This window comes from Cyprinus carpio, chromosome A11 (assembly GCF_018340385.1).
Source record: "Cyprinus carpio isolate SPL01 chromosome A11, ASM1834038v1, whole genome shotgun sequence".
Lineage (NCBI taxonomy): Eukaryota > Metazoa > Chordata > Actinopteri > Cypriniformes > Cyprinidae > Cyprinus > Cyprinus carpio.
This window is the reverse complement of record NC_056582.1, coordinates 12,917,591-13,154,556: the sequence shown is the minus strand read 5'-3', so window position 1 is coordinate 13,154,556 and position 236,966 is coordinate 12,917,591. Positions and strand designations below refer to the sequence as shown.

General features: G+C 38.0%; 5 protein-coding genes across 14 annotated transcripts; 3 read left to right on the top strand and 2 right to left on the bottom strand.

Moving 5' to 3' along the window:
* Positions 1-37,012: 37,012 nt before the first annotated feature.
* Positions 37,013-42,157, bottom strand: LOC109081826. 2 transcript variants are annotated; one of them, XM_019096786.2, is made up of 5 exons: positions 41,877-42,157; positions 41,035-41,489; positions 40,895-40,938; positions 38,246-38,362; positions 37,013-37,573 (listed from the first exon to the last, which is right to left on the bottom strand). In XM_019096786.2, the coding sequence occupies exons 1-5, from the start codon at positions 42,055-42,057 to the stop codon at positions 37,354-37,356; spliced, it is 1,017 nt and encodes a 338-aa protein (XP_018952331.1). In that variant the 5' UTR covers positions 42,058-42,157; the 3' UTR covers positions 37,013-37,353. The 2 variants fall into 2 exon arrangements, with proteins under 2 accessions (XP_018952331.1, XP_018952333.1); XM_019096788.2 differs by lacking the exon at positions 38,246-38,362.
* A 12,537-nt stretch (positions 42,158-54,694) lies between these two features.
* myog (myogenin) lies at positions 54,695-57,376 on the top strand. Its single transcript, XM_019096789.2, has 3 exons — positions 54,695-55,559; positions 56,378-56,483; positions 56,614-57,376. The coding sequence occupies exons 1-3, from the start codon at positions 55,023-55,025 to the stop codon at positions 56,730-56,732; spliced, it is 762 nt and encodes a 253-aa protein (XP_018952334.1). The 5' UTR covers positions 54,695-55,022; the 3' UTR covers positions 56,733-57,376.
* A 1,257-nt stretch (positions 57,377-58,633) lies between these two features.
* LOC109081825 (liprin-alpha-2-like) lies at positions 58,634-150,852 on the bottom strand. The gene is made up of 31 exons (XM_042766296.1): positions 149,862-150,852; positions 92,648-92,749; positions 91,872-92,036; positions 89,521-89,595; positions 87,492-87,551; positions 83,746-83,757; positions 80,806-81,027; positions 79,637-79,783; positions 78,072-78,206; positions 76,503-76,586; positions 74,148-74,279; positions 73,305-73,367; positions 72,747-72,838; positions 72,452-72,584; positions 71,915-72,141; positions 69,535-69,763; positions 69,363-69,398; positions 68,998-69,128; positions 65,657-65,775; positions 65,442-65,523; positions 64,372-64,453; positions 63,978-64,178; positions 63,003-63,065; positions 62,637-62,663; positions 62,335-62,510; positions 62,149-62,246; positions 60,898-61,073; positions 60,657-60,725; positions 60,128-60,305; positions 59,763-59,856; positions 58,634-59,334 (listed from the first exon to the last, which is right to left on the bottom strand). The coding sequence occupies exons 1-30, from the start codon at positions 150,108-150,110 to the stop codon at positions 59,798-59,800; spliced, it is 3,624 nt and encodes a 1,207-aa protein (XP_042622230.1). The 5' UTR covers positions 150,111-150,852; the 3' UTR covers positions 58,634-59,334; positions 59,763-59,797.
* A 417-nt stretch (positions 150,853-151,269) lies between these two features.
* tmem183a (transmembrane protein 183A) lies at positions 151,270-155,721 on the top strand. Of its 3 annotated transcripts, none has more exons than XM_042766294.1 (8): positions 151,270-151,503; positions 151,610-151,699; positions 152,132-152,296; positions 152,700-152,784; positions 152,981-153,161; positions 153,238-153,318; positions 153,397-153,552; positions 154,331-155,721. In XM_042766294.1, the coding sequence occupies exons 1-8, from the start codon at positions 151,440-151,442 to the stop codon at positions 154,514-154,516; spliced, it is 1,008 nt and encodes a 335-aa protein (XP_042622228.1). In that variant the 5' UTR covers positions 151,270-151,439; the 3' UTR covers positions 154,517-155,721. The 3 variants fall into 3 exon arrangements, with proteins under 3 accessions (XP_042622228.1, XP_042622227.1, XP_042622229.1); XM_042766293.1 differs by having other exon boundaries at positions 151,276-151,503; positions 152,625-152,784; XM_042766295.1 differs by lacking the exons at positions 151,270-151,503; positions 151,610-151,699 and adding an exon at positions 151,966-152,055 and having other exon boundaries at positions 152,625-152,784.
* A 211-nt stretch (positions 155,722-155,932) lies between these two features.
* On the top strand, positions 155,933-191,078 carry LOC109082687 (transcription factor EB-like). 7 transcript variants are annotated; one of them, XM_042766287.1, is made up of 11 exons: positions 155,933-156,875; positions 171,107-171,199; positions 175,044-175,070; positions 178,216-178,496; positions 182,051-182,338; positions 183,086-183,178; positions 186,045-186,162; positions 186,817-186,873; positions 187,440-187,515; positions 187,650-187,797; positions 188,699-191,077. In XM_042766287.1, exons 4-11 carry the CDS (start codon positions 178,284-178,286, stop codon positions 189,227-189,229), a joined length of 1,524 nt encoding a protein of 507 aa, XP_042622221.1. In that variant the 5' UTR covers positions 155,933-156,875; positions 171,107-171,199; positions 175,044-175,070; positions 178,216-178,283; the 3' UTR covers positions 189,230-191,077. The 7 variants fall into 7 exon arrangements, with proteins under 7 accessions (XP_042622221.1, XP_042622225.1, XP_042622220.1 ...); XM_042766290.1 differs by lacking the exon at positions 155,933-156,875 and adding an exon at positions 169,417-170,145; XM_042766291.1 differs by lacking the exon at positions 175,044-175,070 and having other exon boundaries at positions 178,219-178,496; positions 186,823-186,873.
* Positions 191,079-236,966: the final 45,888 nt, after the last annotated feature.

Sequence of the window (236,966 nt, the reverse complement as noted above, 5' to 3'; positions counted from 1 at the left end):
ACCGTCATCTATCGAACTTGCAACAGTCTGCAGCTGACTAAACCTCAAATCTGAAAGCTTCTTTTGGATCTTGAAGAGCAGCACTCGCTGTGGGCTTAAAGTAGTCCATGCTGATGCATCACCTGTGGCAGTTGTTCTCTGGATGACACTTGGCGAAGTAGTCTTCCCTGAAACACTGGGTGCAGGATTCCCACGTTACTATGACAACCGTCCCAGGCGAGATGTGCTAATCCCGGACGCAGCCCCCAATTGTTACCGGCCTCAGACCTAGGGGATATCTGGGCTGGCAACAAAGGACACACAGGCAGTGAAGCACTGTGTATCTCTGAAAACACTGTGAATAAATAAAGAGACAGACAAAATGAGTGTCGTTCCTTTGGTGCGTCTGTTTACTTCTGAGATCGCACCCAGGAAAAAACTAGTCTCTATAGTGCTTCACAAGAGCGCTCAAGCGCCATCCGCTGGCGTGGCGGTTAACTGATTCTGAACTATTGGTGTTCACATAAAAAAAATAGGGAGGTATCAGTTTTCAATTAATTATTGAATAAACATTTTAACACCCTTTACATCAGCTAGTGATGCGCGGGTCGGGTTTTTTTCCAACCCGCGGGTCCCGCTTTTATTAAATTATTTGGCCCTCCCCAGCCCGCCCCACAAATAAAGTAAAAAAATTTTAGTAGAAAAATTTTGATCGGCGGGTTGTTTGTGGTGCTGTTTTTTTTAGTTTGTCTATCTGACTGGCTATTTATTTTCAGCTTCGGATTTGAAGCACACACACGCACGCGCAAATGAGGATTAGAGCCTGTAGTCGGTGAAGAAGTCTCCATCCACAAACAGACGTACATTGTCTGCAGATATAAGGTATTTTATTGCACTTTAACAAGTAATCTGAACGGCTTATATATGTACAATATTTTAACCGAGCCCTCACTAAAGGAGTTTAATGCCAAAGTTATGTTAGAATGCATCTTATTCTTGTTTCTGTGGCGGTGCGTCGGGCTCGTCATGCGGCGCGTGCTTCTGAGCGCTGTGTGACTGATGCATCATTTCAATTCAACTTTACTCCAAATATATGAACTTACCTGTTTTGAATACTTTATATTTAACGTGTTCGTTTATGTCCAATATTAGTGTTAAACTGATGGACTTTAAATGAAATCCACTAATGATTTTCACTCTTGACTGATTTTGCAAAACATTTTGACTGATAACTCCCGTGCGCAGCTGCGGCGAATTTGTCACAGGACGCGCGATATGACAGTTGTGTCCGACTATATATGAACTAGCTGTTTTAAATATAGTATTTTTATATTTAACGTTAGTTTATCAGTATGTTTGAGAGTATATTTTTAGATTATTGGTGATTCCTTAGGCTCTCTCTCTCGCACCTGCGCGGTTTAAAACAGTTATGGTATGACAAGAAAAATATATATATATATATATATATATATATATATATATATATATATATATATATATATATATATATATATATATTTATAAAACATATATATATATATATATATATATATATATATATATATATATTTTTTTTTTTTTTTTATTTTTTTTTTTAATGACCCGCCCCAACCCGGGTTATGAGACGACTCTTGCATCACTAGTGTCAGCTGTGGAAGCGCGCGCGCTGTTATGTCACGTCACTATGTATTAAAGGCGTTATATATTAACGCTTAATCTTGTGTCTGAAGTTTAATAACACGTTTTAAATAGCACTATACTCAGAGAGCAAATAACGTACAAAAGTTATGGTAATGAAATTACCTGCATACAACGTTGTAGTTACGTTGGCAGTAAGTCATGAAGTTACCAATATGTTACCAAAGAGTATAGAAGCCCAAGAGGCGAAACTCTGTTGTGTTATGGGTAACAGTCTGTAGATGGCGCTGCGGAGGCGCGGCCGCCATTATGGACTGAAAGTTGTCGAAATCGTTAGCGCCAGTTTGCGCGCCACACAACCAAACTGTGAAGAAGATGAGCAAGTGGTCAAAACGCAAGCAGTGTTCTGCAATAAATTGCAAAAATTACCAGTCCACCAGAAGCGATTTGGCATTTCATCGATTTCCAAAGGATGCACAAAGTATAACTCATTTAAGTGGAAATATGTTAATGATGTCGTGATTTAACTTGAACGTGAATGACAGCATTGTTAGCGTTGGTAAATCTGCATGAATGTTAGGCTAGTGCATCTCTGTCAAGTTTGCCTTATAAACTAATGATTGACGTATTATTAGATCGCATTTACTTTCCATAGCATAGACATGCTTTTTTAAGAATAAAATTGGTGTTTTGAGTGTGGTGGATGAAATAGTGGTAACGTTAACAATTTTCATGTAATGCTAAATGATAGATGCTTGCATGAGTTGATTAAAACCCGCACCAGCTTAAAATTAAATAACAAAAATAACAATCTACTATATTGGTGGTATGCAGCAGGAGAAGTAGTGATTACTTAATTTTGCTTAATGCCTGACCGAAATGAATGGTACATTTAACTGAGGCAAAGTGTTTGCACCCAGATAGCAATTGCTATTTCATGCGTGCTTTAGGTACATGAAAATGCACACCAGGTGCAATGCCATTTTATGTTCGCATTATAAATAGATTTAAGTGTAACAGAAGTTAATGCTATGATCTTCAATGATGTGCTTGACAGTCACAGTCTATCAACAATTGCAAAGGTCCATTTGAGCAGTAGCATCAAATGTACTGTGGAAAATGACAACTAGAGTAAAGAGGCAATAGGTCTGAGATCAATGCAATTTTTCAAAATGTTCATATTATATTATCTCCAGTCACACCCAAGTGCATGGACATTAATGGTGTTACGAATTACCAGACAAATATGCAGATAGCCTAGTCTCTGCATTTCTGCATAAAGTGCAGTGCTATTTTCTTGTTCAAAATAATTTTGACACTTGAAAACATTTATTCATCATGTTTCATATATATACATTGCAGGTGTGCCAGGTGGGTCCAAAATCTAAGGAATGCATCCCTTCATGGCATACCTTTGGTTCAGCTGCATCGGACCTACAGGGTGTGCAGTGCCCATTTCCACAGCAGCCAGTTCAAAAGACCATCTGATGTGTATGTGTAATATAAAACTGTAATATTTTTTGAAAATGTTTAAATATGTAGCTCTTCTATCTATAATATCTATCTCATCTTAAAGTACCTTCTAACATCTCATCTCATTCTAAAACTGCAATTTACTTTACTTCCTTTTCTCCTTTTTCTAAACTCCTACTCCCATATACTACACTTGACATACCTGTACAGCATTTGGGAGTACATTATCCAAAATGACTGAACCCTCACCACTTCCATTTTAGTACTGTCACGACACGCACACAAACAGGTAGATCCAATTGCAGTATGTTTTATTAGGATAATCCAAATCTCATGGTCAGCCAGGCAAAGGTCACAATCCAGGTAAGCAGTCCAGAAACAAGAAACACAAACAACATCCGAGAACCACGACAATACCAGGGTGACATTCAACAAGGACTCCGTGACAATGACAGAACAACCGGGGTATTTATACACAGGGAAATGACAATGCTAACGGGGAATTGGCTGAGTGCAATGATTGATAACCACGGACAGCTGAGTGCAATGAGCAGTGAAGAAGAAACAGACAAGACTATGGGAAATGCAGTTCTAAAGTGGGGTGACGATAAGGGGAAGTGAGACCTCTAGTGGCCACCCAGGGAGACACAGAACAGACACCGTGACACTACCCCCCCTCTAAGGAGCAGCTTCCAGATGCTCCTCAGAACAAAATAACCAAAAAACAAAGAGACCAGGAGGGAGGTGGACTGGTGGAGGCAGAACAGGGGGAGGGATGGCGGGCCAGGCCCGTGTAGGGGAACTGGGACCGGCAGTGATGGCTCCCCTGGTAGCCCAGGTGGCTCGGTCAGATCAGGGGGCCATGGTGGACCCGAAAGTTCAGGGGACCACGAGGGACCAGGCAGTTCAGGTGGCCACGGTGGATCAGTCCATTCTCGTTGTGCAGACGGCCAGGGAGGAATTCGCCATTTGAGTGGCCCGAACGGAACCTGCCAATCGGGGAGCCAGTAAGGAGCAGGCTGTGGCGATGGCCAGGTCACGGCATTGGGAACGGCCTCAGACAAGGGCACCGCCTCGGGAACGGCCTTGGACACGGGTATCGCCTCCGGAACCATCTCGGGCCCCGCATCGGCCTCCGGAACAGCATCGGGCACCGCCTCGGGAATGGCCTCAGGAACGGCATCGGACAAGGACACCGCCTCGGGAACGGTCTCAGGAACGGCCTCAGGAACGGCCTCAGGAACGGCATTGGACAAGGACACCGCCTCGGGGAACGGCCTCGGGCACGACCTCAGGCTCCGCCTCGGGAACGGCCTCGGGCTCGACATCGGACAAGGACACCGCCTCGGGAACGACCTCGGCATCGGGCACCGCCTCGGGAACGGTCTCAGGAACGGCCTCAGGAACGGCATTGGACAAGGACACCGCCTCGGGAACGGCCTCGGGCACGACCTCGGGCTCCGCCTCGGGAACGGCCTCGGGCTCGACCTCGGACAAGGACACCGCCTCGGCAACGGCCTCGGCATCGGGCACCGCCTCGGGAACGGTCTCGGCATCGGGCACCGCCTCGGGAACGGCCTTGGGAACGGCCTTGGACAAGGACACCGCCTCGGGAACGACCTCGGCCTGCGCATCGGGCACCGCCTCGGCCTCCGGAACAGCATCGGGCACCGCTTCGGCATCGGGCACAGCCTCGGGCACCACCTCGACCTGCGGAACAGCATCGGTCACTGCCTCGACCTCCGGAACGGCATCGGTCACCGCCTCGGCATCGGGCACAGCCTCGGCATCGGGCACAGCCTCGGCATCGGAAACAACATCGGGCACCGCCTCGGGCACCGCCTCGGCCTCGTGCATAGCATCGGGAACCGCTTCTGTCTCGGCCACCTTCTCGGCCTCGGGCATTGCATCGGGAACCGCCTCGGGCTCAGCATCGGGCACCGCCTCGGGAACGGCCTCGGCATCGGGCACCGCCTCGGGAACCTTGGACACCTCCACCTGGACGACCGCGGCCTGCTCGGGAACGTCCTCCTGGACGGCAGCGGCCTGCTCGGGAACGTCCTCCTGGACGGCAGCGGCCTGCTCGGGAACGTCCTCCTGGACGGCAGCGGCCTGCTCGGGAACGTCCTCCTGGACGGCAGCGGCCTGCTCGGGAACGTCCTCCTGGACGGCAGCGGCCTGCTCGGGAACGTCCTCCGGGCTTTGAGGAACGGCTGACGCCTGTCTCCTCCTCCTGCGGCCTCTATGATGACGTGCCGGTGGCTCCTTGACGGAAGACTCAGGCGTTGAGTCAATCATCTTGTCTGCCAACATAGGTGTAGATTCGACCCTCCTGTGCAGTTGTGCTGGGCTGGTGGTCATCTCGTGCTGTGGTGCTGGGCTGGCGGCCATCTTGTGCTGTGGCGCTGGGCTGGCGGCCAGGCAAAGGTCACAATCCAGGTAAGCAGTCCAGAAACAAGAAACATAAACAACATCCGAGAACCACGACAAACCAGGGTGACATTCAACAAGGACTCCGTGACAATGACAGAACAACCGGGGTATTTATACACAGGGAAATGACAATGCTAACGGGGAATTGGCTGAGTGCAATGATTGATAACCACGGACAGCTGAGTGCAATGAGCAGTGAAGAAACAGACAAGACTATGGGAAATGCAGTTCTAAAGTGGGGTGACGATAAGGGGAAGTGATACCTCTAGTGGCCACCCAGGGAGACACAGAACAGACACCGTGACACTACCCCCCCTCTAAGGAGCAGCTTCCAGATGCTCCTCAGAACATAATAACCAAAAAAACAAAGAGACCAGGAGGGAGGTGGACTGGTGGAGGCAGAACAGGGGGAGGGATGGCGGGCCAGGCCCGTGTAGGGGAACTGGGACCGGCAGTGATGGCTCCCCTGGTAGCCCAGGTGGCTCGGTCAGATCAGGGGGCCATGGTGGACCCGAAAGTTCAGGGGACCACGAGGGACCAGGCAGTTCAGGTGGCCACGGTGGATCAGTCCATTCTCGTTGTGCAGACGGCCAGGGAGGAATTCGCCATTTGAGTGGCCCGAACGGAACCTGCCAATCGGGGAGCCAGTAAGGAGCAGGCTGTGGCGATGGCCAGGTCACGGCATTGGGAATGGCCTCAGTCACGGGCACCGCCTCGGGAACGGCCTTGGACACGGGTATCGCCTCCGGAACCATCTCGGGCCCCGCATCGGCCTCCGGAACAGCATCGGGCACCGCCTCGGGAATGGCCTCAGGAACGGCATCGGACAAGGACACCGCCTCGGGAACGGTCTCAGGAACGGCCTCAGGAACGGCCTCAGGAACGGCATTGGACAAGGGCACCGCCTCGGGAACGACCTCGGGCACGACCTCGGGCTCCGCCTCGGGAACGGCCTCGGGCTCGACATCGGACAAGGACACCGCCTCGGGAACGACCTCGGCATCGGGCACCGCCTCGGGAACGGTCTCAGGAACGGCCTCAGGAATGGCCTCAGGAACGGCATTGGACAAGGACCCCGCCTCGGGAACGACCTCGGCATCGGGCCCCCGCCTCGGGAATGGCCTCAGGAACGGCATCGGACAAGGACACCACCTCGGGAACGACCTCGGCATCGGGCACCGCCTCGGGAACGGTCTCAGGAACGGCCTCAGGAATGGCCTCAGGAACGGCATTGGACAAGGACACCGCCTCGGGAACGGCCTCGGGCACGACCTCGGGCTCCGCCTCGGGAACGGCCTCGGGCTCGGCATCGGGCACCGCCTCGGGAACGCCCTCGGCATCGGGCACAGCCTTGGGAACGGCCTCAGCATCGGGCACCGCCTCGGGAACGGCTTTGGACAAGGACACCGCCTCGGGAACGACCTCGGCATCGGGCACCGCCTCGGGAATGGCATCGGACAAGGACACCGCCTCGGGAACGGTCTCAGGAACGGCCTCAGGAATGGCCTCAGGAACGGCATTGGACAAGGACCCCGCCTCGGGAACGACCTCGGCATCGGGCACCGCCTCGGGAATGGCCTCAGGAACGGCATCGGACAAGGACACCGCCTCGGGAACGACCTCGGCATCGGGCACCGCCTCGGGAACGGCCTCAGGAACGGCCTCAGGAACGGCATTGGACAAGGACACCGCCTCGGGAACGGCCTCGGGCACGACCTCGGGCTCCGCCTCGGGAACGGCCTCGGGCTCGACCTCGGACAAGGACACCGCCTCGGCAACGGCATCGGGCACCGCCTCGGGAACGGTCTCGGCATCGGGCACCGCCTCGGGAACGGCCTCGGGAACGGCCTTGGACAAGGACACCGCCTCGGGGAACGACCTCGGCCTGCGCATCGGGCACCGCCTCGGCCTCCGGAACAGCATCGGACACCGCTTCGGCATCGGGCACAGCCTCGGGCACCACCTCGACCTGCGGGAACAGCATCGGTCACTGCCTCGACCTCCGGAACGGCATCGGTCACCGCCTCGGCATCGGGCACAGCCTCGGCATCGGGCACAGCCTCGGCATCGGAAACAACATCGGGCACCGCCTCGGGCACCGCCTCGGCCTCGTGCATAGCATCGGGAACCGCTTCTGTCTCGGCCACCTTCTCGGCCTCGGGCATTGCATCGGGAACCGCCTCGGGCTCGGCATCGGGCACCGCCTCGGGCTCGGCCTCGGCATCGGGCACCGCCTCGGGAACCTTGGACACCTCCACCTGGACGACCGCGGCCTGCTCGGGAACGTCCTCCTGGACGGCAGCGGCCTGCTCGGGAACGTCCTCCTGGACGGCAGCGGCCCTGCTCGGGAACGTCCTCCTGGACGGCAGCGGCCTGCTCGGGAACGTCCTCCTGGACGGCAGCGGCCTGCTCGGGAACGTCCTCCGGGCTTTGAGGAACGGCTGACGCCTGTCTCCTCCTCCTGCGGCCTCTATGATGACGTGCCGGTGGCTCCTTGACGGAAGACTCAGGCGTTGAGTCAATCATCTTGTCTGCCAACATAGGTGTAGATTCGACCCTCCTGTGCAGTGGTGCTGGGCTGGTGGTCATCTCGTGCTGTGGTGCTGGGCTGGCGGCCATCTTGTGCTGTGGCGCTGGGCTGGCGGCCAGGCAAAAGTCACAATCCAGGTAAGCAGTCCAGAAACAAGAAACATAAACAACATCCGAGAACCACGACAAACCAGGGTGACATTCAACAAGGACTCCGTGACAATGACAGAACAACCGGGGTATTTATACACAGGGAAATGACAATGCTAACGGGGAATTGGCTGAGTGAAATGATTGATAACCACGGACAGCTGAGTGCAATGAGCAGTGAAGAAACAGACAAGATTATGGGAAATGCAGTTCTAAAGTGGGGTGACGATAAGGGGAAGTGAGACCTCTAGTGGCCACCCAGGGAGACACAGAACAGACACCGTGACACTACCCCCCCTCTAAGGAGCAGCTTCCAGATGCTCCTCAGAACAAAATAACCAAAAAAAACAAAGAGACCAGGAGGGAGGTGGACTGGTGGAGGCAGAACAGGGGGAGGGATGGCGGGCCAGGCCCGTGTAGGGGAACTGGGACCGGCAGTGATGGCTCCCCTGGTAGCCCAGGTGGCTCGGTCAGATCAGGGGGCCATGGTGGACCCGAAAGTTCAGGGGACCAAGAGGGACCAGGCAGTTCAGGTGGCCACGGTGGATCAGTCCATTCTCGTTGTGCAGACGGCCAGGGAGGAATTCGCCATTTGAGTGGCCCGAACGGAACCTGCCAATCGGGGAGCCAGTAAGGAGCAGGCTGTGGCGATGGCCAGGTCACGGCATTGGGAACGGCCTCAGACAAGGGCACCGCCTCGGGGAACGGCCTTGGACACGGGTATCGCCTCCGGAACCATCTCGGGCCCCGCATCGGCCTCCGGAACAGCATCGGGCACCGCCTCGGGAATGGCCTCAGGAACGGCATCGGACAAGGACACCGCCTCGGGAACGGTCTCAGGAACGGCCTCAGGAAACGGCCTCAGGAACGGCATTGGACAAGGACACCGCCTCGGGAACGGCCTCGGGAACGACCTCGGGCTCCGCCTCGGGAACGGCCTCGGGCTCGACATCGGACAAGGACACCGCCTCGGGAACGACCTCGGCATCGGGCACCGCCTCGGGAACGGTCTCAGGAACGGCCTCAGGAATGGCCTCAGGAACGGCATTGGACAAGGACCCCGCCTCGGGAACGACCTCGGCATCGGGCACCGCCTCGGGAATGGCATCAGGAACGGCATCGGACAAGGACACCGCCTCGGGAACGACCTCGGCATCGGGCACCGCCTCGGGAACGGTCTCAGGAACGGCCTCAGGAATGGCCTCAGGAACGGCATTGGACAAGGACACCGCCTCGGGAACGGCCTCGGGCACGACCTCAGGCTCCGCCTCGGGAACGGCCTCGGGCTCGGCATCGGGCACCGCCTCGGGAACGGCCTCGGCATCGGGCACAGCCTCGGGAACGCCCTCGGCATCGGGCACCGCCTTGGGAACGGCTTTGGACAAGGACACCGCCTCGGGAACGACCTCGGCATCGGGCACCGCCTCGGGAATGGCATCGGACAAGGACACCGCCTCGGGAACGGTCTCAGGAACGGCCTCAGGAATGGCCTCAGGAACGGCGTTGGACAAGGACCCCGCCTCGGGAACGACCTCGGCATCGGGCACCGCCTCGGGAATGGGCCTCAGGAACGGCATCGGACAAGGACACCGCCTCGGGAACGACCTCTGCATCGGGCACCGCCTCGGGAACGGCCTCAGAAACGGCCTCAGGAACGGCATTGGACAAGGACACCGCCTCGGGAACGGCCTCGGGCACGACCTCGGGCTCCGCCTCGGGAACGGCCTCGGGCCCGACATCGGACAAGGACACCGCCTCGGCAACGGCCTCGGCATCGGGCACCGCCTCGGGAACGGTCTCGGCATTGGGCACCGCCTCGGGAACAGCCTCGGGCTCGACATCGGACAAGGACACCGCCTCGGGAACGACCTCGGCCTGCGCATCGGGCACCGCCTCGGCCTCCGGAACAGCATCGGGCACCGCTTCGGCATCGGGCACACAGCCTCGGGCACCACCTCGACCTGCGGAACAGCATCGGTCACTGCCTCGACCTCCGGAACGGCATCGGTCACCGCCTCGGCATCGGGCACAGCCTCGGCATCGGGCACAGCCTCGGCATCGGAAAACAACATCGGGGCACCGCCTCGGGCACCGCCTCGGCCTCGTGCATAGCATCGGGAACCGCTTCTGTCTCGGCCACCTTCTCGGTCTCGGGCATTGCATCGGGAACCGCCTCGGGCTCGGCATCGGGCACCGCCCCTCGGGCATTGCAGGCATCGGGCACCGCCTCGGGAACCTTGGACACCTCCACCTGGACGACCGCGGCCTGCTCGGGAACGTCCTCCTGGACGGCAGCGGCCTGCTCGGGAACGTCCTCCTGGACGGCAGCGGCCTGCTCTGGAACGTCCTCCTGGACGGCAGCGGCCTGCTCGGGAACGTCCTCCTGGACGGCAGCGGCCTGCTCGGGAACGTCCTCCGGGCTTTGAGGAACGGCTGACGCCTGTCTCCTCCTCCTGCGGCCTCTATGATGACGTGCCGGTGGCTCCTTGACGGAAGACTCAGGCGTTGAGTCAATCATCTTGTCTGCCAACATAGGTGTAGATTCGACCCTCCTGTGCAGTGGTGCTGGGCTGGTGGTCATCTCGTGCTGTGGTGCTGGGCTGGCGGCCATCTTGTGCTGTGGCGCTGGGCTGGCGGCCATCTTGTGCTGTGGTGCTGAACTGGCGGCCATCTTGTGCTGTGGCGCCGGGTTGGTGGCCATCTTGTGCTGTGGCGCTGGGCTGGCGGCCCTCTTCTCTGGAGACACAGGTGTGGTCGAAGTATCCCATTGAGCACGATGGCACAGGTAATGGGTAAACCCCCAAAAGTCTAGGATCTCCAGCCCCTTCATCTCCCATTGAGGTAAAGGGTCATCCAGACAGTTGTTAAAAAAGTCCTTCAGTGCTGCATCATTATAACCCATCCCGACCGCCATGGTCCAAAACAATTGCGCCAGGCCACCCACCTCACTCCCCCTTTGACGAAGGGCGGTTAAGTTCCGGAATCTCCCCCTCCGTTCCTCCATGGTGGCTGGGGAACCGATTCGAAATCCCATACCGCTGGATCTAGGCATGACGGAGTCCTTCTGTCACGACACGCACACAAACAGGTAGATCCAATTGCAGTATGTTTTATTAGGATAATCCAAATCTCATGGTCAGCCAGGCAAAGGTCACAATCCAGGTAAGCAGTCCAGAAACAAGAAACATAAACAACATCCGAGAACCACGACAAACCAGGGTGACATTTCAACAAGGACTCCGTGACAATGACAGAACAACCGGGGCATTTATACACAGGGAAATGACAATGCTAACGGGGAATTGGCTGAGTGCAATGATTGATAACCACGGACAGCTGAGTGCAATGAGCAGTGAAGAAACAGACAAGACTATGGGAAATGCAGTTCTAAAGTGGGGTGACGATAAGGGGAAGTGAGACCTCTAGTGGCCACCCAGGGAGACACAGAACAGACACCGTGACAAGTACTGTTTATAGTTCATGTGTGCACTTGCTAGATTGCACATCTTTTTTGTTCATGTGTGCATTTGCTAGATTATACACCTTTTTGACTAATGGTTCCATTCTATGTCAATGCCTCTTCTCTCACAAAAAGAAAAAAAGTACAAACAAACTTCTCATACACAAATGCACACACAATAGATGGTGGTGTCTGATTAATTACTGAGATCTTATGGCACCACTTCCATTTTAGTGCTGTTTATAGTTCATGTGTGCACTTGCTAGATTGCACATCTTTTTTTTTTGTACCTTTCCGTCTGTAATAGGACATTCACAGATTGTTTTTGTTCTTGCCATTGAAACGTTCACTGTGTGCACTTTCACTGAAGATGTTGAAAAAACAATTGTTAATATTTTTGTGAAATTCTATGTAAAAGATGAACGGTCTTTAGAAATGCTCATTTATAATTTTATTTATTTATTTATTTTTCCAAATCATATATATGGTGATGTTCACTAATATCAAAATCAACATTTGAATAAATCTTATTACTGTGTGTCTGCCTATATATATTATTTCATGAATTTCTGTTATTCATATAACAAGGAAAATGCATAATAGAACATAAATATTGATAGATTAAAGGTTTGCAGTAATTTATAATTGTATCTTTGCAAACCGTAAGTGGTAGACTAATGAAGCCGATTTGGTGGGGGACATACCCTTACGAAAAAGTACTATAGGAATCTTATAGTATTTTGGGACAAAATATTGTAGTAATCTTATAGGAATACTAGGCCTATAGTAATTTGGGACATACTACAGAAGTACAATAAGACTACTATAGAAATACTATAGCAGCTTAAAAATATTAAAGAGGTATTACAGAACATCACAGAAGTATGTTATGTTCTGTAATACCTGTATAATATCCTAGAGCCGCTATAGTATTTCTATAGTAGTCTTATAGTACTTCTATAGTAATATTTTGTCCCAAAATTTTATTTTCCTAAGGGTAATTAGGCCATGCATAACCGACACATAGACGTATATTTTCTGTCATTTAACGTCGGTCATCCTCATTAATGTATTTTAAATTGTTTTCATATTCAGATATGATGGCCAGAAAAAATTAAGTTATGTAAAGTTTTTGTTATGTTAAGTTTTTCAGTGCCATTGACTTCCATTATTTCTCGGCGTTTTGCTTCAGTTTTCAGTCCATAATGGCGGCCGTGCCGTCACGTCATGGGGGCAACTGTTGCTATGGTGCGTTCAATTGAGTTTCGCCTCTTGGCTTCTATACTCTTTGATGTTACGAATAGAGACCCTATCTGGGACGTTATAGAGTGCCGAAGTTATGACGTCACTTTGTAGGCCAAAACGCGGAAGTGAGTTAGCATTTTAGCACCTCCGGTTCCCTCGCCCTAAAGTCTATGGGTTTTTTGAATGGGTTCTTGCTAAATCACCTGAAATAAGGTTTGTGGTTAACAAAGCCTATAAATATTTTTCACGTTTTGATCTATGACATAAAACACACTAACCTCCTTGTGATTTTTTTTTTACTTTATTGTGTCTTAAAAACGGTGGATGCTAACAAGTTGCTAAAAAGGACTACATCCTTTGGCGGGGACTTTAGACGTCATCATGACAAACAGGAAATCTCTCACTAACCCGCGTTTCAGCCTCATTTAGTCTTTTCAAATTGTAGTTTTTCCAAATATTGTTGTACACAGAATTCTGTGATATTAAGGTAACCGATTATCAGTTCTTTATTTCTGTGGAGAGACTGTAGTTCGACAATGGTGTTTTGTTTTGTCCCGAGATGCAACCTCAAGTCGTCGAATGAAAGATGCTCGTTTTACCGTTTTCCGTCCGGTTACCCAGCGGAGACTCTGGGTTCGTGCTGTAAGGTAAGCTCACACAACGATGATTTCCATGTGAACACCGTATTTACTGCCTTAATGTGGCCACGACGAAACATTAATGGTGCGTATTGCTTAACACGCTAAGTTACTTTGACGGTCAGATGGAGTTAAAAAGGCTAGCAAGAATAAACGTTTTTCATAACCAAATCAACAGATTAAATACCTTTGTCTTTCTCTTAAAATATCTAAAATTCAATTCAATTCAATTCAATTCAAGTTTATTTGTATAGCGCTTTTTACGATACTAATCATTACAAAGCAACTTTCCAGAAAATTAAGTTTCTACAATATTTAGTAGTAGCTTATCAGTGGTGACTGTCAGTTCATGTGCATATAGCAGAAATGTTCAGAAAAATCAATAAAAAGACATAAACAGACGATTAACACTATTAACAGCAATTATGCAATCAAACTTATAGCAAAATGTGGTAGTTCTGTATGTTGTCTCTGGGTTAGCATCATCTGAGGTCCTCTGAGGGGCTGGCATCATCTCTTCTCAGGTGTTCTGGATCCAGACTGGAGCTTGTGTAAATCCTAGTTACCACGGGATGTAAATCCCGTGGCAAAGCAGAGAAACAAATAGAGACATAATTAGCGTAGCTGCTGTTCCAGCCAAGTAAAATTAATTCGTTTAACCCAAGCTAAAGAATAATAATGCACATTTGATCAGATATAACTGCAGTCCAAAATTATGAGATGCATTATTTGAATGCTTGGCCAAAGAGGTGTGTTTTTAATCTGGATTTAAACAGAGGAAGTGTGTTTGAACCCCGAACATTATCAGGAAGGCTATTCCAGAGTTTGGGAGCCAAATGCGAAAAAGCTCTACCTCCTTTAGTGGACTTTGCTATCCTAGGTACTATCAAAAGTCCAGCGTTTTGTGACCTTAGGGAGCGTGATGGGTTGTAGCGTGGTAGAAGACTAGTTAGGTACGCAGGAGCTAAGCCATTAAGGGCCTTATAAGTAAGTAATAATATTTTGTAACTGATACGGAACTTAATAGGTAGCCAGTGCAGAGACTGTAGTATTGGGGTGATATGATCATATTTTCTTGACCTGGTGTGAGGACTCTAGCCGCTGCATTTTGGACTACCTGTAGCTTGTTTATTGAGGATGCAGGACAACCACCTAGTAGTGCATTACAATAGTCCAGTCTAGAGGTCATGAATGCATGAACTAGCTTTTCTGCATCAGGAACAAGGTAACATGTTTCGTAGCTTGGCAATGTTTCTAAGATGGAAGAATGCTGTTTTTGTAACATGGGAAATATGATTTTCAAAAGACAAGTTACTGTCTAATATAACACCCAGATTTTTGACAGTAGAGGAAGTAACAGTACATCCGTCTAGTTGCAAATTGTAATCTACGAGATTCTGTGTAATGTTTTCTGGTCCAATAAGTAATATCTCTGTCTTATCTGAATTTAATAGGAGAAAATTATTGGTCATCCACTCTTTTGCATTTTTAACACACTCTGTTAGCTTAGATAATTTAGAAGTTTCACCTGGTCTTGTTGAGATATATAGTTGAGTATCATCAGCATAACAGTGGAAACTAATCCCGTATTTTCTAATGATATTACCAAGGGGCAACATGTATATTGAAAATAGCAGAGGACCTAGGACAGATCCTTGTGGCACTCCATATTTTACTGGTGATAAATGAGATGACTCCCCATTTAGATAAACAAAGTGGTAGCGATCGGACAGGTAGGATCTAAACCATCTTAAAGCCTGCCCTTGGATACCTGTATAGTTTTGTAATCTATCTATGAGTATGTCGTGATCTATGGTGTCAAACGCAGCACTAAGATCAAGTAAAACTAGCAATGAGATGCAGCCTTGGTCTGATGCAAGAAGCAAGTCATTTGTAATTTTAACAAGTGCAGTTTCTGTGCTATGATGGGGCCTGAAACCCGACTGAAATTCTTCATAGAGATCATTTTTTTGCAGGTAGGAGCACAATTGAGCAGACACAACTTTTTCTAAAATTTTAGACATAAATGGAAGATTTGGAATGGGTCTGTAATTTGCCAGTTCACTAGGATCTAGTTGTGGTTTCTTAATAAGAGGCTTAATAACCGCCAGCTTGAATGGTTTTGGGACGTGACCTAAAGATAACGACGAGTTACTAATATTGAGAAGCGGTTTTTTCTGCTACAGGTAACAACTCTTTCAGTAATTTAGTGGGTACAGGATCTAATAAACATGTTGTTGGTTTAGATGCAGTGATAAGTTTATTTAGCTCTTCCTGTCCTATAGTTGTAAAGCACTGCAGTTTATCTTTGGGTGCGATAGATAAACCTAAAGTATTAGACGCTGTAGAATCTACATTTGTTATTGTATTTCTGATGTTATCTATTTTATCAGTGAAGAAATTCATAAAGTCATTACTATTTAACTGTGAGGGAATATTTAGATTGGGTGGTGTCTGGTTATTTGTTAATCTAGCTACTGTGCTAAATAAAAACCTTGGATTGTTTTGGTTGTTTTCTATGAGTTTGTGGATATGCTCGGCCCTGGCAGTTTTTAGAGCCTGTCTATAGCTGGACATACTGTTTTTCCACGCAATTCTAAAAAACTTCCAAGTTAGTTTTTCTCCATTTGCGCTCAAGACTACGAGTTTCTTTCTTGAGAGGGTGGGTATTACTGTTGTACCATGGCACAGTACGTTTTTCTCTAACCTTTTTCAATTTGATGGGGGCAACAGCTTCTAATGTATTAGAGAAGATAGTGCCCATATTGCCAGTCATTTTGTCTAGTTCATGTGTATTTATGGGTTCACAGAGCAGTTGAGATAAATCAGGCAGGTTATTTGCGAATCTGTCTTTGGTGGCTGGAACAATAGTTCTGCCCGGACGATAACGCGAAGCTATATAGTTATTATCATCAATACGCAAAATGCACGATACAAGGAAATGGTCAGTAACATCATCACTTTGAGGTACGATATCTATGTCAGTAATATCGATTCCATGCGATATAATTAAGTCTAGCGTATGATTAAAACGATGAGTGGTTATTGTGATATTTTGCCTTACTCCAAAACAGTTTAATAAGTTAGTAAACGCAAGTCCTAATGCATCATTTGTATTATCAATATGAATGTTAAAATCTCCGAAAATTAGCGCTTTATCAGCGGTAACCAACAGGTCTGAGAGGAAATCCCCAAATTCTTTTAGGAATTCTGTATATGGCCCTGGTGGTCTATACACAGTAGCCAGAGAAAGAGATACGATAGATTTCTTTTGCATATCTGACAGTGTAACATTAAGCATAAGTATTTCAAATGATTTAAACCTGTATTCTGTTTTCTGGGTAACACTAAGAATATCACTATATATTGTTGCAACACCTCCACCTCGACCAGTCTGACGGGGCTCATGTTTATAACAGTAGTTTGGTGGAGTAGACTCATTTAGACCAATATAATCATTTGGATTTAGCCAGGTTTCAGTCAAGCAGAGTACATCAAAACTATTATCTGTGATCATTTCATTTACAATAACTGCTTTGGGTGTGAGTGATCTAATGTTTATGAGCCCAAACTTTAAAAATTGTTTTTGTTCATTTATTTTACGTTTTTCTGGTTTAATCACGATATGATTTTTTCTAGATCCTACATTAAATTTATATTTTGACCTCACTATTCGGGGAACAGACACAGTCTTAATAGATTGGACAGCGTAAGTACTTCTATTTAAGTGGGTAGAACAAAAGCCATCATAGCAGTTATTTGAGAATTGGCTTACTAGTCAAATGGAGCGTAGAGTCCTGGAGATGTTGTCCGACAGCAGTCCTGCTCCGACTCTGCTGGGGTGCAGGCCATCAGCGCGAAAAAGCCTAGGTCGCTCCCAGAAAAGATTCCAATTATTAACAAAGAGCAGTTTCTGTTCTTTACACCATGACAATAACCATTCATTTAAAGCAAAAAGTCTACTGAACCTTTCGTGTCCTCGTCGATACGTGGGCAGCGGTCCTGACACGATGATCGTCGCCGCGGGCGTCGTGCTGCGAACCGTCTCGATCAGGCTCCTGAAGTCCCTCTTCAGCATCTCCGTCTGCCGCTGCGTGGTGTCGTTAACCCCGGAATGAAGCACTACCGCTCTGGGGCTCTCGATGGCCTTCAGGATCGCGGATATCTGTGCAGAAACATCGAGAACAAGAGCACCAGGGAAACAGTGAGTGTGCATTTTACCTTTGGCTAACGTAGAACGGACGTGTCGGACAATGGAGTCTCCGACGATCACAGCGTCGCGTTCCGTCTCGTGGAGGGGAGAGAAGCGGTTCCGTGTGGAGATCTCGAAGACCGGAGGGGGAGAAGTCGTCGCCCGGGGCCTGGCTCGCGTCCTCCACTGCGGATGCACCCAGGGTCCGTGGTGTCCCGGCGCCGGCGTGAAGGACATCTGGGCAGATCGCGTCCTGGGTGCACCGGGCCTGTGCAGAGAAACACACGGGGTGGAGGTGGTGGGACTGTTAGCAGCGCGCTGTATACTTACCCTGGACTTGTGAGCGTCAGCCCGGGAGGTTTCCAGCGCGGCTCTCCGCTCTCTCAGCTGGGACTGCCTCTGCTCCAGGACCCGAATCTGCTTCTCCACGGCCTCCAGCTCGAGCTGCACCGAATGCAGCTCGAACGTGTCGTCACCTGCACTCAAAGGTAGACAAACATCCGCCATTAAAGCAAGTAACAGTGAGTAAAGCAATTGTAATGTGTGTGAATAGAGTATTAGCGATGCACGCGGGTTTAGCGACAACCACGCTGGTGATGCTAATGGGCTATAAGCTACTAGCGGACTCGGGAAATCAAAATAAAACTAGTGATAACAAGGCGCTCTGATTGTTTTTGTTGTAGAATACGATAGAGGATATATTCACACGTTATAGAAACGAAAATGATGGTGTATAAAATAGATTTCAACAATAAAAAAAAATAGAAGATAGAGAATAACGTGACGGAGCTCAAACTAGAGGCATACGACAGCAACAAACAGCAACAAACAACAGATGAGTATGTCTGTGTTTGTGGGCCTAGGGGGGGGTAATGAGTGTCTGTATTTGCTTGTTTACTTTGCCACTGTTTAATAGATTAGATCAGCTGCAGTTTTATTAAAGGCTAACGTTACGTTAAGAAATGTGTTTAATTAATATATTCAAAATAATACCTGGTTTATTGACTTTTATTGTAACTTGTTTGGATATAAGTTAATAGAAAGGGTGGGTCCTGCACCCTGATATTTGTGAACTTGGCTTTTACCCACTTATAATAATATGATTGTATTTGTAAACCGCATTAGTTAAGGCATTAGGTAACAATGATATTAATCTTTGTTATTTTAGTAGTAAATGTTAACTATATTTAATGTGCTATATAAACGTGGACAGATCAATGAAGAAGATTAATGTAAATGCTGAAAAACTCCATTCTAATTTAATACAAATATTTTATTGTGTGATACCCCCCCCCACACCACCCCCCTTTGTAATTTTAATCTGTAAAGGTGTAACTTCCATAAAACTAACATTGCTTATTTTGAATTTATCCTTAGACGAGCTGACCGGAAGCCCAGTGTCCATTCTCGCATCTGCAGCTATCATTTTCCTGCAGGGGAAAAAAATGTCCCTGTTTTGTTTTTAGTTTGTTTTCAGTTTACTTATTTTATGAAAATAAAGATGTTTACTACAACTCTTGCTGTAAGGTTTCTGTGGCTTAGTGATTAGAGAATTTTGTTAACTGTGCAAAAGGTTGCGAGTTCAGTTCCCAGATAACACGCTTATATGTATAGCCTGAATGCAGCCTGTCTGACAAATACCAAAAATTAAATGTTAAACTATTGTACACTACACAGTCAGCTCACAGTAATGTGAATGTGAGATAAAATTTACTACACTGGCTCTCACATTGGGGCTTGTGGATTACCAGGTGTGAACAAAATGAGTATATATGGTTTATTTAGGGAACATATATGGTTTAATTATATTATAATAAGCATTTGTTGATGCTATTGGACAATTCTCTTTAAATTTAACATATATAATTATATACAACTATTATATTAAATGTTTGGGATTTAACTGTGTTATGCTTGTTCAGAGATTGTTTGTATAGTTATCTTAAATACATAGAACACTATTATAACTCCTCTATCTCATCCTAGTTTTACTTACCGAGACTCGATAAACCTTGTCTCTCATGCTGGGCCTTACAATACCGGTAAGTAAACCAGCATCTAAGCTGCACTGTTCTACATGTCCAGATTTATAGTGGTTCTCTCCTCAATCTATGGTTTTTCTATCGTCTAAGAAAAAGGACATAAGATTGGAAATTGATACGGCCATAGCTAACGTTAGTGCTTCTGAGATAGTAAAAGCGAGTTTTTTTTTTTTTTTTTCTGGCGAATTAGCAAATGGTATGCAAACATACAATCAAACATAATACAGTGAAAGATAATCTTTAAAATTTATTTGGGGCACAATGATCAGGCATAATCTTAATCACAAAGAAAATAATATTAAGGTTTATATAAACTAACAAAATAATAAACGAATAAATAAAACATTAAACAACAGATAAAAAATCTCAGCGAGGCACGCATAAACAAAATTAGTTTCTAACATTTTTGGAAAAAACGAATGGGCAATATTTCTCATGAAAAAGTGGATAAGTGTTAATAGACAGCGCAGATCATAATGAGCGAGCGTGTTTTTTAAATAAAGTTTGAGGAAGCTTGATGATGACGTTGATCCGTGACCATGGTGTGCTGTAGTCAGTATTTTATATCTGACGGCTTTATTTAGGCTTCAAAATGTATAAATTTCGGATTAACTTGTAAAGATTATCTTGATAGACAAAACGTGTAAGGGTCATAACTCTTTGTTGAACACAGATCTTATTTATTGCGATTTTCCAAAAGTCTATGGGCAAATGCATAGGCTTTTTGATCGAGGGAACCCATGCGCCGCTAACTTCCAGGTTGTCCTACAAAGTGACGTCATAACTTCGGCACTCTATTGATTAACTGGTCACGTTGGAAGGACGTACTGACGATGTTGTGAGTTGGTAATGTGATGGTAATAAAATTACGGGCATGAGACGTCGTAGTTACGTTGTCAATTGGTAAGTCACGGAATTACCAAAAATTACCAATACATTACGTAACTGTTACGTCGTGTGTTAGCAGGGTAGGCTAAAGACGGAGTCTTTCACATTTCAAACACGGCAGAATCGGATACAGAGGTTCTGGAGGATGTTTTACTCGCTGGTACAGTGCGTGGCCCAAACAACAAACCTGTCTCCAGGTCAGCGGAACTCTCACTTCCACAATAATTACCTATACATTTCTTTATGGCTTTTTCAGTTTACGTATTTCTTTTTATCCTTTGTGTATTTGCATACACAAAAATCATTTTGAATCTAGGATGACACGATTCTTTTTTATTTTTATACCTTTAGCGTTTCACATGCACATCTAATATAGCCTAGATATATTTCAGTATTGGGGCTGGATCTTAGTTTATTAGGATTATATGACAGTTGCAATAATTTTGGATGCTGCTTTTCAGTAATAGTTAGATTTGTTTTCATCCAGAACTAGGGCTGGGCGATATATCTAACGATATAATCATATAATCAGCGCTAATCAGGGAACCGGCTTTACTGATTAGATGCGCATGATTATATCGTTAGATATATCGCCCAGCCCTATCCAGAACCCAACTGCCTGCTTGAAGATGAACACGGATGACGCCCCTGCTGAAAAAATCAATAGAAACCATTACAGAATTTGTAATGGTTTTAATGGTTTTAAATGTTGACCCATATTGATAGGATAGCTTCTTGCAGTTGATGGAGATTTGTGGGATGCACATCCAGGGCACGAAGCTCCCATTCCACCACATCCCAAAGATGCTCTATTGGGTTGAGATCTGGTGACTGTGGGGGCCATTTTAGTACAGTGAACTTATTGTCATGTTCAAGAAACCAATTTGAAATGATTCGAGCTTTGTGACATGGTGCATTATCCTGCTGGAAGTAGCCATCAGAGGATGGGTACATGGTGGTCATAAAGGGATGGACATGGTCAGAAACAATGCTCAGGTAGGCCGTTACATTTAAACAATGCCCAATTGGCACTAAGGGGCCTAAAGTGTGCCAAGAAAACATCCCCCACACCATTACACCACCACCACCAGCCAGCACAGTGGTAACAAGGCATGATGGATCCATGTTCTCATTCTGTTTATGCAAAATTCTGACTCTACCATCTGAATGTCTCAACAGAAATCGAGACTCATCAGACCATGCAACATTTTTCCAGTCTTCAACTGTCCAATTTTGGTGAGCTCGTGCAAATTGTAGCCTCTTTTTCCTATTTGTAGTGGAGATAAGTGGTACCCGGTGGGGTCTTCTGCTGTTGTAGCACATCTGCCTCAAGGTTGTGCGTGTTCTGACTTCACAAACGCTTTGCTGCATACCTCGGTTGTAACGAGTGGTTATTTCAGTCAAATTTGCTCTTCTATCAGCTTGAATCAGTCGGCCCATTCTCCTCTGACCTCTAGCATCAACAAGTCATTTTCGGCCACAGGACTGCCGCATACTGGATGTGTTTCCCTTTTCACACCATTCTGTGTAAACCCTAGAAATGGTTGTGCGTGAAAATCCCAGTAACTGAGCAGATTGTGAAATACTCAGACCGGCCCGTCTGGCACCAACAACCATGCCACGCTCAAAATTGCTTAAATCACCTTTCTTTCCCATTCTGGCATTCAGTTTGGAGTTCAGGAGATTGTCTTGACCAGGATCACACCCCTAAATGCATTGAAGCAACTGCCATGTGATTGGTTGATTAGATAATTGCATTAATGAGAAATTGAACAGGTGTTCCTAATAATCCTTTAGGTGAGTATATATATAAATTTGATAAATATTATACATTTTTAAATTTTAAACTTAATTTAAAATTAAATTTTTCACTCTGTTATATTGCAGCCATTTGCTAAAATCATTTAAGTTAATTTTTTTTCCTCATTACTGTACACAAAGCACCCCATATTGACAGAAAAACACAGAATTGTTGACATTTTTGCACATTTATTAAAAAAAGAAAAACTGAAATATCACATGGTCCTAAGTATTCAGACCCTTTGCTGTAACACTCATTTGGCAGTACATCCAACCGGCCTCACAACTGCAGACCACGTGTAACTACACCACCCAGGACCTCCACATCCAGCATCTTCACCTCCAAGAACGTCTGAGACCAGCCACCCGGACAGCTGCTGCAACAATCAGTTTGCGTAACCAAAGAATTTCTGCACAAACTGTCAGAAACCGTCTCAGGGAAGCTCATCTGCATGCTCATCGTCCTCATCAGGGTCTCGACCTGACTGCAGTTCGTCGTGGTAACTGACTTGAGTGGGCAAATGCTCACATTCGATGGAGCCTGGCACTTTGGAGAGGTGTTCTCTTCACAGATGAATCACGGTTTTCACTGTACAGGGCAGATGGCAGACAACGTGTATGGCATAGTGTGGGCGAGTGGTTTGCTGATGTCAATGTTGTGAATCGAGTGGCCCATGGTGGCGGTGGGGTTATGATATGGGCAGGTGCATGTTATGGACAACGAACACATGTGAATTTTATAGATGGCATTTTGAATGCACAGAGATACCGTGATGAGATCCTGAGGCCCATTGTTGTGCCATTCATCCATGACCATCACCTCATGTTGCAGCATGATAATGCACGCCCCCATGTTGCAAGTATCTGTACACAATTCCTGGAAGCTAAAAACATCCCAGTTCTTGCTTGGCCAGCATACTCACTGGACATGTCACCCATTGAGCATGTTTGGGATGCTCTGGATCGGCGTGTATGACAGCGTGTTCCAGTTCCTGCCAATATCCAGCAACTTCACACAGCCATTGAAGAGGAGTGGACCAACATTCTACAGGCCACAATCAGCAACCTGATCAACTCTATATTAAGGAGATGTGTTGCACTGCGTGAGGCAAATGGTGGTCACACCAGATACTGACTGGTTTTAGGACATCCCCGGACCGCTTTTTCTCAGCGTCCATTTCCATAGTGACTCGTCAATTTGTTGCTCTGTTGAGAATGTCTCGGGTCTTAACCAGGAACATACTCTGAGTTGAATGAACTTACTCCTGGATGCATTTTTGGAACCACATACCTCGAGTAAGCAATGTATGGGTTTAATCAACCAAAAGTTCAGGGTTAAGCTGACGATAAGTTAACCGTGCTTTCTGGAATACATCCCAGGTGAAATTCATCTTGTTACTGTTTTCACAAACATAAACAGCTCATCCAAGAGCAAGGCTATTGAAGATTTCTGGGATTTTTTTTTTCCCTCAGGCAACCTGAATCACCAGACAGGTCTTGGAAGTATAAATACACGTGTATGTATAATTCTGTCACTAATTAATTATGTTTAACTTTAGGCGATAGCTTGCTTTCTGCTTCTAGCACCTGGTATAGCCAGCATGACAAACTTGCTTAACTACAGCATAGGCTTGACAGGGAAAAATAAATATATTTTTAAAAAAATTTAGAAGTCCTATTTTTATGTGGTTGACAGTTTATCGTGAAAAACTTCTCAGCAAGCTCCTTGAGGAGTCTGCTGTCATTTTCTGATTTGCCATCTTCACAAAGGACATAAATTATTCTATGTCTGATTTTAAAGGGGTAATATGATGCCATTTTAAAGATCATTATTTTGTGTATTATCAGAATATGTTGACATGCTTTAATGTTCAAAAAACACATTATTTTAAAAAATACTGTACATTATTGTAGGTCCTCTATGGCCTGCCTTTCTCAAACGAGTCATTTTCTACAAAGTCCCTCCTTCTGACAAGCGCAGTTTGCTCTGATTGGCCAACTGACCCAGTGCATTGTGATTGGCCGAACACCGCAAGCACTCGTCGGAAATGTAATGCCCCTTTCCATAATCGCGAGGTTCATCTTTCAAAATAAATGTAAAGACAGTTAATAATGTGCTTAGTTTTACCATCAGTTCAAGCCCGGAAGAGGCACAGAGTCGCGTGACAGACACAGTGATGATGCATATATGTGTTTGCAGTACACATGCCACAGATGGTTAAAAGGGTCATGTGATGCTGCTAAAAATAACATTATTTTGTGTATTTGGTGTAATGAAATGTGTTTATGTGGTTTAAGGTTAAAAAACATTATTTTCCACATACTGTACATTATTGCTTCTCCTCTATTCACTGCCTTCTGAAACGCGTCGATTTTCACAAGGCTCATCTCTCTGAAAAGCGAGGTGTGCTGTGATTGGCCAGCTATCCAGCACATTGTGATTGGCCGAATGCCTCAAGCTTGTGAAGAAAATGTTACACCTCTTAAAATATTGTGATGCCTTGTCCGGCCGGAGCGACGAGACAAAAACATAAAACCCATTATAAACGTGATATAAACATGATTTCTAGTCATGTTTTCTTTTGAAAGGCAAAAACAAAGTAGTTTGGCTTTCTCAATGAAACAGCGTCACACACTGTGGCCTTGAGTAAGCAGAGGCCGGAGGCCTAGAGTGAGCCGCAGCCAGCTTGAATGAGAAGAGGCGGGCGGCTTGAGGACGGTGCGGCAGGCGATTCTACGAAGGAGTGTACCTTGGTCTTGGAGCAAACACATGTGACGACCCCGGGCTGGACGCCACTTCATCCACGGTGAAAGCCGATTCAGCGACCCACAGTGCAAAGTTGATGTATTTCCTCAGCGACCAGCACGGATCAGCCCCAGGCCTGACAAAGCGGATATTGTCCTCTTTTGGAAGGCCAAACCAAGTAGTTTCACTTCCACAGTGAAACACATAGCGTCTATACGACATGTCGGCAGCGTCAACAACAATACTACAACGAACATCTGGGCGGCGTTATGCAAATATTCCCACATACTGACGTAAATATGTGGGGCCGTGCTAGAACGAGCCGTTTCAGGGGGGCGTGGATGAGTGTTAAATTTTACAAGGAATATATCTTTGGATTTGAGACTTTAGTCTTTGCAACTTCACAGATCTTCTTTATTCACCAAGATCTTGTAAAACTCCAAAGAGAAAGGAAATTTGAAATTGCATCATATGACCCCTTCAAGACAGCTGACTCCACTGTGTGACCCTGTCTCTCTCTTACACACACACGCACGCACGCACACACACACACACACACACAACGCGCAAAACTCCGCATTTGAACAGTCTATAGCAAATACTTTAATAACAAAACATACTTTTTCAATTCAGAAGCGCCAGATTGTCGTAGCAAAGTCTGAATTACCTCCTCTTCTAGGTTCACGAAACGGTCATCCATAAAATGCATTGCTGTTCTGTTGTAAGTAATCTTAAAGCTTCCTAAATGCATCTACTTTCAGAAGGCCAAATAAAGTGCTTTTGCTTTCGCCTAGTACACACAGCCTCTCACTGACATGGCTGCTTCAACACTAACTGAGGTTAGGCTACTCAAACCACGCCTTCTTTCTTTACATAAACATTTGGGCAAACATTTGAGACATTACGCAAATATTTCCACATAGTGACATAGATATGTGGGGGCGTGTTTGAATGTGCCGTTTTAGGGGGCATGGCAGAGTCTTAACTTTAACCGTGTACAACTGGGCGTAGGCAGGCCACCCCACCCGTCCTGGCCCCAGTCAAACCTGGCGGTGAGCGGAAGAGCAAGAGGCCCCGGGACGGGTGGCCCAGAGAGAGGTAGCCGCTTTCTGGGGGATGGTGAAAGCACCTCTCCCTCCCCTGGAGGAGGGCCGGGGGAGAATCTGGAAATCTCGACGAGAGAGGGGGTTTCACTGTCTCTGGGTCCCAGGAGGGCACGGAGAGTTGCGGACGGCCAAACACCGGACCTCACTCATCCTCCTCCTTCGCCAGATGGCAGCAGCGGGCGGTTCGAGAGCATTAACAAAGGCCCTACTCACGCACCCTCTGCCAACCCGTGGAACCAGGTGAGCCCTGCACCCCACACTCGCACCACACTCAGGCCTGCTCACAAGCCGCCCGAGTTCGGTCCCTGTGTTCCACCTCGCTGCCCCACTGCGGGTACGGCTGTGGTTGCGCTGGTCCCGCTTGTACGGTTTCTAAGCGCCTGGTCAGCACTACCCAGCCCATCTCGCTGGCTCCTGCGGACCATCAGCCTCGGCTATGCGATTCAGTTTGCCTGGCGTCCCCCCAAGTTCAGTGGTATCCGCTTCACTACAGTGAAAGCGTCCGATGCCCCTGTTCTGCGGGAAGAGATCGCAGTCCTACTGGTGAAGGACACGATAGAGCCAGTCCCTCCAGCCGATATGAGGGTGGGGTTTTACAGCCCTTACTTCATTGTACCCAAGAAAGGCGTTGGGTTACGTCCAATCTTGGATCTGCGTGTTTTGAACCGAGCCCTTCATCGGCTACGATTATATGTGTTTGTGCAGAAACGCATCTTTGGGTGCGTCCGTCCCCGAGATTGATTTGCAGTGATCGACCTGAAGGACACGTACTTTCTATGTGTCGATTCTTCCACGCCGCAGACCTTTTCTGCGGTTTGCGTTCGAAGGACGGGCATATCAGTACAAGGTCCTGCCCTTCTGGCTGTCCCTGCCTCCCCCTTGTCTTCACGAAAGTCGCGGAGGTGGCTCTTGCTCCCCTCAGAGAGCAGGGTGTTCGCATTCTCAACTATCTAGACGATTGGCTGATACTAGCACAATCTCGGGATCAGTTGTGCGAGCACAGGGATCTGGTGCTCCGGCACCTCAGCCTGTTGGGCCTTCGGGTCAACTGGGAAAAGAGCAAACTCTCACCAACGCAGAGTATTTTTTCTCTTTTCTCGGTATGGAGTTGGATTCGGTCGAACAGACAGCACGCCTCACAGAGGAACGTGCGCGGTCGGTGCTAGCCTGCTTGAATACATTCAAGGGCAGGACAGCGGTCCCACTGAAACTTTTTCAGAGGCTCCTGGGGCATATGACAGCTGCAGCGGCACTTACACCGCTCGGCCTGTTACATATGAGACCGCTCCAGCACTGGCTTTATGGCCGAGTCCTGATGTTACATTTGAGGCGGGGCACTCACCGGGTCCAAGTTACACCGGCCTGTCGCCAAACCCTCACCCCGTGGTCAGATCTTACATTTCTCAGGGCAGGGGTGCCCCTAGAGCAGATCTCCAGGCATGCTGTGGTTTACACTGATGCCTCCACCACCGGCTGGGGGGCCACGTACAACGGGATGCAGTCTCAGGGGTTTGGACGGGCCTGCAGCTACAGTGGCACATCAATTGCCTAGAGTTGTTAGCAGTGCACCTTGCCTTGAACCGTCTCAAATGTCACTTACGAGGCAAGCATGTGCTGGTCCGAACGGACAATACGGCGACCGTTGTGTACATCAACCGACAAGGTGGTCTGCGCTCCCGTCGCATGTCACAACTCACCCGCCATCTCCTCCTTTGGAGTCGGAAGGTTCTGAGGTCACTTCGTGCTGTCCACATTCCGGGCCTGCTCAACCGTACAGCCGACGAGCTGTCTCGAGTAATGATTCCGGGAGAATGGCGACTCCACCCTCTGACGGTCCAGCTGATTTGGAGACGGTTCGGAGCCGCTCAGGTAGACCTGTTTGCTTCTCCAGAGACCGCTCACTGCCAGTTATTCTACTCCCTGACCGAGGGAACTCTCGGCAAGGACACACTGGCACACAGCTGGCTGCGGGGCCTACGCAAATATGCGTTTCCCCCAGTGAGCCTTCTCGCACAAACACTGTGCAAAGTCTGGGAGGACGAGGAGCAAGTCTTGCTAGTGGCGCCGTATTGGCCCACTCGGACCTGGTTCCCCAAACTAGTGCTCCTCGCGACAGCCCCTCCTTGACCCGATTCCTCTGAGGAAGGATTTACTGACTCAGAGATGGGGCACCGTTTTGGGCACCCGCGTCCAGACCTTTGGAAACTCCATGTCTGCTCCCTGGATGGGACGCGGAGGTTCTAGGTGGCCTACCACAGGAGGTAGTGAACACCATCACTTCAGCAAGAGCACAGTCTACAAAACACGCTTACGCCTTGAAGTGGAACCTGTTTGTCGAGTGGTGTTGTTCTCGTCGAGAAGACCCCCGAAGATGCCCGACTGCGGATGGTGCTTTCCTTTCTGCAGCAAGGGCTGGAGCGAAGGCTGTCTCCCTCCACCCTCAAAGTCCAGGTTGCCACTATTGCTGCGTACCATGACTCCGTGAATGGGAAGTCTTTAGGTAAGCATGACCTCGTCATCAGGTTCCTTAGAGGGGCCAGGAGGTTAAATCCTTCCCGGCCCCCCTCCATACCCTCTTGGGACCTGACTCTGGTGCTGAAATCACTACAGTGGGGCCCATTGGAGCCTTTGCATTCAGTCGAGCCAAAGTTTGTTTCATTGAAAACTCTGCTCCTGCTTGCACTGGCCTCCATCAAGAGGGTAGGGGACCTGCACGCATTTTCGGTCGACGATTCGTGCCTAGAGTTTGGGCCGGCTGACTCCCAGTTAATCCTGAGGCGGCCCCGGCCCGGCTACGTGCCCAAGGTTCCCACTACTCCCTTCAAAGACCAAGTGGTGAACCTGCAAGCGCTGCCCCTGGAGGAGGCAGACCCAGCCCTGGCTTTGCTCTGTCCCGTCCAAGCATTGAGATGCTATGTAGACCGGACACAAAGCTTCAGGACCTCAGATCAGCTCCTTGTCTGTTACGGAGGCCGGCAGAAGTGGAATGCCGTCTCTAAGCAGAGGATGGCCCACTGGATTGTGGATGCCATAGCCCTGGCTTATCAGGCACAGGGTGTGCCCTGCCCATTCAGGTCGTGAGCTCACTCAACTAGAAGTGTTGCATCCTCCTGGGCGCTGGCTCGTGGTGCCACGCTGACAGCTATTTGTAGAGCTGTGGGCTGGGCGACCCCTAACACGTTTGCTGGGTGCAATAGCCTTCGTGTAGAGCCGGTATCATCCTGTGTTCTCACCTCAAACGGGCAGTGGCACCGAGAGGCCCCGGTTAGTGTGGGCTTGCTAAAACTGCTCCAGAGTGTCCGTACTGTAGACCCTGTTGAGATCCTCCATCACCCTAGGCAGCTGGATGCGGCGGAACGTCCGGCGCCAGGCCTTCATGATGAATCCGTGAGAACCATGGAAGGCTGGGTTCCATATTGAGACCTAAGCGGTACTCGTATGCGTATAGTCAACGCTATAGCCTTAGAGCCCATGTTTCCCCGGCAGACTTCTGCCTTTCCTAGAGGGTTTGAATCACCTCAAATTTCTCCATATACACCTAAACGGATGTTATGTGTGTATTTGCTCCCGAGACCTCCTTCTGGAAGGATGGGGCTTCCGCAGCGTCCCTGCTCCAAGTGGAACGGGTATGTTTTCCCAGTGTTATCCAATCTCACCCAGTGAGGTAGTGCTTTGACAATGGTGAGTGGAACTACTTGTTCCGAGCCCCGGCCTACACCTAATAGGGGCACAGGCAGCTCGCACAGGGCACTGGAAGGGGCAGCATCCATGGCGCTTTGGTAGGGATCCCATTTTCGTCTGTCACCAACGTGGCGTCGAGAGTGACCGACTGAAAGGGAAAGTCTCGGTTACGTATGGTAACCCTCGTTCCCTGAAGGAGGGAACGGAGACGCCACATCCCGTTGCCATGGTTGCTGTACCACCGCTGAGCCGCCGGGTCTCCGGCTCGGCTCCTCAGCGAAAACCTGGTATGCATTGCACCTAGTGCCTTATTATACTCACGCTGTGATCAGCGGCAGCTGGATGCAATAATTGCATGCCAATGTGTATTGGCTCGTTTAGTTTACACTCAAAGTAGATTGGTCTATCGAAGCGATATCCCATTTTCGTCGGTCACCGACGTGGCGTCTCCATTCCCTCCTTCAGGGAACGAGGGTTACCATACATAACCGAGACGTTTAAGATTGTCAATCACCTCCTTCAATTCCTGGAGATTGATGGGTTCAAAAGCATCCAAAAATGCAAAGGAAGATGAAATGACTGGAGAGATGGTTAAAGTTAAAGTAGGGCAGACACCAAGTCTTAAGTTAGTAATTTTGTCACTAAAATATCTCAAGAAGCTTTCACAGAGAGCATCAGAGGCAACAGGCAAGGTGTTAACAGAAGGATTGGTAACAGATTTAATAATTGAAAACAAAACCTTAGGTTTGAGTGATTAGTTTTAATTAGGTTAGAAAAGTATGCTGCTTTTGCAGACTTAGCTGCAGTCTGGTAAGAAGTAAGAGAGTCTCTGAACATTTATAGAGAGATATGCAGCCTGTCTTGTTTCCATTTATGTTCTGCCTTTCTACAGTTTTGTCTTAGGAGATGGGTATCAGAGTTTTGCCACAGTACAGATTTAGTTTTTTGCTTGTGTGGCTTAAGGGGGGCAGTTGCATTTGCTGCCTTAAGCCAGGCAGAGTTCAAGAGGCTAAGATGTTGATCAGCATCCAAGTCAGATAACTGTTGATCCAAGTGCAACTGTGAACAACATTCAGCAAAACACAAGTTGAAATTTGTGCTAAACTGTGGAGAGTAGAAACGAGAAAGACTTACAGTTGTATTTGAAAAATAAGAGAGCTCTGGAAGAGACAGTGTGAATAATATTGGCTTATGGTCGGAGATCATAAAATCTGAGAGCACATTATCAGTCACATCAAGCCCATATGAGAGTACAAGATCCAACGTATGTCCCTGAATATGAGTAGAGTCACTGATCCACTGGGATAGATTAAAAGCATTGATAATATTAAGAAACTCATGTGAATAAGGGGTTAGACGGACAGCAGACATGGATATTAAAGTCGCCCACCAATAGAAAGCAATCGTAATTTGTGGCAATATTGCCCATCAGTTCAGTGAAATGCTGTATAAAATCCTTAGTGGAGTGCAGTGGATGGTAAATCACCACTAGACATACAGGACCATTCCAGTCCAAGTGAAGAAACTGAGCTTAAAAGCTGGAAAAGGCCGTTCCAGGGACCAATCGACAGCGTGCAGAGAGAGAGTTCTTTAAAATTGTTACTATGCCACCCCTGCATCCACTTGGATGAGGAGAGTTAAAAACTGAACAGTCAGCAGGGATCAGATCAGAAAACGGAGTTAGATCACCAACCTTTATCCAGGATTCCGTGATAAACATAAAATCCAAGTTGTGAGCTAAGTAAAAGTCGTTTAGTAAGAAGGTCTTATTCACCAAGGAACGGGCATTTAATAATGCCATCTTAGGTGGGGAGATAATAACAGGAGATGAGGACGCTCTTTCCAGCACGAGCAGATTTCTGTGAGTTAATCCCCGACATTGGGAGCCGAGGCCGATTCGGTGGAGACCGGAACGAGAAACAGGGCTCGGGTGCAGGGGGAGAACATGACGAAGCCACCGGTATGCCACGTCCACTATGGCGTTCCCTCGAGCTCTTTAATATGACATTGTAACATGCACTCGTCTCACTGAACGTCACGTCTGCGTCTGTCGAACGTCAAGTCTGTGTCTGCGTCTGCCGAACATTACGTCTGCGTCTGCCACATTACAGTTTTTTTTCTTATCCATAGATTTTATTCTAGGCAAGTCGTGTTGATTTGTGAAGAAGGCTAAATTGATCAAACATATGCTCATTGCGCTTCCTGTTGGCCTCTTGGTTGTTCCTTATGAAAAAAAAAAAAAAAAAAAAATCCCTGAATTTAACAAACATAGAATGTTCCATACATATTTCTAAATTAACTTAATAGAGAAACGAAAATAGATATCACCACTTTGCCATTAAAAACAAAACTGAAATATTGTAATGGCTGCATCATCAGCTGTGTATGGGAAAGAGAGAGAGAAAAAGACAGGGGATCCAGTCAGACTCGGGACTAGAATTCTGATAAGCTGTGCAGGGCTCTATTCGTTCCCTTGTATATATATTTTACATCAGCTAAATAAACAAGAAGTTAACATTAACAGACTTCTGTTTAAGACACACCATATTGCCTATTTTTGTATAATAATACAAATAAAAATATATTTTTACAATACAATAAAAATAGCTCATTCCAAACAGAGCCACTGTGCTGTTTTGCGTCTCTGAACAACATGACAGTGTTTCGTTCCTGAATTACAGTTTTTCTCAGTCGCTTTGGTGCATTTCTCACATCACTATTTACATTTGCACAACAGTTAATGCAGTTCTCAAAACAATTAGTACAAACTGCCAAACCTAGTTAATAACCTGCAAATGCGTGTCACTTGCTCAAAATGGATAGGTCATTCCTCAAAAGCAAATATTCATGTCAATGAAAGTGTCAGTGTCATCATGATGAAAAGTCCTGACACCATTGTTTATGAACAAGATAGTCAAATGGCTTTGTCATGTTTTCATTACAGTTTACTCTGTCAATGTTGTCCAATGCAAAAAAGTCAGATCTTGGTGACACTACCTGAAAATGCTCAAGACAGCACTATATACTATTTGCACAGCCATTTGAAAAATAGAGTAAAGTTACACATTACTGTAGTGAGGTAACTGAGTACAAGACACTTATTTTAATATGTATGTTTCCCATTTTTACTGAATATGCTCTTTGCAATTCTAATTTGTTCACAGCATTGTGTAAAAGAAAAAAATACACTCTTATTTACAACAAACATAAACTCCCTTTGGGTAGAGCTGTGCAACTGTAAACAATATTGCAGTACATATTGGAACTGAACATACATAGTACTGTAATCAATCATGCACATCCAGACGTTCCTCTCTGTCTGGCCACATAATTTCATCTACATCACAGCGAATATCATCTCTTGCAATGCAGTGAGGAAAGTATCTCCTCGAGTGGGGAATCCAGGACTCTGCTGTGATGTCTTCACATGCTGCATCCATGGCCTCTAGCAGGGCCATTTGGGTATGTGGATGCCGGTCATATACCTTCCACCTCCAGGGAGAGAAAAACTCCTCTATTGGATTTAGGAATGGTGAGTAGGGAGGGAGATATGCCACCAGCATCCTATCATGTGCTGCAAACCACTGACGACATCTGAGTGGTTGAAAACGCACATTATCCAAAACAACAACATGCTTGCTCAGATGGTCTCCAGTTAGACCCCTCTCATTCTCAGGGATTATGTCAGTGTAAAGAGTGTCTAAAAAAATGTGTAAAATTTGCATGACAGATTTTGACATCTAGTTCAACATTTTTGTATGTAATGACTCCAGCAGTGAAATGAGGACTATTAGTTTTATATGGAATGACTTTTCAGCATTCACAAGTAGTTAATTTTGACTGACATGACATAAGCAAATTATAATGCTATAAAACAGCTGAGAGTTGTATGAAAGCAATTGATGCATGTCCAAAAGCATTTGCAATTTGTTCGAAGGAAAGAGAAACTGCTACTATGATGTGCACAAATGACTAAATGTTGTGGAGGTTGAACTAACTGTTGTGCAAATGTAAATAGTGATGTGAGAAATGCACCAAAGCGACTGAGAAAACTGTAATCAACTGTTTAAATGATCAATGACTCACTTATTAATAGTGACTTTCTGCCACCTACTGGCGGTTTTCATTTCACATTTAAAATGTACATCAGTATGCAGTTTTCCCTATTGCTTGCGTGCCAGCGATTATCCCTCTGTGTGCCACTATTGACACGCATGCCGTAGGTTGCCGACCCCTGCGGTATTATATAGTTTATAAGTAATATTGTAACTGACTTCAAAAAAGTCAAAAATAATAATACAAAAGAAAACTTTAGACCTTACACATGGGCTGAAGTCCTAGACCAAAAACAAAATGACTAGTAAATGAGTGAGGAACAAATGATGATATTACTCTTGAGTACTTCATACCAACAAAAATAACATTGTGTTATTATCTGAGCTTGTTATTTTAAACTAATGAGCTTAGTGGATTATTGTCCCATTCTTCATGTTTATTTGTGTACTCATGAAGGTCAAAAATGACTTACCAGAAAGAAATACCACAAGGCTAAATAAATAACACTTTTATGCTTGAAGAGTGATACAATTTTCATTCAGGGAGTTTAAAATGTTCAAGTGGCTGCAGGTGAACTCTTCTTCAATGGTTTACTAATACAGTGTATTCATTACTCGGGTAACAGTCTGTTTGACTCTTCCAGCATCATTCACAGGCCGGGAGGCATGTGGGTTATCAAGGCTAATCATAATGTAGATTTCTATTGACTCTCGTATTGACGTTAGAGCTGCGTGAATGCAAATGTGAGCTGTGTGGATTGTTTGTAGTGTAGCTCTCACAGTCAAAGCTTTTCATTTGAAAAGGTCTCAGCATTGTGGCGACAAGTGACTGCTGATAAATTGAACTAGCAATTGTATTACACAGGACATGGAACATATAGGAATGAATAGTATGTAAAACTGTCTGCTTTTGGTGTTTTTTCTTTTTATAATTTGGCATAAAATGGGACTGAAATGCTTTATATGATCATATTAAGGACAGTGGATCACTTCTGCCCCCTAGGGGTTTGAGATAGTTAAAGCAGCCAACAAAAAGGCAGCCAATTGTATAGCCCCAGTCTCTTCCATGTTGAAATACTTCCAAGCAAATGTATCTCTAAGATACTGTTACACAATTAAATAGAAAAATAAAAGATTGCAAAATGATTGCAATTTCATTCTGAAAATTCTGAAAAGTCACATCCATTTGAAAAAAATGGGTGAAAATTGGGTGGAAAAAATGTTTATGACAAGTCATCAGAACTGTGTGCTCATTGATCCTTTCAATGTAATATGCACAATTTAAGAAATTACTGCCCCTGAATTCCAGAAATCTTAAAATTGTAGACTAGACATGTAATTACAATTAATAAAGTAATTACTAATTAATAAAGTTTTTTTTTCTTTTTCCTTTTTGCATGGTTTTTATTTTTCTGTTGTAAAAATGACTGAAGAACTAAAATAAGATTGTAATAATAATAATAAAAGACAACATAATCTGTTATTTATAAGACTTTACAGACACCCATTAAATTCCATACTAACAGTGGAAAAATTAGACCAAAGAAATGTACCAAAAAAAAAAATAATAATAAATTTTGTTTGCTTAAAAAAAACAGTAATAAATCAAGTAGTAAATTTTCTCTTAAATATGCTAGCTAATAAACATTTAATATTAAGCAGAAGGAACAAGATAAAAATCTGGAGGCATGAACAGAAGCAGCAGATTTTCTCAGTTAATGAACACAGCATTACATGGTTAAAATGTGAGCCATACCTCAATTCAGATTTTTCAAGAAACTCAATTAGACCTGCTGTGGAAAATGTACCACTGAAAGTGCTTAAAGGAGTTCAGGTGAAATTTCTGTGAAAAAAAACAATGTCAAATCTTTTTAAAGACAAATCACTCTTTCGACTGTTATGTTTTTTTATGACCCTAGATCGGACCTATTGATTGAAACATCACAATTAAGAAAAATCAGCTGCAGTCATTTTAGCCTTGAAAGTATTTACTGTGACATTTCCAATTCAGTGAACTACAGACAACACCATATGATTTCATTGTCCTTGCAGAGAGATAAGAACGCATTTTTTGAAGTGTCTGTTTCTTGCGCTTGAGTCAATAAATGTCTTCCCACAGTTCTGACAGATGTGAGGTCTCTCTCCCGTGTGGATCCTCACATGTGTGTTCAGGTGACTTGGTTGTCTAAAGTTTTTCCCACAAAAGTTGCAGTGGTAGGGTTTCTCTCCAGAATGAACTCGCAGATGAATTTTCAGCAGTCCTGGTGAGCTGAATCTCCTGCGGCACACGACACACAAATACTCTCCTGTACCGTGTGGATTTCCGTGAATATCATGATGCATTGGGTAGCTTTCAGACAGTTCCTCTTCACGCTGAACGTCTTCCAAACAAATGTCAGTCAGGTTTGTCTTTGACTCTACTAAACTCTACTTTTTATTCTCCTGGGAGTCTAAAAGAGACGTGAAACGCAATTTTTATATATTTTTTTTAATTCAATGAATTTATTTTTAAGTAGCATTGTTAATTTAAATGCCCTTAGATGTTTGTTGTTGTTCTTTATCATGTGCGACTTCTTCAATGTGTCTGACCTTCTTTACTCTTTGAATTTCCTCATTTTCACTCTTATTCCTCTTGTTTCTTTCCTGCTTTGATTGCAGTTTTCTTGTGGGGAAAAATAAATATGTTACTTCAGATTGGGCAAGAATTTACACAGATGTATTGATATTTATTGGAAAAAAAGAATCTCTTAAAGTCAAACTATTCTGATTGGGTGATTTCAACAAACAAATGTCCAAATAATATAATGGTTAAACTTGGAACAGTTGAAATTCTGTGCTAAAAATACACCATTTTTTATTATTTTCTTTATCATTCTTAATGTTTTTCCCCCCACTAATTACAGTAACGAAGACCCCATTATGGCAGATGAAAAAACAAGCACACTGCATGTTACTGCTTCATTCACTTTTTTTTTTATTTCAAAATTCATCAAGAGCATAAAGAATCATAAATACTTGGTCATTTGTGTAATCTAAAGTATATTTTAATTCAATTATTACACTGATGACATGGAATCAATGTGCATGTGCTAGTATTTCTGTCAGAATGCATGCAGTTTACTTTTTTAAAAGAATATTTACATTAATGCATTTGGTAGATGTTGTAAAGTGCATTAAATACATTGAGATGAGCATTTTCTGGGAATCCTACCAATGACCTCGGCTCTGGCTAATGACATACTCATATAATCTATCAGTTGAGAAACAGGAATATTTTGCCCAAATCTCTCAGTGAACATTAAAAAACACCATAATGTTGATCAGAGGAGGTGGACGGCTCTGACTCTGGGATGACTTGATTAATTTCTTCTTTAATATTGACTAAAACCTCCTGAAATGCTTTCTTTCTCCTGTAAGCGGCTGAATTCTCCCTCCACTTTTTCTGTTGCCTTCTCAGTTCTGTTGGGTTCAGATCTTTAGCGAATTTCACTTTCCCCTGAGATTTTCGTCTTTGATATCTACAAAAATGAGAAATATCAGTGAGTCAGTGTCAAGCTTATTCTAAAAAGCTCAATCTAAAGCGGATTTTCATATTGAGACCCTGTTTCTAAATACACTACAACATATTACGTACCACCTATAATGCCGTGGTGTGTGTGTATATATAACCTTATGATCCATCATATATATGTATATGTAAATGTACGTTTGGTGTCTGTGAGATTTTTTATGATTTTGAAAGTATATAATTATTTTTGAGGGTGTATTTATTTGATTTTGAATGAATTATATCATTATTATTGTGGATTATTTTTTTTGTTCAAAATATGATCATTCATGTGATTCTTGTGCTGCTTTTTCTGGAAACCATGATACATATTTGTCAGGATTTTTGGATTAATAGAAAGTTCAAAAGCATTTATTTGAAACAGAAATTTGTAACATTACTAAATGTCTTTACCGTCACTTTTAAACTATTGAATAGATCCTTGCTAAATAAAGTATTAATAAAAAAATTAAAATAAAATCTTACTGACCCCAAAACTTTACACTGTAGTATGTTTATTAAGCATATATGATATGTTGCTACTATAGTACTTAATGCAATGCATATGTACTTGTATTGGTCATAAAGCATCTAACCTACAGTCACTCCTGAACAGTATTTCTTCATTTAAGCTGCAGTATACCTCTCTCTCTCCTTTTTTCTGTATGCCTCATGAAGCTCAGGATTCCCATATACTTTCTGCTTGTGCTTTAGGGATCTAGCTTGAGCTGCAGCCTTCTTTTGCTCTTCATCTGCCAATCTAAACAAAAAGAAAAATATGACCTTAAAAAAGAAACTATCATAAGAATTTGCTTCTTTAGGGAGATGTCCCACTAGCCAACTCGAACTAACTCTATTTTGGTAGGGCATGTCACACCTACAGACTATTTCACCTAAAATCTCACTCTTTTCTGTTAGCACTCTGTCACATGCACAGGTTAAGAATATAAAAGGGTTAACAGGCTAAATCACTGCCTCTGACTTGCTTTGCCCTATGAATGAGTGTGATTTTGTTTATCCATCCAGGTCTTGTCGAAGATACAATGTAGAAAACCCCTTGAAAAAAAGTGTTGCTACACAATCTCAATGGAACACAATCAGTGTTGCTAGGGAAAAAGTTGCCAGATCCAAACATAACTTTTTCACTGGTTACTACCAAGGCCACAAATGTCAGACTGAGAGATAAAATGTTGGATACTGTCAGAGACTAAGCAGGGCGTTAACTCAACAGGACACTCAGTCACTGAGGCTATTAGCACCCACTTGCTGAGGGATGTGGCTGCAAGTACATGCAACTACTTGGAAATTTGCTATAAAACTGGCTAGTGTGATGCCAGCCCCTGCGTTCACATCATGCATATGACTGAAAGAGAGTGTGCAATCTAGTGCGACTATAATTATAATATAGTAATTTATTGCTTAAATGAATAATATCTTTCAAAATTTAGGGGTCCATAAGACTTTTTTTAATCAATACTTTCATCCAGCAAGGAAGCATTAAATTAGTCAAAAGTGATAGTAAATATGTTTATAATGTTACTGAAGATTTTAACTTCAAATCAATTAATTTTCCAATAAATCAGTTTGCATTAAAGTTTTAAGCAGTGCAACTGTTATCAACATAAAATAATAAGAAATGTTTCTTGAGCAGCAAATCAACATATTGGTGAAGTATCATGTGACACTGAAGGAATGGCTGCTGAAAATTCAGCTTTGCATCAAGGAATAAATTACATTACAAATGATATACAAATAGAAAACAGTTATTTCAAATTATACAATTATTTTACAGTATAACTGTTTTGACTGCATTTTTTTTATCAAATCTTATGGAGCCTAAACTTTTGAACGGTAGTGTATAATTTATTTAATAATGTTTAGGTAAAAGTATTAACATCAATTATGCTTTAACATGAAGTTCTCACTGATGTAATCCAGCATTCACATTACAGATTAAAGCCATCTAACTATGCTGTATTGAGAAATGTGTGCAACAGTAAAACAGTCACAGACTGATATTACAAGCAGTAACGGCAGTAAAAGTACCGTAAAGTAACATGACTATGGTGTGGTTGATCTGGATATGTTTTGATGTATGTATATGTGAGTATCACACAGGATGAGAACAAATCAAAAGCATCAAAAACCTTTTACTGATGACAATTTTTTTTTTTTTTTTTACATTTTTTTTAGATACTGTTTTCAATGTTTTTATAACAATGGAGACTGAAACAAGAGAAAATAAATCATATTTAAGAAACCTGTTTATAATAATAAAAATTTCTCTCAAAATCTGCAAAGGGCAATTAAATGTAACAAATCATGTAAAAACTGATAATCTTTTATTGGAAAATTAAATATAATTTTATTCAACTTTGATCATTTGCCTTAATCTTTTAAACAACTGAGAAGACAGTGATCAAACTTTTTTTTTTTTAATTACCTGTAAGGGGAAGTCGTTGCCTAGTGGTTAGATAGTTTAACTCCTAATCCTAAGGTTGTGGGTTCGAGTCTCGGGTCAGCAACACCACGACTGAGGTGTCCTTGAGCAAAGCACCGAACACCCAACTGCTCCCCGGGCACCGCAGCATAAATGATACCCACTGCTCCGGGTGTGTGTTCACGGTGTGTGTGTGTGTTCACTGCTGTGTGTGTGCACTTTGGATGGGTTAAATGCAGAGCACGAATTCTGAGTATGGGTCACCATACTTGGCTGTATGTCACGTCACTTTCACTTTCAGTAAATCACCTGGATCTCTGATTCTCATAAATACTAGTGTGTATTGTGCATTCTATGTTTTGACAGACTGATGTTCTGAAATTAAAATGATCTGGATTTGAAAACAGATGGCTCATAAGTAATAATTATTTATTTCTTAGCCAGCAAATATTCAGTGATGTCATTGATGCCCATGAGTGTGTTATGTGTTTAAGTAATATTTATTTTTTGTAATAATTATTTATTTCTTAGCCAGCAAATATTCGAACTATGTTTGTTTCTGGGTAACTGAAATGCTTTTTGCAGAGTTCATTATACCTATTTTACAGTATGAAGTTAATTTTGTGGCTTAAATAAATTACATGGTACACAGAGAGACTAATATAGTGAAAATAATAGAATAATAGTGGAAAAAAAAAACACTTTTAAAACCTGTTGTTCAATTACAGATTTTGAGTCAAATTACATGTATGACAGGCAAAGGATTTGTGTAGTCTAGTGCATGTTTCATGTCACTACAAAATGTCAATTCAAATCAGCACAGATTGAACAGTAAATGTTATGTGTTAGTACCTGTCTCTTATCTGGGTCAACATCTCTTGATTTCTGAGGGGCAGCTGAAAAACAATGACATCCATCAGCTCACATCTATGGATTAAAGTTTTTTAATTACATTAAAACAAAAATACTTTTCTACATGTACACAGACTTACATTAAATGTTTGTGTCTCATGTCTGGGGGAGCCAATGTGGCTGAATGTGATTTTGTTGGCATCACTGGAAGCATCACTGGCCCCTGAATCATTCAAGCCGTGTTTTGTGATGTGCTGCTGTACTTGACAGGTGGTAATTGTTTCAGAATTACTCTCAAGTTCAGTCTTAATTCGAGGTGCTTTGTTAATAAAGGGAAAATTGTTCTCACTATTGTCCATCATTTGGGTTTCATTGTCTTTGCTGGGCATCTGATCATGATAATTGTACATACATGGTGATAAAGATGCTGATTCACTGCACACGTGCATTTGCTCTTCATTCTCCTCCTGTTGTGTATAAACTTCTAGTTTCATATGCATCTCAGTGTCCTTAAAATCATGTTCAGATCTCCATTCCTCTGAGAATGTCTGGGTGTATTTCTTTCCTTGAGTCTCAGAGGAGCAAGGCTGCATTTCTGTATGAATAAACATAACAAATAAACATACTCCAGTCCTTAAAGATCAAGAAGAATGTGTCAGGTGTGTAAATATGACAACCGTAAATTAGTAAAACTGATACATGACTAACAAAGAACGCGGCTGCATAATAAAAATGGCAAAGTGTTGTTCATTGGCTCTGCTGGCATGATTTAAACACAAATACTGTGAACTATTTAAAGGGGCGTGGCTGATTTAAATGGCTGAGGTAAGCGCATTAAAGATTCTTAACTATTCGTGTTTATATATATATATATATATATATATATATATATATATATATATATATATATATATATATATAATAAAAATCATATGCTGTAAATAATAGGTATTAGAATCAGATGTAAGGTGAACTAACTAACCAGAGTCCATCTGAACTCCTGCCTGCTGCAGTCTCCTCTTGAGCAGCTCAATCTCCTGTCTGGAGCGACAAATCTCCTCATTATACTCTGAAAATATGTCTTCCACAGCCTTAAATATCTCCTGCGCAGCCAAAGTTAATCTCTCTGTCAGAAAAACACTTAAAATCTGCAGCTTAGACATTGTGAGTTGATAAAATGTCACACTAAGGTGTATATCCACCTCTTACTTTCACATCCATAACATTTTTCGTCTGTTGTTTTGTCTGCGTTTATCCTGCTGTCGCGCGTTCATAATCAGCGCCACCTACTGGTCTGGATGTATACATACACATATACAGTAGTCAACATTTGAAGTGGATCAAAAAAGTTAATCAAAGTTGTGCTAAGCCAAGAAGGGGTATTCTTTTTGATTTTAGGACAACTTTGATAAAAGGTTTTGATACTATTAAGTTGTTGAGTAATGTATTTTTTTCCTTATTACATCAGTTGTCCTTAAACAAGAATGCATTTTCATATATATACATTTTGTTTTATTGGTATATATTTATGCATTTGTCTTGTTTATATATATATATATATATTAGGAAAAATAACGCGTTAATTAAGATTAATTAATTACAGAAAAAAAATTCCCGCATTTTTAATAACTTATTTTTGCACCGCGGAACGTTTCTCACCGGATGAGTTTCCGCGGACCGATTATACTGAAGCACCAACTAGCGTTCGCATATCACCGGCGCAGCACATCGAGCCTTAAGTATCTCCTCAACGCAAAACATATAGCAGCTAGCGTGGACTTTACACTTTATGTTGAACTATGTATTATTTTGTTGGTGCAACAGTTTATGTTGAACTCTTTATTGTTTTGGCCAAGTTTATTGAGAGTTGGACTTAGTATGTTATGGCCTCTGAAGCAACAGAGAGATGTTTTCTAATAGTCAGGGTTTCCAATGTTCTGAATGTAATTGACAGTATTGTGTATTACTTAAAAAACTCTTTACAGAAGGTTCCAGCACCTATAAGCTTCCTGAATTTCTGAAATGTACTATTTCTAAATTGTTTCTAAATATGCTATTGCTACACTTCATGGCAAAAATTGCACTGGTCTGCTAGACTTGGTTGAACAAAAATAAACTATTTTGTTGCTTAAGCTTATGTATTCAGTCATTATTCAATGGTATACAATAAATCCATTTGAAAAAAAAATTACTTCTCACTGTTCTCAGGTCAAATATTTATATGCGATTAAAATGCGATTAATTTAGATTAATTAATCACAAAGCCTCTAATTAATTAGATTAATTTTTTTAATCGAGTCCCGGCCCTAATATATATTTCTGTTTTTTGTTAGGTTATTTATTTACCACTGTTAAATTTTAGCAATTTAGTTTTGCCACGAAACAGGCTCAGCCAATAAAAATAATGAATGAATAATAATAAATGATTTAGCATCAATCTACAAAATTTCCACCAAAATAGCATCATCATTACAGTTTGTGTTACTGTACTAAAGCCATGGTAAATTTTTAATAAGAGCCATTAGATTTAGATGTCAACCAAATCAAGTGAGGTATTCCTTCAACAGTCATTAGAAAAAGGTTTAATAAACATAAAAAAAAAACATCTGAAAGGGATCAGATATTAGAAATTGCCTTATATACTCTAAAATATTGACACAACTTAAATAACAAGAATTTATACTATGTCAGAGGAGAAAAATGGTACAATTCCACATGCACTCAAACACATAGGGGATCCTGGAGTATGTGTGCAGTTGAGAGCAGGTTTATAGTGTAGTGGATGGTGAAGAATAAGTCATTGTTTGACAAGGCCAGCTGTCAGCTCCACTCTTCCTTGTGACAGGCCTTGCCTGGCCACCTGCCTACTATTCTCCAACTATGGTCACAAACTCTCTCTTCAGACCACCTCAGATTAGTGCCAAAACACATTCCTTTATTGCTAATTGCCTTTTTGTAATGTTCAGTAATAAATAAATAAATAAATATCCAGTTGCTCTTGAATAATTCTCAAAGAACCAAATATCATTACTTACAGAATATATACTACCGTTCGTAAGTTTGAGGTCAATAGATTTCATTCATATACTGTATATATTTTATTTATATTTAATATTTTTAGACCTTACCTTCTTCCGATCAATATTCATCTGCATCCAACCTCCGGATCCAGCTCATCAACACCAGTTCATCCAAACCTACAAAGATAAGACTGTTATTCACTGAACTATCTCAGCATTGCTCTGTTGACCAGTCACTCACCTGCTATCCACGTGTATTTGTCAAAACCTGTTGTTTGGATTACCTTCTTGCATTCTTCTGTTTTATGACAACAGTCTTTGCTGGGTATAAGAGATTTTTATAAAACATATATACACTACTAATATATACACATATATTTTCATAAAATATATATACACTACAAAATGTTATATATATATATATATATATATATATCTATATATATATATATATATATATATAAGAAGAAATGTCACAAATTGCTATATGTGTGCACTAGTAAAAATAAATGCTACTGCTATAAAATCTAGATGACACTATTTACATAGCACATTTTTATACTAAATAAAAAACACGCTCCAGTTTTTTAATAGAACATTTTATATCACAAAAAAAAAAAAAAAAAAAATTCTTAGAATGTATCTTAAAAAAATATCAGTGGGTTGTTTTTGATTATGTGCTGCATCAGCATTGCAAATCAGTCAGAACTCGGTGGGTTATTTAAAACACAGTGATCCAAGCAAGATTGGAAAAAACAGCTTAGTGTCCGAACAGTGACACATCAGATACCACTGTGCTGGCATGAACATGCCAAAGACATGTCAGCACAACTACTACATAACTGTCATTCTGTGTCATCTCAACGCCCCACAAAACACTCTGCCACATGGTACTCTAACCAGCAATTCGTAAAACAAGCCTTTATCCTTTTAAACAATGTGTATGAAGGTTGTGTTATGTTTATGTAGTAGGAAGCTACCTTGACTGGAACATGTCTTTGTTCATCAAGTCTTTAAAGTCAAGGATATGCCTGGTATCTGTGTCACTTTCCTAAATTTGCATTCCAGTGACTGGGATGTTTACACTAGATTCCGTTTATGTCTCTTCAAGAAAGAGTAACCATATCTGCATCATGGGCATTCACACCCCGTCTTCAGTGTTGTCTAACTATTTGGTCGCTCCAGAAACCGAAGCACTAAATTTGTGCTCCTCATGACATGGGAGAAGGTCACTGGAGCCCAGAGTCAGATATAAACAGTAAGGGACGAGCAGAGAAGCTTGTAGGCCATATTTTTACTCGCCGATAATGCCTGGGACGAGGCTCAACTTTCCTTAACGTCACAGCTGGAATCCAGACTTAAAAGACAAACAAAATTAGGATCATTGCCGGCATAGTTTCCGCAAAAAAACATTTGAATGCGGTCCCATCCCAGCCCCACCTTTTCAAACCAATGTCCTATACAAATAATGACCACAAATATTTCAATCAAAAAGCGTTGTGATTGCCATGCATACATCTATGGAATGATTGCTGTTAACTGCTGAGAATGAAAAACTATCCTCCAATATGTTGGAATGAAGAGGATGCATCTCTTTAAAATTTATTCAAATTCCAAAGACTAATATTAGGTTCATACTGTACACTGCAGAGAAGAAGTATTTAAAGGATGCTATTCCGGGATGTTCATGGCATTGAGGCATAAGTGTATGTCTGTGGGTGACAATCAAATGGAATTAAACAGAAACACACACACGGTTATGTGAAAAACACAGAATAGAATTCTTGGTCTTGACTAGCACTGCAAACAATTCATACGGAGGTGGTCATACTGTAGGTGATCAATTTTTAGCATTAATAGGCCTACCTACACTACATGAAAATGCAGAGTATTTTTATTTATTTATTTTCTCCATGAAGTCTCTTGAAGGACAGTGTAGCATATTGTGGGGTTTAAAGGGTTTCTCAGCTGTTCTATGATGCTCTTGTCAAGAGGTGTTTCCACCAGCTTCCCACATGGACGGCCGCCATTATTGTGCTCTTAGAAAGTGATGTATCGTTAACAGCTTGTCTGGTCTATTTAAATGACCCATGAGAGGCCGCAGTCACATTGCCACAGTTTAAGAAGGTGATTAATAGTTTGCCACATGAGGTTGGTAATGTTGTCGAATAGGCTACATGCAAATTTGACACAGTATGGCTTATGGAAATAATTTCTGAATGAACTGAATAGAAGGATAACACTTCTGATGTTATAAAAAATGAAAGGAATTAGCTGTAAATATTTGGTGCCAACTTGTCAGGACATCCTACTACTACAGTTCAAATATTTGGGGTCAGTACAATTTTTTTTTTTTTTTAAACAACATTAATTCAGCAATCATTGAATTGATCAAAAGTGTCAGTAAAGACATTTGTAATTCATCAAAAAATTCTTATAAAAACTGCTTTCAATGTTAATAATAATCAGAAATGTCTCTTGAGCACCAAATCTCACCAAATTTCACAATTCTGGTAAGAAAAATCAACACGTCATTCTTTTTATAATCCCACACTTCTGGATTTTTTTCCTCAGAATTGACAAACTCACAATTGTTGAGTTGAATCAAGTTATAAAGTCGAACTAGTAGATATAAACTTGCATTTGTAAGAAAAAAAAAGTCAGAATTGTGAGATAAAATAGGTAAATGTTATGTAAAATGTTATAGGTTTAAATAGTATTTCATGCATATATTTCATCTGTAGGGATAATAAAATAGCATTCCATTCATAATGAATTTCATTCTCAGCCTTGTTCCCAGTTAGACCAGTTAATAGTCACAAACATATTTTTTGCTTGAAAAGTTATGAACAGCAGCTACGCTAATTTGTTTATATCTGCCTTTCTGTTTCTACCCCGGGAAGCCCATCTCGAGGTTACTGGAGATTACATCAGCTCCAGTTAGATCCAGCCTCATAGAAAGACTTCAGACCACCTGTAAAGAGGTGATGCTGACCCCTGCGAGGACCCCAGATGACGCCAACTTGAATCGATATGCACAGCTGCCAAATTTTCCCTATATTGTAATCATTATGATCACACTTGTAATAATCGCTTTAATGAGCTTCTGCCTGAAATTAATTCATGTTAGCTAATTGTATGATTCTTGAACTGTTGATTAATGAAATGAACATTACTTGGACACATTCACTTCTGATAGCAGATCACTCTAAATTGTAATGTAGAGACATGCATTTTCCGTAAAGCTGCTTTGAAACTGTGTATTGTGAAATAAATTTGAATTGAACTGAACTGAATATGCAGCATTTAAGGCAGAAAAAGAGGTAAGAACAAAGTTTATTCATTTCAGGTCTTCTCAAATGCTATATTACAGATGCTTTCACTTCAGCTGCTATTGACCACTTAAGAGTTTGTCAAGTTAAGCTGTGTGGTTATAAATATTTGATCTATACTTAATTTTAATAGGAAAAGTCTTGTTATTGACACAATCAGTCGTATATCTTTATACTGCATTGTTTACTGTGAGATTTCACTTCACAATAACTTTTTAAGAATCCCCTTTTTAACACTTATGTTCACTCTTAAAAATAAAGGTGCTTCACGATGCCATAGAAGAACCTTTTTGTCTAAATGGTTCCATAAAGAACCTTTAACATCTGAAGAACATTTCTGTTTCACAAAAGGTTATTTGTGGCAAAAGAAGGTTCAATTCATAAGAAGGTAAGAAAGAGATGGTTCTTTAAAGAACCTTTGACTGAATGGTTCTTTGTGGAACCAAAAATGGTTCTTTTATGGCATCGCTTTAAGAACCTTTTGAAGCACCTTTATTTTTAAGAGTGTTCCCTGTTGGGTTTGCAGACCTCTTCAGTAGCTTGGAAACATACTTAAGTATGTTTGTACTGTTTTTATTGATACTGTTAAGTATCATATTTCATATGCTTCATGAAATCTTATTTGTTTCTAATCTTATGAGAACATATTACAAGCAAACAGTGTGTTAGTGCAAGAGGGACATATTTAAAAAAAAATTTAAGCCAAAATAAATGGCTACTACTATTATTGTTCAAACACATTATAATATTTTTTACATCATACATTAAAGCCAGTGCAGTTATTTGCAACTGATTATGGACGTGGAAGCACCAAATCATTTTTATGTGGTATTCTTCTTTCCATTCCTACAGTGAGGCTGATTTGTTTGTGGTCTCTTGGAGAGAAGCATTTACTAACAGTGAGTAGCGTGCCGCTGAGGGGTGAGGCAGTCATGGTGCTCAGAGAGACAGGATCATTCCTGTGACTTAACATGACACCACTGGCACTAAGACACCGACAGCTGCACACGCACATGCTTTCCATTCTGATTGTTGTAGAGGATTATAACCTGATAAAAGAGACCAGTGACTATCGTATTGTAAGGCCCTGTCCACTACTGTTTCTTTCTGACGGAGAGCCCTAAACACAGTACAAACACAGGTACTGGGCAGAGTTATTTTAGTATTATTTTTGTACTATTAAAGTATTTATTAATATTTTGAATTAGCTGTTATTTTTAGATTATTTATTTATATTATTAGTTTAGTTTAAGTTTCAGCAGTTTTATGCGCTTTTGTAATAAATAATTATTATTTTTTTCTATGTACCTTTATTTCAGTTTTAGTTAAGTAATTTTAGTACTTTAACATTTTATTATTATTATTATTATTATTATTATTTCAGTTTGTTGCCAACATTTCAAATTTTCATTTAAGATTTTAAAAGGTTTTAAATAGTTTATATATATATATATACATATATATATATATATATATATATACATATATATATATATACATATATATATATATATATATATATATATATATATATATATATATATTATACATATATATATAATATATATATATATATATATATATATTATATATATATATATATTATATAATATATATTTTTTTTTTTTTTTTTTTCAATTAATGAAAATTATTTTATTAGTTTTAATTTAAGTTAATAACACTGGTACTCGTGGTCATACTAAAAACTTCATGATTGGAGGTATAGTCTTTTAAACAATGTACACTCAGTGAAATCAAGTAAAATTGTATAATAACTAATTGTATATAAATAATAAATAGACAAACGTGAGAGTCGTTTGTTAATCTTTTTTTTTTTTGTGTGGGGGGGATTTATATTTTGCTTCTCTATTAAATTGATCTTATCTTGATCTTTAGCTATTTTACATATTATTATTCTTTTATTAGTATTACTGTTAATTAATTAATTAATTTATTTATTTATTTATTGGTGGTATAAAATAAAGGGCAGACAGACAAACAAACACCTGCTCTGTTTCAAGTGCCTTTTTTACAAATTACCTGATATTTTTTGGGTGCATTTTTGGACATTTAATTTGTATAAATGTTTTTGCATAGATTACAAAATATCAAAACCAGGTAGCATCTGCAAACGTGATGCTAAACCTTTTTATACTTATCTTTTTTGTCCTTCTGTAAAATAAATGTCATTTGCTTTGATATTTTGTTATCTTATGTAATCAATTATTTGTTCAATTTTAGTTGTGTTTTAAGTGTGCATAAAGTTTCTGGGGACTTTGTGGTTTGGCTGTGTTTGATTAGGTGTCATAACAGAGGCACTTGAAAGAGAGAGTCCCTGACAAACACCCCTGAACCTTTTACTAGACCAGCTCAGAGCTGCAGTCCAGAAGATCCAAGCATCTGTTCCTGTCATTACTCCTTATCCTAAAGCAATAACGGAGGCCATAATATCTTTCTAGGGTCCGAGAGACAAATATGAGTGAGGAGTGAGCATTCCATGGCTAATGTAGCCACGTTCTGGGCATTTCTTCACAAGCCAATTCCCCCTCCCTCCTCCTCCCTTTTTGCCAGCTGTCCTGCAATGTGCTGCTGCTTGTCAGTGAAGAGAAGTAGCGCACTGTTTTCTGTGACAGGGCAGCACACCATGTTGCCTTACACCCAAGACCCACTCAAATAGACTGATATCATCTGTCGGGTCGAGGATCTACTCAATCCCCGTGATAAACCTGTGTTTCTAGTGTGTTTGCTGGTAGTCAGACACACTTGAACTTGATACAGTTCATTGTGACTGTAAGTAGGTGAAGTCATATTATGAAAACAATTGGCTGTTGATTGTTACCTCATATAAGAGTTTTAAAGCTTAGAAATAGTGAATAAAATGCCAACTATTCAGTCAATTCACAAAAAGGCACAAGTACTGTATACAGTTTTCATGACTGAAAATGGCAACAATAGCTGCACAGACATTTTAAATGTATTTTGTTATCTAAAGTTTCATGTTATTTGGCAGACACTTTTATTCAAACAACTTACTATACTCTGCTTTGAAGATGCACATTTTTATCGGTTCATGCATCATTTGCTGAAACAGCACCAAACTCTACTGTTTGAGCATTAAGAGAGCACAAGATTTGCCCCCGACCATAACAATCTTACTCAGATTTTGAACCTAATTCAAAGGGTAAACTAGAATTTTCTTTTTTTCACAAAAGTTGCTTTCATGATGCAAAGATATGTGTTTGCCAGTGCATTGTTATGCTTTTAGGGTATTCTGCTCATCTTCTGGCCTGACAAGAGCAAGTCTCTATGACGGGGTGACCAAACTCGGTCCTGGATGCCCAGTGTCCTGGAGAATTTAGATTCAACTTGCCTCAACACACCTGCCTGGAAGTATCTGTATGCATAGTAAGACCTTGATTCGTTGGTTCAGGTGTGTTTAATTAGGGCTGTAGCTAAACTCTACACTGTAAAAAAAAAAATTCTGTAGTTTTTACAAAATAATTTTGGCAGCTGTGGTTGCCAGAATAATTTTGTAAAAAATACAGAAAAACTGTAAACACATTTACAGCCAAAAACTGTAACTTTTACAGTATAAAACTAATTTACAAACAAGAAAGTTTGAATGTAAACCAGTAAATTCAACAATGCACACTGCTATTAAAATCTGTTTTTTAACTTTAACATACTGACAATCACCATAATAATGCAGGTGGTAAAAGAGAAAGCCACATGAAGAATCAAAGCTCATCAGAAGTAGCTTCTCCACAAGCAGAAGTATATATTAATATATAGAAGGTGCACAGAGTCATTCATGCAAACACAAAACACCATTATGGTTACACATGATACTTAAATAATGCAATAAACTTTCATTAAACAACATTTTAAAAAACATGATTATTTAGAGACAGAGAATTCTGGGAATATCAGTTTACAGATTTTGACTGTACATTATACATCGATTTGTTCTTTTTTACTTCTAAAAACTGTAAAATTAACAGCATTTTACTGTAAAATTACATGAAATGTCTGGTTAGATCTTTTACAGTTTTTCCCTGTATATAACCTATTAACAGTATTTTTCCATAGAGTTTTTACAAAATTTTACAGTTAAAATTACACTTATTTTTTACAGTGTACAGGACATTGGCCCTCCAGGACTGAGTTTGGAGACCCCTGCTCTATGACATTATAAAAATGGAAGGAAAAAATAGTATCAAATAGTCCATAATCTTGCATTGATATTTCTTAAATAATTTTACTATGTGTTAACAAAACTGCTTAACTGCCAAATAAAAAAAAAAAAAAAAAAAAAAAAAGTCAAGTTTAGTTCAGATGATAAAATATTATGTGATGTGACTAACTGAAATAGTAATGACATTTATGAAGTATTAGTTATGATTATTGTTAAAATTGATTTACCTTGAAAAATGTGTTTAAACAAAGTGTCTGGAAATAATTATTAAGATCATGTATTCAAGGTGTAAAGAAAATATATTACTTTTTGGTACACCACTAGTTATTAAACAGAAACTTTTTTGACTGTATAACTGTTTTTCAAAACTATGTGAAACCAATTTGAATACAAAGAATGCTGTGCATTTCTAAGAATTTTTTTGTTCGAAAGATATTTATCACAGACATTTTTATTTGTGATAACCCTTTTGAGCAAGACAGCTGTATTATATCATTAGCAACCTGACCTCTTTACTAAAAATGCTGATGAAGTGCTTTCCACTTCAGGGAGAGTTCCTGGGTGGTGTCGTGCATGTATGTGTGTGTGTGTGTGTGTGTGTGTGTGTGTGTGTGTGTGTGTGTGTGTGTGTGTGTGTGTGTGTGCGCGCGCGCGTGTGCGTGCGTGCATGGACCTGTCACCCTGCCATTCTCTGTTTCTGCTGACAGTAGGCTGAGGGAAGGGCCGGGGTGAGTGTCTCGGACACACTGCTCTTCTGCAGCCTGGACAGCCACAGAGGCCCCATTGTGTTCCTCAACCATCAGTGATCATCTATCACATTTTAACCTGACAGCTAACTGCACAGCCTCATAATCCTGCCAGGGATGGAAGCTTGGGTCACCATGACGAGAGCACCGCAGGGCTTCCTGTTTAGCAACCTGTGCTTGACAAGGGCAGAAGGTATCCGAAACAGGTCCCCCACTTCTGCACTTGTAAACCATAGGTGAAACAGTTACAGTTTTCATGGGACACCTTTACAGATAAAATTGTAGAAGTGTTACTTAGTGACAACATACTGTTACTTAGGGAAAATATCACAGCGAAAAAACCCCTTCAGCATGTACTACATGAACCTTGAATAGCTGTGGTAGTGTCAGTAACCATAAATACGCCTGTGGATTCATTAGGGAACATAGCGGAAGCTCTTCTGAATTAGCATGTGAGCAATGAGCCCAGATGAGTCCATTAGGGATCTCCAGTGTCCGGAGAGCCTACAGTACCTCACTTTTTGGGGTCAGGGACAACGAAGGTCTATCTTACTGAACCAATTAATTATTAAATTATTAAAACAGTTTGCTATATGCAAACTGTTTTAATTATTATTATTATTATTATTATTATTATTATTATTATTATTATTATTATTGTTGTTATTATTAACTACATTATTATTATTATTATTATTTTTATTATTATTATTAAGTCTCAAAGACTAAGTAAAAAGTTTCAGAAAAAGACTGGCATAACATAAAAGCAGAAATTTTAGAGTAATATTATGTGTGTAATATTATACATAATATACATGTACATTTACATTTAGCAGACACTTTAATCCAAATCAACAAGAAAGCAATGAAATGCAAGTGCAATAACAAGTCTCAGTTAGCTTAACGCAGTACACGTAGCAAGGTTGTTGTTTTTTTCTTTAATTATATAATAAATAAAAAAGAAAACAGATAGAATCGAAAAAGAATAGAGCAGGCTTTTTTAAATAAAACAAGCAGTTAGAAAATGAATAGAGTGCAAGTCTAAAAGGGTCAAGTTTTTTTATTTTATTTTTTTAAGGGGTGGTTCACTTTTTTTTTTTTTTTCTCTAGGCTTGATTGTGTTTATGGGGTGCAGTCTAACAAGTTTTAATGCGTCGTTTAAACAAACAAACAAACATTATTTTTCACATAATTTACCTTTATTCCACACTGCTTTGTCCCTTCTCTGAGAAATGTGCTGATCATTTTGTGCTTTTATGAAGCCCTGCCCTCAGAAATAGGCGATGGGCTCTGATTGGTTAGCTAGCCCAATGTGTTGTGATTGGCTTAACCGCCTCTAGTGCAAGTCTAAACGTCCTGCCCCTAAACCATGCGTCGTTAATATCAGTTTGAGCCCTAAAGAGAAGAACCTGTGCAGAACCTGTGCAAGCACGGATTTTAATGTTAGGCCTATGTTTTTTGTTTGTTGTCTCATACATTTAGATATGCTGCTATTTGTAAATGTTAGCTTTTAATATATGGTTTTATCCTGATTAAAGCTTTAATACAGTACGGCAACTGCATGTATAACACTTCTCATAGCTATGTGAAAATAAGTGTATAAATGGAACAGTTCATTGTTGGAGCTGAGCTGAATGAGAGAGAGAGAGAGAGAGAGAGATAGAGAGAGATGCAGAGCGTGTGCAGAGCAGGGGGACGTGAGGAACAGTATTGAGAACCACTACTTTAAAACATTGATTTTGAAACTTGTGAATCCATTAGAATCGTTAGAAGACAAAATCGCGATTCATATATGAATAGATTTTTACGTGCACCCCTAGTTCTCTATTCCTCTTCTCTAAAGCAGCGCAGCATGGCCTTGCCCCCTTTGCTGCCTTTTCCAGAGGGTGGGGTTTATCTGGGTTTGTGATGTTACAAACCCAGGAAGTAACTTTTAGTAGTCCCTATGAGCTGTTTTTGTAGGCATTAAACTGCCAGAATTTTAAAAGAGTCCAGAAATATGTATCAGAAATATCTCCATTTGCATTGAACTTTCAGCTTCGTAACTTTGCAGATATTGTTTATGCTTTTAAAAGACCGTTTTAAAAGACCGTTCAAAGAGCAACATTAATCACTATCTAATGCACCTTTAAAGAATAGAATTAGAATAGAGAGTGCTAAATTTAGAGTTAATTAAAGATGGAAGAAATATAAACAATTATACACACGTGTACATTTTCTATTTATTATTATTTATAATATTATCTAAAGTTTCCAATTTATCTTGAGCTTTTTCCAAACAGACACCCTCAATAAAGAATTGCTCCAGCCAAGCTACAGAGACAACAAACTGTTAATAATACAAAAAAGTGACAACACATTTTTCTGCTTTAGAATAGAAGGTAATACTGTCTGACAAGGATTTAGATCAGTTAATTAAGGAGTCATAGTGGATCTTTCATATCTGCTGTAGTCTGTTTGATTTCCATGGCACCCAGATCATGTTCCTGGACTTTCAACAGCAGCCTGACACTGTTCTTGAAGCAAACTGGTCCCAAATCCCCAGAAGATTTGGGAATGAAAAGAGATGTAAAGTTTAGATGTGTGGCAACAGCTAAACGCAGGGTCAGGTTTCTTAGAGCCCTGGCTATATTTAACCTACTGATCTAACACCAGGCAGAGAGTTTAAATGCCACCACTGCAGTTGGTGTGGAGCAGTTGTCGTCCACAGATCTTCTTCAGCACGAGCTCAGCTCCGGGGGGAAACACCCACACACTCTCGCAAGAACCGCAAAGGACCTATATCACTTTCAGAGAAGACAGAGCAGGGCCGGTGGACTCTTATTCCAGCAAAACATGGAGCTTTTTGAGACCAACCCCTACTTCTTCGCAGACCAGCGTTTTTACGAAGGCGGCGATAACTTCTTCCAGTCCAGGCTGACCGGAGGCTTCGACCAAACAGGATATCAGGACCGAAGCTCCATGATGGGCTTGTGTGGAGATGGAAGGCTGCTGTCAAACGGAGTGGGGTTGGAGGACAAACCGTCTCCATCTTCTAGCCTTGGTCTGTCCTTGTCTCCTCACCAGGAGCAGCAGCACTGTCCGGGTCAGTGTCTGCCCTGGGCCTGCAAGGTGTGTAAGCGCAAGTCTGTGACCATGGACAGACGGAAAGCCGCCACTTTGAGGGAGAAGAGACGGTTGAAGAAAGTCAACGAGGCCTTTGAGGCTCTTAAGAGGAGCACGCTCATGAATCCCAACCAGAGGCTGCCTAAGGTGGAAATCCTGCGCAGCGCCATCCAGTACATCGAGAGACTCCAGGCACTGGTCAGCTCTCTCAACCAGCAGGAACATGAGCAGGGAAACCTGCATTACAGGTCCACAGCTCCTCAAGCGGTGAGTAAAGCTCAGGGAATCAGGGGCAGGTGTCCAATGACATTTATGCTGTCAAACAGGACTGTACTTCTATAACCGGCATTTTTTCAAAATTCAAGGTTATTGGAATGCACTTCACATTAATTAAACAGGCACTCTTTAAACATTATATATGATTTTGTGGGTATTTAATTAATTCATTTTTCTACTGAAAATTAACCCATTCGGAAACACTCACAAAAAAGAGCAATATTTATTGAGAATATCTCAGAATATCTGTCAAGATGACAGTAAAGTCAAAAATGCAGCATGCATTGCTAAAAAAAAAAAAAGAATACATTTATTTCAATGGAAAGTTAAAAAATAATTGCATTTTATCATACATAAATTAATTGAGATTATTTGTCAAGATGTCAGCAAAGTCAGAAATGTAATGCTAAATAGTCTTAAATGCAGAATACTTTGATAAACTAAATTAGATTTTTTCATCCATTTATTTATTGAGAATATTTGTCAAAATGTTGGTAAAGTCAGAAAAAAAGAGAAAGTTATTTTTATTATTAGTTATTTTTTATTTAAATAAATTAAGTGACATTTATTTCAGTTTTCAAAAATTGTCAGAAGTTTGAATGCATAAATATTACATATATATATATAAAATGTTCAATCAAATAAATATAATATAATATAATATAATATAATATATAAGATAATATAATAAATCAAAAATGTTCAATCAAATGTGTAACGGTGATTCTTGGCTGGTTTAAGATGGTTGTGAGGGTGTTGTGGGATAGCTGGTGATGTGACTGACAGTAGTGTGTGTTTGTGTGTAACAGGTGTCGTCCTCTAGCGATCAGGGCTCTGGCAGCACCTGCTGTAGCAGTCCAGAGTGGAGCAGTGCGTCTGAGCACTGTGCCCCCGCCTACAGCTCCACCCACGAGGGTAAGACCACCACAACTAGCCTAACATTTGAAAACATCCATTAAGCCACATAAAAGTGTTCTTATTTACATAAAAGAGGTTTGAACGATTTGCCTGGCAAACACGTGACAGTGTTCTCTAATTTCCTCAGATCTCCTGAATGACGACTCCTCAGAGCAAACCAACCTGAGGTCTCTGACGTCTATTGTGGACAGCATAACAGGAACAGAGGTGACTCCAGTCCCCTACTCAGTGGACATAAGCAAATAAATGTGGAGGGTGACACCAATGTTATGCTCAGACCACCTTTCACCGACCATAACAGCACTATCTATAACACCCAAGGTGAATGAAGAACCTTTTAAAAGTCATATAAGCCTTGGGGGCTTAATTTCCAGACAAACATTGAGGTCCATAGATTATATTTCCGAATGTTTCTTATCTCTGTGGGAATATGAACGAATTACAGATCAGCCTAATTCCTGCTGAAACTTAAGACATTCAGACAGGCGGATTCATAATTTCATAGTTTGTCCTTTTTCCCTCTTGATTCCTTTATTTTTCATTCTGTTTGTGTGTGCTTTATGCTTACGAACAAAAATTAAACATTTGTGGGTCCAATGTTTTACTTCTGGTTTTGACCAATTTCTGCTTAATTTAAACTAGTTCCGAACGCCAGCCATGTAAATATGTTCCTGTTTTCTACAGAGTGGTTTTGTTATTTTATTTTGTATTTTTCAGTGTGTTTGGAATAATTTATTTGATTTTTATAATAAAGATTGATGTGTATTTGTATATATTCATTGTCTTTGTCCTTTGCTGATTTCATCATCTAATTATCGTTTTGTTAGGAAGTATTTTCCCAGCATTCCTGTTCATCTCTAAAATATGCTTCAGTTTTAGGCTTGTGTGCATGAAAGCACTAAAAACACATAAAAAATCCATGAAATGGTAAATATTTATTTGATATATTCATATATAATTATTTATTTGTGACAGCTTTTTACATTGAAAGTGAAAAAAACAAAAAAAAAACAACAACAACAGTATCTGAGCAGTACTAAACAAACATCACATTAAAAAAAAAAATCTCACTTGTTCGACCACATGCTTTATGTGGAATCTGCATTTAGTCTATACAGAATTATATACATAAATGAGCTATTTACACACACATTAGACCTTACATGCACACAAAAGAGAAAGAGCTTGTGAAGGGGCTAGACAGAAAGAGAGAGAGAAAGAGAGAGACCTGCACCTGTTTTACAGTTCACATTACTGTCAAGAGCTACAGAAACAAATTAGTGTAAAAATGACCATCACAGGAGAACACGCTGCAAAGCAAGAGGCTTCAGTTACTCCACCACCATCGCATCAGGGAAACGTCTCATCATTATACGAATGCTTGGTCCTCATCAAGGCATTTTTTTTTCTAGCAAGCCACCAAGAGATCGAACAGATATTCAGCGAGCACGCTGAACATTAACGAGGCATTAAAAATGAAGCAAAAATAAATAAAATTGCTGTGAGAGGCTAGGCACAATTGGCAGATAGAGGCTTAAAAAAGAGCAGCACACCACAGGATTTCAAGTTCAAGTGTTTGATTAGTGATATATTCCTTTAGATCTGTGGTAATGATGATTGAGAGCGAGAAAGAAAGAGAGGCAATAGATGCTACAGCGATTGTCAAGTTAAGTGGCATGCATGCTCCACCAGACGCCCCAATGCCAACAGTGACCCACACAGCACAAACAAGACTTGACCATCAATCATTCTATTCACAGGATAGAATCATTTTAAGAATGACAATGTTTTTTTTTGTGTGTGTGTATAAAATGAAAAAACAGTCACTTATATTAGTATTTTTTTTTTTTTTTTAATAGAGAGCACTTCTTAAAGTAAGAACATTATAGCGTTGTGTAACACTCATAATACACATACACACATTTTCACACAGTACAGTAGCTGCCACAATAGCACGATACATCCTGTGAATTACAGAAAATACTGTCTTAAAAAACGAACAAATTCCCAACAGACTGACAGGCGCTCTTAACCAGTTTGGTAGGTAGGTTGCTCAGTAGGTTGCTCACCATTGTGATGCTGAATTTCAAGTGGCGGAGATCACATGTTTGTTCGCAGGTCCTACAGTACATGCTGGAAATCGTTTTTCTCCTGATGCTAAGTGAACTGAAGTCTATTGCTTTCCCTGATGCTCGAGAATATTTAGCATCATGGCTTTATACGATCTTAAAGTCCTGGAAATGTATTATGTAGATAAGCACTGCTGATGTGAACACAAACACACATTTCTCCCGTCTTCACATCGACTACAACACCATTCTACCAGATGGAGCTGTCTAACCGACAGGAAACAGTCACAATTGATATATTCATCTCCATATACAAGTCTGATATATATTTCCATAAAAAACATAAGAGCATAATTTTCTGTTTTTCATATATACAGAGACGCTGATTAATATCTTGCATAACCAAAGGGGAGAAAGCCTTATACAGTAAAATGCCAATGGCACACCCAAAGGAGCAGACTAGCACTGACAGACTATAGGGCCAAGTACACCAGTTAAGTACGACCATCACAAAGACTATATAACTGGGATTACTGGGAAACGACTGGTATTACGAGATTTCTCCTTAACTGCTGCTATGCGTTCCACACACTCAGAGTTCAGAATTCATCTTTCTGTCCCCCTCTATTGCACGGTGTCCAAGAAAGCTCTGTTGTTGTTCAGGACAGGGGAAGGGGGAGATTAACCCTTCCCTCATCCTTTCAAGGTGTCCCCAGATTTTGGCATATTTCATTCTCGATAGGTCGCAAGCATATGTCCATACAGGTAGTGGGAATGCACTGGCAAGGAAATTAAATAAATTCATAATTATAAAATGTGACATTTAAATACCTCATAATCAAACAAACTAAATATATACTTGAATTCAAACGGTCATGAGGTCATGTTCATATAATCCATGAGACTGAATATATATAAATGAACAAAAATGCTTTATGGATGTTAGGCTGCTACTATGCCGTTACAGCATAGCAGATGATGTTCTGATTGGTTACTAGGTGGCTCCTAGTGTGTTGCCAGGATTATATGAACTTTCATTCAATTCTGTTTTTTTGAAGTTAATGCTACTTAAGCTTTGTATTCATACACTCGAAAAGAAAACTGTACATTCATGTACAGGATGAAAAGTAAAAAATCAACCAAGAAATGAATCTGAGCATCATTAAACATCTTCACCTGAGCTGAGAGGCTGCAGTGAACAGCTTACCTGTTAGTGTGAGTGCAGTGATTAGTAAAAGCAAGTTAGCAGGAGTAAGTCCTGACAGCGGAGGGGTCTAGTCTCTGCGGGGCCGGGGGACCGGCTGCTGAACCACAGAGACACAGAAGGGAGAAAACATGCAGTGACAAACGGAAGGACCCTGACCTGTGCCATTAATATTTGTTACTTTAAACACATGCTTTCACAGTCAATACGCACACATGTTTCGCAATTAGTGTTGTATGATGTACTGTAAAAGAGTTAGCAATGACACTACTTGTTAGTACTGTACTGCAGCCATTAAAAAGCAATGAGCTAATGGCAATGCTGAACTCATTTCACCCTTGTAAAACACCCCGCCCCCCACCTTCTACCTTCTGGTTGCAGCTGTTTCTTGGGTACAGCCATAGAGGGGGGAATGGACATGGTGTTGAGGCGGAAGCCAGCGGGAAGAGTCTCTATGGACCCTGGCATCATACCCAGGCCCTGGCCGTCCCTCGGCCTGAAGCGCTTACGCCACGATGGAGACCTTCGGAATGACTTGTCATCACTCTGTTGAAAGGGACGACATCACAATAACTGGGTTAAGATACTGTTCAAAACTATGACTGCACCAACATCTGTATTATTTCATATATGGCAACAGAGAAGTGAGCATCATAGCTAATTCTGACCAGCGCTGACAAAAGTAACTAAACAGTAAATCATGAAATTTTAAAGACAACAGTTAAAAAAATAAAATAATTAAATAAAAAATCTGTTATATTACTATGATAGTCTTAGCTACAGTACATGGTTTTGGATTCATTAGAAAACAAACATAAATAGACTGCAGAGAGTGCATATGACAAATTTACTTCTAGTGACCTCTGAAATTCAATCAGAACCCAAATGTTCACCAACCTCTTCCAGGCGTCGATCCGTCCCCAATGCTAAGAGGTTATTAAATTCCCTCTCCAGAATCAGCCTGGCCTGGAAGACAGAGATACAGGACTTTGGAAAGACCCCCAGTATGCTGAACCTCCATTTCAGCTGAGTGAGTTTTCCATGCTAGAACATCAAATAAGTGCTCCCCAAAAATGGCAAGCAGGTATGGACCAGCTAGAGGCTTTAAATTGCTTTTTAACATCTGTGTGCTTCTCACCTGAGTGTTTTGCATGGGGATCTGTAGAATGAGGGCCAAGCTGCTGAAGTCAAACGTCTCATCCAGTGCAATGAGAGCTCCATGTACACCACTTTCCAGCAGGTTATTATTGTACTCTTTCAGACCAATATTCTGAATCCACTGCATCACGTGATCATTGGTCCACACCAGGGTATCTGGGGGTGACAACAGTGCATGCATTTGCTATTTCCTCAGCTAGACACAAAATGGTTCATTGGTTTCATATTAAACTGACTCAAATGGCTTCCAATATAGAGCTATATTATTTCTCATCATATACAGAGTTTCCAAAGTGGGGTTCACGAACCCCTGAGGATGTGTGAAGGAACTGTGGGGGTTTGTGAGTTGATGATCTGAAATGTTTGAAGGTTTTAATGTTTGAAAGTCAAGATTAGTATGGTAACTTGTATTTTAAAATAAAATTACTATAATATTATATTTTACAGTACAACTGTAATTTACAACACCAATTTTGTCTTAATTTTTGTAAATCATGGTTAAACAACAACAAAAACAATAATAATAATTAATGCTGGCTGCGATACTGTCACAATTAAAAAATCCAAAAAGTCTATAAAGTCAAATTAAAACACTTACTTAAAAACACTACATATTCTATTAACTTGCATGTTATGTGACCATTAACTGATATCAGAGAACCATGAATGTGAATGTGTCATTAAATGATTGAAATATTAACTTAAAATCTTAATGCTTTTACATCAAGGGGCTCGGCTGACAAAAGGTTTGGGAACTCCTGTTATAAAACATATCAAAATATTAAATTCTCAACAACATGTATTGTGATATACAGTTTCCTTGATTTAAAATGACTCATACGGTGATATAAGACTTTCATCAGACCACCTTTAACCCATGCAGAAAACATTAATGAAGCAGATCTTCGTGTTTGGGTCTGTGATTATAACAGTACTGGAAATCTGTGTTTAGGTAACAGTATATGTGGAGTGTGATCATTTTTCACAGCTGGCTAGCCTGCAGTTGGTGCGTGTGTCTTTAGCAATCCCAGCTGTATCAAGTTCATGTGTTATGCTGAAGTTCAGCCGGTCACCGTCCCTTTAAATGGATTTGACACTAAAAAGCTCAGCTGTCGACTTCACACATTCCTGCCACCAATATGAGGATAACAGGTACCGCCACTAGATGGTGCTATTCTCTTCGTAACTTAGAAGAAATGAATCCAGAGTGTGCATTAATAATTTCTCATACCTTTGATGTCATGTTGAAAATCCTCTCTTCTTCGCTCCAGCTCCTTCCTGTCATAGTTCAGCCTTTTTAAGCACATGATGCCATAATGCAAACTAGCCCTGTCGGGATGTAATGAATATAGCATTCCACACAAAGTCTGGTTCACATTGTGGTTGTTAAAAATGAGTAATCACTGCAAACATTTACCGGTGGAAGCTGTCCACCATCTTCAGATGTGTCCGCAGGTCTTTCTTAGTTAGGTGGTCCAGCATACGAGCGTCCACTAAGCACTCCATGAAGTAACTGCGGTACTGAGGCAGGCCAAGACTGGGCAGCCACTCATTCCCAATCCACTCGTGGTTCATGTCACCATATGCTAGTGTCTGAGAAAGAAAAGAGATATTATTTTACTGTGCCTCTACCAAGCTAATAACTGACTTTTACATTTAATAGAAAGTAAAAAGCACATAAAAGAAGTCACTGGAAGGCTCTTGGTTGCTCTCTCTCACCTGAGCCCAGCTTCCTTCCTCATTCTCCTGTAAGTCAGCGTGTTAGAGCACAGAGGAGAGTGTTAACAATGATTTCTTGCAGCTAAAAAAGCTCAGTCCAGTCAGAGTAGATGAAATGCACACAAAGCAACAGCATCTATGGTTGTTACTAGGCAACATTTATTGCAAATGCGGTTAAATATGAAATCATTTTGCAAAGCGACAGGACAACAATCACACAAAAACATGCAAAAAGGTTTAATAAGCGCACTCTTTGGAGGGGATGGGGGTGGATTCAGGGGCAGCAGGCTGGGGGTTGTGAGGGCTGCGGAAGCGTGGCATATGCATGGCACCGCAGGCACAAGGGAGTCACCCAGATGGACTAACCATTTTGGTCGAGGTTGCCATGTTTTCCATCTCCTCGTGAGTCACCCACACATTTCCGGAAGACTGAACAGAGAAAAAAAAACCCACACACACAGATAAATGATCACAAACGGCACAGTCCTCATAAACACCTTTACAGCTAAATCCCTTTAAGGCCAGTTGGTCCAGTTGGCAGTCATGTTACTAACACCTGCTAGGCAATTATTTTCTATGTATGTTATAAGTGTACAGGTGCCTATTTTAACCTGAATTGGGACCAGAATCACCAAGAACTTATTAATGTTTAAATAAAACAAAAAACATTTTATAACTATATTTTTTGTTATAGAGATGATTTCATTAATAAAATTATTTTTATATAAAAACTAAAACTATTATACAATTATTCTAATTACTATAAATTATAAATTATAAATAATTAATTATTTGTAAACTAATAATTCTATATAAAATAAAATACATACACATACACATATATATATATATATATATATATATATATATATATATATATACACACACACATATATTACACAATATTACACAAATTATAATAAGGATTATTTCATTTATATATATTTTTTATTTTATATAATTATTGTATATAATGATCAAAATAATAATTAAATAAATAATACAATTACTATAATTGTATCAATTATTTTAATTATTATTATAAAATAATAAAATAAATTTTTCAACAATATATTAAATATATTTTTACACAAACTGCTATTATGAAGATTATTTCATTATAAAATAACAATTAAATAAAATATTAAATGACTATGATTTTATAAAATTACTATAATGAATTCATTATTAATAATTATGTAAAAATAAAATAAATTTATCTCTAAACCATAGCAATGAGACAATGACAAAGGACTAGCACTGACAAACTTCTGATTCATATTTGTTTTCAGTTTGAGACTGTTTATGTGAAAATGAGCAGTTTAAGGGCAGAGCACTTACTGTGTGTGAGGTGAGAGGAGCTGACGGACTCGTCAGTGACACCATTTCTTGAATGGCTAGCCTCAGTTTCAGCCGATGCAGTGGGTTACTGATGCCGATCTCTCGCTGAATCTCCGTGTCTGATAGTGCTGACATGATGGCGCCACTCTTCACGTTGGCACGACACGCCGCCACGTACCAAGCTGGCATGCCCACCCACAGCTGGAGGATGTCAGAGAGAAGACAGTCAAAATGCATCTTCATTATCTCCATCATCATCAGAGCGAGTAAGTAATTATCATAATTATTGTTATCTGTATCCCCCCCCATGATTTGTGTGATTATAATCATGGAGATCATGAGTGCTGTGCTCATTACTGCACAGTGGGAGGGACGGTGGCTGATGTCTTTGTACCTCGAGCCAGGAGACCACAGTTGGGCCATCCCACTGAGCAAAAGGAAGCCCTTTCCTCTTAGCATCCTCCAGCAGTTCATGTCTAACAGCAGACAAAGAAAGGTCAGAGCTTAGAGGAAATATAACCCCAGAGACATCAAATCAGTCTGAACATATGAAGCATACAGTGAAGTGGTTAAACATTATTTTAACACCAATTCTGGATGATATACACTACCATTCAAAAGTCTGGAGTCATTAAAATGTATAATTAAAATTAAATAAATCAAATCAAAGCAATAAAATACAATGAAATAGCCGTATTATATACACTTACAATTCAATGTTTGAGCTCTGTAAGATTTATTATTAATAATTAATATTGTGAAATATTTTTACAATTTAAATTTTCAGCAGCCATTACTCAAGTCTTGATGTATTTATTTACTCTTTTATATATATATATATATATATATATATATATATATATATATATATATATATATATATATATATATATATATATATATATATATATATATATATATAAATACAATTAATTTTATCAATTTTTATAGACTTATTTTTATTGTATTGGAAAATAGCAGAAGGCTATTCTCCAAACATCGTTTATTTTATTAGACTGCATGGGCTATCCAATTTCTTTTTCTCATTTAATACCCAAACAAGAAGCTCATTTTGTTCTTAGAGCAGTTGCCAAAATGGACACACTCACACACAAACTCATCCACGTGGCAGGTGCTAATTAGGACACCTATTTTTTCTGTGACGCTAATGGTCAGGGGACAGAGATAAGATTTGGAGATGAGGACAGACTCTAAAAGATGGTAAAGTACTCTTAAATGAGGCCATGTTATTAGTCTACTATTAAGTGTTATTTGTAACTTGTTTATCTGCAGGAACTGGCAGTTTGCCATCCAGTTGATTGGTCATTTGCTTTAATTGAGCTGTGCAATTAGGTAATAAGGATTAGGTCAGATTAGTGAATGTCTCAGGGTGATTTGATGGGCATCGGGGTGAAGAATCTGTATGAGTGAGAATCACAGAGTGATAAAGCAGAGGAGACCTACTTTTTCTTCATCCTGCGATCTCGCTCTGCTTGTGTGCCCAGTTTGCTCAAGGTCATGGTATCTCCAATGCCCATCTCGAAATCTCAAGTGTCACAACATATTAAAATGCAGTTAGTTAAAGATTATGCAGTCTTCATTTGCTTAGTTCTCTGTAATGGTAATAAAAGCAAGACATTTCCTGCATGGAATGTGTGCATGTGCTTGATTCATGATACCTGGAATGACAGGTGGCGTCATCTGGCCGTCCTTGATCAAAGGCTGATCTAAACGTGCTTTTTCCTTCTTGCCAAAGAGACGGCCAATAGAGGACTTTATGCCCTTCTTTTTGTTGCCCCTAAGCAGAGAGAGAAAGAGAAAGTGGAAAAAAACAGAGACATTGTGTGACTTAAAGCATCTTAAAGGGATAGTCCACCCATGAATGAATATTCTGTCATCATTTACTCATGACTTTCCAAACCTGAATGACTTTTTTCTTCTGTGGAACATACAGTAGAACATTTTTTGAACAATGTTGCTTATTAAACAGTTTTGTACCCACTAACTTCCATTATATGGAAAAATAAAATAAAAATACAATATTGTTTAGTCTCCAACAGTCTTCAAAATATCATAAGTGTTCTGCAGATACAGATTTGGGTTGACATGAGAGTGAGTAAATGATGACAAAATGTTCATTTTTAGGTGGACTATCCCTTTAAGGGCTGTAGAAAAAGTAACAGTGGTGAGGCTTGGCATACTTAATAACTGCTAGACTAAAGGCATCACTTATGTTGCGAAATGCTTTAAAGAGGGCATCGGATGCAAAATTCACTTTTAAATGGTGTTTGCATATGAAAGTGTCTTAGCAGTGTGTGGACACAACCACCCTACAATGATTTTTTTTTTTAATCCACAAAAAACCTAAACAGTCTCAATTATCAAGTCGTTTCAAATTTCTGAGCAGTATGATGTCATAGTGTTTAGACCCCGCCCACGACTGCTGACGGACTGTCGTGTCTTAGCATATTTCCACCCTCAGCCAGTTGTACACTGTCTGCCATTTTCTCCGTGCTCGAGCTGTTGTAGAAACAACGACGTCTCGTAAGCAAATGGCAGCTGTGGCCTAATGGTTAGAGAGTTGGACTTGTAACCCGAAGGTCGCAGGTTCGAGTCTCGGTGCTGGCAGGAGTTGTAGGTGGGAGGGAGTGAATGAACAGCGCTCTCTTCCACCCTCAGTACCCTTGGCTGAAGTGCCCTTGAGCAAGGCACTGAACACCCAGTTGCTCCCCGGGCGCTGGGTATATAGCTGCCCACTGCTCCGGGGGGGTGTGTTCACGGTGTGTTCACTTCTCACTGCTGTGTGTGTGCACTTGGATGGGTTAAATGCAGAGCACCAATTCCGAGTATGGGTTACCATACTTGGCAAAATGTCACCACTTTCAATGCAGGTGTTTTGTAGTTAGATGTAAATGTGAACATGAGTCTTCATTTTCTCCCGACATCAGAGCCACTGAGGATGCAGTGGATTAGTTTTGTATTTGATGGTAATGCACCACACACAAAAAATAAATAAATAAATAAATAAATAAATAAATAAATAAATAAATGGAAGAGAAGGGTGCAGTGAGCAGTAGCTCATTATCATTTAAAGAGACATGCACCAAAACATTTTAAAAAGGTGCAAACAGAACGCAAAAACCCGTCCTGTGTGAATGACACCTTACACTGTATAACATGCACGATCATTTCTGTTTTTAATCATTTAATCAGATTAACTGTCTGCCTTGCGAAATGTTTTTTTATTCCTGCACTCTTATTTGGTTCTATCGAAGCCAATTCCATTGTAATGAAATCACTCCTCCCCTGACATCACCATAAATTTGTGTAAAGCATTAAATCTTGATAGAGCTGGGCTGCTTTGAGATGCAGTTTAATTCCCCAACAGTGAAGTGGGAGTAAGAAGGACAGAGAGAGACTTAAAAAATGCACATCAGGTTTGATTTCTTGCTTTGATTCAAGTCAATGTGTATTAGTCTGAGTGTGCAGGACATCTTGTGAATGTCTTATTTAAATTAAATGAGACAGACTACAAAAGTGTGATTTATATTCAACAATACCCATGGTAGTTCATGATATTATAAATAATATATTATCTGATAAATATTATTAAATGTCTATATTATGTATTAAATTATTTATAAAATATATACCAATATTCAAATGTTTGGGGCAAGTACACTTTTTAATGCTTTTAATAGTAGTCACCAATGCTAACCAAGGGTACAGTTATTTGATTAAAAATAAAGTATGACTGTTGCATATTATTACAATTTAGTAGAGATGTTTTCTGTTTTAATATGTATTAAAATGTAATTTATTCCCATGAATCATCCCAAAGCTGAATCATTCTAATATGCTGATTTGGTGCTCAAGAAACTTTGCTTACTTATTATTATTATTATCACTGTTGAAATCAGATGTGCTGCTTAAAATCTTTGTGGAAACTGTAATACATTTGTTCAGGATTATTTTATGAATAGAATATTTAATAGAGCAGCATTTATAGAAAAGCTCTATGGAAAACAGCATCTTTGACACTTTGTTCTAATAAACAAATATATATACAAGTTTAAAACGAAAGAAATAAGATAGAAAGTAAAAAATGATTAAAGAGGAAATGATCTGCAGTAGGTAAAACTTAATTGAAGATTTTTAGAATTTAATATTAATTAAGATTAGTACATATATGTGACCCGGGACCACAAAACCAGTCTTAAGTGTCAATTTTTGAGAAATTGAGATTTATACAGTACATCATCCGAAAGCTGAATAAATAAGCTTTCCATTGACGTATGGTTTGTTAGGACCAGACGATATTTGACCGAGATACAAGTATTTGAATATCTGGAATCTGAGGGTGAAAAAAAATCTAAATACTGAGAAAATCACCTTTAAAGTTGTCCAAATTAAGTTCTTAGCAATGCATATTATTAATCAAAAATTAAGTTTTTATATATTTACGGAAGGAAGTTTACAAAATATCATCATGGAACATGATCTTTACTTAATAACCTAATGATTTTTGGCATAAAAGAAAAATCGATAATTTTGACCCATATATAGTTTTTTTTGGCTATTGTTAAAAATATACCCAGCAACTTAAAACTGGTTTTGTGGTCCAGGGTCACATATTATTAGTACATATATAATATCAACTAACAAGATTAATACATGTGAATGTGTTTTAGACAAACAATCTTTTTTTTTTCTTTTTTGATTTAAGATCTGCTTGGCTCATAAGCCTGTGGGGTATTGCGCATGACACACCTGGAGGTGTATTACAGAACAAATGTGGGTCACATATGACTTGAACAAAGGCAAGCTGACAGTAATTAACTAGTTTATAGACTCATAGTCTCAAGAGCAGTTGAGTGTGTGTGGGAAAATCTCTGCCTATAACACTCTCATCTGTCCTCAAGTGTGCCTGCTGGGAAAATTAGGTCTCATCCAGTTCAATCTGAGAGGGATCTATTAACACCTGAGATGTGATCGTCTGTGGATTTTTGTGTGCGTTTACCCTCGGCCATCCTCAAGGCTTCCTGTCAGCTGAGCGAAGTTCATTTGGTCTAGTCTGAGACTGCGGGGGGAAGAAGGGGGCGACGTCTCACACTTGATGGTGGTCTTGTCCTCTCGGGCCTCCACAGGGGACTGGGACAAAAACACACAAACAAAATCAGCTTGAAATCGCCTCACGCAAAAAACAAATGACATTTCCCTAATATCCCTGAACACAAACTCATTAATACTTAGTCACCTACAAATCAACACACACTTTCATATTAAGTTCATATTTTTCATTTTCACTATCTAATGCACACACACTGAATTAGCACAAGCAAGTCAATCTTCGATGAAGTCATTAAGAGATGCAGAGACACTTACAGCCACTCGTCTGCGATGTTTCCTTAAATCACTAGGCTGAAGTGTTAGCAGGAAGAAAGAGACAAAGGAAAATGCAAGGTGACAGATGATTTAGTGCTGTCAGTCTTAGAAAAAGGTGATTTAACAAGGGTTAACACAACATAAAAGCTTTGCCATGTGAATCAAGGATCACCAGGGTCATGATGCCCAATTCGTGGGCCGCTGAACCAGATGTCAGTTTGGGTGTGGATCGGCCGCTAACGGGAGGAGATGAACTGGCCAGAGAGAGGGCAGTGACGGAGGTGGGGATGGAGGAGCGTGGCCGCAGTGTCACGTTGAGGCCATCCATGCTGCCGCTGTTCACTCGACTCTCAATCTCATCTGCCCGGAGATCTGCTGATTCCCTCTCTACCTGGATCATTCTGGAACAGAAGGAAAGAGAGACTCAGCACACCTGGATGGCAAGAATTGCATCAGTTCACTTTCATTCACCCCCTGGAACCATGTAGAGTACCTTCTATGATGAATGGATACACTTTGTTTTGCTTTAAAATCTCAACCCCCATTCACTGCCATTATAAAACATGGAAGAGCCAGTGCATTTTTGAATATAACTATGATTGTATTCGTCTGAAAGAAGAAAGTCATACACACCTAGGATGGCTTGAGGGTGAGCAAATCATGGGGTAATTTTCATTTTTGGGTGAACTATCCCTTTAAAAGTCCTACATAAAACACATACCCAAATCCCCAGACAGTATATTCTCTCTGCAAAACACACTACAAATCAAAGCCAAACTCAAATCATAAGTGGGTCTGAAGAGCAGTAGGCACATCTGCGATCCTGCGATTGTAGAATCCTTCTACTTTTAAATAATGTAATGTATTTAAAACATGCGACACACTCAATTGTATGCCTTATAACAATGCATTGTTATGTATATAATATATACCACATACTATATAGTATACTATATACTATACATTATATTATAATGGTGGCTAGAATGAACTTTGAAACCAAAAATGCATTACTAATAGCTTTATAGCGCATTATATATTCAGCCTTCAAAGAAAATGAAGGCTGAAAATGACTCCTCTTGATATATGTTAATATGCATGCAGTGGAAGCATATTCTTTTGAACCCTCATGAGTTTAAGCCACAGCTCAGGTCGTGAGTCATCGCTATCTTCACAATGCTGCACAATTCAGGTGATAGCCTTGCTATTGTCTGGCATTTATATTCATCCACAACTCAGAATCAATCTGTGTGATGGGCATATTCAACTTGCAGACTCACAAATATTGTCATATATGACAGATGGTCTACCGCTAGCGCTTTGTGCTGCTGAAAGGAGTCCAGACAGATCGGTATCAGGACAAGCTTCAGAGCACTGTTTGGATTTAGACTGAAGTTTTTGGCCTGCCTGACAGTTTCTGTTACCGTTCTTGTTATATCTGCGGGCCGCCAGAGCACAGAGACACGCAGGTGCTCTTTTAGTCTGCATGCAGAGCCTAAGTCATTCTGGCACAAGCTTGGATCAATAAGACAAGTGAATGTGACATTTTAAGGATCTAAGCTGATAATGCCTGAGGCAGATGATTAGATTTCACGCAAGTCACAAGAAATGTCAGATTTGAAGCATTCAAATATTTAAGCAAGTACTATATAGTGTAACCCTGAACTGTTAAAGGGCCTTTCTACTGTTCTACAGTTGTTAAAGGGCCTATATGCAACAGTTTCGCAACAAATTATAATTTCTTTACAATGTTAGTCAAGGTTTCGTCAACCAAAAAAAATAATAAGATGAAACAGCCTATTATAGCTACTGTACCTTTAAAGTGCCCCTATTATGGGTTATGAAAGGTTCATATTTAGATTTTGGGAGTCCCCAACAACAGGTTGACATGCATGCAACACTTTCATTGTCTTATACTATGCATTTATTTTTATATTACTTGCTTAACGACTCCCAAACGATTCGCTCAACGATTCATTTTTCCAAACCCCTCCTTTTGGTGACGCTAATCTGCGCTGATTGGTCCAGTTGGTTTCATTTCTATTTCATCTTTCCTGTAATGCCTGGCAAAGCAGCATTTGTGAGTGCAGTGCTGCTTTGTGTACAGCGCTACAGGGGAAACAGCTATTTTTACCGCTCCAAAAGCAGCACCTAGTGGCAAAGAATGAATTTGCATATTCATTTATACCAACGAAAAGACCAACATGATGTCAACATGAAACGGTATGGGATTCATTTTAAAAATGACTTGTTTCAATGATTCAGACTCAACTCTTTTCTTTTGAGAGACAATAACTTTACACATGGTGCACTTTGAGATTGAAAACTTTGCAGGATATTTTCTTTCACTTAGAGCTGTGTTACACAATGCATGAAAGATAATTTTCAAAAATCTGTAATGGGGCACTTTAAGACTTATGCAAATTATTTCTGCTGATTGGCTAGTGTCCTTACAACCAATGCTGGTTGTCGGGCTGTTGCTGTACAGCTGCTAAAACAAAACAACAAAAAGATTTCCATATTATGTCACTCTTAATTGTCTATATTCCAACCTGATCTCTTCATTGATGGCATCTAGCTGTTCTTGTAGCATTAGGGCAAGCGTCTGAGCATCTGAGTGCCCGCTGGGGGACAGCATATCGGCTGAGCTGAAAATGGTCTCACGGTCTTCATCATCCAGGTCAGACAGCTCAGTGTCGCTTCCCATTAGGTGAGTACGGCTGGCCCGCAAGCTGGAAGGCTGAGAGCGATCCCAATCCTGCTCCACCATCGGCAGGATCTGGGAATAAAGACATGGATCAGAGCACAAACTGTTATTTTGAGGATTTTACAAATCAGGTTTCCAGATATTAGTGTTTCAGTAAGATCCGATTTGCTCTAAACATTATTATTGTGAATTAGAGAACCTGGAACTTACAATGAAGTCATCCAACGAGGCAAAAGAAAAGAATAGAGAGCAATTCATTTAGAACAAGGCCAAGGTTAGCAGTGACTTCATTTATACTAGCGTTCATACATATTACATGTCAGAACAGTTTTGATTTAAGACAGTAACAGATGGAGATGTACAGTAAATGTGACATTGACACCTTTGTGGGTTCATCCCTGAGGGCCACCAGTCGACCTTTCTGAGCCCGTCGTATGACCCCTGTGGAGGAGTAGTGATCACCCTGACCTTCCACCACTGAGAAGCACAGGTCTGTGGCACTGCCAACATGAGACCTAAGACAGGGTCAACAGAGAGAGGCAGATAAAGAGGCTCAGGCACCTTACCTAGCACATGCTTACAGCAATATCACTTTTCATGAGCAAATTAAAATAGGGTTCATATTTTAGTATATTTAGATAACAAAATACTTTTATCATTTTAAATCTGGATCTCACCTAGGATGTGTTCCGTCTCCAAATGCCCCACTCCTGCGCTTCAGATGATCGAGTTCAGCCCGCAACTTCTCAATCTCACCAATAAGCCTCTCCTAAACAACCAGAAAACACATGAATAATCAAGCAATCATGATTCAGAAATTACAAAACTGAAATATTCAAGGCCAAAAGCTGTTTAAAAATAATGAAAAATATAAAAATGGTGACCATTCACCAGGATATACACTTACACACTTCTTTATACATTCATATAAATATCTTAACTTAAAATCTTGATGTTAATTAAGAAAGATCCATGGACATGTTATGCTCCTCAGTTATCTCTTCCACAAAGCCGTTTGCACTGCGCTGTTTTGTCACTTAATATTTTATTTTGGTGTGTCAGTCTATTAAATTACTTGGTATATAAAGCCATGATCTGCACTTCACAAAAATTGTCTTCTTTTTGCATTTTATTTGACTGTGTTCTGTCCTCAGTTATCTCTTGAAATATTAACACTGTTGCTCTTGCCCTGCAGATCTATAATGAGCAGATATTAATGAGCAGTGGTACTGTACCTTGTTGTGATGGAACTCTTCCAGTTGTTTTTGGGAATTCTCCAGGTCATGGATGAGTGCATTCTTGATTGGGAACAAGGTAAAAAGACAAAAAAAAAAAAAAAACAAAGTTGAGAACTGATAACCAGCACATTTACTCTCCCTACGTGTGGTGCTTCAGCCTGTCCCTTCACATCTGGCCACTCGTTCTGTCCTCTCATCTTACAGCTCAAAATAAAAAAGAACTGGGTTCTATTCATAAAAGCTGGGAATAGGGAGCCTTTTTGTCTCTGTTGTTAACAAGCTATTTCCAAAATATGGCTATGCATTCTCTAGGATGAAGGCATACTATAAATATGGACATAAATATAAATATATATTATTTAAATATTTTTAAGAATTAATTTATAATTTAAATAATTTCTTAAGATTAATGTGCATTAAGAAAACAAGTGTATTTTTTAAATAAAATAATAATAGATCATTTTAATTATTTTAAAGATAAATGTGCATTCAAAATTCAATATTTATTTTTACATTTTATTTTTAAATAAAGTTTATTTTTCTTAGTAATTATGTTTAAGGGGGGGGGAAATCAATAAAAAAAACTATCTGCCAATGTGGAAAATTTTTTATATCTTTCTTGCTTTCTAGCTCTTTTTTTTTTTTTTTTTTTTTTTTGCATTTAAATCTAGAATTTGCTATTATTAGGTCTCGGAAACCAGTCAGTAATGAGACCAGTGTGTTGGAAGGTTATGAATGTTTGTCAGTTTGTGGCTGTGTGTCTTCAATGCTTTTTAAGCATCAGATGATATAGGTCAAATGTGTACAGTAAGTGCAGTTTGGCTACGGTAAAATCCATACCTTATCCTCCAGCGCAGCCATGCGCTCCTTCAGGTGCAGCTGAAGCCGTTCATTGGACTCGGTGAGGAGACGGTCCACAGTGTCAGACAGACGTTTGTTATGCTCCTCGTTCATCTTCTCTCTCTGCCGAGCCTGAGTAAGAGTGAGAGCGAACAGAGAAGACAAAGGCAAGAAAGAAAAAAGGGAAGCACGAAACAACATCCTTTATTTGAGGAGTACAGCTAGATTTGTACATTTTCAGAAGAAAATGTGAGAAGCAAGATAATCTAGTGCCTAGATATGGCTTGGTCTGCAGCGATGTCATAATCAATTCCTGGAGGGCCAGAGCCCTGCAGAGTTTAGATTCAACCCTAATTAAACACACCTGATCCCACTAATCAAGTCCTTCGGGCTTATTTGAATACTATATGTTATGTGTGTTGAAGCAGGGTTGGAACAAAACTCTGTAGGACTCTGGCCCTCCAGGAATTGAATTTGACACCCCTGGATGCCTATGGACTTTGTTTTTCTGAACCAATAGAGGGCAGTATTACACCCTGGAGCACTGTGATCATATTCTAGGAGTTTTATGTCTGATTTTTTAAGTCTGGTTCATGATATTAAAACACATAGATGCCTCTGAGAGTTCACATTTTGCTTCAGCATTTAATTTAAATTCTCACATTTTTAAGGGGGTTTCTAAGGGGGTTCATTTTGTGATAATCTCTCTAGAAAATGAAGAATGACAGTCCTTGTAGTTGAAAGAAGGGGTGATAACTTTTAAACACAGTTGCAGTGGGATATAGGCACTCAGTTGCCTGGCAACAAAATCGTAATTTTCTTTTGGTGGCAGTGGTTTTTAAAATGTAGTCAGCACAAAGCATTGTGACTGTCGGGAAAGAACTGGAGCTAGTCTGAGGTGTAAGTATCAAGGTTTAATTAAGTCTGAAGGAGGATAAGGACTCTCTTTGACTGCTTTAAGTCATTACAACCATCAGCTCACATACAGGAGGAAATTAACCATGCATGAATTATTCAAAATCCAAATATAGCAGCCAATTACAGCTCTGCTCTCACTGGGGGTGGGGAGATTCATCTGCAAGATGAGCTAAAAAATCCCATATTCTCAGAGCAGCAGCATGTGTGTGTGTTTGTACAAGAGTTCTAGCTTATTAATCTTTGTGTGCCTCTGTGGTGTGTGTAAAAAACACAAGAAAACACAACCTAGCACAGGCTAATCAGAGTGGTCAGCCCTACAGTGAGGTCAAACACACCGCCTGCAGGCCTGGTCAACACCTATTGTGCAACAGGTAACACATCTTCCAACACACACACACACACACACACACACACACATCAGCCCTACAGTGGGCTAATGGTTAGAGAGTCGGACTCCCAATCGAAGGGTTGTGAGTTCGAGTCTCGGGCCCGCAGGAATTGTGGGTGGGGGGAGTGCATGTACAGTTCTCTCTCCACCTTCAATACCACGACTTAGGTGCCCTTGAGCAAGGCATCGAACCCCCAACTGCTCCCCGGGCGCCGCAGCATAAAATGGCTGCCCACTGCTCCGGGTGTGTGTTCACAGTGTGTGTGTGTGTTCACTGCTCTGTGTGTGTGCACTTCGGATGGGTTAAATGCAGAGCACAAATTCTGAGTATGGGTCACCATACTTGGCTGAATGTCACGTCACTTTCACTTTCACACACACACACACACTCACGCACACAGTCACGTAACTTTCACTTTTTGTATTTTTACCATATACTTATACTGTTTTAATATAAATCTAATTAAAATACAGACTATCCCTGAAACCCAAACAAAAAGAAAGATTTATACTGTTTTAAAATAAAATATCTTTGTCACCAAACTATGGCTATACATGTCCACTGACTCCTATTCTATTGTTAAATAATATGAACAGATATATTTATATATTTATATATATATATTTACATTTTAATGATATACTAATAAATGTTTAAATAAATATACAGTAAACTAAGATTAATAAATCCAAATATAGCACTATGGACTTCTATTATTTTATTTTAGAACAACTGTTAATTCTTTTCCCTAATAGGAACCATCTGACGTAGGTGATTTCGAGTTTTGTGGAGACACTGTTGCCATACATATGAACATCCACACAAAAAAACGCTGGTGTCTCAATAGTGTTCATTCTTACGTGGACTTAAACAAATCGAAACCTCACGCACACAGCGTAATGAACCAAAGCCATTCACACTCTCTCATTTTCTCCCTTCCGTCATCCTTCAAGCGATCTCATCTTTCCACTATCCAACATTTATCAATCAGTGACACACTCTGCATCCCCGTTTTCTTTTGGTGTCATAGCCCCAATCCAGTCCTCACCCTGCCCAGTTCTTGGTTCTTCTCTTCTAGCTGGGCCTCCAGTTGGCGTAAACGCTCCTCGATGTTTCCATGACGTTCCTCCGCCTGCAGGAAACACTGATATTAGTATAAAGAGCAACAGCAGGGTTAAAGCCTTCACAGATTAGACCCTTCACATTTAAGAAAAAAAAAAAGGTTTAGATTTAATGGTTAATTGCGAGCCATATTTTAAATGAAAATAAGGCTATGAGGCATGAAAGTACAGTTTTTTTTCCCAGTGCATATTGTTGTATGTTTGGCTTCTCTGACTAAGGTCTATAGCCCAGTGATGGCATATACATGGGATCTTAGGAAGGAGAAAGTCTCTTTTTAATATGGTTTAAGGCCAGCCATGGATCTGTATTATTAGGTACATGAGGTGTATGACAGGATGCCACTGACTGAGAATGACAACAGTTGCCAATTTTAATTATCTGCATAAGCAAGACTATAAACAAAACCCCACTGCCTCTCTGCCACTCTGACAAGACATTTGGCTGCCTCAGAAAAACACTGTCATCCACAATTTCAGCTGATGTTAAAATGAAATGTGACTACTACAGAGTGAGGATTATTTAAATTGGCAAGAGATGGAGATGGAAGTCTGTAGAAAAGAAATATCTGCTCTACCTCTGGATGTTTGATGGCTGATGCAATAGAGTGCTTTATTGTATACAGTAGAGTTGTATTTTTCTATTTATTTTAGGCTTTTTTGACACTAAAGGACACAACTGATGGGAAAAGGGTTTGGAACAAGATGAAGAAATAATGACTTGTATAGAGCACCATGACTCAGTGTGTCAGAAAACACACTGCCTGACACTAGGCTTCAGGTCCGACCAATACTATGTTTCAGAACAGCACAAGTGTGATTTACCCGTTAAGTCATTAAGTTATGTCAGTCTTTAAACACATTTTCGTTAACTAAAATAAATCTGAAATCAATTTAAAAAAACAAAACAAATTTAAACTAAATGAAAATGAAATCTATTGCCTTGGCAACTAACTGAAATTAAGTTTAAAAAAGACACTGAAATAAAAAGTAAACAGAAACAAAATAGAAACATTAAGGAACTACAAAAAATTACAAAACAAAATTACTAAAACTAAATTGGAACCATATTTAAAATAACCACACATTGCTTTGATAAACCATGTTAGCATCTGCTTAATATGCCAATAGTTTAGTTTAATATGTGAATCTGCTTAATATGCAATTTATTAATTTTTTTCCCCGATTTCCACAATCCATTTAGAACGTACCAGCAACCCACATTTGGGTCTTGAGTCTAGACCATCATAGAACTTTTAAATGTTTCTCTAAATCATATCTCAGTGGGCTTAAAAATTATTTTTGAACAGCTTATGTTGCTCATCTCTTATCTAATCCTGCTGTGTAATCTTTTAGTTTCAGTTTCCGCCCTTCTTTACCTTATCATTTTGTTTCATCACCATCTCAGAGGGGGTTTTCCTCACAGAAAATAATCTTAAGAACTGACACTCTCATTTTTTTCCTGCTGCTGTTGTCTGGAGAAATGATTGAGTACTCGCCTTGGTGAGGGCGGCCACTCTCTGGGCCAGTTCAGCCTCCACCTCGGGCAGAGTCTCCGCCTTCCTCATGGTCTGCTGTAGCCGTTGATCCGCCAACTCCAGCAATTCCTGAAGGTGTCGTACCTTCTCCTCGCTCTGATAAAAAGACACACGTGCACACAAACCACGCGAAAATAAGACAGGGGGTGTACATTCATGTAAACACCATAAACACCCCAATTTTAGAAGAAAACACAGATATTATATACCCAATACATGTATTCACACACAAACGTAAGATATTAAGACCCACACAAGGTTACAAAGAACTTAAGACATACACACTAAAGAATACATACCATACATTTGAATAGTAAGCACACATAAAATAAAAAAACAAATAAGAGAACATAAAAGCAAACCACCAGTGTACGTACACACACAAAATACATACACTTGATAAATTATCCAAATCAAAATTTGGATTATATGCTCCTGTTCAAAGGTTTGGGGCTGATAAGATATTTATGTTTTTTGAAAAAGTCTCACCAAGTGGTCACCAAGGTTGCATATATTTGATCAAAAATACAGCAAAAACAGTTATATTGTGAAATACTTTTACAATTTAAAATAACTGTTTTCTACAGTATTTTAATCTTATATTTTAAAATGCAATTTATTTCTGTGATGGCAAAGCTGAACTTTCTGCATCCATTAGTCCAGTCTTCAGCTTTACATAATCATTCAGAAATCATTTTAATATGCTGATTTGTTGCACAATAGATATTTCTTATTATCAATGTTGAAAACAGTTATGTTGCTTATTAGTTCTGTGGAAACTGTGATAAAACAACATTAAATTGAACTAGAAATGGTTTGTAACATTATGAATGTCTTTACTGGCACTTTTAATCAATTTAATGCAACTTTGATTAATAAAAGTATTCATTTCTTAAAATAAATAAATAAATCTTACTGACCCCAAACTTTTAAGGGTAATGTACATAAAACACATGAAAATCATTGTGATGTAATGTACTTTTTCATTCTCATTTGCTTAAACAGGGCCACTGCAAATATTCACATGGCCTGGGACAACATTTTATTAGGTCTGGCCAATTCCCCCTGGGCCCAATAAGTGGGCTAGGACCCAAAGCAATGTTCCTGGTTGTTCCCCCTGACATCCCTGCCAGGAGCGCAAAATCACAAACTCATACTATATACCTATTGCATTCAAAACAAACACCCTGTCCAAACTGCCACCAACATCCATGCAGTTGGGAATCCTCTCTCTGTCTCCAGCTGATAGATCTGGTTATTAAAACAGGTAGGCAGTACCTGCTTCCTCCCAGCATGCCTCTTCTCAGCATGCTGAAGGATTCTGAAGGATTCCAGCATGAGTCTGCTGTTTTAGGGTTAATTAAACCCCCTCTGACTAACACACACCCTTCATACGCACACATACAGATAAAACATGACTCTCAGAACATCTCAACTGCATTATGGGGCATCAACCAGCACTGACCTAGAGCTCATACTTGAAATGAACTTCAAATCAGCACTGGCCTGATTCAAGGTTGGTGTACCTGTCGGTAAAGTGAGTCCTTGGTGGCCAGCTCGTTCTCTAGCTTGTCATTCAGGTCATGGATTGAGGTGGTTTCTCTCTGAGCAGCCAGGTAACGCTTTTCTAACGTTGTGATTCGCTCCTCCATGTCCTCCTTCTGTGCCATTGCCTGTTGAACAGGCACATAGTAAGAGAAAACAAAAACTAGGGAATAATTTAGTCAGCATAAAATACATAATTTCTACATGCATCTTATTGTTCCAAATGTGAATGCTTCACCCATGAATGAGTTTATTTATGTATTTATTTATAACAACAGACTTCTCTCTGGTGACATATGTTGGATTTCTCCAATCATTTAGTTCGCTTAAATCCCGCCCCTTTCTTACAATCGATTGTGACCTCATATTTAGACCTGCCTCCATCAAATCAACAACTGATGGATGGAATTTGTTTCATTTGGATGTGCATCACAATATATATATATGTATATATAATCTGCCACTACTTGTTCCATTTCAACATAAATATATATATTATTACGAAAAACATAAAATATTCAGTTTTTTTTCCCCAAGTCAAATTGGTTTGTAACAACATGAGATTAGGAAAATGATGATAGAATTGTGATCAATCCCTTTTTAAGTTACTCTTTTCCATAAAATGAAAGAGTAAGGTAATAATATCAAGCCCCAAACATGACAAAAATAAATAAATAAACAACCAGAAAAAAACCATAACTAAGTTTTCTCAAGCCATTTTATAGCTTTGTGTAAAGAACACACCAAAATTGAAGGCTATTATTCACTAAGATGCACCTCCCTTGCTGTAGCAATCAATATTTAGGATTCTGGCGAATTTGGTTACAAGACCATAATGGCCTGGTTCTATGTTAAGTGGATATACTTCAGCTGTATGGAAAAGAACAGCATGAGCATTCTACAAAGCATCATCTGTGTTCCACTAAAGAAAGTGACACTGATATTTAAAGGGGGGAATGTTCCTTTATATTTCCTAAAATGTTAGAAGGAATGAGTCACAAGTGCATTATTTGTAACCTTCTGTTTCTCAGCGAAAATAAAGCACAGCTGAGAAAATATCCTCACTGCCTGATGTTTTATCTTCCCTGAAACAAGCCCTCATCGGCTTGTCCCCATTCTGTCCCTTTCCTCTCTCCCCAATCATTCTAACCTCGCGTATGTCCCTCTGATGTTTGGTGCTGAGCTCCTCGCTCTTCACTAGGTCTTTGTGGGCCGTAGCCAGTTCAGTCTCAAGCTCAGACATGCGACTGGTCAGGCTGCTGAGCCGCTCTCTGTTTTGGGCCAGCTCCTTATTGGCCTTATCCAAAAGTTCCTGCAGCTCCAGACACCTGCTGGTGTCGTCATGGACATCGATGGAACCATTGGGAAGCCTCTGTCACAAACACAAAGAAAAATTAGTGATGCAATGGAGAGCTAGTTGAGAACTTTAAAACTTGTTTATCCGTCCCCTGATTTCCACTTAGGGTTCTAAAAAAGCTTCAGAATGCCAAAATAAACTTTTAAATAATTTTCAGAGAGGCAAAATATGCTGAGTCAGAGTCTGAAGAACACACTCAGCAAGTTAAGCAGCTTGACTGCAATTATGGCCTCAGGAGTTCAGAGGTTCTCTCGCATGCATCATATTGTGACCGTGCATTTCATCCATCCACATTATACAACCAAACAAATTAAATCCTCCAGACCAGTGAATTTGCCAGCCTTGAAACTCAAGGTTCCTCTGTACATTACTGGAAAGAAAAATACGACCTGGGTTAGATGTATCTTTTTTTTGTCCCCAAAACTGGCTGCTTTCGCAAAACTGAAATGTCCAGTTTGGACTTATAATTAAAATTAAAGGGGTCATATGATATGATTTTAAGTTTTACTTTCTCTTTGGAATGTTACAAGCTGTTTGTGAATAGATAAGATCTCTAAAGTTGCAAAGACTAAAGTCTCAAACCCAAAGAGATATTCTTTATAAAAGTTAAGACTCATCCATGCCCTCCTAAAACACCTCGTTTAAACATGTCTACGTCACTGTGTGGGAAGATTTGCATAACAACGCCCAAATGTTCACGCAAAGAAAGACGGCGTAACTTTTATTCTCGCTGTTGCCACTGCCACAATGTCATGGAGACGCTGTGTGTTTTGTTGTGAAAGCGAAACTACTTTGTTTGGCCTTCCAAAAGCGGACACAACTAGAAATCAGTGGTTAAGTTGTATTTCAACACTGTTTCAGAACAGTTCAAGACAAATATTCAGATGTGTGCAGCGCATTTTACAACGGACGAGGACTGTTTCCTGGAAGAGTAGCCTACTATACCGGTGTTCTGACACATAATGCTGACTCACAGCCTGTAAGTATGTTTTCATATTTAAAGGATTTGCCATGGATGATTCAAACGCGAATTTTGAGCAGTGTAGAGTAGCGCTTGTTGTCTGTCGTTTCTGCGATCCCAAATGCAGACATGGTTTTATGTTTACGCAGCATGATACGCAATGCGTAAAAACACAGTACAAGTCATTATAATCAGTAATTATGTCCCCACTGGATGCTACAACTGCCTCGTTTGTAATGAGTTTTTCTGGTTTTGTCTTGTCGCGCCGGGACACACAGCATCACAGTAAGGGGCGTAATGATTCCGTCACACGCTTGAGGTATTTGGCCAATCACAATGCACTGGATAGCTGGACAATCAGAGCACACTTTTCATACCAATGAGCTTTGTAAAAATCAACGCATTTTAGAAAGGCGGGGCATAGAGGAACAACAATAATGCACAGTATGTGGAAAATAATGTTTTTTTTTTTTTTTTTACCTTAAACCGCACAAACACATTTCATTACACCAAATACACAAAATAATGTTCTTTTTTAGCAACATCATATGACCCCTTTAAATTAAAATTAAAAACTTTTAATTTTAAAATATGAAAATGTCATAACATACATTTTCAAAACTATAATGATCCAAATGACGAGTGAAATAAACAACAAAATTTTTGCCTGTTTACGTAAATATATACTGAAAAGTGTGCTCTGATTGTCCATATATATATATAGTGCCCTCAGTTGTGGCGGCACTGAACAACAATTTTACTTCTAAAGTTTCTCAAAAAATGAAATGGTGAAAATGAAATGAAAATGGTCAAATTGAACAAAAAATTATCCTTAGCAAGGTGCAGGACTTTATTAATGACACAAACACTTTCTATCAAGGAATGCTGTTAAACGCAGTACATGATTTGAAAAACTTGGGATTTGTGTTTGACAGTGTTTTAAAGATGGACAGTCAAATTAATACAGTGGTGAGATCTTGTTTTTTTTTTTTTTGTCAAATTAATATAGCTAAGACTAAACCATTTCTTTCCACTGCAGACTTTGAGAAAGCAATTTCAGCTATTGTCTTTACTCAAATGAATTACTGTAATTCCCTATACTATGGAGTTGGTGTGGGAGCACCAACCAATTTTTGTTTGTTTTTAAGGCCCACCATAATCTAGCCCCGGGTTACCTGTCTAGTATTGTGTCAGTATACACTCCTTCCAGATCCTTGAGATCAGAAAAACAACACCACCTCTGTGTTATTAAGACCAACTACAAATATAAGGGTGACAGAGCTTTTCCAGAGCCGGTCCAAAATTGTGGAACGAACTCCCCCCTCGCTATTAAATCTACTAAATCACTACCCATGTTTAAAGCCATGCTGAAATCACATCTTTTAATAGTGTTTTTATGATGTTTCTTGACTCCTACTTGGTGTATACTACAGGTATGTATTTTTATACTGTTGCAGGTATTTTTGTTTTGATTGCAACCTGTGTTGTATTAAATTGTGCTACATGGAGAAAGAAAGAAATGTGGTGGAAATTACACTGATTTATATTCAGAGTTTAACTTCCACATGAAAAGTCCACATGGCCCACAGTTAAAAACACCCTCATATGCTGTGATCTTTCACTTGCTTGACTTTATCAGAAATTTTGCAGAAGCCTATCGGTCACTCTACTGGGAGTCCTCAGAAAAAACCACATCAGCCTCTGACAGGCTAAACTTAGCTTTAAGTATCTGATGAGCCATGAACCACAGGGACTATCAGCCGTATTTCTGCCCTCCAGGGAGGCTTGAGCCAGCTCTGCAAAGAGACACACAGTCTGGACCACGTCTGCCGTCTCTGACAATTTCTATCTATTTCTGTCTGCTTTCATCCTCCCCATCCAGATCTATATGATTTATTGTTTCCAATCACACATGCAGTTTAAAGTCAACTGTAAATTTACATACATATAAGACATTCCAGCTAAAATTGGAAAAGGCCTGCAGGCCTCACATTTTCATTGTCTTCCTCTAAAGGTGTAATATTACGAAATACAACCTTTAAGGTGCTAACAATTCCCAGGAGAAACCCACCAGAACATGTTTTGCTCTTGCTCTATTAAAATAAAATTATATAAATTATAATAATAACCATCAGAGAGATACCAGCCCTTCCATTTTGAGAAAAGAATATAAAAAATTAGGTCTCCCTCAATCCACATTTCCATAGCTTCTGACTACTTAAATACCTGACAGTGATGATCTAAAATAAACACAAAAAAGCCAGATCATTAGTGATAGCTGGAGGAGCTCTGCGAAAAGATGGCACAAGTAGAGAAATTAAAGAGCTTCACGCACACAGACTGGTGAAAAGTAATTCACACACGGCAAAGTATCAAACAGTCAGCAGGGCAATGTTCCTTCTAAATTAGGAGCGGTAACATTTTAGCTACCTTTTTAGAGTCAGAGGCCTTTCAGGAAAATGCTGACACACAACACTGACTGTCTGACGATCAACAGAATTGGAAAAACTGATGTTAAATCATCTCCATGAAATCAAATTTGGAGTTTTATAACTAAGACTTTACCTGCTATCTACTGTATAAGCTCATCTATACTGTATGCTACTGCACTCCTAAAAGACAACAAAAATAGTCTTTATTTTAGGAAATATATGCCAAGGACATAATGGGCAGTAAGTAAATACACACATTTAATACCTTTAAGTCCTAAATATGTCCTGCCACAACCTCCCGTTTCAATAGGAAATACAGCAACATGAAAAGAAAAGCATGTTTGTTTAGTCTGTCTTTAAAGTTGTGATGAAACAGAAGTAGTGTCAGATCTGACATAACATTTTGAATAAAAATGAATTTTTTTCAACATAAAAAAAAAAAAAAAATATGTTAAACACGAATCACTCACAATAAGCTCTATAACAAGCATTTAGAAAATAGATAGTAGAAAACAAAGAAAAATGGGTAAATTTTCTTTTCATGCCGACTTTAAAGACAGACTTTCATAATGAAACCACAATCTAATATCTGCTCCCAGACTAATTTTCCACATTGAAAAAATCTCTTACTACAGAAAATCAATCAATAGCATTTCACATCCATAAATAAAAGGTAACGTAATTTTTAAACAATGAACCATGGGATCAAAGATTAAGAGCAATTCACGATTCTTCTATTGACCAGACTCCTGCTGGCTGGCTGGCTGCTAGAAGTGAGTCACACTAAGAGACAGGAGACAATTTAGAAGCCTGTGCTGACGGTTGAAGGGCAACTTGGCACATAATCAATGCAGTTTATTTCTCGGTAGCGAAGAAAATATCGCTAACATTTAAAAGTATCTTATGATTACCAAGGCTGCATTTATTTGATCAAATACAGTAAAAACAATAATACTGTGAAATACCATTACAATTTAAAATAACTTTTCTATTTAAATGTATTTCAAAATTACATTTTTCCTTTGATGGCAAAGCTTAAGTTTTAGTAGCCATTGTAACAGCATTCAGTTTCACATGATTCTTTAGAAAATATTCTAATACGCTGATATGATGCTCAAAAAATATTTCTTATTAGTATCAATGTTGACAACAACATTTTTCAGGATTCTATGCTAAAAATAATGATTTATTTGAAATAGAAATCTTTTATAACATTATAAATGTATTCACTGTCACTTTTGATCAATTTAATGTGAAAAGAAGAAAAAAAAAAAACCTTAATGACCCCAAACTTTTAAACAGTAGTTTACTTTGGCATGCCGTTTGTACTGTCACAAGTGAACATTATCATTTACAGACTGATGCACAGAATGTCCTGATAAAGATTTAGCTTTAAAAGGTCTTATCATACATTTAGTTTTTTCTATTTTTCTCCCTCCACTTATAATGCTAGTCATAATGTAGTCTCCTGTTATTTACCTTTCTGTGACTTTTTGAGTGAATCTTCATCTTTGTGCATGTGTTTAGACCACGTTACGAGACAGAATACCAGACCGATACAGTTTTTTTATTTTTTTTTTTGGCGATCCTCTTTCTTTTATTTTTTCATAATTTTTCCCTATTGCTATCCCCGCTGTTACACTTCTCTGCCTGGAGCAAGGGGATCGCTGCCTTGAGGACCACACAAGGGACTTCATGAAACTGGCTAATCTCACCACCTTCCCGTACCGCTCGCTGTGTGTTTTCTATCTAACCAGCCTCAGTGAGCGGTTTCATGCTAGCCTGCCCATGGATGTTCCTCAAGGGAGTTTCATTGCTTTCATAGAGTGGGTGATAGTAAGCTCTCCTACAGTATGTCTCCTGGATCTCCACTGGTTCCGCCCAGTTCGGCTCCTGAGCTCCCTGTTAATCTTGAGTTCCCACCCAGCCTCCCTCTCCCACCTCCTCTACCAGCCAGTTCCTCAGCTCTGTCTCCGCTGGTTCCTTCCAGTCCCACAGCTCACCCTCAGTCAGTGCCATCTGGGCACTTTGATCTGCCTCGGGACTTCGAGTCTCCAGTTCCGCCTAGGCATGAGGATCCCCTGTTTCCACCTCCAGCACTTCGAGCCCTGGACTCCTACTCAGTTCTTCGACTCATCGGCTCCCCCTGGCTCCTAGCTCCCTCGTCTCCACCGTGGCCCGTCATCCCACTGGCTCCACTGGACTCCTTCATTCCTCCGGCTCCACCTTGCTCAGTCGTCGACCATCCACCGCCTCAGGACTCCACTCTTCTGGCTTTGCCTAGTCACTCTGTCCCTCTGGCTCTGTCAGGCTCCTCCTTCCCTCCAGCTCCATCGTGGTCTTCCGAATCCCTGTCTTCACCTCGGTCACCTGAGCCATCAGCTCCGCCATGGCCCTCCGGATCCTCAGTGTCACCCTGTCTCTCAGCTTGCTCCGGGCTCCTCCCTCCGTCTGATCTACCTTGGCTCCTACTGTCTCCGTCCTGGCTCCTCCCTCCATCTCCACCCTGGATTCTGTTTGTCGTCCTCCTCCCGGGTGTCCGTCCTCTGCCTGAACCTCCACCAGTATTGTCTGCTTACCTTCCTGCCAGCCCTTTGCCAACCCCTGTCACCATCCCACATCCACTCCTTTGTCTTCCTCCTAAGTCCCCCTCCACCCCGCCCTTTGTTCCTGTGGCGCGAGGTTGCGACTTCCGGGAGGGGGGTGAACTGTTACATCCTTGGACTTCTGTGTTGTGTTTTCTTTACCCATTTGCTCCATGACCTAGTTTTCCTCAGTTGCCCTGATTAGTTCATTCTGTTCTCCTGTCCTTGTTAATCATCTAGTTTGCTCATTTGTTTGTCTTTCTTCAACTTTTTTCTTCTTGTCTTTTTTTTTGTTTGTTTGTCTTATTTTTGTCTGGTGTTTTGATTGTTTTATCTACGTGTCTGTGGATTTATTAAAGACTTTTTGAGTGGATCTTCATCTTTGTGCATGTGTTTAGACTACGTTACATAATTTTAAGCACTATTCTTAATTTTAATTTATGTTAAACTGTCTACTTGTCGTCCGGTATTGTGAATGTTGCCCCTACGTGTGTCTCCTGCCTTACTCCGGTTATTTTCCCCATCCACTTGTCCATCCTTTCTCTGTCTCAACATGACCACCTAGAGAAACAAAAACACACCAAACAAAGACACTCTATAAATGTTTTTTTGTGTTAAACTAACCTACAGTACCACACAACATTCATGCTACATTAAATGTGGCATAGCACATAATAACTATTCATGAAGCACAGCAGAGGAAACATGAACTTTTTTTTTCCAGTTGCACATTATGAAGATGTACATTTTGGGTAATAGTGGGATTTAATAGTGTTCCTTTTAATAGCATTTGAGTACTGTTCCTGTCTTCTTAAGGCAGGATATGAGTCTTGCGGGAGATAAGATTATACGAATTAACTTATCATTGTGCTTAAAAACCACATGTTATTAAGGTATTAATGAAATACTGGTGGGCCATTTGCATTTTAATCCTCACATATAAGACCCACTGAATGTGAAAATTGGAGGAAGACAATTAAAATATGTACACATTAATTTGCATAGCAGTATTTGGATGAAGGGATGTGATTTACATATTCACAAGGCTCTCTTTATTACAGCTCATTTGTATTGGAGTATTGGAGGAGGCTGACGAGAGGAAGAGTGAGTGACACCACTTTTTAAAAATCCCTCAAAACCCTCTACTGTATGAGAGCAACATTCAAGACAGCTACAAATAGACCGAAGAATATGCAGCATTACAGTCTATTTATCCCTGTTATGAGGACAATACAATCAGGTTTGGGAGGGAATGAAAGGAAACTGTGCTTTTAGAGTTTTATGACACACAATCCACCACAAGGACCAGTTTACTCCAAGTTATGATTAGCTTGTAGTTTGGCAGTTTCAAAGTTGATTCCCCAACACTGGTGATGACCACTTCCTTTTTTTCTTTTGCAGCATTAGGTCCTGTTTGTCCTGAGACAGCGTAAAATCTTCCCGATGGTCTTAATGCAGCATCATGACACCCAGAGGCCACCTCACATCCCGCCTCTGCAGTGCGGACTGCAGCCAAAGACTCTTCTTACTCAGTGGATGACGAAAAAACAGCTTTTTTTGTCGATGCATTCACACATGGTGACTGACCCGTACTAGACAGTTATGAATGATGTGAAGATTTATTCAATGGGAGAGTGTAAAACTAGGCCACTGAAGCATGCAACACTTTTTTTAAATAAAGGCCATGTATTTTACATATTATATATGTATTTCTCACTATAGATTCAGAATATGTATTGCACTTGATGTTATTAATTAAATTTTAAAGGGATAATTCACCCCAAAATTCATAATTTACTCATCCTCATGTTGTTCCAAAACCACAAGATTTTTTTTTCTTTGGAACATAAATAAATGTGTGTATAATAATAATATCATAATAATCAAATAATAATAATAATCAAATAAATAAATTTGATTGCTTCCATTGTCCTCATTTGTAAGTCGCTTTGGATAAAAGCATCTGCTAAATGGCTAAACAATGGTCGCATAATGCAGTTTGTGCAAAGTCTCTAAGTCTGCAGTGAAATGCTGCAGGCAATTATTGCAAATAGTATCTCAAATATATTCTCAGTGTAAATAAAGAAGAAAATACTGTTAAAACTGGATGCTGGGCATTTTGTAAAATAATAATAATAATTTGATTACTGAAATATTAAAATGTAATTTACAAATAATGAGTATGAGTGGTACGTGAAATGTATATTTTGTTTTATTCACAAATGTTACATAGCCAGTTAAATGAACATGAATTAAAAATAATAATAATAAACCATTTAAAAAAGTATGAGGTTACATAGAAAACAATCAGAGTCTACAATTAAACCCATGAATTATGATAATACAGTATGTCAAGTGCATTTGCTTTGTTTGAACAAAAGCATGCGTGTGATGGAAACGGACAGCGTGTATTTCCTGTATGGGGTGACAGCAGGGGGCAGGTGCTCACTGGACAGATGTTAATGAGATCAGCAAATCCATACCATTGTGCATGCATACCTAAACACACACACGCAAAAATAGGCCGTACCTCCTGAGTGGCGGCTGCCAGCTGTCCTTCTAATGTAGTCACCCTTTCAAGAGCCACCCGTAACCTTTCACGCACCTGTGGAAATGAAAAACAAAAGAGACTTTAATAGCAAAATTTACACATGCCAAGCCCTTAGCATCCATTCCACTTCCAGTTATGTGATCAACTACTACTAATGTTACATAGTCATACATAATCATGACTTTACCTTTTTGAAAAGCATTAATTTGTTTCTTTAAAATATTACAACTAGAGATGCATGATAGTGTGACTGTTACATCGTGATGGCTATGATTTAATAAGATAAACATAAGCTTTACTGTTTTAGAGAGAAGCACGGCATTTACACACATGTAGTTCATAATGCAGCATTTGAGAGCGGCTTGGCTCATTCACTGTAAATCAAGCGGTTCTGAAACACTGATATGATGTGCACATAGTGCCAAGTTTCAGTCTGAATCTAGCAGTGCATATTTTTATTGGTCCACAACCCATCAAAAAAAAAAAGCTAGATGTTTACCATTTGAAAACAAAGAAACTGAGATGTAAATACTAGTATTATAATTTTACAGTAAAATGAAATAATATCAACAATATTTTTTAAATATATTTTTATTTTGTTTAATATTAATTATAATAATTACAATAAAAATTATAATAATTATTCTATAGTCATATTGACGTGCACTACGACTACGAAAAGCCATGAATAATAGAGTGCCGAAATTATGATTCACCATGGCAACAGCATCCGACAAAAAGCAAATGAGCCACTTTATGTAACTTTAATTCTTAATCACTGTTATAATATCAAAGGTAAAAAGTGGTAGAAGGGTAAATCATTTAAGTAATATAATTTTTTATGGTATCCTACAGGCAAAAGAAGAAAAAAAAAAGCAGCTAAACATGAAGTATAAAACATAATTCAATTAAGGTAAAGCTTTAAGCATAAAAGGTTCATGAGTGTAGTCTACATGACTTTACAAGCATTTGACATATTAAATAAATATCATTCAGTGTCTATTTCAGTTCGCAGCAGCTTTTTCCACAGAGTTTAATGCTCTTTTCACATAATTAACATTTGACTTTACTCCAACAGCAAGAAGGCTCGAAAAAATATTGAAGAACAGATGAAACAGGAGATGGCCACAATACCAAGTATTGAAAGAATATTAAAATCCAACAGGAAAAATAATAACTGTTGTTTTTGTATTTGTAAGAAATAAAGATGATCAAATAAATTTAACAGCTGTGGTGGTGAAGGCATATATCTCAAACTATCTTTATAACTGGCATCCTTCAATTCCATACAGTAATCAGCTATATTTTAGATGGGTTTGTTCCAAAGAAATAACAGAAATATTATAAAAAAGAGCATGAGAGTGAGACACACTTTCCTAACTGCTCTGCATACAGCGGCCTTACTAATGTATAAAATATGCATGGATATGGCAACAAAAAAAATAAATAAATACATAAAAAATAATCCTCTCCCGATGTAAATGTAACTGCCTACGAATAAATGTAGCCTCCTCATCAACAGGATTCAGTATAAGAGGACATGTCATTTTTTTGTCACTTTCAGAGCGTCTGCATGATGAAAATATGTGCAATGAATGAATGTACCTGCACTGCAAAAAAAATGTTTTTCTTACTTAGCAATTTTGTCTTGTTGTTTCCAGTCAAAATATCTAAAGATTCTTAAATAAAGATGTATTTTCTAAATAAGAAAAATGACATAAGACATTTAGTCTTTTAAGTGTATTTTTCTTATTTTGCAAATTAGCTTAGAATTTTATCAAATTATCATAAGAAAAATAATCTTGTTTCCATTTGCATTAATATTATTTTTCTTGTTTTATGTAAAATGCACTTAATTTAGATTCAAAAATACTCACTAAGGAATGCATTTTTTGCAGCGTGAATAAATGAATGAGGTATTTAAACATCGCTTACAATTTAAAAACAGGGAGGAGACCAAAATAAACTCTGGGTTTAATGATGAAAACCTGCTTCCGACCAGGTTAGGTTCACAGAGTAAGTTACCATGGTAACTGACTCTGAGTATAAGTTACCTCTCTTTCAGAAATGGGCTTGACTTACCCTGCTTTCTCAGGTTTGACAAACCTTCCATTCTGAAATGGAAAGCCCAGACTTTCCCTCATTTCAGGGTTAATGTACTTAGAGTTTTCACTTAACCTCCTTTCTGAAACATGCCTCCAGTTAAAATTCATGTATTTTTCTTATCGCAATATATATAATAAGAAAACAAAATATAGGTATGTCAGTTTTTTTCCATTATTGTGCAGCCTTAATTACAAGATTAGAAAAAATTAATAAAAAAAACTCACTTTTTCATCCAGAGCTTTATGATGCTCAAAGAGGGATTTCAGAGCCTTGAGCACCTCCACCTCACTGGAAACCCCGGACGGTGGAGGAGCCTGCCTCTTCACCACAGTCATCCTCAGCGAACGCTCGTGACGTGACACCAGACACTCTAAGTGCTCCAAAAGAAGCTACAGAACAACAAAAATGCAGAAACACACAAGCACATGCTAACTCATCTAACGACTAGACCTGGATCACATGACCTTAACTGTACTTGTTCTATACATGGTTACTGCTACTCATAAGCTCTGTATAGTAAGATATTATGAAAATACTATGAATTATTATTACAGTTTAAAATATCCGTTTTAAATTTATTTTCAAATGCAATTAATTCTTGTGATGCAAACTGAATTTTCAGCATCATTACTCCAGTCTTCAGTGTCACGTGATTCTTCAGAAATCATTCTGATATGCTGATGAAGTGCTCAAGAAACATTTCTTCTTATTATCATATTTTCTGTATTCTATGATGAATAGAATGTTCAAAAGTATACGGCAATACTGTCACGTTTGATCAACTGAATGTGTCCTTGCTAAATAAAAGTATTATTTTCCAAAAATTTTTTTTATTCGAACATAATTTCTTATTTATTTAATTATTTTTTTTAAAACCTGACCTAAAACTTTTGAACAGTACATAATGCTGACTTGTGCTACTGATAATAATGAAAATAATGGACTGTACCTACTGTATTGAGTTGTCTGGTCACTGTAACACACACAAATATATACTCACCCTGGTATTATTCCTCTCTGCTTTAAGTTCAGATATCTCCTCCTCTTTTTCTAGAAGCTGCTCTCGACACAAATTCAGCTCCTTAGTCAGGGTAGCAAACTCCTGAGAAAAGAGAGAAAAACTGAGATGAATTCATTCATTTGAAATAAATAATGCACACCAACATGGCACTGTTACAGCGAACTAATACACAACACTCCTAATGTGGTTTGACCTGCTTGTTGTTTTTACTCAGAACGATTCTTCCAGGACAATACGGATCTACTCAGAATGATAATAACTCATTCACAGACCTCGTTTATGCATTTTCTTTCAAACAAGCACATATTATACTGTATGTTTCTTACTGATCTATCTTTACAGTCTCCCTTAAATGGCCCAAGAGACAACAAGAATGAATGGTCATGGCCCATAGAGCTCCAGAGGTAGTAAAGCTTTAAAATCCTGTTCAGACAATTACTGGCCTTTTGTTGACCAGGGCCACTTGAACACAGGAGCACATAGATGGATAGCACTCATTCTCAGTCAGCCAGCACAAACACCAAAACACAAGTCTCTTTGTAAAAAAACAGAACACATTATTTTGTTATATATATATATATATATATATATATATATTACTCACATATTTTTTATTCACATATAAGTGGTCACATGTAAATACACTGATGGTTGTGACATCATAGCCATAATATTAGAATGAACCATTTCTGTGTAATGATGCACATTCACCATTGTGCTGCTAAAGTTCACATACGGAAATCCATTTATTTCAATAGAAATCCACAGGATTGGGGATTCTGCATGAGGGAAAAAGATTTCCCCGCTCAGATTTTCCACACAAATTCACTATGTTCACACCTTTGACCTACATCATATTATTTAATTTCAAAAGGGCAAGAGAAATCTTGTGCTTTATAAATACACCTTAAAATAGACAACACACAGCCTTTAACGGGATAGTTCACCCAAAACTGAAAATTCTGTCAGCATTTACTCTCAATCTGTGTTTCTTTCTACTGCTGCTTATGCTGGTAACTAAAAAAAGTTGATGGTAGCCATTGACTTCCATAGCATTTTTGAAACAACTTCATATCCTTGTAACTAGCCTGAGACTTCACTTGCAAATCAATGACATGAAGCTATAACAGCAAATGAGCCACTTTATGCAATGCATCCCACTAACATTAACACTGCTCATTTCTCTAGCAGCATGAAGGCAGCGACACTCTGAATTCGGCTTTCTGCCTCTCATTCCCACCGGCATCCGGGCTGCAGTCTTGCGAGGCTCAATTGCTCCATTCTCCGAAGTGCCCTGGCTGGGCCTCTGGCATTAATCCCAGTTAACCCAGCTGTTCATTGCAGTCTTTTGGGAAACTTTCAGGGCACTGTTGAAGCATGTCAAAACCCCCCCTATTTCAGCATACATGCATTCATACGCTCTTTAATTCAAGTGCACAAAATACTAGGGGGCTGAAAAAAAGAGTAACATGGATTTTCCGTAGATGGTGAAATGAAGAGAAGAACTGTCGTTTATGCTGTGGCATCAGGGGGATATGAAATTCTTTTGCAATGGTGGAGCATTAACAACCCTAGGATGCATGCGGATGTCTCAATGTTTCTTTTTTAATCAATGGAAGTCAGTGGTTTCCAATAGTGTTGTTTTGGACCCCACTGGCTTTAATTATGTGGACAAAAAAGGTTGAAACATTCAAAACACCTTCTTTTGTGTTCCACAGAAAAAAAGAAAAAAAAAAGGAAAAAAAAAAATTCATACAGGTATTAAGAAAGTAAATAATTACGAAAGTCATTTTTGGGTGGACTGTGCCCTTTTGAGCATTACATCTTCCATATGGAGGCCTGTCTTCTGTAAGTTTTAATGACTCTTGATTCTTGCTAATGAAGAGATGACCACACTGACAGTGAGTTTTTATATATATATATATATATATATATATATATATATATATATATATATATATATATATATATAAAAGTATTCAGGCTATTGGGTCAACTATGATTTCCATGCTAAATGAAAACTTTCGAGGTCACACATTGTGTTAGTGTGCTGTTCTTCTGCTTTTTGAATAACACTGTTTGACTGAAATGTAGGGGCAGAAAGGACTGGGAGGGGGAGGAGGAAAAGAAAAATGGGTCAGTGCGTTCATTTGATTTTTTTTTTTTTTTTTTTTTTACAGAAGTGGAGGAATAGGCAGAAAGCAAGTTCAAATCCACTAACAGATGTTGGATCTTCCCGCCAATCATTACAAGCATCTCAAAAAAAAAAAAAACTGAAAAAAAAAAAAAAATTCTAATACAGCAGGGCATGGGTGGGAATGAATGAATGAATGAATAAAACTAAAAACATGTTGTATCAAAAAATAAATAAATAAAATACATTTGATTCCTGATTCAGTGCTGAATTCAAAGGTAAATTGTGTCTCCCAACTACAGAAGTAACACAAGAGGATTTTCTGTGCTGAGGTTTTGCATTTGAAACCCAGGATATATATTTGTATTGTGACTTGTGAGCATGAAAAGCTCAAATCCCTCCAAGTATCTGACTTACTTTCTCATCTAGAACTTTGGGTACTGCTTAAATGTGGTTGCAATAAGCTTTTCAGCTCACCCCAACAACTATCAATGCAAGAAATGTGTTTCTGTGCAAAACACACACACACACACACACACACACACACACACACACACACACACACACACACACAGTGGCACAAATAGATATGAAATCTGTTTGTGCATTTGATTTATGGTACTTTCAAATGTGGTTCTTAACATCTTACATATATGACATCTGGTCATAAACACCTGTATCGGATTCTCCTATCAAATATTTTAATGCTGTGTAAATGAGGGATGTGATAACCAATAAATGGTCAGTATTAAAATTCTACACTTATTTTGCCTAAAAAAAAATTAAACCAGTCATTTGAAATGCTAAAAGTAAATTTAGACATTACAATATTATACTATACAGTATGAAAAGTAGATATTAATTTTATTTTCAGATTTGCTAAGGATTACATTTAATGTTGTTCCTTATTTATTACTGCTTTTAAAGATTAACATTAGGTGCATGATGGCAAGGTAATCTCAGTGTAAAAATAGGGGCAATAAGCATGCTTAATGAAATGCCCAATATTAGTCGATAACCATTATGGTCTTAATATACTGTGCATCCCTAATATAAATGCATCCTAAACAGCATATACTACATACACTACAATGGTGCTTTCAAACACTATTGGTGTTAAAACATAACATTTGCAACAGCTGTGATAACTATATGCCATTTACAAGCACAGAACTATGAAAACTTTCCAGGTGAATACTAATTGTTTTTTTGAGAAGTATTTGTGTTAAAACATAACATGGCTGTGCCTCTTTGTGTTTTCAACAACCATTTTTTCAGCCCAGAGAGGAAAATTAATTGACCATAGACTCTTTGCTCTTGCCTCTTTGTGTTTCAAAACCATTTTATCAGCAGAGAAAATTATAAGACCAGCATAATTAGCATTTTCCTGAAAAGAAAGGAAGGTATGACAGGAAAGGAACACTGCTAATTACAGGTCATTTTTTATGGATATCTATCATGTAAAAACAGTGAAATTATAGTTGTTAGGTGATGAGGTGTGAGCTCTCTTCTGTATCTTTTTGTCTCATGAGAACACTGTTGCTGCCTATTAGCTCTTAAAATGCTGGATACAACCTTAACAACCTCTATTTTTTCTGTTATTTCCATTGGTTTTGAGGGCTTTCTGCATTATTTAAAACATTTTCTAGGGCAAAAAATATGCTTTCAAATCAAGACAATGTTTTGCACGGCAGCTAAACTCACTTTTAGGGTTTCTCAACGTCAAAACGTCCTGCAAAATGTGATGCACTGATAAATGAAAGAAAAATCCAGTGTCGGCCAGCAATGTGTGTCCTTGTGAGACGGCTGTCAGCAGGTGAGCATGTTGAGCTTAGACAGCTCCAGGGATTTCTCTGTGTTTGGTTGGTAAAAGCCTTAGGATTTAGTAATGGAAGGAATACTGCCAAATACAGCAGCGTTTCTGAGCACAGGATTAAGTCATACTGCAGTCTGCATTACTACAAGCACCAACAGACTACACTCACACACATATTATAGAGACTATTCAATATGCCACAAATGGTTTCCATTGTATACTACAGATTTAACAGTGTGTTTAGAAACTGTTGTGATTTGACACCTCATATGCTTACTATTCATTTTGTAACTATTGTTTTTTATTGTATAATACAGATTTAACAGTGTGTTGAAAAGGTTAAACAACTCATATGACAGTAGAGTGTATGCCTAACTCCTTTTTTTTTTTTTACTAATAGAACTGCGTGAGATAGGTCTATGTAATCTCAACATTGCTGCCACTTATGTATATTTACTTACTGTGTATCACATAAAATATACTTTTTCTAGGCCCTTGATATAACTGTTTTCTCATCTGAGTGACATTTTTAACATTTGTTAGAATTGCCCCAATATTTACTTCCTTTTTTTTTCTAAAAAAAAAAAAAAAAAAAAAAAAAAACCAAGTAAACCTGTTACTATAAATGTCAGAGCAGATAAATGTAGATAAGTTATTATTATTATTTTTTTTTATTATTTTTTTTTTAGTATTTAAAGTTTAGTATTAAAGTAAACTGATATTGTTCTGTGAGTTTTTTGTGATGATTGTTTTGTAATGTTTTCAAAAAATTTAGTTTTAAACCATTTCAAGACATGCTTACAGTAAGAATTTTTTTATTATTCTACAAATATGTATGTATGTTTTATTATTACAATGAATTAGGTTTTTTTTTGATGAAGAAATGTTTTGAATATAAGAGTGTGAAGAAAGGCCTTACGACTAACAGCAAACATCTGTTTGTCTGTTTAGCCGTCCGCTCTCTGTTGTTGACTTCCGCAATGAGCACATTTACAAACACAACAAAAAGCTAATCACTAGCAAAAATCAGCTCATTAAAAACCATTTTGTTTTTTACATGGAAATGATTTAACCAACAATGCAAGAACAACTTGTTTACATGTCTTGATGTCAGAATCGAATGTGTGCATACTGTATGTAATAAGTCTAAATGCAAAAAAATAAAAATGCAAAAAAAATGCATCCACTGAGTTTTCATACATCATTAGTGGCCTTTCTACAATCAAAAACTGTAATGTTGGCTTAAGCATAACCAGTTTAAGATGCAAATGTAAATGTGTGTAAATGCACTCGATGAAATAAAAAAAAAGGAAGAAATGTAATATAATTTACATTAATAAATGTTAAACTGGACTTGTGAACAACATCATAAGACTACATAACATAAATAAATTAAATGTCAACATATGAGGTGTTTTGGTGATTGAAGGCTCAAGTCTTAAATATTACACTTAATTTTTTCAAGCATGATGCAAATTTTCTCCCATTAAATGTTTCTACAGGTCAACTGGCCAGCCCAAAACTGCTGTAACTTCGTGAACAAACATACAGACATCAGTTATTCTGAGCATAAACAATGTTTCAATGTTTCTACTTATACTATACAACAACAACAACAACAACAAAGATCAGTATAATTAGGAATGTTTAGGCTGTGACATGTTTCCAACCAACTATTTTGAGAGGTTGCAATTTCGCATGAAACCATACAGTGTGAATCATACAAACGTACAAATGTATGATTTTTCTTAAAAAAAACATGAAGTCCTTCTAACCTAACAGTCACTGGGGTGTAAGCAGAAAACAGATGCCAAATTGCCAATATGTAAAATAGTTATGAAATGACATGAGATTGTGTTGGTGTTTTCCATTCTGAACTGTAAAGTTCTACACAAAGAAGACAAAAATGCTTCATGACTTGCAATTTTATTTATTCTCACTGACAAGTCCACCAAACAATAAATATTATGAAAACATTTTTCTTAGCAAGCAAATAAGATGTGACAACTTGGAAATCATCATGATTTCTTTACACATAAAAATTAATCCAACATCTACCAGTAATCTGACTGAATAAGTGAATACTTCTGGAGATGGGAGAGAAATAAGAGCTATTAGATTTAATTAATCACCTCAAGCTATTAGTGAGATGGCTATCTAGCACAATATACAGACGGTCAGCTCATACTAGCAATCTATTCCATCTTCATTTTGCCCAGTGGGCGTCTGCTTCAATTAGCTTGTTTACATGTTGGAAGGCCTGTGAAATATGATAAATTGTACAGTAAAAACACAGGTGTCTAAACCGCATGGTCTATCCTTTCAATATAGACCTTTTTAGCAAAGTGTGTATTTGAACAGGGTGACATAGCTAATTTTTTTTTTTTTTTTTTTTTTTTTTTTAAGATAAGTGAATTACTGAATCAGAATCAACTGAATCAATTCACTAAAACAGACTAAACTGATTCATGGAAATAAATCAAATAAAACACTTTAATAACTAAAGTTTAAATCAAAGGCACTACTGAAACATCTTCATATTTGCAACAAGCAACAATCATGAAATTAATGAATCTTCAATGACATTAAAATCATTGCAATATTTCTATTTTAATATTTTGCCTAGTTTCATTAGAATCATTGTGAATATATTGTATATATATATATCGTTTTAAACATCTGAACATCTTGATGGTCCATCTCCAGTTGCCATTCCAGAGTACAAAAAGCAGACTGAATCTGTTGGCTTGATGTTGATGGGTTAGTAGGGCCTGATGTTGGATTATTTCATACCACAGCTGCTCTCTTTGGCTCATCTTCCCCTTGGCCCAGTGCAAAGAGGGAATTGTTGGAAAATATGCAGAACCTGATGCTCAATTAGCTTCTAATGGATTGATTCCTCTAAAACACGGCATCTCCTGTGGGATCAGAATGGATTAGGGCCATGCGCTTCCAGGGCTGGATTCAGTCAGGCAGAGTGCAGAGAAAGACATGAGAGTTTTGGACAGCAGTGTCCTACATGCCGACATGATGCCTGTGGGCACTGGAACAGGTGAGGCAGAGGCGAGGGGTTAGAGTTTTAGAATGGCATTTAATGAGCTCAACTTAGTCCCAATGCATTCTGAATAACTCTGCAGTGGGTCAGTACTCATATGGCATAAATTTCAAATGATCAAGACGCTCTAAAAATCTTTTGCCAGAAAATGACATCCTGCAGATTCACCGCTCATTTCCTAAAGGGATTATATTCTAAGCCTTTATTAAATCTACCAATAAAATTTATATAAAACTTAATAAAAATTACAAGTTTCTGTCACTTTGCTCAGTTTTTAAAAGGACACATGGAAAGTAAACTCATGCCATGCAAGAGTATAGGCAGAGCAGTTAAAGGGTTACTCGACCGCAAAATGAATATTTTGTCATTTATCCCTTACCCCCATGTCATTCCAAACCCATAAAAGCTTTGTTCATCTTCGGAACACAATTTAAGATATTTTGGATGATAGACTGCCAAGAAAGTTACACTGTCAAGGTCCAGAAAAGTGATGAAAAGCATCAGCAGAATAGTCCATCTGCCATCAGTGATTCAACTGTAATGTTATGAAGCGACAAGAATACTTTTTGTACACAAAGAAAACAAAAATAATGACTTTATTCAACAATTCCTCTCCTCTGTGTCTCTCCAAAGTTATTTTTGTTTTATTCGTGTACAAAAAGTATTCTCGTCGCTTTATAACGTTACAAGTCAAGTCAAGTTGAGCTTTATTGTCATTCCGCTACATGTGTGGACATACAGTGGAACGAAATGTCGTGCCTCACAGGACCACGGTGCTACATAAATACAGACATACAACAATGAATTAAACAGTATAAACGTATACACAACTAACCTACTGACAGATTTTGACTTTAAATACTGTAAAAATGATTACCTTTGAATCACTGATGGCAGATGGAATATTCTGACTATGCTTTTCATACTTTCCTGGACCTTGACAGTGAAGTGACGTGACAAACAGCCAAGTATGGTGACCCATACTCAGAATTCGTGCTCTGCATTTAACCCATCCAAAGTGCACACACACACACCACACACACACACACACACCATGAACACACACCCGGAGCAGTGGGCAACCATTTATGCTGCGGCGCCCGGGGGAGCAGTTTGGGGGTTCGGTGCCTTGCTCAAGGACACCTCAGTCGTGGTATTGCCGGCCCGAGACTCGAACCCACAACCTTAGGGTTAGGAGTCAAACTCTCTAACTATTAGGCCACGACTTCCCTTAAAGTGTTACTTACTTGGCAGTCTATGGGACAGTCTGAAGCTTACCGGTTTTCGTCCTAAATATATTAAATTGTGTTCTGAAAATGAGCAAAGCTTTTACGGGTTTGAAACGACATGAGGGTAAGTGAATAATGACAAAATTTTCATTTTGAGGTGGAGTATCCCTTTAACGCTCAATCGACTGCTAACAGCACAGATGGTTTCACTGACAAACTGATGTGAAAATTACACCAGTCACTCATCACTGCAGTATTTTAAGTAATACATGCAAAATATGCACAGAAAATGTCACTTTCCTCCCTGATAGGTCAGATGTGGGCTAATAACCCTGACCCGATGCAAAGACTTCTGTCTATGTCAGGGTCAGAGAAAAGTTCTAAATCATTGGCAACAGGAAAAGGTTACTATAGTGAAATAAACTAAATCCAATATATATATATTTATTTAAAAATAAAATAAATGTTCACTAAAATAAAATAAAATCTAAAAAAAAAAACTATATAGTAATATTTAAAATATAACAAAAAGTAATAAAAATGACAAACACAAAATTACTAAAAATTTTACTTAAATTAACAAGAAAGCAGAAAATATAAAAAAAAAATCTAATTTAAAATGTTAACAAAAACTATAATAGTATCTCAATATTCTCAAGTGGTGCAACATGGCAACAACAACAACAACATTATTTTATATTTTTATAATAATAATAAACATAAGGTCACAGTAAAAAGTTATTCCATCAGCAATACAGTCTTTGTGCAGCCTGTTTAAACTCAAATCAATGTTTGTAGTAGGAACCATCAATTTTATATCAGTATATATAATAAATTATAACAAATGTACAAGTCACACCTAAAACAAACAAATAAATAAATAAATAATTTTTTTCTATGTGAGTCAACTGGAATGGTAAAATGTTTATTATATATATATATATATATATATATATATATATATATATATATTTCATCGTAGTAATTTTTTTTTTTTAAGTAAAAACAAAAGTACAATGGCTAAACATGTCTGAAACGTGTATGGACCATTGCACCACATCTTTAACTTGCCTGCAGACATTCTAATTTATAATATCAAATGTAGGCCTCTAGTCTTACATTTGAATGCAGATTTATGGATGAAGTATCAGATAACACTGAGAATCCTAGAGCTGACCTAGGATCAGATTTTTTTCCATCACTGCTGATCTGAATACATGCTACAGAGACTCAGCTGATCAGAAAACAGGATGCATATGTGAATAGAAATGAGTGTTTTCAACACCTCCACTTCCCTCTGAGGTGTGATATCAGTACCATGGTAACGGTGGCTTGAACTCATCCGCTGTTATCAGCCCTGCCAATGCAGCAGAGAGCGACGGCTCCCTGAACTTTCTGTGGCAGCCTGTGCCACTAAACTACGCCCTAACACATACAACTGGGCATAGAGACTCAGCAGATGCCGCAATTCATTAATGAACTATCTAAAGAGACCATTTATAAATATCAATTACAACAGGCTCTTTAGAATATTTTATTCTATGATAAAATCAGCACAAAATACTGTAATACTGTCCAAGGCAACCAGTTTCCTACACAGCTGTGCAAGTGTGATGTGTCTCATATCTATGTCTCTTTATCACATAAAATATTTTTTTAAACACAAATACATAATATTCAGGTCTTTCTTTCTGTCTTATCTGCAAGGATATTATCAGTTTTTTTGGGGTTAATAAGGACAACATACAGTCAGATAATATCATCTCGGTTACGTATGTAACCCTCATTCCTTGAAGGAGGGAACGGAGACGTCATGTTGGTAATGACCGACAAATTGGGATCTCTCTTAGAGAGAACAATCCACTTCGAGTGTAACTAAACGAGCCAATGCACATTGGCATGTGATGATTGCATCCAGCTGTCGCTGATCACAGCGTGAGCATAAAAAGGCAGCAGGTGCAACGCACACTAGGTTTTTGCTGAGGAGCTAACCCGGCCGCTCAGCGGTGGTACAACAGCTGTGGCGACGGCGAGGGTTACATATGTAACCGAGACATTCCTTTTTAGTCTGTCACTTTTAGACGTCACGTCGGTAATGACCAACGAATTGGGGTCCCTACCAAAACGCCATGGATGCTGCCCCTTTCAGTGTCCTGTGCGAGCCTCCTGTGCCCCCTTTTTGGTGTAGGCTGGGGCTCGCAACAAGAAGGCCAGTCACTGTTGTTGTAGCCTTACCCACTCAGCGATATTGGATAACACTGGGAAAACATACCCATTCCACTTGGAACAGTAAAGCTGCGGAAGCCCTATCCCTTCTGAAGGAGGTTTTGAAAGCACTTACACATACAAACAACCGTTTAGGTGCATATGGAAGATTAGACATGATTGTAACTCTCTTGGAAAATGACAGAAAGTCTGCCGGGGAAACACAGGCTCTGTTTCGCGTGTTCTCTGTGTGATGGTCGGTCCGTGTGAATTAAATGCTTTAGACTTTAAACTCGTGATTTAAAATTATGCTGCACTTTATGCATTTGCCCACTGTCATTTTCATGTCTATAGTATTTTTGTTTTCCTTGTATAATTTTTTTGTTTAATTTGATTTTTTTTGAAAAATATGATTGCCAATGCACACAAACTTCCCAGAATACTGAGTATACTGTTGGTTGCAGTGTTTACTTCCCTTTTAAATATATATTTGGTATATCAGTGCTCATGCCGAAATGATCGTGTTAACTACCTCTTGGGGTAGGTCACATAGAACCTGCACATCCCATCCAGGGACCAGAACAGCTTCCGCATACAGTATGACAGATAACAGAAGTGAGAGAAAAGTGTTTATTATGTTTGAAATATGGATATTTTTCTTACAAAAATGTAGTGCATTCACTACAGAAGGCCTTTAATCACCCCCGGAGCCATGTGTGGCACATTTTATTATGAATGCGCGCGCTTTATTTGAAGACTTGTGGACTGTACAACTGCAACACCCGCTGACTGCAATGATAGAGCTTGGAATAGCCAGGACCATTTTTAATATAACTCAGACTGGAATCGTCTGAAAGAAGAAAATCATATACACCTAGGATGACTCGAGGGTGAGTAAAACACAGTTTAATTTGCATTTTTGGGTGAACCAACACTTTAATATCAATATATATTGAGAAACAATGTAAAATGTGCAAATGAATTTCAAATCATGCTCAGTTCTTTTGATGCAAAACGGATTGAAAATTTGATGCAAAAGAAGTTTGACTATTCCCATTAAAGTAGAACAAGCTCCTTGAAACTAATTATTATTTTTTTTATTTTTTTTTTAGTTGAAAAAGCTTTTAAAAAGGTTTACTATTATTTTACTTAAAGGTTTATTTATTTTTTCCCTGATCACCCTGTTTGGTTTATTTTGTTGACTGTACATCACCCTTCACATAACTTTGTTTAGATCTGCCAAGAAATCTAATAATAATAATAATAATAATAAATAAATAAATAAATAAAAAAATTAAAAAAACGGAATTAAGTGTGGCTCTGTAAAATCTCAGAAGAGGCAGGCACCCGATAACTGAAAAAGGTTTTGGCACAGGACCTCAAGAATGAATCAGTCTTACACAAATTTAATTAGGAGCAAAGGCAACAAAAGCTAAGTTGACAAAGTGCCAGGACACACATTTACTGCAGTGTAGCACAGACACAGGGACACGGTTCAGTGGGACCAGTTCTGATCCTACAGCCCCAAGCAGAGATTACAGAGAGAGAAAGATATTGACAGAGAGAGAAAGAGAGGATAAGAACAGAAAAGCACACAGACAAAAAGGCGACATTTACACTGTCAAACATGATAGTTTCATCTAAATCTGGCATAGATCAGATCTTGTCTGTCTGAATTCTAATTCAAATGTGACATAATTAGAATATTAATATTAAAATATTTGCATTTTTTCAAGATTTCCATTGCTGTCTTTTCAAGATTTTTTTCCTTAAATAAATGAACACTTCTATTCAGAAAGGATGCATTAAATTGAAGAAAGTTGATAGTAAAGCCTTTTACTTTGCCTCTTACACTTCTATTCAGAAAGGATATAATAATTTTATATATTTTTATAAAAAATTATTTAATGATTGCATTTATTTATAATTATTTTTTTTTTAAATGCTGTTCTTTTGAACTTTCTATGAATTTTCAACATTGATAATAATAAGAAATGTTTCTTTATCAGCAAATCAGCATAAAGTATTAATGTATTAGAATGAATTCTGAAGGATTATGTGACACTGAAGACTGGAGTAATGATGCTGAAATTCAGCTTTGTTCACCAGAGGAATAAATTACATTCTAAAATGCATTAAAATCATTATAAAAATTGTAATATTTCACTCTCAGTCATTTTAACTGTATTTTTGATTAAATAAATGTAGCCTTGGTGAGCAGAGATTCTTCCGGTAACATTGTTTCAATGGAAGTGTCTAAAGTTTAAAATAAATGTAAAGAAAAAGAAAATAATAAAACTAAATAAGTAAAATAAATAAAGTTTGCCAAATAAAAATGAGCATTTGTGGTTTTTATCCCGGTGTGTGCAGAAATTTTTAGTTTCAGCTAAAAAATTGTGTATCACTACTTAAGGGTGCTGTATGTAGGATTGACACAGAGTGGCTGAACTAAGTATTGCAGTCCAAATTCAAAATATTGGAGAGGGTTTTTTTCAACCAGCCCCTCCTTCTCAGAGTTGACGCACACACAGGTTGCCAGATTGACGACACAAACAGGAACGAGCGCACTTGACGATAAATGAAATGAAATACACTGTTTTCCACCAACTGGCAACCCGGGGTGCCGAAATACAATTGGGTAAACTGGCAGTGGGCGGGTTTCACAAACCAAAACTAATACCGACATTCCCGGAACGCACATTTTCAAAGGAAAATAACTGACTGTAGCATTGTTTTTCAGATAAACATGTTAACTTATCATGTGTCTTAAAGCAATAGTCAACCAAAAAAAAAAAAAAAAAAATGGTGTTTATCTGCTTACCCCCAGGGCATCCAAGATGTAGGTGACTTTGTTTCTTCAGTAGAACACAAATTATGATTTTAAGCATCAGACATTGCAGTCTCTCAGCTGTACAATGCATGGCAATGATAACAAAATCTAAAAAAAAAAAAAAAAAAAAAAAAAACATGCACAGAAAAATTCTAATTAAACCCTGCGGCTCGTGACGATACATTGATGTGTAAAGACACAAAACTATCGGTTTGTGCAAGAAACTGGACAGTATTTATATTGTTGTTGTTTTTTTTACCTCTGATTCACACAATGTCCGAACTGTTAGAACTCACAGCAGTGTGCATCATCTTCTTGCTGCTTTATGGTGGATCGCAGATTTATAAGTGCATTACCGCCACCTATCTCTCAAGTGGAACATTGACACTCCTGATTGAGACTGTAGATAGAGTGTTAATGGTCCATTTGAGAGATAGGTGGCGGTAATGCTCTTATAAGTCTGTGATCCGCCATAAAGCAACAAGAAGAAGATGATGCAGGCTGCTGTTAAGCGCGTTCACAAGAGTTCTAACAGTTCAGACACTGTGTGAATAATAGGTAAAAAAAAAACAATATAAATACTTTTCAGTTTTCTTGCACAGACCGATTGTTTTCCGTCTTTATACATCAATGTATCGTCACGAGCCGCAGGGTTTAATTTGGATTTTTCTGTGCATGTTTTGTTTTTCTCATAGATTCTGTGACCATTGCCAAGCATTGTACAGCTGAGAGACTGCAATGTCTGAAGCTTAAAATCATAATTTGTGTTCTACTAAAGAAACAAAGTCACCTACATCTTGGATGGCCTGGGGGTAAGCAAATAAACATCAAATTAAAATTTTTGGATCAACTATTGCTTTAAATATCTGCAAACATATTATGGTGTATTTATGATTTAGTAGAGTCAAAATCTTACATACAGCACCTTTAAGACTTAAACAGATTGGATAAATTTGGACATGTGTCAAAATATTAGATCTGTGCTGTGAAAATGTAGCAAGTGAGATACAGTAAGACAGAAAAACAAATACAGAGAGAAAGGCAGAGAAGGAGAAACACAAACAATTCACAAACAGACAGAAGGACAGATTTCTCATCAGACCGAATCTGTCAGTCACACTCTAGTGGAGGCAGAAGCCGTGAAGGTGCTGACAGATGTCGTTCTCACCGGCGAACTCCAGTAATGTCCAGCACAGTCATCAGGGTCACAGAGAACAAGACGAAACTCATGGACTTGCATTCAGCAGGAATATAAGCACTGCATTCTAGATACAGCTAGCTTGCCTGGAAGGATTATGGGCAAAGATACACCAAGACATGAACTGAGCCCCCAACACTGAAAGCGAATCTATCAGGTGATGTGACACAACATGACCAAGGGGACCATCACTTCCACACCATCAGCTCATCCAGAATTGTCTGGAGTTTGGCTCTTTCATGCATCACAGACGTACTGTTTTTGACAAGCTTTAAAGTGCCTTTGGTGAGATATAGAGAGAATATCCATCATCAGATACACTGGAGAATACAAAAGACAGTGTCGGCAACTGAACCAAAGTCAGTTCTCCCCAACAACTTTCACATCAGCTCACCTCCTCTATCGCTCCTCTTGTTCTCTGCCTCAATGCAAAATAGCTTCATTCATGTATTCCTCATTATTAAACAACAAAATGAATGTTTCTGTCTCAAGAAAGCTGCCTGGGATTCCCTCCAAATCTCTCTCTTTCTCTCTCTCTCTCTCTCTCTCTCTCTGGGGATCCAGGTGACAGAAAAAGCTAAAAAAAAGTTCACTGCAGTAAGTGTGGATTCAGAATGCATCTCGACATTGCGTCTCTATGTACAGAGAAAAATGCAGCATGAACGTTTACAGTTAAATGGTTAGCACATCATATACAAGCATATCCATAATCATACCACCAGGGGCATCGCTAGATGTAAACGACATTTGTGGCATGGCCAATTAGAGCCAGAGAATAATGCAAAACTACCTTTAAGTGTAAAGGCTTCAAAGCAGAACTATGTTTGTAGGATTTTAAATTTGGCTATTAAATGTCATCAAGGTTTGCTAGAAATGATCATAAAATTTACATTTTACTTAAAATTATGGACCAAAAAAAAAAAAAAAAACAGTTAAATTAAAAATAATGCATACAACATAACAGCAGGTTTTAAGTTTTAGACAACAGCTTGTCTTTAAAGGCATAGTTCACCCAAAAATGAAAATTCTGTCATTAATTATTCATCCTCATGATGTTAAAAAAAAAAAAAAAAGTGAGTGACGTGACGTGACATACAGCCAAGTATGGTGACCCATACTCAGAATTCATGCTCTGCATTTAACCCATCCAAAGTGCACACACACAGCAGTGAACACACACACACACACCGTGAACACGCACCCAGAGCAGTGGGCATCATTTATGCTGCGGCACCAGGGGAGCAGTTGGGGATTTGGTGCCTTGCTCGAGGGCACCTCAGTCATGGTATTGCCGGCCCGGGACTCGAACCCACAACCTTATGGTTAGGAGTCAAACTCTCTAACCACTAGGCCACGACTTCCCCACAACCAGTACCACAAGAAAGTACCACAACGCTTATAAACAAGGCGCAGCACATGTGTGTTCTACGTCAGAACGCCGGCTCCAGCATGCCACATATGTTGTGGTGCTGTCGTGAATGGCGGCAGGCCTTGAACGTGATAGTTCTGCTGCTGTCTATGCAGGGTCAGAAAGCTCTCGGATTTCATCAAACATATCTTAATTTGTGTTCCGAAGATAAACGAAGGTCTTACAGGTTTGAATGACATGAGGGTGAGTAATTAATGACAGAATTTTCATTTTTGGGTGAACTATCCCTTTAATTAGCAATAACACAGATGCTGGATGTTGAAAGATGCCACTGAACTGGGCCTAAATGTGAATCTAGCACTGTGATAATGAGTGGAACAGTGTGTACAGATATTCAAAAGAGCACTTACATATACAGCATATGTATGTGTGTGTTTGTATATAAATGTTAATATTAATAAAGTAATTTAATATTATAATTTCTCCTCATGTATGTATATATAAATGTTTATATTATTTAATATTTTAATTTCTCCCTCTATATATTTATTTTCTTAAAATAGAGGAGAATATAGAGGAGATAATTAAAAACAAAATATATTTTATTACTGCAGTGATGACGTGTGTGTTCAGGCAGCAGCTAATCAGCAATAAATCATGTGCAATTGCTAAATTTTCTTACTCCGTATTCTTTGCTCAGTAGAAACATCTAAGCATCCTTAATACAAGACAAATTTACAAGAAAAAAAAAGCGGCATAATATATTAAGACTTTCAGAAAAATATATCTTAAGTTTATGTCTCTTTCAAGCATAAATCTTAAAAACAATTTAGTTAGGTTTATGCTTAAACCAACTAATTTGTCAACTGGGTATGAAAAACAAACCAATTAAATGAAAGAAGAAATATAAGAAGAGATTCTTCCCTCGCAACACGCACATATACACGTACACACACACACACACACACACACACACACACACACACACACACACACACACACACACACACACACACACACAAGTTTAAGTACACCACTGAGAATGGCCTGTTTCCCCTGCTTTGAGTTAATTAATGCTCCCTAAACCTGCAATGTAAGCAAGTCAAATAGCCACTTAGTCTGCATTCCCTTATGTGAATTCTTTTCGGAATGACTCCGCGCAAGAACTCCCATGTAGGAAAAAGGCTTTAACGAGGACAGCTGACACACCGCTTGGAAGCACCTTGCGCATGTTTAAGCAGCCAGCCAATGGCAGGATGGCTCACCGCCCCTCACTTACCTGATACATGTATGTGCTAAAGTAGATCCCATTGTGTAGTTGGATCTTCGGAGAGGTGAGGTTCATCTCGCAATAATCATATCAGAACCTGGTTTGGATCTGCGAGCCCCCCGCAGCTAGGAGAGAAGGGGAGGGTGGGAAAAAAACAGAGAGAAAGAGACAGAGAGAGAGAACAGAACTCTCCCTCTGTCTCTAAATCCCTGATGGATGACAGTAAGCTAGAGAATAAATTAAAGTCTTCGATGCCGGCTCTGCTTAGCAGACAGCGGCGCACAACTCTGTGGACTGAGACCCACATGGAAACGAGAGAGAGACTGACAGAGAGAGAGTCATGGGGGGGGGGGAGTAAATAGGGGTAGGAGAGGTAGTGTAGCAAGAAGAAAGGATACTATATAGTGCAAACGGAGAGGGAAAAAAACGCGGAAAAAAAAAGTGACTGGATAAAGACAAAGATGTGTCAGAGGAGAGAGAGGCAACAGAGAATGAGGACTGGAGGGACACCAACACAGAGCTTTGAAATAACATTTACTGCCACGTGAGGTTACATGGAGACAAAAAAGAGTTCAAAACATGGCCTCCTGTCATTGACATCCCAATCTTGTAATGGCTTCATCAAAACATTCCCAATGAGGGGCTACTCTACTCTGACCAGCATCGGTGTCGACTGACATGGTTTTATTTGAGACATCCATCTATGTCATGCAGTCTTCACTAAAAGGTCACATATGTCCACAAAGTATGAGCTCTGGAAACAAGAGACAGAGGCTTAGGCTGTAAGCAGTTCATCTTAAATTAAGCCTAAGCTTGTCAGTATATAATGGGCAATATTTCCATGGTCTAACACAAAGGTATTTGAATGTCGAATGTGGGTACACAGGCTGCAAGGACAGAAAAAAAAGAAAAGAAAAAAAAAATTCAATTTTCCAAAATGTTTTTAAAGTTGTCACAGTTAAAAAGTGTTAAGATAATTAATAATTAATCATAAACTATTATACTATATAACAGTATAATAATAATAGTTAGATAATTATAAATTTGATTGATAAAATTGATTTTATTAATGATCAACAGTATAATAGTAATAGTCAGATTATTTGACCTTATATTTATATTTTATTCTGCTTTCAAAAGGTCAGAAAATAAGAGAATAAGCACAATTATCTTACTCTATTGACAGCCACAGTTTTTAACAATAAAAGCCAATCTATAATACAAAATAAAAACCCATCTATAATACAAATTATAAAAAATTATTATTAATTTTTAATTATAGATTTAAAAAAATAAATAAATAATAATAATAATAAATTTTATTAGACAGACTGACAGATAGGACAATAGATACATAATGACAGATAAATAGACACAGACATTATTATTTTGAAAGAAATATTTTTTTTATTTGATTTGTTTTTTTTATTTGCTTTGCCTTTTATATTGTTACTGTTTTATGTAACGGAAAAAATGTAAAATGTAGCTTGTTTTGTTTTTATGTGACATTTAGGGGCAGGTGAATCAGACATGGATGACACCACAATAATAGATCAAGGAGCGATAGAATAATGACTCAAATCTGACCCGGGTCCTGTCCTGAAGCCATTCCCCCCATCTCCCTCTGTTTTCATGCCAAAATTTCAATTCAATTTAGATCCAGGGCAGTAATAATATTGAATTTGTTGTGAAACGGAAACAGAGGCTGCTATAAAGTGATAAGCATCATATTCTTCTGTTTCTGAGTTAGACATACAGACACTGTTCAGCTCACAACACACAGCTCAAAGGCTTGTTTTGAGTAAAAGTGACAGTAAAATGGTCCTCCCAAAAGCCTTACCAAGAAAAAAGTTTTCAAGACACAGAGAGAAAAAAGAAAAAGAAAAAAAAAACCTCGAACCATGTCCCATGGCACAGAGAAGAGCTGAACTGATACTGAAGCAGAGCTCACTCTGTAGAAAATAAGTCCTTCATCTTTATCTGTGTGTGTGTGTATGACTATATTTTCTACTGTTTTTCATCTCTCTGTCATGTCTCAAACCACAAGATTCCACCCAACAGACATAAAACTACTGGAATTGTAAATTTTGTTTAGTTGTTTAGCATTTTGAAATTAATAGGAACAGTCAGGATGTTTAAGGAAAAGTAAGAGAAGATCCTCTTGTTCAGACTCGCGTGTGCTGAAAGGCTAAGCTGATCTGGGAAATCGGTGTTTGGTTAAAGGGAAGATGAACAGTGACAGACGTCTGTTGGGGCCGTGTGGAAGACATGATTAGGCTAAGAGACGTGTTGTGGAGAAGACTGGATGAGGAGGAAAAAGAACAGGTAGTGTAATGGCAAAACAAAACACCCAATGGGATGTCCAAGCACTGGGTATCACAGGCGGCTGTTAAAGGCTGGAATAAAGGAAAGCACAAAGATTCTAATAATGGCAGTACAAGAACAAGCACTTAGGCAAGAAGCAAAACAAATGGAGAAAAGCCAAAGTAGTTCCAGTGGAGAAAGGGCTATCCCAGCCCAGCCTCAATAGATCCCAGTCAAAACAAAGGACATCCACATTCAGAAAAGAGATCCATCTCTGAATTATTAAAGGTGCTGTATGTTAAGATTTTGACTCTACTAAAGCATAAAAATACCATAATATGTTTGCAGATACTGTATTTAAGAAAATTGCTAAGTTAACATACTTGTTTAACTGAAAAACAATGCTACAGTCAGTTATTCTCCTCTGAAAATGTGCGTTCTGGGCAGGAATGTCGGTCTTAGTTACTTTTGGTTTGTGAAACCCGTCCACTGCCAGTTAACCCAATTGTATTTCGGCATTCCGGGTTGCCAGTTGGTTTGTTATGGGCGTGAATGTCGGGGTGAAAAAAAACCCTCTCCAATATTTTGAATTTGGACTGCAATACCTAGTTCAACCACTCTGTGTCAATCCTACATACAGCACCTTTAAGCTCTCAGACCACATATAAGGGACATTATTTACAAATGCTTCACCAGATCATAAATTAAAAAAATTGGAAAAAAAAGATCACAGAACTAATTACCAATCTTCTATCCACTGAATGTTCTGGCTGGTTGAGTCAGTTCAAACATGCTGCACTTTAATGCAGTTGTCAAGGAAACAGTAACAAGTCTATGCCAAGTAAGAATTTGGTTCTGAGAAGAGAAGATTACAGGAGAGCAGTGCTACAGTCACTATTAAAAACCACACAATGAACTTACCAAGCTAAATGAGCAGATTTATCCTGAACTTCTTACAGGAGCTCTAGAAAGTCACTGAAGAAATAATTGAGTTTGAATAAGGACACTTAACCACAGATTCTAAGCAGAGCCTTTAGTGAAGCATCTTATCTAATAAGTAATAGAAACAGAATGCTTGGGCTTGACGCCAGACAGGGCCAATGCTGGAGGGCTCTGGCACTCACAGTCAAGTAATGCATCAGTAAAACAGATTGCTGTCATTGGACACTCAAAGGTAATGGGTGAGATGAGAATATAACCATGACCTCACTTTACAAAACAGCAAATTAAAAGTTCAGACTCGAAAAAATGAAAATCTCCTCTCAGGTTTTGCTTGTCCCCTACAGCCACTGTTGGAGACCTGCTCCATCATTTGTAATGAGACTGGGCCCCCTTGTGACTAGGAGGTGTAAGCACTGACCTAGAGGGGGACTGTTTCTGACTGCACTTCCCATGATGCTCTAAAACAGACTTTCTTCAGTAAATTATGTGATTTTCAGTCCAATGTTTGTTGGTGTTTTGAGGCCTTCCCCCCAAGCTTTTTGATGTGATCCCCTTGCAAATGACACTCTTCCTAAAATACTTTTTTTTTTTTTTTTGTAATTTTAGGCTTATTTTTTTACTGTGTGAGACAAAGAGTAAGTGTGATTTTATAAAGATAGCAATTCTATTCTAATCTATTATATTCAATTTTAAAAATTGGCATTTATTTTGTCATTGTACTAAAGGCAAAAAACATAATTGAAATAGCATCTTATTAAAAAGTATTCAAATGTATTTTTAGAGCACTCCAAACCATTGACAATTAACAGTTTGAAAACCCCTGTGCTCCTAAACATTGACAAAAATGAATTTGTAGTAGATAAACAGTTCAAATTTAAGTCTTTTTTAAGAAAAATAGAAAACGTGAACAAGTAATATGTTAATAATGTTCTGCCTCAAATTCCAATTTCAGTAGAAAAACATCAGCACATGAAAGCAAACAGGTCTTCTCAAAATATTATACTGCATCTTTAACTAACATAGATGATGAGAACACAAAGCTCTATAACAATGACACAACTGGCATTTTATAAATATTTTAGTATGTGCTTTAGCTGCATTAACACTGGTGAGAATTCCATCATTCCTTTTGTCCCATCACCATAAGGTGAAGAAAGATACATTTCTGATAAGACGACAGGGTTTCCCACAAGACAGCATGATGTCAGCAGCTCTAGCAAAACACTTTCGCTCATCTACTCCCACCCTTTCTCATCTCGTTTACCCCTCACCATGTATCTTTCTTTCCTGTGGCTTTTCTTAAAGCACCTCTCCAGATAATCTCCTTATGCTGGACTCGGTGACTGCATGACCGGGGAGCCATTTTACAGCTCAGCACGGTTCTTGAGGAACTAATTGTACATGCACATGCATGTTAATGCCAAGTTGCTGGTGTCAGCACAAAAACGAAGACTCAGCCACATATAAAACTCACAGGCGAACAATAACTGCGTCCACACCCTGAGGTGGTTCTGGTGAGGTAAATCACCTCCAAAAAAAAAAAAAAAAAACACTTGTCCCTGGGATTTCAGTGGCTGCTCAAGCTCTGCTCAATCTTTTCATGAGGTACGATTTCTGTGCATCACGTCTGTCAGAAAAGATGCTGGGTTTCCTGATGCTGAGTTACTGCTTCAATCCATCATTGCAAAATGGCATAAGCAAACCATTAATCACTCGTAGACTGTAGTGCTGAGAACAGGATGCGAGTGAGTGATTTTATTTTAGCAGCAGAAGGTTATAATGAAAAATAAAATCCTATTAAAAAATGTTTATGTAGTCTTAGACTTTACAATAAAGATGTCATAGATATCAGCATTTTATATATATATATATATAAAATTTGCCAACCAATATGTATATTTGACAAATGTGAATATTCAGTAGTCATTACTCCAAAAATAAAATTATATTAGTTATAAACTAGCCTATACAATAAAGATACTGCAGATATCAGTGCTACAAAAGTACATGTAACAGCAGATTTTTCAGCAATTCTATTAAATCAGAAAAATTGTTGTTGTTTTTTTTTTTACTTGTAGTCTTAGACTTCACAATAAAGATACTCTAGATATTAGCACTAAACTAATTTTAAATACAATTTTCTAATGTTTAGTGCTTATATCTGTACAGTATCTTTTGAGCAGCCATTACTCCCCCCAAAAAAATCTGCTAATTTTTTTTTTTTTTTTTGGCAAATTAAGAATGTATATTTGCCAACCACTAACACAAATATGCCCATTTTCTCATGCAGACATATAACACATAGACACATTTACACACAATGAACTACATAAGTCAAAATGACTCAGACACATCCAAGCAAATGGCATATTCACTCCTATCCAGTTGTCACATGCAGTTATCACAAGAGTTGGTTCAACTGTCTCTTTGATGTCATGTCATCATCTGCATCTCCTTCTGCACACTCTCGTTCTTTGACTGTCACATACCTACCCAGCAGTTTCTACACATCTTTTCCACATGCAAACAGACATTTCTTAAAAAAAAAAGCCTTTCATGTACATGGCCAAGCCATTAAAGATCTCAAGGGTGTGTGAACGTGTGTTTTCCTTTCCTTCTCTAAAACTTTTTGTGTGTTACCAAAGCCAAATAGTAATTTTTTTCTTTTTTAAAGCTTCAATCATTGAAAAGCCAACAACAATGCTGGAAAAGCTATCAATGGACAAGATTACACTACAAAGAAAACCCTGAATTTCAAGAGCTTGTCCACGTCAATGACAATCTCTGAGTGCAGGAATGTATGTGAGATGCCCATTTATGCTTTTTGAGGTCTGTTATGTTGAATACTTTTTCCCATTGAAAGGATCACAATGAATCTGCATCCAAAGAACTCCACAGATTTTCACAGAATCAAAATAACAAAACAAAAAAACTGTCATTTATAAAATTCTACACATTCTCCATCTCTTGTGTGTTTCTGCCATTACTTCAGTCTTCGGATCCTTCAGAAATCATTCTAACTAGTGGTCGACCGATACATCGGCAACAAGGATGATATACTGGGCATTATTTGTCAAAAATTGGCATTGGACGATAAGTTTTTCAGTTTGGCCAATGTGTTTGAGGCAGGACTTTTATTTTGACAGTGCTGATAAAGGCACATGTGAGCACACATTCTCCCTCTTCATTGTTTGCTGTTGAAGTTCAACAGTTCTGTCTAATACGGATAGAATTCTGTCTAATAATCAGTATTATAACAATTGCTTTAATATGACTAGCAATAGAAAGGCAAACACTATAATACTTTCTCGTCTACTGTCAGCACACCGTCAGAGTCCAGTTTTACTTGAAATGCACGAGCAACAAACTTTAAACTTGTGATTTCAAACTATGCTGCATTTTTATGTCATATATATATATATATATATAGTATTTTTTATATTTTTACATATATGTATATATTTATGTAATAGTGTTGATGGTTTTGGAGGTTGTAGTATAAGGTGTTTATTTGACACATTGTTTTAAATTCATTATCAAAATTATAAAATTGACCACTAATTCTAATATGCTGCTTTGGTGCTCAAGAATTTTTTGTTTTTATATCTTTAATTTATATATAATTTTAACATGGCCATTTATTGGTAACTGGCCAAAACATTAAAATATTAAAATATGAATTAAAACTCAAATCTTATCAGAGTCAAACAGAATCTAAATTTCCCATTCTACAATTCTGCATGTTTTCCCTCAAAATGTGCACAGATTCCATGTGGATCTGCCTGGTGATAATTGTTCCCATTGATACAGCTTTTCATATGTCACTCCAAAGGACATTTTATTACCCAGACGCTCAATTTCAATAGTAAATCAGATTTTAATATCACTGAACGCTCTCTTCAATGTAATCTGTGAGTGCTATTAGTGAATAGTATCTGCTGTGTAATCTGATACAGGACTTGATCTGATACCTGCATCACATTTATCAAGAGGAGGGAAGAGGGGGAGGGAGAGAAGAAACAGGAGGAAGGGTGAGAGAGAGGAAGCTCACTCCAGTGAGAGTGGTTAAAGACTGACACATTTCACAGAGTTTGAGGTTATGTAGAGTGAGCATAAGCAGACTGATGCCTTTATATTGACGTGTTTATGGAAGTGAATGCTGGGAGATAAAGAAGAGGTCAAGGCCACAGCTACTCACATCCTCCCAGGGGCACCACTAGAACGTGCATGTGTTTGTGTGAAAGTCTATATTGCGATGAAACCTTACACCCTGTGGTGGACGATGGGATTTGAATGGAGATCAAGGTCATGTGGCGGGAAGCTAGGGTGGCGCCGCGGCCTTACCCTTGACCTTTCTCCTGTCTGCATATCACACTCCTGCTCATTAATATTATATGGATGCTAACACTGTAATCTTTCTGTAAGCTTACCTTTGTATGATTTACTTTGAATTAAAACTTAGTATCAAATAGGGTGCCTGGATGTCTCTCTACCCCCTTCTCTTTGCTATATTTCTTTAAAATAAATGTGCCTCTTGGTTTGATATTTTATTTAATGGATTGACATTTCAAGCTGAATAAACCCAAATTCGATTGCCTCATTATCAAGGCCTGCTAGATAGTCTCTGTCCAAACTTTGGAATATGCTGCTTTCAACCAAATGTCAACCTTTGTTTAAAACAAGCTGCATGACCACTATCAATCACACTTGCCATCTTTACAATAACTCTACAATAACAATAACTGGAACGCTTAAAGTTAGCACGCAATGGAAATTGCAATTATCTATTCTTCCATATTATGGTGTATATTTGAGTGGCCTCTCAAATGAGAGAAAAAAAAATAATACAGTAGGGCGGATCTTGATTTTGTCCATTGTGAATTGATTGGATAGTTGTTGATATTGGATCGGATGGTTGCTAATTTCTGCGATCTTATGTGAGTGACAGGTTGTCGTTAAATAACTGAATTGCAAACGTCATCAAATGGGATATTAATGTTTTTGATAAAGATTATGAGGGCACATGAATTAAAAACAAACAAACAAAAAACATTAATAATAAAAAAAATATATAAAAATAAATTATGGTGACTTCAAATCAACCAGAACAATCTTGCTAAACTCTGTATTGATTTATTTGAATCTGTCCACGGTCCACAATTAGCCTAATTATAAACTGTTGAAATCAGAGCTTGCAGAGTATTACTGAATTTGCAATATTTTTTTTTTTTTTGGTTTATTTCCTAGTTCCACTCACACTAAGTTAGTTGGAAAGGCTCAATCTATTAGATCTCCTAGCACTGTTATCCAGCTGTATGGATTCTCTTAACACTGCTAAGCCGATGATACTTTGCATCTCATTTCCTTCCTCTACATTCTCAGAGGCGGTCCTGGCATGCCTTTCAGACATATTGACCTGGATGACTACTCATCACCTCACGGTTATCCTTGACAAGACTAAGCACCTCTACCTCCCAGCCACGACCTCCCCCTCTCTCACTCTTTCCGTCTTGGTTAAAAGTAATTTAGCCATCACCTCCATAAAACCCCAAGAGACACCCCTTTCTAGGACAGAACAGCAGTAGTGGATCCTGCTCATCCGCTGCTCTGCTCTCTGTCCATGTTCTAGTCATTTCATGACTATACTAACACACTTCACCATCTTACCTGCCACACGTCACGCCAAAACTCCATAAACTGTGTCTACACTAGACGCAAGCGACACGAAACAATATGACAAAAGCCAATAGAACCTTTTATAATCAGTGATTCTGTTGACATTGGATGCAGAGCAATGCAACAGTAAATGGATGCCCCACTTGACACTTGTGCTATTTTATGAACGATAAATGGATTGGAGACAGCAGCTCAAGCTGCTGCGATGAGGTGGTGTAGATATGGTGAATGTATAGCTGTTCAACAAGAAAGAAAAAATGAATGAACGAATGAGAGCAAAAGAAAGAAAGAGTGAGATAGAATGATCGACAGAGCGAAAGATATAACTATATGATAATGATATAAGATGATAGATAGATAGATAGATAGATAGATAGATAGATAGATAGATAGATAGATAGATAGATAGATAGATAGATAGATAGATAGATAGATAGATAGATAGATAGATAGATAGATAGATAGATAGATAGATAGATAGATAGATAGATAGATAGATGAATAGATAGATAGATAGATAGATAGATAGAACTACAATACTGTATATGATGATATCAGATGATAGATAGATAGACAGACAGACAGACAGACAGACAGATAGATAGATAGATAGATAGATAGATAGATAGATAGATAGATAGATAGATAGATAGATATGGGTGAACTATCACTTTAAGCACTTGACTAATGGTAAATGCAGATCATGATGCATGTGCTTGAATGAGGTTCATGTATTTCAGTAAATGTTACGTCCTACTCATTGAGTCATATTTTATGCAAGCCATTAGAACACAAAAAGCTGTATCATTTTTCAAAGAAATAGCTTCATTAAAACCCATATCATTTTCCTTACATCAATAAAAATCGGTTATGTTGATGCCACAGAATATTAATGGCCCTCTTGCTAACTGTAACTTGTGAATAAAAAGAGCTGGGAATAAAATCTTTGGCCATAACGGTTTGGCTGTTTACTGTTTCACAGCGTCCGTCATACCTCAGTCTACTTGATTTAACCGCATTCACGCCGGACAGCCTTTAGACAACAGTGCTAACCTGCAAGGAGCTTCAGTTACCCAGCCGGAAGAGAAAAATCACATTTCATAAATAAATCAGACGCGCTCCCCGAGAGGGAGAGAGCTACAGCCGTGCTGCTGAGATCCGCCACGGCCACCCATAGATATCTGAGACATATGACTTCAGAGTTGTATTTAAAGCATTCTGCAGCTCTCTGTGTGTCTGTCCAATGAGAGGGAAGGAGGCTGGGGGAGGCAGATAGAGTAGTCTGGGTGGGAGTGAAGAGATGGGAGAGAATATGAGCATAATGAGTTTGTGTGCATGCATTTCTGCATTCATGAAAGCATATGTGAACATGTAAACTTGGGTAAAGTGATCCTATAAGCCCTTACACTGTTACAGGATGGTTCTGGAGGATGGCCAAGTGGTGCAGCTGGGACTCTGAGAAGTTCTCCATTCAAGACAGGTGATGAGTTTAAGTGACCTTGAGGGCTGTCTAGTCAAAACACCCTTCATTACAGACGGACAATATTTACAATTAAAAAATAATAACAAAATACTTAATAATATTATAATAAAAGATTTGTGTAGCATTTCCTATATGTAAGGTACAGTTCTGTGTTTATTATAGATGTCCTTAAAACTAATAAATAAAACAATTATTAATACATTTTACTTTGGGATTTGAGGGTGAAACAGGATATTCAGTGAGAAACAAAACTATAGGATGGATTTATGAAGATAATATAAATTATATTAAAATAAATAAAGATTACAAATAGGGATGCACTAATATTAAAATCTTGACCGAAAAAATTATCGCTGATAATAACCGATAAAAGATTACGTCTGATAACCGATAAATGGTCAATATTAAAATTCTATACTATTTTCACTAGATGCTACAAGTAAATGTAGGTCAGTGTTGAAATGATAGAATGCCAGATCGATGGATGGATATACGTGTTTTTTTGAGTTCCACTGAAGAAAGAAAGCCATGCAGGTTTGTAACAACATAATGGTGAGTAAATGACAAAATAATTTACATTTTTGGGTGAACCATCCCTTTAACATAGCATTACCCCCAACTCGGGGGACAGGAAAAAAGGCTAAGTCTTAACTTCCAACTGCACGGCGGGCCGGTAATGCGCTCAGGCTCCGTGAGCGCCAGGAGAGGAGGGGCAACAAATCCAAGCGGTAGGCAGGAGAGTGGTCGGGCAGACAGGGGGGTCAAGCGAGGTGCAGACAGGGCTGAGAACGGCGGGCAGCAACAAGGTCAAAAACAGTCCAGGTAGGGAACCAGAAGAGCAGTCCGAAATCCTCTGAGGGCAAAGCACACGTTACACCAACCGGGCAGACAAACCACCGAGCGTACTGACCAGAAAAGAGGAACAGGACAGGACCGAAGACAAAACGCCCAAACATCACAGAACACACTGACAAGGAGGAGTGAAATCAAGCAGAATAAATAGGGTGAGTAACGAGATAGAAGGGAACAGGTGCGTCAGACAAGCCGCAGACTAGATTGCTGAGGGAGATCAGCTGGCGCTAGAGCGAAGGGGAGAAAAACCAGAGAAAATAAATTAAAAATCAAAGAGAGAAAAAAATGGAAACAAAACGAATACAAGGGTAGAAAAATGAGCAGAAACGAAAAAAAAATAAACAAAGTAAAAAAAAAGGAAGAAAAGAAGGACAGATCATACCCGAGTCCTGACAGTATGGATATTATAGAATTATATATATATATATATATATATATATATATATATATATATATATATATATATATATATATATATATATATATATGTATATATATATATATATATAAACACTAATAAAAACTTCAACAGAACAAAGTTATTAAAACTTAACACTACAATTAAAAGCAAAATTCATAAAATTTATTCAAAATGTGTAATAAATACATTAATAAATATAATAGCATACAAATAAAACTAAAACAACACCAATTTAGGCATCACAACATTATAACGCACAGTATAATATCCAATATCAATATCAATCAGTAAGACCAAGAATGTGCATTTAGAGAGTAAATAGGGTCAATTAGATTTTAATTTCCTGTTCACTTTAACCAAAATGGAAAAACTTAGAAATTAATTCAAAACGATATCTAATACGCAAATGCTATCCTTGTGTAATTACAAATGATGACATAAAGAACTGTTAAAATCTCTCCATTACCAGTGTTGGAAAGGTTACTTTAGAAATGTAATAGGTTACAGATTACAAGTTACCCTATTTAAAATGTAATAGTAGTGTAACTTTTTCAATTACTTTATTAAAGTAATGTAACTGATTACTTTTGATTACTTGTTGATTACTTTTCTAAATTTCTAATGAATGTTTATTTGCAACTGTTAATCATTTTTTTTTTAACATTTACACCATGCAGGGTTAACCTTACAGTAGTGCTCAACACTGTCAGATTTTCAAAATCCTTCATCACTTGAATTAAGATGTTCAAATTTGAACACATCCACCACAAAATCAGACTTTAGTATTGCCTTTTACTTTGAGATTGATCTGAAGTTCAATGCAGATTTAAAATCATAAGAAACTGTTTACTGATACTGTTTTTGAAACCAAATCTTTTGCATGACTACAGGAAACTGCATCTAACAATGGTTTGAAAAAAAATAAAAAATTAAAAAATAATAATTCAGGCTCAAATACGGTTATCTAATAAGCATGTGTCCTATTCTGTGTACTAAACTCCTGAAACATTGGTGTCTTTTTAGTGGTCAACCGATATATCGCCAAGGCCGATAAGTTTTTCTGTTTGTGGTCACACAGTGCTCACATTCTCCCTCTTGTTCGCTGTCGTTGTTAACAGTTCTGTCTAATAATCAGATAGAATGGTTATACAAAGGAATTAAAATGTATACAAAAAAGTATTATAAAGATTGCTTTTATATTGTTAGCAATAGAAAGGCAAACATTATAATACATTCTCGTTTGCCGTCATCATTCAGCAAATACGCTTTTACATCATTTAAAAAATCTTTGAATGACTAATGAACATCTAATTTCAAAAACCTTGCAAACTTAGTCGAATCCATCTGTGAGATGTGGATGTGTGTCCTGCACGATCGTGTGTTCTCTGTGTGAAGGTCGGACCATGTGAACTGAATGCTGACAACAGGAGAATCAAATTTTGATCAATAAATTTTAAACTAGTGATTTCAAATTCTGCTGCTTCATGCTTTTGCCCAATGTCATATTCATGTCATTTTTACTGTGTGCTGTATGTAAAATGAGAGTTACCTTGGATTTATTTGAAAAAAATGTGATTCCCAATGCACACAAACTTCCCAGAATACCGAGTGCCCTGTTGGTTACAGTGTTCACTTCCTTTTTATTTATATGTTTTATTTAATATTTGTTTATTTGTGAAAAATACTTTGTCACTTAAAGTATAAGCATGTTTATTTTACACATTTACACATGATTAGTTACATTTATTTTGTTACTAAATTACGTAACGCGGTTACATGTAACTAGATACTCCCCAACACCGTCCATTACAGAACAGATATAGACATTCCTTTGAATTTCATCCTTTAAGTCACTATAAATTTGCACTTCTTTCTATTCTCAAGGTCTTAACCGAGGCATCTGGGTGGTATTTTTGCCCCAGGATTGGTGTAGCTCGTGATACTGACAGCACAGCCCATGAGCACAGCTCTAGCGCCTCTGCACTCACTCCATGAATAATGAAGAGACACGGTACTCAGCCAGACTGTGGATTAGCATTAGTATGATGTAATGCTTCTGGAGCAGTATGTTTTTTTTTACTGTGTACCACGTTGTATTCATCTCACAAGGCTGGAAGAAAAATTTCCCTCTGTCGACCCCAGTCTGGGCCAGTTTACTTTCCAAATTTCCAACATAAATAATGTAAACTGGAGCTTAAAAAGCTGTTTTTGCAATATCAGTGAGTGGAAACTTCAAACATCACCTCGTAAGGTGGAAAGAGAGCTAATATCCCCTGGCAAAATGTAATCTAACAACTCTCTCCTCTGTGTGCGAGCAAGACCACACAGAGAAACAGTATAGAGGTGTGGGTCAAAGCACATGTCAACCTTGTATCACCCCCTACTGGACTGGCATGGCACTGCAGTTGGCAGACAGTGTTGTTTCTTTGTGTCTGAAACTAGACACCACACCCCACTCATACACAACTGACTATATCAGTCTGGCCAGGACAGCTACGTATAAAAACAGAAATGATCAAGTACCCATATTGGATGGTGAAAAAACTAATCTCACTTAAAGAAGGGGTGTTATTTAACACACTCACAAATCGCTTGCTTGACAGATCCAAAATTTAATGACAGATCCAAAAATGATTGTCTCTTATTTGCTTTTTCCAGTTTCTATGTAAATGTATGACTGCTCCCTTAGGCTAACAGGGTTAAAATGACACATTTATAAACACAGCGCATACGTATGCATAACACGTACCACATGCAACGTACTCTTGACATTAGCTGTAAAAAGCTTTAAGGAAAATGTCTTACAGTATAAATAATCACACTTTGAATAATTCATGAGAGTCCCTCCAAGTTTAAGTGTTCAATTTAGGAAGTGTGAACCAAACATTTCATGGATCTTTAACTATATTCTTCCTCAAGCAATTCACTTCGACCATGTCCCAAAAAAGCACTCATAATTTGGCTGAAGATCAAGAGGCAGACAATGACACAAAGAGAATGATGTAATTCACTTTATATACTGCAAAACTACTTTAAAACTAGACATTTCCTCACCTTCATGTTGTTTCAAACCTACACTGTAAAACACGATTGTAATTTTACCTGTAAAAGAACCATAAAAACTGGTCAATAATATGTTCATTATCGTTACCTAACTCTATACTGGAAAAAAAAAAAACTATAATAGATTTAACCTTACATTTTATGTAATTTTACAGTAAAATGTTTTTCAAAATAAGAAAGAACATGAAAGAACAAATAATCTTATAATTTACAGTGAAAAACCATAAACTGACATTCCAAGAATTATTTGTGTGACTTCACACATTCGATGTTATTTTGTTTAAATAATTGTTTCTTCATAGTTTTTGTTCTCATGTATATGACAAAATATATATTAAGGGTTTATTTTACAACTTAAGTGGTTTAATTAATGTTTAATGGGTTATTTTTGTATAATTTTGTTACTGTACTGTGTACAGCACTGTGTACACATTCTATATATTAGTATTTTCCTAATATATAACAGTATTTATTAGTATGTACTTGTGCAAAGGCTACTTGCGATTAACTTGTATTTATGAGATTATGGTTGTTGTCAGTATATGTTAAAGGTCATAGCAGTGTGGCCTTGCTAATTTAGTAGAAAAGAGAAATTGCAGTCTATTTTATTACAGCTTTCTATATGAAGTAGCCTATACAGACTTTATTTAAGCCACAGAAAGGACATTTTTGCTGGAAAAAAAGGTCAATACAATTTTCCAGCCTAGGGTGAAGTCAGTATGAACATTAACAACAACTTGGGACAAATATAGTGAGATTTAATGAAAAACAATGTGAGTGGCACTCTATGGTTAAGGCAGGATTTTGAACAGCCTCTTGAGTCATCGCTGGGTGCCTCAGACAGACATTGAGTGCCAAAGCCCGTTTGTGAACACTCATAGAAAACAATGTGTTTAAAATTTAAAGATGTGTTGTGGCACTTTTCGTTCACTGTGTCACCACCTTAAAGGGTACACATACTGTAACTAAGGTACTAACTCTTACTAATCTAAGGTACTAAGGTTGCAGGATTATTATCCAGCTCTAGTTATACAATGGTATGTCATAGTTACCAGCTGTGATGCTCCAAAATGGACAAAAATATTACAAAGAAACACAAAAAAAATAGTTCATATGGCTCAAACACAACATTGCAATTTACTCCAAAGTTTGTACCCATGCATGTACAGATTAAAATAAAAATAAAAAAGGCAATATTGAATAATGACTTAATATCTGTTCCTCACACAAAACCATCATATGGCTTAAGTAGACATGACATCACACACAAGTTGCATGGACTACTTCGATGACACATATGTACTGCTTTTTTAGTATTTAATGACAGCCCATGGATGTTTTATGGCAAGAGCTTCATGTAAAATATGAAACTTTGAAGTTTGAGTAAATAATGACAGAATTTTATTTTTATTTTTTACTGTCCCTTTACCTGATTGCATCTTTCTGACAAACATGCTGATGGTCAATATTTGCAGCTGTCTGGAGAATAAGACCAAGAATGTGACATGAAACAAACCCATCTATCCTAAAATCTGGTGAGGTTGTTTCCTCATGTGTGCATCTGTGAAAGGAAGTCGCTGACTGTTTACACCTCTTGGGGTAGATGGGAGATGTAAAGTTGACTTCAGCTGCCACAATGTCTCGCTGTTTCCAAGGAGACGGGTTTTTCAGGGCCCCTGGACATGAGCCATTTGAAAAAAAGGAAAGAGAGAGACAAATGTGCAGAGAGCAAAGAGGCAGGGCACGTTACCGAATATGACTTCTGAATGGTAAAACGGTCAGCATACCTTTCCAATATACACAGAGTCAACACGAGCAAGCTATACCGGTCATGTTTACATACTGTGTACACCTAAATAGACGAGCCCCTCTTTGTCACAAGCATTAAATAGCACATAAGGGCAGTGCTCAACTGTTCCATCAAAACAATTCAACGCTTTCCTCAAGAGAAAACATTAGACTATATACAGTATGCACCTAGCTATTTCAAAACCAACAACTGTGTCCAATATTAATGACTCTTTTACTCGGCCTACATTTGAATTCCCAACCAAAACGCCCCTGGAAGAGCAATGCCGTCATCCTAACCTCCTGCGCTATTTACTAGAAGCGGCATGAATGACATGACCCTGTCATCGAGTACCAGTGAGCACCAACCCAGACAGCCATGACCATTTCAGAATGACCTATGGTGCCACACATGCCCCCAACCACCCCCCCCCCCCCCCCACCTTTAATTACAGCCCATCCCTGTCTGGCACACCGACGCACACCCACTATCAGTTATACACAACAAGAGCCCATTACACTGACAATGGAGATTACTGTTGTGTGGTAAAGAACATTAGTCACAGAGATCTGGGGAAAGCAGGAAGGGAAGAAGAAGAGACAGAGCAAGAGAAATGACTGCATTTAACCATTTAATTGAGCAATATGGAGGATTTAGAGCAACATTTTTTTCAGGTGGCAAACCGCTTCAGTTGTAAAAACAAATTGGAGGGAAAATGGAGAGAAAACACCAACCACAAAAACAATTACCTCCACTTTAAAATGGTGTATAAAGTATCCATAATTCATACCCTAGGGGTCTTCACATTGTTTTTTAGGCCATAGACATCTTGGTAAATAAAGTAACAGAGTATATAATATAAAACTGAGTGTTGCTTTTTAATCCTGCATTTAATAACATGTAGTATTAAAGGGGTCATATAATGCAATTTCAAGTTTTTCTTTCTCTTTGAAGTGTTAAAAGCTGTTCATGCATAGACAAGTTCCCTGAAGTTGCAAAGACTAAAATCGCAAACCCAAAGAGATATTCTTTATAAAAGTTGAGACTTGTCCACGCCCTCCTAAAATGCCTCATTTAAACACGCCCCCACGTCAACGTCACTGTGTGGGAAGATTTGCATAACACCGCCCAAATGTTCACGCAAAAAAAGAAGGCGTAACTTTGAATCTCGCTGTAGCATTGTTGCTGCCGCCGCCATGTCGTGGAGACGCTGTGTGATTCGTTGTGAAAGAGAAACTAGTTTGTTTGGCCTTCCAAAAGATGACACAACTAGAAATTAGTGGTTAAGTTGGATTTACAACACTGTACCAGAATAGTTCAACCCAAATATTCCGATATTCAGGCCTGTTTCCTGAACCTGGGAGAGTAGCCTACAATGCCGGCTGTGCACAAAGGTTGTTTCTATAAAGTGGGGGAATTCCAACTTTGCAAGGACAGTCTGGAGCTTCTGACTCACAACCTGTAAGTACGTTTTCATATTTAAAGAATTTGCCACTGACAATTCAAACAGGAGTTTTGAGCAGTGTAAAGTAGTGCTTGTCGTTTCTCCAATCACAAATGCAGACATGTTTTTATGATTACGCGGCACGATACACAACACAGCGTGTAAAAAGACAGTATAAGTCATTATAATCCATAATCATGTCCCCACTGGATGCAACAAATGCCTCGTTTTTTTTGTCTCGTCATGAAGGGACACAGCATCACATATGGTAAGGGCCGTAACATTTCCGTCACACACTTGAGGTATTCGGCCAATAACAATGCACTGGATCACTGCCCAATTAGCATACACATCGCTTTTCAGAACAATGAGCTTTGTAAAAATTAACGTGTTTCAGAAAGCCGGGGCATTGAGGAGCAACAATAATGTACAGTATGTGGAAAATAATGTTTTTTTTAACCTTAAACCACATAAAAACTTTGTAATACACCAAATACACAAAATAATGTTCTTTTTAGCAACGTCATATGACCCCTTCAATGTATTTACACAACAATCATTACTGTTGTATGGACTAATAATCTTGTACATTTAATACATATCATGTGAAGGGACAGTAAAACAATCAACAGTTCTAATTAAAGTTAAAGGAATAGTTCACCCAAAAATAAAATTTACCCCATGATTAACTCACTCTCAAGCCATCCAAGGTGTACATGACTCATTACGACTTTCTTCTTTCAGACGAATACAACTGGAGTTATGTAAAAAAAAAAAAAAAAAAAAAAAAGTCCTGCCTCTTCCAAGCTTTAAAAATGGCAGTGAATGGGGGGTCATCCATCCATCATAAAAAGTGCATCCATCCATCTTAAAAAGTGCTAAAACTTTATGAACCGTAATTTCTAGTTTCTACTGTCATACTTGTGTTCATGAGAGAGTGGTGTTCCAGTGGATGACATAGGATGTATGCTTAGCGTAAGTGCCGGTGAGAAGATGATTACAGTTCATAAAGTTTAAATATGCACATTGTTCTTAAAGAAACAAGCCATGCGGAGCACTTTTTATGATGGATGAATGCACTTTATTTTGCTTCAAAATCTTGACCCCCATTCACTGCCATTATAAAGCTTGGAAGAGCCAGGACATTTTTTCAATTTAACTCCAATTGTATTAGTCTGAAAGAATAAAATCATATACACCTAGGATGGCTCGAGAGTGAGTAAATCATGGGCTAATTTAATTTTTGGATGAATTGTTCCTTTAACTACATATGTATATGCATATTTTCTTTTTCTTTTTTTTTTCCCATGAAGATTTGTTTGAGATTAAATAATAATTGGTGGACCTCCTGCATTAGCACCACAGACCCCATTATCTTGCTCACTTTTAACAAATAATTTAGTTTATTTTGTTCTTCACTAAAATAAACAGACTTACAGATAATTCATTTACAGATAATGCACCCAAGTAATTAGCTATAAATAAGTGTTTGCTAGAAAAATCGTTGGACTGCACACTTCCGTACACTGACTGTCGTTTACAAAATTGCGTTATAAGTGAGACAGCAGACATACGGTCACAAGTAAATTTACATTAGATTTTTGTGGTGGTTACATTGTTATGCCAGCAGGCCATGACTGCCATTTTTTTAAGGCAAAAATAGTCTTCTCTCATCCATATATCGAATGTATTCACCTGTGCTTTTGGTCATGAGAGTATCCTTTAAAAGGCTCATACAAAGAATGTGAGAAATTATGTATACCTGGACCTTGAGTCACCTTACAGCATTGAATCGCCACTGAAATCACTAAATCTTTCACTCAACTAATTTATTAGAGGTGCAGTCACATTCACTGTTGTTAGGTGAATTTTCATGGGCAGATTCTAGTCATTGCAACAGTAATCCACACAAGTGGGCATTTTGTGTGAGGGCCAAATATTTCCCCATGCAGATTTCACATTGGTTCAGTTGGTAATGTGAATTTGCCATGCTGACCAAAATAAAGTTGCTTGGTTTGAAAGTGACTTCTATGTGAGCTTCATTCATTGCTGCAATATTGACAATAGGCAATAGACCTTTTTGCCCACAAAATAATGCAGAAATTTTAATAATCTGACCACACTTTAACACACACAGCACATACTCAAATACTTATTCTAGCAAGTTTTTGAAAGCAGGAATGCAGTCACATGCTTTAAAATGAAGAAACTTCAATAAAAAAAAAATAATAATCTGAAGTGAAGTGAATTAGAAGGATTTGGTAAAATACTGTTTTTCTTCAAAACATATATTAGTTTATAAACAAAACACCAGTTTTCACTACTAATGTTAACCACTGTGAGTTCGGGAGTAACTCCTATATTGTCCTTCTATATTTAGTCTAAAATTCAGCAGTTTCTACAACTTAAGATTTAATTCCTAAGAATCCTTATTTAAGGGTTGGGATGCTTAATGCATAATCATTAATATTGACTTCCAAATAAGTAACAGTTAAAGTGATCTCAAACATGCCATGGTCTGCAGAAATCCATCCCACCAGACTTGTTCATAGTCGCTCTGAGCATATACCAGATGTTTTAAAAAAGGTGCCGTATTAATCTTTAGATGGCTACCATGGAAACAGTTGGCATCGAACAGTGATATATTTTTAACAAAAACCAAAGTTGTTTCTACCAAGCAGTCAATGTGCTATGTTTATTTGTACAGGCCAGACTAAAATTCCATATACAGTGTCTTTTTTTATATGTAAATGTAATTACTAACATACCTGTATATAAATGGGCAAAAAGACACACATATGCTTAGATTGGGACAGATCTCATTCAGTCTCAACTGTAATGCTTTTAGGACCACACACACATTAATAAGCCACGTTAGTCTTATTAATGTCAATTAAGACTGCAATCTGGGCAGAAATGAATGCCTTTGATTAGAAGAATGCTTGAGTTTCTCTCTGCACCTTGCCACTGTCTTTAGTTTACAAGCCAGTGACCAATCTGGATCCAGTCTGGAACAATTAAAGAGCATTCCCCTGTGTGTATGTGTGTAAGAAAGTGAGTATGTGGATGTGACCTCACCTGATGCCTGTGTGTCTGCCCTGAAGATAAAGGACACCCTAATGCCTGTGCACACAAAAAGGGAAACATTGATTAACCCTGAGAGACCTAGAGAGAAGGCTATAGAAAAAAATGAGGATGTACTGTAAAAGAGCTAAGGAAATACAAGAAAGATTAGAGCTCTTGTGTGCGCTTGTGCAATTCTTGCTGACCGAGAGGCATTCCCTCTGACTTTTATGCAACTAATCTGAAGGCAGTTGTTGCCTGTTTCACATTATTCAGACCTCAGACTTGTGGAGTCAGATTCACACCCTTTCAATGCCAAGAATGGCTGCATTGCACCCTGAACCACATCAGAAGAGGTCAGCCAATTTAGTTTTATCTGAATTATTTGCACTGATAACCTTTGGAAATGTTCAGATATTAAAAACAAAAAACAACGGTTCTGAAACAGGGGACTCAGCAAGCTTCCAAGAGGGCCACAGGATGACTTAATATATACTTTTTTTTTTCTTTTTTTTTTTTTAAATTATTTACATACTATTTATATAATAAATAGCATGTCAAATATAATACTATAATAATAGATATGTCAAAAGCAAGCAAGTAAATCAATGCACAAGTTACTAAATTTACCTGAAGGTAAGGAGAGAGAGAGAGAGAGAGAGAGAGAGAGAGAGAGAGCACACTTCTGTTGTGTGATCTTGATTGCTGTTTGCTCACTTATAGGGGCATTCACTATAAACAATATTTATTTTAAATGTAAAGCCTACACAACTTTATTTAAAGTGAAATTGAATCTAGCAGGCTATGTGAAATGCACTAGGCTATACACTATACTAGGCTATACTAGACTATAGGTCTCTTATTCTGCACCAATGCAAATGTGTGTGTGCGTTTTGCTTGCTTGACGTTAATTCCATCATTTTAAACTCAACTTATATGATTCATATCCTTTTGCTTTCTGTACCCAATATTTTTAAAAATTACAAATGCAATGAAGATACAGGTATCGGTATCGGTAGGTAACACAAATAAAAGTATCGGTATCGGACTTGTTCTGGATAAAGTGGTATCAGTGCAACCATACTAATTATATTAACAATAATATTTTAATTTAATTAACAAGGTCATCCTACAGCCCCCTAGGAAATTTGCAGAGGTACCATAGTTTGCATTTAAATACAAATTTAAAAACTAAATGTTTTTCATTTAATATGTTCCTTAAAAATTAATTCAAAAGCTTTTTGTTCCACCTTGGATACTGGACTAAAGATATACAGGCCCAGAAGAAGAGGACAAGGCCTTTATTTCATAGATGCTAACTATCTATTAAGTAGAATAGCAAAGATTATTATGGTAATTATATTTCAGAGAATGTTTGAAGCGCGCTTTCCCACAGAGATCACAGTGTAACTACGAGCAGGAGCGGTCATGTTTGTGCCTCTATTAAAAGCAAAACATCTCAAGAGGTAGTTAAAAAGAGGAGGTGGAGTTATGGGGAGGTTGTGAAATACAGATCAGAGGCCCAGAGTCTCAGGTGACTGGGACTCAGTGGAAAACAACATTGACTTTCATGGCTGCGGGACAGGGAACCGGTCACATAAGGAGATTACTGTAAATATTCAAGGGCTAATATTCGTTATTTATGAAATGCAGACTGTTTTGTCACTTCCCACCTTTTAATCTCCTTCACTGCTTTATTGTCCTCCCTCTCTCACATCGAGGACTGGAGCCAAGTACTGAGATCTATATTGGCCCACCAAAGCTGGACTGTGAATGAATGGGTTTGTATTGATCTCCTGGGCATGCCTGCAGGTCCAAAATAGCATACTGAAGGAGAAGACCCAAAATAAACATCTCATAAAAGTTACATGTAAATATAGCTGAGCGTATGGATCACATCCTGCCTGGGGTTGCATGGTATATCTCTACAAAACAAACGATGGAGGGGGAATGATTGTGTTAATTTTTTTTCATATATATTTTTTAATTATTCTAAATTAATTATTTAATTTAATGTATGTGCATGTCAAATTTTGACCAGAATGCAAGGTGACTGTCACCTCAAAAACAATTAAATAAATTAAATAAAAAACGCAGAGTTTGACTGCAGAAAATCGAATTCCCAGTACACATGACTTGGCCTGACTCACTGTTTACTGAGACCGTCTCTCTTAACAAGCCCTGTGCTGGGCACATTTAGGGAGTCCTGCTAGCACAGCAAAGGCTGCTACACATCCCAATTACAGCTCTAATCAAATGAATCACATGGCTTATTTCATGGACTTTAGTGGAACAGGTTAAGAGTCTCATTAGTTAAGTTGATTTCTTCTTTTCTTGTTGATATGCTTGATTCTATGAGGGTCTTGTATAAGGGTGCTCCGATCAGGATTTTTATTTTTTATTATTTTCAGGAAGCAGTATCTGCCAATATGATCACCAATAACAATCTTTTTAAGCCTTCTTTTTATCATGTAGGATTATTAATAGTGATGCTCAAATCAGGATTTTTACAGACATTATTTTTTTTGACATTTTTTAAAAATATACAATTACCTCACCTAAATATTTGATAATGCAGTGCTTTATTTCTGTTTTTACAATGGGACAATTGCTACACAATAGCTTACACACAGCACAAGCCTGATTTCGTGAGCTGTATGTGAGGCGGTATGTGTGTGCAGTTTGCGTGTGCATGAGAGCACCGTCTCTCATGCACCGTCTCTCATGCACCGTCTGAAGAGCATGTGAGTGCTGAATGGCAACACAACATTGGCAACACTTAAAAAGAAATGCAAATTATAAACTTTAGTGACAATGCAACTCTGCCTAAAATAATGGAAAATATCTCTGGAAAAAAATTATTTGAAGTGTAATTTGATTATTTAGTTTGTCTTACAAAAATAGTTCTTAGAGCATGATGTAGCATAAGAAGCTAAATTTATGATACCATTGTTTACTGTAGATTTGACATGCTACAAAAATGCTTTCTTGACAAACACTTTAAGATTTTAATCTTTCGCAGCAGTTGTACTTGTATATCTTTTGCCTACATGGAAAATAGATGCCAGGAGGTGGTGGCTTGGCTAACAGGGACTATGTTGGACTTTGGCAGTTCTTTACACAGTGAACCGCTCTGGCATGAACAGAAGCATCCATCATCGTGTCTGTGAGAGAGAGAAAGTTGAGAAAATACTGTGAGAAAAGTAAGTATTAAATTTTGCCAAGTGTTTTTTTCCCGAGGACAGTTGGAGGTTGAAGCTTTAGTGGGTCAGCAGCGTGTTACTGGCTCTGGCTGCAAGTGAAGCACTTTCTTGCCAGTAAATGCAAAACGGCACTGGGTACTGCAGGAAGACGCTGCATGATGTGGTAGCACAAAATTATTTTAGAGGCCAGAGATTCAACAAAATAGAATAAAAAAAATTATATAGCTGCAAGCAGAGATGATCAGGGTTCAAGCGCTTTAAGGCATTTAAGCACATATGAAATAAGACAAAACATATTATTTAGCAAGCCTAAAAAAAAAAAAAAACATTTCTGAAGAATTCAGGTAATTTGCCATAGAAATATGATGATTTTTAACGGTTATGGCCGTTATAGTGCCAGCTGTGGTCCCATTTCCATAAAACTTTGCATGCTTGTTTAGAATCACCTGTTGCATGTGCTCACCTAGCTTTATATGCTTTTGGGTATATTTAGAAAGACCCCTTTTCTAAACGACCCCTTACCCAAAGGTTAAAGTTCAACATTCTTTGATAATTATTGACCTAGAGAGTCCAGAAAATTGTACTGCACTGCTTTTTTTGAGATTGAGTTAGAAAACCTAAGACTAGTTCACAAAAGCTTTTTTTTTTTTTTACATATTCTCAATTATTTAACAAACGATTTGATTGACAGCAGTGGTCCTAGAGGCAAAGTTGTTTGGAATGAGGAGGACTATCCTACAATACAAATATTGTGTATCTGTGTGAAGAACTGCGCAATATACAATGGTTTACGCCACTGTAGAATTGATATCACTCCCCAGTGACCGATTTCTTTCAAATTTCTCGTAGACCTTTAGGACCAATTCCAATTCATGTACATTTTTCCCCATTGTATTGCCGCAGGTAGGAAAAATGCATTTATTCCTCAAACACAATAGATCCATTATTGAAACTCGGTGAAAGTTTGATCATGGCACATTTGGTAACACAAACAGTACAAATGGCTTGTGAAAAAACACACATTGGCTGTATGACACTTTCATGTAAGCAGAAAATCACTGTGAAATGATCGCTAAACTCCAGGGGTCTCATTTATAAAACTCTCCGTAGATTTCATCCTAAAAGTATACATATGCACAAAAGCTACATTTTGCATACACACAAAAGTTTTCAGATATATAAAACCATGTGTACGCCAGAACCTGTGCAAAAATCCCTTTATAAATCCCAGTCAGAGAAAGATTGTGCATATGTGCATCTCCACCTCGTTTCCTCCCCGAAATCACCATATATAGAGCTTACACCACCTAGTTTTACTATGCATAACCTCATCTTTATATCATTTCCATACATATTCCCATCCATGTGACACCATATTTAACACCTTAAAGGTACAAGACATTAAGGAAATATGATATATGGCATATAAATGCCAGTGTGCCATACACAATTTTTATTGCTAAAAATCATCCAGTATCCTTGTTATGTTTTAGCATAAATATATAAAAATCCATAAAAACAAAACTGTTTAAAATAGTTCTCAGATAAATATTTTAGAATAGTGTTGGTCTCATTCTTTTCCACTGGTCAAATAGTGTTTCAATTGTTTTAAACAATTCAAATCAAATTTAATTTATGCAGTTTTGCTGATAAGGTGAACATCTTTTAGCCATTTTTAGCCTATATTTATTGCAGTGTAAATATTGTCTGACTAGGCGCGACACTGGCAAAGTAGCCTATTTTAAAAAGAAAACATGCCAATTACCATTTTCTTCAATTTGTGTCCTTAAAATACATTTCATAATGTTGTGGAGATGCCTTCACACTGTGCAGCTGTGGTTGTACAGTAAGCTATTATCATTGGACCTATTCAAACCGGACAATGCACAAATTAAATAAAACATATGGCAGAAAGTGTATCCTTAAAGGAGAAAAGCTCTGTTTTGCAGCTTAAAGCTCTTCACATCTGGCAACCACAAGCATGAATGCTAGTGACGACTAACTATGCAAGATAATGCAAATTCCAAATTAAAAACATGTTTTCAGGATAAATAACGAGCTGGCCAATATTGTGATGATTATTTTTAATAAATCGAGAAAGGTGGATATCGTTATTGAGATTAAAATACGATTAATCGTGCAGCCCTAGAAGATTTAACTGCTTCATTGTTACAACGTTCATCCTATTTTAATTTTTATTATAATAAAGTATATAATAATGCAAATGCTAATCAACATAGCCTTTATCACAGCTTAGAATACTATCAAATATGTTGAGTGCCTTATTCTGTGTAAGAAGCCACATCATCTCACAGTAGGATTTACTTCAAACTCTCATCTGACGTTATGAAATGATTTTGTAATAAAAACATGTTATTAAATGTGGTATTTTCCCATGCTTTAAGATGGAGCAGCATTTACTACACAGAGCCTTAATTCACTGACAAGCTACGCAACAGCTTTCATAATCTGTGATTTCATAGTCTGCGATTATGAACACGATTTTGCGTAGCTTGTCAGTGAACTACTGCTCTGTGTAGTAAATGCTGCTCCATCTGAAAGCACGTGCTGGAGATTTACTACTGATTACAGAACCGGCTTTACTGACGAGATGTACATGACAGTCGCATTCCATTAATCGTGACGTGCAGCCGTACTTGAACCCATAAATAAAGTTATGTAAAACCACTTTCAAAGTTTTTTAGAAGTGGTAACATCTCCTCGACGTCTTCTCTCCCAACGGGAATCATTAACCCAGTTAGGACCTCATTAAAAGCCTTGCCTGCCTAAGTTGATTTCTTTAGCCTGACTTTACAGAATTAAATTATTCAACAATTATAATCAAGCATCTTAGGCTACACTCCATGCTTCCCATGTTACCATGTAATTGTCCACACGAGTGCTACGCTACATAAACTAACCAGTTCCTTTAACAGAGCTTGTCTGACTGCTCATATTCTCTTTATTTCTTACTATACCTTTTGGGCATGCTAAAATGAGCTGTCTGGCTCAGTGGATGACCTATTTAGCATGACAGAGGCGAAATTTACTTGAACCTCCTTGAGATATTTTCCTCTCCATTGATTTTTGAGTCCAGCTTGGCACCTTCTTGGCAACGTGCATGTCTCGGGGGTTGTTTTCAAGGATATGCCAGTACTATGCTTATTAGTCGAGGATTTGGAAATGCTTTAAAATACTCAAACATCCTTAAGTGAACGTGTTTCCAACTGCATGCGTGAGCAAAACAATGTCTACGACAGCCTCATTTTAATGTAATTAAATTGATTATTATCCCCGTGAAAGTCATGAAGAAAACAGACAGCGTCTAATTGAATATTCAGCTGTGGCTGCCTGTAATTGTTGTGTCTTCCATGACATGCCACAATAAACCAGCTCTGTGAATGGACAGGCTGGTGGGAGATAATACTAACTCACAAACTCAAGCCTGTCGTAGAAAGGGGTTGTTAACATGTAAGAAAATAACACAGATGCTATCTAGAAAGGAAACTTATCAAGTGATGTGTGTTCCCAAGTATTAGGGGAGAGACCGGGGTAAACTGTGTCACCCAAGCTGTTTTCTTTTTCTTTTATTTTTAACGCCATACCAGCTTCTTTAGCTATACTGATGGCAAGAACCAAATTTAATTATTAGAAAATAAAACTGAATAAGGTGTTCAAGATTCATTTATGCAAAATACAATAAATCTAAATTTGGATTCACTTGGTTAAATTCACTTGGTTAAAAACCAAAAGTAGCAACAGAATAAAAACAGTTCCTCAGAGGGGTAGAAGTATTACAGTCAAGTAAAATATGCTTGATTGACAGTGGATTTGGTCAAGATGAACAGTTGAACAAAAATGTATGTATAACTCTTTAGTGTCCCAAGTTGTATTCAAGTTGTCCTCTAAGCAAGGAGAAATGAGACAGAGATGAAACAGAGGTTAAAGTAATAATCCAAATGATATTTCAGGATGTGTGCTATCAACTGAAATTAGAAGAGAGTATCTATAACATAGGACCATAAAACATGACTTTTCTAAATAAATAAACACAACCATATTCCCAATGCTTATTTTGGATCCAGTTTAATTAGCATTTTTAAACAGATTTGTAATACTATTTTCGATACGGCAAAGAGCTACCGGCACAGCTTACCCAGAAGCACCCGACACACTAGCTAACATTTTAGGAAAAATGCTTCATTTAATAATTCATGACTAACCTTAAGCCAAATAATTTGCAAGGGGTTTGTACACTGACAATTCACCAACATTTATAATATTTTTGAAATCAGTATCCATTTGCTCTGATATAAAACTAATTTAACCAGTCATGTAAAATGTGACATGCAAAAACAAGTTCTAGCATTAAAAACAATGTACACAATTGTGCACAGTTTGCTAAATTTAGGGGCGCTAACCCACTGACATATCTTTCCCCACTATGCCCTCCTGCCCTTGACCCACTCTCCACTGATCCTGTTTTAAAATAGATGCCAATATGAGTTACGCTCAACCCACTAAAAGGATCCAAAGCGACTTCAAGTGGTCCATCTTGTCTATGAAATCTTCCTTGTCACCTTGTCTCAGTCCAGTAACAAACAGAGATGCTTTCATTGACTCCTCAATGAAATGAGGCTATCACATCCATATTCGTCTTAGCCGTGGGGGCGGGTGTGAGGCCCTATGATATTACTGTAACTGGACTCCAAATTGACTGCCTCAATGACTACATTGTGCGATTAATCACAGTGCTGTCAAACACTGAAATAGTTTTACTATGTGCTCATGCAGCAGCGAACAAACAATGAGAGATTGTGCCTTTGAATTGGGTGTTTTGATTACAGCACAACACATACACACTAGTGTATTAGTGAGCTACTACTGTGCTCTAGTCTAATTTGTCTAGAAGAAAACAGAAATTGTGGATTGACTGTAGACAACAAAAGTTATTGATAACTTATTGAGGGAGGTACTATTATTAGGACGTCAATATACACCTTTAGCTGGCCTTAAAAAGTGAGTGCAACATGGCAGCAAATATCATCCAAAAGGGACAATGCATTCTCTTAAAAGTATTTTTCTCCAGGGGCCTAGCTCAAAGAGATGTGACGTGGGAAAATATCCTTAGCAATCATCTGACATTATAAATAATGCAACAGACAATGTGGAGCTTAAGGCAGATGTGTCTCTCTGCAGAGACATTACAGAATCAAGAATTTGAAAGACGTATTTCAGGAGAATTATGGTTTACAACAATTCAGATACGTGAAAGTTTGGAAGAAAATAGAGTTAGAGAGAAAGATGAAAGGGGGAAATAGATCACATCTATTTCCACAACATTAACTCATAGGGCCTTACATCTGAACAAAGCCGTTCTTATCTTAGAAATAAAAGAGATCTTGGGAATAGATTAAATCCAGCTAATGTATATAACGAGTAAATGTGTAAAAAAGAAGAGAAGAGACAAGACAAAACAAGAACTGTACAGAAGAGATGAGAGAAAAAAGAGCCAAGCCAAGAACAGAGGATAAGATAAAAGAGGAAAAATTAGAGAAATAAAAGAGAGAAAAACAGAAGAGTACAAAAGAGACAAGAGAAATAAAGAGGAGATGAAATGAGAAAACACAAATCAAGTAAAAATGAGAAAGGACAGAAGAGAACAAATGAGAAACTGAGACAAGGTAAGATAAGTTATGATAAGATAAAAACTAGCTGAAAAAAAAAAAAAACATGACTCTTTCCTAGCCAACAGGAGAGTATAATGGAAGCAAAGGAGAAAAACCATCTCTGTGAAACATTCATAGGCCTCTTCAGTGTACTTTTTCCCAATATCCTCATCTGATTTCTGCATTCATCTCTCATAAACTCTCAAGCTAAATCAAATAAGCATGAATTATACATCTTATCCTTAAATACCCACATACAGCCTCCTCACATTGTGCTAATGCTACCACTATGACTTTTTAAAGAGCGCTGGGCCTCAGAAGCGTTCGGCACTCCATTGATGTTGCGGGAGCAGTGCTGAAGGTTCAGAAACGGGCTGTTTTCTGAAAAACTGCAGTCACTCTGACAGTTAAGCCCTCAAGGGAAAATGCTTTCTTGTTCTTGGCCTGAGTGACGGACAGCTGAAGTTAATGTACTGCACACAGATCAACATCCCTGACATATTATGTGCTTCTGTACTATTCTGGACATTTATACTGACAGATCATACACTGCAAGCTTACCAGGCAGAGCGGCCAACAATGACAGAGCGTGTTGTCCTTTTCAGAAGAAAATCAGTTTTACTAGCGATCTAGGTGCTTCGTGAATGGATCCTTATTGTGTCAGGACTGTGAATGTTTTATCGAAGCATTGGTCACCATGGCTCTACATTCATTTATGCTTGGAAGAATCTGTATGTAGAAATACACACAAAAATAATGTTTTGCTAAAGCTAAATAGGCCAAATTGGGTTCTTAAAAAGTTATGCAAAGTACTCATTAAAAAAAAAAAAAAAAAAGAAACATGAATGATTGCGCTTCATTTAGATGTGACAGTTTCCATGTTGCCTCTAATATTCACCCCATCTGATGGCAAGAAGGGACAAATTGGCATCTCGGTGCACTGAGAACCTTTGGTGGCAGATGGTTTGGCAAACCTACAGAGGCTAAGACATGGCGTCAAGCTGCGTGAAAGCACTCACAGCAATATTTCATTAGTGTTCAAGAGTCTTTACGTGATCGCACAAAGGAGTGAACTCTAGTCAGGGTTGTGCACGGCACAGCGGGGACATCACAAGACACCAGCTGTGGGTGTGGCTGGCAGTGAGCTACAGACATGGCAGAGCAGCACAGAAAACCAAGAACCACCTTAATCTTTATTGTTAAACTTTGGCGACTAACTCAGCCAAAGCTGTTTGTGCTATACCCCAAAATGGGGATGTTAAAAATTCTGGTACTATAATAACAAGTTATATAAACCGTTTATATCATTTGCATCTTTGTTGTATTGTTTGTATTTGTTCTGTCTTTTTTAGAATTCTTAATTACTTGTTTTTCAATAGCATATTTGTTTTTGTAGTATGTTTCTTAAAATATATATATGTACTGAATGATTCCACCAAATCAGCTAATCTTTATTATCATTCATTATGAATGAAAATGTATGAATGAATATTTGTTATTTTAACCGAACTTAGGACCGGTGGTGGTGCTTGAGACATTGTTGGTCATTTAGAGTTGTTGGTCATTCCGTAAAAAAAAAAAAACACTAAGACTGATCATATAATAATAATACTAATAATTCTACTACTAATAACAATACAAAACACACTAAGATCTGATAAGCTGCTGGGTTCATGAATATTAATACAACAAAGACAATAATTTACATGTAGCGCATCAATTCTACGTGGTAAGTAAGACTGTCTTGCTCCCTCTCCCTCTCTCTGAATGTGTGAGAGAAACACTGAGCGCTGATAGCTAAGTGACGGTGAGTTAGATGCCTTCACAATAAAGTTTACAGTGCGGCAAATATGCTGCTCATCCACTGAACAAAGCTGGAATAGTGTGCTTTAAAACTCTCAAACGCGCACTGTTCAAAATGAGTGAAGGAGAGTGAAGTATCTGTGTTAAACTTGTACTTAGCCTCTAATTCAAACACTGGCGAATGAAATTAAACAATTTATAAGACATTAATAAATAAAAAAAAAAACTATAATTCAATAGACATTATTTGGTCACATAGCATGGAAATTTTAGTTTTTTTTTGGTCAAAAAACATTTCTTATTATCATCAATACTGAAAATACTCTTTCTGTCTTTTTTTCTTTTAACCAAGAGCACACATGCTACTGAAAAAAATCAGCATCTCAGTGAGCAAACACCTTCTGTTTCCACATTTCAGCAGTTTTAGACTGTAATTCTTTTCAAATCAACTGTTTTTTTACCTAAATGTTTATTCTAAGAACTGTGGTTCATATTCTGCATTTCTTAATTCAAGAAGACATTAAAGATTTGACAGGCCTTAATGAAAATAAATATAACCTATATTCTGATAACCTATAGTTTTGTCATCTGCTTCATGGGTTATCCGCCCCCTTGCAAAAACAGGAGCTAGCGAACTTTGATTTTTCCCCATAAATCCCATATTTTGATTATTTTACTTTGTTACAATGCCAAAATAGGAAGCTATTTAGCCAGTTTATTTCCTAACTATATAAAAACTGGCATAAAATGAGTCACACACACAATAAGTCACAGCATCTCGAAACATAAAAATAGCGCAAGTCATGTGAGGCTACACTCCTCAAGTTCTCCTCTCTGCTCGCCTATACAGTGTAAATCTCCTTAAAATACAAAAATGCTTTCATTTTTAGCATGTGACGCAAGTCAACATTTTAGCGTGACCTACAAAAAGCTGTCAAACTGCACTTTTTCCCAAACTCTGTAATTCTCACCTTGTGTCCAACATCTCACAGCCCCCCCCCAACCCCGGCACACAGTAACTGCCCAAAGACTAATCCCTTAAGATACTCAAAAACTCTCTCGCTTGCTCTGTGACTTTGCTACACTCTTTCACTTTTAGTCAAGTCACCAAAGCTCTCTTTTTAATCCTCTGCCACAGCAACTGAGCAGCATTACGCTCATATCACGCCTGAAGGAAAACACACCAAAGATTACAGACCAATTCCACATATAATTATTTAAGGGTCCGTACATGACAAACATTGGCATGACAATCATAAACCCAGACCACCATGACAGTCTCTTCTTGATTTTTATATCGTTGTTTCTATAACCATAGAACTCATAATCCCACAAGAGAACCTAAGACTGTTAAATTCTTGAAGGAAAAGGTCCTTGAGAAATTGCGAATCAATTTCGCCTCAATTATATCAAGGGCTCTTGTCTCCTCTCAAAGCTGATGTTAACATAAAGCTATAAGATAGCAAAATGGCTTTAATACTCAAACATAACAAAGAAAAGCCATCTTGGATAAATAACAGCCCTTCCAATCTTTCCTTTGGGAAACCTGCCTGAAACAATCATTATTGCATTTGGTGCAGGTACAGTCAACAAATAACATCTTAAACATAAAAGTAAATGTCACTGGCATTTATGGTTCCATGAACAACCTTTAAAAGAATAGTTTACCCACAAATAAAATTTAGCTGAAAATGTACTCATCCTTAGGCCATCCAAGATGTGCATGAGTTTGTTTCTTCAAAAGATTAGGAGAAATTTAGCATTACATCACTTGCTCACCAATGGATCCTCTGCAGTAAATGGGTGCCATCACAATCCAAACAGCTGATAAAAACATTACAATAATCCACACGAATCCAGTCAATCAATTAACATCTTGTGAAGTGAAATGCTGAATGTTAATAAAAAACAAATCAATCAAGAAATGTTTAACTTCAAACGAGTCCTCTATCCATAATACTGCTTTATCCAGTGAAAAAAGGCGTCTTGTCTGAATCAGGAGAAACTTATGTGAGGATGAAGTACCTTTTACAAGAAAAAACAGCCCTAAACAGTTCTCAACAAATATGTTGATGGATTTTGATGTGAGAGGACAACAGGGGATAGAGTTTTTGGACAGAAGCGATGATTTAAAGTTAAAAACAACTTAATTATGAATGTGTTTCACACAAACACAGCTTTTTAATTCACAAGATGTTAATTGATGGACTGGAGTCATTGTGGATAACTGTGATGTTTTTATCAGCTTTTTGAAATCTCATGCTGACGGCACCCATTCACTGCAGAAGATCCATCAGTGAGCAAGTGATGTAAAAAAATCTTCCAAACGAAACAAACTCCTCTATATCTTGGAATATCCAAGCTAGTTTTCACCCAAGTTTTCATTTTTGGGTGAACTATTTCTTTAACCTCCATGGAACCTTTCCACTGCACAAAAGTTTTTTTTTTTTTTTTTAAATAAGAATTATTATTTATTTTTTTAAATGAGAAAGTTATTTTTGGGAGGAACCCAAAATGGTCCTTCTCTGGTATCGTTATGAAAGCAACTCTTTTTGGAACATTTATTTTTAAGAGTGCAGACTTAGACTTGATAAAAGCAGCTTAACACAAGTTATTTTGTCTAGCAACACGGGAGCGTGGTTCTTCTAACTTAATTGTTCTTGTAAAGCCATCTGGGGAAAAGACTATAATGGGAAAGTGTTGTTAGAGATCATGTGAGAATATTGTCCTTTTCTTCAGCACTTCTGTACAGTCAGCTGTGCGCTGCAAGCTCGAGTGCACAAATGACTTCAGACATAACCCGGCCACATGCTTCAGGGTGCTCCATTTTAATTTAATTACATGCACAAAAATAAATACATAAAAAACAAACAAACAAAAAAAACATCTGTGTGATTTTGCAGCAGAAGAAAAATGATGTGAAAGGGCAGATCCAAATTTCAATCAGCTGCAACAGAAACCATGAGCCAGCTGACCTAAAAGATTTCCAGTGCTAAATGCCTGACATACTCTGATGTCAAGGTGGTCCACATTAATAAGAAACCAAACAATTTCCAGAAAAATACAAGAATACATAAGAAATGTATTTATGTTTGCATGACAGAGCTAGGGCTAAAATATATCAATCAAGATACATCCATGAAAATAAAGAGTGTCGCATTGTCCAAACAAATGAAAAGTGGGATTTGTGCATGTGTGAGGTCAAATCAACAAATCGCCCGCAGCTGCTGGGAGAGGGTCATGCTGGAGATTACGGCAGCTGCCAAAAGCCATGTGATCCTGTTTTCACACCTGTGCTTGCACGGTACCAGTCTGCAATAGTGTGAGGATACTTTAGTACTGTTTACTTCTCATATTATAAACAAATGATAAGTAAAAATGATAACTAAATAAAAGTATTTTTACTATATGAAAAACATATAATAGCTAATTGATTATCTAAATTTACAGTAACATTCAAACGTTTGGGATCAATGAGATTTCTTAATGTGCTTAAAATAATTCCCTTATGCATTTATCAAAAATATAGTAATGACAGTAATTTCATAAAAAAAAAAAAAAAATCTTTAAAATATTTTTAAAAAAATGTCAGTATCTTTTAAAATGTATCACTGTGATGGCAAAACTGAATTTTCAGCAGCCATTAACAGCAATGTAAAAGTCTTTACTGCTACTTTTGATCAATCAATTTTCCCCCCCAAAGAAATAAATTACTGACCCCAAACCTTTGAATGGGAGTGCATATTAAATTTATTTTTCAGCCTCAAGTGAAATTAAAAATTTAATATATCTGGAAATAATGTATTATTTTAAATACATTTTACTGTATTTACAGTCACTCTTTGAAGCCATTAAACATCTAATTTCATCAAAAAGCTGAAAATCGCTCTGCTGTTTGACAATTTTGAAAGGAATTTGATGTTAATCTATTTTAAACAGGGAAAAGGACATCAAAAGGCAGTATTCATCAGATACCCAAGCACAAGAAAAGCAGAATAGCTGGTCTCAACTCTCCCGGGCAGAACTTGACAGAGTATTCTTGTGTTTCAGACATACACTGCTGCAGAATCCACCCCGTCACAGATCACACACAGTGCTACGGTGATCAAACGGATCCCTTTGGCTATTTAGTACAGCTTATTATTCAAGGACTTCTTAGAACAACAGCTTGGTGTGGTGGACAAATAAAACAATCCCACACTTGACCTCCATTCTGCAGGAGCGAGCAGATGACTCAAGATTTAACTGCTCAACTCAAGAACCATCTCCACATGCCAGTTCCTCTGAACATCACACAGATAAACAGGGTACAGAGCTCCTCCCTACAGCAGACAGAGACAGTCTGGCATTTCTCCCCGCTCAGTGCATGGCATTCGGACAGTTCACCAGCCCTCATCTGCACTCCAGTTCTCCCTGAATGGACAAACACATTTGATTGACAGCACTGCTGAGAAGCCAACATCCCTAATAGACTATAATTCAAGACTGAGAAGGAGGATGCTAACTCGGCACAGTGGTAAACCCCACAAGTGCACAGGACACATATTTCAGTCAGCTGTCCTCGACAGTTGTCTTTAAGATGACCCTGCAGAATCAAGTCATGTATCATCACCATCATCAATACTGTCATCATGCTCCACATTAACAATACACTCATAATCGATAACACAGTGCCGATGAATTTCCAGGACCTCAATAAAAGCAAGGGTAGGCAATGTTGTCCTGGAGTGCCAATGTCCTGCAGAGTTTAGCTACAACCCTGAAAAAAAAAAAAAACACTTGTCTGTAGCCTTAGTAATCCTAAAGACCTTGATTAGGTTGTTTAGGTGTGTTTGATTAGGGTTAGAGCTAAACTCTGCAGGACAGCGGCACTCCAGCACCGACGTTGCCTATCCCTTCACTATAAGATTAAAAGCACAGCTTTGTGTTTGCAAACCTACCCCTATTAGCTGCCTGACAGCAATTACAGACCACCAAAACAGAAGTGATCATCCATGCCAAGGTATAATTAGCTTCATATACACTATGGACAAAAAGAAAGGTGGTGTGCTCTAAATGACTATCAATGAAACAGTCTACTGCACCTATAGTGGTCTATGAAACTACAACACAATGCAACTAGGGAGTTATTCATTGAATCATAAAGAGACTGAACTGAACTGATAGAACTGATATTTTGCGATTTGTGTAATTTTCTATGTGACCTGATTCTACAGTCAAGAACTGAATTAAGCTACACAGTAATAGACTGGTAAAATAAAATAAAACAAAATAAAATGTAACACTTTGTGATAAGAATTTCCATCTATACAAAAATAAAAATTACAGATATAAAGATACACTTTGCTCTTCAAACAGGGTCAGTTTTCATTTTTGTAAAACAGTTTTTTTTTTTTTTTATCCAAGGCTGCATTTATTTAATAAAAAGTACAGTATTGTGAAATATTATTGCAATATATATATATATATATATATATATATATATATACACACACACACACATGTTTTGCACTATGTCGATTTGGTACTCAAGAAAGATGTATTATTATCAATGTTAAAAAATGTTGTGCTTCTTATTATTATTGTGAATGCATTTATTTAAAAATATATATTTTTTGTAACATTATAAATGTCTTTACTGTCATCAGTTTAATGAATCCTTGCAAAATAAAATTTAATTATTTAAAAAAAAAAATAATAAAAATTAAATAATAAAAAATCTTTAAGCCAAAATTTTGACCATTAGTGTAAGTCAGATACCATTATTAACGCAAAACAGTCCTGGAGATCTAGATTATTTGCAACTAAGTGCCTCAAACTAAAACCCAAATATCTTTCAAAGAATTGATATCACTAACTTCTCTAGCTTTTCATCCTCAAAAGCATTCTTTGCATGCATCATCTCAATACCTTATAAACATGACTCAGTTTCCAGATGGACAGACAAGACAAAAAAAAAAAAAAAAACCTGCATGCCCATGCTCCCAGAAATTCAATCAAGACAGCCGATAAGATTAGAGCTTGCCATGTCAAGAGAGTGCTAACAGTCTGAGGTTCTGTGTCATTTGAGGATAAGTTGGGAGTTTTTAATGTAAACGTTGGCTGTAAGCTACATTAATTGGCCTCTTAGCAACAGTCTCACATGCATCAGATGAAAGCAGGCATTTTGCTTTGAACATGCAAGCAGCAAGAGAGGAAGTCCAATTTTCCTCTAGAGACAGAACAGTGAGGCATCTCTCAACTACAAAAGCTAGTCCTGGTCTCAGTTTTCAGGGTTCAGTCACCTCCTTTTAAACTAGTTTGAAAGTCTTAAAATTCTCCCATGGGCAGAGAGTTCCGGAAGATTCATATTACCCCAACTATTAACTGTCTGGATTAGCTGGATGACGTAAACTGATTTTGTTTTTGTTTTGTTTGTGTTAGGATTGTAGGTTTGGAGGTAGGGGGGGGGGGTGGGGGTAGGATAATGATACTCAGATGAATCGATAAATATCACTTGTGTCCTTGGCACTTGGCGAATGACCAAAAATAGCAACATGATACAGAAGAAGAGACAATAGTGCAAACCATCTACGGTCAGTCCTTTATTATTTGAACCGAAGCTTAACTGACCACTTAGTGTGCATACATTGCATACACCTCACAAAGAAAAAAGTAAATCATTTTGATGCATTTTGCAAAAATGTAAGGCTTTTCTTTAAATTGTAACCTTGTTGCCATTATTTGACTGGGATACAAGCACAATCACCACCGCTGATGTTTCTGGGACACTGGAAATTTCAGTAAATAATGCACCTTTGTGAAAACAAGCGTTTACCTGGCAACAGCTGTACCACAATGCATCCCCCATAATTGAGTGGGTCTGAGAAACTGCTAAACCCAAAATGAATAATAGATCGGTTTTAGCTCCTCTCTGCCGAAACAGCTAATCTGGAACCCTTTCTTCTGAGGACAACTGGTTTATATAACTACACATTTGCTAAACATTTCCACCACATAATAATAGTTACTTAAGTCAGAAACAATGGAGAAACCTTTTCTCATTGCCATATCCATTTGGCTACATAGAAAGGTTTCACAAAATCTTGTTGAAAACACAGCGTCTTCACACATCAGAAATCTGCTATTTCAAAAACCCAGAATTTTTTTTATTTTTTTTTTTTTTGCAAGGGAACCAACCCACAGCAAATTAGCTTTCAAAGTTGACATACAAATTGATGACATGACTGAATATTTTATAGAGTGTAACAGTTGGGTTCCAGAAATAAAAATCCATCCATTTTAGGGGATTTGATTTTGAACCATAACTTACAAACTGTTAAAGACAGACCTATTGTGAGCTGCAAGGTTGTTAATCGATGGTGTATGCTCTTGTTGCAGCCATCAGCCAATAGTGGAATTCCAGGTGAAAAAACTACATTACACATGATCCTGCAAAGGAATCTCCACCAATGAGCCAACTACACCCATCCACTCCCATGAAGCATGTGTATGACATGGACGTATTACGTATTATGCATACTATGCAAATAATGGATTCCATAATCATGCAAATAATGGATCACATAATCAGATTCCAAAAATTAAGTACTTGTAATTAGATTTAATTACATTGTTCTCGTAATCAGACTACAGTTATTTTCATTGATTACATGATTACATATTATTCACACAATAGCAATAAATTATTCATAATTTATTGATTCTCTCTAATTTCTCTTTTATTTTTTTTTATTTTTTTCTAAAATAGCCTATTGCTTATATACATTCAGAAAGTCTTCCAGTTTTGTGGAAATTCACACAAAGACCAGGCACTAGTCAGGTGGCTGTAATTACACAGATAATAGAGCCACACAGCATTTGAGCGCTGGATTTCCAAAAATCTTTTTAATTTTAATTTTAATATTTAATTTCAATATTACATCAACTACTGATGAACATGTTATTTTTTATTTGAATTATCACTCAGTAGGTATTTAACCATATATTACTTTGTCTTTGGAAGACTTTTGTCTTTCAAACACATTCAAATGCACAAATTCCCGTTATTTCATATTTACATGTAATGCAGGGATTTCCAAACTTTCTTTTAAACCTTTGGGTTATGACTCTCTAACCAATAGGCCACGACTTCCCCCTATATATATATATATATATATATATAATATATATATATATATCTATATATATATATATATATATATAGTCACCTTGGGAACTTTAATCTACTGTTAAACTTTAGCTAGTTGTTATTAAAAGGGACATTAAAATTAGCTTCTTGCACCATTTTAAGTTGTATAATTGGAAGTTATTGTAAGTCATTACATTACAACAGTAAGTTCCTGTGTGTACCTGTGTCAGGTATGTGAGTTTACCTGCGGTAGCGCGGAGTTGAGCTGTCTCTGAAGCACATCTCTCTCGTGAAGCACATCCTGGAATTTGGTCTGGGACTGGATGAGGGTCTCCTGTGTCTCCCGTAAAGACTCCAGCAGCTTATCTCTCTCATCCAACATATTCACCATCAGCTGTTCAAAATTAGACTCTGCATCCGTGCCGTTCTGAGAGCCTCTCTGGGAACTCACCGAGTCCCCCTCATTTATGGTTGGCATCACTTCACACATCATATTGCTCGGTGTTCTATGAAGTCTAAGTCAAATTAGAATTTGCTTTGATATATATATATTTTTTTAATTCAGGTTTGAGGTGCACTACTAATATTTAGTGTCATATAAATGCACATTAAACATGTCCATGTATTTTAAAATGCATATGTATCCTCTAATTGCATCCCTGTCTAGATTCATCACACACCTTGACCTCTCTGGTCCATGACTGTCGGCCTTTTCCGCTCTGACATTTTCCACCTAGTTTGACTTGGAAGTCAATACATTTCGCTGGACGCTCATTACGGCGTTCGCCACACGCATATTCCGATTTCAGCTGGTTGAACCTCGGCGCCCTTCGCTTTAACATCCACCAGTTGCCATTAACCTTTCAGAAAACGGTGTAATTCGCATCTGCCGCATCCTCCAGATCCCTCTGCCACCACCACCACCATCATCATCATCATCTCCCTGCACGGCGAGCCGAGCGAAGCGCTCCTCCCTCTACAAGCTCATTCCCGCTTGCAACACAGCGATTCCGCTATCTCCACAAACATTCGCTCATGTTTTAAAATATGAATGCACCGAAGCTCTGGTGGACGTGAAGGTTAAACGTCTTCCACGTCGTCGGCGAAAAGCATATCCACCCGGCGTGGCTCCGTACAGCTCGTGCAAACAGCGTAAAATCGGAGTTTCTCACATCAGCACCATGCGACCACACGACTGTCATGCACGAGACGGCAATGTGAGAAATTGTGTCACACGCAGCGCACTCTGGCGGCAGGCAGGTTCATATGAATGACTAGGATCTATAATTAAGTTTATATACACAGTTTTATTCATTTTAATAAAAAGTTATAAAAGCATGGTTTAGTCACATTGCTTTTATGTATATGGAAGTTCCCTGCAGCTATTTTCATAACCAAAAGAAAGAAAGAAAGACTTTTCTCAAGGTTCAATTGTCTTTATATCATTTAAATAGATTCCCCTATATATTTATTTGTAAAATTTTTGGTACTTTAACTTTATTAATTAAATTGCACGGATTCATTGTTAGTAAAGTAAGTCCATTTTGATTTCATGCGGACCTCGAAACAGCTGAGATGACGTCATGGTTTGTCGTTTTAAACGTAACTATTTTTTTCTTCTGCGTCCAGTCTGGGGAGTTGTTCGCTTTCTGAGATCTCGCGAGAATGTACGCGACCTTGAGCGTCAGTTCCATGATGGCTGAAGATCCTGGAGGAACTTTCCCTAATTTCACCCTCAATTTTATTGGTTTTTCGTTACCTCTGCTGGGAAGATGGCAGGGCACACAGCCTCGATAAACGGCCAGAGACCCCCGCTGTTGTCATGCCCAAGAAAGGGAACCGAAAACGGCTGAAATTTAGAGCCGAGGATGTTTGCTCGGAGTCAGGTAATGATAGAGTGAGGCGGGCCGATGTTATGATGTGTGTTTCTAATAGTCAAAGTCCATTCTTATATTAACTTAATTTCTTGTGTTACTTCATATTTTCTTACAGTAACTGTGGCTGACTATGCCAACGCCGATCCCGCCATCGTGAAGTCGGGCAGAGTTAAAAAGGCTGTTGTTAATGCAATTGAAAAAGAAGGTAAAATTAGAAATATCTATACAAGCCTATTCCCGCCACATAAGAACCAAAAAAAAAAAAAAAATATTCCCGCCACATAAGAAGCTTTGGTAAATAATAATTATGACACAGAATCATAATTGAATTGTCCTGTCATAATATGTTTGAAGCTCTGAATTAGACTGCAGATGTGCACTCCTGCTCCTGAAGCATTGATTTTTATTTCAGTTTTCCTTTATTGATTTGTCTTTTGTTATGATTTAGACTGCTTTTGGTAGCTTGTTTGGCTGATTCAGGTGTGTTTGATTAAAACATAAATCTCCAAAAGCAGGCCTAAACTGCCATGGGTCAGAGTGTTAAGAAGATGCTCTTGTCCAGTATGTTGGATAATTTAGTAGTAAAACATTTGACACTTCAAAACCAAAAAGTACCCTGATCTTAATTCTGTTTCAGTGAAATTACTCTGTGGACTCGAGGCATCCCAGGGTCCCGTGGAGGAAGTGCTGTCCTCTGCAGTCGGTGTGAGTAATGCCGCCCATGAGAGCAGTGATGAACTGGACTCAGAGGAAGGGGATGAAATCAAAGGTTCCCGCAAAAAGAAAAACAAAAGACGCAAAGGTAACGGCAGGGTGTTTTGTCCAGTGTGTTTTCAAACTGGGGTTCATGAAGGAAAATAAAATTAAAATAAAAACAAAACACTTATTAAAAAAATGATAGGCCTATTTTATTTGTTTACCTGCATGCCATTTGATCGTTTACCATCATCAGTGAATAAGCTAATGTCTCAATCTAAATAATCTCAATGGGTCTTTCAAGTAAATATTTTGGGTCAAAGGGTTCTGGTTGACAAAAAAAATTGGGAATCCCTGTTCTGATGTATTCCGATATTATTTGTTTTCTTGAGTTTGTTGAGATTTTAAGTAACGCCTGTCATTATGAATGTTAGAAAACAGTAAGAGCATAGATGGAGAGGAGTATCCCATTGATATTTGGCTTGTGCTTGCTGCATACATTCGGCCAGAAGACGTTTGCAGATTTTCTTTGATCTGCAAGAATGCCTGGACAGCCACGTGCACGGCTGCATTTTGGACACGACTCTACAAAAGGTAGGCAGCCAAAAAGTAGTATTAAAAGATGTTTTGTGGGGCCTCGTATAAGTCTTTAACAGTAAAAACGCTTCCAGAGCCAAGGCTGCTGAAAAACTGGGCAGCACTGTTGCACTCTGTTGGAGTTTTCTCCGTTCCCCATCCAGGGCATTTATGCATGACATTATTCCTCTTGATGTTTTTTACCTTTCCCCAGGCACTATAATCTTGATGCAGACCTCCCCGATCGCCTTCAACCTGATTCTATTGCAAAGATGCATTGTCTTCGTGCCCGTGTGATTCGCTCGCTTTTTCACTTATATGAGCCCTTTAGCTTGCGGGTGTCCAAAAGCCCTCTTCTCCCTGAATCTACGCCTACCACACTCCTCAGTTCCAAGGTGTGTAGACGTACTTTCATTTTTAAACCCATTTAATCTGAGGATTTTTGTGTTGATGCCTTTCTTGTTCCCACAGTGTTTGTTGTTTTGGGTCAACAAAGTCTCTGGAAGTAGGTCAGAGCCGATGTGGGAATTCAACTTCAAGTTTGTGAAACTGGTATGTTCACTGCATTGTTATAAAAGTAGAATATGAAATGATTCCACTGTTTTAATATTGTTGGCTATTCTTTTCTAGCCAACCAAGGGCAAAAATGGATGCAGTTTGAGTCTTCAGCTGCCCAGGCAGTATAAAGAGGTTCACACTAATCCAGACTCGGACTGTTATCTGCTGCGGGTCACTACCCTCAATTTCATTTTCACTTCTGTTGTGATGGGCATGACTTTAACTTTGGTGAGTGATGAGAGAATGTGTTTCAAATAATATTTTTACGTTGTTGAATTACAGGAGGATAAAATGTGTAATATTATCTCTGGATTGTTAATCATCACGTCATTAAGGCTGGAATACACTACGTGACTTTTGCCAGAATTTTTGGCCCGATTTTCAGTCTGGAAGAGTTTATGGTAGTTATGGTATTTCTGATGATCTGAGATTTCACAAAAACATCACACAGTGTATAATGGGCACAGACTTCCTTCTCGTTTATTTCTAAATCTTCAGTTTTTGATTTGAGTTTTTGAGGATATCAAGTAAGTTTGATACTGAACTGATTTTGCAACGTTTTTATTTTTTCATCTCGGGACGAGAAGTGTGAGTTTAGAACAAATTTACAGAACAACTTTAAAGTCTGAGAGTGTGTGATCCTCAATTGTTTATTTTAGCATGCCCAGTTTTTTTCTCTGTAACCATTTACAAAGTCAGCAAATGTATGATGCCTACTGTTTGAAATTCTGTTCAGACTTTAAACGTGTAGTGTATTCCAGACTTCAGGAAGTTGCTCCTTTTTGAGCTTGATGGCACTTGAAATTTGTAGTGCTAAATCTGTAGCCTCAGGAACTTCAGCATTTGAGCTTGATGGCACTTGAAATTTGTAGTGCTAAGATGCTTAGCGGTCTAGACGCAGCTGAATATTCCACATTCCTTTTTGATTAATGTTTTATTTATTTTGAAAATACAATTCATGCTGAGTTCATAAATGACAATGAATCATTCGCTCCTTGTCTTTCAGTTCACCATTAATGTGAGCACAGACATGAGGCACCACCGAGTGCGCCTGGAGTTCCAGGATTCACCAGTAATTCGCGGGAAGAAGCTTAGGGGTGAACAGGGGGTGCAGGTAGTGCTGGACCCTGTCCACAGCATGCGCCTCATGGACTGGTGGCACCCTCAGTACCCCATATTCTCATATGATTAGACTGATTAACTCCAATCTTGTCAATTACAGAAACATTGCAGAAGCCAATTCTAGCCTGTTTCGACCAACCCTAAAGTCCTGGCTTGGCAGTTGAATTTTACACTTAGTGTGGTACTTTTATGGACACATTAGTTTTGATTTGTAGCCCAAACTCAAGGTCTCAAGACAATGTATGTGGCAGTTAACTTTAATAGTCTGGGTGGCTGCCATATTTAATTTGATTGGTTTCACTGTAGAAGTACAGAAGATAGAAGTCGATTCAATATGTCAGTGATTCTCAATCCTGTCCTGGAGTACCCCCAGCCCTGCACATTTTGTGTGTCTCCCTCATCTATCACACCTGATTCAACTCATCATCTCATTAGTGGAGACTGCAAGACCTGAATTGGGTGTGTCAGATATAGGGAGACATACAAAATGTGCAGTGCTGGGGTACTTCATGGCGAGGTTTGAGAAGCACTGCAATGTCATGCTATAATAATTAGTTGTTGTTGATTTTTGTTTTTTCTTCAATAGCATTCTTGAGATTCACCTTAATTCTTTAGATTTCTCATTCTGTCTCTCTGCAAATTTATAAATCGGTAAACTAAATGACCATTCAATCTATTAAAAGAAAAATCCTGTATTAAAAAACAAAAGATCTATTAAGGCAAGTCAACTCTGGAGAGGTATAGTGTAACCCATTTTGAAAACCCTTTAGCCTGGTGTTAGATTTAGGGGCAAAAAGCTAAGACTATGTATACAGTACTTTCTGTGGGCCAAATCTGAGTTCAGCTTTACTGCTGTGCATGCTTGACTAGTTAAATCACATCTAATTGACTGCATTGGCGAGGGAGTTTCTATGTGTTGTAGATAAGTGTCTATAGCAGGGATGCCCAAACTCAGTCCTGGAGGGCTGGTGTCCTGCAGAGTTTAGCTCCAACCCCAACTACACGCATCTGAACCAGCTAATCAAGCTCTTACTAGGCAGACTAGACATTTCCCAGCAGGTGTGTTGAGGCAAGTTGGAGCTAAATTCTGCAGGACACCGGCCCTCCAGGACTGAGTTTGGGCACCCCTGGTCTATAGTTAAGGGAATGTTATTGTTTGTGATCAAGAGGAGTTATTAAATCCATAGATAAAACCAAAGTTAAAATGTATTTCCTTCTTACTATAAAATCCAGAAGTTGTTTTTGTGAAGTAAATTGTTTCTTTTTAATTTGAAGCTTGTGTTTTGTTTTAGACTGGAAAACAAAGGCACTGGTGTTTAACACCTATTGAATAAGAAATGCCATAATCAGTGTGTTTTGTGTTTGTCCTGCATGGGAAAGAATGGGATCAATACTGACACCCTGTGGGCCAATCTGAAACAACATCTGAACCCAACCACTAAAGCACTGCACATGCAGATTTTATATATATATATATATATATATATAAAATATAGGTTTCATGTAGCTTGTCTTTCATTGCAATGCCACTGGATTTATCATTGAATTACACACGCATATTATTATACTTACTGGAATGCATATGGACATAAAACAAATAGTGAATACTGTGACCAATCAAAAAGACGTGTTCAAGAGATCTGTGTGATTGAGATAATATAGTCAACTGCTCTGCTTCTGTGTTCCACCCTGTGAAGATATATTTTGCAATAGTAACCGACTGACTTTATATTATCCTTTAATTTGGGAAATATAATACCTGTAAGATTATAATAAAAACATTTCATCTTAACCTAGTTAAACTTATGATATTGTAAGTAATTTAAATGTATTTAATTATTTAATTGTAAATGTTATGGCAGCCCTATGAACTAAGTAGGAAAAGGGTGAAATTTGGCATACAACATTTTCCAACTGCTAAGCACCGGCGACTTTGTAGTAACAGAAAAAAAAATCATTTGCAGGCAGAATTTTGTTTATATATGTTAGTGTATTACTATACAAGTGTTTACTTTGTGACAAAGTCTAACTATAATATAAAAAGTATAATTTCTACTACAATTGTTTTTTTTTAAGATATGAAAAAACATTTTATTATTATTCTTTTTATTGATTTACATTAAGATGAACTACACTTCCCACAATGCTCTGTAAGCGCTGCGATTGGTGGCTGCAGCTGTCACAAGAGCTTACAGGTGACTGGTGTACAGCGCTGTCACATCACACAGCGCAGTCAGAAAACAAATCGCACATCACACAGGGGAGTGAGTTCTGCTGAAATTATCAAGAAGTTGTTAACGGTGCTCTTTTGAAGTTTCGCTTCCATACGAATGCAGAGGGAAATGATACCAGGTTGAGTTTAAGACTGCACAATTATCGCTCCTTTCCAAAAACTACGTCCCAACTTTGTACTTTCTGACCTTCAGCGGGTAAGTGATACAGTCCACTGAGCTCCGCTCTTGTGTCTAAATAAGTCTGCCTCTGCTTGAGTTGCATTCATTTCCAGCTTATTCTATAGCGACAGTATTTACATAGTCCTACATAGTTTACATGTTAACAAAACACAGAACCCTAGTTGGTGCGTATGCTTTTCGTTTTTTTTTTTTTTTTTTTTTTTGAAAGTCATTGAATTTGGTTAGAGGGATAAGCGACTCAAACTGTAAAATGATAAACCAAGTTATACTTTAAATTATTGTATTCTCAAGTTTAGTAGTCTTTGCTTCCTGGCGTCTTTGAGATTAAATATTAGATATAAATTAATATATTTAATTAAATGTTCACATGCTGTTCATGCTTTTATTGTTGGCGCACAGCCATATAGTGCTGTTTTACTGATACCTGATATGGATAAACTCTAAATATGTATAAACAGCGTTGGCGATATGTCTTATGTAATGCGAACAGGCGCAACGCAAGCCACACATAATTTACACATAATGTACAAATATAGCGCGCAAGTTATTTATAAGCATAAGGCCTTCAAATACACTTTCTAGTCTAACTGAGAACATGACAACTTCAGTATAGTTATATATACAATACCGTTTTAAAGAGCACATCAAACCATATTTTCCGAATAACCTCCATAGTGTCATTAAGGTTATGAATAAAAAGCATATTCAAGTAGACTTGCAAGTGTATGTGTGTGTGTGTGTGTGTGTGTGTGTGTGTGTGTGTGTGTGTGTGTATATATATATATATATATATATATATATATATATATATATATATATATATATATATATAGCCTGTGTATGTGTGTGTGTACGTAAATTGTCGGTTTTAATTTCAGTTTATATAATTACTTTGTAGTGAACAGTCATTAATTTTTGTGCAGAATTCTCACTATAATACTGACCACAGGGCTAATGGTCTTTTGAGGGTCTAGCTAGTTGTATTTTAGCATTGGTTTCGTTTATTCAAGTATCAGATAACCCAGACAATAAAAACCGGTGCGTGGTTCCAGTATAATCCTGTATAGCCTATGTACTGTAATGTAATGTGAAGAAGTGAACAATGTATGGAGGTTTTTGGCTCAATGAAACTGATAGTATCAAGTTAATCTTGTTTGATTGTTGTTGCGTGTCTTTTCCCTCTGCCATCCAAGTACACCTCTACTAAGAAAAATGACAAACGTTTAATCAATGAGGCTGTTAGAAATACATATTTTCAGAAACCTTAATCAAGAAAAAAAATACTTGTTATAAAAAATGATGTAAGGATGGTTGCATTAAACTTTAAGATGGATTCTAAACAATGACTAAGAGTCAGGGAAAAAATTCTGCCTTGTGCTTTGTGTTTTTCACTGAATTGGATGGGCCTATCCAAATGTTGTCTCCGCTGCTTCCTATATACTGTAGTTCAGCTGAATCATCCATAAAAGATATTTTCTGACATGCCAGAAAATCAAGTTCACCCACAGGTCATATCAGAAACCTGGAGGCTTTATGTCTCCTCTCTGATGGTAAGAGATAAACACATGATCCTATCGCAGGTGTGGCTCTGCAGCCTTGTCCATCACACGCGTTGACACGTTTGACCGGTGCATGTAATCCAATCAAAGTTAGGGTGTTAGGTTGCAGTTATGTGTTTGTTTTGATGCATTTGAGTGACTTGAATCAGATATACACAGAAAGGAAGACAGTATGGCTGATGAAAGGTAACTCCAGAACAGTCACCTCTCCCACACACCCATGGACACATAAACACCCAGCAGCGAGGACAACGCTAAACACATTTGTTGCTGCGCATTGGTGTTTGGGTTGGCTTGCTGTTGCTTTGTTTCCATTACACTTCCTTCAAGTCGAGCATTTTAGTTGAACATAAACTATACTGGCGTTAATTCTAGACATGATCCCGTGGTCTTGAGTGAAAATGAGCTGCAACTGGAGGTACTTAAGTGGAACAATACGTCGGTGTACACAAACGAACAATGTTCTGAATTCCTCCCCTTTTTCATATATAGGCTGTGATGTACTGTAATAGTCAAAAGTAAAATAAAACTGACTGCTATAGTATCAACATTTGATGTAATTGTAGTTCAGTATTGTTTGGTTGAATAATCAGCACACAATGTTCAAGCCATACCTTTGAAAAAAGGCCAAGATGTGCCTTTTTTTTAGCCAGTTCTTGCATCAAATTATGTGCCAAAAGCCTGCTTTGTAGATATAACCCTTTCCTTTAAATGTGAAACCAAATTTTGTTCCTCTCTGCTTGTTTTCACAATGCTAGTCTGAGGTGATACTTGAAGCTGATGGAGCGTGGAGAGAGAGAGAGAGAGAGAGCAGTGGGCCATTTAATGCAGCAGCTGTTCTCAACAATGACAGAGGCATTACTGACTGAGAAGAGCAGAATGTACTGTGGACGTGTACAGATACAGCTCTCTGTTCTCTTTCTAAAACCCGGTGAGACCAATTGCAGGAATTTCTTTGGTCGTTGCGAAAAATTTGCAGTCTTGGTCAGCTTAAGCCGGGCTCACACTACAGGAGTTTTGAAATCATAACCGATTTTGAAATCTGGCTGCAGCACACACATAAGGAGAATCTTTGCATATTATCTTCCCTCAGATCTTAAGCATGCACACACTACAAGATCTGAACATCGTGGCGCATCACACACTACAAGATTATCATGCCAGCGGGAGCGCCTCACATCTTAAGCAGCAGATTGTCACTGATATTTATGTTTACATATGTTAGCTAGCGTGCTTGCACGGTTCATTCAAAACTGTGGTGATTTCACTCCAGTGCTTCTCTTTCTCCTTACGGTTGTGATGCATTATCAACACATTATACAGACAGTCGTTTTACTACAAAATGTCAAGAAACAGTTTCCTCTGTCTCCACTATCCAACGGAGCCGTACATCAGCTGTTTTGCGGTTTTGCGCATTGGCTGTGACGTCATCATATAGCCATCATCATCCCGATTTAAATCCTAAATTTCAAACATGTTTGATATTAATCGGGGCTGCCCCGATTTGTGTGAGAGCAGATCGGGAGGTGCAAGATTCGATCTGTGAATGCCTCACATGACCAGATAATCCGCATTGAACATCAGGACCGATCGAGGTGCTCGACAAGATGTTTGCTCCGATTCTCGGGAGGGGGAAATTGGGGCTAAATCAGGCTAAAAATCCTTTAGTGTGAGCCAGGCTTTAGGTGACTTGGTCAAGATTTCTTGCATTTTGCATTGATTCTTGCTGTTCGCAACTTCTGGTTCATACAGAATTTGAGGTGCAGCCACAGTTACCGTTGCTCTCTGAAATTTTACAATTAAAATCCAGTCATTTCAATGGGAATTGGCGGGATGAAAAATCTGGCTTGTTGGGCATCCAGTGACACAGAACCTTCCTTATGCAAATTTCTTGTCGGGTTCAAGTTTTTGCTAACTTTGTCATGTGTATTCACAGCGCCAACCAACAGCAAACCTCTAGGTTCATGAGAGCACTCTGTACAGTCACAGATTTGTAATTTAGCAATAAAACAAAACTGAAAATCCACATTGGACAAGGCGTTCATCTTGGAGGTGTCTATTCGAACAGTTTTATGAAACATTATACTTCAGTATGATAAAATAATACATAAAAAAGAAGCTGTTTGGAAAGCCGTTATTTAGGGTTCATTTATTGCTAGCTGTCAGAACAGATTTGGATGTGTCTCTCTTCCTTTCATTGTAATATCTCACTATATCACTTTTTTTTTTTTTTTTTTTTTTTTGTGATTATGAATTGACACTAACCAACAGTAAATGTGATGATGTGTATAGCCCCGTTTAAATTTAATGTGCTAAAATGAGGGTGCAACAAAGCCTATTCTGTCAATTGTGACCAGAGTTTTATATTTTACAGTCTGACATTAAAAACAGTTACATTTAGCAGACGCTTTTATCCAAAGCAACTTACGTTGCATTCAGGCTATACAATTTTTTTTTTTTTTTTTTTTAAACCTAACATGTGTTCCCCTGGGAATCAAACCCACAACCTTTTGTGCTGCTAACGCAATGCTCTACCACTGAGCCACAGGAACACCTTAAAGAAAAAAAGACAGCTAATGTCATACAATCTAACAAGCAAAACTTGTAAAGGCTAAAAAAAAAATTGCACAGCACATGCCTGCTGCAAGTGATCCAGATAGACCCTGTGTAGTGGTCATTAATGGCTAGTTTACTTTTTCTCTTTTTTTCTTTTGTCAAACACAAAAGATATTTTGAAAAATGTCTCAGTGTTTCTTTTGTGAATGGGTCCAGTGTTGTTTTGGACCCCACTGACTTTCATTGTATAGTATGCGCTGTCATTGTATGTTTTTGTCCCACAGAAGAAAGAAAGTGACATACAGATTTGGAACAACATGACACAATGTTCATTTTTGAGTGAATTATACCTTTAAAACATCTATGAGAAGCTTGAATGTGAAAATTGAAACGCTAAACAATTGGACTTAAAAACACCTGTTTTGATTTATTATGTAACTATAATTAATGTGCAAATTGCATAATATTTCCATACTCATAGTGTAGCAGACAGATTCAGGACATCAGCTGCTGTTGTTGCAATCCAACCTGAAACCAGACCAGGCGGTCCTGTTCTTATGTACACATGCACGTAATATCCTGTTTAACTTCAACCTCATCTTCACTGTATGCATTAGAAGGGAGTGAAGATAATGTGATCAGTGGCTGCACTGCTTGAAGAGTCTTTAGGTTAGTCGTTTAGTCTTCAAGATAATCAAAGGTATATCAAAGTGTACATGGGGAGCATGAAAACAGTAAGGGGTGTAGTGTACTCAGTGTACTGGGCAATGTGAAGGTCAGGAAGTGCAGAATGATATTGGGTCCAGAGGCATAGGCCAGACGGCCCTGACCCTGTACCTGCCCCTTTATAGTGGTTTCAGGTGCTTCCCTATAGCTGAACGCCTGGTTCTGTGACAGTTATTAGAGGAAAACAGTGATGCAAATATATTTTAAGCTTATACAGTGGCTGGCTATAGAAAAGAATCACCCCCATTAAAATAATCACATTTTGTAGTTTTGTAGCTTGAAATGCAGATGGACACAGTTTTTGTTTTATCCAGCTGTATTTATTTAGTGAATTTTGTGTATTCCAAGTGAAGGTTATAACATCAAAGTGTAAGATATAACAATGAAATTGTGTGTATATAAATGAAAAAACAGAATCACTGAGTTGGAAAAAGGACCACCCCCTGCTAAAATGACTTGTAAACTCAATCAAGTGTAGCTAATCACTTTCTCAATAGCACACAAAGCCATTTGACTTTCAACTGTGATCAGCTGTGGTCATTTTGATCAGCTCAGCATGAATAGAGCTTTCCTGGTTTCAGTATTTGATAGTGACTGAAGCAAACAGTCAACTATTGGTGGTAAGGCACTGTCAAAAGATCTCTGGGATAAAGTTGTGGACAGGCACAAGTCAGGAGATGGATACAAACAAAATTCAGAGTATTTATCAATGCATAGAAGCACAGTGAAGTCTATTATTAAGAAGTGGAAGGTATTTGGTACAACACAGACCCTCCCTGGATCAGGATGTCACTCCTAACTGGATGAAAGAGCCAGGAGGAAACTGGTCCGAGGGGCGACCAAGAGCTCTGAAGCAGTTGCAGGAATTCCTGACAAAGAGTGGTCATTGTGTGCATGTGACAACAATATCACAAATTCTCCTTAAATTTGACATGAATGGGAGGGTTGCAAGAAAAAAGCCACTCCTCAAGAAAGGCCACAAGCAGTAAGACTGAGCTCTGCCAAAATGTACCTTGACGATTCCACAACGATTTGTGGACTGTAGTCCACAAACACCATCAAATTTAACTGAACTTGAGCAGTTCTGCAGAGAAGAGTGGGCAAAAATCGCAAAGTCTACATGTGCAAAGTTAGTAGAAATATATCCTTTTTCCAACACAGTGATTCGTTTTTTTGTTTTTCCTGACATGTTGGTGTTATATCTTTCACTTGGATGTTATAAGCTGCACTGAGTAAATACTGGATAAAACAAAAACGCTGTCCGTCTTCATTTCAGGCCTTAAAGCAACAAAATGTGATTTATTTTAAAGGGGGTGATTCTTTTCAGATTCTTGCCAGAAATATCTTATCACACAGACAGCTGTATATCTCATTTCATGTTCGCCTTCAGCCTTCTTTCGAGTATTTTTTTTTTATTTAAATTTTTTTATTAACATTTTGCCAGTAACATTTGACATTTGAAAACATAGTGTTATATTCCAATTAAAGTTAGCCTTTAGCAATGATCAAGAACAAACAATCTGTTACAAGGGATTTAGAATAATAACAAGTTAAAAAAGTAAGCTTCTTTCGAGTATTTGCAGTACATTCGTAAGACAGACGCAAGTGTCGGTATGTACTGAAACTTAGTAGTTTCACCATACTTGGCTGTATGTTACGTCACATTCATCACATTAAAACCAATGGTTTAAAAACATAAATATAAAAGTGATGAGAGCAATCCTATGCTTTTCCCACCTTCTCCTGCGCTGTCATTACTAAGCAACGGGGTAAACAGCTGCTTGATGACACAAACGAACCACGATTCGGACCCCCAAAAAAATATATAAACGTAGTCCAGCAGGGGGAGGGGGGAGCAATCGAACTCTGGTTCGGACCAGGCAATCGAACCAAGTGTAAAAGCACCAGTCTCATATGACAGGGTTCAGATGCATATTGCATAAAAAAATGGGGAGTGTTGGTTAATCTCCTGTTCCAGTCTGATTTTTGTAAAACAAAACCGTGTTTGGGCCTTTTTATATGGATGGCTCTAGGCACTCATTTGTACCAACTTGTTGATAATATGTATACTTTAGGTTCTAATATGCACCCTTTAGGGGTAAATAAGGTACAAAGGTGATAGCTTTTGTAAATTTTTTTTTTTGTGAGTTTACAGTTGTCCTATGTTGGCACTGAGTTAACATATTGTGAGTGAGTGAGTGACATACAGCCAAGTATGGTGACTCATACTCAGAATACGTGCTCTGCATTTAACCCATTCAAAGTGCACACACACAGCAGTGAACACACACACACCGTGAACACACACCCAGAGCAGTGGGCAGCCATTTATGCTGCGGTGCCCGGGGAGCAGTTGGGGGTTCGGTGCCTTAACCAGGGCCCCTCAGTCGTGGTATTGCCGGCACGAGACTCGAACCCACAACCTTAGGGTTAGGAGTCAAACTCATTAACAACTAGGCCACGACTTCCCCATTGTGTAATAATAACAATTGAAATGACATTTGTTAGTTTTCATCCCCACATCGTCTTGTTACTAAAGTGTGCAATGTTTATGTCAGCATCTGTAAATCTCACATGCCTAAACATGGACATGGTTGCTTTCTTTACCCTCTGACTAAGGTCCCAAAGCATCCTGTCTCTCTTTCTCAACCTTTCTCTCTCCACACACATGCCAGATAGGCCAAAGGCGGGCATAGTTGCCATACTGTTGATTAAATGCTGCTAGTTTTGAGTGGGGGAGCCAGAGAGGGAGGTGGATCCTGCAATGTAATGTAGCATAAGTGACGCTGACAATCGCAAACAGTGTTCTGCCTCGACCAACGCTCCTAATCTCACAGCATATCTCATTTGGTCATGGCTGATCTCAAGGCATTCTTGTTTAAACCATTGCCAACAAATTAATCCTCTTGTATGTCTCACTTAGGGGTCAAACTAGTAAATTTTTTTTTTTTTTTATAAAATGAATGTAATATATTTTGTTTCAATAATATTTGTTATTAGGGTTATTTTTGTTAACTAGAACTAAAATTGTAAAAAAAAAAAAAAAAAAAAACTTAAAAATAAAATAATAAAATAAAACAACAAAAAGACAAACTTAAACATATTTTATTTCAGCTAGTTTCCAAGGCAATGTTTCTCATTTCCATCTAATTTTACTTGATGTACTAACATAACTAAACAAACTAAAAATTAATAATAAAAAACTATATAGACATATTTAAAAACAACAAAAACTAAAAATAACAAACACTCAACAAAATTATTAAAATTAAAATAAAACTAAAATATATATATATATATATATATATATATATATATATATATATATATATATATATATATATATATATATATAATATATATATATATATATATATATAAACAAAATTTATAATAGTATCTCAATGATATTAACATAACACTGATTGTTTGTATTTTGAGGGGATTTCATGATACTAGACAATATTCACCTCTTAATTATTTAGCATTTATGTCTATTAAATACTGCAAATATTAGAACAAAACAAATCATATTTTTAATGAATACAGTGTTTAAGTTAAATATATAGCAAAAGTATTTAAAGTCCAACGCATATAAGGAAGATTGGTGTCATCTGATAGGAGAAATAAAGGAAAACGTATATAATAGCACTATAAGAGTATTATCAACTATTTATTTAGATATTATCAAAGACTACTTCATCAAGGCTGATTTGTAGATTGTACAAAAAATGCTCTGTATTTTTTTTACATTTTCATATTTCCCATTCATTTTATATGCAAAAATCACAAATATTACTATTTTAAGACCATTTAGCCTTTTGTATTCATGTCCACATTTTTTGTGGTGATATAGTAAGTGCCACAAAAGTTCCAGGTTTCATACCATTCCAGTAAAGTGAAAAATTTATCAATATTAATAATTATCACGATAAATTTTTATCTTTATTTCTCTCAAGTTTAACGGCAGATGTTTGCTCCTAAGTGAAAGTTGTAGAAACCAGACTGTTAATTGTGGTTTTAAACTACTCTTTATGGTCAGAACATGGCAAACACTTCACATTTTTGAATTTTTTACACTTTTCTAGTCATTTTTTCCGTAACAAAATAAATGTCAATATGGAAAAAATAATTTCTTAGTATCTGCATCATGTTCTAATGAGTGATATTGTTTTAAATCATGAAACAGGTTTGTGTTCCTGACTCTGATGATGTGTATCTTAATATCTTAATATCTGCAATATTAATAACATTATGTAGGTTATTTATGTCTCTTAGAAATGCACATTTGACAGTAGCTTGAGTTAGGATGAAAATGTAAATGTATGTTTATTATCAAAAACAGTAACATCTGTAAAAATTGTAACAACCTCATATTTATATGGTGAAATGTAATTATTCTCACTGAGTTTTATTAAAATTAACCAATGGTATTTCACATTAGCATACATTTAGATCATGATAACCACAGTTAAAACCACACATAGCACCTCGATACCTCTGTAAAAATGTAACTATGGTTTCTAGGTATTTGTATGAAAATACATTAAATATAAATGCACAAACACATAGCTTAATACTGTAATACTGTAATTATATTCCATTACTTCTTTAATACATTTAATACGTCTACATTAATAATATAATAAAATTTGATGTGAATATCCCACATTTCTGAAACAATACCATGGTGCAATCACAGTAAATCCATTGTAAATGATGGTGATTTGTCGATTTAAAGTCTTCTGACTGTATCGTTGTGCAGTGTTTCTGCTGTTTTCAGCACTGTTTCATCTGGCTTTAAACTAGTTTAAATCGCAGAGTCATATGTTCTTCACTGAATTCAAGCACTTCACACTGGATCTCATAGCGCTGTTTAGTGGCGCGTGACCGAGACTCATCAGTGAAAAAAACGCATCTGCTCTAGTGAGCTTGCGCTGCGCTGCCATTTGAACTTTGAAGCAGAGCGGATAAATGCTCTGTGTGACACGGTTCAAATGAGTAGCGCTGTTTCCTTACACTTTTGGTGGAAACATTATAAAATGACCATTTATCGAACTCTTCATATCGTTTTATCAAGGGAAAAAAAATATACCGCAATAATCATCGTTATCGTTTTATCACCCAGCCCTACTTTTGGGATTGCCCTCATACATCTTAATGTCATTGCAAAATGCATGAGTAAGTTTTAAGTTTCCGCCTGATCAGAAAAGCTGATGGAAAATAATAGAAATGCCAGACCAGCCGGTTTAGACATAGTCAGGGTCTAGAAATATCCTTCTTTCCATAGGCTATTGTCAGGAACACAACAGTTCCTTGGTCATAAGCATGGCCTCCTACACGGGAGCTGGAGCATTGCAACAGGCCCGCAGCTGTTCAGACCAATGAAATGCAGTTTTGTCTCTGGCGCTCCTTCTATGGTCCAAAATACTACTGTAAATACATTGTTGTCTGTATTTAGTTTAATAAACTGCCTCAGTGTGTGCGCACAAGGCTGGTCTTGTCTCGCATGTTGAATGTCAACAAGCCGTTGAAACCACTTTGCAACAGTTAGCATCTGTGAACGTTTTTCTGTCATTGTTTATCGTTTTAAAAGCCCCACAGCGAGGTCTCTTTGGAGGAAAGGTCTCTTGTTTGAGTACTTTTCAGAGGTCACAACGCCTGAATGGAAGTGCATGGTGTCCAGCCTTTTATAATCCATCATGCACCTTCCAAACAAAGCCGAAAAAAAAAAAAAAAAGAGCTTTGAATTGATCACAAAAGTCAGCCGAGAAGGGAATCTTCAATACTGTGGAGATTGAAGTTGATGGGCATTTGAATATATACTGTTTCGGTCTGTTATTATTAAAGCTTCATGACATCACAGCTGAGCTATGATAGGCAGATTCATATTAGTTTGGCATCAAATCAGAATCTGTAAACTTCCATAAATGCCCACAGACATTTTGCTGTCTCATTGTAATTTTGGTAACTTTGGTTTGTGGCCATGGTGAACCAATTTGTTTTTTTTATGTTTAACCTTTAGAAGTTATGCACACATACGATTACAAAGCAGTTCCTTGTTTGGTATGTTCAGCAAGTGCTTTAGAATATATTTTTTTCCTTGAAATTTCCCACATATTACTGACAGACTGAAATCATTTGTTATTTTTAATATGCCAATGGTTCTCAACTGATGGGTTTTTACTATGAAAATGCAAATAAAACACTTCCCATTTACCAATTTCCATTTTCAAATTATTTGCATATTATACACTACCATTCAAAACTTTACGGCTGTGAAATTTTATGTTTTTGAAAGTATTGTGTAATCACCAATGCTTTATTTATTTATTTATTTATTTTCCCTTAATTTCATTTTATCAAAAAACATTACTGTTTTCTATTTAAAATATTGTTTATTCCTGTGACGGTAAAGCCAAAGTGTTTTAAAGCAACCATTTAATTTATAAATGTGTACTGTTTATTATATTTTTGTGGAAACCGTGATACTTTTCCCCCAAGATTTTTGATGAATAAGAAGTTCAAAAGAAAAGCATTCATTTGAAATATATTTTTTTGTTACATTATAAATGTATTTACTGTCACTTTTGATTTAATTTAATTTAATGCATCCTTGCCAAATAAAAGTATAAAAACACCTTTGAATGGTACTGTATATGCAGTATTCCATAGCAAATTTAACACATTTCAATTTCTCTAAGGACATTTTTAGCACCTTTTATACTATCAACAAATTTGTTCCTGTGTAAAATTTGGATCCTGAGGCCAAACCATTCAAGAACCACTGTTATACTGGAAATCAAGCTATTCATAACAATTTGAGACCTTTAACTAAGTTGAAAAATATCAGCATGAAAACTTCATCTAAACGTCACAGAACACCATTATGCAGAAATCAGTTATTTTTTATTCATACATGATCTAAAGCAGAGGTGGGAATTATTCAGACATAATGCAATACTCATTTCTTGTAAGTAACATCTTGCTTCCTCTGAAATCATCCTTCCATCAGTCTTTGTTTTGTCTGATTGTATAATTCATTACTTGGAGTTAGTTGAACTATTGAACTAATTCTTCGGGGCAAATCATGGTGTCATTCCTTAAAATGCATCTACCAAGTGCACTTTATGTAAAATTTTACAGAATATAAACAGCTTATATAATAATATTTCATGTGTATTTTTACGACCATTAGGGGGAGACACAGTGTGACGTCTGTTTTTTTTTTTTTTTTTTTTTTAATTCTGAAAGCAGCATTTTTATAAAAAGTTACTTTGGCTTGATCTTACATGTTAGGAAAGCTCTCACTATATCATGTTTCCTGCTTTCCAACAATTTCACCAATTCACATTTGCAATTTAGCAGACACTTTTATCCAAAGCTACATTCAAAGCACAGATTTTTGCCAGAATATTTACTCACCCTCATTTCATTCCAAATCTATACGACGTTGCAGAACACAAAAGAAGATATTTTGATAATTAAAAAATGGTTCTTGAGCGCAATATCAGCATATTAGAATAATTTCTGAAGATTGCTGAAAAGTCAGCTGTCCCATCACATGAATAAAATACTTTTTAAAAATATATTCAAATAGAAATTAATTAATATTACTGTTTTTACTGTATTTTTACCAAATGAATGCAGCTGTTGTGAGCATAAGAGTCTTCTGAATTTCGACCCCAGACTTTTGAACAGTAGTGTATGTGAAGGTTTGTCCACCACCATCATTATCATTATCATGTGACCATATCAGAGCACCATCTACTGTACTACTGGTAGAGCATAGTGATAGTAACTCCAGGATCATGGGTTTAAAAGAAAAAAAAATACTAGACATTCATGTGGCATTGATGTGTATCTGCATATTTCAACTTGTGGTGAAGGCAACACTGTGCAATGGTTATGAGCAACTTCCTTAATAATTTACAGTAATCCAAATGCATCAATATGTGGCGTGTTTTGCTGATCAAGCCTAACCAGTGATTCACCACACTCCTCCAGATTCATTATTTTCAGTGACACAGTCAGATAAGATGGGAGAGGACTCGGGGAAAGAAATAAGGGACAATGAAGTCCCCTTGTTCCTCTCTCACGGAAGCTCACAGGGCTTGGGTCATTTAGGGGAACTGGAGGAGGTAATAGACTAAAGTGGAGAAGTTGTGGACACTGTAATGTAAGACTTCATGACTAAGGATTTCCCTGTGACTGTTGATCGCTCTCCCTCTCTTATTCTCTGTGCCGATTGGTCACGAGTGGTGGCGCTGTCAGCCAGCACAGCCTCTAATATAAGAGCCATGCTTCAACAAGAAGGCTGAGTATTCAGTTAGGACGCCACTGTTTTGGACTTACATGAGGATTGTGTATCTGTGATGAATAGGACGAGATAATCATTGACCGGCCTTCTTCATTTGCACTGCCTGTGTACAACTGCATATAAGGTATGGAGAGGGAATCATTACAGAGATTTGTGTATAATCTGATATCAACGGCCCATAATGGGATTGAATATTCACTTTGTTGGACACACATATTTGGTGAAAGGCCTCTCAGTGGTTGGGAAATGTGTTTTATTAGAAATCTCACAGTTAACTGAGATCTTCTTGGCTTGTCAAGTGTTGCATTAGGTTCTTGTTAAGCATGTTTGGTCTTAACATGGTTGTGTAGCTATATAAAACAGCTTTCAAGTCATTTTGACTTGTACTACTTGTACTAGTGTTACGATGGTCTATTATTGTAAGATAAATCAGTGGCAGAGATCCATAAACAGACCTGGATGGCATCAGTGGACTTTTGTGGCATTTTCTGTGCTGATTTTGGAGTTAAAATCTGCAGATCTGCACATAGTAAAATGTGTTTAACAGAGATGAGAAAAAGACAGTGGCTCACCTCCTTTATTGTACTTTGGAGAAAGATAGTTGCCATTTTAATTTATTATTTTATTTTATTTTTTTATTTTATCAATTGCCAATAAATATTAGCATTTACATATTAGCAGTATTAACTAAAATATACATTTTAACTGTAGTCCCAGTGCTTCTATATGGCCAACAACAACATGCATGTGTTTCCTGTAATGGAGGTGCTTGCTCTCATTGGATCCATTGGATAGAATGTTGGGTCTATAAATATGAATGTACTGTACAAGTTTAATTCTCACAGTTTGGAAAGAAATTTAATTAGATGTTTCATGGTTTAACCCAGATATCAAATGTACATATAAATAGATATATCTGCGATGCACCTGTTGCCTTGTTACTCTGACTGCTAGAAATAGCACAGCCGCAGCTATCTGCAGCATTGTCATCTCTCTGATTCATCCAGCCACAGCCAGACACCTCTTCATGTTACTCACTGGGCAAGGGATGGCCATTAAAACAAATCTCTGTGTTTCTTTTCCAGTTTTCCAGCCCACTCATAGGCAGGCACCCAGTCATGTAGAGAGCAGCGCGTGGAGGACACCCAGATCACTTTCAGCACTTTCCACACAAAGAGGTAATTGTGAGATATTTCTCACAGAGAGAAATGAATAAAGGCACAGAAAGCTGTGGAGAATACACCATTCAGTGCGTGTCCAAACGCAGCTGAGCCTGTCTGTTAGGAAAATCCATTGTATCATTTGTATATTTTCCCGTAAGCGCTGTCAAAGTTGGAAGTTGCATTAGGTCGTTATAGGGTTATGATTTCCTGTTGAACAAGTGAGCAATCAGTGACAAGGGTTGAGTAAATAAAGTGTCCTCTCGGTATAAAATGACCCAAATTAAGGTTTATACTGTATAAAGAAAATATGCATAAAAAGCATATCTGGCGTGTTTTATTATTTATTGTACTGGGGATGGACTTAATCTTAAAGAACTTAAAACAATATACTGTATGGTCATTCCAAGTCCATGAAAATCTTTGCACGTGGCTCTGACTGCACGCCACATCATTTGTGATTATTTTTTTTTTTTACAAACAAACTTCTCCATATCAGCATTATCCAGTAATAAAAAGAGTCAAGAGGTCAGACACTGATTGGCACAGCAAAGACAAGAGAAATGGAGCAGTTGTGTTGTTTGTGTGTGTTTTGAACATTTTGAAACAAGTCACCCACAGGTCAATGTGTGGTCACTAGATAAGTGGGAATCTAATCAAGTTAGATTATACACTAGCGCATAATTGAGTTTAACAGTTTTCTAGATTTTATGAAGCATCCTGATACACATGTACAACAGTCAGTGACATTTCAGGAAGGTAGGAGTGTCATTCACATTTTTGTATTTCCACCAATTTTTTTTTTTTTTTTGTAACTTCACAACAGACGTTATTAAGATGAATTTCTCAGCACTGCCAAATGCTGTTCTTTTGAACTTTGTATTCTTCTGAGAATCCTGGGGAAAAAAAAATTGTAACTGTTACCAAAAAAATAGTAAGCAGCACAACTGTTTTCAACAATTCATAGTACTAAGAAATGTTTCTTGAGCACCAAATCAACACATTATAATGATTTCTGCCGGATCACGTGAAACTGAAGATTGGAGAAATAAAACCAGTAAAAACCGTTGGTGTTGTAGTAAGCAAACATATGAAATGTATTGTGACAGTTGTGTCAGGATTAAGCTGTCTGTGCCTCTTGGACTAAAAGGCATTTAATCCAGCATATGACTACTTAAAATTCATGGAGGTCATGAATATGTCCTGCTTATAAGGAAGCTGGGAAACCTTAAAGTGTTTGTTCTCTTTTGATATTTAATGAATTGGCATTTTCTCCATTCTCAGTGTCAATCAATGGTTAAATGAAGCATATATATCACTTTTGGAATGAACACAGCAGAATTGACTATAAAAGCAGAAGTTTCAGGGATTTTTGTTTACTTGATTGCATGAGTTTGTGAGTGAGGTAATCACTGTGTTGATGGGCGCCCAAGAAGCATGACCACACTGCACATGACACAAGCATCATTTGGGGATTTTTTTTATCAATTTTTTTATTCAATTTTCTTGAAATCATGGGACCCCAGATGATATTCAGCGCATTAACTGAAGGGCTCTATTCTGTTTTAAAAGTTTTCTCAGTTTTCCTTGTAATTTATTATATAGTATTTATACAAATCACAAATCACAACTCAAAGAAGAGCAGCTTTTCTTATTACTGATGCTCTTGTGTATCTTGAGGCAAAAGAGGAAGGAAAAGGGTGCTGTGAAGACATTGCCAGAAGGTTCATCCTCCTACTCAAGAGTTGCCTTTCCTCTACCCATCCCAGTTTATGTCATCCCGGAGAATGTTAATCCCATGTGCGAGTGTGAATCCTTAGAACATGCCAGATAAGTTGGCCAGAGCATGGAAAGTTCACTGTGTGCTGCAGAACCATAGAATTTACACACCGGCAGTCTGTTATCCCGAGGGAACAGGGTGTCTCTGCAAACAGGAACAGAAAGTGTGCGTGTTATTTTTGGTTCCGCTTGCCTCACTGACTTGCTAGATGGGGTGGGTGGTAAATCAAGGGTGGACAGGAGCAGAAGATCCAACATAATCTGGTTCTCTGCCAGACCCCCGTCCACCCTTCCTGTGCAGGCTACTGCAGTGTCTGAAACCCAAAAGTTCTATTCATATTTGCAAATTTATAAGCAGTTACTCATCAAATTCCAGCGATCTGAACAAACTCATATATGATATTGCAGACTTGTTCTCTGAATGACGCAAGTTGATCAATTGTTTCCTTTGCTAGCTACTTTGTATTTCTAGGAAGTGGTTTTAGTTTTTGTAAACTATTAATAACTATGGTCTGAATATACTTTTGAATGACTGTCAACGCATAAAGATGCGTTTTGGTGCATTTGCAATCTAGTAGCAGCTAACTGGTAAATCCTGACCCATGTGGTGTATTAGTGTTTGTGCACTCACAAGTGCTCTGAGAGCATCAGATTTACATGTTTCTTATAATTGTTGTGTTTAGGACATTTGTTGGGGTATCGGCCTGGTGGTTAGTGCCTATGATCTGACACCTTGCACAATGGTGCTCGTGCACGCAGTTTGAGCACATGTAATTTCCTGATTCTCTACCCACCCTGTTGTTTCCTTTCTCCTTTATCACTGTCTTTGTGAATTAAGAAAGACACGCATTTAGTTTTCACCTATGCAAATAAATGTTTTTAGTCAAAGATTCTAAATGGCACAAATGGCATCTGTGAAAGTCTCAGGGTACAATAATAAGCTTGACCTATGCTTTCATTAGCCTCAATCATATTGATACTATTTTTTTTTAAATCATAATTTTATTAAAAAAAAAAAAAAAATCCAGAAAATATATTGTTATATTTAATCATTTTTAATATACATTTTTAATATAAATAAAATTCTTATTTTTATTTTTAATTTGCAAAAATACCTGGAAATTCTATCATAATTCTATCATAATAGATACTTTTACTTTAGGGCTGAAACACGTATTCGTCCCGAAAATTTTCGCATTTCGGTACGCATGTGTACCGAACAAATACAGCATTGTTTTAACCACTGCATGAGTGGAACTTCATTGGAAACTTCCAGTTTTATATATTGTTACTTTTGATAATAAACAAAGTCTCATCATTCAAATTATGTCCTTTTTTTCAGGAAATTCAAACAATTAATCTTTGATGTGGTGCGACAGATCGCTGTATGAACGCCTCAGTTCAAATGCAGTGCGATCATCTTTTCCTCTTTACTACTAGATTTAACGTGAAATAAACATGAATGAACATCTCACGCCTCATGTAATCACTCAGTCAGTGTTTGAACCACAGAAAGACGGCAATAAAACAGCTTATAAACAAAACGTCACGTAGCATTTCATTTACCTGAGGCAAGTCATTAGTGTTCACAGCACGTTAGTGCACTAAAAATGCACTGAAATATTAGACTACATACTCATTATATTTAACTTTACCTGTTAGTGATGTCTTAATTATTTAATGTTTACATAAATCTGTTATGAAACGAGTTATGAGAGGCACTGTGTATATGAATATATTTCAACAACAAGTAGATTTTTTTATAAATAAGAAGTTAATTTAAAAACTGCATTATGTGCAATTTACATATTTGCATACATTTTTTAAGTTGAATGTTGCTTGTTATATTTAAAAATAAATAGTAATTAAATTTAAGTTTGAGCTCTGTTGTTAACTGTAACCTTATAGAAGGCCTAATGTAAAAGGGCTCAAAATAGTTTACAGCATAAGCCGAGGTAGATTTTTTTTTTCTAAGAAAATTTGAATTATAACTGAATTTATTTAAAGAAAGAGCAGTTTGTTCAGTAAACCACTGTTTAAAAAAAATAAAAAATCTTTTGTTTTTCCCCCTGCTGTACCAAAGCTGTATCGAACCGTGAACTTCAAAACCGAGTACCGTCATGTTTGCGTACCGTTACACCCCTAATTTACATAGTACATACTTTTACATTTACTTTTACATGGCACATATATACTTAATAGATACCTTTTTATTTATATGTGTACTATTTTGAGGCATTAAAGGTGGCATACAATAATGATATACTGAATGCTGTAAGGCTTTGCAAGCATGCAGGTGTGTTTGTGTGTGTGAATAAGCTTTGTGGTCCACTTTTTATATTTTTTCTTCATCCTTTGATGTAGAGATGCCATGAATTCACTGGCCACTGTGACAATAGGGCACTTTGATAGCTGGCTCTGTTTGGATGTGTCTCCATCGGGGCAGTGTATGCCTGGTATTCGCCGATGGGCGGTGTGGGACAGCAACGTCACAGGAGGAGGCGTACGCACATATACGTCATTACTTCAGAGCAGAGCCGCAAATGCTCTGTTGATACAACAGTGATACAAGAACGCCCAGCTCTGACTGTTCAGTGGATTTTTGAGAAACAGTCAAGCTATCACATTGTTTCTTCATTTGAAGAAGTGAGAAATGTTTACCAGTTATTTGACCAGTTCTGAATTATCAGTTACTCATTAGTGGTGTTTGCAAAAGCTATTGCTCATACAAAAAAAAAAAAAAAAAAAATTTTTTTTTTTTTGGATAAATAGTTATTTTTAATCTAAATATAGATCATAACAAAAATAATGATCTATTTATCTTTACCATTTTTGTGCAAATGTGTAAATAATGTGGTAGATTTCTCTGTTTGTTTGAGAATTCCAATCAGCCTGACATAACAACATTGGCACCAACCAATGGTGTGAGTTTGGGGGCAGGACTAACTGTATGACCAGTGGCAGAATGGTTAGATTGTTTTTCCAAGCAGTCTGACTTGCATTTGAGTAAAGTATTTTCCTAACACTCTTAAGGTGCAGACATTCCCATTAGCAAAATTTTTTTATAAAATTTCCCAGGCAAAAAAGATTCATTATTGCCAAACAATGTTGATTCTTTCTTTTGGGAGACAATAACTTTAGTTATTATGTACTTTCGGCTTTACAACTTTGCAGATTGTTTGCATTCACATACAGCTGCATTACACTGAAAGGCAATATTTGAAATGGCATAACAGGGACACTTGAATCATGCAACAGTAAATGTGACTTCAGCTTTATATAGTCATACTTTATATAGTTATAGAGTCATATCTATAAATATTAAAGATAGCATCTTTAAACAGCTAAGTTAAGGCTGCTCAGTGCCTGCTCAAAATTCAGTATAAAGATGTGATGTTGGATCAAAGCTGACTAAATTATGCCCGCTCTGACCCACCTCAGCCCCTAGTATACAAGTATACATTTGTGATTACTGTGTAAATGTGTTCATGCCACCTCTGAGCAGCATTCAACAGTCTATATACAGACACCTAAATACCACTTCAGATGCACTTCTGTTCCATCTTATCAGTTTAAATAAGGCATTAGAGTGCTTTTAAAAAATAATAATGTAGCTCTGGTGCCACATCCGTATCGGATCTTGCCTCTCTAAGTTTGAAGTCAAACACCAGCAGGTTATCAACCACCCCGGTAGTCCGGTCCTGCTGTACATCAGTCCAGCTGTTTGTGAGACAGTCCTTCCCAAAGCTCTGCTCTCCTGGAACAACCTCTGGCAACTTCCCTGGTGACAAAGCCTGAAAGTGTCCACTGACCAGTGTGAACCACAAAGCTTGTAGTGTGTGTGCCCCCTCCACCACTGAAATGTACACTGTGGGCTAAATACTGCTTCAGTGCCATCTCAATAGGAGCTGCTTTGCTTATTGTACCTCTAGTACAATAAGCTTTTCTCCATAGGCAGCCAAGTCCCTCTGGGCTGTCCTTTCTACCTCGTGGCTATCTACAGTATAGTTTGTGATGTGGTGCTACTGAGATGTGCTAGACAGGCGTCTGTTGGCTCTATCTAACACAGCATGGATGCTCAGCACCCCATCTTTATCAATAAGCACACCTAAATGTCCCTTCCTGTTTGTATCTTTGTCACAATATCTCCAATAACAGCAAAGTCATGCTTGTTTGCATGTTGGTCTTCTGTAGCACCCCGAAAAGAGGAACTCCTCAGCTTAGGGACTCCCCAGGGCTGCAGAAGAAACAGGGTGTGGGCCTTTCTGTATTATGGGGTGAAGATGTTTAGGAGGCATTTCCAAATTGAAAAGGCTACTCACATGAGCTTCTACAGAGAAGAAAAACACCACCTGACCCTCACATGACTTCCCCATCACACTCATTGTTGCATCGAGTTGTATTTATTTAGAGCCATCGGTCTCCTTGTGGGATGAACAACAGCTCGAAAGAAATGGCATAGGCTGTTGATAATCTTATGGGCAATTTGAGGACACCCAAATGACATTATGAATGCATCATGTGGTGGTTACATCCAATGATATATATATATATATATATATATATAACTATTACTATTATTTTTTAGGAAATGCCAAGTTACATGATTTATCTTTAGGTTCCTCATGTGTACTTTTAGGTTCCTTAATTATTGTTATTTTTTATTTTTTTTGTAACTGCACTTATTAAATAGCCATTTATATCATATTACAAGTGATTTATTGTTATAGAGAGACCACCTCATTGGTACTGCTGGTGTAGCTTTATAAAATTATTGCACTTTTAAATAACTGTTTTCTCTTTTAATATAATATGTTTTTTTTTTTTTTTTAAGAAGTCTTTTACGCTCACCAACACTGCATTTATTTGATAAAAATACAGTAAATTCTGTAAAATATGGATAAACTAAAATAACTGTTATATTTTAATCGATTTGAAATTATATTATTATTAATATTTTTTAATTTATTTATTTATTTGGCAAAGCTGGATTTTTAGCAGCCTTTACTCCAGTTTTCAGCATCACATGATCCTTTAGTAATCATTCTAATATACTGATTTGGTGCTCAAGAAACATTTCTTATTAATATCAGTGTTTAAAAAAATCTAACAATTTTTTATTTATTTTTTTCCAAAAAAGTATTTTTGTGGAAGCGACTTTTTTCAGGATTCTTTGATGAATAGAAAGCTTGAAAGAACTGTATTCATTTGAAATCCATTTACTTCATATTCACTTCCTCTAACTTTTTCCTTTGCAGACACCCCACCACTCTTCGGGCTGGACTGCACGGTGACAGCAGCCCGCCCCCCGCGTCCCCCAGCCATGTCGTCACGCATCGGCCTGCGCCTGCAGCTCATGCGGGACCAAATGCAGCAGGAGGAGCAGCGGGAGCGGGAGCGGCAGCAGCAGCAACAACAGGCAGCATCCATGCATTACATGCAGCATCGCATGCCAGGCCCACCAGCGCCCTCGCCAGCCATCAGCGCACCAACACACTTCCAGGCACCCATGCAGGTGCCCGTTGAAGTGTTAAAGGTAGGCATATCATTTACATTTATGCATTCAGCAGACACTGTTATCCAAAACAACTTAGAAAAGAGGAAGAAAAGCAATCCGTCAAAGGGCCAACAATAATGCCAGGTCATGTGACCACATTAACCAGTATGATTCATCCATAGAAACCTGTCATGAGTGCAAGTGAATGCCACATAGTTCAAATTAGTTTGAAAACTTTTTTTGGTTTTTATAATAAGTATACCGGTACATTTTTGTGGAAATACTTTGCTAAGACTGATTATCAGTGGGGTATGCCCTCTCCCTTAAATCTCAGTAAATTCCCTCTAATTATTGTGCAGTTCTGTGTTCCAGGGTAAGAATGAGCTCCCCCATGAGAACCTAATCTTGCCTTCCATTGGGTAGTTTAGCACTTCGGCCACCCTAGTAGTCCCAACAGCATGAATGAGTTCTAAGGAGTGCACGAAGACCAAATTAGGCAAGATTAGGTACTCTGGTAATCTCCTCTCGTGTAGCGGTGAAAGAGTAGTGGGCAAAGTCCAGAAGTCAGTGGGTCGTGCAGGACTGACCACGGCTTCAGTGTGCTGGATTACATTTCAACCAAGATCAAAAACAAAGTCAGGAATATTTGTAGAAGAATGCGGTGGAACGGCAGCCAGGTAAGAGGAAAAAGAAACAAAGAGGGGCCGCTGTGACATAACTTATTCAGAGATAACACACAGGAAGACATTCTTACAGATGACATGATTCTGCCACTGTTTTTCCGGATTGTTATCAGTTAGTTTAAAGGAGCCACTCTGTGCTCAGTGTACACATGTGGAATTTTGAGTTTGGGTGTGTGTGATGTTTTGAAACTTTGTACTGCACCTACAAGTGCAGAAGGTTATTTTTTATTCTGATTTCAAAGCCTGACAAAAAGCCCCACAGTTTTTTTTGGAACTGTAAAGTTTCTTGTGTTCCTTTGAATAGACATTAAAAGTCTCTGTTCTTAATCAAGTTACTTGCTCAACAACTCTGTTTGTGTTACATAAAAAAAAAAAAAAAAAAACTTTGTTTAACTTCCTCCAAGACAGTCATTTCTGACAAATTAACTGAATCATTCAAACTGAACGTCAGATTTAGGAAGTGTTGGTATTAGAGAAAGAGACCGAAAATCATTTTGACTAGCATTTTGTACCGATATTCAGAATTTTCAACTTAATTCCATCAGTTCATAAAACAACAACAATAGTAATACCAATGATATTATTAATACTAATATAATTAATAATAATAAACTATAATGAATATTGTTTTGTGGTGTTATTGTTACTTCAAGATCATTTAATTGTGGAAATAAACAGAAACTACTTACACTCCCATTCAAAAGTCTGTGGTCAGTAAGATGTTTTTGAAAGAAGTCTCACCAAGAATGCATTCATTTGATCAAAAATGTGTGAAACATTATTACAATTTTTTTAAATAATTGTTTTCTATTTTAAAATGTAGTTTATTCCTGTGATGGTGAAGCTGAAAAGCAGCAGCCATTATTCCAGTTTTCAGTCATGTCACATGATCCTTTAGAAATAATTTGAATATGGTAATTTGCTGCTCAAAAAACATTTCTTATTATTATTAATGTCAAAAACAATTGTGCTGCTTAATGTTTTTGTGGAAACCATGATACATTTTCTTCAAAATTCTTTGATGATTAGGAAGTTTAAAAAAAACAGCAGTCATCTAAAATAGAAACATTGTGTATCATTATAAATGTATTTACTGTAACTTTTGATCCATTTAATGCATATTTGCTGAATAAAAGTATTATTATTATTATTATTATTATTATTATTTAAAAAATAAATTATTATTGTTATTATTTTTTTTATTATTATTTTATTTATATTTATTATAAATAAATCAAATGAACAATCTGTTGGCCATATTGGTTACCATACTGTACCTCAAATATTAATATAATCTGTATCATAAAGTAATTCTGGGTGGTCTTTAAATGTCATGTTTTCCTGAGCCAAACAAATCCTGAATCCTGCATAGTCAAACCTCTGTTTTTATCAGACCAAAGTAGTACTAAGGGTGATCATGAAATATAAAAGCTACACAGTTGTGTTTCCTGAGTGTAAGTGGCAATAACTTGCATGTTGTTAATGCCCTCCCATGCAGCCAATCATGTGTCATTTCAGGATTAAGCAACAGCAGCTCCTTTTTCACACAGTGCTGTATCATTTAGCTGGACATTTACTGCCACAATTCCTAGACTGAATAAATGTAATGAAGAGCTCCATCTGAGATGAACTTCTAACCACAACTAACTTTCTGTAATTTCACCTCTGAGAGTTTAGAGCAACTGGCTCTACCCAAAATGTCTTTACATAGTGTTCATGGAGGGATTTAACACCAGGGAAATGTCCTCCCAGACAGTGCCCCCAGTTTACAGCTTGTATCCTTCAGCTAAACTGCCTATAAAAGTTTTAATTGATCCAACATTTTTTTTTTTTTTTCTTAAAGTGAAAGTGCTTGAACTGGGATTGAATAATTTGGGAGTTTAAGTGTAAAGGCTTTCGTCCACTAATCCTGAGGCTTGTTTTCATTCAGGAATGTGGTATTATGGCTGATATTTTCCATCAGTATATAGACACAGTTTTGTCGATATGCATGCTTGCTCACACTTGGGCACAGCCATGCTTAAGTGCACAGACAATATGTTGTTTTATTAACACCTAAATGCAGTTTTCTTTTCATCAGTGCACATTGAGTCACATTGAGTCAAATGTCAGTTTTGTGTCCTGAATAACTTGGTTAAAGACAGTCTGGCTTTGAAGTGAAAGAATGAGGCCAGTCTGGTCAGATGTAACTTGTATCCATTCTGAACCTCCATCAGCAGGTGCCTGTGTGATTCGGTGAACCTCTTGAGGCCCTTTCTGGCCCCTGTGTGCCCCGTGCATGCCTAGAGTTAAACCCCACAGTTACATAACTATCTATGACTGTGGCTCTGAAACATAAGTGGCTGAGCCTGGAGGCTTTAGCTTGATTTTTTTTTTTTTTTTTTTTTTGTAATGTGTAATGGTTACAGTAAAAACACTGTACTTTCCACTGGAAGAGTAAGTCATGAAACTTGATGGTGCCAGATGGTGCGCACATTTTTTTAATACTTCTGTGTTTAATACTCAAATGTGTGGGTTTAGAACAGTTACAGTTACAGTTTTTATGTCAATATTTTTCCACTACCACTGCAAAGTTTAGAGAGTCAGTATAATCTTTTCATTTAAAAAAAAAAAAAAAAAAGTCTCTTATGCTCACCCAAGGAGATGGTGCGCACATTTTTTTAATACTTCTGTGTTTAATACTCAAATGTGTTGTTTTTGAAATTTTAAGGTTATCTATTTAATATATTTTAAAATGTAATTTATTCCTGTGAAAGAGGAATTTTCAGCAGCTATTACGTCTTCAGTGTCAATTGATCCTGTGGTAAAAAAATAAATAAATCATTCTTATTAATATCAATGTTGAAAATAGTTGTGCTGCTTAAAATTATATTATATTATACTATATTATATTATATATTATGTTTACAGGTGCAGACCCTTCTTGACAACCCCACAGACTACCACATTCGACAGTCTCAGCGGCAGCAAGTCAAGGAGTTCCTGTCCACCACATACGCCACCAAGCAGGCTGTTCATGCAGTCACAAGCTTGGTACAGCCCTCTCCACCCACCATGCCCCAGGGTCAGACAGGAACCGTCCCATCAACCATGCCCTCTCCATGCATGCGCACTGAGCAGCTCATGACCTCTGCTGGGAACAGCGCACCCAACAGTCCCATGGCCATGCTCAACATCGGCTCCAGCCATGAGAATGAGGTAGTTCAGATTTTCTGCATTTTTACACAGCTGTGGTTGCAAGCAATTCCAGGCATGTTTGAAATAAATACTTTTCCTAAAACATGTCTTTACATCCATCATGATTCATTTTGTCGATATTTTATTTACAGTTACTGTATCTGTTGCAGTTTTATATTTAGCACCATAGTTCCTCTTTAAGTTAGAAACCTGAAGTTCAGTAAATGACAAAGTCTTGCTCATCTCTCGTACACCATGCCCTTTATGATTTTCTCCATTTCTCACCCCGATGGGTGTTATTTGCCCGAGTGCACACAAAGGTCAGGGAGTTAACTAACTTAACTCCATTTTCATTGGAGTTTAAGTAGCCAATTATGGCCGTGGAGGTATAATTACAGATTAAAGAGTGACAGGGAACCTTAGGCAGGATGGCACTTTGGAACAAAGAAGACTTTGGTCCTTCCTTCCTTCCTTTACTCCCAATGCCACCAAATCTTATGGGATCCTAAGTGAATGTGTGCTTGCGGCATACTTACAACCTTGGTGTACTAAACTACACAGGGATTAAATGTATGTCTGTAGGAATGTTGAGAGGAATACATCTTTCATTGGTAATTTCTAGAAATATTCTCTTTAGATATTGGTTTAGCAGTTTTATTGAAGAATTTATATAGAAAATCTTTAGTAATCAAATATAAGTGTACATACTTTGAAGAACGAAAATGCACAAGGTGACTAAATTCTAGTTATTTGTTTGTTTTTGACAAGATGGATGAGGTTATTGATGACATCATCAGCCTGCAGTCCAGTTATGATGACATCCAGGCTTATATTGACCCTGTGGTCCAGATGCCAAACACCGTAAGTAACGGCTTTACTCAGTTCAGGCCTTTTAGTTGTTGACATTACTGCCTGTGACTAATACGGATCGCTGAATCCCAGAGGGCAAGTAGAAAATTGAGTGAATAATTTCTGTTTATGATGTACAGGCTGCATCTTATTGCCACTGAATAGGTCTATTTTTGAAACCCCCTCAACTTTGTATTTTAACAATGGAGGAATTATACTGGATCTATTTGTTGTGCTGCTTTTTATCAGGGTTATAGGGATGAAAAGCATCTTTGTCTGATTACCAAAAGTCATGTCTAATTATAGCAAAGCACCGTCTCAGTAAAATGATGCAACTGTTTTTCTCTCATGCAACCTCAAAACGACTTGTTTTCTGTTAAGACTCATCCAGAACTTTGCCTGCTGAATTTTGTGCTTGATTTATTGGATAACCAATATTAGGACCTTGCCAGCTTCCTCGGCATGTCTCGGGGAAAATGTTTTAAGTATTTAAATTGTTTAATTGACTTAAAATTGTGGACTGATTCAGTCAAGGAAAGACATTGCGTTAGGAATAAGGAAAATAGGAGCACTGTGCTTTGTATTTAAAATAACTGCCTGACATTAACAATTAAGCCGCTCTCAGTTAGATTTCAACTTGTTTACAAGGCATTTCGTGAAGGTGGGAAAGCAGGGGGGAGGTTTGGGCGAGAGAGAGGGCTGGGGAGGGGAGGCTGAAAGTCCAGATAGGGGAAAGTTCAATGTTTAGTAGTTAAGAGAAAGTAGAAGAGAGAAGGTCCTGGTGCAGCTCAGGTTAGTCTCTCCAGGGAAGTTGAGGGTGAAGTACAAGAGCGTGCAGCTATGAGAGATTCAGAGGCCAATATGAAAGATACAAATAAAACTTATGCCATCGTGGAGGTTATCGATGGAGAAAAGATTCAGCTGGTAAGGCCGTCTTTTCCCCATCACTCTCCTGCTTTCAGGCTGATATCGGGTTGGGAGTGGGGGGGGGGGTGGATTGCTTGTTGTTTAGTCTTGCAGCTATTCATTTATCTGCGTCTTATTCCTAGAAACTAGAGGGACTTGAAAGAAAGAGCACATGCCTTGGGCACTTTAAGGACACCGTTAACCATGCCACACACATTTAGCTGTAGGCTCGTAGCATGTTATGCTCATATATCTGTAAAAGGCTCATTGTTTGTGGCTGTTGTTTAGTTGGACCTGCAGGAGAGCAACTGAATACAACTGTTTTATCTGTTAAAGGGATAGTTTACACATAAATTAAAATTCTGTCATCATTTACTCACCCTCATGGCATTCCAAACTGTCCACACAGTGGAAGTCAGTGGGGTTCAGAGCTGTTTTCGACCCCGCTGATTGTCATTGTACAGAAAAAAGTATGTTGCTGGTCATCAAAATATGTGTGTTGCAGAAGAAAGATTATTAAATATGAAGAAAAATTATTGTATTGTCTATTTTAACAGTATTATTTTTAAAGTATTGAGTGAATGCGTCTGATTGATTTTCTGATTGATCAGCGTTCTTGGGGACCTATTTTCCATTGTAATGAATGATCTTTGTTTCTAGACTTTCCGACTTAGTCTCCTACATATAGGGATCATCATGGCAGGAAGTGCTATTGTTGTTTTTCTTCTGTTTACCAGAAACATATTTACCTGTATAAATCCTGTATGTTGCCATTTTTCCCTACCAACTTTTCTGTATGCAAAGGTATTCCTTTATAAATGCTGTTATTATGCTTATCCACTGAACAATTAATTCCCAAATTCTGGTGGATTTGTAATACAGCCATTAAAAAAAAAAAAAAGCAAACGGTGGCGAATAGTTTCAGAAAGGAGCAGCATCGGCCACTTTGCTCAATATTTAGTGTACAAACTATATTTTTCAGAGTGACATTAGGGATTTTAAAGGTCAGAAGAGACATGGGTTGAAGAGGTGGGGTTTAGCCTCCAAATGAGGCTGCATAGGCCACCCCCGACCCTTTGATCACTGTTTCTTTGATCAGTGATTAAAGCCTGAGATGGAAGCCTAGAGATGGAATTCCTAAAACCAACAGGGCGTCAAATATTTTGCATAGTGCATACACATATTTTGAATCATCGTCATTGTTTGTCAGGAAGCAGCGTTCACAAGTTCATACCCTCTCTAAGACACTTACCTCTTAGTTTATCACATTTGAAATGCTTAACGAGCCGTTTCTGTTTTCTCCGTGTGTCACTATGGCCTGCTTCACTGAAGTATTGATCGTAAGTAAAACATAAGGTGTAAGGTGATGACGGGCATGCATTTTATCAGAAGTAACGGCTTCATTTTGCATAACGGGCTTCCCTCTCTGACTTTTTACTGTTGATTTCTGTTTGTTTGGCTTTGTGCTTCACAGTAGCCTCTGTGATAAGGTATCTGAGCTGATTTATCAGTCACAGCTCATTAGGAGCTCAGAGCTGGCTTGCTTACAATTATACTAAGACACTAAGATGGAATAAAAGATACAACTGATATAAAACCATAACGACCCAGATAAGAAAGAACATAGTCAATCAGTTCTCTCACCCAGAAGCTATAGCCGAATGAGATATTTTTTGTGTTTTATCTCCGATATCTCTAGCATTTATGGATTTGCTCTAGAGATAAGATGAGTGTTTATTGGGTTTCTAGATATTGTGGTGATTTACCAGGGTTACGCTAAATACAGCTTCATAAAATTGCCATTTGCAAGACAAACTAGTTGTATCTTGTCCAGCAGAGAAAGCATAGGTTGTAGTAAGGACATGCACTTATTGTTATTTAATGCTAAGAAAATGTTGTCTTTGTAACTTTAAATACTGTTGTTGTCTTCCAACTCACCAAGACTCACCTATATCTCTTTTGTGCACTATAGCTTCCGCTGTCCAGCAGCCATTTGGATGTGTACACAGGGCCAGGTATGTCCGGATCAGCTATCGCCATGACCAGCAACTCCTGCCCTGCCAACCTGGCCATCAAGAGAGAGCTGTCAGGTAGACCAATCCCTAGAGTCTTACAAAACAGAGTACTGCTGCACACACAAACAAGTCAAGTCACCTTTGTTTATATAGCGCTTTAAACAAAAAAGATTGTGTCAAAGCATCTGAACAACATTAATTATGAAAACAGTGTGTCAATAATGCAAAAACACTCCAGCTATGCCATGCAATAGCATATTTAAGAGTTAAAACCAAAAAGTTAAACAATTTAATAAAGTTAAGAGTGTTTGTACTGTAAGTGATATGAATGGTAAACATGACGTCATTGTCACAAGGGAAATTGCTGAAAAATTTAGATCTCACTCAAACTTTCCGGTGTTGTTTTTATGTTTTTTTTTTTTCTTTATCCTGAGAAATCTTAGGCAATTTTTTTTTAACCCATCTTATAATGTGTTAATATAATAACCTAAGGTAAACCACAGAAAATAAACAGACAATTGAGCAGAGCCTATAAGACACTGCTTTACAACTGTAAGACACGAGAGAAATGTTATTACATAACCATGCTGGATAAAATTTAAGCAAAGTTTCACCATTCCAAGGCAATTTCACTGATCGCCACTATAACAAAGTCTCATTAATCCAGTTCAGGCAGCATTTGCATGTATAGCAAAACATGTTGATAGTATTGCCTTTGTTTTTGACAAGATGCAGAAGCTCGTGCAACGGCTAAAGAGAGGCAGAAGAAAGACAACCACAACCTGAGTGAGTATGCGCTTTACCTTCTCATTTCTTTCAGTTTATAACCCCTCACGGTTTAAAGTACACTTGCTCCGCAAGTGCCCTGCCATTGACATCCCCTGTCACCACCACCTCCGAGCAAATTTAGCTGACAGCGCACTACACTTTGGTCTATCGTTAACTCGGACAGATCCTGCTGCCGTGGCATTAAAATGTAATTGCCTGTGACATTTCACAAGTATTGAAGTTGTACAATAAGACAGTAATTCTGCAAAGCTTTGCTAAGCTTGGCCGGTTCCCAAATACTTTGGTTTAAAGATGGTATAAAGTGCCATATCTTGAGCATTATAAACAATTAACAAGCAGAGATAGTATTGCATAGAAACGGTTGCCTCATTTCCCATCATTAACATAAAGAGTTAAAAAACAAGTAAAAAACACGATGGTCAAGGTCAGACAAAAAGGAAGAAAAAATCATGCTAGAGAATTGAAAGTCTGTATGTGAAAGAATGTGGTTGATTCCTCATTCTGTCCTAATACTACTAATCTTTAATATAACCATAGTAACATTTATTTCTTTATTTTTTCAGTTGAAAGGAGGAGAAGGTTTAACATCAATGATCGAATTAAGGAGCTAGGCACCATGATCCCCAAAACCAATGACTTGTAAGTTTTTATTCATTTGAGCACATAAACAATTATAATTGAATTCTGGCCAGATTGTAGGATAGTTCTTGAAACAGCTTGAAGACTTTCATTGTTAAACACTTGAATACATCTGTGGAACCTCTTGTGTTCAGGGATGTGCGCTGGAATAAAGGCACTATTCTGAGGGCCTCTGTGGAGTATATTAAACGCATGCAGAAAGACATCCAGAGAACCAGAGAGGTGGAGAACAACTTCAGAAGGATGGAGATGGCCAACAAACAGCTGTGGCTTCGCATTCAGGTAAGCATTCATGCAAGCATTCATGCAGAGTAATAGTCTTTTACAACATGGAACACAATTGACTTAGCAACAAAATGAACATTTAACATGTCTTAAGTGTAAAGTTGTTTCTCATCCAGGTCTTTGAGTCACTTATCGGTTCCTTGTTTTTCTTATTTTGTTTTTTAGAAATGTTTCTTGAGCATTTTTAGGGATGCACAATATTAACATGCAGACCAATACTGTTAAGCCATTCATTACTTTTACTTTTATGGGGAATGAAAATAAAACACTAAAAATAAAATCAATCGTTTTAAACAATACATATGAATTTAGGCATCATAAAATTATAATGTAGAGTATGAAAAATGGATATTTATTTTTAGATTTGGTAAAGAGTACATTTAACAGTGTTATTAAATTATTAGTGGTTTGCAAGATGAACTTTAAATGAGCATTAAATAACAGCACAAATAATCTAAATGTAAAAACAGGGAAAATGGCCATGAAAAGATAAAAATAAAATAGAGCAGGGTTAATATAGTTAACTAAAACTAAAGCCATAAAAAACATCTTTGTTACTTACTAATAGCTACTGTAGATGCATTTAGTTTAACCTAAAATAACTAAAACTAAAACTGAAATTTATATAAAAAATAATAAGAATAAGAATAATAACTATATAGAAATAATAAAAAACTTAACTGAAAATGGAAAATATAAAATAAAAGCTGATTCAAACTATTATTAAAACTATGAAAGTATCTTAATTATACTAAAATAACTGATATAGAACAATATCAATAAATAAAAGAAATCTAATATTTTATTCAAAAATACATAAAAATGAGAACTGATAATTTGAGAGATGGTAAACTGATCATCTTATTGTGATTGTGATCTTATTGTGCTCATTCTTCAGGAGCTTGAGAGGCAGGCCCAGATGCACGGCCTCCCCAGCACCTCTCCATCCGGTCTTAACAACACTGAGGTTCTAAACCCCTTCGTCAAGCAGGAGAACAGTCCTGAGGAGAACCACCTCTCACATCAGCCCCATCTCCCTCCTCACTACGCCCATCATCAGCAGCACCAGGGTCAGCCGCAGCCCCAGCCCCACACTCAGCTCCACCAGCACCAGCACCTTCACCCCCAGCCCCCGCTGCAGTACCCAGCCGTGGGCAGCTCCCAGCACTTTGACTATGCCCAGTCGCTAGACTTATGCAACGGTGGCATCCCAGGATATCAGGATGGCATGGGGGGCATTGGGGATCTCGGCTTGTTGGGCGGAGGTGTCGCGCCAATGGGAAAGAAGAGCGAGCTGAGCTTCTTGCTGATGGAAGAGGCCCTGTCACCGCTAGGAGGAGACCCACTGCTGTCCACCATGTCCCCTGAGGCTTCTGTGGATAGCAGCCGCCGTAGCAGCTTTAGCATAGAGGACTCAGACATACTGTGACCTGGACTAGGTGTCGCTGCACAACGTGCATTTGATGCGACATACACACACACACACACACACACACACAGATGTTGCATTTAGTCTGGCACACTGTTAACAAGGATAGGTACGATATTGATGCACCCTGCCACCCTGAAATTAAAGTTTAGCTACATTTTTATTTTTTAAGTCTGACATGCAAGAAACAAGAAAACATGGTTTTAGTGAAGTCATGCAACAATTTTTGTACCACAACTGTCACAGAAATGAAAATAGGCGTATATTCATAAATGCATAATCTGATCAAACAGAACTGAGATGCTCAAATTCTATTACTGAGAATTGGCCCATATTGAATGTTTTGTACAAAAATATCTCCTCAGAAACACACAGGTTGCCATAAAGGGATAGCTCACCCAAAAATGAACCTTTTTCTCAATTGTCTCACCCTCTTGTTGTTCCAAACCTGTATAATATCTTCTGTTTAGAACAAAAAGGAAATGATGGCATTTTCATTTTTGGGTCAACTATCCCTTTAAAGGCTGTGAAAAATGTTGGGTGAACTTTTACACTCCGAACCACTTTTACAGTCCAAACCACACTCTCACATTCTCTATTTGTAGAATTATATTTTGTCTACTTTAACACATGTCAGCCATTTCCCACATGTGAGACTGTCACACACACTTAATGTCCTCTAAATCCAGACAGAAGTGATTATTGTAGGATTAGTTTTATTTTTATTTTTTGTTTTCACTTGAAATATAACGCCACATCTGAGCTCTTAAACATGACGCCTGATGTATCAGAGCAATATGCAAAGGCAGCTTATCCTTAAAAGTAGGAATGAAAGGGTTCCCAAAGCCATGGAAAACCTGGAAATATCAAGAAATTGTGTTTTCTTAGTTAAGATTAATAAATTGATACAATCTTAGATAAAAGTCATGTGACTTTAAGTCAGTTGAGAGTGAATCATTCTTTTGATTCAGTTCTTTTAAATGAAACAGATTCACTAAACAGTCTGAATGATTAATCAGCGAATCTGTCTGAATTTGAGTGAGCTTTAAGTCTTTATCCACTAATCACACTGAAAACGGTCAAAAAGTATGGGAACTCTGAAAGTGCCCTGTAATGTTCATGAAAAATATTACAAGAAAAAAAAACAATGTTTTCAGCATGTCTTTTCATTGATCAGTCTAGGTCATACTCAGGTGTGACTCTCCACCAACATGAAGAAAGCTGCCATATCGCCTTTTAGCATTAGCTTTACACATGGTTTTTATGTAGCTGCTGTTCTCATTGTTGAAGAGGAAACATTGATGCCAGGCTTCTGTTTGTATAACAGGCCAGACCAGGTGCTAGTGTGACAGACAGTACATTTAGTGGACGGTGCGGCAGACTACAGTATAAATTACTTTGTTAGTTGCCACACACTCCAACTAAGGTGCCTTAAAGCCAAGGCCAGATTCTTCAAGAATCACATGCTCAAATGCTCCCGTTGGCACTCCGTAAAATCAAGCTGACAGCTGTGATCCCCGTTTGCCAAAGTGAAGTTCATACAGCCCAAGGTGCCTTTCAGGAAACCTGGATCAACATGAAATTTGATCCAGCTTTTGAGCTGTACCGTGAAGGAGGTTGAATATGTAGAAAAGATACATGTATTATTATAGGCTTTGTATTTTTTCTTCCCAAAGCACTGGAAAAAAGAAACTATTGTAATTTTAATTATATTATAAAGATTTTATGAACTGAGTTTAATTTAAAATGTTTTATGCCACTTTTCTCTTTTATTATTATTTTTTTCCTAAAGACTATTTTTACCATATCACTGCCAAGTCATTGAAATACATACATATATATATATATATATATATATATATATATATATATGCTATTCTATTATACAAATGGCAAGTGCAGAGCCATATTATATTTTTCTTATGATTTTTTTTTCTTTTTTCTTTTTCTTTTTTTTGTACAAAATCGTTAAAATTCATTAGGCTTTATGATATTAAAAGAACATATGTAATGTTGTTTTTATATTGATTTTATTCCTTTTTTAAGAAAAAGACATTTGAGGAAAAGTGCTACTGTTGAGTAATGATTCATTGTTTTCATTCAATTTTTAATTAAACGTTGAGAATGTGAATTTTATGTATTGTACAGTTAAATCAAGGTGGCTTGTAAACTGTGCTGAACATTAGCTTTAATAGAACCTAAGCGCTGTATGATGCACCTCCAGTGTCTTATTGCCTAACCACCTATCCCTGTTTTACTGCTTTATTGTTTTAAAGATATGGTTCATAGGTGCTGAAAAGGCACCATTTAAACCTTGTGAATTAGTTTTGAAAATACAGGAGAGACACCACAGGTGTATTTTATGCATTATTGTTATTGCAGGTTTATGACTAACTGCCTGGATGTTGCACAGAATTCAGCCAAGTTAAAACCATCCATCAACTCTAGTTGAGACTTGGTTACTCTATGCAAATCTTTGACTTGGTTAGCTAGAATAGGCGCAGCGTAGCAAAATAAGCAAAGGCATTTTAGATAGCATTATGGGAAGGGGCTTCTAATTTTGCTTGTGTGACATTTTTTGTTTTGTTTTTAGCCATGCACCAGGAATGAGAAGGTTTGACATTTAAGAATGGAGATAAATCACTTGAAGTAAAGGGTATGCTTTGGTAAAATATCTTGATAATTTAAAAGAAAAAAAGGCATTTCATTTTACAGTGTGCTGAAAGACAATACAAGAAGAATGTGTCTCAAGTTTTTTCCAAAACCCTCTGAAAGTACTGCGGATGTGTCATGTTTATGGAATTTGCTCTTTCATAAATCTCTGGAAGTAAATGACACCTCACATTAAATGTATTTTAGTTGACATATTTTGTCTGTCTTGTGTGTTTTGTGCACTTATAAAGGGTTTTTATAGATAGGATGTGAATGTTTCTCTAGGGTGCCATGAGAGGGAGCTCTACACCAGCATACTGAATTAAAACACAGGGAATTACTTTAACCATGTTAGGAACGGAATACTAGTTTAATGCTGACTGAATTTGGAGCAGTACAGATTGCATACTGTATACTAATAAAATAGTATGGCAAATAGAATGCATTATGATAAAAAAATTCAAATGATACGGTGTCACATGTTCTCATTACTTTGATATATTATCACATGATCTCATCACATCGCATGTTTAATTCACTTAGTAAATGGTCATTTTATTTTAATTACTTAAGATATATAGATTATTTCCTATTCAATTTTATGTTGTAACTTCAGATAGTTTAATCAAATGATTTAAGAAAGATATGTTCCGTGATTGTGTTCTTGCCGTAGCCTATACTGATTAAGCAAATGGAGTAGATAAGTGTTATTTTTATTTTATTTAAAATAGTTTGATAGTTTTAATTGTAGTTAGGATAACAGTAACACTGCCAGGCATTCAGAATGTTATTAACTTACATTAGTATGCACATTTTTATTTAGTTATTTATTTGTTTATTTATTAATAGTAAGCATCCATATATGGTAATTAAAAGATCTCTGCTAAGAGGAAGAAATAAAAATATACTCTAGGAAACACTTTTGAGGTTTTACACAAAATTAACTATCAGCATAAAATATTAAGAGGAAATTATTTTTCATAAGCTGACCTCTTCGTTTTGTGCTTTAATTTTACCCACCCACTTCCTTATATTAAATCTGATTTCTTATTATATCAACAGCAGCTTGATGTCTTAAGCACCATACTTATTTGGTTTGGCACAAATTATACATTTTTTAGGGGTATATAATTATTTTATGTGACCATGGACTCGTTACTTAATTCAAGCATCAATCTTGACTAATCTGCCATAACCACTTAATTTTCCCATACACTCATGATTCAAGAGATTATCTTCAGAGGGAAGTATGACTAAAAAAGTCACACACACACACACACACACACACACACACACGCACACACACACACACACACACGCACACGATATAATTATTATTATTTTTTTTATTAATTTATTAAGTTATTATTATATTTTTATATTTAGTTTGTTTTTTCTTTGGGTCACCATAGAACCGTGAAAGTCCCTCAGTCCAACCTCATTTATTTCCTGTAACAATTACAGAAACAGCACTGCAATGCAATTAACCTATTTTTAAATACCATTTTATTAGGGCAGTTTATCCCAGATAAAGAGAGGCTTAAAATAGGACGAGGTGAGGAATAATTAGCTTGCAGACATCTTGCCACCTCACGCATAGGAAACGCTCAGGCCAAGAACTGCATTGCTTCATTAAAATGAGTGAACTGTAAACAGAGACTGAGAAGAACTGGAAAAGTAATCTGCTCTTAATGCACGGCGTCAATTAAACTGACCTCTTGATATATAATCTAAAGAAAACAAACAAGAATTCAACACCTATCAAAGATAAACATGACTCACATCTTAATAATCACATCCAATTATCACTATACAGCGGTGCAGGCCTTGATCTAGAACGAAATTAACATGCCAACTGAATACAAATACACAGTGTATTCACAATCTAAACGATTTGTCTCTAAGACATTCATATCTTATTATTATTTGTTTGTTCTTTATTATATATTACATTTTAAATTATATATTAAATATTGTTTTTAATATTATCAAATAGTTTAAAAAAAAGAAAAAAAATGAACATTAATCAAACTGTTTTAATTGCATTAAAGGTGGAGAAGATTTGTAAAATGTCGAAGTTTAGCTGTTTTTCCCCATAAAACCTAAAATAAAAATATAGTTTACCAAACTGAAAATTAAAAAGAAAAAACTTTTTTTTTTTTTTTTTTTTTCGTATTTGATACGTCAGGCTTTATGGCTCATATAGTGTAATATAGTGAAAATAAAGCTCACACTCAAAAAAAAAGAAGAAAGAAAAAAAAAAAATACTTCTATTCAGAGGCCCAAACTGAGCAAATTTGCTATTTGGTGCAGTCATGGCCTTATGGTTAGAGAGTCGGACTTGTAACCCAAAGGTTGCGGGTTGGAGTCCCAGTACCAGCAGGGATTGTAGGTGGGGAGAGTGAATGAGTGCTCTCTTCCACCTCAATACCATGACTGAGGTAGTCTTAAGCAAGGCACTGAACCCCCAACTGCTCCCCAGATGCCACATCAATATGGCTGCCCACTGCTCCGGGTGTGTGTTCACGGTGTTTGTGTGTGTGCACTTTGAAAGGGTTAAATGCAGAGCACAAATTCCAAGTATGGGTCACCATACTTGGCCACACGTCACTCCACTCTCAGATGCTATTTGTTGTACATGGTCTAAAAGAAGAATTAAATTCTGTTAGCTTGTAATGTTGATCAATGAGATTTTTATAATGGGCTACTTATAAAAAATGGATATACATATAAGTCATTCTGTATCTCCCAATAATATGTCTAATTAAGATGATGCTTAGTTTTATGATCAAAGCTCTGTAGTTTCCATTGTGGATGCAAAACATATAATCCAATGCAATACAATGATGATAAGAGATGTACAAATAAACATCCTTCAAAAACCATTTATATTTCATTTTTAACATGATTTTTCTAAAAAAAATAAAAATAAAAAAAATTGTCGAAAAAACTAATTTTCTCCTCCAACTTCAAAATTATCCTACATCACTACGAGGCACCGACCCAGTGTTTACAAAGTGAACATGCAAAGTGGGTCAAACTCCCTTGACAAAAAAAAATAAAAAAAAAAAAAAAAAAAAAAAAACACATTGATGTAGCATGATTTTGAAGTCGGCGGAGAAAAGTGTTGGGAGTTTTTAGACATACCCTGTCTTGAACCATTGAGCTAGACAAGACAGAGCTAGACAAGACAAGCATTTGAGGTTAAAAAGTATATATATATATATATAAAATAATTTATATATATATATATATATATATATATATATATTTAAGAAAATAACCGATCGTTTTGCTAGATAAGACCCTTATTCCTCGGCTGGGATCGTGTAGAGCCCTTTGAAGCTGCACTGAAACTACATTTTTAATCTTCAACCCATTGAGCACCATTGAAGTCCACTATATGGAGAAAAATACTGGAACGTTTTCCTCAAAAACCTTAAAGGGGTCATATGATTAACGATTTCAAGTTTTCCTTTCTCTTTGGAGTGTTACAAGCTCTTGGTGCATAAAGAAGATCTGTACAGTTGCATAGACTGAAGTCTCAAATCCAAAGAGATATTCTTTATAAAAGTTAAGAGTCAACCACACCCATCTAAAACGGCTTGTTCTCTGAGTCACTATGTGGGAAGATTTACATAACGCCGCCCAAATGTTCACGCAAAGAAAGAAGGCGTAATTTTGATTCTCGCCGCTGCCATGTTGTGGAGTCACTGTGTGTTTCTTTGTGAAAGCAAAACTACTTTGTTTGGCCTTCCAAAAGTGGACACGACTAGAAATCATTGGTTCAGTTGTATTTCAACACTTTTCCAGAACAGTCCAACCCAAATATTCAGATGTGTGCTGCCTATTTTATGGAGGATGAGCACTGTTTCCTGAACCGATAGCCTGCAATGTGTCTGTGGCACAGTGGCTGTTTCTATAAAGTTGGAGTTCAAACTTTGCAAGGACAGTCTGGCGCTTCTGTCTCACAGCCTGTAGGTACATTTTTTATATTTAAATAATTTGCCAATGATGAATGAAACGCGAGTTTTGAGCAGTAGAGTAGGCTTGTTGTTTAATGTTTTTCAGATCACAAATGCAGACATGGTTTTATTTATGCAGCGCGATACGCAACACAATACATAAAAAGACAGTACAAGTCATAATAATCAGTAATTATGTCCCCACTTGATGCAACAAATGCCTCGTTTGTGATGGGTTTTATTGTTTTTGTCTTGTCTAGTGATGTCTGGATCACGAATTAATCTTTCTATTTAACTGGAACTTCTTAGTGAACCTGTCGAACCAGTTCACCAAATCGCACTGAATTGTTTGAAACAGTTTGCGTCTCCAGTAAGCACTAATCCACAAATTACTTAAGTTATTCAGTTTATAAACATGCCTTTCACTCTCTCTGATGCGAACTAAACCAATATCCTGAGTTATCAGTTACATTGACTGAACTGCTAAAAGAGAACCGATGATGGGATGTGCATGAGCAGAGCAGCTGGACTGACGTTGCATTCCAAACGGGATATATCGCCCTCCGAAGGGCACTTCGGAGTGAAAACAATCGTGGACGCCATATTGAAGGGTAGTTCCAAACCGAAATGCTCAAAACAGGACACTTCAAAGGGACCTTCGGAATGAAAGATTTCGAAGGGTACAACTGATGGACACTTCAGCCTCCCATTATCCTTTGTGTAGATTCTTTGCATGATGACAGTGCCTCCGTGTGGGCACGTGATTATGACGCAGAAGGGCACTTCAAGAAACAGTTGTTTTGGTCCTTATGTTAAGGGGCTAACATTTCGTCACACACTTGAGGCATTCGGCCAATCACAACGCACTGGATAGCTGGCCAATCAGAGCACACCTCGCTTTTCAGAACAATGAGCTTTGTAAAAATGGATGCATTTCAGAAAGACGGGGCATAGAGGAGAAACAATAATGTACATTATATGGAAAATAATTTTTTTTAACCTTAAACCGCATAAACACAAAGCATTACACCACATACACAAAATAATGTTCTTTATAGCAGCATCATATGACCCTTTTAAATTCTTTGCGACATGAGAGACATGAACATCTTGGTTGACAGTGTAATAAAAATAAAAACTTGTGGCATACCCCAGCAATCTTGCGATTTGTCCAGATTCCAATGTACAATGCAAAAAAAAGTAAATGAGCAGCACTTTCGCGACTTGACTTTTACTGGCCCACGGTACTGATTTTGGAGCTTGCATGCAGTTTTCTACTCACTAAAATATGGTCTGGATATCCAACAGTGAAAGTGTGGTCTATTTTTCATCTGTCAGAGTAAAAGGTGTTGGAGATTGTATCTTTAAAACTGTGGTATTTACTCCTGCCGTGCACATGGACGCACGATCAAGCTCACACACTCATTCCTCGAACCGCCATCTGCATCTAATTGGACACTGGCATGAAGAAAGTGCCATCTGGTGTGGACTGTTGGTGGTCTGCTTTCTCTCAAGTCCTGCCCCATGATTATTCACCTTCCTTCAGACTTTGAGTGCTGAAGATTCATATCTGAGTTAAACAGTCCTTCCCGAGCTTAAATCGAGACAAATCGGCTTATTCAGATTCAGACGTCCATGTGTCCTTAAGCTTCCTCGAGCTCCAGCCCTGGCGAATGCCATTCTCTGCCTGTTCTTTATGATGTTAATGGACTTCCATATCTAATAAATCCCTGTAGATTTAAAGTGTGGAGATGTTATGGCTCGCTTGTTGGAATCCCCCTTCTGACCCCCCTCAACACACATACACCTTTATTCCTTCATTCATCCCTCGACTCATTTTCCTCCCCCTGCTCCACGTCGTCAAAACGCATGTGAAAATGCCTGACCAGCACATACTTTGTTGGGGGGTTTCCTGGTGAAAAACCTTGTAGGTGTGAGGAAGAGAAAAATCAAACTTGAAAACATAAATTAGGGTGCAGGAGGGCTTGTGTGTGAAGCATGTCTGTCCTGGAGGTGGCCTGGGTGGGCTGTGAATTTCCTGCCTGCTCTGGTGCTTGGCAGAAACGCCCCATCGGGCATCCAAGTGCAGCTCCTGTCTCTTTGAATGGGGAAACTTCTAATTTTCCAAAGCTGTTTGCTAAGCTTACAATTAAATGTCATATTTGAAATCACCATTGAAATCTGACAATTCCAATGGGTGACAACAACTCTCTGTTGTAGTTTATTTGTCAGGCTAGGCTAGCCAGTGCATATGCGCAATCATAAGCGGACATCTCCAGAATGCTAATGGCAGCTGCAGTGTTTTTAGCAGTGGTTTAGATAATCAGTATGATGACTCATACCGATTATCGATTGGCTCTTTTATTCAAAAGGCGGGGCTTCCTTTGATAGAGGGGCCATATTGAGTGTTGCATTTTAGTCCCTTAGTGACATGTCTTGGGTATTATTTATTTATTCCTTCCAAGCCCACATATTTATTTTATATAAATTTTAGCATTCCATGATCACACATAGGCCTTTTTATTTATTTATTTGTTTAATTTAAATGTTAGTATTCCATGAACACATAGGCCTTTTTATTTATTTATTCCATGTCCACATATTTATTTTATTCAATTTTTAATATTCCATGATGACAAAGGCCTAGTAATTCATTAATTAATTTAAATTATTTAATGCTACCCCTTGTAGTTTTGCTGCTTTGAAGTTTCTTTATTTGACTCTTTCCTCCATCAGATGGCCCCTCCTTCGTAATTGATTTTAGTGAGAATTTTCTCAGAGGACTTCAGTAGCATAAAATTCAATATTGTGAACGTTGTGTTATAGTGTAATATGCAGGTAAATGTCAAATTCATTAATTAATTCATTAATTCATTCATTTCTTCCTTGCATGCCCACTTATTTATTTTATTTATTTTTTTGTATTCCATGATGAAATATACCTTTTAGTTTATTTATTTATATATTTATTTATTACTTGCCCACATATTGACTTTATTTAAATTTTAGTATTTTGACCACATTGGCCTATTAATTAATTAATTAGTTTATTTATTTATTTATTTATTATCTCTCCAAACTGCTACCCCTTTGTTGTTTTGCTGATTTGACTCGTTCCTTCATCAGATGGCTTCTCCTTGTCCTCTTTCTTTCTTTTTCCATCTTGACCTGTTCTTTCAATGGCTTCTCTTGAACCCTGTCTATCCTCAGTAAAGGAGTGTATCATCAGGGTTTAAACCCAGAGAGCAGAGGGCAAAGATTGAGATAATTTGTGCACATGATGCATGGGCACTGGAGGCCACTCTGTCTTTTAATAGGCATGTGTCAAAATTAGTAAGGAGAAGGGGGCTGAAGGCTATAAAACCTGACAGACTGGGATAAATTTATTACATTTTGTTCACAAGACAGTAAAAAAACTTTTATGAACACAAAGTGACATTGTGAAGTTCGTAAAGGTTTATGCATACTGCCTTGTTTTAAAACTTCAGATATTGCTTATTGATCCTACACTTATCCATTACCACACCATTCATCAGGGGCTTTTTTATGATCTTGTCTTGAGAAATTGACAGCTCATTTTCTCCGCTGTGACACAAAGTGCTGAACGCGTGGATTCGGAGCAAAATTGAAAGTTATGTATTCTTTATGGTGCGATGATCAATTGTAACCTCTGCCTGTCTGCACTGGCCTATTTTAATGAGGGAGCTGAAACCAAACTCTGTGTCCTAAGAGAAGAGCCTCAAAAAGAGAATAATAAAGTTGGATAATCGACACATGGAGGATTGTGTCAGAGAAGTAAATGGGGGCTCTTTTTTCCTCCTCGAAAGGTCAATTATGTTCGGTGACAGCTTCCTCTCAGGTAGTTACACTGTCATCTTTCTCTCTTCCCTCACTGCAGACTCCACTACATATTTAATTCTTTTTTCTGACTTATTTCAATCCACCATCAGAGGCCCAAATTGGCAGGGGTGAGAAAAGAAGGTGAATAATTCTCTTCTGCATTAACATGGTTGGGAGACGGATTGCCCTTTCGCGTCTGGAGAATGTGAGTCGAGGCCAAAGGAGCAGAGGTGAGAGAAGGTAGGAAAATGACATTGTTCAGCCTTGAGAATGCTATCGCATTCTGGCACATTTAATCTGGCACAGATCGCAATTCTCCCTTGCGACACTGCCTGCGACCTGCTGATGTCTCATAAGGTTCTTTCTTCTCTTCATATAGGCTTAATTAAGTAAGCTGGACTTGAAAAATCAGGAAATAAGAGGTCAATTTACAACTTATAGAATGGAGAGATCAAATCAACTCACTAGCAATTAACAAGGGAATGAGTGAGAATAAAAGATGGGATACTGCTGCCAAGGGCCTCTTTAAGTATTAGTGCCATAAAGGATTAGTCAGAAGGTCATCTGAAACCACCGAATGACCTTGAAGATTAGACCCCTGTGCAGACTTCACTCTGTCCCAGTGTAACCAATCTAGGCCGCCCCAAGGATGGATCTGAGCTTCCTTTGAGGCCCACGGCAGCTCCAGCTGGGGCTCTTCTGCTCTGTGAGCTCCCACACTGATCAACCTCTGTGTCATTGTATCGTTTACAGGAGGTGGGCTGAAAGTTTTTAAAGTGCATACATAATGAAAGGACTTTTCCTGCTTCTAATCGAGTTTTTGAAAATCAGCGAACACTTCAGTTAAACAGACAAATCCCTGATCTCAACCCAAATGAGAGTCTGTGCCATCATTTGAAACCTGCACAAGGGTCATGTGACTAACCTGTGCCAAATCTGTCTGGAAGAACGGGATAGATATCAAACCTGAACAGTGTCAGATGCTGGAACTTGTCCGTCCTAACAGATTTGTAGCTGTCATTGAGCAAATACTGGCTCTAATCTGAATAGAGAATAAAAATGTTTTTGTTTGTTTTTTTTTGTTTTTTTGTGACTATAATAATGAAATGTGAAATGTTATTATTAAAAAAAAAATTAAATAAAAAATACTTTTTGTATAAAATTCCAAATATAAGTTCCAGTATCATAAATAAAAATACATCAGATCCAAAAGTCTGAGACTAATATTAAAAAATGCTTTTATTTTTCTTTTATCTAATTAAATACAAATCTTTACTATTATTTATTTGGCATACCATTTAAGGAAAAAATTATGAATCCCGAAATTTGGCATACCATAAAACTAAATACATAAAAAAATAAAAAAATAAGTCAGAATTTAAAAATATATATTTAATTTCAAACCAAGCAAATTTATTTATATTTGATCATTTATTTAAAAAAGTTATTGTTAGTATTAATATTAATTAAAAAAAATTACAGTCTAGTGTGCATGACTTGTGTGCAGTTTTGCATGACTTGTGTGCATAGTGTGCAGTTTGTCTGTGCATCTGTTTGCATGCTCATTTGTTTGAATGTTACATTATAAATGCTTGTGTATACTCCACAGCCTCCAGCTGTGTTTTCCTAGGCCCCTCTCTGGTTGAATGAGTCTCCAAACTAAATAAACCAGAGCAGAGCCTGATTAAGACCCTTATTCCTCCCTGTTGGCCTTGCTATCAAATCTCCTCACCTGGACAACAATATGCAGATGAAAAACTAAAACCACCATCCAGCAAGCAGAATACACTGCAGAAACCAGCACTCAGAGAGCCAACAGGGGGAAGCAGTAGTCCACACTTCACCATGTCTTCAGGGTCAGTAAATGATGTCTGAGGGCAGACTGCAGCCTGGTAGCAAAGATTGTGTTCTGTATGTTGCAACTGTAATGTTAGATGTAGAAACAAACACACTTGACTGTCAGGTTCTGTTGAGGCTGACTTAATTTTCTATATGTCTGATATGTCCGATTCTGTAATATAAATCAAAATGAATGTATTATTTTGACTTCAGATAGTCACAGAAGGCAGTAACAGGGTCTTGTAGACATTTGTCATTTGAAGCTTACCAAGTTGAAATATATATAGAAATAAATATAAAACTCAATCAAGCACATGCAAAACGTGATTGACTCTGTAGTTGGATTGATAGGAGAGCAGAAAGGAAAAAAAGAGTGTTTATATTTATTTAATTTGTGCTTAGCCCCAAGGACTGTGTGAAGACTGCATGAAAAATATCACGCAATAATGACTTTGCCAACTACAACACCAACACACAAAAAGTCTTCACAGTAATACTGTTGCAAAAGTCTTGTGCAATAATCACCGTTGACACTACTTGATATGCCGTAATAAAATGGAACAGCTTTCCAAACTTAACTAAATACGTGAATGTCAAACAACAAGAGAGATATATTATCATGAAACATGAATACATATATAAAAAATATTAGGGCTGTCAAATGATTAAATGCTAATTCAGCATGAATAATTTAAAAATACTGAATTAATTATGACCCTGACCTCATGTCGTAGACCAAAAATGACAAAGGATTGCAAACGAAATGCAGCTTCAGATTTCGTTCAAACACATTTATTCAGGATATGGCTATATTCAAAACAGTTTACTTTTCTTACAGTTTCTGTCATATAAAGATATTTCAGGGAAGGAGTTTATATTATGCTTTTTCAAAATTCAACTATTGTGTTTTTTTAATGAGTCACTGAATCATTTTACTGATTTGTCCAAAAACATTGATTCATTCAAGAATGAAGCACCAGTCCGGGAGCTGCGTGAGACGGAGTGTTTGATTCTAATTTGGATTTAAGCAGCAAAAACAGAGTAAGTAATTGGGGATTTAGTGTCTGCTTTGTAAGTTACTAAATATTAAATTATTGTTTATTGAACTGCTGTATGAAAACAGTATGATGGCGTTCACACCAATCGTGTTTGTCCATTCCACTGCAATACTTTCCCGTATTGACGGAAGCTAGACGGACGTGTTTGACCATGTCTCAGAAATTGTCTTAATATTGGGAGATAAGAGGGTCTGCATTACTTACTTAGGATGCATAACGTTCAACATGGATCTATGTGCCTTGAAAACCAATCAGCCTTGACGTCATTGGATTTCAGTCAGAGTTCTGTGACACTCAATTGTCGTTTATGGATACTATAGGAATAAATGAGAAGTGCAGTAAGCTGAATTCCACCTGTCACAAAAAGTCTGTGACCTCTCTTATAAAATGCCTTCAATAGTTCAATCCAAAATTATTGTTTAGTGTAAAACATGTTGAAGTGGGTTTTCCATATTCCCCTGCTTGTTCTGTGTGAATGGCCTCTTGCTGGCGTGATGTTGCTCAAATATGTATTTTTAAAGCAACTTTTTGTAATACCTTTTCAATGCTTTGCTGGCCTTCCGCGATAAAGTAATGTGAATTCATAATATCCTTCTTTAGAATGAGCACTTTTAGAGGTCAATACACCATTCAGCCTTGATACTAACACTGGAATCTGAAGTTGGCCCTACGGTTATAAATCTCACTCATTTGAGTAACAATCCTCGAAGAAAATTAAGAATAATACAGTCACCTACATAATCCCTATCTTATTTCAGACGATTTAAAGTCTCGGGCAATGCTGCCATTGCTGGGATCCCACTTAAACCCCCTCTTTCTTTGTTGAGGAGCCGAGAACCCAAACCTCCAGAACTTCAGTCAGAGGCGGTGTGTACTGAAAGTGTTGGTTCGGATCCAGTCTTCCTCTGAGATATGTGGCGACTTAAAGTTGGATTCCATTTTCACTTTCCAGGTAATAAGAAAAGTTTCTTCTTTCGTCTTAGCCGCTCGCAGGAGATAAAGCCCTGAAATGACTTTGTGGCGGAGAGATCTTAACACCACATAAGGCACCAAGAAGCTCTTCTCAACTATTATTACAGCTCTTGAAAAAAGAAAGGAGGAGATATGGAGGGAGAGTGAGGAAGGGAAACAAGTTAGTCGGTAAATGCAATGGAACCTGGTTACAATTAGAGGGTGATTTCCGAAAAGGTCAATGAATTCAGATAATATCCTTAGCGGGAAGAAATTTAATACCCTTTTTTGCTGAATTAATTAATTGTAATATTAGGCTCAAACATTGGGGGCTCTTTCTTGAGTGATTAAGCAAGCACTTATCTTTTAAAAGTCCTCTGCCCTCATGGGTGTTGTGCCTTTGAACCCAGGGTGTAGGATATATTTATCTAAAATACATGAGTCTAAAATAATATACATAAGTGTGATTTTCCCTCCATCAAAGAGATGCTACAGTTATTCAGATGAATTTCTGTTGCTCCATTAACGCTCTTCAGCTTCATTTGGACAAACCTATAGTTCCTTGATTCATTTTTTCAGCTTCATTTGGACAAGTGTTTATTATGATATATTTTCTTTTTATATTAAAATATTTTGGATTTATTTTAAAGTATTTTGGATTGACTAACACAGAAAGGTGTGCGATATTAAGTCAATAGTTTTACAGTATGTTATGCATTTTTATATATCTTCCCTACAGACGCCCAGGAGTACTTTTGTTATTGGTTCTGTGTGAATATTTAAATTCTAGCATTCAGTTGTTAATGTTTCAAACTCATCACCCATTTCATAATCAAACTTAATATTCTAGACTGTTCTAACCTATGCATTTATTCTTGTCTGGCACATAAAATTTTTAAATTGATTGTTGCTTTCATGTTTCCATCCATCCAACCTACAAGCCCCCCATTACTTTCCCCTCTGTTTTCAGGTGTCCGTGTTGTCCCATGTCCCTTTTCCTGTCAATTGCTTTGCCGCGGGGGGAGCTGCACAAAGACCTGCAACATGACAGCTTCCTTAAACAGCTGCCAACGGTCCCCAATCAATCCCTCATAATGCGTCATGTCCAGCAGGAAAATAACCTTGCTCATTCCCTCTCAGACTGGCAAACACATCCGTCACTTCCTACCCACTGATGTGTCAATCAACCCGGTCTCTTTTGAAATGCTGTTGGGCTTTTTTTACTGCTCTACACCTTTACAGAACCATTACAAAGTATCATTATTTGGTTCGAATTCTGTTGACATCTCATCATGGCTCTTTTTGAGAGCTTGATCTCTCTGTTATTTGTCAGGTGGGATTTTATTTGTGTTGGGTACAAATAGACTATGAAGGCTAGAGACATGCCCACCTTTATTATTTAAAGATCTTGGATGGATCTCAGGTAGCTTATTTATCGGAAATGTTCCCGTATCCAAGGGCTCCCAACCACCTGTATGCAAAAACTTCAGATGGATGTTTCTATGACATCGCACGCAGTGATTTTTCTAAAACATACTCTCGCCAAGTTCAGGGGTTAATGTTTCCATCTCATAAACTGCTCTCCTTTTAATGAGCATTTGGTGAAAGCTGTTGGAAATGTGCTCTTAAACTGGTTGCTTTTCCTTCTCCTCCCTGCTCATCCTCTCTTCCCTTTTCCAAATCTGACACACCAGGTTTCTTCCAGTGGTACTGATCAAAGTCATATTAAAACGATACTCGTTTCACACAGGAGGGGGGCAGGGGGCAATGTGGGTGCCTCCAGCTTCAGTTCCTGAATTAATTTCCATATGAAAATGTTGGTTTAGCCCAATCAAGTGATGTTATAAACATCTCTCCATACCTCAGGCATTGTGCTACCATTCTCTGACCTTGCTAAACATTCAGGTGCAATTAATTATTTCAGTGAGATCTAGCGACTACTTCAAACTGATTAGCCTCCCTGGAGGGGTTGGACATTATTTTAAAAACATTTTCTCATCATGAATTTTAATCATCCCAAAATGTATCGATTAATTATTAATTAAGTAACTTTAAATGATGCCAGGTGGGTATACTTTCAAAAAGAATTGGAAAAATCCTTTTGGGGGTGAATACTTTAAAGTACAGGCGCTGTGAATTTATGAACCAAGTGTTGGCAGTTTGGTTTCTTTCATGTTCAAAAACATTTTTTTCCTCCCTAAAGTGGGTCTTTGGTCTTGTTTGGAAAGAAGAGACTAACTATAGGCTTGTTTGCATGGAGCGCTATAGTTCTTTGCTTTTAGCCCCTGATATACATTTAAAATTTAATACACTTGCTTTAAATGACAGAGTTGTACTATTTAACGGGTACCATTGAGAGGCAATATGGGGATATGCGAACTTGTCTGAAACTAATCTTGTCTGAAATGATTACTTACATTACCCAAGCCCCCCCACCACCCCCCATAAAATTAAATTATATACACTTGTGATAGCAGCTTTTGCCCCGAATTAGTTGAAGGTGTTCTTAAAATCTAAATTTTAACTGTTGAAGATTGAAAAAAAAGTCCTTTTTTAAAAGCACTGAGCCATGTCTATTTTTTTTACAGTTATTTTATTTTTTAGTTTTTTTAAATAAACCTTTTTTCTAGTCATTTTTTAATTAATCCATATATATATATATATATATATATATATATATATATATATATATATATATATATATATATATATATATATATATATATATATGCTGATTTTGGTGCTGAAGGAACATTTCTTCATATTAACAATGTTGAAAGCAGTTGTGCAAATTAATATCGTTGTGGAAACTATACGTTTTCCCCCAGGATTCTTAGATGAATAGAAAGTCCAGTAGAATATAATTTATTTGAAATTTGTTGAAATAAATACACCTATTAATTTCTATAAAAAAATAAATAAAAAACTTTTGAATGGTGATAGATTTAGAGAGAGCAAGAGAAATAGAGAGAGAGAGAAGGAGAGAGAGAGAGATATTTAAATACAAAATAAATACAAATCCTATTATCCAGCAACATTACGTTAGAATACATTTATGCATATTTTTTTTTAAAAAAATGCCGTTTCTATATAGCAACCTGTCAAATTGTTGTGACCTCTAAAAAGTTTTTGTTTTCTTTTTAACTCGGCGAAAACGTCAGATGGCAAGTTATTGAAATTTTCCTAATTGGCAATTGCATTGTAAATAATAAATAAAAAACACGCCCAGGTAAGGTGAGGTAGTTGTACTTCAAAAATCCCCTTAGTTCTGTTCAAATAGATGTATATTAACCTATGCTGCAGTTCCTGGGTGAAAACACAGCAAATTACAAATTACCTGCCTGATTATGGCTGACCCCAAATATCCTACAGTCATGAATATTCATTACGAAATATATCCCAGTATCAAAAAATTATTAATTTCTTCCTTCTCTATCTCCTCTCACTCTCGTCGTCTCTTTTCTCGTCTGGGTGGACTGTGAATAAGAATGATTAATGAAATTCTCACACATACAAATTCATCATTCTCAGGGAGCCGGAATGGTAATAAGGATCCAATTAAAGACACAGTAGGAAAAAAGCAGTGGGTGCAGATTCACACTGCACTTCCAACTGCAGCGAGGGCAAGTGAGATAAAGAAGCAGAATCACTTAGTTTGGCACAATATGCTCCAATGTCTGTTGAAATTTTATGATACACAACTATTTATGTTTTAAAGTCTTTGTAAGTAAAAAACAGGAGATGTCAAAACATTACATTAGTCAGTTCTTTTTTTATGAGTTACTGAGCATATGACACCTTCGACCTCCTCCACTCTGCTTCTTTGCCACCCCACTCTGTTGTGTTTACCGAGGCCTAAATCATGTTTTCGGTTGCTTTGCACCCCTGCCTGTCTGCACACCGCTTAATTTCATGTTCGGTTGGATTCTAAGATGGCTCATCCGCCAGCCAAATATTTGTTGTGAGTCGGCAGGGTAATCTGTGGCTGAGTACATACACTTATCTTTGAAGTCGCCACCGGAAAGGAAGGACACTGGAGTCATGGAGGGCAGGAGGTTGTGTGCATGCTGAACCTAGTGATAACCGCATTTGGATAAATCCTCTGCACTGCCAATACTGCTTCAACCATAAGGCATTAGGGCTGAATTCACTCTTTGAAACCACTCTAAAATGAACCTCAGCGTATGCAATGGGATGCTGGTACAGTGGTGCTGTGGTAGACCTTATATACAGCTTGTATAAACAGCTTTCAGCCTTCTTTTCCAGCTAAGCAGAAACAGGATATTAGGAATTTTATGCATTGTGTTGATGCTCATAATAATAATTTTATATCACTACTTAAATTGAATATGTGAATGAACCGAGTAAAAAAAGGTATGTTGAATGAGACAAATTAACATTTGTTCTGTTGCATGCCTTTTTCTGCCACAAACAATAACTTTGCCTGTGCTAATTAACAATTAGCAAAGACTCAGTGGCTAATTGTGTTATTCCTCGTAATTAAGGGGCTAATTACTAGAATGTCAATTTAGATTTAATTACTAAGTGCTTTGGTAATTCCCAGTGAGCCTAAGTTACCATTTTCCGACGCTTTTCCCTGTCTGTTCTTTTGATGGGTTTTCCATACCTCTTTCCCTTTGGATAAAAAGGAGAGAGAGAGGAAATATGTAAATAAAAATAAATGAGAGAGGTGTTTGAGCTTCCCAGATCTGTTATCAAGACTGCAAAGCTTAATGATTAATGAACGCCTTTACCTCAGGGCCTCCAATTAGAGTTCTTTTTTTGTGCTTAAAAAAGAGGGGAGAGCCACTAGCATTTTGTCATCTGTTGGAGAAGATTAATCTGTGGCGTTTAGTTTCCGCTAATACTGCAACATCCAGTGTAATTCTATGCATGTGTATGAGTGAAACCTGTACTGCCAATTGACCACTAATGGGTGCCATTGGCTTAAACATGGTCCAGGTGAAATGAGCAAATTGGCAACAGCCTACAATTCCTCTAGCTCTCCTGTTCCTTCTGCATAACGGCTTTGATTTTCATCCTAACTGTCTGACTCCCTCAAACTGCTGCCAAAATACAATAGGACAGGGTATAATATATATAATTACACCCACTTACATTAGCCATTATGCCAGTGAAGCATTCCTTGGAAAATGACACACGACCTGTCAAGACTTCATTCACGCCATTAATAAGCATCATTAGTGTCTAGTTTGAATACCTCTCTTGCACATTGCAGTCATTTCAACATGTCATATATTTTAATTTGAGGGCCAAAAATAGCTGTGTGGATATTATGCACTCTCACTGCTAGTCTTTGTGATCTCTTAATGGCCAGGAAGTTCAGAGTCTGACCTTGGATTTGCTCTCATTGGAATTAAAAATTCTTGGCCCTCAAGAACTGTCCGCTGAAAATGTGCCAGTGTGTTGTTGTTTATGCGTTCACTCGAAACTGATCAAAAATGATTTGCAACAAATCATTAACTCACTTTTGAGGAATGCCCGTGGGAATTGATACAGTTAGACTAAAGAGAAAAATAAGATTTCATAAATCCTCCCTTGAGCTGGATCTCAATTCTGGTTCTTTCTCTCTCTTGAAATCTCTCCATCCAGCATCCCTGTCCCCCAGAAGTGGCTCCGCTGCCCCTGATGACAAGCTGATGAAAGGAAACATCTCTGTGTTGCTGGAGCACAACTGAACCTCCCATAGGTACAGCTGAAAAATAAAGACAATAACTCATCCTTTGATCTGAGTAAGTCATTAACTTCTCTTCGCCTTGTTTACCGCCTTTGACAAAAGCAGCTTAAGGGGCTAATTAATTGTAAAAGTGCCGCACAATGGTTAATTAGCTGCCGTCTGTTGTCAGTGATGTACCTTGGCGGACTTTTGTCGAGGCCTCTCCATCGTCTTCCTTCCTGCGCTCCTCCCCCGGTACATGCTGTTGTGAGGGGTGCCATTTTTCATTTGGGGCATGAGTGAGGCTGTCTGACATTTTAGCAGCTAAGCCCATAGGAGGTCACCATCAGAGGATCCTCAAGGTCCCCTTTAATGAACGCTAGTGTGTCATGTACACGCAGAGCATTTGAGGTTCAGGGGTAAATGGATTCACATATGCAGTAATTGACTGGCAGTAACTAGGTTAGTGCCATATAAATGTATAGCACAATCAACCGTGTCCCCACACTTTGTTCAGATTGGAGCGATAATGAAATCGCTGAGAGATAGAAATGATGCTGTTGTGCACTTAATAATTAAATAAATAATGATTTAATTTCAAAATGATTAAAACATTAAATATCTAATTAAAATTGAAAAGTACATTTCAAAATAAAATAAATGGAATGAATAAATGTTTTACTTTTAAAAATGAAATAAAATTAAAACTACATACAAATATTGAATATTGAAATTAAGATTTTAATTATTTTATTACAATTTTAATAATTCAAATTAAAATTTAAATTACAAATATTTGACAAATTGGTGAATATTTGAAAATAATATTAATTGCTTTGCAGTGTAAGTATCAATGTATGTAAATACATGAATATGCATGATATTATACATTTCTTAGTTTTATTTTTTCTGTGTAGCAGGTAATACTTGCTTCATCTGTTTTGAATGTGATCTGCAAAAGACTGAAGACCCCTGATTTAATCTTTATTTTGCCTATGTACTTATGATTTTATGCAGCTAGCTTAAAAAATAAAAATAAATAAAAACTAAAATGCATAAATCGGTATTCAGATTCTGCTGCTGTAATTCTTTTATGTCATCATTTCCTTCTGAAGTCAGGCACAGAGAGGCAGGTACCCATAAGCAGGATAACAAAGAGAAGGGTTGGTGCTTACAAAGTGCATTCTGCTAGCCTCCTTCAACTCTGAATGAGGACCAATTAAGGTATAATGAGACTTATCACCTCTGTGGTCATATGCACATGAGTCCCAGCATGCCCTTGTACTGCCCTACAGCACATATTACTGTTTACCGCTCACTGTGGAGATCTCATATCTTTCATTAACCCCCACTAAAGTGCTTTTGTTTGTAGAGGTGCCATCTATAAACAGACATTAGTATGCGTATTTACTAGGTCAGATCCATTATGTGTAATGAAATGTGTGTGTGTGTGTGTGTGTGTGTGTATCTGTGCATGTTTTTCCCCTTTTTATTTTTACGTTTCTTAACTTGTTCATACAAAATTGAAAACAAGATTTCTTAAAAAATGGAAATCAGAATTGAAACTGTCTGTGAAACAGCTCTGTCCATTAGACTAGAAACTTTAACTTGAGAACCTCAAATATACCTCTTCCTCCTAATTAGAAGGAAATAATAAAATATCATCTCCCAGACAAACAACTCATGACCTTTCAAAGCCACCCTAGAGAAGTATATTTTCCTCTGCTTTTGAGGGTGGTTGAGACCACAATGAAAGTACACTCATCCGTTTTCTGCTTCTGCAGTCTTGCATGCCATTTATTTAACAAAAAATAATAATAATAGATCATGTGTATTTAGTTTGATGTGAACTCTGTTTGTTAGTTAAAGGTTGCAGAAGGTCACAACAATTTTAAATATCGCCCAGAGAGTTGCTATGTTTATCCAGCTGCCATTCTGTTGAGAGTTGTAGTGCTTTTCACAGGCATATCGTGAATGAGACCCAGACAGAGCAGGTTTTTATGAGTCGTCTTTGATGGTTGAGTTGTTTGAATGGCAACATTTATAGCCACTTGGTATGTAATTTTAAAAAATAATAATTCAGAGCAAACAACAGAAAACTTGGCTTAGGAGAGCAGATAATTAATGTATGATTTGCTGTTACTCAACAGCTCCAAACTTTTGTTGAAATGCATTTACATTTATATTCAAACTTTCCAACAGGGCTTGTCATTTTTTATTGTTTATTTGTCATTATTGTTTATACACTTTATTTACCTTAATGGTCACATTCACAGTAAGGAAACATAATAATAATAATACTAATAATAATAACAATAACAATAATAATAATAATAATAATAATAATACAATTAATATTAAAATTATTATTAATTTAATTATTAATTTTGTATTCATATATTTTTTTCTTCCTGTGAATGTGACAGTTAAGGGAAATAATCTGTATAAACAACAGATGTTGATAAGCTCTCTGGAAAGTTTTGGCTTTTTTAAAATCATATTAATGGTAATATGTCTTATTTTCAGATTGTTTTCCGCTAGATTTAAAGCTGAGTCTAATCCTAATAATTACAGCTTTATAATTTAATGCACACTTCCTCAGTTCTTTGCTTTGCCCAGATCTCTTTATTTAACTCAAAAAGTATGATATTCTATATATATATGAAAGAAAAATGAGGATGGGGTGGGGGTGGGGATTTAAGTCTAAGAAAAAAAAGAAATTACAGTAAATTTTGAATGAGGAAAAAGCAGTTGACAGCCCTTTTTTCTTGTGGACATATTTCTCCCATTACAGCAAAATTAAATTCATTCAATTAGGCCACTAATATCACGGCTTTCTACTTCCACGGTCACATTAGCTGAGGGTGTCATGAAATTTAATTTTTATATTGTTTACAATGTTTATGTTTTTGTGCTATGTAACATGTTATTACATGCCAGATAGATAGATGGATAGATAGATAGATAGATAGATAGATAGATAGATAGATAGATAGATAGATAGATAGATAGATAGATAGATAGATAGACTGATAGATAGATAGATAGATAGATAGATAGATAGATAGATAGATAGATTGGAAGTATTGTCTGTAAAACAGAAGTCAGGATATGAGGAGCATTCATTTTGAACTCCAAGGTCAAGGAGCTGCTGCTGATTATCTGAAATTAATCAAAGCCCTGAGGGGAATTTTCATATTCAGTTTTGGATATTACTATCTGACAGGATCTTGATAATAAGGGTGCGAGTGAGTCACGCGTCAACCTCAAAACTGAAAATAAAATTTATGTCATCATCTTATTTTAAAGCTTTAATTGTTGATATAATTGAAAGAAATGCTACAGTGGGCGCCACACACCGTGTCTTTTGATTCAACACATATATGACCATTCAGACTGTGTATGTGTGTGTGCAGGGTTGCAGGAGTTAAACTGAGTGGATAAGAGGGGTCCTCCACGTCGTCTCCGCACCGGGGGGCCTGACGCACACACCCCATGCTTCCCATCTCCTTCAGCTCTCCTCTAGTGCTGCCATGATTGGCAGAGATGTTAAGTGCCATTTGACACCTAAAAGGGTGAAAATTTGTGCGAGTGGGCAGTAATGAATTGGAGATGTCTACGCAATTAAAATCACTGTTAATTTCTCCAGGGATATGGGGGGCCCCCTCTGAGCCCATGAATCACAGGACAGGAGGAGGGATGGAAAAAGTGAAGGATGAGTAACTGGCTTTCCTGAAAGGAGAGAAACGAGGGCCCCACTGTACCTCTCCCGTTGTCGGCCATTAAGCATATTTGATTAAGAACTCGCTTGATTTTTTTGTTCTGCTTCTCATTTGGTGAAAATTATTGTACTTTGGTTATCATCCGCATTCGAATATGATTGTAGCACTTGTGATGTTCTAATCAGCGTTCACTGACACTGATTGAGATATGCATTGTTTCAGAGGGAAGGAAGGAACCCTGCTCGGTCTCACGCCAGAAACTTCACTTGGTTTCTTTCCTCACAAAAGTTGCAGGAAGATCCTGTCACTCTTGTTTCCTGGCAGATGATCCGAAAAGTGTCAAATGGGGTAACATTATAAACTGGGAAAGCATTCAGTTCAAACAGCGGATGGGAGTTTTCGTTTGCAGGCAACACTTTCCACATTTTCTTTGGTGTGTTCTGCTTGATTCGTTCGCGATGACACAACAAACTTGTCTTACGACACATTTGGTTTTCTTTCAACCTCAATAATGTCACCCAACTGCTGAAATAATTTATGAGGATAAGTGTCATTTCTGTCAGAGTTCAAGCCAATTAATAAAGCCTGTCAAAGTCTTTCCTTCTTTGACCACAAAGTAATCTCTAAGGAGTGAGGAGGCCCAAACAGCCTCTGACTGACCTTGGCAAGCCCTGAACAGCCTTGCTGCTGATCAGAGTGTCACCTGACTCGGGTGTTCTCTGACTGCCATGTGTTTAAATTGCCTCCCACTGGCATTCAAATTACAGCCCCTATCTCATCTGCTGAGATCTGGCATTACAGCAAGTCCACCATCTCCCTTCACACACACGCACCATCCAAGCACATAATGAGGCAAAGTCATCTCCTTCTGAATCCCCACTGGGTATACCTGTTAAGTGTAAGGCTCAGATGCGCTATTTTCAGATCTCGCTCTTTTAATTTATTTCCATGATTTGGTGATAATAATAATAATTGTGCTGTAGGTGCTGCATTGAAATTAGCTGACACTTCCTCAGGCGTTATCGTTCAGCCATCGCATCCAAAAGTGCCTCTCCTCTGTCGTGTGCCTTCACTTCTTCATCTCTTGCTGCGCGTTGACACAAAGGCTGCCGAAGCAGTACTCCCTTCATTTTCCTTTCCCTTTTTTCAGCTTATTCAAATCAGGTGTTTGAAAACTAACCTTGTTTGAATTGTAATGCTGCAACGGAGGGTTTACAATTTACTGATACAGCAGCATAATACGAAGCGGAGCGGGTCTGAATTTGAAATGAATTAAATTTCTGCTTGTCTGTATTCTAATCACAATGTTACATGATAGCTTACAAGAGTGTCTTTGAGACCGTTTCTAACTAAATAAATTTGATTTTGAAAGGGTGTGTTTGGCAGATTGGCTTCTGAATATTTTTACCACCAGCCAGGTGCTGTCATGGATAAAGTACCTAGTTTATTGCACATAATAGGATGCAAAGATGGCAAAATATACATGAATTCTATTTGACAGAGTGAAGCAATATCACAAAGACTCCCGCAGAATTTTCCCAGTTTTCAGATGGATTATGATGGCCAATGATGGCAAAGATTAATCAGTATGCTAAAGAGGGAGCTAACATGTACATGTGATACATTTTACCCTCATTCTTTGCTGAATAACTAAGTGAATTTTTAAAAAGAAAGCTAAAACGGCAAATATTTTTCTGAATAAGTTTCCAAAAAAAATTTTTCTTGCATTATTTAACCATTGTGTAGTGTTGTGAACCATTTACACTCAGTTTGTTAAATTTATTTTGTTAACAAGAACAGTACTTTCAGAGTTATCAAGAAACACAACTTTAACACACATATTGTGAAATTATTTTGATAATATTATGAATATTCATGTAATTTTCCCAACTTTAGCCTTAGCATAGTTGAGAATAAGATATTTTTGTGGAATTGGAACTGCAAAAAATTTTTCATGTTTGACTTTTCATTCTAGAATTTCATTATTTTATTATTTTGCTTTACTTTATTTACATTCCTTTTGACATTATTTTATTTGAAAAAAAAAAAGTGAAAGTGACGTGACATACAGCCAGGTATGGTGACCCATACTCAGAATTCGTGCTCTGCATTTAACCCATCCAAAGTGCACACACACCATGAACACACACCCAGAGCAGTGGGCAGCCATTTAACCCACAACCTTAGGGTTAGAAGTCAAACTCTCTAACCACTAGGCCACGACTTCCCTTTGTATTCATATTCCTACAGTTGCCATGTTAAAACTTATTCCATTAATTTTCCTCTAAGTGGTCCTTCTCCCCTTATACAATCTCTGGCTGAATCTAAATTGGTAACAGCAGAAAAAAGTTAAGAGGCAAATGTCTTAGCAGTCACTGACAAGAGAACATTGTTAATCTTTCCTCCATTCTCAGAAAACCAAAATGTGGATTCTGTAGATTGTCTGCTTAAAGCCTCCAGATGTGTCCTCATCAGTGACATGTGGTTAAACATACTTTATGATGACCATCTCCGTTCAGGTCTCAAGTTTCCCTTTAGGGACAAAACTCAGACTTTGCAAGTTCACACTGAAACTTCCTCGGTGGTTGCCATGGACTGCCATATGTATCAGCTTGTTTTTCAGGCCAGCTGAGTTCGTAATTATCTGATGGAGGTTATTATGAGCTGTAATTGGAGGTGCTATTATTCTTTAAGAGAGAAAGAGCAATACAATAAGCAGAAAACTGTGGGTACTCCAAAGCCCCAGGCCCTTCTTTCTCATACAGCAACCTTACGTCTTACATGAATATGGGCAAACACCCTCTTTGCAATGCAAATGATGTTCACAAATATTATCTCAGGCACTCTGATCAGTGACCAATTAATGACGTCTCACTCTGTTAATATGCATATGACAGGTTCACTGATGGACATGGGGTGCATGTAGAATAATGTAGAATCATAGCAGGCTGCACAAATTTAAACATTATTATAAATTATTTTATTTTTTTTCAATAATTTGTATTTATTTTATTAAATATTACATTGATTTTAATTCATAATAATGATCAACGTATATGAACTTGTTTATGTATTACTATAATTATTTTTTACCTGATCCCCAAATGACATAAATATTTATAAGCCTTGATACTTTCTTTTGAAGTCCCAAGTGAACATTAGATACAAAGCCCCTATCAAAATGATCAAAGAAAGCACAGAGGGAAAAAACTGGCCTAGCTAGCATTGTTCTTCTCCCATCCCAGTGCACACGTTGAAAACATAAACCAAAAGAGAGAGAGAGAGAGAGAGAGAGATTGCATAATAGCATCAGGATTGGGACCAGTGCACTGTCTCTTTAAGATAAAATATTCTATCTTCTACATCATAATTATCTCCTTAAGGTAGAAATATTAGCATATCTTCCAATCTTATTATCTGAGAAATTGCCTCATTAAGTTGCCTGCCTCCCCTTGTGCCCACCTTGCATGCCATTGTCCATATTTCATCAGTGATCCCACAGAGCTTGGGGCTGCTCTGATTGGCAAGAGGCATAAGCCTTATAACAGGTCTCTATGGGGACTCAGAGTGGGCCGAAATACGCCAGCAGAGCTCTGTTTCTGACAGCAGGATGATCGTCTTTAATTTCATGTGTCTTTGCTTCTGTATAGACAACCTGCAAGTGAGTGGCCTTACTGCCTCTTCTCTCCTGCCTCCTGCCCTCACTCAATCTCACATCTGTCCTTCAAGTCTGAGCATGAAGGGGATGCCAGTCAGAAAAAAATTTGCTCCGCTGCAAATGAGGGTCATGTCACAGAGGGGGGGCAAAGTCCGAAGGTGTAACTGTCTGGGGAGGAAATCTGATATTTGCCTGCAGCCATTCGTGTAGCTGTGTGAATATTCAAATGTATCGTGTTTGGATGAGTGTCATTCAGTGATGTGTCTCTCCTTCGTGTTGGTCTCTTCAGGGAGGCCGCAAAAAATTCACACACACAACAGTTTTACAGTGTCAGCGAATGCTGAACAAGCATGCTATATCAGGGGATTTAAAAGTTTTAATGCCAAGGAGTTTTTGACTATAAAAACCCTTTTATACTATGTAATATAACAGAAAAAACAATTGTGAGTTAATGTTAATAACTGTTTCCAAAATTAAATTAAGATATTTTTGCTACAATAAATTTAAATTGTATATATATATACAATAGATATATACAGAGATGATAGATAGAAGATGATAAAATGTCTTGTTGATATCAGAGGTCAGAGGAGAGTGGGCAGACTGGTTGGATACCATCTGAATACCATCTCTGATGGCACAACACATCGGACCCTGAAGCAGATGGGCTACAGCAGCAGAAGACCACACCGGGTGCCATTCTTGTGGGTTAAGATCATGTAAGCTAAGAACAGAAAACTGAGGCTACAATTTCAGGCTTACCAAGATTTTTGGAGGAAATTTTGGTTGTCTGATGAGTCTCGATTTCTGCTGCAACATTCAGATGGTAGGGTCAGGGCTAATTTGGTGTAAAGGACATGAAAGCATTCTGATGGCTACTTCCAGCAGGATAATGCACCATGCCACAAAGCTCAAGACAATGAGTTCACTTTACTCAGATGGCTTCCACAGTCACCAGATCTCAATCCAATAGAGCACCTTTTGGATGTGGTGGAACGGGAGATTCGCATCATGGATGTGCAGCCGACAAATCTGCAGCAACTGCGTGATGCTATCAAGTCAATATGGACCAAAATCTTTGAGGAATGTTTCCAACACCTTGTTGAATCTGTGCCATGAAGAATTAAGGAAGTTCTGGAGGCAAAGGGGGTCCAACCTGTATCCAACGGTATTAGCAAGGGTACCTAATAAAGTGGCCAGTGAGTGTTTGTGTTTGTGTGTGTGTGTGTGTGTGTGTGTGTGTGTGTGTGTGTGTGTGTGTGTGTGTGTGTGTGTGTGTGTGTATATATATATATATATATATATATATATATATATTGTGTGTGTGTGTGTGTGTGTGTGTGATTGTGTGTGTGTATTATGACATTTTATAATTATATAATGTTTAGGTAATTCGTTTCACTTTATTCAACTATTAAGTACATTTCTGTTAGTTACTTGTATTTGGTGTTTTAAAAAATCATAGCTGTCAAGTTAAAAAGCAAATAAATCAATAATGAGCAAATGATTTGAAACATTTTAAGTGCAGTCCTAAAAATACATAAAAAGGTAAACAAAAAACAAAACTGTACAACAGAGGACCCCCAACCCACCCCCAGTCAATGGCAGTGGGTCTCTTGTCTGTCTGAGAAATAACCATGGACAGAGGACAAATCCCTGTCTGGAATTATGAGTTAATTGTCAAATAGAAGGGTCCCGCAGCGTCCTAAGCCTGAATTGTACTGCTGCATACATTAACAGAAATTATTTAAATGATTACCACCACAAATTACACATTACCTCTTTCAGATATTAATGAGATGCGCTGGAATATCTCTAACAGCTTAATCTGTGAAATTTAAGCCATGAAACACCCATGGATTCGTAATAAAATAATGTATTTTTTCCCAGGCGATGGCCGAGCTTGCGGCTTTAGGTGAGATCTGAGACAGTCTGGAGGAAGCATGGATCCCGTTTAGAAAAAGTGCTGGTGTTGACAAGTCGCCACTTCGCTGAGTAGAAAGAGACCGCTGAAGAGGATAACTCTCACCATCCTTCACTCAGCCTTGAACAGAATGAGAATGGCGATGAGATTTAATTGTAACACTGGCATCCTATCAAATGGATCGGTGGACTTGAGACTCAGATGTTAATTGAATCTATTGCTCAGTTAAATGATTTCACTACTGTGTTTTAAATAGGTAGCCTCCAGCTTTGGTAATGTTCTGCTCCACAGCGTGTTGGTAAAAGAGCGCTCATTTAAATCTAGATCGATTTGCATAATGATAATTTTGCATTCTTGCATAATGAAACCCTTTTCTTCGAATGACTCAACGCAACATCTACAGCATTAAATGATCTGCTTTAATCTAAATTTCACTTATACAGGTGAACATGTGAAGCGTTCCATTGACTCATAATGCTTCATTTAAAATCAAATAGCATTATTCATGGACATTTGGATCATTAAAGCAATAAAAAAAAAAAAAAAAAAAATGTAATTCATCTATCTAGTAAAGCTCTGGATCTAAAGAATTAATGATAGAATGAGCTTCTTTTTTTCTTTAAAATTATGGCTCTGAAGCCCTAAAAAATGCATTTAATGGACTGAAAATAGCATGATGTCGTATGTTTTGAAGAAACTGCCCTCTGTAACAGTGAGTTTAACTTTATGAGTGTGTGTGGGAAGTTGGCGAGGGCAGATGTTGTGTTCATTCTGGAGCATGTGTGGGGCAGGTTGGTTGAGTTCTGATATGCTTAACAGCCAATTTACAAAGGTCAGGTCCTATGGATCAAACCGTTCAGTAAATTGCACCTTCAAACTCATAAATGAGAAACAATCATCTTGCTAAAGGTCACGGCGCTAGCACTGTGGATTACAATAATAAAGTAAGCCGCCCTGCTCTTCCACTAATTTACTCTCAAGGAACTCAGGAACATTGGCTAAAGAACGTCTTTTTTCTTTCTTTTCTCCCTCTCGTTCTGCTTCTTTTCTGTTCCTGTAATTCAAGTCACAGATGAAAATTCTCCCTTAAGAATGTTCATTATTTTTCACAATCATAAATATTGATTATTTAAACTGTTACATTGTGGATAATTTTACATTCCAAAAGTCTGAAACCACATCCTGGGAAGTCCATGGGGATTTTTTACATTTTAATTTAAACCTGAAAATAAAGGTGCAAATTAAATATTTATTAAATATTAATTTTAGTCATTTATTGTCAGGTTTAATTACAGTTTTAGGATTTTGAAAAATGCAAAACAAAGAAATGTTACAATAAAATGTAATAAATATTTATTTTAGCTGTTTATTTTCAGGGTTATATTACTGTTTGGGATTTTGAAAGATACACAACAAAGAAAAGTTACAAAAAAATTGTAAAAAAGAAATATTTATTTTAATTGTTTATTTTTCAGGTTTAAAGTTAAGATTTTAAAATATGCAAAACAGAAAAATTATGACAAAATTGAGTAACATTTACAGTATTTTATCATTTGTTTTTATCATGTTTAAAATATCATTTTAGGATTTAGAAAGATCTAAAGATATGACAAATATTTACTTTATTTAAAGTTTAGACATAAAAATGCTAAATATTTAAGATTTGATTTATTCTGTTCTATTTAAGATTTGATGATCTTTACAAATACACCAAAACCAACTAGACAAACTTACTTTGTAAAAAAAAAAAAAAAAAAAAAAAAAATTGGTTAATTAATTTCAAGGAATGGTAGTAGTAAAAAGTTTGAATCCTTTAATGTGAGTTTTAATGAATCATTCAGTTTGTTCATTTCAGGTAGATTGCAGTAAGTTCATGAGAGCGTACATTTACCGCTGGACTGTGCCAAGTGTCAGATTACTTTTGACACCTTATTAACAAGTACCCATAAAGACTGGCCATGACATCACCTCATCACCGCACCTGATCAAACTGCCACTCAACTGCCAGAACCATCATTCACACTGGATGTGAGTTTAAGTGTTGAACTAGATGAACTTACTCTTGCTCTGTTTAATAATAATACATGTCGCTATGCGCTAAAGCTGCAAAAGAGATCTTAAAACAGCTCTTACATTAAAAATGATTTTGAATGTGTCCTCATGGGCGCCAAATCCCACACAGCCTATGCTTCTCTTTTTCGAGTTCTGAAACTGCGGACGGGTGAGAATAGGGACAATCTGGGGACAGACTGGCAGCCTAATTAAGCCTGCGGAAAGATGCCTGGGGTCAGCCAATTACAGCCTCATCTATATGCGTCTGTTAGCAAGGGTTCTCCAGGGAGACAGGAGGATGGTAACACTGAACTGATGTGAGGTCAGGTTTTTTTTTTTTTTTTTCAACTTTTTGATTTTTATTTATCTCACTATTGGTGCCATTTTTAAACTGATGTGGGGCTTTATTTCATTTTTGTTTATTTTTCCACTTTTAAACTGATGTGAGGCAATTTTATATTTTATTTTTTTCCACTTTTTTTTTTTTTTTTACTGACAATGAGGCCTTTATTACTCTTTTTTAAAACTGCTTAAAAGGTTTAGTTCACTCAAAATGTCATCTTTTACTCATGCTATTCCAAATCTAAGGCCCAAACACATGGGAAGGATTTTTTTTTTTTTTAATCTGGTTTGAATCATTTGTTCACAAATTGGTGAAAAACTTGACTGGAATCTGTGTATAATGATGTTTAATTTGTCATACACAGTATATGGCTTAAGAAGTCTTTTGGACCATATTTATGATGCATTTGTGTCCTTCTTGAAATTTATAAGCCTCAGTCATTGTAATTGCACTGGAAAGAGTGAACAGCATATTCTTCAAAATATCTCCTCTTTTTTTTTTTTTTGTTCCACAGAAGAAAGCAAGTCACATGGACTTAGAACTACATGAGAATGAGTAAATGATGAAATTAAAATGTTAAGGACATTCCTTAATGCATTGCTCTTGAGCTACATACGCTAGTCCTGAATCAGTGATGAAGGGTGACGTATTTGGCGTAAAGATCTCACCGAGCAGCGTTTTACTCCTCTGTCAAGGCTAATGGCTCCTTCAGTGAGACACCAATGACAGATTGGACTAATCACAGCTTTCTTCCATGTGACTGAAGTCTTCTGAACCGCTGTTTTAGCAACACTAATTTCTCCGCCGATACTTTTTCACCCTCTCTTTTTCCCGTTGTCCTTTTAAACGGACGCAAAATGATTCTGTTAGTGTATCCACCAGCATTCTCTATTCACCTGTCAAATGACAGAAAATACCAAATTGCTCTGTCTTTCAGTGCCTCTGGAAGCTATTTGTACGAATGCTGTGAGAGAAAAGAGACGATTGCTTACAGTGTGCGCTCATCAGGGGGTGACACGCAGACAATAGGTTTTGCTGTGGGGTAATTGCAGCCCGTTGGGGTGTCAGTCTGCCCAACAGAGGCCTGCTTGAGTGCCACAGGCATCTCACGCTGCCATCGGTGAACCAATGAACCTCCTCTCCCTGGTGGATGAAGCACCTTATGGACAATAGGGGGCAGTATTGAGTCACAGTAGTTTCTTCTGGCCGTCCCCTTTTTTTGCGCTCAGTCCTATACAGACGATGCTGGCAGGGGTCCAGGAGCTGGACCCAGGCAGATTAATTACACTTTTTCAATTAATGTTCTAATGACGAACTGTTGTGTATTCTGCCGATAAGCATGTATAATCTATGTGTCGAGGGAGCTGATAGGGGAGATAATAGCATAAGAAATAACATCATAATTTTTCACACCTGACTGAGGTAAACAGAGCCAGATGGACGAGTCATGTCTGCCTTGACCACTGACCACATGCATCTGTATGTAGAAAACAGCATAGAAATTCCCTTCAGTCCGTAGATGTTGAATAATTACTCTGATGAATGTGTTTTGAAGCTCTGGTCACATTTATGATGGTCCAGAAATATTAATTTCTCATCTTTCATGTGACAGGAGATACCATACTAAGGGATTGTATTAATATTTATATATAATATTTAATGATATATGTGCAATACCATTAAAAAGTTTGGGGTTGGTAAGATATTTTAATGTTTTTGGAAGAATTTTCTTATGCTCCAAAAGGCTGTATTTATTTGATTGAAAATACAGTAAAAGCAGTAATATTGTGAAATATTATTACAATTTAAAACAACTGATTTCTATTTTAACATACTTTAAAAATGCAGTTTATTCCTGTGAAGCCAAAGCTGAATTTTCAGCAGCCATTTCTCCAGTCTTCAGCATCACATGATCCCTCAGAAATCATTCTAATATGTGATTTGGTGCTCAAGAAACATTTTTTATTATTATCAATGTTGAAAACAGTTGTGCTGCTTAATATTTTTATGCAAACTTGATATTTTCTAAATAAAAGAATAAAATGTATTTTCTCGTAACAATGTAATAGTATTAATAGTACTGTTAATTTTGTCACATTTAATGCATCTTTAAAAAAATAAAAATAAAATCTTACTGACCTCATAATTTTGTACATTAGTGTGTATATACACTAAAGCCAAGTAACAGACTAAGAGTTGTTCATCACTTCTTACATCAATTAATTAAGAGTATTAAAGCTCTAAAAAAGTCATTGCAGCAATAAATGTAGCAATATCACACCAATGTAAATGTAGCAATATCACACCAATAGAAATTTTCATTTTAAGACAGTAGCGTTAATAGTAGCTCAAATTCTGGAAACTGCTTTTAAAACATTGTAGCTGTTGAGCTCGGTCTGTCCACTAAAGGAAGAAAAAAAAAATCAGTTTTTAATTCCACAGACACTTAACATGAGTCGTATTCTCACTTTAGCTAATCAGGGCAAATGATTTCATTACACACAGATTTTAAGATAATAGGAATTCAAAGTGTGTTAAATTAAAATACGCTCTTCCATCCATGTGCTACGCAACAGTACTGGAGGAGAATAAAATATTAGGACTGAGGACTAGGCTTCTGTCCATTATATCATCTCCAGCCTATAGTCATAAGGGAGAGAGAAGGAGCGAAAAAGTGAGAGAAGAAAAAAAAAGATAGAGAGGCAAGTCCCTTACTGCCTTGTGACTAAAGACCTGAATTCAACTTCCCATTAAAGTGTTAAAAAATTTAAAGAGAGAGAGAGAAAGAGAGAAACGAACACACTTTTTAATTAAAAAGGATCCTAATAATCCACATCATATTATAAACCGTAGATTCATCGGTCAATTTAATAACATGGAGTCTTTTGGATCTTAATATCTTTGGAAACAGGTTTCCTTCATAACTGAGGGGCTTTGTTAATTACACACAGGGCCTAATGATTTTGAATATTCAGTGGCTCTCGATGTTTTGATAAATGGGCTTCCACTAAGATTTATTCCTAATTATCTCATTTGTCTTTCTCCATTACTTTTTATAGCTTAAATTTATGAAGTCATTAAGACGTTAGTGGCCCTGATAATGATTAGGAGAAAGAATTGTATGAAAGTGAATTATATGAAAATGATTATGGCTAAAGGAGTCTTTAAAATGAAGCCGGTGAGGAAGTTGTGTGGGCTTTGTTTAAAGGTGCAGGGTGCTGTTCAATCATGCAACCCCTGGCACGGCCTCCATTCGCCTGGGTGCAGACGGAAATAACGGTGATTAAAATGTCTTTTTGTCACTGTTCACCCCTCTCTCTCGCTCCTTCTGTTCTGATTCATCCCTTAAAGTGCGCTAGTGCTGACGGTAGCAATATTCTCTGTGGGACCCGAGATGAGATCGCGCTCTGAAAAAAGGGGCTATTTTTAAAATGGCCCTTTATACTTGCACGTTTGTTTAATTTCAGCCCGTCTTTGAAGATAAAATGAAACACATAAATACAGGCCATTACATCCGCATTTGGGCTCCTTTATTATTATTACATTTTTACTGGTTTTCATCTTCCAGACCGACAACCAGGCAGAAACGTTGACTTTATTACTTTTTCCTCTCTCTTTCAAAACTGATTTCCACCCTTTTGTACCTAATTAAACAATGAGGTATGTAATATACCATGTGTCTTCTTACATTGACAGTCTGTTATGAGAAGGATCTGGCAGTTGGTCATGCCTTGATTTTTTTTTTTTTTTTTTAGGAAACTAACAATGGTCACATCCTCCATCCAAACAATGTCAGCTGAGTATATCATCATTGTGATAAAAAAGTTTTTTTTATGTGATGTTCTCTTGAAAGCAACCAGAAAAATTTAGCAGTGTCTATGATAATTAAATATCAAAAACCACATTCTCATGTCTAAATTTGGTCAGGAAAATTCAGTAATCATCTATCCAACATCATGGAGAGAGAATTATTAGTTGTGAGTTTGATTGGCTTGTTAAATAAAAAATGAACCCAACTTTAATCCTAACATAATAACTATTTGTTATAATAATGTAGAATGTTTTTTAAGTATTATAATTATTATAGAATTGAATCCAAGATTAAGTTTCCTTGCAAACTCCTTAAAAACTTAATTTACACTTTGGTAAATGATAGCAAAGTTGTTAAAATTTGTGTTTTTGCCACAAGAAATCTCCTTTGTGGACATCTGGGTAGATTTTGAGTGGAAAAAACAAATAAAAACAAAAGACAAATGTTTTATATGAAAAAAAAAATGGTGGTGGGGGTAGCTTTATACAAAAAAAATGTATATCAAAAATATATATGTGCTCATTTAGATGAGCTAAGGTGTGTATAAAAGTGAGGATGAGGTGCAGGAGAACGACATGATTTTCTGTCCGTTGAGAGGCTCTCCAGACGGGAGGTGAACTCAATGCTCGCTCATCTGTCCTTCTCTCATTCTCTCTCCCGCCTGCTTCTTTCTACAGAGAAAGACCGATCTGAAGAGGTTGTGTAAGCCCCTGGTTAATTAATTATTTAATTATCTAATCAAGCAGATGAAGAGCATCTCCCTACACTAGTGTTAATTATGAAACAGCTGGGGCAGTGTGCTGAAAGAATATTGAAACAGGGCTTGGCAACCTTTAGTTTTTCATCTCCCTCATGCAGTCTCTCTCCCATCTTTGCTTCTCTATTCTGCCTTCAATATTTCCCCCAGCAGGAGGAGCAGTATCTCTGCTTGTGGGTGATCAGAATGGCACTGTAAGAGTTAGTTGGTTTGGGTGGAAACTTCCAAAGGTTTAGAAATCTCATAGATTTAGTAGGTGAGAATTTAGGGTTTAGATTCAGCAGAGGATCCAATGAGAATGTCTGTTTATCAAGCCATATGGGTCATTTCAACTACACACTTTTAAAGGGATAGTCCACCCAAAAAAATAAATTAAAAAATTCTGTTATCTTTTACTCACCCTCATGCTGTTCCAAACATGTATGACTCAACATATATTTTGAAGAATATTGGTAACCAAAAAGTTTTGGTTCTCGATATACATTCTGTTTAGAATGACATGATGGTGAGTAAATGACAAAGTTTTCAGATTTGGGTGGATTGTCCTTTTAAAAGTGTAGTTGAAAAAATAAGATGGTGAGTATTTTTAATAGTTTTATGGTTTGGTTGGTTTGTAATTTTTGGAGTGTGGTTTGAATTATAAGTTCCTTTTAAAAGTGTAGTTGAAAAAATAAGAAGCCACTTTTTAATAATATAATAGAGACCTGACTATGAAATACTTGGAGAAAGCTATGCATTAGCATTTTCATTCATCTCAGCAGCAGTAGCACAGAAGTATGCGATCTGAAATATCTTCTAGCTGATTTAGCTACTTCTACCTCATCTAACCCTAAAATGTAATTTTATCACTGTAACTTAATGTATAGGTTGATTTGGTTAATATATTTTTAAATACTTTCTAGGCTATAGGCTAGAATCAGTTTTTTGCAATCTACTTCGAGTGTAAACTAAACGAGCCAATGCACATTGGCATGCAATTATTGCATCCAGCTGCCGCTGATCACAGCGTGAGTATAATAATGCAGGGGGTGCAATGGGTGCAATGTTTTCGAGGTTTACGCGAGCCGGTGACCCGGCGGCTCAGCAGTGGTACAGCAACCGTGGCGATGGGATGTGACGTCTTCGTTCCCTCCTTCAGGGAACGAGGGTTACCATACGTAACAGAGGCATTCCCTTTCAGGCGGTCACTCTCTATGTCACTGACGAATTGGGATCCCTATCAAAGCGGCATGGGTGCTGCCCCTCCAGTGCCCTGTGTGAGCCGCCTGCACCCCTATTAGATGTAGGCCGGGGCTTGGAGCAAGTAGTTCCACTCACCATTGTCAAAGCACTACCTCACTGGGTGAGATTGGATAACACTGGGAAAATGTACCCGTTCCTCTTGGAACAGGGACGCTGCGGAAGGCCCATCCACGGGGAGACAGGGACAGCCAGAAGGCCAGGACCTTGTACTGATATGCCCATCCTTCGAACGCAAACCGCAGAAAAAAGTCTGTGGCGAGGATGGATCGATACATGAAAGTATGCGTCCTTCAGGTTGATCGCTGCAAACCAATCTTGGGGTAGCCGATGAAGGGCCTGGTTCAAAAGGTTTTTGCTGAGGAACCAAGCCGGTGCACCGCCTTTCTTGGGTACAATGAAGTAAGGGCTGTAAAACCCCGTCCTCATATCGGCTGGAGGGACCGGCTATATCGCGTCCTTCGCCAGTAGGACTGCAATCTCTACCCGCAGAACAGGGGCATCAGACACTTTCACTGTAGTGAAGTGGATACCGCTGAACTTGGGGGGATGCTAGGTGAACTGAATCGCATAGCCGAGGCTGATGGTCTGGGGGTATGCTAGGTGAACTGTGGGTAGCACTGACCAGGCGCTTAAAAACCATACAAGCGTGATCAGCGGAACCACAGCCATACCCGCAGTGGGGTAGCGAGGTGGAAGACAGGGACCCAACTCGGGCGGTTTGTGAGCGGGCCGGAGAGGGGTGTGAGTGTGGGGTGCAAGGCTCACCTGGTTCCACAGGTTGGCAGAGGGTGCATGATTAGGGCATTTGTTGACACTCTAACCGCCTGCTGCTGCCATCTGGCGAAGGAGGAGGATGAGTGAGGTCTGGTGCTTGGCTGTCCGCAACTCTCCGTGCCCTTCTGGGACCCAGAGATAGAGAAAACTGCTCTCTCGTCGAAATTTCCAGATTCTCCACCCGGCCTTCCTTCAGGGGAGGGAGAGGTGCCTTCACCATCCCCCAGAAAGCAGCTACCACTCTCTGGGTCACCCGTACCAGGGCCTCTTGCCCTTCCGCTCACCGCCAGGTTTGATGGGGCCAGAACGGGTGGGGCGGCCTGCCTACGCCGAGCTCTACAGCGCCACTTGCTGGAGGCTGCTGCAGATGCAGCATGGGAGCGGATGCAGGGGGCCACCCCTCGATAACGAGCAGGGTGGGGCGCTGCGGCCAGCGGATGGGTGGAGGCAGCAGCTGCCCACCAGGCAGAAGGTTGGACCGCCTCAGTCTGCTTGGCCTGGTGCACCTGCAGTAATGCCATAGCATGTAAGGCGGAAGCAGCTTCCCTGCAAGCCATATAGGCACTGCCGATTAGACCAGACGAATGCCTATAGGCCCTGGAAGGAAGCACCGGGTCTCCCCGCCACCAGGAGGCAGACTTTGGACACAATTGCGTCGCTACTGCCTGCTCCCACCGAGGGAATCACCGATCTGGCGATCCACAGTGCAAAGTTGAGCTCAGCTCCAGGCATGACGAAGCGGATATCGTCCTCGGTTGTTGAAAGTGCCTAGTTGATGCATGTGATCCAGTGAAACACACAGCGTCTATATGACATGGTGGCGGCGGCAAAAACAATACTACAATGAGAATAAAAGGTATGCCGCCTTTCTTTGCATGAACATCTGGGCGGCGCAAACTCTCCCCGCAACTCTTCCCACATAGTGACATAGAGATTTGGGGGGGTGTTAGAACAAGCCGTTTTAGAAGGGCGTGGATTTGAGACTTTAGTCTTTGCAACTTTACATATCTTCTTTATGCACTAAGAGCTTGTAAAGGAAAAACTGAAATCACATCATATGACCTCTTTAAAACAACTGCTGTGACTGCACAGGGTCACACTGACCCAAAGATTTTAATACATAATAAATTACTCAGATTCAAAGTGTAATTTGTTTTTATTTCTTCTTTACTCAGATAAATAAATTAAGTATTTTTTTTTTTTAAATAAAATACATAAAATATTGGTATTTTTAGAATTGATTTGCATATTTCATGTACTTTAAATGGACTCTGTATGTCTTGAACCTCCCTTTTTTCTTTCTTCAGTTATGTTAATCACCTGAGCTTTGAACTTATTTCTATGGCTAAAAGCATACATGTGCCATTCAGTTACTGTCATTTTATGTCAGGATTTGGAACATTAAAATTGGCAAACAAAGTAAGAAATATGCATGAACAAAGAATGTATTTGTAATAAATCATTCTGTTTATCTGTTATAATGCTCAACATTCTATTGTAGGCACAGATATTTCCACTTAAAATATGCATTTTTATACAAAATATATTCAAAATACGGAAAATGGTAGCCCAATCACAACTGACTGGGCCATCTGACCAATCAGAGCAGAGTAGGCTCATGGAAAGGCTATGTAATAACTAGGTACTAGCCCTGAAACTACCCCAAAACCTAACCCTGAACCTACCCCCAAACCTAACCCTACCCCATGTAGTTACCTTGTATTACCAGAACTTTCTTAGATAAATACACTGTAAGTACACTATAAGTACATATAAGTACACGTACTGTCAAATAAAGTGCAACCAAATTTTTTTTATGTAAAATTAGTTTTGAACAATAGCTATTAGTTGTTCGTATATATTCATTATGAAAAAAGTGTTGTGAAGAATATCTTATGAAGTTGATTTAAAAATTCTTTATACCAAATTAAGAAAAAGTAAAAAATTAAGAAAATAGAAGATTAAAAAATAATTCTTGATAATATCTTTAAAATGAGAGAAATCACTGACATAGCCTAATTTAGGCTGTTTTACTTTATTCCACTACAGAAAAAAAATAGTCTAAAACCATTTAACTTGCAATGTTAACTTATGAAATAAAATAAAGACAAGAAATAAATCACAACAAGATGTGTAATCAAGAAAAATATTTGACAAAATTACAAAACGAACCTTTAATGATGTTTGACAGTGAATGGATCTTCACTGCACATAGCCACATACAATCGCTGGCATCAGTCGCAAATATTAAACATGTTTAAAAAAATCTTTGTGAAAACGACTGGTTTTTGAATTCTAAGATTATAATCTTTAGACACCACACACTATGCGATTTTCCAAACAGCGACTGAGCCCAACTGGAACAGACTGACAATCCGTTGTCAAGACCAAATTATATTCATAATCAGCATGACAGTCATGTAGAGTGTTCTCGGCTTGAGGTCAAGCCTACGTTACTAATTCGAAAATGTCACTTTAGAACTAGTTACGAAGGAACGTTGAGTTGCTTCCACTGATCTATTGAATATTATATATTGTATATAGATCAGTGGTTGCTTATTGTATTATTGTATTAAAAGCTCACTGTATTATGTAGAGTCAGATATTATGAGAGAAATGGACTGAGCGAGTATGATTACCTGCATTTACTACAGCATTCATTCTTCAGCTTAATCTCATTTTCAGCAGAAAACAATTTAAATGTCTGCTGATGAAAGCCATATCTCTGTCGTACTGTCCTTTCTTCTGTTAAGAGTGATTTCTGATGACAGCGCTGCTCACTGCATTTGTTGGCTGCGTCTTACAAGGTGTTAAACGTCTAAAAAAAATAAAATAACTTCCTTGTTTACAACCCTGTTTCAGTCTCTTTCAGTATAAAAGTCTTTACTGACTCAATCATAAAAAGGTCTCTTGTCTCCATCTAATGGCAGATTGATGTAATTATGTTAATAATATTGCAATAATGATCGTTTCTCAATGCCAAATACTATTATTAAATACTACTATTATTTATAATAAAAATACTATTCACTGAATAATAATATTTAATAAACAACAACAACAGTTATCATAAACGTTGCTAGGCAATTCAGTAAAAAAAGGGCTCTGGTATATGGCATTAAAGTTATATAAAATATAACGTTATGAGACTTTGCCCTCAGCCAAAACTATTTGCTCCGGAACAAATAATAGATTAATGAGACCAAAAACCCATTAGATTTACCCAAAACTAATTACATGTCATGTTTAACCACTATAGAGACACCAGAGCCAGCAGCAAATTCCAGAAGATCTGTCTGAGGTAAGGCTGTTCTCGGCGGTTTCAAGAGCTGAACGGCCGCTGACGCCCTGGAGCTCACATCTCTGTAAACATCTTAGCAAATTTTTAAATAGGCATTATCTCTTTATTAACAAACCACATATTTGAAGTCTAAACAACTACATTCTTGTCTAAAAAACACTCTTAAAACTACATTCCATGACACAAAACGGTATGATTTATAAAATTATGCTGGATTTGAGCTTCTGCCATGACACTCACTGTGAGATGTTGCCAGCGGAGTGAAGCGGAGTGCTGACATACAGCCATATCACACTGCTACTCTTGTGATATAGCTCATGAATCTTTATGGCTCATTATGTATTTATTTTCTAATAAAAGAAAAAAGAAAAAAAGAAAGACCAGAATCCACAGCTACTTTTGAATAGCCATCAATAGAGAGTGTTATCTATTATATATGATATCTATGATGCCTATTATTAGACATCATGGATATTACAGATGCTAACCAGCTTAAACCATATTATTAGACAACATAGATATAGATTCCAGCCAAACCCTGAAAATTTGGATGTAACTAAATATTTAATACTGAATTACTTTCCTCTCTAATTTTAAATGCTAAATGTATTAAGAAGGCTTACAACATGATGATATTACTCATTACATGTGTATATATAGATATAATAATGATTAAAATTAAATTATATATTATATACATGACCTGTTATGAGTATGTTAAAGACAGATGAGCAGGAATACGACCAGGACATGTTATATGGTGAATTCAAACACTTGAGCACGACAGCGCTATTCATTAACACTATATACCTCTGTCTTCATCAGCACATCCAGCATTATTACCTACCATCCTCTCTTGATTTTGCATAGAATTATCTCTCTGCTTCATAGTGCCTAATTAAAGCATGTGAAAAAGGATGTCTAAAATAGCCATCACACCGGTCAATGATTAAGACCACCCCCATCTCCTTCCCCAACAGCGTTTCCACCTAAAAGCAGCAAAGTAGTGGAATTGCCTTTAATTGCAATCATCTAGACAGGCCCTGGGTGTCTGCCTGGTAGGGAGACGCAGTTTCATGGGCTCCATACATTGCATAAAATTAAAGGCAGTGTGGGGACTGGATAATTGGCTTGAGTTTCCTACTCTTCTCAGTCACGCAAAAGCGCCAGAGTGTGTTTCTTCGACACGCGTGTTTCACGGTCACTTCCGCTCGCAGGCCAGCACTCAGCAGGCCGAGATTAATAAGAGCTGGCTTTCCTCGCTAAGCTTTACGTGGTCTTTGGGTTATGAGACCCTATGTGAGCTCTGAAGAATTAATTGAGCTCAATTTAGCAATGAGTGCTGAGTTCCTAGCCAAACCTCTATACCTAATGGTTATTAAGTTAATGGTGGCTACTGGCTAGTAATAGCTAAAAAGATAACTCTTGCTTATATGATATTGTTTAAATGTTCAACTCAAACTTCAAACTGGTTTATTTCCATGCAATTTTCCTTGTCAAAGGCTTATTACAGTGTCAAATTTCCTTGCAGCACAGGGGCAAGTGAAATCTTCTCATTAGAGATTACATGCTTGCAGCAAAGCCAGCACTTCAATGCTTGGTACAAATAGATCCTAACCAACAGAATGCAGTACCTAAAAAGAGTGTATAAAATAGTTTATTATTCTGTCACGGAAAGCAGATTGCACCTGCTCAATTCTCAAGCATTTCATTCTCATGCATTTCATCTCTCCCTCTTGGGGTGATTGAAGCGAAGCAACTGAATCTCTGTGTGCACAGGGAATAATCTCAGTGTTTGTCGATGCATACCTGATCTGTGTTGTCTGCATTCAGAGATTAGTAGCATCGCTTAGGGACTGTTGAATAAGAGTGTCTGTTTGTTTTGGGGAGTACAGTGGAACAGAGATTGAAAAGCATTAGAGATGGAGAACATGACAGATTACATGGATCATATTAATCTAAATCAGCATTGGGTGTATCTGGCCATTGGAAAATGACTGCTTTCCCATGGCTGCATGATGGTATTTAGGATTCACTGTTGGCACAACAGCTCCTTCTCCATTTGTCTCCATCCATCTTATTGGACTGCAGATTGTTAGTACTATGCAAAAAAAAAAAAAAAAAAAAAAAAAAAAAAAATAAAACTTCAGTAGTTTTGTCTTTTTTTGTTGTTGTAAAAATATTGAAACAAGTATTTAGTAGTGGTACTTAATATTTAAAATACTTAACCAAATTGTAAATACTTGACTTGAATTACATATATTTTTGGTTCAAAATGAATAGAAATATTCACCCTTATTTCATCAAATTGTACAATTGTACAATTGTACAGCCTACACAGCATATGTATTACCAAAATTATATATATATACTGTATAGAATTTATTTGCTCAATTTTATTTTTGAGGTAATATTGCTTTATCATAAACTAAACTTAATTTAATTATATTTCTGATTAAAACAATAGAAGAAGAAAAAAAGTTAGCCAGTAGTGAAAAAAAGATGCATTTTCTGAAAAGAAGTCAATTTTATGCTGTTTTGCATAAGTATACTGCATTTATCTTGATTGAAGGATTTTGGGTTAGAAAACAGGGACATTATTTTTTGCACTATTATGAAAGACATATCTTTACAACCAGTTTAGCAAAACATTCTGCTTTGCTTTCCTCTTGCAACAGCACCATCAGTGTACAAACTCACCCAAAGAGATCTCACCAACTCGTGTGAAGGTGAGCATTCGTCAGCCCTGTTTTTCCTGTGTTTTTACCTGTTCCTTCAAAAGGTTAACAGAGAGTACTTGGCGAGGCAGTCACTGAGCGGCACAAGTGATTGCCGTATTAATTGCCTCTCTCATTCCTCCACAAGGTCACCCCTGTCCACTGGAAGATAAGACAAAGTAATTCTTCTGTACTACACTAGAGCACAGCACATCACAGAGCCATTCAGCTTGAACCAACGAGAGCAGGGTTGGGGAGGGGTGAGGTTTGGCCCAAAGTGGCTTACCTTTCAAGAGGCTTGACATCCGCAACAATACAGACCTCATTAAAAGGTAGGGATATGCCCTCGCTGGCCAATTTAAAACCTCTGGTCAACTGTGCTCCAACTAATTTGCTATCAGCATCAGTGATGCTTCACACAAAACAGCTAAATTATGCAAGCAGTTTAAAATGCAAAGAGTAAATGATCATATTTAATACATATAGGCTTAAAAAAACAAATACAGGCCATTTTTGGTATATATTTTATTGAGGATGATTTTCTGATCCATTCGAACTCTCTGTATGAGAGACAATCATGGGTCAGGGCTTCTGGTGGGGAGGTATGTGAATTATCTCTCTCCTCCAGCTCTCCAGAGCTCTTCTCTATGAGGTGAGAAAAGCCTAATTCCCACCTGACAAAGGGACACATTGGACATGTTCTTCACCCTGCCCCAGATAGTGCTGAATACCATAAAGTCATTTCGAATGTGAAGTTGGACAATGGCAGTCATTACTCATTCCTCCTCTGGACAACCTTGAAGACTTTGGCAGAGTTTTGAGAATGGGGGATGGAGCCCATCTTCATGCGGGTTGTGATTGAGTACAGCTGTATATGAATGTATTTCTGCTGACCATTTTTGACAGTATTATTGACCTAATTTTTTATTTTAAATGGTTGATTATACTCCTCATGTTGTGTTCTGGTCATTTTGACCCAGAAAGGATTTTCTTTTTCCTGAAAATGCTGATTTTACTCACACAGGGTATAATAACTTCCCCCAAAAAGTTGGCAACTTTTGTAGGGTTTTTTTATTTATTTATTTTTTCTCCATCTTGTCACACTTGTGTTCCCTGTCAAAACTGACCGGCCTACAAAAAAATGCTGTATTGTAACCAAATCTTGGATTCAGTCTTTTTATCAACTTTTTATTCTTTCAGTTAGCACATGTTTTGGATCTCTTTTTAAAACTGATTGATTGTAGCCCTCATTAATCTGCTCTTGAGTGAATAATGCCGAAACTATCCACAAATAATGTTTCATCCTGTTTTTTTTTACTCAAACTTGTAGGTGCATAAGCTCAAATCAATGAGATCAATCAGTTCCAAAAAGAAATACAAAATGGCTAACTGATACACTTACAACTGCAGAATATGTTGTTCATGCTATTAATGGTTCCCTGTTTGTTAAAAGCAAATTTAAAAAAAAAGATAAAAAAATAAAAATGGCTCATTGAAAGGAAGCAAGATTGAATCCAATGGCATAGTGAGAGATTTACAAGCAGTTTTTTTTTAGGGTGTGTGTATTTATTTCTGTGGTGATGATTTTTTAGTTGTTAACATAATGCTATAATGCGATGTAAAATTAATGTAATTACTTAACTGCAATTTACCAATACTGCAATTTACTGCAGATAGATAATTAAGTTAACCAGCATTGTAGCCCTTTGTTTGGAAGTGTTAAACTGATAAATACTTCATTCACAGTGCTTTTCATATTTTCATTGTCATGTTTTGACAGTTTGTCCATTTCTCACTGTGGCTGTCACATTTTTGCTGAATCAAGTTGCAGTTGATTTTGAGATCCGATTTACAATCACCAAAGAGAACAAATGTAAAAATGGTCCATTATTTGATTTATTTGATAACGTTTTTTACAAGAATATGGGCTAAGACTCTGATGAGCCTCTCTGGATGTCCCTAAGTGACATCTTTTCTTGTTTAACAAGAGGCTGAATGTCAACAGTTTTCTGTAATATAATTTAGCCCCCAATTTCCGAAACATTTGCCAATTCTGCACTTTTAGTCTGGCAGTGTTATACCAACTACAAAAATCTGACACACGTGAGAGTAAGATAAATAAACTTGTGTTTATCTGTCTTTTGCAAACTTGAGTACTGACATTTTTCCGTCTCTTTAGCCCTGTCTTCCACTTTCCAACTGTCATTCATTTATATACACAGAGGGACAGATGCCAGCAATCAGCATTTTCCACACACATCTACATTACTTTAAAATTTAAGATGTCTAATAAAATTAGGGTCTGATTTTATTACATTTGTTCCCAGAAAGAGCAATATTTAGGCCACTGTTACCCAGAGTCTCATGCTCTGCGCAATATTAACATTAGCTATTTGATTTTCCCACTAAATCTTCCATTGAGACATTGATCATGCCTTCAAATGAACAAAGTGCTCCAAAGATTTGATATTACCATTCAACATCCCCTTTGACTGACACTGGGTGGAATTCAGTATGAAATTATGCTGCAAGTAGTTCCTTAAACTAGAACATAATCAAATATTAGCATGTCAGTATAGTCTAAGATGGCAAATAGATAGAAGTAAAGGGAAATATGTTGTTAAATTGTCTTAAAATTTAATTTCCACTCTTGCTTTGTTTATTCACATGTATAGCCCATAGCAAAACATTGGGGTGACAGCAGGTGGGTAAGGGCTTCCGATTTGAATGCTACATCTGATTAGAGAATGAGTCTCTGTAGTCTCCCTGGCAATTGATACGTTACAACCCAAACACTTCAGGTCTCCCAGTGGTCCTCTAAATATGAGAGGAGGGAGAAGTATTTTGGGGGTGAGGGATAAAGTGGAGATTTCTTTGAAGAGAGACTCTGAGAATCACTTCAGCCCTCAAACTTCCCTTCTTCATAGCTTTCTTCAGAGGATGGCCTTGCGGTCCACCACACTTTGGTGAACTAATGCCTCATATCCAATTGGGTAATAGTCCTCTGAGAAGTTCACATTAGGCAGACTTGGGAGAAAAGAGAGAAAAGAGCACCTACTGTAGCAGCTGCAAAAGAGGCCGCTGCTCATGAGTACTCTTCTCAGACCTAAAATATGCCTTACTTTCTTTTATTTATTTTCAATTATTTTATTTTATTTTTAAATTGAATTACATTTTATTACATTTTATTTGTTGCTTTTTTTTTTTTGCTGATGTGATGGTAAAATTACAATTATAAAAAAACGCAAATATTAAATATACATATTATCGTATATATTAAAGTAGATTTCATTTAAAAACAAATTAAATTCATTTAATTTTTTTAAAATAAAATAAGTCAGTTTTTATTAAAATAAATAAAAGTTTATTGATGATTACTTTATTTTTGACCTTCAGCCATCCTATAAAAAGAATGGTGGAAAATTGTATTTTCTTTTTTTTTTTTTTTTTTTTT

Coding starts and splice junctions, on each gene's coding strand:
- tmem183a (XM_042766293.1), top strand. CDS start 151,440: ATGCCCAAGAAAGGGAACCGAAAACGGCTGAAATTTAGAGCCGAGGAT. Junction 152,297..152,624: donor GAAAAACAAAAGACGCAAAG/GTAACGGCAGGG, acceptor TATGAATGTTAG/AAAACAGTAAGAGCATAGAT. Junction 152,785..152,980: donor TGGACACGACTCTACAAAAG/GTAGGCAGCCAA, acceptor ACCTTTCCCCAG/GCACTATAATCTTGATGCAG.
- LOC109081826 (XM_019096786.2), bottom strand. CDS start 42,057: ATGTCTAAGCTGCAGATTTTAAGTGTTTTTCTGACAGAGAGATTAACT. Junction 40,939..41,034: donor ATGAGACACAAACATTTAAT/GTAAGTCTGTGT, acceptor ATTGTTTTTCAG/CTGCCCCTCAGAAATCAAGA. Junction 38,363..40,894: donor TTGACCCAGATAAGAGACAG/GTACTAACACAT, acceptor CTTTTTGTTTAG/ATTGGCAGATGAAGAGCAAA.
- myog (XM_019096789.2), top strand. CDS start 55,023: ATGGAGCTTTTTGAGACCAACCCCTACTTCTTCGCAGACCAGCGTTTT. Junction 55,560..56,377: donor GGTCCACAGCTCCTCAAGCG/GTGAGTAAAGCT, acceptor TGTGTGTAACAG/GTGTCGTCCTCTAGCGATCA. Junction 56,484..56,613: donor CTACAGCTCCACCCACGAGG/GTAAGACCACCA, acceptor TAATTTCCTCAG/ATCTCCTGAATGACGACTCC.
- LOC109082687 (XM_042766288.1), top strand. CDS start 178,284: ATGTCGTCACGCATCGGCCTGCGCCTGCAGCTCATGCGGGACCAAATG. Junction 186,163..186,816: donor CATCAAGAGAGAGCTGTCAG/GTAGACCAATCC, acceptor GTTTTTGACAAG/ATGCAGAAGCTCGTGCAACG. Junction 186,874..187,439: donor GAAAGACAACCACAACCTGA/GTGAGTATGCGC, acceptor TTATTTTTTCAG/TTGAAAGGAGGAGAAGGTTT.
- LOC109081825 (XM_042766296.1), bottom strand. CDS start 150,110: ATGATGTGTGAAGTGATGCCAACCATAAATGAGGGGGACTCGGTGAGT. Junction 72,585..72,746: donor GGAGACGGAACACATCCTAG/GTGAGATCCAGA, acceptor ACCCTGTCTTAG/GTCTCATGTTGGCAGTGCCA. Junction 60,306..60,656: donor CGGATCGACGCCTGGAAGAG/GTTGGTGAACAT, acceptor CCCTTTCAACAG/AGTGATGACAAGTCATTCCG.